The 283,638-nt window shown below is 52.7% G+C and overlaps 5 protein-coding genes across 5 annotated transcripts in view; 3 read left to right on the top strand and 2 right to left on the bottom strand.

The window, feature by feature from the left end:
• Positions 1-2,772, top strand: part of GPR37L1 (G protein-coupled receptor 37 like 1) — a 5,836-nt gene extending 3,064 nt beyond the window's left edge. Inside the window, exon 2 of the mRNA XM_050911504.1 lies at positions 1,960-2,772. Coding sequence (XP_050767461.1) covers positions 1,960-2,772 — 813 coding nt within the window. The remainder of the gene's footprint in view (positions 1-1,959) is intronic.
• A 3,144-nt stretch (positions 2,773-5,916) lies between these two features.
• Positions 5,917-26,345, bottom strand: ARL8A (ADP ribosylation factor like GTPase 8A). Its single transcript, XM_050911367.1, has 7 exons — positions 26,149-26,345; positions 12,457-12,537; positions 11,572-11,645; positions 9,512-9,605; positions 8,227-8,294; positions 7,143-7,213; positions 5,917-6,991 (listed from the first exon to the last, which is right to left on the bottom strand). The coding sequence occupies exons 1-7, from the start codon at positions 26,269-26,271 to the stop codon at positions 6,942-6,944; spliced, it is 561 nt and encodes a 186-aa protein (XP_050767324.1). The 5' UTR covers positions 26,272-26,345; the 3' UTR covers positions 5,917-6,941.
• Positions 26,346-33,309: 6,964 nt separating this feature from the next.
• PTPN7 (protein tyrosine phosphatase non-receptor type 7) lies at positions 33,310-41,823 on the bottom strand. Its single transcript, XM_050911461.1, has 9 exons — positions 41,693-41,823; positions 41,052-41,235; positions 40,484-40,568; positions 39,712-39,788; positions 36,826-36,963; positions 35,835-35,945; positions 35,072-35,229; positions 34,087-34,200; positions 33,310-33,538 (listed from the first exon to the last, which is right to left on the bottom strand). The coding sequence occupies exons 1-9, from the start codon at positions 41,821-41,823 to the stop codon at positions 33,445-33,447; spliced, it is 1,092 nt and encodes a 363-aa protein (XP_050767418.1). The 3' UTR covers positions 33,310-33,444.
• Positions 41,824-63,631: 21,808 nt separating this feature from the next.
• LOC127026197 (receptor-type tyrosine-protein phosphatase V-like) lies at positions 63,632-100,115 on the top strand. Its single transcript, XM_050911317.1, is given in 40 exon segments — positions 63,632-63,697; positions 64,773-64,836; positions 67,266-67,532; positions 68,561-68,830; positions 69,417-69,653; positions 69,656-69,682; positions 71,159-71,431; positions 72,093-72,353; positions 72,929-73,201; positions 73,674-73,943; positions 74,518-74,787; positions 75,240-75,512; positions 75,809-76,081; positions 76,546-76,815; positions 77,208-77,480; positions 78,301-78,573; positions 79,080-79,352; positions 80,226-80,495; positions 80,977-81,255; positions 81,495-81,629; positions 81,736-81,946; positions 85,920-85,987; positions 86,161-86,287; positions 86,631-86,678; positions 87,117-87,210; positions 88,137-88,227; positions 88,762-88,838; positions 89,663-89,797; positions 90,376-90,498; positions 91,007-91,167; positions 91,535-91,670; positions 92,278-92,357; positions 93,158-93,245; positions 93,753-93,843; positions 94,525-94,601; positions 94,771-94,905; positions 95,433-95,555; positions 96,078-96,235; positions 96,900-97,035; positions 99,481-100,115. Coding segments are annotated over 40 exon segments (6,816 nt in total). The 3' UTR covers positions 99,541-100,115.
• A 10,180-nt stretch (positions 100,116-110,295) lies between these two features.
• Positions 110,296-260,776, top strand: LGR6 (leucine rich repeat containing G protein-coupled receptor 6). Its single transcript, XM_050911415.1, has 18 exons — positions 110,296-110,660; positions 165,048-165,119; positions 176,157-176,228; positions 188,545-188,616; positions 212,527-212,742; positions 221,618-221,689; positions 235,900-235,968; positions 237,473-237,544; positions 238,766-238,837; positions 239,658-239,726; positions 240,710-240,781; positions 244,490-244,555; positions 247,093-247,164; positions 248,784-248,855; positions 249,586-249,711; positions 251,825-251,985; positions 257,552-257,632; positions 259,539-260,776. Exons 1-18 carry the CDS (start codon positions 110,296-110,298, stop codon positions 260,774-260,776), a joined length of 3,039 nt encoding a protein of 1,012 aa, XP_050767372.1.
• The last annotated feature ends 22,862 nt before the right edge of the window (positions 260,777-283,638 follow it).

The raw sequence follows: 283,638 nt of genomic DNA, 5'->3' as shown, positions 1-283,638 counted from the left end.
GTCTCTGAGTTGCTCATGGGCTCCCTGACCACGTCCCTGTGGGAGATCCCTGGGCGTGGCACCTCCAGGTACAGCGATTCAGCAGCACCAGGGTGCCCCTGGGACAGCTCGGTCCCCGAAGGAGGCAGGAAGGACGATGGGATGCTGGGGCTCCTGAAGGACGGGCATGGCGCAGCCCCGGGGAGGCATGGTCCTGGTGTGGTCCACCCAGGAGGCTACTCGTGCTCTTCCACCCCAGATGCCAATCCTGCCTTGCCCTCCTGTCTCTGGGCCCCAAAGCAAAAGCAGAAAGGGGCTTCAGGGCTTCTCCGTTCACCTGGGACCCAGCACCAGGGACCCTTCAGCGTGGGTGGAAGGGCATGGTCAGGCCAGAGCTAAAACCCCAGCAAAGAGTCAACCTCGAGAGGGGAATCAGTCTGCAGTCCAGTAATGTCCAGCCTTTCTGTATGGGACTGTGCAAGCATTTCAGACTGCTGGATGAACTCTGTAAGGAGCAAATCTTCTGTCCTCCGCTTTGTAGCTACTCAAATGCCCTGTGGGGGGGCACAAAGCCAGGTTTTTGGAGCAGAGTTGGCTACATGGGCTCCTGGTGACAGGCAGTGTGTAGGGATGTGGGGTTACCAGTGGCACCAGCTGCATCCCTGCCAGGGCACTGGAGAAGGATGCTCTGCCATGTCTGAATTACATGCCAGGACCAAGGGGATCAGGAGAGACAGAAGAGCCTGTGGGAGGGTGTAGGGAGAGAGGAGAGGCAGCAGCACAGCAGTGCTGCGAGGGCTGCAGGTGCCAGCCAGGGAGCTGGGCAAGTGCGCTGGGTGCTGGTTGTGGGGCAGAGCAAGGGTGCTGGATGCTCAGGGTGGCTCTGGGCATTGGGCAGAGGAGCTGGGACATGAGCAGCGTTGTTGGGCGGTGGGGCTGGGTGCAGGATGGTGATGCTGGGCTACTGCCCTGATGCTTGTGTCTGGGGGGCTGCTGCTGTGCATAACTGAACGGTGATGCTGGGTGCTTGGCATCAGTGCTGGTCATGAGCTGCTGAAGGGGTCAACCCAGGACCACTGGAAAAGGCCTGGGGGGGTGAGGGGCTGGCAGTGCCAGACCTGTTTCGGGCTGGTATCCGGGCATCAAGCAGAGCCCTGGGAGGTTTCCTGAGTGCTGGGAAGGTCCTTCAGCACAGGGTGATGTTTGATGGCTTCGTGAGGCCAGGAACAGCCACGGGGCTGGGGGGCACCAGCATGTGACTCTGCCATTTTCCTGGCCAAGGGCTGTGGGACTTGGCTCTGAGCAAAGCTGCAGCTCTGGGGCTGGGACCATGAATGCTGATTGTGACCCTCGGTGCCTTGCCAGCCCTCCCAGAGCCACCGCAATTCCTCTGCCTCCTTTGGCCTCTTCCCTTTGGCAAACGGGATGTTTTTCCTGCCATTCTCAATGCAGCGGAAATTGCCCCAAGCTGATTTGTGACAACGGCACCTTCAACTCATTTGGCCTGTCTGTGAAGCAGGCAGCAGCTCTGCAGAGCAGGGCAGGAACAAGCCAGCCTGAGGCAGCGGGGGGGGGGCCTTGGGGACCCCAGGAAGGTGCTGGTGGGTGTGATGGTCCCTGCTTTTCCTCTCTGAGAGCCATTCAGCATAGAGGAAGAGCCTGAGGGACAATCCTGCTATTCCCACCCTGGCTGGACGGACAGACAGACATCCAGCAAAGCTTCTCCCTTCTGCAGAAAAGGGAGGTGGGCAGGGACAAACGGGTCAAGGGACATTTTTATCCACTGCCCTTTCAGGAGTCACAGAAAAGTGGCTCTAGCCCTGGGATGCAGCCACAGGCTGTGACCTCTCGACAGCCTTGGAGGAAGGGTCTCGGGCTGTGGTCGTGGGTAGCCAGGGGTTTGCCACCAGCCTGGTAAAGTCAAGTCCCCCGTGATGTCCCTGCAGCAAGGCCCACTTGTTCTGCCTCCCCCCTCGCCAGGTATCGTCGCTGGGAGTCACCACCTTCAGCCTCTGCGCCCTGGGCATCGACAGGTTCCACGCAGCCACCAGCCCCCAGGCCAGCGCCCGGCCCATCGAGCAGTGCCAGTCCATCATCGCCAAGCTGGCTGTCATCTGGGTGGGCTCCATGACGCTGTCAGTGCCGGAGATCCTGCTCTGGCAGCTGGTGCGGGACACGTCACCCGTGTCCGGCGTGGTGACGGAGTATTGCACCATGAAGCCCTCGTCCAGCCTGCCTGAGTCTGTCTACTCGCTGGTGCTCACCTACCAAAATGCTCGCATGTGGTGGTACTTTGGTTGCTACTTCTGCTTGCCCATCCTCTTCACTGTGAGCTGCCAGCTGGTGACCCGGAGGATCAGCAGCACCGAGAAGAAGACCGAGTGCCGAGGGACCAAGCATAGCCAGTGCGAGAGTCACTTGAACTGCACCATCATCGGGCTGACCATCATCTACGGGCTCTGCACCACCCCTGAGAATGTCTGCAACATCGTGGTGGCCTACATGTCCCCTGACATGTCCAAGCAGACCTTGGACCTGCTCAACCTCATCAACCAGTTCTTCTTGTTCTTCAAGTGCTCAGTGACACCCGTCCTGCTTCTGTGCCTCTGCAGACCCCTGGGCCAGGCCTTCATGGACTGCTGCTGCTGCTGCTGTGAGGGCTGCAGCCCTGACACTGCCTCCAGCGAGGGCAGCGCCGACAGCAAGCTCAAAACAGAGATGTCCTCCTCCATCTTCTTTGACAAGCCCCGGGAGTCCCCTCCACCCCTCCTGGCCCTCGGCACACCTTGCTAAGTGCCACCGGGGAGCTGTAGAGATCATTCCACCACCTCCTCCCAAGACCAAACATTGTTTTGCCATTAGTGCCCGTGTCTGGACGTAGAGCAAGCAGAAGAGACAGCTCAGGGGGCTGCGCCATGGGCTTCAAACCCCACATTGGGCAAGTGGGGCTTGAAACCCCAGTCCCTGTGGCTACACTGGCGGCCTTCTTGCCTCTGCCCAAAGGCCAGCAAGGACATCAGCACCCTCCCATACTGGCTGCCTGGCCAGGCTCAGAGGGGTTGCTGCTCTGGAGATGGAGTTGTGCCAGAAAGGTCTCGTCTGAAACTACGGAGGGTTTCCATGGTGGCTTGCAGAGGACATAGCAAACACAAACTGCCCTCGTCCTGTCCCGTCCCCTCCTGCCAGCCCCCTCCACAGTAGGAGAAGGTCCCAGTGACTATATCCCACCAGATCCAAGCAGTGCCCTGTAAGAGCTCAATAAACCAGTAACCTAGAGCGCGTTGCACCTGCAGCCATCCAGCACCGCCAAGCAGAGCCCCGGGGAGCCAGCGCTTGGGGCTTGGATGGCTCTTCCCTAAAACCAGGGGGCTTTGGGGTGGGCATGGGCAGCTGGGGAGGCATGAGGGCAGGAAAGCAGCTGTGCCAGATCAGGCAGCACCTAAGGGAGATGGGAAAGGCCGCCAGGCCCTCTGCCCCCCTCCCTCTGGGGTGATGCTGAGCGAGCCAGTGCCAAGCCAGCCCCTGGGAGGGTCCCCTCCAAAGCACTGGGCTTGGGCTGGTTTGTAGGACTAGAACTAGTCCCAGTAAAGCCCAGCCAGCCCAGCACTGGGCTGTGCTCCACAGCCTGCAAGGCAGCCAGTTCCTCACCTGCACCGTGCAGGACCAAGGTGCTGCTGCTGCATGGTGCTGCCGTGCAGTGCTGGGCGGGCCATGTGGGACCACCACCACCAGCATCCCTTGGGGAGCCGATGGGGTGAGCGCATCTCATCCAAACAGCCCCATGCAGGGCTCCTGGCCTTCATCCATCTGCCCATTGCAGGGACAAAATTGTCCCAGGACGATTGTTTCAGAGTATCAGGGTTTCCAAGCCCCACATCCACCCCCTGCCCAAGGCTCCTGCACCCAGGGGGGGCTTCGGGGAGCAGCCGGTGGGTTGGCTTGGGCTGAGGGCAGGCTGGCCACGCTGGCCCCGTCCACCAGAGCTGTTAAAGCTCCTTGTCCTGCTGCTGGCACCCGCCCCAGCCCACAAAATGCCGGGGCGAGGGAGACGGTTGCTACGGCTGGGTGAATGTGAGGGGCTCACTGCAGGCTTTGTACAGCATCGACACCCACCGGGCTTTGCTTTCACAGCCCCGTTTCCAGGGAAACAAAAGCCCCAGTTTTCTTCCGAGAGCACAAAACTGGGTTTTTCCTTTCCTCCCCCCCGCCAGTGCTGGGCCCCGCAGTTTTGGAGCAGCCAGGGAGAAGAGGGGTCTCATCCTGGTGCAGGGATGGAAGGCGGCGAGCACAGCCCAGGCTGCCCGCCATGCCCTCACCCCCTTGCATCCCCGTGGGGCGAGCGGGGTCCCTGTGGGGGTTTGGTGGCAGTGGGAGGAAGGGAGCGGGGGCAGCTCTCATGCGCTTGGTCTGTGCCGCTCCGTCCTGAGCCCAGGCCAAGGGCGAACAAAGCCAGGCTTGTTGCTGCAGCCCCGCGGGGCTGGATGCATGGGGAGGAGGAGAGCGGGGCGGGGGGCAGGGAGGGCACAGGCAGCACCACTGCAGGCAGCACCATCATCATGGGCTGCAGGCAACACATGGCCCCATAGCAGGCAGAGCACCCTGTGGGCTGGGCTGAACCCCAGCCCTGGTCCCAGCCCCGGTGCCCGGGTACCCAGGCAGGCTGCCATAAGGCACAAAGCACAACCCTGGGTGGTCAGTGCAGGGGGCCAGCCCCCAGAGGACATGGGGCAGGTGTGCCCCTGCCAGCAATGGCCACAGCACCCAGGAGCGGGCTGCTGGCGGCAAGGGGGCAGGGAGAGGGGGCAGGAGCCCTGCAGCAGCCCTGCTCCAAACCCAGCGTCAAAGCAGGGCCCTGCGGCAGCCCTGGGACACAATCTGGGGGCAGAAGGTCCAGCAGCAGCGATGGCCACAGTCGGAGGTCTCCGAGCTCATCTTCGCACCCAGGCCAAGAAAACCAGGCATCCGGAGCCATCAGAGTTGGCTCTAGCACCTCTTGGGTGAGCACGACCACACGGGTGTCCGGTGCTGCCTCGGGGACACGGACCCCCGCCCTATGCTCTGTGGCGTGGGCACAGCACTGAGGAGGGATAGGTGGCAGTGATGGTGAGGAAGTAACGTGACTGCAACCACACCCCCCAACGCAAAATTGTTAATTTATTATTATTAGGAGGCAAAAAATTGTACAGTTACAAGAATCATTTCCCAACAGAGGTCAAATCTGAGCCAAAATATCTCTTAAAAAAAAAAAAGGGGAGTGGGGGGTGACAACACTTTACAATTCATTAAATTAAAAAAAAAAAAAAAAAAAAGGAAACCTCTCTTTGTGCAATTCTGCAAAAACAAGAACAGAAGAGAAACCCCCGGCCTCACTGCCCCGGAGCCGAGCAGGGGAAGGGCCTGGGAGAGGGGCCCTACAGCCCCCCCGCCCCTGGGCCACTGCCACCCTCTCCCCCAGCCCTGAGCTGGGGACAGGCAGCTGCCTCCCCGCTGTGCCGCTGACCTGACCCCACTACACACCCACCCTCCTGATGCCAGCGCGTCCCCCCCAGCCCAGCTAAGTCCCCTCCCAGCTGGTTCCAAACAACCTGGCCAGGACCCCAGGCTGTGCCTGCAGAGACCCAACAACTCATCACACGGCACAGATGGGCACAGCCTTCCTGACTCCCTCAAAATTTCCTCTCGCCCTCCCCCCAGCTGCAGGCAAGGATCCAACCATGTCCCCACCAGCCCCGCCACCCCCTGCCCCACTGACCCCGTGTGCCCCCAGCCAGGGCAGCAGAGCTGGGGGCCGGCATGGGGAGCAGGGCACGGGGAGCAGGGCACAGGGAGCACCCCCCTGGCTCCGGTGGGCAGCACTGCGGGCGCACAGGGGCTCTCACGGCCCTGCGCGTGTCTCCAGGTGTCTCCATGTGTCCCCCCCTCCCCAGTGTCCCCACGCGACGTCCTCGGCCAGGGCAGAGCCAGCAGTCCCCAGCCGGGCGCAGGCGATGCCTTTTGGCATGTGGGGAGCCAGCGCAGCTGCCCCAAGAGGCTACGAGGGGCTGAGCCACCTCCGGGGGCAGCTGGGGCAGGGAAGAGGCAGGAGCCAGCCCCCTGCTCCCCGCGGGGGCTGCTGGCATTGCTGGGCTCCCCCTGCACTGGCACCGGCCCCTCGGATCGCCACCCCAGTGCAGCAGAGCAGCAGGACTGGGCAGCGGGGCAGGATCTGGCCCAGGCACGGGGGCTGGGGGGCACACGGGGCAGGGGGATGAGCGGCCCAGGGCAGTGACGAGGGGTTGGGGCAGTGGCACAGCAGCTGGAGGCAATGCAGGGAGAGGCTGATCGCAGCGGGTCATGACTAATCCCTGTCCCCCCGGAGGGGCGAGGAGCCTGGGGGGCGGCATCGCCTTCCCCCCAAACCCTGCCCATGGGGCTGAAGCCCGAGGAAGGGCAAGGTGGGCATATTCCCAACACCCCCAGGATACTCTCTGCCTGGGGGTACCGGCAGGACACCCGGGGAAGGGACGAGGGACCCCCAGGGGACCTGCCCGCAGCCTGGCACAGCCCCATCCCCAAGGGGCTGCCTTCTGCCACCATCCTCATCTTCCTCCCAACGCTGACCCTCAGCCGGCCTCAGGGAGCCCACAGCCTTCCTACCGCTCACAGGGCCCAGTTTAGTAACAGCGCTATCGCTTAAATTAAAAAATTAAAATATATATACATATATATATATATACTGTATACACAGACAACAACAGAACAGTGCCAAAATGGGAGGAAGAGACAGAGAGAGGAGAGGAGAGGAGGGCAGTCGGACATTTTCTTTACAATAAAAACAAGGGCTCCACCTCAATGCGAGCGGAGTCTGGGGTCCCCTAAAAATACCCATCTAGAGAGAGAGCTGGAGGGACAGAGCAGGAGAGAGAAGGGGCATGGACTTGTACAATGGCATCTTCCCGATCTGAGCCGCAGTCCACGGGATCTCAGCTTCTCCTAGACTTCGAGTGCTGGATAAGCCACTGTAGGGTGATGTCTGCGAAGGCAAGGGGACACTTACAGCCTCTCCCTCCGGTTGTCACCCCCTCCTGGACTTGGGCAAACAGCCTGGGCATGCTGCTCCCGTGGGCACAGGCTGCCCCCCCCCGCCGCACCCCGAGCCCCGCACCGGAGCCGCTCGTACTCACCGATGTTGTCCTTTTCTTTGCAGGAGATGGAGTAGCAACAAATCTCTCGGTCCTGGATGGCAGAGAGGTTCCTGCGGGAGAGGAGTGAGCTCTGGCTACAGACCCCTGGGGCTGCATGTCGGCGGCGATGGGAGACGCCTCCGGGCAGCCTTTTGAAGGGTCCCTTTGGAACTCGGCTCCAAGTTGGGGGACACTTTGCAGGGGCAATGTCTCCCCAGGCTCCCAGGGACCTGCATGTGGGTTGGGCGAGGACACCAGCACACCGTGCCCATGACTGATGGCCAGGCACGGTCTGTGGGAGCTACATGACGGGGCAGGAGAGACCCCATAGAAAGCCTGGCCACAAAATCGCACAGCTTCCCTCCCTAAACCTCAGCTGCACAGCCCCGCGGCGAGATGGGGCAGGGAGGGTTTGGGAGCGGCACAGGGCTGGAAGCACGGGAGCTGCATAGGTGCCCACAGACCAGGGGAGATCTCTGAGGGGTGGCCCGGGGGGAGGAGGGATGCTGCGAGTCAGCGCACATCCCAGTCCCCCATCCGCAGGGGAGGGGATCGCCGCCGGCAGCATGGAGGTGGGCAGGAGCCAGCGTCGGCTGCGAGGAGGCCACGTGCCAGCACGGTAAAGGGTGGCAAAATAAGGGAGGTGTCACACACCAGAGCAGGATCCAACCTCCAAGCACCAAGGGTTGCCTGCTGCCGGGGGTGCAGCACCCGCACCAGGCAGCAGGGCAGAGCCGCAAGAGGGTGACGGGAGCAGCACCCACGCGGGAGCCCAGCTCCACTGCCGAGCGCTGGGCCGGGCCGGGCCCCAACGCCACCGTGTGGCACGCGGGACCAGCCCTGGCACTGGCGGCCACGGCTCCCAGCTCCTCCCCGTCCCCACAAGCACAGAGATGTCACCTCCATCGGCCGCTGCCTCGGGATGTCCCCAGCCGCCCGTCTCTGCCAGCCCACCCCAGGCACCACAATGCGGCCCCAGCAGAGCACGGCGTGGTGACCGTGCTGTTGGGGACACGGCAGGAACAGGAGGGGTCACACTGTGTCACAGCCCCACCGCGGCCGCCTGGGCCACCGGCACACTTACATCTTCTCAATGAGCTCCTTCTCATCCAAGGCACCGGGCAGGTCTCGCTTGTTCCCCAGGACTAGGACCTGCAGGGGGGGGAGAGGGGACACCTGAAGCTCCTGGCCACCAGACCAGGCAGCAACCTGCTTCTGCCACCCAGAAGCAGACCTGCTTGAGATGCAAGACAGCCCTGGCCACTTCACCAGGGTGTGCCTGGATGGAGAAAATCCCTTCAGCAGGCAATCAGAAGGCAGAGCACTTCAATTAACAGCCTTAATTAGCCCGTACACAGCATCTCCTGTATACTCTCTAGTCCCAGTGAGAAGCTGGCCCCACAGCGCATCCTCCCTGAAGGGCACCAGCATCTTTCGTGCCATCTACGACGTCCTCCCAGGAGCCTCTTGCTGTCTTTGAGCAAAAAATCAAGTAAAATGGCTAAAACCGACGTTATCAGGAAGGAGCGCGACACAGATGCCGTGCAGAACCTGCTCTCCACAGGCAGCCAGCCCAAAAAAGCAACGGCTGTTTGCACCATCCACTGATCTCGCCTTACTTCAAGGCTTTTCACATCCACAAAGGCATCCTCAGACTATGCAGGGAAAATAATCACCCGGCAGGACTTGTTCATCCCTCCGGAGTGCGCCACGCGACTGTCATCTGACAAGGACAGCACTGAGGCTGCGGCCGCCTTCCTGGGGTGAGCTGGGGCCTCTGCAGCAGCACGGTAACGCAGCATCCCCCAATTTAAATTTGGAGACTTGTTCTCAAAAAAGAGCACTCAGAAGGGCTGCAAATGCAGCGCGTTATGTTGGGAGCTTAATTTAGTTGGCAGCGAACATTTGGGATCTGTGGCAAGATCCTCAATTAGCTCCTTTCAAAGGATGCTGATTTTGGATGCTCTGTAAGTATCCCGCCCCGGCACGTGCCGTGTGCCCCGCACCGCCGCCACAGCCCACCTCCTGCAAATGTCACAGCCCAGCAGCCGCTCTCCTAGGAGACGAGACCTTAATGTCCCACCATAAATAAGGTGCAAATTCATGCGAGAGGACAGATCTCACACATCGGGGAGGGGTTCTGATCTCTTCTAAAGCTCCCTTCCCTGTTGGTTGGCCCAGCCCTGGGCTAGAAAGTGTCATTGCCCCAGCTCCTGCAGGAGAGCAGCGGGGAAGGGGATCCCACCAAGGAAGGGGATCCCCTCCCTGAATCTGCTCTGCAAGATGCAAGCCCCTCGCTGCAAACCTTGGCAGCCACCAGCCTGGGGACCGCGAGCAGCTGGGGAGGACCTATCCAGGCAACAGCTCACCGGGATGCCCTGGAGCTGTGGCTTGTCAAGCAGGTTGTGCAGTTCATTCTTGGAGGCCTCTATCTTCTCCTGGTCAGCAGCATCCACCATGTACCTGCAAGGGAAGGGACACCCCTGAGCGCAGGCGCCAAGGTCCCCACGCCCCGGTGCTGTGCTGAGGTCCGTGCCACCACCAAACCTTGCTCACATGGCAGCCGCACCACTCCCACTGGCTCCTGGGCCAGTGCGTGGAGGTGACGGATAACCGGATCCTTCCCCCAGCACCCCTCTTCCCAGGGAAGGCTGTGGAGCTGAGCATCCCTTGTGTCTCCCAGGGGAGTGGGGGACCCTCCTGTCCCCGTCCCTGCAGGGGTCCACCCTGTTGACAGCAGGGACACAGCGGGCGAGGGAAGCCCAGGCACTGCCCGGGCAGAACAAGCTGCACGACACACGTCCCCAAGCGCCCAAGCAAGGCTCATCTGCACGTGGCAGCTCCTTATGGAGACACCCAGAATAGAGGACAAGTGGAGAAGACAAAAGGAGCTGATGATGGAGAAGAGGAGAAGGCGTCGACCCAAGATCCTGGCAGGGGGAAGGACCTGCTCGTCCTCTCGACAAGAGCAATCTTGGGCATGGGGCATGGAGCAAAGGGCACGTGATGCCAGCAGTCAGCAATGCTTGCTCTGAGCAGACGGGGGAGATTTAGGGAAGGATTTAGCTCTTACAGGTGGACACCCATCCTGCAAAGGACATAAGCAAAGCCAAAACTGGGGAGAGGAACCGATCAAAGCAGCCTTTATTTTAAAGATCAAGAAACTGGGAGAGAAGAAGTGAGAAACACCATCAAGCTTCATCAGGCCTTGTGGGGTTTATTAAAAATATAAAAGGAGCCTTTAGCTACTGAAGCGCTGAACACAGGAAAATGTGTATGGCTGTACTGAGAGGGAGAGGGAAACGCACCACCCAGGCACTGCCACGAGCCTTCGGCTCGCCGGACAGGGCTGAAGGCAAGAGAAGGGCTGAAGGCAAGAGAAAAGGGATGCGATGCAGCTCGAGGCGACGAAGGCAGACTGGAGCGTGACCTGAATGGCCACAGGTCCTTTTGTTTCCTCTCAACCAGATGGGCTGCTTTGGAAAAATTATGAAATTATGGAAGGAGGCAGTAAAAGGAGTGAAAAAAACAGGATTTTGTAATTTCCAGCAAAGCTCACTGTAATAAAAAGTGTCAAGGACATGTCCTGACATGGTGACAATCAGCAAGGGTGGGACCAGACAGTGCTGTCCCAACAAGCAGGACAAGCAGTCCCTCGCTGCCAGACCTACAGTTGGGAAGGGCAGTACAGAAACCCAGCCCTCCAAAATCCCAGAGCATGGTCACTTGGTGAAGATCACATAAATGCGATTTTCTGATTGGGTTTAAGTAACCCCGATGTGGTCTCCCAGGGTAAATATCTGTCCTGAGGAGCAGGGAGCCTGCTTCCCATGAGCATCTTGCCAGGCTCATCCCCAGCCTGAACTCCCTGGGACTGCGCTTACTGCAATGTTTGCAAGCAGGGGACATGCGGGGACACTCAGAGACTTGCTGACAGTCAGCAGCGGGTGTTGCACGGAGACTCCTTCTCTCAGCACAAGATTCATCCGGCAGCACGTAAACACCACGACCTGGAAACATGCTGCTGGCGGCCACCCTTAAAACCAGCCTCTTGGAAAGGGCTGAGCCACACTGATGGCCTTTGCTCAGCCCCTGCGATGAACAGGCAGCGCAGGGGAAGCATGGGAGCCAGGAAGGGCAAGATCCGAGGAACAGAGCCGGGCCAAGTGATGCTGGAAGGGAAGGGTCTGCCATGGCTGGCGAGGACCTGGCTGCCCTGTGCTCAAAGCCCACGGGGGCACCAGTCCCAGGGGGAAGCATCTCAACTCCCGACACAGGTATCCGGCTCCAGCAGCAAAGGCACTGCAGCTCCTCCAGCTCAGCCCTGCCCAGCACCCTTGGGGGGGGTGATGGGACCGTGCCCCACCCGCTGGCGGGGCTCAGCATCGGCGCGTGGGTGACAGGGCTCTCGGCTCCCAGGGATACTCACACGATGGCACTCACTCCACGGCAGTACCGCTCCCACATGCTGCGAAACCGTGGCTGGCCACCGATGTCCCAGAGCTGTGACACGGAGAAGGTGGCATTACCCCACCATCCTGCCCGTTACCCCACCGTCCTGCCCATGACCCTTCCCCATGCGGCCACCCGGCCAGAGCACCGGGCATGCACCAAAGCCACTCCCACCCCCTCCTCTCTGGCTCAAACCTAACAAGGAGGCTCCCGACTCGATAAAGAAAGGAGACATCTCAGGAAGGGCAGCGGGAGGGTGTCGAACACCTCCTGCGATGCGCCTCTGCTGGCATGGAGGGACCCCCTGGCCCAAGCTGGGGCGCTCCTCCCCATGCCCACCGCACCTCCTGGCCTTTCACTGATGCCTTTGCCATTTCAAAACACTCAGCACGCTCTCGGAAACGTTTCTGCAGCAGGCAGAGATCCCCAATCAGCTTTTCAAGCCCGTCCCACCGTTATTTCCCAGTCCAACCCAGGGCCCTTGAAAGATCCAGAAGGGGTAGAAACCTCCTCTCCCTTTGCTCTCGAGGCAGAGACCACCACTGCAAGCCATGACCTGCTTTTCCCAGCGCTCCCACTCTCAGCAAGGTGACCACATCCATGAGGCCCCACCAGCAAGCCAGAGGTATAAGAAAACCTCCAGCTTTGCAGCCCAGATTGGCTCTTACTGCAGAGGTCTGGATCTCCTACATCCCTTCCCGTCATCTCTGGTGGGTACCTGCAGGAGCCTAACAGGGCAGATCTTCCCAACTGCAGCTGGGGTTGCTGGCATCCTTCAGCCTCCAGCAGAAGACCCACCAATCTCCCTTCACTCCATCTTTCATCCCAAGAGCCCCCACCGGCAATAACATCTGCACCTTACCTTTATGGTAACATTCCCCTTCGTGATCTTCCTCATGTTAAAGCCCACCGTCGGGATCATGTCTTCATTGAACTGTCCTGACTGCAAGGAACAAGGTGAAACAGCGTTAGGAGGCATGGAAACTCCACCAGCGTGCCCCAAGCAGGGCAGCGAGGCTGACAGCCTGCCTAGAAATAACCCCAAATGCTCTGCTAGCCCTGCAGCAGGCGCAGCATGACCCTCCTCCTGGTCCACACCAGGAGCAAAATTAGAGCCAAGGAGACAAAATGCCTGCAGGACGGAAATGCTGCAGCTGCTGCTGCTGCTGCTGCTGCTTGGGGCCCAGGGCGCCCTGGGTGCCCCAGTGAAGCCCCCAGCCCAGCAGCGAGCTGCCGCCCCCAGCCCCAGATACGCTGCCGCCTCGGTGGGGTGGTGGAGGCTTGCCCAGCCCAGCCCTTTCCAGGTGGGATTCCCAAGCCCTTTGCAGGAGGAGGCTGAGACCTTCACCTGCTGCAGTGACCTCAGGTCAGCCATGCCAGGCCCAAACGTCTCCCGGAAAACCCGTTGGCAGCCCCGCAAGGACCCCCGTGGGGTGCAGGCAGCCAGTCGGGCTTCCTGCCCGGGGGAGCCATCTCCTGCATTGGCTCCTTTTCGGCCGCGAGTCCTAGGGGCTCTGGCACATTTCCCGCTTCGGATCATTTATGGCCCAGCCCAAACCAGACCGACTTCTGCTTTCCTGCAAGCCTGCCGCCTCCCTGCAGCCTGCCCGCACAGGTCCTCCAGCCCCTGCACCCTGCCCATGCATGAGAGCTGCGTGCTCATGCTGGGTGACGTGGGGGGACACAAAGGGTCCCCTCTCCCCCTCCCCAGGAGCTGCCGACACGTTGTCTTCAGCAGCGCATCTCCGAGCCGCGTCAGGCAGGAGAAGCATGAAGTTGCCATGGATTTGCAGCATCCCAGTGCCACTGCGAAACTAGGTTAGTCTTGTCGGAGCAGTGAGCAGGAACTGTCCCTCTGCTGCCACGGCAAGATGCCGGCTTGCCAGCCCACGTGCCCAGCACCACACTGGAGGGAGAGGACGGCACTGGTCTGTTAAAACCCACCCCCCTTTCCAATTTGCTGCTCAAATCCCAATGCTGCAAGACGGTCCCAGGCTGAGCAGTACAGGGGGATGTTCCAGGCAGCCCCAGCAGTGACGTGGCATCCCGGGGGCAGGACGCAGGAGCTGCCACAGCGCTTCACCCTCTGCTTCTAGCAGCCTCCTGCCTGGCAGGCAGCCTCACTGGGACCCAAAACAGGTTTATCTTCTTTGCTTTTTAAATGCCTCCTTATGGAAGGCCCTGCTGCGGGATGCCGGGAAAGCTGATGCGGAAGAGGGTTTGATAACCAGGATATGTTATCCTGGATTATCCGGTGCTGGGGCTTTCGGCCATCAGTGCCGGAAACCTGCAGGAACCACCAACCGTGGCCGAACTCATCCCAGCGGCTCTTTACTGGCTTAAAATCTCGGTTTCTCTAGGACTTTTCTGGGTTTTCTTTCAGTTAACACAAACCTCAAAAAGGGAAGGCAATTTATGCCATTTTCTGATAAGCAGAATTTTGTGCCTGGTTGAGCCAACGGCTCCTCCAGACCCACCACGTCAGCAAGTCCCCAGGGTTTTCCTGACCTCTTCCAACGGTTCTGCAATATGCGCCACTTCCCTTTTTCATTTCCCTTTTGTGTTCATCAGCAAAGCCCAGCAGCCAAGGGGTCTCCGAGCCACAGTGCACCCAGAAACGACGCTGGGGACTGGGAAGGAAGCGCGCAGGGGGAGAGGAGGGGAAGCAGGCAGGAATCCCTCTACCACTGGCCGACATGGGGGATGTCTCCTGTGGACTGAGGTTCAATACACAATTTGGCTTTATGGACCAGGTTTTAAGGAATTATCAGGCTTTGATCGGAAGACGTGGAGAGCAATTGCTGAAGAGCTCTTGGAAGCTGCAGGCATCTCCATCGGGGATCCCGGACCACATCACGGGAAATGCTGGCTGTGCGAAAGCCACCCGAGACATGGTTCACATGTGATGGTAGCTCTTCTTCCAGGAAGGGATGGGCTGCAGGAGCCAGGAGTCATCTCTGCTTTCCCTCGCAAGAGACGGGAGCGAGCACGTCTCTGTGAGCAAAGCACGGCCTTGCTCGCTGCCCCAAATCCTTCCCCCACCATGGTACCTGCCTCCAGGCTGCCCATGGCCAAGGCGCCAACACAAAACCACTCGTGCTGGCTAAAAAAGGCTGGGCTGGGAACACAACATGTTGCGGTCCCGGATAGCTTGCACGTGGTCCCTGCTGTCCTGGCACCCGCGGCAGTGTCTTCAATGCACTGCAACACGCTCAGCTCCTCCTGCATCGGCTGCTCTCTGAAAGCAACTTTGAAGGGTGGAAACGTGATGTCCCCTCTTCCCTCTCCAACTGTCCTAGATGCTGACACCTCCAGCACATCTTCAACTACCTGCAGGGTCCAGCCATTCACAGCTCCACTGCCAGGGAGAGTGGAGACCAGCCCAGCTGCAGGCATGCAAAAGCTTCGCTGGACAAATCTTTCCCCCAAATTTTGGTTATGCAATGGACACAGCATCCGTGCTGAGCCCGGAGATCATGCCCAGCCACACCGATCACTTGGGAATGGGATTCCTCTGGGAGGCACAAAAATCCCTGCAGGCAAGATGGATTTTGTGGCTAGAACGGGTGGATCAGGTCTTTGCAGGCTCTAGTTCATCGCTGGTTTTGCCAGGGTCCCCTCAGCACCCTGGCCAAACCACCCTGCCTTGGTGCCCTGGCTGGAAGACAAATGACCTTTCTGCTCAGCCCCACCACTTTCCAGCTGGGTTACTGGGAGAGGTGGCCAGGATCCAGCTTTTGCAGGGGCGAGCAGTGCCCCCAGCTCACTCTGAGCCCCATCCTCTGCCACATGCACGTGGACACCACGTCACCTGCCACTTCAGCCATCGTCCCCTGCTCGGCCAGCACCCAGGACCTCGGCTTGCTGGCACACACAAAGAAACCACCTCAGCCTTCACGCCACATCCACCAGCTCTGGCAAGCAGCGTGCAGAGCCGAGGTGGCCAGGCCCTGCTCCTTGCCATGGCCAGGCAGCTGTCACCCTGTCTTAGCACAGGATGACACCGTTTTGATGCGACCGGCTCTCGATAAATCGCTGCTGGCTGTTTTGCAGCCCCATATCCCCAGGTGCTCACAAACAAGCCATTCCCCAGGGACCGGAGATGGCAGCGCTGAAAGCCTGGCCCCATGTCATCTAAAGTCATGTCTCCACCAGAACATAGTCCTCCATGGGGCAGAGGCAGATGCCCAACACGCCCTGGGTTGGATGGCTCCCACCTGCGCGCCTGGACCATCCCCAAAACCACCCAGCCTTGCGGCTCGCAGCTGGGAGCTTTGCTTGCAAAGCCACTGCTCTTCAGGAGCTCTTCTCCGAAACAGTTAAAAAAGTCCAGCTGCACTGCACAGGCTGCCTCCGGCCCCCCAGCATGTCTTGCATCACCAAGCCGAGCCATGACAAGCCCACAGACAAGACGCTTGACTTTGAGTACCCCATTCGGATGCAAAAAAGCGAAATTCAAGCCAAGCCTTTACAACGTTTCCCTTTGACAGCGGGTCTTACAGCTCTTTGGGGCTCTAAGCATCGCAGGGCACCTACGGCATGGAGCCCTGTGTCCTCCTGCAGAAGGCACCAGAGGGGACAGGGCTGTCCCCAGGTGCAGCACAGCCCTCCCAGGGAACCCACAGACCTCAGAAGGGGAGCTGCCACCTGGAGCCGGATGGGATGGAGCTAGCCCAGGGCTGGCAGCAAGGAGGAAGAGCCACACAGATCCGAGAATGAGACAATCCCGACTTCTGCCCCAAATCCTCAGCATGTTTTGGTTTCAAAACCTCTGTGCAGAGGGACCGCGCTGAAAGGACCCATGTCGGCCAGACCCCACCGCTGTGGGCAGGCCAGCAGCTGGGCAAGCATGCTGCTGCAGGACAGGGATGGGCACCCCAGTCCCCCCGCACCCCAAAGCAGATGGTCTCACCACCAACACCTGCAATTCACATACACGGTCTGGCTCTGCAGCACCCCTCAGCTTGGAAATTCAACATCGCAGGCTTTCAGCATGGTGGAAAAGCCACAGGCCCCTCCTGGCTGCACTCCCGGTGGTGCTACCGCAGCTGAAACAGGCTGTACTGCCCTCCCTGACCCCACGGGCCCTACCTCCAGGGCACTCTCTATCTCAAGAGCAAAAATGGGATCTGGGGACAAGCCTGCAGATGGCAGCCAGGCCATATGCCAGCTGACCCTGGAGCCCAGGTGATGCTGGTGTGACCGACACTGCCAGGACGCCCACAGGAGCCAGGCAAGACAATGCTCTCCAGGACAGATTCATCCCACTCCCTGCAATGCAGCTAATGGCTTTTTTTTTTTTAGAGCATGGTATCACTGAATCTCAGTTTCTTTCATAAAAACAAGGTTTCTCAGATGAAAGGGAAAATCCTTGGGCTGCTTTTGCTTCTTCAGCACTGCACCACAGCCCAAAACACCCTGGACGGTGGCACTGAGGCTGTGCTGACCCAACACCCTGTTTGAGGCAGAGACGCACAGACACATGAGAGATGCTCCCAGCAGCTCCCCATGGACATGCAGCGCAGCTCTTGACTCCAAGGTGGAGAAGGCATCTCTGTACAAGAGCTGCAGCAATGTTTGCTCCCACCTCTGTCCAGACAGACCCCGCAACCGCCTACAAATTTATTAGCGGTTGCTCTTGTTCAGGATGTGTCCATAATGAGGCAGCATCTAGACGGAGGGACAGAGGTGGTGGCCACACGAAGCGCTGGTGGCTCTAGAGTGACCGCTTGCTGCTGGCCCAGGCTTTGGGGTGCTGGACATGCACAGCCCCCACCAGCATCAGCACTACTTGATGGCAGCACAGAGTCTGTTATAGAAACTCCGGAGAAAAGCAAAAGCCTCTGGATCCAAGCAAGGCGCTGAGAAGGTCCCCTCCTGCGAGCTTGGGGAACGATGCGGGAGACTGAAGCAGAGCCACTCTGCACCGCACATCCCAAGCCAACCCTGCAACGCGGAGGCAGCAAGCAATGCCTTCGGAGGACTCCAGATCCTTTGAGACAAGGCGAAGGTCGCAGCTTAGCAGCTCTTGAAGGAAACAGAAGCGGCCTCTCTGCTATTCAGTGCATGTCTCTAAACACGATGGACCCACACGACCTGGCTACATGGTACTTGCACCCTTGGTTCTGGCTACCCAGCCCAATGGATAGCCCCAGCAATGGAACCTTGAAGACATGGTGTTTAATCCATCCCCAACCCGTAATGTCTCCATGCCCCTGCTTTGTCACTGCCAGCACCCATCTGCCTCCTCCCCATGGTCCAACCCAGCTCATACGAACTCAGCGCTGGAGCAGCTTGGCCCAACTCTTGTTTCTGAGATTGCTCAGTCTCCCTTGGTCTTCTACTGAACTACAATGCTCAAGCTGTCCCCTCTTCAATCATTGCTCTGGCTTCTCTGAGACCTCCAGCCATTGCCCTGCTCTCAGCTGGATCTTCTCCCTTCCCATCCCTTCCTCCCCCTGGCACAGCATCCCAAACCAGCCATGACAGCCCAGCCAAGGCAGGGGCAGCCAGCAGCAGGGCTGGGGGTGCTTGCACCTTGCAGGACACTTGTGGTCCCTGAGGGCACAGCACTACTGGTAGCTGTGCCACAGGTCCACAGCCCGGCCAGGCCACAGGTGACACCTCGTGAAGACAAAGCCTTGTGCTCTCCTTCCTGAGCTGGGTTTAATCAAGGGGAAGCTGCAGGGAATCTCCTAGATGAGCCTGGCAGAGGTAATTATTAAGTTCTGTGATAAAAAATTCATCTGCTCACACACAAAGGAGGACAGAGAGGCAAGAACAGGTGAATGAACCCAAAAAATCCGTGGTCCAGCTACTCCCAGGGCAGGAGAGCCAGAGCAGGTTCCTCTACCCACGGACACAACAGCAGGTGGGGAACCCGAAGTACGGCAGGGAGGAAGCACCTTGGCATTGCACAAGACTTCTTCTGGGATGTCTATGGGAACAAACATGGGAAAAGAGAGGGATAACAGGATAAAAAGGTCAACAGGTTGCTGGTCAGTACGTTTGTCTGGCTGTGCCTCGTGCTCAAGCAGTGCAGTCTGGGTAAGGGTCTCTATCTTCTGCATGCATGTGTGTGTTTAGGGGTCTGAGCACCAGCAACAGGTCTCCAAACCAGGGGTCAGAGGCCACTTATCCCTGGTGCAGCAACCGGAACGAATGCGGGTGAGTGTGCAGCCACCGCTGAGCAGGTGGACTGGCCACGGAGCCAGAGGGTGGGCGTCCCCAGGGCTGAGACCATGGGAGAAGGTGGCTGCTGCAGGGACCAGGAGGTCCAGGACGACTGCCAGAGCAGCCGTGGGGTCTGAGGGTCAACTGAGAGATCTTTGTGTGTGTGTGTGTTATGGCTGGGGAACACCATGGTGGGCAGAGCTGGTGGCCACTGGTAAAACCAAATTTAAGCAAAATCCTTACTTTCTCCAAGGCTGTAAAGATGAGACCGAAGTAAATATTTAAGCAGTGCCCATAGAAACCAACTCTCCCACCTGCTGAAGCCGCTGCTCCGGAGAAGTAGAGTTGACTAGGAGAAAAAAATCTGCATAATTGCAAAAATTAAAAAGCAGGCGTAACAAAGCCCGGATCTAGACCGATGTTGATACATTCTCCACTTTTAGAGGAAACGAGGACTGCGTTTGTTTTTTCCATTGAAAAAAAAAAACAGAACAAGAAAAATGGAGAACCAAGCAGTGGGTGCAGGCTGTGGAAAGAGAGGAGAAAGCTGGGGAGAAGGACAAACCTCTCATGAAGCTGCAGCTGGTGGACTTTTGCTACCAGGCCAGCGAAAACACAGGAGCTTGCTCCTTGGCCATCCGTCCATGGCTCCAAGCCTGCACAGCCATCGGCTGCCAAGGCATGTGTTTGTTGTTCATCCCTCTAAGGCACTGAGCACCCACCACCAGACCCATCAGGCACAGGCGCCAAGTTTTGAGCTCGTACCTGGCCTGACTCTGCCCATTCCCACCAGGCCCTTGGGCACCGGCTCCTCCCTCAGACCTCTGCAAAGCACACAAAGACACGGAGTCCCACCACATCTTCTCAAGCAGCACCTGGCTTCACCGCAGGGGTAAAGGCTGATCGCTGAAGAGTTAATGAAGTGGTGATACATCCATATGGGACTTCTCAGGCAAGGGGCACCAGAGCAGAGACCAGCAGTTGCTGTAAGGACCAGGCAGAGAAATAAAGCCCCCGCTGAGCTCGCCACCGTCTGGTAGTCCTTGGTTCTTCAAAGCTGGATCAATCTCCAAGGCTGCCCTGCTTTGAAAGACCAGAGATCTCCAACCCAGGCTGCTCGAGGCTTATGCTACCTTTTAACTTTGCAATCTTACTGATGTTTACATTCTTCTGGGGCTGCCTTTAAACTCTGCGCTCTTTAATTAAAAAAAAAAATAATTACAACACTCCTTAATTAGCAGGTCTTTGCTACGTCCGGACCTCGGGTTATGCTGAGGGGGAATTCAAGGACTACGCTGGGGTTTTTCAGGAGGCACCAGTGTTCTCGCCTGGCGGACGGCACCCATGCCGTGGGACACGTGGCCAGGCAGACGCTTCCACGCCCAGCTCAACCCTGGCACCTGCACACGCCTGCGCCCAGGAAAGCCTGGCCAGGGACATGGCAGTCCCAAAACCCATCACCTGGGTGCAGCATGATGCTGGCACGCATCAGCCCCGGGATGGGACAGTCACTCTTCTCAGCCGTGCCAGCAACAGCCCTGGCAAGGGCACTCCAGTGAGCTGTAAGCATGGGTGTCCCCTGCATCGAGGACAAGTGGCCTCTGACCCCTGGTTTGGAGACCAGTTGCTGGTGCTCAGACCCCTAAACACACACATGCACACAGAAGATAGAGACCCTTACCCAGGGAAATAGTTAGAAACGCAGTTTGGTAAGACAGGACAGACTGTGTTGGTTCAGCACAGGGCATGGCCAGGCAAACGTACTGACCAGCAACCTGTTGACATGCAACAGACCCTTTTTATTCCCTTATCCCTCTATTTTCCCACGTTTGTTCCCGTAAACATCCCAGAAGTCTTGTGCAATGCCAAGGTGCTTCTCCCCTGCTGTACTTTGGGTTCCCCACCATGCCTCTGAGCCGGGGCAGGAATGGCTCAGAGACATGCCACGACGGTGGAGGGATTTTTTAAGGTAGCCTGAGCACGGCACAGAGTATCCCACCAGACTCGGTCCCTTTCCCAGCATCCCCAGAGCCCTTCATGGTGCACTGCAGGTCCCACAAACCCTCATCCCAAGCTGGGCAGCAACGCAGCCACGGCTCTTCTGGCAAAACCCAGAGTGCAGGCAAGACCCCGCTGCCCCCAGTGCACAGGGACGATGCTTGGAGCAAGCCAAGTGGCTTTACCCACGTGGGCTGCACGGAGCATCTCTGGATTGGACGGCATCGCAGCAAGCGGGGGGCTGGTGCCGAGGACGCTGGGCTGGGTACATCCACCTCTGGTGCGTACATCCAGCTGTGGGCCGGATTCTGGAGCACCCGAGATGGCCAGCTCATGGCTCTGTGACACGCTGCTCTTCAGGGCAAGCAGATGGGCTTGTTTGGGGTTTCTTGCCAAGCGGGAGGGAGATGGTGCCACTGCCTGCCTGGATGACCCTGGTCAAGCCCTTCAGACCTGCTTACATTTCTGCTCCGGACAATGCGACTCACACTCAGGCATCACTTGTCCGTATTGGGACCAGTGTCCGTATTGGGACCAGTACTGTTTAATATCTTCATCAATGACATAGACAGTGGGATCGAGCACATCCTCAGCAAGTTTGGAGATGACACCAAGCTGAGTGGTGCGGTTGACACGCCTGAGGGATGGGATGCCATCCAGAGGGACCTGGACAAGCTCGAGAAGTGGGCCCATGTGAACCTCATGAGGTTCAACAAGGCCAAGTGCAAGGTCCTGCACCTGGGTCGGGGCAACCCCCCGGTATCAACACAGGCTGGGGGATGAAGGCATTGAGAGTAGCCCTGCCGAGAAGGACTTGGGGGTACTGGTGGATGAAAAGCTGGACATGAGCCGGCAATGTGCACTTGCAGCCCAGAAAGCCGACCATATCCTGGGCTGCATTAAAAGCAGCGTGGCCAGCAGGTCGAGGGAGGGGATTCTGCCCCTCTGCTCCGCTCTGGTGAGACCCCACCTGCAGCACTGCATCCAGCTCTGGAGCCCTCAGCACAAGGAAGACATGGAGCTGTTGGAGCGGGTCCAGAGGAGGCCACAAAAATGATCAGGGGATGGAACACCTCTTCTATGAGGAAAGGCTGAGAGAGTTGGGGTTGTTCAGCCTGGAGAAGAGAACGCTCCGGGGAGACCTTACAGCAGCCTTTCAGTACTTAAAGGGGGCTTATAAGAAAGATGGGGACAAACTTTTTAGCAGGGCCTGTAGCGATAGAACAAAGTAACGGTTTTAAACTAAAAGAGGGTAGATTCAGACTAGATAGAAGGAAGAAATTTTTTACGATGAGGGTGGTGAAACAGTGGAACAGGTTGCCCAGAGAGGTGGTAGATGCCCCATCCCTGGAAACATTCAAGGTCAGGTTGGACGGGGCTCTGAGCAACCTGATCTAGTGGAAGATGTCCCTGCTCATTGCAGGGGGGTTGGACCAGATGACATTTGAAGGTCCCTTCCAACCCAAATCACTCTATGATTCTATGATCCTGGAAAAAAACCACTGTCCATTTTTTCTTGGCTCATGCTGACAGAGCTTGCAGCAGCAATGCAAGTCCGTGCCCCAGCCAGCTCCTTCTCCTCTTCCAGAAACATGGAGAAACCCCTCAAAAAACCTACCGCCTTCTGCGTTATGAAGCTCAGGTGCAACAGAAGCAGCTGTCGAGGGCCCAGACTCTGCATCTGGAGGCAAGAACAACCACCCAGCACAAGGACTCACGTCCATCTCCCACCCCATCCTCACCCTGCCAGACCCCATGCAACGGGCACGTCCAGAGTTACTGGGAGAGGTGGGTGCCAGACAGACCGGCAAAAATGCATCAGAACAAGATCTCCTTGCTTCTCCCTCAGCATCTCCACCAGCATCTCTCTTCTCTACCTCCCAAGCAACCCTTGGAGACCTTGCAGGACCTGGAGATGCCACCTCTCCTCCCAGGCTCAGGCACCCAAGCGCATCCTGCCGAGATGGGTCAGCTGGCCAGCGGAGGGGGACGGTGGCTCCCCGGGGACGGGTGGGAGCCGGCGCTGAGCTCTGCGGTCCTCCGAGCCGCTGTCGGGACGCACCTCCACTGGCAGCGCTGTCAGAAAGCTGGCCAGCTGCCACTGCATCCATCATCCTACCTGACGCCCTGTATGAGGCTGACGTGCTTTCCTCTTGCAGCATTGATTTGAATCACTTTCTGAGCGGGGCTCAAGCACGGGGTGCTGCCCCAGGCCCCACCACCACGCAGGTCCGACACCCCAGCACCCAGTCTCTGCAGCTCCGCTCCACTGGAAGGCTCTCTAGTGGAGGTGGAAGATGTGCGATGTTGAATCAAAAGCAGCAAAACACTCTTTTTCTAAACACGTCCTGCACTGATGGGTTTTGAGCCCCAGCACCCATTGAGGGGCTCTCGACGCCCTCAAGTCTTACCCTTGTCACCCCCAGACTGGGGAAAAGGCAGCTAAAAGCCCACTGGCTTCAGGTTAAAACCAAGACCAGATGCGTTTTATAGCCTTTCACCCCTCCTTGCATGCAAGACTTCAAGCTTCAGCTCCCAACAGCCAGGGAAAGAAAAAATGAGGCCTAAAAAATAAAAGCCCCAGCCAGGTGACCCAGGAGGAGTCATCTCTCCCGACTGTGGCTGCCTTCAGCAAAGCCTTCACCCAGCACGGCCACAGCTCTGGGCTGCTGTAGAAAACCACCCAGTCTTCCAGATTCCATTTTTCAGCCAGGTGCAGCTAAAAATCCTGGAAGACAAGGACAGTGCTGAGCCCCCCAGAGCAGCTCCAGCCCCAGTGCCCGCATTGCTCTGCAAGCTGGGGAGCATCACCTGCACCCATGGAGACTTCTTGGGAGATCTCTCCAACAGCACCAAAATCTGATACTTTTCAGTTCGGGTTTTTCCCCTCCCCAAAGCCCAAATCACAGCTATTTCCCCTTCCAACACTTCCATTACATCACCTTCAAGCCAGACGGCTCAAACACTTCTCATGCAGTTCCTGTTGAGCTGGGATTTTCTGTGTGTCATGTTGTTATTTAGCTGTCCCCGACAAGTCCTTATTTACACGACGTTTTCTCGAAGGTTAGTGCCTCTTCTTTGCATGCATCTGCCACAAAATCTGAACCTTCCAAATAACTTCACAGACAGAGGCAAAACTGCAGCAGAGACTGAACTCCTTGCTCAGCACCCTGAGCCTGACTGCCCTGCAAGGGTGTTAAACACCCCACCACAGACCTCCTGATGCACCAGCAGACCATGAAGCCAGCTTCAGCCCACGCACGGAGAGCTTCCCTCGAGAGCTGCTGTAGTTCCTGGATGTCACTTGTCCCTACACCAGCAATACTGGCTAAGCGGAAAGAGTCTTGGTGCACAGGTCTTGCACACAGAAAAATTGCCAGGTATGAAGCGTTTACTTGCAGAAGCAGGAACCCCACCAAAGCCCACGCTGAGCCCCGTCTGCTGCAGATGTGGCTGGGAGAGGAGGAGGCACGTGGGGAAAGGGGAGCCGGGCTGGCAAAAGAGCCATTGCAAGAGGACGAGGACCATTCCCAGTGATTTCCAGCCCTGTGCGGACAAAACAGCCCAGCAGGTTTGGGATAAAGCTCCATCTCCCTCTAAAGCTTATCTGGTTATTTAAAAAGGCGCTAAATTACTTTTCCATTTTTAATGCAGCCTGTGTTGCTATTAACAGGCTAGCAGCGTATGGCGGGTCCAGAGCAGGACTAGCCCACATGTGGCACCTCTGCGTCCCACCCCGACATGGGACTGCAAAAAAGGACCATTAAACATGCAAACAGCAGGGACAAAGTCATCCCAAAAAAGGACTGGTGCTCACGGTCACTGTCCCAGTGCCACAAAGCTCCCTGTCCCCCAAGGCTGGCACGGGTCTGCTGGGAGAACCAGCACGAGACCTGAGCACCAAGTGGTGACTGCCAGCAAAACAGCTTCAGAGCAGGAGTGCTATCGTCTCCGGGGTGAAAAGCATTTTAGGGTGTCTTCCCTCTGCCCCCAGGCACTTCAGGAAGGATGTTTTTGTCCCTGCAGCACCCGGCACCAAGGGAAACCGTCCTGGGGAGCACAGCTGCAGCGCAACGAAGCCTCCAAATTAGCTGCAAAATCACCTTTGACAGCCCAGCAGCTTCCAGCGCCCTGAGCGAGCAGAAATAACTCGCTTTGCTTTGGAGCCGAGGCACCAAGCTAAGTAATGTGCACAGACGAGGGGGGCCACGGGGGAACCGGGACAGCCGGAGGATCCGCATCCGCCTCCCTCCATGAAACCCCCCGGGGAGCGACAGCCCAAACCTGCCTCTTTGGGATCCGCCCACCAGCGGCTCCCGCCTCGCAGCGTCGTGTCTGGAGAGGGCGAGAACAACCCAAAAAGCAAGAGGAGAGACTCCGCCGAGCATCCCCATGGGTGAAACCACACCCTGGCCTTCAGGATCCAGGGCCCCCAGCTCCTGCTCTGCCGCCAGATCCAGGGACCCCGTGGACGAGGCAGCGCAGCCGGGGAGAGGCCGGAGTGGAGGGGTCCCCGAGGCGGGTGTTGCTACCCCGTTCAGGTGCAAAGCTCGTGCTGCTGCAGCAGCACCCCAGCACCCACAGAATGCCGCTGCTGGTGGGTGCTGGCCGAGGAAGGGATGGAGGTCACGAAGCAAATAAATAACATCCTACACCGGCCACTGAGCAAAAAACCCTCGTAGCCCCGAGCCCGGCAGGGTCCTTGCGAGGCCCCACCTGCGCGTCCCTCAGCGGCGGCAGGGCCCAGCGATGACAAAGCGCCTGCTGCGAAGGGGACGAGGGCAGGAGCTTCCCCCGGCTCCCAGGGCCGAGGCACCCGCAATCCTGGGCGGCAGCACCCACCCAGGGGGACCGGCCGCTGCCCGGAAACCAGCAGCTCCCCAGCGGCAGAGCCCCGGCCGGGAAGGGCAGGCGGGTGCTGGATCCTGCCCGGGGCCTGCTCCGGCTGCGGCCCCCGAGCCGCCACGCTCGGCACCGGCGATGCAGGGAGCAAACGTCGGGGTTTGCCCGGGCCCCCCCGCTGCTCCCGGGCCTTCACCCTACACCCCCCACCCTGCACCCCCCACTCCCCAAATGTATTTCCGGGCTGGGGTGCAATAGGGCGGAGCAATTTTGGGGAGCAACCGGGGGTATGCAAGACGGGGGTGCAACGAGGAGGGATGCAAGACGGGTGCGATGGGGGGGGTGCAAGCCTTGGGAGCAACGAGGTGGGGTGCAATACGGGTGCAACAGGGGCTGCAAGGAGCAGGGGTGCAACCCAGGGGGTGGGTGCACAGCCGAGCCCCCCCGCGGCGGCACCGCTGGGCCCCGGGGCCGCGCTGGGGCCGTGCCGGGGCGATGCCCGTGTGGGGGTGGCGGTGGGGGAGGGGCAGCCGGCGCTCACCGCGATCACGTTGACGAAGGTGGTCTTGCCCGAGTACTGCAGCCCCACCAGGGTCAGCTCCATCTCCTCCTTCCAGAACAGCGCCCGGAACCAGTCCAGCAGCTTGTTGAAGAGCGCCAGCATGGTGCCGAGCCGAGCGGGGCCGAGCCGGGCCGAGCCGAGCCGAGCCGGGCAGAGCCGAGCGGGGCCGAGCGGGTCCGGGCCGAGCCGATCGAGGCCGAGCCGGGCCGAGCCGCCGCCGCCGCCCCGGTATTGTCCGCGCGCCGCGCACCCTCCTGCCGCACCGCCGCGCGCCGCCCCGCGCCCTGCGCGCGCCGGGTGGGGCCCGCGCACCGCCCGCCGCCGCCGCCACGGCCGCCCCCTGCCGGATAGGAGGACCCGCCGCACCAGGCACGGTACCTCCGGTACGGCCGGCCCGGCCTGACACCCTGCACCCCGGACACCCAGCACTCCCTGCACCCCAGCGCCCTGCACCCCCAGTACGCCCACACCCTGCACCCCTGCACCTTGCGCCCCCAGCACCCAGCACTTGTGCACCCCGGAACCCCTGCATCCAGCAACCCCAGCACCCTGCACCCCTACACCCCGCACACCCTGCACGCCCAGCACCCCCTGCACCCTCGACATATATGCATGCTGCGCCCCAGCACCCAGCACCCCTGCACCCCCCCACCCTGCATGCTGACACCCAGCACCCCTATACACCCTGTACCCAGCACCCCTGCACCCTAGCACCCTGCACCCCTAGCACTCTGCACCTTGCACCCCCAGTTCCCCTGCACTGATCACCCCCCACACCCTGCACCCTCAGTACCCCAGGACTTTTGCAAACCCAGCTCCACTGCACCCTGGACCCCTGCACCATGCACCTCTGGACCCCTGTGCCCTGCAACCCCCGCACCCAGCACCCCCAACACTCCCTGAACCCCTGGCACCCCTGCAGCCTGCACCGAAACCATCCCTGCACCCAGCACCGCAGCGCTCGCAGCACCTCTGCACCCAGCAACCCACTGCACGCTGCACCCCCAATCCCCCTGCACCCAGCACCCCTGTGCCCCCAGCACCTCTGCACTCTGCACCCTGCACCCAGCACCACCCTTGCACTTGGTCGCCCTTTCACCTTCCTGAGTCCTGCACCTTCTGCACCCAGCACCCCCCACACCCCCATCAACCCCTGTGCCCTTTTGCACCCAGTGACCCTTGCACCTGGCAGTCTGCACCAGGCAGCACGCGTCTGGCACCTTGCACCAGCTGGCACGTATCCTGCACCCTGGGACAGAGCCTCTGCAGCAGCCGGCACCTGCCCCCTCCAACCACGCCAGCTGGGCAGACCCCCAATCCTGCACCCTTACGTGTCTCCTCCCCTGGACCCCAGCTCCCTCATGCACCCGGGGGTCCCACAGGGCTCCCTGGCACCCACAGCAGGGCTGGGCCAGCCCGTGGGGCTGCTCCCCTGCCCTCCAGCCCCGCTGCAGCCCACGCCATGGTCCCCCTGTTATCACCTGCCTGAGATATGGCCACGGCAGGAAAAAAAGTGCCTGGCCAGGGGCCAAGGCAGCTTGGGTGGCACAGCAGGAGCCACCCCTCTGCCACGGGTGCCCCTTCCTCAGGGCTGGTGAAAGTGGCCGTGCGGAAGTGCTAGGTGCTCCCAAAGGACCATGTGGCAGCATGACACCAGTGGTGGTGAGGGGGAGGTCCCAGCAGGGACCCCAGCTCCCGAGACTCTGTGGACACTAATGGGTGAGATGAGGGTGACCTGGAGGTCCAGCCCCGCGGGAGGTGCGCCGTGCTGCAAGGGGACTTCATCGGCACGAAGGGGACCTCGTCCACCTGCTGTTTTCTTTTCAGTCGTGGGGCAGTCACTGGCTTTGTGGATTTGGAGCCTGGGCTTTGACCTGGCACTTTGCCCTCGGGCCTCAGTTTCCCCGGTAATGGGCTGCACGTGGTTTCGTATTTTTACCCTTTGATTTCTCAAGACAAGACCTCTGCAGAGCCAGGAGCCCACAGCAATGTCACAAGAGCTGATGAGCAATTTTCCACATGCAGAACGAGACACTATCCAAAGGCACGACTTTCTCGAGGGATGTTTCTGTAAGACGTTTATACAACCTGCTGCGACATCAGCCTTTAGAGAGCAGGTTGGGCCCTGCAGCCTCAAAACCCCCTCATTTTCACTCAGCTAAGTTCTGCTGGGTTGCAAGGGGATGCTAAGCTGCTCCTGCGCTCTAGGTACTTGTGCTGGCTGTGCTTTCGCTCTGCTTTGCTCTTCCATATTGATGCTGAGCGCTCAGGGCAGTCCGCTGCCAGCTGCCCTAGCTGGCTGTGCAATGCCAACAAGGCTCGGTTACATCCAGGCTGGATTTGAGCCAGTCCTAAAGTGAGGGCTGACACACGGGAGCATTTGTAATTCCCTTACACCGAAGTGAAAAGGCAGGACCTTTATTCCAGCAGTTGTTGGGGAGACCCCACGTGCAGAGGAGGTTGCTCACGCTCCCACGAGAGACGAGGATGCTGAATTCACTGCTGGGGCTGCCTGGCTGCCTAAGACAAATGTGTACGCACAGAAAATAGAGAAACTGAGCTGTGGTTGGATCTGCCTCACAGTGGGTATCTCAGAGCCCATGACAATTAATGGTGGGAAAGAGTTTCCATCATGTGCTGTAAGTCACTGCGAAGCTGCCTTTGTTTTCGGAGACAGAAACCATTTTGCTTTCAGAGATGCTGCAGCCTGCTAAAGATCCCTGTGCTCTCGAAGGGAGGCCTAAGAAAGCAGGAATATCGTTGCTTTCTGTAATTATTCCATTGTAGCTCCTCTTCATACCAGTGAAAAATTCATCGTCCCCCAATTCTTGTGTGTAATTTCTGCCTGAAGATGTTTTTTTTTAACAGATTCCAGCCCAGGGAATGTCCCTGCACCAGTCTGGGGCTTCCCACCCAAAACGCCTGTGGCACTTGAGTTGTTAGCAGAGATTGCCTCCTGATAGGACGTGTGTTACTGCAGTTCCTGCCAGAGAAAATGTCCATCCAGCGCTCAAACAAAACACACCCCTCACAGCAGAGATGGGAGCTGGGCGAGTCCATCCTCACACCCGGAGAGACACGAGCAAATGAGTAAAAAAGACCCTTTTCATGTACTGGCCCCCCTCCGCCTGTCCCTGTTTCCCTTATCCCCAGCAAGGGAAGGGCCTCACGCCAGCCCTGGCAGGCTTGGAGACATCTGGCTGTTTCCTGCTGCTTTGAACCAGGAGGTCCCAAGCTCTGCTCCCTGCAGAGGAGCCGTGGCAGCACACGCGGGGATGCGCAAGCCGGATCCGGTCCCCATGGCTGCACCTCTGCAGCGCTGTCCCCATTGTGTCACCCTGCGGTCTGTGGCGGCCAGGAGTGTGGGACTGGGCAGAGCATCTTGTGCAAGAGCCAGCACCGCACCAGGACCTCTCCAGACAAGAGCATATTTGAAATTCCCAGAAGGTTTTGATGCAGTTGCTCAACCAAGTTCCTTAAAGAAACTGAATTGTCAGGGCTGTGCCCATGTTAATGTGGGTAACGGATGGCTTATTCTCTGTGTTCCCCTGTCTCACAGTTTAACCACTGAGTTACCGAAGACCAGCATGAACGGATGTCACTCCCATGCCCCGCAGTCTCCCTGGTACTCCCAGCCACCAGGTCAACCTGTCCCTCTGGTGCTGGGTGAGGTGCTGCTGGTTGGACCTCATCCTCTGTGGGGTCTCACCTGCTGCCGGTGCTCTCACAGGGCCTCCATGAGCCCCTGGGACCCCAGTGCTGCCCTTGAAATGTCAAAGCATGCCTTGAAATTTCTCCTTTCTGGGTGATGGCTTGGTCATTGATTAATTGAAGTCCATGAGGATGCTGTTGGAGCTTTGTCTGTGGTTACATTTCTCACCTGAGTGGAGAGCTGTTATCAAATACCCAAAACACTGTATGTTGGCACATCCTACCCCAATGCCCTGCTCTTCCAAGAAGCTGGCTGTAGCGGTGCCCTGCTGCAGCCTGCTGTGGTGTGCTACGTTCGATGGGGACGCCGTGCAACGCGCTGGCGCTCTCCATCAGCTGCAGTGAATTTGGAGCACCTTGGGTCTCCTTGCCACCAGCAATGCCTGCATGTGCCGCTACGGTGATGTGCACCACGTGGCCACCATGGTTTTTTCTCCCATCCTAGGCAACCTCCAGCCTGGTGAGTTGTCGCAAGGTTAGGAAATGGATTACCAGCCTGGGAAACCCCAGGCCAAAATTACAGTCATGTGGAGAAAGGACTATTCCTGAACCCTGCGCAGGACCTGGCCTCCTGGGGACATGGTTCGCAGGAGTCTGCAGCCCAGGGCCCCCAGTACCAGAGCTCCCTGCCTGGTTGTCTGGGCTGCACCTCCAGTAAAGCACAGAAACGCCATGAGAAGGAAAAAGACAGCTCGGTCTGTACCAGGGTTTTAAGGGAGGGGAATGAGGAACAGGAGCAATCTTGGCCCTGCTGAAACCCCTGGCCAAGCTCAGGGGCTTAATCTCAGCACGGGGCACAGGGAGACATGAGATTTTAGAGTGATCCCTTTCCTTTGCCTGCTGGGCACCCCATGGTCTTTATGGACAGGGTGAAGCAGTTCCCAGGACATAGGTATAAGCCTGACACAGCCAGACCAGATCAAGCACCCTGCTTCACCCCTGACATTGGGTGAGCCCTGGGATGGGGTTTTGCAATAACGCAGGCAATAGCCCAGCATAGCCCCAAGGAGTGCTTGGGAAATAAATACAGAGAGGATGGAGAGATACTCAGTGCGGTGGTAATGGCCTGATAAGTGTCTTGAACAGATAGAGCTGGTAGAAATTGAGATTGAAAGACAAGAAAACTGCTTAACTGATCATAATCTACATCAGACAGCTGAACTGGCAAAACTCCCAGCACATGACGGGGAATCGGAGACGGGGCTGACAACACCCCCTGTGCCACTGCTGGTCCCAGCGCTGCTCCTGCATGCCTTGGGAGACCCACAACGCAGCTCTTGCTGCAAGCCTGCCCTAACAACTCTCCTCTTGATAATAAACTGAAAGCATGAGAAAAATGGTGCACGTCCTGCTGTCCAGGGAGTGCAGGAAAAGACTGTGCTTTGGTGCAGTTTGCAGGCTTTTCAAGTTCCCCTGCCTGATGGCAATGTGGGGAGGAAAGACTTGGGGAGGAGGATGCTGTGGGCCAGCTGAATAAAGCCTGTCTTAGATAAACTCAAAACTTCTGTCGGTGGCTTCAGAGACACCATCAAAGGCAACAGCGTGACATAAAATTAACTGAGAAGGCAAAGTCCTGAGCCATGCTTTGACCTTCAGGGCGCTCGTGGAGGCTCTGCAGTCTCTCCAAGAGCCCTGGCACCAGGCAGGAGCCCCGCAGAGACCAAGGTCCACCCCGCAGAGCTCAGCTGGGCAGGCTCAGTGGTACAAGGAAGGGTTGACCTGGCAGCAGGTACGGGGAGATTGCTCCGCTGGAGTGATCCAGGCGCCGTAGGTGGAAGGACGTTACTTCAGACCTGGGTTTTTCCTGCTGTGGGGTGAGGGGGCCGTGGGAGGGGGCTGTGCTAGCAGAGGGTCTCTCACTGTCTGTCACTCTTCCATCCACTGAGACGTTTCTCCAAAAGGATATGCTCCTTGCAGTGAGCAGATGCTTAACATGGCTTTATTGTGCTATAGCAAGTGCCCTGGCAAGTACTTTATCCGGAGAGTCTGCAAACACATGAGAACGACTAATAGGGACTACCAGGGCTCAGCAATACATGATAATTTCTGTAATATTGGGTATTTTTGCACAGTGGAACATGCCTGGTCTGCCACTGGGTTTGCTACCTATGCCCAGCGAGATTAGGGAGAAGAAGCTGACTTTGGCTCACTACCCATCCCTGGACAAGGCTGATTCACTTGCTCACTTACTGCTTTTATAGAGAGCAAATGGAGAGGGCCAGGAGAGGAGCAAGGAGAGAAGCAGTGAGGATGGGATACTGGGGGGGGGGGGGATGACACAGGCCAGAGGACCCCCCCTCCTGGACTGATGGATCGATGACAAGTCAGGAGAACTGCAGAGTTAAGGATGAAACTTCTCTTTTTATTCAATCATTTCTCCTCCCAAGAGAGCCACAGAGCCTGAACAACGGGCACTAGGGCAAAACCATTGGGCAGCCATTCAACTGCATTTTGGGGACCCACAGATTGGTGGAGGGGGGTCCGTGCACACAGCCCTGATCTGGGGATGCTCGGGAAGCTGAGGCAAGCTCAGACTCTCTCAGCAAGAGGACTGACCCTTTTTTCCCTGGATCTCACCCACCGAGCGGGCCACGTCAGGGCTTGTGGGCATGGGCAGGCACAGGCTAGGCAGCCCCCAGCTCAGTCCTCACTGCCCAAGAGGGTGTGCAATGTCCATCCAACAGCTTTAAAATATTTTACAGAATATTTCCATCTTCATGCTTTGTGCCAAAATGTTTCTCCCTCTTCTTCTTTTTTGTCCCCTGAATTTGTCAGTGAGAAAACAACCCAACAAAACCCAAATATTATTTTGTTCTGATTTCAGCAAAAAAACAAGAATGCAAAATCCCCACCCTTGTGTAACAAAAGGCAATTGGGAACACGTTGCTTGCAAAACTGCAGATGCACTTAGGAATCTCCCCTACTTTAAGGCTGTTGAGAAGGTGTTGGCCAAAGGTGGAGAGGAAAGCAAGCCACATAACGAAGGCAACCAACTGTGCACCTTTTGTACTAAATCATCAAGGTTTATGTTTAGCAAGAAGAGCATCACAGCGCGTGTTCGGAGCAAGCCCAGCCCTGCACGCAGCGCAGCCTCTGCCCACAGACGATACGCAGCCAGGAGAGAGGCTCTGTTTATTTGCAGGGTAATTCTACCAGCTCTGCGTCTAACGGGGTAAACATTTCTGTGCAGTTAAAAGGCAAACCGTGGCCTCGGCGCTCACCCAGCTTCAGTTTCCTCTGCACAGCTTGCGCTTCTGGTTGAGGATAAAAAGTTGCACGTTTTGAAAGCCAAAGCTTCTATGGGTGAAATCTGCCTCGAGCCAGCAGCAATGGCCACCTCGAGCACCTACTGAATCCCTCATGTGAACCCGCCAAACCTTGCTCGTCCTCAGGGTCACAAGGCCACAGTCCCCATGGGTTTGCTTGGCTGTGCTCATCCTGAGGGATGCTCATGCTGCTGCTCTGTGGCCCAGCGGCAGCAGGAGGGGTTTTGGTGGAGCTGTCCCCGAGGCTGGTGCAGGAGAGGTTGGAGCGGGGAGCCGGCAGCCCTGTGGGAGCCCTGCACTAGTGGCCTCCCACCTCCGGCAGCTGGGAAGCATAGAGAGCTAGTGTGTGATGGAGGAACTGGTACTGCTCGCTCGTCTGGATCATCCCACCTCTGCAAGAGAAAGGCAGGTCCCACTGACACCTCACCAAAGCCTACAACCCCGTCCCCAGCTCCCTGCTCCCGGGCCACAAATATTCCTGCTTCACCCGTCACGTCCAGGTACCTCTGAAACAGGCGCCAGAGCTGCCCAAAGAGTATTTGGGCTCAGAAGCATTGCCGGGCTGTTCAAAATGCAGACTAGCAACTGATTTGCCACTAATTTTTACCAGTACTTCTTGAAAAGTGGCAAAATTGAGTGTTTCTGGATTTAGTGGCTGAGCTGGAAGGAGCCGACCAGCTGCCAGGTTGAGAGCCGCTCTCCTCTCCCACACGTCCTCAGGTCCCCAGAGCTACAATAGCCCTGACAGCAAAACCAGCCCGGCACTGGGGAATCATTTGCTGTCAACACATCTGCATCTTTTAGCAACCCTTCTGGTTTCCATGAAAAATTGTCCCCGTGCCCCTTCGTGATGCCCATCCCCACATCCCTCCCACATCCCTCCTCACAGGCTTGGCACCCAGCAGGACCCTCCAAGGAGCCGCCTGCTCTGAGCACCCACCTGTCTATGCGGAGACGGCACACAATTCCCAGGATATCCACCTCCCCCTTGTCCTTCAGCTGCTGGCACCCGATCCTGGTAGCGATAAAGCAGCCTGTCCGGCCGATGCCTGCACTGCAGGACAGACACAGCTGTGCTGAGCACCGACGATATCCACTGCCTGGACCTTAATCTGTCCAAGCTGGACATACTCCTGGATTGGTTTGCTGCTATGATTTCTTCCCAGAGGGATGCTGGGGTCGCGGTCCCAGCTGCCAGACTGACTTTCTTGGGCACCAAAAGACATGGGCTGGTGTCTCTCTGCCATGGCACGGGGGTCTTGCCGTGTTGCACGGCCCAGCTAAGGCTGCTCTGGAAGCACAAAACCAGTCTGTGCACCCCATCCCTGCACAGTGCAGGGGTCTCTGCAGCCCCTTCACCTCCCCTCCCAGCTGTGCTCTAATCCCAGGCACCGAGCAGTTTGCACTGGGGCAGGCCAGCCTGCAGCATCGCATGCTGAGTCTGTTGCATAGGGACGGCTGGGTGCTCTGCTCCGCTGCCCCCAAATTCACTTAGCAGTGAGAGAAAATATGCAGAGGCCACCTCCTCCAGGAGGGATGCCCTGAAAAACAGCTTCACAGGCGAGCCACAGGCCATGCTCAGTGGCAGAGGAAACAGGAGCCTGAGCCGTGGATCTGCCGTGGGTCTGGTGGCTGGGTCCAGACTCTGCAGACCTCTCTTGCTCCCACCTCGCTGTCTGCAGACCCAGGTGCAAACCAGATTTCTTTATGGGGCAGTATGTGCTGTGCTAATGCCACCGTCCTGATGCCAGGACAAGAGTTGCTGGTTGAACAACTCTGCTATGGGGATGCCATGCCCTGGGATTTCTGCACCACGGCAGGACCAGCTCATGAGCATTCACATGTGGGATTTTCCCCTCTGGCATTTGCAGACTGTCCCCAAGGTGAAGAACACACAGGGGCTCAGGTGAGGGGAAAGCTCTTACCTGCAGTGCACAACAATGGGCCCCGGGCTGGCTGCAGCCTGCAGAGTCTCCTCCACCTTGGACACCAAGTGCAGCAGGGGCTTGGCTGACTCAGGTGTCTGCTGGTCCGGCCAGGAAGGGAAGAGGATGTGTTTGACCTGGCGGCATTCACCTTCAAGCTTTTCCAGCACAGAAGAAAGAGAAATCAGGATGTGGGAGCCCGGACTCCCTGGTCTGGGCCAAATGAAGGCATGGAGTCCAGTTCAAGCAGAGGCTGAGCAGCCTGTGCCCATCTCATCTGCTCTCCTCCCAAATCCCTCTTTGAGCCTCTGCCAGACACCCAGGAGAGACCCCTTCCCAGTGTCCCATCCCCGAAGATGGGAACAGATGCAGAGTGTCCCAATAACATCCCCACAGTCCAGGCAAAGCCAGCAAGATCCTTTTGGCTAGTGTCAGCCCAGGGTGACTACGGAGAGCCCATGGGGCAGAGCCCAATAGCACAGTGCAAACAACAACAGGCTAGTAGAGAAGCTCTCCCCAGCTGACCCCCTCTCCTCTGCGCCCCAGGGCTGGGTCCTGCTCCTCTCAGCCTCCTTGGGCAGGCAGGAGCCCTGCAGACCCCTCCTCTGGCAGGGGGCTCAGAGGACCCAGTCCTCAAAGCCATGAACCCTCTGCTCTCCTGTCACACAGCGTTGCCATCCTGCTAGAGAGCCTGGGGGTATCGGGGGCACTGCCGGGCCCTGCTGGGCTCGCCCTCTGACCCCAGGATGGAGCTCGAACCCACCTGAATGGAGAGATCCCGGACCATGTACTCCACGCACTCGCTCATCCCCTGCACACGGATGGTGAAGGGGCCGTAGGTGCCCTCCTTCTCGGGCCAGTAGTGGACGCACTTCTGAAAGAACAAGGCAGGGTTTGTGGCTGTAGAGATGCTCAAGGCATCCACTGGATGTTTGAGCTATGCTTTGCTCAGTGCCTTTGGGAAGGGGCATCACTTGGGGAGGTGTGGGGGAGCAGGGAAGGTGGATGTGGAGTGATACAGAGGGGAAGCTAAGGAGGGGATAGATCCCTCTCCCCACATCTGCTCCCCCTGCACCCTCTCCCGTGCTCTGCCATATGGCTTTCAGACCCCAGGGCTGCATGGCTCTCCCCAGCCCCACGGGAGCTGTGCCTGGGCCAGTCCATGTCCTGCCAGACCCAGGAGGACCCAGCCTGCCCGTGGAGGGCACAGGGATGCTGCACCAGCCGGGGAGGGAAGGGAGGAAGGACATGGCCAGGAAAGAGAGGGTGCATTCCCCCAGGCAGATGCTGCTTGGACAGGGAGCCAGGGATCCCAGCCAAGGCACAGGGCGGCCACCACGCAGGGCACAGCACTGCCGGCTCCCGTCCCAGCCTGGATCCACCAACTGAGGGCTCCCAGCCCAGGAGGAGAGCTGCTCAGGGCCAGAGGGTCACTGCTGACCGCTGCTTCTGCTCCGTCTCCCAGGGGTTGCCCTAATCTCTTTATCCTATTATCCAGCTGGCAAAGCATGCCCAGAGCATGAGAGGCCACATGAGGAGGAGAGGCTTTGCTGGATGTGGCCAAGGCTGCAGCCTTGGGGCTCTCCTCCTCCATGTGTGATTGATCAGGGGTGCCCTCTGAGAGCAAAGCAGAGAAAGCAAGTGGGTGCTCAGACCCCACATTTGGTCTCGCATAACCCTTTACTGTTGTTATTACCCCACCCTGTGCTCCTGGCTGGGGTGCTGGGCCTGGGCCTGGGGAAGGACAATGGTACCTCTTTGCGCTCCTGGAGCTTGGTTATCATGACGATGAGGGGCGCCTCCTCCTGCCACACCATCTCCCAGAAGTCGGTCACGGTGTTCAGCATGGGTCCCTGGGTGGCAATGTACTCCCGGGGCCGCCCCGCGTAACCCTGCCAAGCACGTGGTCCATCAGTGACGTTGCAGGGGGGACCCTGATGTGTGAGGGGAGCCTGTGTCCAGGCCCTCCTGGTGCTTTTCTTCCTCTACAAGTGAGAGGCTGAGCCACACAGGCTATTTCCTACTAAACCTGTCCTTGAAATGCTTTTATAGACCTGATCAGGAGCTACCAGACATCCTTGCCAGCCTCCTGACCCCACAATCCAGGAGCAAGCCCGTGAAGCAAGCCATGTGCACCCAAGCTCCTTGCAAGCATCCCCGGGTTATTGGTGTGACGATAGCCAGCGTGATGGATGCCTTGACGAGGGAGAGCTCACGCAGGGAGCAGCACTCCTCCCCGCAGGCATTTCCCTGAGGACAAGCAGAAGTCATCAAGCCTTGCTCTGGCTGGGACTTGGGATAGTCCCAGCTGGGTCCCACCAGTCCTGCCTCCCCGCCAGGCTCAGGAGGGGACGTGGCAGTGCCCAGCAGCAGGAAGGCTGGGTCTGGGGACACCTGGAGGGGTGGCCCCTGCCCTGCATCTGCCCCAGGCTCTGTTTCACAGCTCCAAGCATCCTCTGCCTCCACGGTCACTTCCTCCCCCAGCATAAAATTGCCAAAGAAATAGAAAAGCTTGGAGGTGCTCTGAGTCCTGCTCAGCTCCTGCTTCACACCATGGCCTCATGGGCAGTGCTGCTGGCCCAGCAGAGGGGAGAGCGTGCAGCAGCAGCAGGCAGGAACTGGAGGGCAGGCACCGGCAGAGGTGTGGAAAAGCCTTCTCCCAGGGTCAGTAACGTGTTACTCCAGCTCCCAGCTGGAGATGCCATTTGGCAATAGAGCAAGGAGTCAGGAACCCAGCTGAGCCTGCCCCGGGGATGCTGGGGGAGGCACCCACAGCACCCACAGCTTTTGGAAAAGTGAGTAAACAGCACTCCAGGCAGAACTTCATGGCTTTATCAAAAGAGATCTCAGTTAAAAATGCACCCAAACCCCTGTGACTTAATCCAGGTCTTTCCAGCAATCCTGTGAACAGTTTGGTCCCACAAGAAGTTGCACTGGCCCAGTCAAGGGGCAGGAACATTTTCAGGAACATTTTGTATAGCCCTTTTCTCATGCCTCAAGATTATTTCTTTTTCCTAGGAAACACGATTTTCCATTCAGAAGAAGACTTGCAATAAGACCTGGAGGTGTCAACACTGGGAATTTCCCCCCACCTGCTCTTCATGCTCAAAAACATTTCACGGGATATGGTCAGCAGGAAAAACATTCAATCCCAGGTGGGGGCTGATGTGATCAAATACCTGCAGAGCTCGTCAAGACTCCCTGTGCCTCCCAAGCATGCCAGAAGCAGGCTGGGTTGCTAATTTGCTGATGTGCCTACAAATTCCTGCACTGTGACACCATTGGAGAGGTAAGTGGAAGGAAGGGGTCAGGAAATACCAGCTCCACACAGGGATGTGTGGGCACACATGTGCTCAGGTGTGTGCACCTATATGTGCACATGTGTGCGAGATGATAGGGATGGGCAGTGTTTGTGCATTTTTGTTAACACTCGTGTGAGACAGAGAGGATGCCACGTGCTCACGTACACCCTGATGCATGTGGACAGGGTGATGGTGTCACCCGATGTGAAGCTGCGTGCTGCCAGGCTGCTTCAGGAAGACTACTCTAAAAGTGGTCCTCTGCTGCCCATGTTCAAACCCTCATTAGGACCAGCAAGCCTCCCAACAGTTTTAGGCATGGTGCTCCTGTGTCCGAAGTCAGACTTTGACCCTCACCACAGGATGCTGGCAGCTCACACCGCTGCTGTCTCATTGGATCACACCCATGAGCACCATCAGAAAAGAAATGCTACTAAATGCCCTCCAGCTCCAACTTGCACCCTCAAACCACCTTCCAGGGTTCTGTCCGTCATACTAGAGGGCACTTTTGTGGGCTATTTTTCTGAGTCCCACATTCCCACGCTCTCCTCGCTGCCACGCACCCAGAGCGGCTGCTGACCCACCTCCACTTCTCAGCACCCCTGGCCTGTCCCAAGGGGAAGGATGCTGAAATGAGATTAATTGCCTAGAAAGAAGCCTACCAACCAGGCAAAGCTGGCACCTGGCTGACACAAGAGCCTGTTTTCAGGTGACGTATGGTGCAGCACAACAAGTGAGACTGCAGCCTGGAAGGGGTCATTTGCACAGGAGGATGATTATGATAGTTACATGCTTGGGTCTGGGGATTTCTCAGTCTCTGGAAAGGGACCCCATTGCGTGTCAAAGATAAGCCATGCCCTCCCCTTCGTTAGCTTTCTTCTTGGTAAATTGCGACAAACCCCCTGAGCGGACAGGAAATTCCTGGATGTGTAAGGGTTGAACAGCACTGGGCTGCGATGCTCTATAGACACAGCTTGCCTCCTGTGGCCTTGCCAGACAATGGACTAGTGCATGAGGAAGAGATGGAGAAGCCCATACAGGTGCCCAACTCGCCCAAGCAGCAGGAGCCAAGAGCAGCCACCTCATGAGACTTTCCCACCAAAAGGGACGGTGTGTCTGCCCTGCACGGATGGAGCTGCATCTCTCCAGCTCAGAAAGGGGTGGCAAGTTCAGATGGCTACCCCAGGGCAGCCACAGGACAGTGGGTGACAGTCAGTGCCCCGGCATGCAGGCCCCAGTGTGGCACCCGCAGCACCAAGGAGTTTGCAGCCCAGTGCCTTGTGAGCTGTGGGCTGCAGGACCTGGGAGACCACCCGCTCTCGAACCAGGCAGGACACTCACCGTGATGTAGTTGGCATTTATGTAGCTGTCTTCCTCCTGGTTCCCTGCCCTCCTGAGACAGACCCGGCTCTCAGGATCTGAAAGACATGGCAGGCATTACCCCAGGGACAGTCTTTCAGAGCCTGACCCTGCCCATCCTCCCTGCCTCAGCTCCAGAGGCTGGAGGCTGAGTCCTCCAGCTCCATGCCATGCTCAGAGCTGTCTGCACCCTCCCTCGGGCCCCTTCTTACCCCACTTCACCCTCACTACCATGGCAGGGTACAGCCAGTCATGCCCAAACCTGCCTGTACCACAGTGAGAATGTGGGGTAACTCACCTGCCAGGCAATGACCCCCCAGGGCCTTCCCACAGTGCATGACTAGAGCCCAAATCAGTCCTCTATAATGTTCTCAGCCTTTACACCCCTAGTGACGTGCACTTGGGACATGTAAGGCCCCACAGTGGCAGGGAGCAACCCAGGCTCGCCTGTCATGTGCTGCACACCCTGCGAATACACCCCAAGGAGTAGCTCCTCATGTACCACCCCATAACAGAGTGTACACTCCCTGCAACACAGCACCCAGCTCCTGCAACATGGAGAGCAGGAACAAGCACGGCAGGAACACCAAGAGCACCCAGGAGTGCCCACCCTGGTGCCAGGGCTGCTCTGAGTCACCCCTCTCCCATGCACAAATACCCATGCACACACACCCATGCACACACCCCCAGACCCCCCTTCCCCTGCACGTGGCACCTGGGCAAATGTGAGGCAAAGGGATGCAGTGGCACATACTGGGGAGAATGGTTTTGTATCTGTCCTTGGAGGCACGTCCAGGGATCTCCAGCTCCTCCGGACTGACAAAGTTGGGTGGGATTTTCTGCAGGGGGAGAGAACAACTATGAGGAAAACCCCATTGCTGCTGCTTGTGTCCCCTCATCGTGGCAGAGCTGGTCCCCCAGGCAATGAGAGCCTGACCCAGGGAGCAAGCAGCATCACCAGAGATGTCAGCTCCTGGGATGAGCCCTGTTCTTACCCCAGATGTGGTGGGACACCTTCCAGAGAGGCCACCTTGGGAAAAGAGCTTGGCATGGGAGGGCAGGACAGGCTTTCCAGGGACACAAACGGGACTTGTGTGGACCAGGGAGCAGGCACGCAGGGGATACCCAGGGCACCCCTCACCTCTGTTTGCCCACATCGCCTTCCCTGCCACTGGTGCTGTGGGGCACAGCTGGGCTTGGAGCCTCCCTCGGAGATGTCCACCCCTGCCAGTCCCCCCCACCGCCAGCCCCTGCCAGTTCCCCCCAGCGCCAGCCCCTGCCATTCCTCGTGTGAGGAGGGAGAGAGGAAGGGAGCGTCTCACCGAAAACTCCTCCTGGAGCTGTGTCAGGCTCTGGGCGTGTTGCTGGAGCTCCTCTCTCCTCAGCACGTGGCTGGACGTCCTCAGGAACTTCAGCGTGATGTCCCGTGGCGTGCAGACAGGCTGGATGGGCTCCACGCTCCCCAGTGAGCTCATGTCCAGCATCAGCGACACGTTGGAGCCCCTCCTGTGAGGCAAAGGGGTCCCTGGCTGACCCGCTGCCACCCTGGGGCAGGAGGACAGCCCATTCCACCATATCATCAGTTAAAACCACCCCACACCGAGCAAAAGCCAGGCAGAGAATAACAGAGGATGAAGAAAGTGGCCAGGTAGACACCCCAGAAGACAGGAGTGTTGAGGAAAAAGGAACTAGCTGGTCATTTCACCCTTTTGCTGGAAAGCCTCCAAAGGATGGTGTCTAGATTTGGCCCGGGCTGGGCTGGGCTGGGGGGTGAGGGCTGCCTCCATGCTCAGACCTGGCACCTGCACAAGTCGGCAGGCAGTGGGCTGGCAGGGCTGGGCTGGCGGAAGGAAGTTTGGGGGAGCCCAAGCCCTGGGGGTGAGCAGTGCCATGGATACCCGCCGTCTGGGCTGAGATGGGCAGCGCAGCATTCGGGTTGCAGGTGCCGCCCAGCCACGCTCACCTCTCCTGAAGACGCACGTGCTTCTTGGCAGAGGGACTAGGCTTGTCCGTCTTGTCCATGTCTGCCCCGGCTGCCCGGGCTGGCAGGCTGCTGTTATGAACTCTAGAGCACACCAAACAGGCTTGTACCATGCTGTGGCAGCCACGAAGCCCTCGTCCTGAAGCACAGGGAGTGGACACAGGGGAACCTCAGCTCCCGGGGAATCAAGGAGCCATTGGAGGAGAAGCAGCTGGAAAAGAAAAGGCAGATCTGATAGATACCATGAGGCTGGGTGGACCGCCCGATGGATGGTCCCTAAGCAAGGGACAGGTTTTAAGTCCTCATCTGCCCTGGAACCAGGGCCCCCAGCCCCTGCATCCAGGGGAGTGGCATTGGGAGAGCTCCCAGCACATTCACCCTCTGGGACGCCCACAGCACTGCAGCCCATACAGGCACCCACTGGTGACCCTGGGCATGGCACCAACGGCCATCTGCTTGCACCTAGCAGAGGACACCCATGCCCTGTGTTGCCAGAGAATGGTCTGGTTTTGGGGGAGCCCAAGATGCTCTCCATCTCCATGGGAAGCACACGCTGCTGTGTGTTTCCAGCCCTTCCCTGGCATGCCTGCTTCAGCCTGGGGACATGGTGGGGAGGAGGGAGAGCTGGGACCCACATGAGCACAGCAGCATTTGGCAGATGAGATGAGGTGGGCCGTAGGCACTACAAGGAGCCTGGCCAGCTCCTGCTGTTGGGAGACACGGGGCCAGGCACCCTCAACAGCCTCATGGCTCTGGCGATGGAGGGATGACTCTGGGACAACCTCCTCCATCCCTGACAGTCCTCCCTGCTGACAGTCTCAGCAACCGTCAAGAGGAAACTGCTTTATCTGGGTGGTTGAGCAAGAGGCAATGGGGTAGCCCAGCTGGAGGAGGGTGGCAGGGCTTCACCACCACCAGCCCCAGGACAGCCCCTGACAGGGACAGGGAGATGCAGGTGATGCTGGTTCACCTCTGGGCAGAGCTCCTCATGGTGCAGGCAGCACCCTGGGATCGTGAAGCTCCTTCTCATCCCCAGCTCCCTCCATGAGGAGGAGACAGACCCAAAGGGACAGGGGATGCTGCGGAGTTGAAGCTCTTGGTGAGCAAAGAGTGGGATACCAAGTACCCCATCAGCTCAGGGAGGTCCTGCAGAGAACCGGGTCCACGCTGTGGCTGTGCCGTTTGGGAACGTGGCTAGGGCAGGAGCTGTTCCCCATGACTCCCTGCTGCCCAGCGGCATTTCTGGGGGTGGCAATGCCGCTGCTGCCACGCACACTATCTCCATGCCCCATGCAGGGCACCCTGGGGGCCTTGTGCTGCTGGGGTGTCCCCTGGCCCCGCAGGGCAAGAGTGGCTGCTCCTCAGGAGCCGCAGCACCAGGGGAGATTCTGACCAGAGACAGCAGCAGGCTCCAACCCCAGCAGCCATCCCTCGCACACCGGCCAGGAAACACCCGGGAGATGCCCCAGCCAAACCCCTGGCAGGCAGGAGGGTCCTGGGAAGAGCCCCAGCTGCCGGCACCTGCAGGGAGAGTGTCCCCATCACCCTGCCCAGCATCCCAACCCTGCCCAGGGCTGCCCGGCAGCAAGCACATGCCCACTGCCTGTGGGTGCCAGGGCCCGGCACTGCCCGGTGGGTGCCCTCTCTCCAGTGGGCGGCATGGGTGGGCTGGGGGGCTGCCTACCTGCTGCCCCGTGGCATGGGCTCCGTTCGTCCCGGCACAGGCCCGCAGGCGCCGCGTGTGTCGGTCTAACACCACGGTTTGAAAGTGTTCAGGAAGCTGCTTATCAAAGGAGCTGCTGCCTCTGCCGCTTCCTCTCCCTCCTTCTCCCCCACCCTGCCTGCCGCCCACACACATACCGGCCACATCGCTGCAGCTCGGCTCTGCTGGGCCGCCTGCAGCCCCAGCCCTGCTCCCCTCTGGCAAACCCCCGTCCTGCACCCATGGGCACAGCCCTGTCTCCCCCAAAATCCTGGGGTGCCTCCACAGGCATCTTTGGCAGGGCCGGCGGGGTGTGCTCGGTGCCCTCTGTGACCGGCCATGGCCAGTGCTGGTGTCAGCCCATGGGGCATGGATGGATGGTCAAGACCTGGCCATGGGGCTGGGGCACTGGCAGATGGGTTGAGGTGAGATGCTTCACGTGGTGCAGTGGTGCTGCTCTGGGGACACCAGACCTCACCTGCCCCACGGGCAGCCAGGAAGAGTCCTCCCATCCCTGCCACCCTGGCCATATCCCCTCACCCAGGCTGTGCACCAGCCGTTCCCCATCCTGCTGCGGGGCGAGCCAGGGCTCAGCACCTCCCACCCTCAATGCCCGGCTGTGCGCAGTGTGGTCCTCGTGCCACCCCAATGTCCCCCTAACCCATGTCCCTGTGGGTGCCACCTGCCACCCCTCTGCACCCCGGATCATCCCTGGGCACCTCGGGGGAAGACGCGTGGGGTCTCCCTCCCCAGCAGGGCAGGGAAGGGGATGTATTTGGGGAAGAAGCTCCCTGGAGGGTCTGGCTCAGGTAGGACAGGTCTGCCCTTGGGGCACTGCACATCCTTCCTGCCGATGCCCACTGCCGCCTGCTGCAGCTCTGCCACTCTTCCTGTTTGTTATTGCCGGGGCTCTGCGTAGAGACACTGCACGCTTCCTTCCTCTTCTGCCACCACCCCGCTGCGCTGCCGCGGCTCCCGCTGCGTCCCCACCAACCATCACGGACCCCATATCCCAAACGCCTTCTCCCCCTGGCTACTCCGCTGGCTCCTCCTCGCTGCCCCGGGGAGCCCCCTGCCCTGGGCCACCTCCAGCCCAGTTCGTTGTGGTGACCAGGGCCATCCCTGGGATGTGCGGTGCCGGCACTGCCGGTCACTGAGCTGGAGAGGTGCATGTCTGTGCATGCCTGTGTGTTTGCAGGAACGTGTGTGCAAGGGGGTGCCAGGGTGCCAGAACAACATCTTCACTGGTGGCCCATGGGAGACCCTGTCAGTGCCACCTTTTACCCAAGAGCTGGGAGATCAGAAGGCCCAAGCTCCAGAGCAAAGTGCTGCGCTTGGCCAGCAGCAGAGCAGCGTTATCCTGGAGACAAGGGCCACCAGCATCTGTGTCTTACGAGCAGATCCCAGGGTGCCACAGCCTCTGCAGACCTGGACTGGACTCTATATCAGGCCTGAGGATGAACTGACAAATTGCTCTGTCCTATGTGCGATGAAAGAACTTGGCTGTAAGGGCCTAGAGACAGCCCCACCACAGACAAACAAGCCCCAGCACTGCCCTTCCCTCCCACCCTCTGTCTTCTGACTGAGAAGTCTTCCTAAGATGACCAGCAGTGCAGTACTTAACAAGGTGGCCACATAAACTTGCCCTCAGTAGGGACCAGAGTAAACAAAGAGAGTTCTTTCCTGAAGTATCAGCCTGTCAGACAATGCAGAAGCTTCCTTCCTCAGCAAGACTGAGGCTGGGACTGTATCTGCCCTCTTAGTGTAGTGGGTACCCTTCCCATCTGGGTGGCTTTGAGCTCAAGGGGTCCCTGAGGATGCAGCCAAGATGCAAACCCCTGGGGCGGCCCTTCCTGCCTTTTGCTGGCCCGACCCAGCACAGACCTGCTGCCTCCTTACCAGTCCGTTCCTCTGGCACTGGGACAAGCAAGGGAAAAGCTCAGCATGGCATTGGGGCAGATACCATGGAGCCACCAGTACACACGAGTCATTGACCATGTGTTGGTGACATCCGTGTGCCCACACTCACTCCCAACCTGCCCAACTGCCAGGCGCCTGTGATAGGGAGGATGGAGACAGCTGGACCCCCCACAGACCTTTGTAGGGCCCAGGGAACATCCACAAAACCTAGCAGCACCCAAAGGTGCAGAGAAACGGGGCTCTGATCCCCAGAGCTGGGCTGTCCAGAGGCCCTCGCTGTACCCGAGAGGCACCACAAGCATGTCCTGCTCCTCTGCACGGAGCGCAGTGAGGAGACCAGAGGGCAGCACCAGCCTTTGGGAGCCGGATTTTGGCCCTTTTTCCCCAAAGGGAATGGGAACCTTTCACCAAAACATGGTTTTATCCAAGAAACAATCTCAAGCTGCAAAAGTGGTGTGGAAAAAAACTTTTATGGAAGCTAAGAGTTCCCTGTGTGCTGTCCATTTTAGTGATCTGTGGCCCAGTATGATTTAAGAGATTTGATGGCCGTTTCAAAGGATTTGGGACCCCCTCAGCAGTAAGTCCCTTCCTCCTCCTGCCAGGTTCTGCCTTGGTCATGAAACCCTCCTGAAAGCTGCAGAGAAGGATGCAGATCCACTCCCTTTGCAAAATGACCTTGTTTGGTTGCCCTGGGACCTGGTCACTCTTGGGCCTCAGTGAGACCACGCACGGGGGTAAAAGGAGGAAACCGAGATACTGAGATGCAGTGTATCCTCTGCTTCTGAAGCAACACAACATCAAGGTACTCATGCTCAGGGAACTACCCCAGAAAACCCTGCAACACTTTCCCTCTGCCACTTATGGACTTCCCCATGCCACTGGGTTGGCTCTACCAGCCACATGTGTACCTGTGCTGGCTGGGACCAAGAAGGACACCCAGGACAGAGCCCCTGGGAACCACACCTGACCTCCTTTGGCTTTTTCTTATTCAGAAAGCACTGATGGAGACTGAAGTGACTGTCCTGGCCATGGGGACTCATCCAGGATGGAGGGAACGCAGGAGGGAAGCAGATGTGGAGGCAGAAAAATCTGCACTGCTGGGACCTCCTGGCCCTTACATGCATCTGATGGTGCACGAATGGACCCTAGCGTACTCCCACCCGGCCAGCATGGCTCCTGTTCCTCCCCTCTGCTGAAGCACTAGCAGGCTGAGACATGACAACGGAGGTGCATTTGGGGGGAGAAAAAGCATGGGAGGCCACAGCCCAGTGGGGACCCAGAGCACAAAAGACAAGATGCTGGTGGGAAATGAGGCATGAGCTGGTGGAGACAGAGTGGACATGAGGGAGACCAGGAGTAGACGGAGCAGGAACGCACTGCTTGATCCAGGGCACTTTTCAGCTCTCATTGCCACTCCTGCAGCAATCTTCCCCCCGTGCCTCATCGCAGGGATGCACACCCACACATGCAGAGTAAACATCCCTGTTTACACATCGGTGTCCACCCATGCAGGCGAAGGGCATGCAAATACCTCGCTGGCCTCTGCAGAGCAGTGAAGTCCCAGGGGTGCACACACACATGCTTTTGTGCACACTACTTCTGGCCACCTCTGCTCCCCAGCTTGGAAAAGGGTGCTGCCACCCTGCTCCTCCTGAGGGACACAGGCTGGGTCCGCAGAGGGGTGCAACTGTGAGCAAAAAGCCAGGAGCTGCTCTGGCCAGTGGTGCAAGGCAAGGGGCCCTGCATTGCTGTTCAGCCATGCTCGTCCCGTGTTGCACCACCAGCTCTGTACCAGACGCATCAGGCTGGCCTGGGGTGCAGAGCACGGGGGAGCAGTCGGGTCCTACAAGAAGGGACTGCTGGGGATGTGGAGGACCTGCAGTAGGGCCTGGCTTTGAGGGAGGAGGGTGTCCAGGCTGGGGGCAGACCCCACCCAGGGAAGGTTTGCAGTCAGGGCAGGACCAGGACTCCAGGGCAGCCACCTCCATTGCAATCTGCTGCAGGCAAAGAGGAACCTGGCAGTCCCCGGAGGGCAAAGCCCAGAAGGAGATGGGGGGGAGCAGCACTGAAGGAAATGGCTCTGGAGTGGGTCCCATAGGGCCACAGCTGTGCCCCTCACCATCTTCCCTCCCTCCCCTGGTGGGGCAGGAGCGGTCAGGGCCCAGAACAGGAACATCCCTTGTTCCCAGTTCTCTGCTTTGACCTTGGTGGCAGCGGGGTGTCAGTGCCTGGATCCCTCAAGGGTGGCCTTCACCCTTGCACTCTTACAGCCCATGTGGAGAGCAGGACTGCTGCAGGGACAATAGTGTCCCTGCTGCCAGATCCCTCCCCTGCCTCGCTGCAGAAGCTCCAGCCTTCTCCTGTCTGCAGAGGCATCCCGCCCGCGCAGCATCCCCAATGCTCAACACAGCGAGCAGGGTGGGTGAGCGTGGCTTTTGTGTTTTGGGAGGTGATGATGATGCCCACAGTGGTGCTGGGACAGCAGAGGATTGGTGATGGAGGGGTGGACACGGAGGTAACAGTCCCAGCTGTTACCACATCAGCCATTCACCCTGGCCCAACCTGAGGTGCTCAGAGATGTGCCAGGCATGGGATCCCGTGTGTCCCCTGTGTGTGGACACCTGTGCATTAGGGTCATGAGTTGGGATGTAGGGACTGGAGAGGTCTGTGGCAGAGCCTCAGGGGTCTTGAAGGGGCTGTATGGCTGTATTTTTATTTTCAGAAAGCCCAGCAGGACATGGGGACCCTACAGAGCTGGCGCTTTGGGGAGGGAGATCTGGATTTATCCCTGACTGGTACTTGCTGGTTGTTCGCTTGCATTTTACAACTCTGCTTCCATGGGGTCATCTTGCACCCTGAGCATCCTCTGGCCATACCCTCATAGTCGGTTCCCCTTGTGCAAAGAGCAGCCTCCAGCTTCAGACTGGGACTTGTTCTTCCCACTAAAGCCCAGCCAGTCCTTATGCCCGTTTCTGCCCTCCAGCCTCCCAAGCACGAGCCTCCTCTCCCAACCACCCTGCCCTGATCCACACACCCCAGCACCTCTCCTCACCCTCTCCAAACAGCAGCGTAGCCCCAAAGTTACCTGAGCCCAGGCAGGCACCGAACTAGCACCCAAACCAGAGATGCTGCCTCGCAGTCTCACTCCCCCGGGATTGCCTACCACACCATGGCCTCGTCTCGCTGGGCCTCCGTCACCTTTGGGTCCAGTGCTCAGAAAGGGCTGGTCTTGCTCCCGCTGACATGACTGGGAGCTCAGGACGTTGTGCAGGGTTTTGGAAATTAGCCCATCTCCTTCACTGCCTAAACATCGCTCATGGGCTTGAAGGTGAAGCAGCTGCCTCGGGATTCAGCAGACTCTGTTACAACCGACTGATCAACTCCCGGCAGGCGTGAGAAGAACTATGCAATTAGCCAGAGCATCCCGCAGAGCCGGCGGCGGGGGATGCATACAGCCCAGTTACAGCACGGTATCAGGGGGCTCCACATCCCGCACCCGCTGGCCTGGGGACAGCTAGGACCTGGGAGCTGAGTGAAGCACCTCTGCAGATTGCTTTTCCCGGAGAACAACCTCTCGCTACTCTAGCTTCCTCCGCATGAGCGCATTCCCAAGGACAGCCCCGGTACTCTGTGCCGCGGCGTGCAAATGTCTGCCACGCACAGCCCGTGCTGGCGGGGCTGCAGGGAGCTCAGAGCCCACAGAGCAGCGCGGCACGCGAGCCCGGACCCTCGGGCATCCCGCTGGGATGGAGCTGATCCTGGGGAGGGAGAGCCTAAGGGAGCGGACATATGACCTTCCTCCCCATTGCCAGTCACGGTCTACGCAGTTTGCTCCTGCCGCTGCCCGGCTCTGGCTGGGAGCAATTAAGCAATTGCCGTTTCATTTTTTCAAGGCATCCGCCGCTGATCTTGCCAGCCCCTGCACTCCTGCCCCTCTCCTCAAGGAGAACCAAAAGGATGGTTTATCACCTCGATTTCCTGCTTAACTGTTGGCATTTTTTCTTCTTTGAGTGACTGCTGAGCAGAGCCACTTTCGGTTTCTGGAATTAGATATTCTCCTGCAAACAAGCTGAGCTTTCCTCCAACTTTGCAAAAACAAAGGCAGAGGCAAAGCAGGTGAACCACCAGCCCCATCTGTGTGGGGCTAGCAATGATGCAGAGTTGGTGCTGCTGTGGACTGAAGAGGGGTGCATTGGCACAGGAAAAAACAGCTCCCCTCAGAAAGGTGTTCTCCTAGCGTGAAGGTGCTTTATATCAGCATGGTTTATTCCTCTCCTCATGTGGGAACAAGCTCTCCCCATTCATTTTAGCTTCATGCATGGAGGATTGCTTCTAAGTTGAGTGGTGAGGGTAGAGGGGATCTAAGCCAGTGTGTGGGGCCAGATCTCCAAGGTGCTGAGACTTTGACTCTCTATCCAACAAATGCCACAGGAGAAGCCACAGAGGCACAGCAAGAGCCATGGGGCTACCTGGTCACCCAGAACACACTGCTGTACCTCAAGGGGACACAGCCCCAGCACCAGCGGCAGCATCTTGCTCATCCATGTGTCTCTTGGGCTTGTACAGCGCTTCCCTGGCTGCCTCTGAGAGAGCTGTGATTTTAGAAAGGCTGCCCGGAAACCTTTGCGTGCCTCAGTTTCCCCTGGGGAGCTAGCTGTCTGCCTTGCATGGAAAGCCTGGCGGGGTGGCAGCAAACAGTGGCTTGCCCCAGGCCAGAAGACACACACGTGTCTTCTCAGGAGTCTCTAGACCACAGCGCCTGCTTGCAAAACACTGCAAGGTGCATGGACAGGAAGAAGGCTCCCAGGAACAAGAAATCCCTCAGCTACTCTCCATCCCCAGAGCACACAGGACAAAGCAGCTCCCTATGAAAAAGGCACAAAAAGGCCTGAAAATCCTGAAGACTCATTGTGTCATTCATATCCTGGGTCCCTTGGCACGCTGCATCCTGCAGCAGCAGGGACCTCAGCACCCAGCGGCATGGACTGAGCCTTGCTGCCTGCCCCAGCAAAGCTCCATTGGGTTTGCTTTGCAGAGGCCTGCTGTCTCCAGCCCCTGGGCTGTTTTCTCGTGGGGGCACCGAGCGCGGTGACCTCTCGCCGGGTGCAGGGGCCGTTATCAATAACAGGAAATGAACTTGTCAGGAGGGGCAGGAGGGAGAGAGAGACCCAGAAAGAAAGGAAGCGGTTAGAAAGTAGTCACTTCCATTTTTGCTGTGAGAGAGCCTGCGCCCACGCGCCACTGGGCTCGGGGGTAGCGGTGCTGGCTTTCCGCAGGCTTATCTGGTCTGGGATCGGCAGTGAGTTTTTCACGAAGAGCGCACAGATCCTCTCCTAGCCCGTGATAACAGCTAGAAAGAAGATAGTAAACCAGAGATGGTTAAAAATAGCCCGCTGTCAGCCAACGTCCGGTGCAGAAATAGGTGCAGCGAGTCAAACAGATGCTGAGTTTGTCACTCCACGGGGGCTAGGTTTCTTAACCTCGCTAAAAACAGCCCATGCATGTGGTGTTGACTGTACCATCTGGCCCCAGCACAGGATGGACCTGTGGATGCAGCTACCTGGGGCCAAAGGGCCTTGCTGCTGCATGGCTTGGGCCAGGGAGGATGTGCCAGCAGCTTCAGCATGGAGTCTTGGAGGTGGGGATGAGCTGGGGTTCTCTGAAAGACCAGTGGTACAGGGTGAAGCCGACCCAAGAGCTTGGCTCCTCCAGTTCCCAGCTGCTGGCGTGTCGGCTGCTGCTGCTGGACAGGAGGCATCTTTTCTCCATGCAGTTACTTGCATAACTCACCCCAGTGGCCTCTTCCTCTTTTCTTGGACAAACTGTAGAGCTGAGGCCTGTCAGATCTTTTACTGAAAGCCATGTTTTCCAGCGCTTTCCATGCATTCTATGACAGTATCTTTTTAAGGTGGGAGAGCCCACAGAAAAGCCTTGCTACCCCCTGCAAATGCGAATCCACTGCCATATCCCTATTATACAGTACCCTGCAAGATCCCCCCTGAGCACAGAGAGAGATTCAGCCTCCTTGCCCTGAATCCCACTGAGACAATCCTGTCTTAGCACAGCAGGGCATGTCCTACAGACAGGGCATGCACCCTGGCAGCCAGGATCACATGAGATACATTGCATGTGCAAAGGAGATAAATTCTCTAAATTCAAGTCCTTGATCCTGTAGTTTGGCACTAGGCTGCCAGCACCCAAGCCTGGCTGATGGTGCACTAAAACGCGTTGACCTGCTCCCAAAGGGAGGTTCTTGAGTTGTGGTGCATCTTACAAGAGCCAGAGCCCCGTGACAGCCATGGCAGGTCCCATCTCTCCAGCCAGAGGAGAGACTCGCCATAGATGGGCCGAGGCAGCCAGAGGGCAGCAATGCAGAGACAACGGGGATCTGCACACTGCAGATCATCCAGCATGCAGCCAGCCACTCACCGAGGCAGGGCCATGCGTGCGTGCGAGTACATGGGCCTGTCTGCTCTTGCAAGCTGTTTTGGATAGTGCTTTCTGGCCTCAGAAAATCAGGAAGCCGCCACGTTGGGCTGTGCATTGCTCCTGCTGAGCAAAGCCTCCCGATTCCCCTTGGTCTCGCTGCAGCCGTGCAGCCGTCGGTCTGAGCCACAGGAGCTCACAGCACGTGGGGTCTGTTTTATCCTGGCTCCGGGTATCAGAAATATTCCTGTCGGCTCACTGTGGGGAAGCCATGGTGCTGGAAGCCACCAATGCCCCAGATCTGGAGGAAAAGCTAAGAAACTGCAAGCTTTTTAGGTTTTTTTTTCTTCTGCTGTTGAGGCCAAGAGGGGTCCCCAGATGCTCTGGGCAGGGGACACCTTTCCCGCCCACAAGTGCAGGTAGCGGAGGATGGAGCCATGGGGCTTTCAGCACTGGAGGATAAATCAAGGCAGCAGCTGATGGCACCAGAGCCCCTGATGGCACCAGAGCCCCCGATGCAGCACAGGAGTCAGGCTTTTTGCCTGTGAAAGCCTCACCTTGACAGCGCTGGATGAGCTGCAGCAGCAGACAGCAGACCTCTCCATCTCCCAGAGCTGCCAAACATCTTTTCCCTGCTCCTGTCCGGCGTGGGCATGGGGTCAAGCCATGGGGCTGGCATCAGGGCGGTGTTTGCAGTAACGCTGAATAAGGCACTGGGTCTGCCACCGCGCGGGAGAGCAGCAGGTCATGGCCATGGTGCCTGGTGGGCAGGTCACTGCGCAGTGCTACAGCTTCTGGTCCACCAGCCCATCCTTCTGCCCCCATACTTCACCTCTGGTTTTGGGGGACATTGCACCCTATTAACAAGGGCTGCTGGACTGTGTGTGCATTTTGGGAAAGGGTGGACCCCTCTATAATGCAGAGCCTGCACATGGTGCTGGGGCCCAGGTCTGTGATACCAGGATAGGGCAGGAAGGATCCGTGCTGCTGGTGAGTCGGGGAGAGGCTGGGGAAGCACTGGCTGAACAGCCACGGGGCTGTGGAGACGGGTGCAAAGCCAGCGAGCTCTGCTCTCAGCTGGGGCAGGTCACCCCCGCCCTGCCATGCCACTAGCCAGCCTGGCACCGTGACACCGCAGCAGATCATGTCCCGCGTGGTGGGCATCACCTCTGCCAGCGGGCATCTCCACCTCCTCTCACAGCCCCCCAAGCAGCTCTGTCTGCCCCTCTTCTGTGGGTCTCCTGAGCCTCTCCCCAGACATGAGAGTCACCAGCGAGGCCACCTGAGAGCTGGGCTTTGGGGTCACTCCGCTCTGGGGTGCTGGAGTCCAGCTGAGGGGACCCTGCAGAGCTCAGATACAGCAGCCTGCAGGCATGTGCTGGGCAGGGGCCCTGCTGCCTGCTCCTGCTGGGGAGGAGGTGTTGTGTGTTGGGCAGCATCCTGCAGCACTGGCTGGGTCTGGGCCCACGGGTGCTGACAGGACCCCCCTGTGTCTGCCTATTTCTCCATTCCTGCAAGGGCCTGGTTTATGTTTCTGTCATGGTCAGGGACGGCTGAGCATGTAAGGATCCAGGATGGACCGTGAGGAGGTCCAGATGGATCCTGTCTTCCACGAGGAGCCAGGACTGATTCAAGCAGTGACAGCCGCCCTGTGTGTCAGCGTCCTCTCTGCCTGCCTCTTCACCATGGGTCAGACAGTCCCCAGGGGCTGACACTTACAGGCTGGCTTTCAGGGCAGACTCTCTGCCAACAGCCTCTTTTTAATAACACTCAGCAAAGGAGGGGAAAGATGATGTTTGTCAACTGAGAAAGTATCTGTGTGCTTCCCTGGAGATGTGGTGGGATGGTCCCACCGCCCCTGCTCCTGGTACCGTCCAGGACAGAGGGGAGGTCAGTGACAGGCAGGGGAAGAAGCGGGAGGAGCTGGGCAGGGGCAGAGGAGCGGCAACGGGTGCTGGGTGGGCAGCACCACCAGGCAGGGTGACCTTACCTGTGTGCACCCCTGCAGACAGGCTCTGGGGGAGAAAGGATGGACTCAAGGCTGGAACAACATCAAAATTGTACAGGGCTCTGCTCAGGACCCCAACACACAGCTGGGGTGCAGGGCCTGGCCTGGGAGGAGCAGGGGTGATGGAGATGGAGACAGTCACTCCACACTCCTGGGAAATATAGCAGTGGTGTGCCACAGGGCGTCCTGCCCTTGTCCCCTGCCTTCAGCAGCATCCTGCATGAACCGCAGCACTGAGCCATTCCTGCTCACAGCAGAGCCCGTCAGAGCAGCGCTGAGCCCAGGAGCTCCTGTGCACCCCACACAGTGCTAAGCATGTCAAGTGGGTGGCCGTGCATGTGATGAGTTTGTCAGGCCATGGAAAACTGTCTGTAAGAAATACCAGCGAGGCTGTGTAAACAACCAGTGTCCAGCCTGTTTTGACCTAGGTAAGACCACGCGTTCATGGATGCTTTCAGCCCAGAGGGGAAGAGAATAACGCTGTCTCCTGCTGCAGATCTCTGGTAAAGGTCACAGCTGATCCTAGAGCCAATCTTTTGTGACCTCTTTCTCTGCCAGATGTCAAGCAGCAGGAACTTGCCTCCCTGGTGAGGGTCTGCTCTGGGACCAGGCTCTGCGTGGGCAAGTCCTCTGCCCCAGTGGTGCTGGAAGAGCTGTTTAGAAAACGGGAAACCACTTGACCAGGAAAAAGCAGTGAAACATTCCCTTATTCTGCAATGTTTGTTGTTTTAGGCTCCCCCAGCCAAGTGTCTCAAGCTGAACGGCAGCCTGGCTAATCCCCCTGAGCCTTGGGGCAGTCCCTCCCAGACCCTGCAGCCAGCCCAGCCCAGCTGCACCACCCACGGGAGAAGCAGGACAGCGTGGCTTCGCAGCCCAGATGCCAAATTCACTGCTAATGACAGCCCAGGGAAGGATGAGGAGGCTCAGCAAAGCTTGATGTGTCCCCGTTACCAGCCTGCCGCCCGCTCTCCCTCCCTCCCCTCCAGCAGCAGAGCACCTCTGCTTCCTGGTGCTTGGATGGTAAACTGAGGCAGGGCGGGTGTGTCCCAGCTCAGAGGTGAAAATAGCTTCTGCCAGTGCTTTGGGTAGGGACCAGCTCTCCAAGTCTGGCATCTGGGAAGGACTCCAAGCCCCACAGACCCTCCATGCCTCCAAACCCTCAAGCCAGGATGTTCAACTCCATGGACAAATCATCAGGGACCCCCGGACAGGCAAAGCTGAGCTCTGTGTCTGCAAGACCCAATGAATGGTCCCACTGTCCCAAGTCAAGCCGCAGAGACTGTGGCTCAAGGGACAGACACTTCACAGGGATCTGGAGCAAAACTGACAGCAGGCAATGGTGGAGGGGGCTGATCCTGCATCCCTCTGCAACCGCCCCACCCCTGCTCCAGAATTGCAGCACCCGCCTGGTGAGGCCAAGCTTGTGCCAGCAAAGCCTTTAGCAATTGCCAGCCACGAGACCCGCACCCGTGGCCAAGACGCGTCCCAAGAAGCAGCTTCTGCTGCGATGGGTGAATGCCACCTACGGCAGCACCCTGGGGAGCAGCCAGGCTGCAGCTGTGCCCGCCCCAAACATGCGTCAGCCTGGGGAGGATGGTCTCGAGGGGGCCTGCAGCTGAGCTGGGGGGAGTAGAACCAGGGTGGGGGTCCCCCAGCTGCTCCTGTGAAGAAGCAGAGCTGCCTTCTTTTGGGGGCTGGATGCAGAAAGCAGCAGGCGCTGCTGACAGCCGAAGAGACGGGCTCGTGTTGTGTTTGGCTCCAGGTGCTGTGGGAGGTGCCAGGGAGAAGCGGAGGAGCTGCAGAAACAGGCGCTGCCAAGGCTGCAACCATGCTGCAGGGAGGGGACCACCCCTGGGTGCCATGCTGCAGCGCCCCGGGACCATCGCGGTGCAAGGAGAGCTGCAGACAGACGTTGATCCCTCTGCTGAAGGACCAGCTCTGCCCTTGCACAGCCCCATCCTGCACCCGTCCCCACGCCCTGGGACCCTCCAAGGCATCACAGCTACGGGACACGTGTGAAAAGCTTCGGCCGGCGCAGCCTGCCAGGGTCCAGTGCTTGCAGGGCAAGCCAGTCGACAGCTCAGTATGGCGTTAGCATTGGCGTTGGCGTTGGCGTTGCTGCAGGCAGCGGTCTGCTCGCAGGGATAGCGATAGGGAAAGCAGCCAGGCAGCAAGATGAGACAATGCCCTGCCTTCGCCCTGAGCTGCCAGGCAGGCCTCCCGCCCAGGGGCATGGAGGATGGGCAGGCCTTGTGTTTACTCCTCCAAAAAAGAGACCTTCCTCCCGAAAACAAAACCTTTTGTGTGCAAATGCAGCCGTCTGACAGGTTTGTTTTTATACAGGAAACTTTGAACCAGAGGGCTGGGGCTGGTTTCATTTTGAGGCGAGTTTTTCAGTTCATGGCGGTATTTGGAAACTGAGCCACTTTCCAAATTTGGAGGCTGTGTTTTCACGTAGCTGCTGAGCATGGCAGCAGTGTCCAGGGCTTCCTCCTCTCCCTGCCGCGCAGGCAGGCTGTTTTGGACTGAGCCAGCATCGCCTTCCCTCTCCCTTTTCTCTGCAGAGAGCTTTGCCCAGCCAAGGGGGGTGGAGGGGGAGGGAGCCACCAGCAGGGATGGGTGCCCGTGGTGGGAAGGCTGAACCCCCTGAGCAGCAGCTGAAACATGTGTGACCCTTGTGGGACTGGAAAGGGTCAGATGCAGAAGTCCCCCTGCCACGCAGCGCACAGCGGATGCGGGAACCCGCTGGTCCCGCGTGGGGCTAAGCCAGGCTAATCCTGCCAACCTCTTGTGAGGAGACCAGAAACATGAGCTCCAGGCCTTGTTTTCAGCTCACTGCTGTGGCTTTTGCACCTCCTCCTGCTGCATCCATCAAGACGGGAGAGGGGGTACCTTGGGACCTGCTCCCATGGTCCCAGCTTTCCTCCAAACCCACTGGCAAGACCCTTCTCCTTGTCCCCAGGGACAAGCTGGCCACCCACTCACCAGGGTGAGGATAAGTACCATTCTGGACAACCTCTTGGGATGCTCTGCACCTTCTGAGCCAACTCACTGACTCCTCTCCATCTCCCCCTTGATGTGGGACTGAGAGGGACCAGGATGCTCTCACTCCAGGATGGTGGCTGGTCTGATGGGGCTCGGGGCAGCAAAGCCTTTAACAATCACAGCCCACAGACACCTTCAGGGCTGAAGTGTGAGTCTGAGTGTCTGCGCTGGGTCCATCACAGCCTTGGGGCTCTCCCTGTCTCCCTTTGCAACAGCAGCATGAAGAGATGCTCGCTGTCTCCAAGGCTCCCATCACAGGGTGCCCCCAGCACCCGGGCTGGCCCCACAGTGTGTGGTGCAAACCCAGGCGAAGTGCAGGGAGGCGGGAGCCGTGCCCAGCCTGCAGCATGGCATGCGTCTCCCGCCCTCCCTGGTGTGCAGACCCTGCTGTCATGGGGCCGCAGGAGACATCTCCGTCCAGCTGATCCCTCCTCCCTGGCATCCTGCAGCTGAGACGCTGGGCGAGCCCAGGCGGGCCTTCCCACAGGACCAGCCCAGACTTGAGCGTCAGGGCCGTGCACAAGCGGGAGTAAACGGCAAGCAAGCGTGAGCGCGCCAAGTTGACACCGCACGCGCCAGGCTCGCGGGGACGGGCTGTGGACCACGCCAGGGATGCCCACCAGGAGAGGTACCGGTCCCACTCCTTGCCCCCCTCTCTTTCCCCAGCCATGCGGTCGAAGCCGGGATGTGTGCGGTGGGGAAAGGAGTGTGGACCCTCCTGTGCTCTGGCATGGCACGGGCAAACTCCATCCCACGGCCCCGGGGCGGGCGGCAGGGGATGGGCAGCCTCTGTATATGGCTGTGCCAGAAGCAGAGCCTGGCATTAGGTGGCTGTGCCTGCACAGGGGGGATCTTGTGCCCGGGCTCCCCAGCATGGTGAGGCGCAGGTGGGCACTGGGAGCTGCTTCGTGGCTACTTCTTGGCTCTGTGAGTGTGGCATCCCGGTGGCACCTGGCACCTTTGCTGTCAGTCTGTGCTGGCACTGCACGCCAGGGTGGGAGCAGAGCCCCCCAGGGCTCCGCAGGCTGTTGGCGATGGGGTGGGTGGTTTTGGGGCCATCCAGGTGCTGCCCTAGCACTACTTGCAGTAGGTGTGGGGCAGGCACTCTCCGGGCTGCTGTCAGCCCTCCTCACCTGGTGCCTCTTGCCCTGGCCAGGGGAAGGGGACTCCTGAGCCTGCTCAGCCCCAGGGGCGGCACCCACACCCCGGGGCGGGGCAGAGCAGGTCTGCCCGGCTCTGCCGGCTTTGGGCGTGCTCTGAGTCACCCACAGCCCTGCTCTTCCCAGGTCTGCAGGCGCCTGGTTCGCACCCGCAGGCATCCCAGGCTCTGCTGCCAGGTCTCCAGCAGCAAGCGGGGGAAGCGCAGAGCATCACCCAAGCACAGGAGTCACTCCTGCGACTCCTGGCCATCCCACAGCCTGGCCAGCACGGCTGTGCCTGCCCTGGGCACAGCTCTGCCCTGCAGAAGGGGTGATGGCTGCCCCCACTGCCTGCCTGCCCTCCCATCTCTGCAAAATGGGAAGAGCTCCAAGGTTTGAAAGCACGGGGCAGGAGGCAGGGAGCAGCACTGGCAGGGCTCCATATAGAAATGATTAAACACTTGCAAGGGGTTGGAGGAAGAGCATCCCAGTGCTCTAGGGTTTAGGGTTGGAGAACGGTGGCGTGTGAACCTTGCAAAGAGAGAGGTCCCAGCGGCACCTGCATCCTCCGCAGGCTCTGCCCCGGGAACAGCCTGTTCCCCTTGTTCCTCCCTCACAGCCCCAGGCAGAGTTCGGCACTTCAGAGGTGGCAGAGGGGAGAAATCGTGGCCTGGGGCAGTTCACAGCATTGGTGGGCACAAGGAGAGACAGGGACCGGAGGGACAGGGACCGGAGGGATGTTGCTGCCGGGCCGAGGCAGGACAGAGCTGCTCCCAGCCCAATCCCAGTGGCACCAGTGCCCCATATCATGGGGCCCCTGGGCAACATGTCACAGGGTGCCAGGTTGGATGCAAGGGGTCCTGCCCAGGGAGGGATGGCAGAGCTCCCATGGGGACAGCAGGGCTGCACGTCCAGACATGGGTACAGGCTCCTCCATGCAGTGACAGCATTGCTCATGGCATAGTGCCAGGCCATGGCCGTGCCCTCTCTGGGTGGCAGGCTGAGTCCCTCGAGGAGTGGCAGCGTCCTTGCCCGCATGCTGTCCCCTGGAAGCGGTGTGCAGGGACCCTGCCAGGCTCTGCCCATGCCCAGCCTTGGGAGCATTGCTGCCAGCTGTTGCCACACGCACTCTGCTGCCTACCCTGATCATCCTCACCCCAGCTGGTGCTTCCCAGGGAGGTCCCCTATTTCCCCCAGGTGTGGAGAACCATGCTTAGGTCTGGGAGATGCCTCAGCAGGGACAAGCCCTGTGCCACCAGCTCTGTGCCCAGGGTACCTGGAGTAAAGGCCAGTGCATGGAGTACAAAGGCAAACTGGGGGTGGACTCTGCTGTGGTCTGAGGTTGGCACTGCCCAGGAGGACTGCCTGGAGCCTTTGCCAGACAGGGCCTTTGCCACTACACTGTGGCTACTGTCCCTCAGCATAAGCAAGACCTGACACCACAATGATGGGCATGTTTTCAGGGGTCCCCTGTCCCGTCTCTGCTCGAGACTGGATGATCCCACTGGGGCCTGGGGCAAGGACAATCTCCCAGCCTGAGGCTCTCCCCCTTCCAGAAGGCGGTGGCTTGGCTGCACAGACCCCGCGGTCCCACCCCAGCTCTGGCCAGCATAGCTTTCGAGTGCTCATGGTCGGCGGGTTGTCCCCCATCCCCCTGCTCCTTGTGGTAGCCTTTGCTGCTTCATGGAAAATGTGATGACTCGGCAGCCCCTGAGTTTCCAGGCCTGGTTCCAGCTGCTGGGTGGAGAAACCTTCTGCAGTTGTTTTTGGGTCTGGCACAGCCAAAGGCTTCACTGTCAGGGGGACCAGAGGGGAGATCTGGCATCCTCAGCTGAAGGCGGGCTCTCTCTCTGTCCTTGCCTGTGGTGGCACGGTGTCACCGGGCTGGCTGCAGGAAGGGCAGTGCTGGCACGTAATGAGCAGCTTCTTCTGTCCAGTATGGGAGGCTGCTGAGCCCTGTGGCGCCAGGGACAGCGCCTGGGTTTGGCTCCCACCAGCGCTTTGGGCTGTTTCCACCGCAGGCACAGCCCAGACTCCCTGAGCTCAGGGAGCACAAACGCCCGGTCCCCAGGTTTAAATCAGTGGGGCTGGTATGGACGTGTCCCCATGGCCAGTGGGGTGCCAGCTCTGCGTGCCCTGTGACAGGCCACCAGCAGCATGCAGAGGCTGGGAAAGCTGCTGGGACACCTCCGGGTCCATGCCCAGAGGTCAGTCCCATCCTGGTGGGCAGCAAGGCATGGTGCCGAGGCATCCCCCCAGCCCGTCCTCGTTCCGGGCGGGGGGTCACCTCTCCTCCTGGATGGGGCGGTGTGGGGCAGTAGCACAGCATGGCAGCAGGCACCGGGGGGATGGAGACACTGTGCTCCAGGAGTCCCTGCTCGGCTCCCCAGCCCAGAGACCAGGGAGGGCAGGACAGACCCTTTGGTCCTTGGGCAAGCTCGGAAAAACTCCCTTGGTGATGCAGTTGTACCCCCATGCAGGGCCGTGGCAGCAGAAGTTGTTTTCCAACAAGCTCCTGAGATGCCAGAACCCACCTACCTCCCTTGCAACTCCATCCCACTGAGCTGGAGTGGCCGGAGATGGAGATGACCAGCTTTGCAGAGAGGCTGATGGCAGGCCTGTTGGGGGGCAGGCAGGTGTAGCGAGTACGCGCGGGCTCAGCTTCCTCCCAGCTGGGCAGGGCAGACTCAGCCCAGCTGGAGTTTCCCAGAACTCCAGTGAGTGGGTTTGTCCTCTTGCTGGCCTGGAGCTGCCCTTTGGTGTGCTTTGAAGCTAGAGGAGCCCCACCTTGACTCTGTAGCCTGGGAAAATCTCCTGTCTGTGCCACTGCAGGGGACACTGCCTCCTGTCACCTGCCTCAGACACTGGGGGATGCAAAATCTCTTCCCAGGGTTTTCCTTGATAATCAAGGGTCCCTCCTGCCCCATCCCCCTGGATCACAATTCCCAGCCCACCAAGGCCCTCCATCCTAACCTCCAGCCCCTGCTTCATCAGCCAGGGGCTCCTCCAATTCAGCTCTGCCATCACCTGCCACGCTCTGGGGACACCACACAGTCCCATCTGCCCTGGCCTCCCCTGCCTGCTCTGCCTCTGCCCCAGCCACCGTGACCCTCCAGGCTGCTCACAGCAGGAAACAGCCCCATGCTCCCCATCCAACGCGGGGTCACCTCTCCTTGCACCGCTGTGACAGGGCACGTTGCCTGACAGCCTGCACACTGCCATGGGCCCGCATGGGGACATCCACCGAAACCTCTTTGCAAACGCATTTGGGGACCAGCCAGCTGTAACCTCCCAGATCCTGCCCCGGGCCCCCGGGTAAACCTGGCAAGCCCTCACTGCAGCAGGGAGCTCCAGCCTCCTCCCAGCTGGCTGCAGCCGCCCAGCTCTGGAAAGGGGCCTTTTAAAACAGTCCCCAGCCCACTGGAGACGGCAGCAGCCAGCCCCAAACCTCCCTCTGCCTCGGCTCGTGGAGGGGGACTCCCTCCCCATCCATCTAAGTGGCTGGAGGACATCACCTCCAGTATCCGTGAGCACCCGCCTTGCACTCAGCTCCTGTGGGGGATGGCCAGCCCCCAGTCACGCTGATGTCCAGCAGCTGTCTGTGGCGCTGGTTGATGGGTCATCCCCATCACCTCAGGTGCTGGTGGACCTCAGTCCCAAATGCTTATCAGGGGATCCCTAAGAACCAGAGCTTTTACCCTGGGCCTCCATCACTTGAGCAGATGTGCCGCTTGCATTTTTGACATTCAGCCCTCCCCGGACCTGCCAGTATTAAGGATTAAAAAAGTTTGCCTGCACTGGAGCCAAGGCATTGCCTTCTGCTCCCACCCTGATCTCCATGTCCAGGGGCAGGGGGAGGGCAGATCTGGGGACAGAGTGACTCGAAGGGCCTCTGGTTGTTGAGCTGTGCCTCTCTGCGGGGGGGTGGATGTCTGAGTCCTTAACAGAGGAGACGAAAGTGACGAATAAGCCCTCACTGCTGGGCTGAGCAGCAGAGCCAGGGCTCCTTTACCCTCAGCCCGCTCCAGGCAGGGGACTGGACCTCTGCAGAGACATGACTGTGACCATGGACCAGGACTCCTGGCACCGGTCCCATTTGGCCAGGACCTGGGGAATTAACTGTCCCCCCCATGCAAAGGGAAGGGGACTCATGTGCTCTGTCCTCTTTCCCAGCTGGCCCCATCAGCCTGGCGGCTGTCAGGAGGTTTGGGGGATGGACCTGGGGTTGGAGATGGGTCCTAGACTGGGGCCCTTGTGTCCCCCTCTCTTCTCAATTACATGCAGGGGCTGGGGCTTTCCCATGTCTTTGCCCAGGCACTGGGGGCTGATCTGTCTGTCGCAGGTCCCACCTGATAAACCTCTGAGTTTTTGGGGGAGGGAATCTGCTGTCCTGGGGCCAGCTGGGGGATGTGTCCCACCCTGACAGCTTGGTGGCTCACAGCAATAAGCAGAGCTTGAATAGCCCCCGTTGGTGGCCGTGCTGGCTACTGGGACAGATTCCCACGGCCACACAGGCTGCGCTGGCTTCTGGGATGGATGCATCACTGAACCTCTTCCAGCACTGTCCCAGATCTCCAGCACTGATGTGAAGCCAATGGCATCTCCGCTCTGAATCAGAGCTGGCAACCTGCCACGCATTGCACAGACACAGCAGAGCACCGCACAACGCACAGCCCTGCACACAGCTCGGGGGGCACAGCGTGCTCCCCATGGCAGCACCGCAAAGTACAACTCCTCCAGCCCACGAGCAGACAGGGCACAGGTCAGACCCAGCCAAATCCTCAGATGGGCAAAGCGCAGTCCAAGCATCTTTGCACCCGTGGGATGCAGTGCACAGGAACCTCTCACAATATGTGCACCCCCACCAGCTCCAATCTGCCTGCCCCTGTGCCATGGGCATCACACAGAGGCACACGTCTCCTTCCTCGCCCAGTGTGACCAAACCTCCCATTCCCCATCGGCACCCCGTGCAGAAATTCATGCACACAGAGCTAAAGGGTGCATGAACGTGCCGGGCACAGAGACAGCCGCAAGGTGCACAGCACCCCAGATCCACACTCGTACCAATGCTCCCTCCAGCATCAGAGCCCAGCTGCCAGAGGCTGCGGTCCGCCCTTCCTCCCCTTGCTGGGGGCTGGTTTGGGCACTCCCTTCCAGCTCAGAGCCGCCATCTGTCCTGTCCTGTCTCCTCCCCTCTCCTCCCCTCTCAGCACCAACTCCCACAACTCTGCAGAACTCCTTCTGATGGCCAGACCGGGCTCCAGCCGTGCAGAGACCCAGCCACAGAGAGGGCCCCCGCTCCAAGCCCCCCGGCAAGCAGCTCTCTGGCCGCAGCACGCACACGCTCACACAAGGACAGCTGCAGAGTCACCGCAGAGGGACACAGATCCACGGGAACAATAGCAAATGCACACAGCGAGAGGCACACACACACACTGGACTTCTCCCAGCCCGGAGGCGCGCTCTGCTCCTGCCCAAGGACAGCTGGCAGGGCTGATGTGCAGTGCGCTGGCATGTAACGCCGGTCCCCACTGATGTCATCCTGTCACCCGCGCTCGGAAAGCATGTGGGGATGCAGCCCCTTGCTGCCATGGGAGAAGGGGCTGGCTGGGGACAGCCACTGCTAAGAAGCTACCCCCCCCAACTTGTCATCCCTCTAATCTGCAGCCACCCTGGTCCCAATGAGACCACCGCTGCTGCCGCTGCTTGTCCTGTGGGTGCCGCAGCTCCTGGGAACCCTGGCAGAGGTAAGCCCTTGTCTCTTCAACCCCCCATTTGTCCATGCAGGCTCTTGGCTCCAAGCTCGCTGGCGGCAAGGGGCTTTGCATAGTCCTACCCCGCTGAGGAATGACGGCATATTTCTGGGCTGCCTCTCCAGCCATGCAGCTGCACCAAATTAGCGACGTTTGCAATTACGAGCTGGCTCTTTTCTCCACTTCCCCCCCCCGCCCCCGCCATGCCCTCTCGCCCCAGCGCCTGGGATCGGAGCGTGTTACTGCTGCCATGGCTGCACGGCTCCTTGCCCCAGGAATTGGCTGGCTGCTATTCCCAGGGGTCCGGAGCCCCTTTGCTCCCACACTCCCAAAAGCACTGCAGTCGGTGGGGGAGCCAGAAATGAGTCAGCCAGCAGAGCCGAGGGGGAAATAACTAAAGAAAGATGATTGCTCCTCTGTGGCTTGTTGCGGGACAGGGAGTGGGCAGAGATACTTCCTTTAATGTGGAGGGAACTAGCCTTAACCTAAAGCAGGGCACACCCTGCTCACAAGCAGACTGTGGGGAGACGGGTGTCCCACGAGTGTGCTCAGCACCCGCTGTGGTGTGGAGGGTGCTGGGTGCTCTGGAGCTCTCAGCTTTGCAGCCTGTGGGGAATGGCAGCTGGACTGAGGTCTGGGGTCCCTCCATCCTCCCCCCCATGATCATGGGAAGGCGGGGTGCCTGTAGAGGGAATGTGATTGCCAGCGCCTGGCCAGAGCTCCCTCCCTCCCCAGATCTTCCCCTTGTGCCCTGGCTGTTTTGGTGGGATGTCTTCCCCTGTGGGCATGGCCCTATGTTGGTCTGCAGTCCCAGGACCCATGCAAAAAGCTGGGGCAGCCCACAAGCTATGTCCACTGAGTCTGTCTCCCTGCTTTGGCTAGGGGAGGGCGATGTGAGCAGTGACCTGGTCTCTCCTGGGAAAAGGGGTCACAGTCCCCAGAGGGTCACAGCCCCCAGATGCCATGGCAGGGTGGGAGCTGTGCCTGGCCAGCCTGACCCCTGGCATTGGTCTCAGCTCAGACCACCTCACCTTGCCCCTCTCTCACTTGACACCTTCAACCCCCCCAGGGTGAGGGATGCAACCGGACAGCACGGGCAGGGTTGGAGGAACAGGATGCACGCAGCGATAGAGGTAAGTCAAAGCAAAGAGGGTGGTCTTGGTGCCTGGGAGTGGTGAGATGAGCAGATGTGCTGGGCGAGGACTCCTGAAGTTAAGAGTAGCTTTGTAAATACTCTGCTTTCGACTTACTGCAGGCTGCAGATCATGGCCAGGGAAGGGGAGGGAGTCAGCCCCATCCTCATCCAGCAACCAGCCTTATGGGGGGCAGTGAGAGAGATGGTCAAGGCTCCAAGCTCTCTCCTTCCCACAGAGCATCAAGTGGGCTCAGCAGCAGCACAGCCATCGGTGCCCTGCATGGAGCCCCTGCAGCTGGCTGGGCAGGATCGTACTCCATGGGGCAGCCCCACAGCTGTGCCGAGCTAGCTGGAGAGCGGCACAGCCGTGCTCACCCTGCAGCCAACAAGCGCTGCTGTGTGCTTGGAGCCAGCGCGGTGCCCACAGGGCGCTGGCCTGTGCCGATGAAAAGTCCCAGATGATCTGCAGGCACCAGTCAGGGCATGGGGTGTACCTGGATGTGGCTGTCTGTGATGTGGTTAGCAGAGCTTATCTATGGGGACATGAGCAGCATTGTGATCATGGGCCTGAGGGCTGGAGGATGCCTCTGGCCCATTTTAGATATTAGTACATTTGTACTGCAGAGGTGAAGAAGATGATTGCCAAGTGACAGATGGAGGCAGGCGATGCAGTCTGTTGGAAACCCGAGAGAAGCAGACAAACATGGGTGGAGAACTCGTACCTTCATGAGATAAGAAAGAGCTTGCAGTGAAAAAACATCCCTGTTTGAATTCCACTCAGGGCACAACCCCACTGGCTGTCTTTAGGAGGAGATTAGCCATGCCCTGTGCTCCATGAGCTGCTGCGACTGGGTCTCTGCTGACAGCAAGGGGAGCCCAGGGCAGCTGGCCCAGGTGTAGACACCTGACCCATGGACACGCAACTACATTCAGATAACCCTTCCTAAGCAGTCTGTTCCTAAATCTGCACTTGAACTGCTGGGGGATGGCACTGAGAAGGCCTTTCCCAGGGGGACTATGTGCTCCTCTTTTGTGTCCACCTAACTTCCCCAATTCCCTTTTTGCACTCATTGGCTGAGTGAAGCTCTCAGCATGGCAGCAGGCTCCAAACGACAACATTGCATGAAACAGAAGTTGCATGTAGTTCTGAAACTGTCCAGCTTTGTGGGAAGGCCACACACAACACCTGAGCAGTCCCAAAGGTGCCCCTGCCCCTGGGGCTCACCCCACACTGCTCCTCTTTTGCTGTGTAAAGGCAGCCCCTGGGCAGAACTCTGGGGCAAGAGCTGTGCTTCTTTAAAGCTTTCTTGCCATGCCAGATCACATGTAAGCCTGTTACAACATGTTGCACATCCTAAATTTTAAGTGCTAATTATTACACAAATGTCGGATTAGCACTAGAGCTGTTCTGGTGTTTCCCAAAGGCTGAAAGCAATAGAGAGCTCGTGATTAACAGCAAGGCTGGGGATGTGCGTGATGATCTGCTAGTGGAGGCACGGGGAGGCAGAGATGGAGCCTCAAAGGGTCACGTTGCCAGCTTGGTCCCAACAGACAGGCTCTGTCTGGCTCCTGTTTGTGTAGGTGGTTCCTGAGCAACTCTAAGGGCAGGGATTCAATAGCAGTTTTGGCCACTGACCCACCAATTAGGCCAACCCCCGTACGCCACTTCCTTGTCCCCAGATGCTCTCCAACTGGCTGCCACAGCACCAGCCCTGCAGCCACAGCGTGCTTGGCCTTGCTGCAGCAAGGCCAAGGCAGGGACACACCTCAGCAGGGGGTTGTGCAAATCTCACCCCACATTTCCTCCACATACGCAGTGTCCTGCTCTTCCCATGTCATCTCTGCACTGAGCAGGACAGTGGGGAGTCAGTGTCCCGATTCCTCCAATGCAGCCTTTACCCTCTCCTCTGTCAGAGCCCACACAGAGACTATTGCAGGGAGCATAACAGCCCCACTGCCATATCCATCCTGCTCCCTCACTGGCCATTGTCTTGCTTCTGCAAGGTGGACCCAGAGCCCTTCCAAGTCTTTTTGGGATCTCAAATCAACCAAGGTGCTGAGCAATGGATTATACCCAGCCAGGGCAACTTTTCTGCCATAAACCAGGGCTCTCTGGACAAAGCATGTGATGGCCTGAAGCCTTCTGGTCTTTCTCTAGCAGACGAGATGCTCCATGCTTAGGAGCATCTCTTTCATGTGGTGCCTTTGACCCCAGTCCATGGGGGTTTTTGAACCTTCTTGTGTTTTCCAAAGGCTATTTGGAGCCCTTGGGGTTGGGGGGCCTGACTGAAGCGGGGCAGTGCCCATGGTGGTGGCCTGTGCCAAGGTGTGCAGCGAGGGTGAGCAGGCTGGGGAGCCTGGCCCTGCAGGCTGGCCACCCAGCAGCACCACAGCTCCCTGTTGAGGGTTTCGGCTTTGCCTCTACAGGGAGCCTCCTGAACGTCAGTGTGAGTGACCATGGCCGGTCGGACTCCCTCCTTCTGTCCTGGGATGAACCGGAGGGGGGTGCCAAGGGATATTCGCTCGCCCTCTCCTCCCTGGGGTCAGGCACGCTGCTGCAGAATGGATCTGCTGGTCCCAACATCACCAGCTTCTGGTTCCACGGGCTGACCCCTGGCATGCGCTACGAGATTGAGGTGACAGCCACGCTTGCCTGCATGGAGACCACCAGCCAGACAGTCACAGCACAGACAAGTAAGGGGTTCCCCAGGGACTGCAGAGGCAAAGGGTCTCGCTCCTACCAATGATCACACTGCTTTGGAGGGTGCAAAATACGGGTCTGTGTGGAGTCCCATGAGTTCATGGGGAGGTCGGGCCTTTCCTCACTTCCACGAGGATTAGGGTCCTTCCCTGGTCACCAGAGCCCCAGGGGTCATTCCCTCATCCATGTGCACATCCATGTGCACCTTGCATGGGCAGGGTTCATGCTATATCTTCTACTGGAATAATATAGTTAATGATGGACCAACCTACGATGTGGACTGCAGAGAGCTGAGGGGTGGAAAATGTCATGCCTGGAGGTCTAGAAAGAGCTACAAGGAAGTAGCATCTGCTCCATGATTTTGGCACATCTCTGTCAATCACTGGCTCACCCACCAAGCCTTGCTCTACGCCCTCCCTGGCTGCTGCCAAGGACTGGGGGAAGGGGGCAGGGCTGGTGAGCCCACAGCTCAGGTGAGGATGGCAGCCCTTGGCTGCATCTCTCCAGAAGATCCTTGAGTAAATCAGTGCAGGTGAAGGTGGAAAACCTAGAAAAGGAGAGTAGAGCTGGAGGGAGGGGTTGGCCAGCAGAAGGGACGGTGCCAGACAGCAGTGGTGGCTGCAGGGAGCAGGGGCTGGTGCTCCCGGGAAGGCAGGTGACAGGACTCACAGGGCCAGCAGGAACAGAGGACCTGGCAGCAGGTGAGCTCACAGGTAAGCGCTGACGGCTTCACCTTTCTCAGCGCACACCTGGTGTGTTGTCCCTGACCGAGCCTCCCTGCCCAGTTCAGAGTGACACTGCAGAGAGTGATCCAAAGGGGATGGTGCATCCCACACAACCCGTGGGAGACTGGTGAGCTGGCAGGGAGGTGATGAGGCTATGCTTGGGGGACTGGGTCCTGTGGAGCTGGCTGGCAGGACGTCACCAGGTGAAGGCACTGTCCCACCAGCCCTTGAGCAACCTGGCAGGTCAGGCATCGCCAGGCAACCAGCCAACACTGTCTGTGCCATGTCCGATGCAGGTCCTTCACCCGTCCGCAACCTGAGCCTGAGCAGCAACGGGAGCTCTGCCATGCTGCACGCCTCCTGGGCGCACGCCCACGGGCAGCGAGATGGCTACCACCTTGCCCTCTACCACAGCGACTCCCAGACGCTCGTGAGAAATGCGTCCATCCTGCCAAACGCCTCCACATTCCTGTTTGATGGGTTGCTGGCTGGCAGCGAGTATGCCTTGAAGGTCAGCACGCTGGCTGGATCCAGCCAGGCGAGCACCAGTATCCACCAGTGGACAGGTAGGGAGTGATGGGTGTGCCTGCCCAAGACGGAAGTGGTGGGAGAAAGGGTTTGGCAGGAGGGGTGCAGCACACGTGCCGGCTGGGCTGGCAGAGAGGGGGAGGAGGTCTCCAGGCTCGCGATGGGGAGTTTGTGTAGGATGGGGAACAGCTGGGAGTTTTTCACATCCCCGCTGTGAGCCCAGTGTGCCGGGCCAAGGGAAAAACCTCGCACCTCAGTCCTGCCTTGCAGGACCCGCAGCTTGGGTTTGTGTGCTCCATGTCCCCATGGGAGAAGGGCAATCTGGGGATCCTGGCAAAAAATCTTGGCTGGTGGGAGCTGCAGAAATGTTGCATTACCCAGGCTGCTGCCCCCTCTGCCCTGCAGCCTGAAAGAGCATGACAGTATGGAGGGACCTCAGGAGTCCCTCAGCCTGCCTGGGAAGGGACATGGGAGAGACATTCCTCAGCACAGCCCTGCCAGACCTTCAGCCCCCATGCCAGCACAGAGAGCAGCTGTGAGCGTAGGAGACCCTGGGGAGAGAGGAGGGTCCAGGGAGCCCCAGCCCCAGTGCTGAACCTCGCTGCCTCCTGCTTTTCCCCTCAGCTCCCTCCATCCCCACCCAGCTGAGGCTCAGCCCGGGCTCAAGCACCAGCCTCGTCGCCTCCTGGGCGGGTGCTGCGGGGGCTGCCTGGCTGCACCTCGCGCTCCACAACCTCCTCACCCAGACGGTGGCCATGACCCTGTCAGCCAGGAGGGGCCTCACCAGCTACACCTTCCAGCATCTCCACCCTGGCACCCAGTACTGGCTGGGGCTGAGCGCCATGGCCGGGCCCTACACCGTGGGGGGCCCAATGCCACCGCTTGGACATGTGAGTATGATGGCCAGGGATGGGGGGGGTGGCCCTGGCTTTCTCCCTGCCTCTGGTCCAGCCTCTGAATCCAAAAGTCTCCTGCCAGAGCCTCGGGTGCAGAGGGCAATTCTTCTGCTCGGACCTGGCCGAAAGCTGCTCCAGGACCTGGCTCTGGGGCACTGCGATAGTGGGGCCAGTGAGTCCCCTAGGCAAGTGAATTATCAGTGCCAGCCTGCTTCTCCCTGGGATGCACTGGGATCAGCCTGTGGCCTCTCCCTGAGGAGGAGGATGGAAGGGCAGCAGATCCCACTGGTGTTCGGTCCAGCTGGGGCTGAGCTCTCACGTGCCTCAGGGCTGTCCAAGGGCAGCAGAGAAAACAGAGGGCAAGGGGATAGCAGTTTAGCTGGTTTGAACTGGAGATTTCTGGAGGGAAGTGGATCTTTGGTCCTCTTTGCTGTCAAGGGTATATTTTGGTAGCACCTGATAACCTCATCCTGGTGGATGTCCCTAATGTGCTGGGTGCTGTGCAAACACAGCCAAGGAAGCCAGCCTCTGGCAGGTCAAGAAATTGAGGGTAGCCCTCCCAGACCCCAGCTAGTTGCACCATTCAACCCAGCTCCCTCCACTTTCTGGCCTCAGGCTGACAAGGGCCATGAGAGAGGGTGACTTCCACCACCGCAGTCCTGGTTTGCTGCCGACACCATGTCCATAGCACTGCAAACGGTTCTGGCCCTGGGTTTACTCTCCCAGATGTTCCCAGGAAAACCAGGGGGGAAATGAAGAGGGCAAGCCTAGCCTCCTGGCCAGAGCAAGACTCATGCCGAACACCAAGAAAGCACTGACCCTCTCTAGTGAGGAGTAACAAATTATGGAGCTGCCAAGCTGCAAACTCAGAGCTGTTGTGGCCAGTGACTCGTCCTGGCCCTGGGCAGAGACATTGGTCAGGCGTACACTGGAAGGACCTGGGTGCCACGAGGTGACAAGTCTCCAGCTCTTTCCTGCTCCGCCTGCCAGTCGGGGAAGCTGGAGCCTGCTCACTGCTGACTCTGCAGCTGGGATTTTGGAAGACCTCCACACCCCCAGCTGGTTTGTTTCTGCTATGAAGTGAGTCTGACTCAATGCCTGCTGTTGCTGTCTGCGACTCTGACCTACCCGACTGAACAAAAGTTCCTGGTGCCAGATGCACGAGCCAGGGGCGTCCAGCCAGGAGTTCGGTCCAGGCCAGTTCCTGGGAATATCAGCAAGCTCATGACAGGACACGGATGGAGAGCAGGGGGACTTTTAGGAATTTCCCAGCAGGGCTGCCAGCTTTGTCTGGGCTCTGCTAGACCAGGAATGGTTGTGCTAGGGAGCGGAGACACCACGCTCCAAAAGGATGTCTAAGGCTGGATGTAGCCCTGCGGATAAGAAAGCAGGGCACAAGGCTCAGGGGTGTATGGGGTCCAGAGCACCCCATAATCCTGACACACACAATCCTGTTCCCTTCCCTTCCAGACCCCCTGAGCCCTGGCAATGTGACCCTGAGCAATGCAGAGGAGCAGAGCTCCTTGCAGGCTCGCTGGAGCACCCCAGCAGGAGAGAGGGACTTCTACCTGGTGACACTGCAGGAGGGAGAGGACGGTGCTCCGACAAGGAACATCTCTGTCGACGGAGACAACGGTCATGTCACCTTCCACGGGCTGAGCCCCGGGAAGCAATACTCTGTCCAGGTGACAGCGGTGGCTGGGCCTTACCGGGCATCAGCCCACAGCGCAGCAGCCTGGACACGTAAGCAGAAAGCCCAAGGGTGTCCTTTCGAGGCCACATTTCTGCTTCCTGATGGAGGGGCTGATGCCTGGAGGGAGGCTGGTGGGGATGGGGAGGGGGATTGCAGCAGGGGCAGAGGTGGGGCTGTGCAGTGCAGTGGCACCTGGTCTCAAGACCAGGCTGTGGGTCAGAGCGGCAAAATCTGCTGCCCCACAGTTCCTCGTGAAGGTGGACTCAGAGGTCCTTGGCAGACTTGTGCCAGGCAGTGTCAGGCACAAATCAAGACCAGATCCTACTCAGTAACCTCTGGACTCAGTGTTCAGCAGGCTTCAAGACAGCTTCCCCTCCCTCTGCTCACAGCAGTGGGTTTGGTGGGTAGTGAAGCACCACCAGTCGCCCCAGAGCGGCATCTCCCTGTGCCCAGTCCCTCCTGGGTGACTCATAGAGCCACGGTTGGTCCTGTCCCAGAGCTGCCACCCTCGGAAGGAAGGACTGGAGCCTTAAACAGTGTGGGAGGCACTCATCCAGCCCTTGGTGCTGAGGGCAATAAAAGGCTCTCCCTGCAGCCCTGGCTGCCCATGTTTGGTGGGGGAACCTCTGCAGAGTGTTGTGAGAGCAATCTGGCTGCCTGATGCACTGCCCCACACAGTGACATGCATGATCCCATCCTTGCCCCTTGCAGAGCCGCTAGCACCGTCTGGTGTGAGTCTGTCCAGCCAGGGGAGCACCTACAGCCTACTAGCCAGCTGGGAGAAGGCAATGGGAGAGGGCTACGTGCTGGCCCTCAGCCCCATGGAGCAGGCCGTGAAGAACAGCTCACTGCTCAGAGGTGTCACCAACTTCACCTATGAGGGACTCCGTCCTGGGACCCTCTACACCTTTGAGGTCAGCACCGTGGCTGGCCCCTACACATCCTCACCCCGGCGCATCACCAACTGGACATGTGAGTGCCACAGCCCTCACTGCAGCCAGCCCCAGGGTTCCCACTGGATCTTGCCCTTCCCCGCGATGTCGTGCCTCAGGGCATGTGATAGCACAGGTCTTCTGCAGCTTCATGCAATAAAAGGGCAAAAGGCTCAGAAGGAAAGCAGAGGTGCTGCTGGATGTGTCTGACCCTGGTTTGTATCCCAATTGCCTGGCACAAGGGTCTACAGAGCCCAGTGCCCTCCTCCTCCTCCATTGGGCCACCCTGCTGTGGCACTGCTCAGGCTGCATCTGCCTTGAACCACCTCTCCACCGCCCAGGTACAGACCATCCCACCCACCATCTCCTCCAGCACCAGAGCAGTCCTCTCTTACCATGCCACTTTGAACTCTGTGCTGGTCCAGTCCCTGCCAAACTGGTGTGTGGGTGTCAGCAGGGGTGACAGTGGCTGGCTCAGACCCCGCGGGTGGCCAGAGCACCTGGATGTGGGTTCTCCCAGGGAAGGGGATCCAGCCCCAGCACATTTGGGGTTGCACTTCTGCCAGGTGACCCCAGTCCGGGTGCAGCGGTGACTCTAGACCTTTCCTTTCCTAGATCCTTTGCCCCTGGAGCAGCTGACCCTCAGCAATCAGGGCCACAGCACCTCTCTGCAAGCCTCCTGGAGAGCAGCTCCCACTGGCAGCACTGGCTACACAGGCACCCTCTGGGAAACGAAGTCTCAGGGATGGGTCAGGAACATGACTGTGGGGAACAACTGGACGAATGTCACCTTTGAGGACCTGGTCCCCGGGCGACAGTATACACTGGAGGTGGCTGCTATGGCTGGACCTTACAGATCCCCTGTGCGATCAGCCACAGACTGGACGTGTGAGTGTGATACCCCTACCTCAACCCAAATGCAAATTGCAACCATGGCCTGCCAACAAGAGCAGAAAGCTCATCGCATGGAAGCAAGGCAGAGTGTGGACTATGTATGGGGAGGCGGGGGAACCAGGGGCAGGGATGCATAGACAGACAAAGAGTGGAAGGACAACCAGAGCCACATTCAGCCAGGTCTGAAGTATAAAAGGGTCTTCAGTGCAGGAGAAACCCATCACTGAACAGAAAACATTTCCAAATGTCACCCAGCAGTAAAGGTGGGGACCTGCTCCCATGTTTGTTGTGGAGCAGAAGCTCAGGCTGTTCTGGGGTTTGATATGCCAGGGCAGATTTCTGACCTGAGCCCACAAAGGACAGGCAGTGGAGGGTGCCCAGGACAAGCACAAGCAGGCCCCCACTGCACACCATGGCAGCTCCACCATGACTGCCTCTCACTGCCTGGATGTCTCTTCTTTCTCAGACCCCCTGGCTCCGGCCGGCGTGACCCTGACCAACACCCGACGCCCACTGGGACTCTCTGCCTTCTGGGACAAGGCTGCTGGCGATGTGGACCAGTTCCACCTCCAGCTCTACAGCAAGAGCCATCCAGCGCAGAGGAACATCTCAGTGGGGCCAAACACCCACAACTTCACATTCTTGGGACTGTCCCCTGGAATTCAGTATTTCCTGAAGGTGACCGTCCTTGCTGGCCCATACAGATCCTCGTCACACTTTGCCACCGAGTGGACATGTGAGTGAGAAGTGTCCCCAGCCTCCTGCAGGGACAGGGCATCCTGGCACTGCCTGCAAGACTGGCAGTGACACGGACGTGTCCAGGCAGAGGGAGGGCTCCGCTGAGACCTGCATGCTCCCTGACCCTGGGAATCGGAGCACGTGTCATGAGTTAGGTGCTGTGTGCTGGCTTCTGGGCCCCAAAAGACCCTTTTCCCCAGCTCAGGCTTTCCCCAGTCAAGCTGAACCTTCTGCCTAGACCACTCATGATCTTAAGGCCAGCCTGGGACTGGTGGGAGAGGGATGCGAGAGAGGAAGCACAGAGACCTATATGGGCTTGCTGCTCCCTGTCCATGGAGCAGAGCAGCCCACGGGGGAGCTGAGTGCTCTCTTCTCAGTACAGCACCTGCCTGCTAGCAGCGCCTTGGGGACATGCATGGGCAACTTGCATGTCCCCCAGGACAACAGGAGAGCTGGCAGTCAGCTGCCACCACTTCTCCTTTAGCTCTGTGCAGAGGTGCAGGCTGTGTCCTGGCTTCTGCAGTTGCTTTCCTCCACCATCTCATGGATCTCCATGCTGTGTTTCCCCCTAGATCCACTGTCTCTGGCTAATGTGAGTGTACAGCCTGGCCGGAGACCCCAGGAGCTACATGTGAGCTGGGTGGAGTCAGGTGGTGGCAGAGACCACTTGGTACAGCTCTCGGTGGCTGAGTCCCTGTCCATCATCAGGAATGTGTCCATCCCCCGTGGAGTCACCCAGCTTGACCTGGAGGGGCTGGTGCCAGGGTCCCGATACCGCGTGGAGATCATTTCTCAGGCTGGGCCTCATCGCACCTCCTCTCAGACCGCCATCGGCTACACTGGTAGGAACGCAGCTCCTCTGCACCCATCCCTGGTACCCAGCCTGGCTCTGACCTGGCAAGGGGTTGGGGGCCAAGACAGGGGTCCCAGGGCTGTTCTGCAGGAGAGCTCTGAGACCATGTCCCCGCAACCCCACTGGTGCCTGTCTCCTACTCAAGGTGCTGGCTCTCTTTTTGGGACCCTCACTCATCCTGAGCCCAGCAGCTCAATGGGGCATGCAGTGAGCCTGCCCCAGCACTTTGGGACAAGGGGGTCTCAGGCTGTGATGGTGATGCACCATTATCACCTGGGACAGAGGGAGCAGCTTTGGTCTGGGAGCAACCCACTGCTCTCAGCAGTCTTTAGACAGAATGTTAGATGCTCACAGTCCTGCAGCTCCCAGCTTCATTCCCAAACTAGAGTCAGTCCTGAGCATCCCAAGTTTGTCCCCTGTAACGCTGTTTCTCTCCCGCAGTCCCACTACCTCCTCTTTCCCTGTCGGCAAGCCCTGTCAGCACTGCCTGGGCTCTGGCTGTGCACTGGGAGACCCCTCCTGGGCAGAGGGATAGATACCTGCTCAGCGTGCACAAGGAGGGCTCTTCTGCACCAGCAAGGAACCTGGAAGCAGGGAAGGACAGCACCAATGTCACCCTGGCACAGCTGGAACCAGGAACTTGCTACCTTGTTGAGATCTGGGCAGTAGCTGGACCCTACCGCTCCCTCCCCAAGAATGTCACTGGCTGCACAGGTGAGCATCCATACCACCCACGGGTGATTTGGGTGGGAGCACTGTGAGGAGCTCCGGAATGGGATGGGGATCAATGTTGGCACCCAGGGAGAGGAGGGCACCCTGGCCTGGTTCCCGGTGATGCTGGGCTACAGTCATCTCCTGCCTCTTGCAGCCTTCTTGTACCATGTGGGCACAAGCGCTTGCTGGCTGGTTGCTACTGGCTGCCTGGAAAAAGCAAGACTCCTCCCCGGAGACAGCTGCATGTTCAGAACTGGATCTTTTTCTCTCTGAGTCATGTCTGTCTTTCCTCGCAGTTCCTGCCGCACCAACAAACCTGAGCCTTACCAACCCAGGCAGCTCCTCGGAGCTTTACGTGTGCTGGAACAAGCCCCCTGGCAGGAGGGACCACTACCGCGTTATTCTGTATAGCCTCAGCACCCAGAGCAGGGATCAGGTCCAGACCTTGAGTCCAGATGCCCAGAACATCACCTGGACTCACTTGGAGGCAGGCAGCAGGTTTGCTGTGCAGGTCACTGCTGTGAAAGGCTCGTTTGAAGCCTCCTCCACCAATGTCACCCAATGGACACGTGAGTCTGAAGGGCTGGGGTGGACACAGCACTCCACTGTGCCCCAGAGCCTCCATCTGAGCCTTGCAGAGCACCCACCGCCACCTTCCCCATCCCAAACCATCCCCACTGTGCCCCTAGCTTCTACATAGTGTCCTGCTTTTCTGCTCATTGTCCTCACTCCTCCCCCAACACAGAGCCGATACCCCCCTACCCACCTCAAAGGCTCTGGGTGTCTCCCCTGCCATGTCCAGCTGCAAACCCTGGGGATATTGCGCTCCGAGCCATGTGCACTGTCTGCCCATTTGTCCCCATGCTTCTCTCTGGGAGGATCTCTGGTGGCCAGCATGCCCACCACCCAGTGGGAGCTGGGGGCTGGAGTCCAGCATGGCCAGAGCACAAGGAATCACTGGGCAAAGCAGCCGGCTCACAGCACCGAGCAGTGAGCAGTGGCATGCAGGGGCTGACTGTCTGTTGCTTTCCAGATCCCTTGGCCCCTGCCAACCTCACCCTGGGCAGCCCCTCTGCCTCCGCGCTGCAGGCCTCCTGGGCAGCAACGGGGCGAGGAGCAGAAGGCTACGTGGTGGATGTCTATGACACAGCCTCCAGCAGTCGTGTTGGGCGCATGGTGCTGGGTGGGGATGGCAGGAGTCACATCTTCAGGAACCTGAGCCCCGGCACCCGCTACAGCGTGGCAGTGAGGGCCACAGCTGGGCCCTTCCACACCAGCACCCCCAACCTCACCCACTGCACACGTGAGTATGATGCTCTCCTTGCAGCCAGGTGTCCTTCACCAGATCTCCCCCTTCCCGGTTCAAATCAGAGGCCATACTGGTGCAACCAGATCCTGCCTTCCTCTCCCACCCACGCAAGCGCCCAGTGCTCATGACCTGCTGGATGCAGCATGGGGATTCTGTGCATGACCCTGTGGCCGGGCCACCCATGTCCCTGGTAGCCATCCACAGCCATCCACAGGCTCAGGCTGCACCAGGGAGGAGGCAGCTGCCAGAGTCAAGGGCAAAGCCAGCCCTCAGGACCTTGCAGGGCTGATGCACCTCCTGCAGCACAGGCTTGGCACAGACATGGAGCATCTCCTTTCCCTCAGCACAGACGTGACTCGTGGCAGTGACTTGTGTTTCCTCCCCAGGCCCGTTGCCCCCGGCTGCCGTGCACTGGCTGAGCATGGGGCACCCCGACAGGCTGAGCGCATCCTGGGAAGCTGCGGCCGGGGGGCGAGACGGCTACACACTGACCCTGTACCACGTGTGGCTGGGCACCGTGGCAGCTACAGCCTCACTCGGGAGAGACACGCACAACTTCACCTTCATGGGCCTGACCCCAGGATACGAGTACTCCCTGGAGGCCAGTGCCATGGCTGGACCATACCAGGCAGCAGCACCCAACATCAGTGGCTGGACACGTGAGTGCCCAGAGGATGTCCCCTGCAGAGGGGTGGGAGATGTTGCACCACTGGACAGTCCTGAGGAGGGCTGGGAGGTTTACAGGGGACCTGGTGCCTTTGGAGATGTGTGCACACATATGCATGGGTGCAACATGCAGCAGTTAGTGCAGTGGCACACTGTTACCCTCATGGGCACATGGATATTCAACTGCGGACTTGTGCAAGTACGTGCTGATGACATGCAGGGTTGCCCAGCTGTGCCCATGAGGGGATATCCCCCTGCCTGTGCTGCCCCATCTCCCTGTATACAGGAGCACTCACGCGCTTGCTGAGTCTCCTCCAGCAGGTAGAAACCACATTACCATAAAGGTTCATTAAATGAATCAGTGTAGTACAAGAGACTAATCCACAGTCCTCCCAGGAGAATGGGTCTTTGCTCTGGGGATGGACTAGTCCAGCACTTCTCCCCACCCAGAAAGATTTTAGGGCTGGACAAAGTATAGATGCTGTGCCAGCTCTGCCCAGGCAGTTCCACGCCAGCTGGGTGCTGGAGGACGCATGTGCAGCGGTGACAAAGGCGCTCCAGCTGGGCCATGGGGATGAGGGTGACCTGGATGAAGAAGGGTTGGCATGTGAGGGACCACAAAGGGTGAGCAGCATTAAAGGTGAAGTGGGATGGGGACGGAAAAGAGAGAAGTGAGGAGGAGGAGCGTGCCAGAGGGAATCTACGAGTCCTAGACCTCAGGGAGCATCTGTCCTGCTGCACAATGTCCCATCAAGTGTCTGTTCCCTTCTGTACGGTCTCCAGTCCCTAACATCAGGTCTGGTGACTCCCCAGGCCCGTTGCCCCCAGCCGCCGTGCGCTTGCTGAGCACGGGGCACCCCGACAGGCTGAGCGCGTCCTGGGGAGCCGCAGCCGGGGGCCGAGATGGCTACGCACTGACCCTGTACCACGTGCGGCTGGGCACTGTGGCAGCTACGACCTTGCTTGGGAGAGACACCCACAACTTCACCTTCACGGGACTGGCCCCAGGAAGCAAGTATGTGCTGGAGGTGGTGTCCATGGCGGGGTCCTACCAGACACCTGCAGGGAATGTCAGCAACTGGACATGTGAGTACCCTGTTTTGAGGGTGATGCATGCCTTGCTGGGCAGTCACGAAAGCTCATGGCAAAGGACATGGCCCCGCTGACCTTCATGGCAGGCCCCGAGCCCTGCCTGAACCCAAGGGCACGTCAGTGCCATGGCACTGAGCAGTGCTCTGCCCACCCTCACCATCAGCTCCACTAGCCTGGATTAGGCCAGCTGAAGCCCCGGGAACTGTACTTCAGAGGAGAGGCACAGAGGAGGGAGCAGTGGACAGGGCCGTTCACCTTCCCCTTCCCTCTAGCTGGGTGGGTGCTCCCTCCTCACCCGTCTCCAGGTGTCTCGCTCAGACAGGCACCACTTGAAGCTTGCAGAAGCTGCTTTTAGCTGCCTCCAGGCTGGTGGATGCAGCCATCCAGCCGAGACAAAGTGCCCTGTCCTGTATGGTGCATCCCTTCTGATGACACTGCCAAGATACCCAGGCAATGTCCTCAGATTCTTCACTGACAAGTCTCCCATCCTGTCTCTCCAGACCCCCTAGCACCCCGTAATGTGTACATGACGAACCAGGGGTATCCCAACAGGCTGAGCGCGTCCTGGCGAGGCGAACCCCAAGGACAAGACAGTTATAGGCTCCTCCTGTATCATTCGGGATCAGGTATTGTGGCTGCCAACGTATCTGTTGGGAAAGGCACCAGCAAATTCACCTTTTCTGGCCTGGCTCCAGGACACAAATACCTGCTGGAAGTGGTGTCCGTGGCAGGGCCCTACGCAGCCTCCGCGGGGAACATCAGCGACTGGACAAGTAAGTGGCAAGAGCTGGATGTCCTTGCATCATGCATGAGGCTCAGCCTTCCCCAGCTGGGTAGGCTCAGCACCTGCAGTGGGAAGGGGCAGGGACTGCTGCCTGGAAGCTGTAGGTACTTCCGTAGCAATGGGATCATGGGCTGTGCAAGCACACGGTGGAGGGGAGAGCAGGGCAATACTGCTGCCCATAGGACAGTCTGGCAGCCGTGGTTGCTGTTTCAGGAGGCAGACCTCCAGCTCCTGGCCTCACTGTTCACACAAGCTGGCTCCTCCAGGCATGGGTGACTGAACAAGAGCAGGGGATCCCATGGCAGTAGTGCTGCTCTGGTAGAGGATACCCACAGCCTGGGAGACCGAGGCCTGACAGCTGGGGGGGACACCCTACCATCCCCACTGCCTTTCTCCCAGGCACTCAGAAAATTTCTGGCATGGGGGATAAGGGGAGGCTGGGCTTTTTCTTTTTTTTTTTAAGGAATGTGGAAATTGCAGATAAGCACAATAAGCCTTTTCATGTGCTTGTCCCCACAGTCCCTGCACTTTGCTTGGGGAATCCAGAGGTCTCTGCTCCCACGCTCAGCCAGCCCCTGGCAGGGTGCTGGGAGTCACGTGCAAGAGCCCTTCAGGCAGGTCTCTAATGAAAATTGCTAATTAGCAGGAGGAAGAACCCATCTCCTCATGCTCCTCACTGTGCATGTCCTCCAATTGCCATTTAAAGGTCATTTCTGGTAGTGGCAGACAGCAGCTGCAGAAATTTCATCACTGAACATATGAAGTTTCCTTCCATATTACCCATCTTCTACTTGTATCTCTATAGGATGGAAGAGAGTACATGCATGCCAGTAACTCTCCCCTGGTGTGGTTTTCATTGTAGCCCCCTCAGTTCCCAAAAATCTCTCTGCGGTGGCTGAAGGGAACAACACAATGCTCATCTCCTGGGGCAGTGTCTCTGGAGAGCAGGACGACTGCCAGCTGTGGCTGCGGGATCCCAGGAACAGCACGCTGCCCTGGCGGCACACCCTCAGCAGAGGGCAAGTCCAGCACCTCCTCCAGGGGCTGATCCCAGGGAGGAACTACTCTGTCTCCTTGAGCTGCGTGGCTGGGCCCTACTGGAGCAGCACCAAACCCTTGGCAGTGCCGATGGGTGGGTATGCGGTGCCATGGGGATGGGGGGAGTGCAGGCTGGAAGGGGGAGAAATGCCTGGGTGGCCTCAAGACTGGATCAGCCCTTGGGTGTCAACAGAAGCATGGGAAGTCTTCAGGGTGGGAGATAAGGAAAGCCAGCAAGGTGATCCTCTGGTAGCTATCAGCTCCCTAAGCTAGCCCTATCACAGAGATTTCCCATCACCTTGTGGCCTGCCTACCTGTGAAGCAAAGTGGACCCTGCAGAGACCTCCATTGGTCTGCTTCTCCTATAAGACATCTGCTCAGGCCCTGACCCATTTGCCTTGTCCTGTGGCCCTTGGCACAGAAGGCTCCCAGGTCGCAGATGTCCAGCTCTGCTCCTCTCTCATTGACCTAGGGACAGGCAATAGAGGATCGCAGTGGCTCTGGGCTGACGCATGGGCTGAGGCTGGGATTTCTCTGATCCAGTAAGTTCAGAGCCTGCCATATCTCCTTCGCAGAGCCGAACCCGGTCGAGGATGTGCAATGCCTATCGGAGTCAAGGAGCCTTTACTTGAACTGGACCAGCTCTCCTGGAGATGTGGAGGCTTATGAGGTGGTGACAGAGAGACTCTCTGATGGACCTCCCACCTCCAAGTATGTCATGAGCATCCCTACGAGCGAGGCCAGTCTGGAGGGGCTGGGGCCAAACTCATCCTACCGAATCATTGTGAGCACAGTGGGCATGAACACAATGAGGAGCCAGGCTGTGACTCTGCTCTGCAACACAACAGTGGAGGGTGAGTCCCCTTCTTCCCCACAACCTTGCCACAGACCCCAGGAGAAGACACCCAGTGTTGCTAATTAGACCTGGGGACTCTTTCAGATGCCTGTGAGCCCCAGGTGGTCCTGCACTGAACTGCAGTGGGTCTGGGCTCTGGGTAGGGATGCCAGGACCAGTCACAGGCTGAGCAATGTGTGGTGTGTCTGTGGGAGCAGGGACATACTAACAGGCTGTGCTTTCTGGTTCCTCTTCCAGCCCTGCCTCCACCCCTGCGAGCAGACATCTTCCAGGTGGAGGCCAGCTCCACGGTTATCATTTCATCCGACCTGTTCAGCGAGGAGAACGGCCAGATCGAGTATTATGGTGTCATTGCTACCACTAATGATTCATGTAAGTGCCCCTGCACATCCTGATCTGCAGTGGCTCCCTGGAGGGCAGCAGGTCCCCTGGACGTCACTTTGGGACTACCACTGTCACCTTGTACATTCCCCTTCAGTGCTGAGGCCCACCCAGGAAATCATGTCCAGCACATGGTATGACCACTATTATGGGACAGAGGACTCCTACCTGGCTGTGCTAATCCCCAATCCCTTCCATCCGAGCCCCAGGAGCTCCCCCGAAACCTGGCGAGTGCCAGTGGGAACAGAGGAGTGCGGCCAGTCCAGGGCAACGTGCAATGGGAAGCTGAAAGCGAACGAACAGTACAGGTGAGAGATGTCAACATCCCTCCTGAGGGGATGGGGCTGGAGGAGAAAAGGGACTGCACATGTCCCTGCAAGGTGCCACCAGCTCCCTGGATGTCACCTCACGGTGACCCAGGGTTGACGGATGGCAGGTTGACCCTGGCCGAATGCCAGGTGCCCACCAAAGCCGCTCTATCACTCCCCCTCCTCAACTGGACAGGGGGAGAGAAAATAAAACAAAAGGCTCATGGGTCGAGATAAGGACAGGGAGATCACTCACCAATTACCGTCACGGGCAAAACAGACTTGACTTGGGGAAAAATTAGTTTAATTTATTGCTAGTCAAATTAGAGCAGGATAATGAGAAATAAAACCAAATCTTAAAACACCTTCCCCCCACCCCTCCCTTCTTCCCAGGCTTAACTTTACTCCTGATTTTCTCTACCTCCTCCCCGCCCGAGCGGTGCAGGGGGACGGGGAATGGGGGTTTGGGTCAGTTCATCACACATTGTTTCTGCCACTCCTTCCTCCTCAGGGGAGGACTTCTCGCACTCTCCCCCTGCTCCAGCGTGGGGTCCCTCCCACGGGAGACAGTCCTTCATGAACTTCTCCAACATGAGTCCTTCCCATGGGCTACAGTTCTTCACAAACTGCTCCAGCATGGGTCCCATCCACAGGGTGCAGTCCTTCAGGAACAGACGGCTCCAGCGTGGGTCCCCCGCGGGGTCACAAGCCCTGCCAGCAAACCTGCTTCAGCCTGGGCTCCTCTCTCCACGGGGCCACAGGTCCTGCCAGGAGCCTGCTCCAGCGCGGGCTTCCCACGGGGTCACAGCGTCCTTCAGGCATCCTCCTGCTCCGGCGTGGGGTCCTCCACGGGCTGCAGGTGGATATCTGCTCCACCATGGACCTCCGTGGGCTGCAGGGGGACAGCCTGCCTCACCATGGTCTTCACCACAGGCTGCAGGGGAATCTCTCTGCTCCGGTGCCTGGAGCACCTCCTCCCCCTCCTTCTTCACTGACCTTGGTGTCTGCAGAGTTGTTTCTCTCACATATTCTCACTCTGCTCTCTCTGGCTGCAACTGCAACTCCCCTGTAACTTCTTTTCCCTTTCTTAAATATGTTATCACAGAGGCGCTACCACTGTTGCTGATGGGCTCGGCCTTGGCTAGTGCCGGGTCAGTCTTGGAACCCTCTGGTATTAACTTTATCGGACATAGGGGAAGCTTCTAGCAGCTTCTCACAGAAGCCACCCCCGTAGCCCCCCCGCTACCAAAACCTTGCCACACAAACCCAATACACCATCGTACTCCCCAGACCCCCAGCAGTGGACCCCAGGAGTTGCTCCACCAAGCAGTGTTTGAGGGATGCAAGGGCTGGCATATCAGAGAATATTCATGTAAGTGGGTAGGGAGAGGGAGAGCAGAAGTGAAAGCTGAGGCTGACAAGGGCTGTATGTGTTGCCTTGGGAGCTGGGCAGTTGTCCACCTCCAGGGTAAGAACTAAAATGGATGCTGTTATTTGTGGGACTTTTGCATGTGACTCAGAGCCACATGCAGACTTAGAGAGTGCAAAAATGAAACTGATTTGGAAACATTAATTCAAGTGGTGCCTACACAATTTGTGGCTCAAAGGTTGAGGGTAGCAAATGCACAGGCTAAGGTCCAAGTTCCCCATGAGACACACACACAGATCACAATATTCATAAATTCAGAGTCTTATTTGACAGTAAATAGAATCCAGGAATATGAATGTACAAGCACACATATTTTGTTACAGGGTACCTTTAAAATAGTTAATGGTAAAACAAGTTTTCTACTACAAACAAAGAATCATATCTTTAGTCAGTCCTCTGTTAATTTAGCAGCTTACAGTTTCACCAAACAGGGACCGTATCCCCAGGCATTTCTCTGACAAAGGGATCCCCCAGAATCTGGAAGGTTGTCCCATTTCAGTTTAAAGAAATTTACAGCAAGGGTGGCTGACTAGTGATAGAAGTCACTGAGAGTGTTGGGAAAAGAGAAAGAAAGACCATGAGAGACTGTGTGCATGAGAGAGAGCTTCACTTTCCCCTATGAGTAAAGTGAGAATTAGATCTGCCCTTAAGTTTTGTGGTGAGTGGAGTCAAGGTCCCTAGTGTTAGGTTTGGACCTGCTGACTCTCCTTCCTTTCTTCTTTTCTGCTTTGCTCTCTCTACTTTTGCGATGTGCAGACTCCATGCTTACATGAAAGACTTACATTGATTCTTATAGGGTCGTTTTAGATTTACACGTTGCCAAACAGGGGCTCTTAACTCAAGCTGCTGTTTGGGGCAGCACTGGCAGAGAATAGAGATTGGTGTTAACACTGGGCTGTGTCAGGGGAGTGGGAAATGGCTGCTTCTCCTGGGAAAAAAAAGGGAGTTTCCAGACAGCCATTCCCTTGGAAATCCCACCCAGAGTAGGATCATCAAGAGCAAACAGCACTTCGGGCTCTCCCTAGGTATTATCATGCCTGGCAGGAGAACTGCACGATGCTGCATTCCCATCCCGTGCCCACCACAGGTGTTGTGATCCCTGGGCTGGCATGGGAGAGTTGCCAGTCAATTCAAAAGATTTGAGATTGACTGCCCATCAAGCCCATCTATTCTTTATTGCTAAGGGCTCCTGCCCAACTCGCCCTCAGGCATGGCAGGGCAAGCCTTACTGCTTAGCCCTAGCAGCCTCAGAGCTGGCCTTCTGCTCCAGCCATCAAGGCTGAGACAGGGGACAGCCTGGGCACAAGCTGAGTCTGCATTACAACGCATTGGCTCAGACCAAGATCTGCCAGCAGCCTGGAGGGGAGTTTAACAACAGCACAAACACCCTGGGATACCCCTCCACCCCCCAAATACTGTCCAGCCAGTCTGAAAGTGTGTATCTGCCCGCCCTGCTTCCCAGTCGCTGTTTTCGCTCCAACATTGACCTCCCGCAGGGTAGCAGCTAATTCAGAGCCATCAGGCTGTCATTAGTCCGCCTACCATGATTCAATAACATGTACTTAACTGTCCAGTTACTCAGGACTAGAAGATCCTTTTGCACCTCTTCACAGCTTGCTTTCACTTTGGCTGCCCTAAACAACATGTATCCTCAGTACACTGTGCTGGTTTCCTAGTTAATCATCAGTAGAGTGGTGAAAAGCAGATACCGCTGACAGCCCATCTCCACTCTGAAAGCCAGCCCTTGTTTCCTATCTTTCAGTGAGTTATTTATCCACAAGCCTTTAACTCTCATGCCATGGCATCTGTAGGCTCAGTTTCCAAAGAGGTCTTTGCTCTGGCAGCCCGGTCCAGGGTGCTGCCAGAGGCGACTCACACTAGGCTCCACAAACTCTTGACTGCTAAAATCCAAAGCTACATTTGAAAGCCTTAGCTTGCATTTAGGGCACAAGAAGACCTACCCTTCCAAGTTACCTGCTCGGAAGGAAGTCAGCTCTGCAGGGAGCTGTGAGGCTCGGTGTGCACACTGCCGGGAGGAGGATGTAGGGCAGATCTCCACAGGGAAGAGGATGCACCAGCCACTTCTGTGTGCATAAGGAAGGGTCTGGGTTGGGGCTCAGCCCTCGCAGCTGAGGTGCCTCTGTTTCAAAGAGTTCATGTTGACATGAACTAAGACAGTGACTCAACCCAACTTGATTTTCCATACTTACTGTTATCTTTCCCTATTTGTGTCCTATAAGAGAGCGGAAACTTACTACTTGTCTCTGCAAATAACCCTTCGGAGGAGAGCTGTTTCCCATTTGTGCTTTCTGAACATTTTCTCATGTTCTCCCAAGCGCAACAAACTTGTCCAAGAGGCAGAAAAGGGAGGAAAGACCATTTCCACACATTCCCTAAATCCCTACCAGAAAACCAGCTGCTTTCAATACATCATTTCAAAACAGAGGCAGCTGTCCTGTTCCCTTGGGTCTTCCTGCTGCTGGCTGCGTGGGTGCTGTGCTCAGTTCAGATTGCCCCTGACAGCAGGACTCTGCTTTGCCCTAGGTTCAGCATTGCTGCCTTCACCAAATACGACCCAGTAGCCCCTGCAGTGACGTTCACCATGTTCTCAGGTAAGATGGAGAATGCCATCTTCCCTACCTGGCCATGTAGGTTAGAGATAATTAACAACTTGACAATGGCAAGCAAGAGGGAGATCATAGGCTGTAGCAAATATAATAAATAGAGTAAATGCAGCCATTTACTGACTCTTACTTCTGTCTGTTCTATCTCTTTTTTATTCCAGCTGCTGGATCCGGTGCAGACGTAACTCCACTCTCAATGCCAATAATTGCTGGAAGCATTGTTGGATTTCTCTTGACACTTGCAGCTATTTTTGCTTTGGTCTACTGGAAGCAGCTCAGAGCAAAGAGGTGAGGATGAGCCATCTCTTACCCGGTGGTTGCAGGCTGAGAAACCCAACCTTCAGTGCCAGGCCAGGAGGAAGAGCAGTGAGAGGGTATAAAAAGAGATTTAGGCAAACTAGGACACCCACTAGTAGAGTTGTGCCTGGCAAGCACAGAAGCAAAGGGCAGAGGGGAGAGGGGAGCTGCCCGTGTGCAATTAATTCACAGAACTCTACACGTGTGCAAGGCAGTGTGCCTGATGTGAGCTGTCGGCTCACAAGCACTCCATGAGCCAGCAGGACGCAATATGCTCACAGCATCTGTCCCTGCACTGCAGGGAAGAGTAATATCTCCCATGCTTTGATTCTAGAACCAAGAAGAGCAGCCTGCCCCAGGAAATGGTGACTTACAGCTTGAGGTGAGTGCTGGAGTCTTCCCTCTCTGCGTGTCCCCACAGCAGGTCCCAGAATCCTTCACCTACTTCCTTTCTCATGCTTTGATCAGGAAAAATCCAACTCTGTCTCCTCTCCTTCAGTTATTTTTTAAATCTTAGGCTTTCCCATGTTCAGTACTTATTGCCCAGCTCCATTCCAAGTCAATGCATTGTCCACACCTCCTCTGCAAGGCTTCTGCAGTAGGAGAATATCCTCATCATCCTGAAATCCCTCCCAATATTTAAACAATGCTCTGTTGGACCCACTTCCCTGTGCAATGATGTGGGCTATAAACCATCCCTGTGTGTGTGCGTCCAGGTGCTGCAGGTCTCAAGGCTGGGCTGTCTCATTGGCCACCTGACTGGCCTGCCAGACCTCCCCATAGCTAAGGCAAGTTTTCCTCTGGACTTCATTTCATGCAGAAACATCCATCGGCCAATTCCCATACAGAACTTCAAGCAGTACTATGAGATGAAGACAGCAAGTGCTAACCACGCTTTTTTCCAGGAGTTCGAGGTGAGATGAGACTCCTGCTAGAGATGAGGCTTAATTTCCCCTCTAGGTAGCTCATGCCCCAGCTATTGGGTGGCCTGTATGGATTCCTCATCTCCAGGGACAGTAACCCATCCCTCTAGCAATCCAACCACCCTATTAGGCAGTCTTGGAGGCCAAAGATTGGATGGACCAAGTGATCAGGCAATTGCTTTGCTCAAAACCTGTTTTGTTCAAGTTCTGGTAGAAACACATGTTGTCTGTGGCGAGGTGAACTAGCACTGTCCATAGCTGCTGGTGCACAAAGCTAGGGCCCCAGGCCTGGACTGGAGGCGAAGATACTGAGCGGTGTTACAATGAGATCCACCTTGACAGTGTTAGAAAAGACCCTGCAGCCAAAAGGAAGGTTGAGGAGCACTCTCAGAGTTATAGGGCCAGGCTGTGAAATTCACCTTAGGTTAACTTCACTGGGTCCCACTGCCAACATCTGCAGGCTCTGAATTGTTCTGCTGCCAGCACCTTTGAAAGTCCCATCAGCGATTTCAAACTCTCCTCAGATCACCCTTCTCTGGCCTTCTGAGTGAGGACAGAGGCAGAAGCAGCACAAGATATTTCTGGTTTTGCAGCACAAGATGTTTCTGTTTTCTCAGCACAAAATGCTCTGAGCTTCTTGGTAGATTTCTGATTTCTGAGAAGGTTTTTTCTCCCCAATACTTGTTCTTGGGCTTGTTTTCTTTTAAATACAAACAGTGCTGTTGGTAAAGGCACTGGGAAAAGCCACCTGTGGCTCAGAGTGCACAGGCCATACTGAGGGAGGAGTAGAGCAGTTCCCTGTGCATGAGGGACCCTCTTGAACCACCAGACAGAGCCGTTGGCCATGAGCAGGGAGCTGGGCTGGCCAGGAGCTCTCCAGAGAGACATTTGTGCTTATCTTCTCCCCTGTCCTGCAGGAGCTGAAGGAAGTTGGGAAGGATCAGCCGAAGGTGGAGGCCGAGCTACCAGCGAATGTCTCCAAGAACAGATATCCCCACGTGCTGCCCTGTAAGTGCTGTCTCCTCCCTCCTCCCCCCCAGCATCCAGGGTGGGAGGTCACCCTGCAATGCACAGGGACGGGCTCACCTTGCATCCCTGCAGGGTTCACAGTGTCTGGCTCCTCTCCTGGCAGAAGGAGTCTTGAAATGGGCCTCAGTTTCCATTTTCCTGCTGGAAACTCAAGGCTTAAGGGTTGAGCCAGGCCTGAGCCACCATCCTCCTCAGCTCCTCCAGGAGGCTGCTGGGCAGATGCTGAGTGAGCCCAGCTCAGGGATGGGTCCCAGCTGGAGACCAAAGGGAGACCATGAGTGTCCCATGGCTTCTCCAATGAGCCTCATGATACCAGCTCTGCTTTCTTACCCCCATGCTAACCCAGCTGGCAGGCAATGCTCACCTGTCCAGGGACAAGGTGCCTGGTCAAGCACAGAGCCTCACTGCTGGCTGTGTACATGGAGCTGCTGGGGCTTCTCCCGATGAAGAGGAGATGGCCATGTCTTGGTGAAGGGTTGCCTTGGGGGGTCACGTGTATATGATCTCTTTCAGATGATCACTCTCGGGTCAAGCTGAGCCAACTGGGGGAGGATCCACACTCAGACTACATCAATGCCAACTTCATGCCTGTGAGTGCCCACTTGCCTTCCCCATGGCCACAGGGCACCATCAGAGAAACTTTGCCTGGATTAAAGTTGTGAGAGTTGGTGGGCAAGAGCTGCCACTGAAGCCACAGCTGGCACAGACTGGCAAGGAGTTGGGGGTCAGGCAGAGATGCATCATTGCCCTTTAGCAGGGGTTGATGGAGATTGTCAGATGGCAAGTGCTGTGAATGCAGAGGTGTGAGTGTGAGGAGACTGGCAAGGATTTCTGCTTTCTTCTTGAGGACTATCCTTTTCCCATCATCTCCCAGCTTACTGCCCTGTCTGTCTGCCTGCTCTTTCTATTTCTGGTCTGTGCAGCTGCATTTGAACAACCCTGGAGCTGTGCCCACATCCCCCATCCGGGAGATTTTCCCAGGTAACAGGCAGGGCACACAGCATGCACGCACGCGTGTGTGGATCCGCGGGGCATGTGTGTGTCAAAGGGGCAAAGGCAAAGAAGCAGCCTGAGACCTTGCATGCTCACCCTACCTTCAGCAATGACTGGGGAGCACAAGAAAGACCCAGGTCTGTCTTTCCCTGGTTAGGCTGAATGAGGAACTGCTTGGAGGGAAACGGCGGGGGTCACATCTTTATGCCAAATATGTGGAGAGCACATGCTGGGCAGCACATGCTTCCTGTGAAATCAGCTGCTTCTGAGATCAGCTGCCTGGGAACTGTGTCCACATGGGCTAAGGGCAACGGTCATTTCTCCCTCTACCACAAAAGCAGACCAGGCAGTGACTCTGTCCCGGGGCAGGATCCACCTGCCTCAGCAACTTGCCAACTCTTCCTGTCTGCCTCTTGCTCAGGGCTATACATCCCAGCAGGAGTTCATTGCCACCCAGGGGCCCCTGAAGAAAACGATAGAGGACTTCTGGAGGCTGGTGTGGGAGCAGAATGTCTGCAACATCATCATGCTGACAGTGTGCATGGAGAACGGGCGGGTAAGTCGGCACCGCCGGGCCTCCCTGTGCCAGCCCCAGCCAAGCCCAGACCTGGTCGTGTGAGCTGAGCCCGGGGCTGGGTTTGTGCCCTCCACCAAACCCGGCTCAGATGTGGCTCCAGGGTAAGCACAGGCCACACAGCTTCCCCAACAGGCAGTGTGGGGGTAACAGAGGCTGATGTGTGCAGCTCAGCGTAAGCTTGCGGTAGGAAGGGGCAAAAGTGGAGCTTAGCTGGAACCATGCCCACTACCCTCAGATATTTCTGCAGCATCTGAAATTACCACTTGCCTCTGGATGAGACACCCTCACATGGACTGTTTCTCCAGTCTCCAGGGATGATGAGACCCACACAGGTCCTTTTCTCTGGAGGAGGCTGAGATCCAAATGAAGGGGAGGTGGGGGAGAGCTGTGCAAAGCTCCCGGTGGGAAGGGGAAGCACCCCTGCCTGCTCCCCAAGACCTGCCCTGACTCCCTGCACAGCTGCTGCTCTCCAGATGCTCCCAGGGAGCCGGGAGGTCACCCAGTGGGACCTGGGCCCTCACTACCCTCACTGGGACCCCATCCTGCCTGTGCTCTAGGTCCTCTGTGATCATTACTGGCCGTCCGAATCTGCCCCGGTCTCCTACGGGCAGGTCCGGGTCCACTTGCTGAAGCAGAGCAGCTCCGAGGAGTGGACCATGCGCGAGTTCAAACTGTGGCATGTGAGTAAGGACCCAAGAGGACTTGGGGACCTGTCAATGGCTGGGGGTTTACATGGATGCAGTGGCATTTCTCCTCAGTGGTGGTGGCATAATTTCCTTTCCCTGCCATTAGTGGGTTCAAAGATGACCCAGTCCCCTGAGGAGCAGTCTGTCACTTCAGACTTGGTAACACAGAAGTGTCCAACATGTATCATCCCTGCTGTCCACCCTTGCTCTCTCCTGTCCACGTCCCTGCACTGGGACACAGCCTGCAGCTTCAAGGGCATGTTGCCCGGCAGTCAAAGGCGGGTCTCCTCCCTACCACCTCCACGTGCCTCACCATGGCAGGGGGCTGTGGGGGAGGACAGAGGAGCAGGAGCCACCAGGCAGTGCAGCAGACCTGGTGTTGGCTGTTCCCTGCAGCTGAGCCAGGTGTCCCCAAGTCCCCGGGTGCTCCCACCGCTGCGAGGTGCAAGCATGCCCCTGTCCCAGCGGGCTGCACATCGATCACCAACATCCCCCCTGGCAGGAGGGTCTCTGGGCAGAGCGGCACGTGTCCCACCTGCACTACACGGCGTGGCCCGACCACGGGATCCCGGAGTCCACGACTTCCATTATGACCTTCAGAGAGCTGGTCCGGGAGCACATCCAGAGCACCAAGGACGCAGGGCCAACCCTCGTGCACTGCAGGCGAGGCTCTGCTCCAGGGGACGGCAGGAGGGGACGATGGGAGAGGGCATGGGGGACAAGGGTCCTACGTGTGCACAAACTGGGAGAGAAAGCAGCGCCGGGGAGACACAGCTGGTCTGTAGAGAGTCTCCTGCTTGGGCGTTGGGGATTACAGGCCTGCTTGCAGCCTGCCCCCCAGTCCCAGGGGACGGGGCAGCTGGAGATGGTCAGCACCAACCCAGGGCAGTCTGAATGGCTCCTCAGCCCCATGCCGTGCTGGGACCAGTGCCCCAGGGTGCAGCATCTGGGAGGCATGTCTAGCAGCAGGAGGGGAGCCCATCGGCTGTGGGGTCAGGCGACGTTTAACCCTTGCTGTCTGTGCTCTCAGCGCCGGGGTGGGACGCACTGGCACCTTCATTGCCCTGGACCGGCTGCTGCAGCAGATGAAGCAGGAGAAGGTGGTGGACACATTTGGGGTTGTCTACAACTTGCGGATGAACCGTTACCTGATGATTCAGACGCTGGTAAGACCTCTGCTCCCTCTTCCCCCAAGCTCCTTGCTCCATGGCGTAAAAGCTAGCAGGGCTGGCAGGCAGATGAGCTGGTCGGCCAGCCCCAGCACCCCCAGGCTGGTCCCCAACCTGACACCATGTCATGGTGCCACCGCTCAAAGCAGCAGCTCAGCTGGAGTGGAAATTGCTCGGCTGTGGGGGTCTCCAGCAGCTTCATGCCCTGCTAGACCCACAGCAGCAACACACAGAGTCTCAGAGCCCTCCCAGGAAGCTCAGAAACACCCCAGAGCACCTAGGAACAGGATCAGGCCCTTTGCAGGCAATTCTTAACCCACACCATGTCATTGGCCTGTGATGCTCCACAGCCCATCTAATATTTCCAGTACTCAGGGTTGGGACAAGGTGTCAGTACTACCCTTCAGGACAGACAGACAGACCCAGTGGACAGATCCAGGGGCTCTGAGATGACTGAAGTAGCCAGGGCCTTTTGGGCACGAATGCAGGGCTTTTAGGGCATGACTGTAGGACACCCTCTGCCCACTAGGCAGTGCCATACCCACCCTTTCATGCTGTCTGCATGGTGCAATGCTCCATATTGCCATCTGCCTTTGCCTTCCAGTCCCAGTATGTTTTCCTGCACAGCTGTATCCTGGAAAAGATCTTGGAGGAACCACTCCTGGGTTTATCAGGGACGGAGAGGTAGGGGCCTGCTGTGTTTTGCCTGCCACTCTACCCACCCTGATCCACAGCCCCTTCAGGCGGCAAGCTGGGATCCTGACCCCAGCTTGAGCCTTGGCTCCAGGACAGAAGGACGGGGAAGCCCCACCATCCATCCCACACGGTGTTTTGAAGGGGGTCAGCCCAGGGGTGGTTGTTCCCTGCAGCATGGGGAGCCCAGCTCAGAACTAGGTGTGAGTCACTGGGCACACTGGTAGGGCTTGGGGGACCACATCCTCCTTTCCTCCAGCGCCAGTCTCCTGGGCTATGCCAATGCTAAAGAGCTGCAGAGCTGTCCTGGGGAAGGCATTTCTATCAGCCGCTGGCTTCCCAACCCACAGGGATGCCCTAGAGATAGGTTCAAACTGGAGGGGCTCATGGCAGCTGGGTGGCCTTGGGATGTCCCTTCTAACGGAGGCCAAGAGGCGGGAGCAGGGTGATGCTGGGCATGGCTTTGCCTGCCTACCTCACTGTCTCTGAGGCTACAACTGGAGGTCACATATCTATCTTTATGGTCAAATTGTCTCCTCTTTTATGCAGAACAGGATGCCCTTGTCCTTGCTACATCTTGGGAATGGGTCCTGGGCTGTGCCATGCCTGACACCTGCCTTTGTCTAGGGGAGAGCAGGTTGGCATGGGCCAGAGCTGGGCTGGGGACCTGCGAGGCCCCCAGCATTTGAGGGGTGGAGGTCTATGCACAGCCCTGTCCACCTACTGCAGACTCAGCCTGGATGCTGCTGAGTTTGCTCAACCTCACCCTTACCCCCAGTTTCTCTCCCCAGGTCCTGCCCCATCCCGCTGAAAAGCTTTGCTCAGCACTACGCCCAGAAGGCGGCCAAGTCCCACGTGGGCTTCCTGAGGGAGTATGAGGTGAGAGCTCTCCTGGGCAGAGTGCAGGGAGCACTGCCATAGCCATATGCATTGGGGGGACCTGGGGAGTGATTGCACCTTGTCAGGCTGGGGGTCACGCAGCAAGTGCCTCCTGAGTGGGTCCCATGCCTCAGTTTCCACGTGCCTGGCTGTCCTGGCAGTGTCTGCTCTCCATGGCATTTCATTCCCAGGCACATAGCTCCCTCACGCATCCTGCGCTGATCAGGGTCTGTCCACGACCCACTCCTTCCCAGACCCCATGCAGAGTAGGGACCTACCTGAACACCATTCTCCTGCAGAGAGATGCAGCCATCTCCTGACAGTGCAGAGCAGACCTGGCAGCCCACCCCCAGAGGTGGTCACGTAGAACCCCTGCTAAGGCTTCTGCATGGGCAGCTATAACCTCCCCTCTGCTGAGGCCAAGTGTCCTCAGGAGTCCCCAGTTCCTCCTGCTCCTCCTGACCCTTGCGTGCTCACTGCTTCCTCCACTCTCTTTCACTCTGGCAGACCCTCCTAGAGGTTGTCAAGGAAGAAGCCAGCTCTGCAACACCATCTTCAGGCAACCAGCAGACACGGCCCTCTTCCAGCATCCTCCCATGTAAGTGCTGTGACACCTTGCGTCCTCTTCCTTCCTGTACCTGTGTGGAGCCAGGCCAGACCAGGGCCAGTGCTCCACAGTACAAGAAAATATTTTGACACACTGCAGTGAGTCCACCAGAAGGTTACCAAGGTGTTTCAGGAGTGGAGCACATGATGTATGGGACTGAGATAGGTGGGTTTGTTCAGCCTGGAGGAGAGAAGGCAAAGGGGAGATCTTATTGCTATCTTCAGCTACCTGCTGGGAGGGCACAGAGAAAATGTAGTCTTCTCAGAGGTGCACCATGGAAGGACAAGAGGCAATGGGGATGATTTGGAAGGGTAATCCAACTCAATGTAAGGAAAAATGCATTCCCATGAAGGTGGCCAAACACTGGAATAGGGGCCCAGAGCATCTGCAGGGTCTCCATCCTTGGAGATATGCAGATCTCCATTGGCTAAGACACTGAGCAACCTGCACTACATGTATCTGCTTTGAGCAGGAGGATGGGATAGAGACCTGTCTTTTGGGGATCAACATCCATGAGCTGGAGAAAAGCACTGCAGAGGGGAGCACCTTTGCAGAGAAATGGTGAATGCGGGGTTGGATTTGTGTGGCTGTGCGGAGTCTGGCAGTCGGTCTGCAGGAGCTGTGTGAGCACAAGGCTGCCCTGGGTCCCTCCACCTCCCACATATTTTGCAGATGATCGCTCCAGAGTGAAGTTTTCCCTGCTGCAACAGGGCCCTTTCTCAGGTCTCCTGCAGGTGTGGCGTGTCCCGGTGAGTCGTACCCCCAGCAGCAATGCCCACTTCTGTGCCTGGGTCCCACAGGCAGCAGGTGATGCTTCCCCTTCCTCACCGTGCCCCTGCTCCCTGCTGCCGGTTCCTGCACTGCTCCACTGGTGCCACCCTCTCCAGCAGGAGAGTGACATTCTCATTCCCCACCCAGGGCTGCAGCTCCAGCAGAGAGTATCTGGCTGTCCAGGGGCCTGACAAGTTGACCATGGAGGACTTCTGGACCCTGGTGTGGGAACAAGACGTTCACACCATCCTAACACTTCTCCCGTGGCAGGAGAAGGGGGAGGTAAGGCCACCATGCCCACCTGTGCCATGGCAGAGCAGGGATCTGTTTAATGGAGTTGGAAGCTAGCATAGCTCTGAAACTTGAACTCTTTTCACTGCCTCCTGAAGCCTGGGTGCAGATCCAGCTTAGCTAAAGCTGAACCTTTCTTGTGCCAAAGTGCTCCCACAGCTTGTCACAGGAGACAGGTTCTGTCCGCCCACCATGCAGTCCATGGCCCTGAACTCAGCTGGTACTCTTCAAGCTGCATCTCCATGGCACCCAAGGACAGCAGCTCCTGCCTTTGGCCAGCCGAGGTAGAGAGCATTTGCTGAGCAGATTCCCACTGCCAAGCAGCTCTGTGTTAACAGGGAAGCTGGCTGCAATCACTGTTGTTTCCAAAACTCTCCCAGGGATTAGCTAGGGGATGAACTGACATGGAGTGATACTGGGGGTGCTCTCGGTCCAACCCCATCACAGACCCCTAAGATTGTGACTGATCTGAAAGATGGCAACTGTCAACATGAAGCCAAACTTGCTATTGCGCACAGGTCCCAAGTGAGACGTGCTGGCCCCTGGAAGGAGACTCTCTCTGCACAAAGATGCTGACCATCCAGTGTGGCACAGAGAAGCTTGTCTCCGGATGGAGGTGTATCCAGCTCAAAATGAGACATGTATGTATTGATGGGGCTGGCCTGGCTCCCACTGCCTGGGATGTTGTTCACTGCTAGCAAACAGGTCTGTAGGGGCAAGGGCTGAAAGGTCCGTGGAGACTTGTCTGACAAGAGCAGAGTGCCAGCAGTCCACAAATGCAGGAGGGAATCTAGATGGCAACATCCAGAACATCTGCTGAGTGGACATAGGAGATGCATGGGAGAGGCCTTGGAGGCTTCCCCCACCGCTTGCTGATAGGTCTTTCTGACCTTCTTTGAAAAAGCCCACACAGCTCTCGGTCTCCCTCTCAAGGGGCAGGTTGGGGTGCTGTGGGGAAGGAGAGCAGGTTGACAGAGGCACCATACCCACTGTGCGGGTGATGGGCAATGCCCCAGCAGAGACTGCCTGGATAGCTTTACAGAAGCTAGCAGTTAGCTCAGGAAAGTGTCTGACAGCCTAAGGATTGGAGAGCTGGGACCCCTCTGCATCCAAACTCACCCATCCCTCCCCAACAGCTGTGTCAACTCTTTGTGTCTCACCAGGAGAAGAAAGCAAAGGAGAGGCAGGTACAACGGTTCCTATACACTCTCTGGAGCAGCAAGAAGCAGCCAGATGTCCAGAGCCTGGTGGAGCTCCTCACTGCTGTCAGACGGTGCATGCCCCATCGGAAGAGAGCCGGTCCTCTCCTGCTGCACTGCAGGTACGTCACATTGCTGCTCCACCCGTGGGCAGCCTCCTAGAGCTGGTACCCACCAGGCTGAACAGCGCCTTGGCATGGCCACCAGCAAGCATGCGCCCTCCACCAAGGACCCCAAGGTTTTGGGGCATGTTGAGAATAGGTCCATGGGAGCCAGGGAAGCTCTGAGCTTGAGAGGTCAGATGAAGCAGTGCTCTGCCAAGTGCATGGGAGAAGGAAGGGCAAACAGGGCTGGGCCAGGGGCAAGCGTGGATGGAGCAGGCATTCCCAGGCTGAGGTGCCCAGGTCATCCCTGGGCTGAATGCTAGGATCCTGGGAGCAGCCCTGACATCCTGATCTGCTTGCAGCCAGGGAGAGCTCACAGTCCCGCAGGAGCCAACACAGACGGCACATCGGCAGAGCTGGCTTCGGTGAGGGAGGCACAGCTCGGCAGGGCAGGGTAGGCTGGATCTCCAGGCTCCTTCAACAGGCACTTTGGGGTCCCATCCCCCTGGTCAGCACAGGCCTCCCTGCCACCTAGCCCAGTGCTCACAGTCGTCTATCCTCACTGTACTCAGTTGCTGCATGTTTTCTCATGGGGCTTCTGACTTCTTGGGATGGTGCCCACTTCCAAAGAGGTTCAGCTCAGCCTTGCCTGGCATCAATGACCCTCCCTTGTCCCTTGCAGCGGTGGCGTGAGCCAAATGGGGACACTGATCTCCCTGGATTGCCTGTTGCACCAGATGAAAGCTGAGAGAATTGTGGATGTCTATGGGGTGACCCTTCAGCTGACAAGACGCTGCTGTCTCATGACCCCGACTCTGGTAGGTGGGAAGGAGGAAGGGTGGTGGGCCAGGCAGAACAGAACATTCATGCTGAGCTGCCTGGAGCTGGCAGCATGCTGCCCACTCCCTGGGTGCTACCTGCCACCTGGGAGCCCTTGCAGCCTATGCAGGGGTTTATTCCATGCTTCCTCTCCACCCTGAGGCTCTGCCAGCCACAAAGGACTAAGGGCACTGTTTTTTCCCAGGGAAGAGCTTTCCATTTTCTCAGTTCTGGAGTTAAAATAGGTTAAATTACATGTGAGCTCACGATAAATGCGAGGCACTCTTCCCATTCTGCCCTGGAAAGCATGAAGCACTGTTTTCATCCTACATGACACACTTGCCTGCTCACCAGCCTCTGGACACGGCTGTCAGCCTGGGTACCCAGAATCTGCTGGGTTTCCCCTTGTCCGGTGCCTTTCCCTGCCGCATCCCCCACACGCAGAACCTGCTCACAGCCCCTGCCTGCTGCCAGAGCTGGGGCCGCCTGCAAGGGTGTCAGTGGGACACCCTGCCACATTCACAGCTGCCCTGCAGCCGTGTGGGCTGTGGCACTGTCTGATGGTGCCACAGCCATGCCCTGCCGTGCCGTGCCAGCCCAGCCCAGCCTCACAGGCCTCCGGTGTGCCACTCCTGATGGGCACTGGTGGCACAGATGCCCTCTGGACAGTGCTTTCATTTGCTGCAACTGCTGAATGAGCTGATGCAGCATCCCTGGAAACCCTCCCCACAGGGGACAGCAGAATTGGGACAGATCTCTCTGGGGCTTCCCAGCTGCAGAGCCGCCTGCAAGCAGCTAATCGCATTCTTAATTAATGTGAACCATGCGCATGGTGGGAGCCGGAGGAGGGCAAGGCGTCCGCTGCCCCTGCTTCAGAGCTCCTTTGTATTTCAGCAGTGGTCTTGCCGAGCAAAGACACAATGTGCCCATAAAGGCGCAGCAAGTGCCGATCAAAAGCTGCTGCCCCACTGAGGGGGGGGCACCAGAGGCAGCTACCTCCCCACCTTGCCGCGAGCAGTGGTCGCTCTGATCCCAGCACGGCCAGGGAAGGACAGGCAGGGCTGCCCTCCAGCCCCACACAGCTGCCATGTGGCTGCCAGCCTCCTCCATCACTGCAGGGGCTTACCAGGATCCCTTTATCTCTGGCGGGGGCATGCTGCTGTCATGCTGGGGGCGTCAGCTGATTTTTTGGGGGGTTTAGTAGCCAAACAAGTGGGAAGATGAACCTTTGAGGGATTGTCCATGGATAACCACCGGGTATTTAAACACCCCCAGCTCCAGCGCAGCGCGTGTCTCTGGGGATGTGCTCTTGCTTTTGGCCAGGCATTGAGTGTGCCTGGTCTGAAGTCAATCCTGGGCTGTCATTCCAGATTTCACAATCAGGCCAGGCTCATTGAAAACATGCTCTGGCGACCTGGAACCGCAGCCATTGTGTGATCTGTGGCTTTCCCGGCCCTTCAGTGGGGCTAAACCCACCGCCGGCAGGGGAGGAGGCTCCTCGTGACTTGCAGCTTAGCCAGCGCATTAGTGAGCTGTTTGGAGGCCCCTCTGTCAAGTCCCTAATCCCCCCTTCCTGGCTACCATGTGATTTTGACCCACATCTTTTGCAGGCTGGCCCTGCCCTCCAGCTTTGTGCATTGAGTACAACCTCATTTACCTTTCCCACATGTTGCCTTTCCCGGAGCCCTGTCGTGGCAGTGGTCAGTCCTGGGTGTTTTGTAGCCTAGCATCATTTTGGAGCAGCCTGGCATTTGAGCAGAACCTCATATCAAATCCACAGTGGACTTGAGACCTCTGGACCCATATTTGGTACTGATGGATCATTTTGGTGATCTTAAAAACAGAGAAACAATGCAACTGGACTAAAACCACCCAGATCTTCTTGTCTGCCTCTGAGAGCTTGCAGAGGTCTACCCTGATCCACTGTCAGCCCTTGACTCAGGTACACTGAGACTGCCACCAAGGGAAACTCCTGCTCCAGAGGTCTTCCCTCCTGGCCTCAGGTCACTGCCAGGCCCTGTGCACTCCAGCAAGGCAGACCTCTCCCTGCTCGTTGCCCTGCACCATCACTGGATTTGCTCTTCCGTCTTGTTTTGGGTGCAAACACCATGACACATCCAAAAGCCACTGGGGCACTTTGAAGAAGTCAGATGACATTGTTCCTCCCCATCTCAGATGGGGATGTTCCTTTCATCCCCATCATGGGGATGATGAAGCAGGAGGAAACAAACACGGTGTAACTACAGCTCCAGGCCTGATTCTTCCTTTCTGGGCAACTCTGGTGACACAGGACAAACATGGACCACTTGGGACAGCAAATCCTTCTCTGCCATCAGACACTATTAGTTAATTAGGACCTTTTAAGGCAAATTGCAGGGTTAGTCCTGCAACCAGGAGGTCTCTGTCAGAAACCTGACTCCAGACCCCCCCTTTCCCTCTTGCAGGACCAGTACATGTTCCTGTACACTTGCATCCGGGACATCATCGCTCAGAAACAGCCCTAACACCGCTCGGCACTTCCTTGCACCATCCTGCCCTCCACCTCTGCGGGGTCCTATCCAGAGCCAGGAGCTGGGGTGAGAGCACCATGAGGCTCCTGGCACAGAGCAAGCCCTGCAGCGAGAGGGGACCTACCCCGGCACTGTCACCAACGCGTCCCACACAGTGTTAGCAGCGACATGGGGTCTCCTGAACAGATGGGCAGTGCTGTCCTGCCACGCACTGCTGCAGCCCCTCGGTGCAGACATGGCAAGGGGCTGGGTGGGATGCTTCCCTGCTTTGGCCATCTCCTGGGATTCCTGGTGCCTGGAAGGTTTGTTAACCCCACTGCGGTACGCAGCGCTGGCTGCGGGGGCTCTGCGGTGCCCTTGCCCCTCAGCACAGAAGCGGCAGCCCTGGGCTCGCTCCCGAACAGCCCTGGCACCCACAGGCTGCTGAGGGCTGACACGAGCACTGGGCACCGCGGTCTCCATGCGCCCATGGGCACCGGGCATGTTGAGGTCTCAGATACCGCTGTGGGCAGAGCATGGTGGGAGCTGGCTTGTCTCAGCTGGTGGATCAGTCTTAGGTACAAACAATAAACAGCCCTAGGAAAGAGTGCGCTTGTAAGGGTGGATTGGCTTTTGTGGGGTCTCAGCGATGCCGAGGCCTTCCCCTGCTGCAGCACAGCAGCCGTTCCCAAAAGGGCAGCTGTGTCCCTAGCCATGCACAGCGGATGGGGTGCCCTTGGGCACTCCAGATACTGCAGCCCATGGCACACAGCAGCTTCTGCTCACTCTCATCTGCTCCTGTTACTGAGGCAACACTTCTGCAGTGAGCCTCCAACCCACCCGCAGCTTTATGAGGAAGAGACACATCTTCTGATGAAGCCTTGAAGTTATGAACCTGCTGGTTCCCAAGAGCCAAGGACCAGGGCAAAGCCACGTGGTCCAGCTGACATGCTGGCAAGAAGCTGGCAGCCCTGTGGCTCACTGCAGAGCACTGGCTGCTGCTCTGGGAATTGGGTTGTCCATGCAGCCACATGGAAAGACACTGCTGCTCTGCAAGCAGGGATGGCCATGCACAAGCTGAAATTGCAAGTAGTGACTTGGTTCGTTGAGCTCCAAGTGGAGGTCAGAAGGAAGAGTTAAAAAAAAGATGATTTCATGAGCATATTCCTGGGGTAGAAAAAACTGTATCTGGGAACCCGTTTACCCTCCTTCATCCCTTCAGGCAGCATGAGGTTATGGTACAGTCTCAAAGCAGCACCCCTGTGCCAGTCTGGGCCCACACTCCTACCCACAATACCACGCCCTGCGGGACCTGCTTTGGAGTGGGATGAGGAGACACAACAGCTATGATGAGGAGGTTCCAAGACCTACTACTGCAAGGAGTAGACAGCCCAAGGTGGGGGACTGAGTTGGGCACTCATCCTACTGCCCCTGTATTTCCACAAACAGCTTCTCCCTCTTCCAAAACAAGGATCCTGCTGTCTGCACCCCAGTGTGGGACACCCAGAGCACCTAAGCAAGGGCAACCATCAGCCATCCCAGTGCTGGGATGATGCCTCAGTTGCAACTGGGTTTGGTGCCCAGCATTTTTTCCCCCTCTCCCCAGATAACATTTTTCTCTTTGGCAGTTGCTGTTCCCACCCAACTCCCGTCCCCACCACCCACCAGTGCACTGCAGCTGCCAGCCATGTCTTCAGGCAGGGGTGGGAACCTGCCTGTTGTCCTTTGCACCCACTGCCCACGTGTAGACACAGACAGCATGCAGCTAGGTAGGAGCAGTCTCTCCATGCACAAAATGTATCTTCTATACTGCAGGCAGGGCTTCTCTGCCGCTCAGTCCCCTCTGCCATCCTCTCCTTCCCTGCATTCCCTGCTCTGCTCCTAGCTCCAAGCTGCGGCACTCATTGGCTAAAGGAAACCAAGATGGTGCAGAGCCTTAGCCCCATAAAGGGCTGGTTTTTCCCCCACTGTTTCCCCCCACCCTGGGCACTCTGTGTGTGCAATGCTGTCTTCACCACAGGTCAGAGCATCCTGAGTTGCCCATGACCACCCTCCTCCACCCTGACCTGGATTGTCATGGATCCAGTTGCTGTTCGAAAATGTTTCCATGTGACTGCATCTTTGTCCCAGGGTCACCCACCAGCATGATGTGACAGGTCACTCGCTGCTCAGCCTGCACAAGGGACCATCGCAGTGACTTGTAGTGTTTCTGCTTCTAGTTGGATGCCAACATGCCAAGAGCTCTCCAGGAGGATGTGCGAATACTTTCAACGTGACAAAGGCCTGCAAAACTCAGTGGATATTCTTATGTGCACAAAAGGATTTATGACGCTGTCTTGGGAGGAGTCTGGCACTTGCCCATATGCTCACAGGAAGCCTGGTGGCTTTATGACTTTCATGTAACCAGTAACTCCTAAACTATGCTTGTGCTGGAGGGTAAGTGTCACAGCAAGGAAATGTTTGCTCCCAGTGACCCCCCCAGCCCAGTAGGCAGGATTGGTGGGGTCAAGCTGTTTGCTGCTCATGAGGTGCGTGCAGTTTGTAGCAGCAGCCACCTGCCATGTTCTTCTGGGGCACCACAGGAGAGCACACCAGTGCATGCTGGAAGCCTGACATAAAGCAAGCAAGCTGCAAAATCAAATCTGGCCCAAAGAATGACATGCCCGTTGCCCGTCCAGAGTTTTGAGTTGATAGGCCCAGCAGCACAGAATCTCACCAGTGTTGGGGGTTTTGTCGCAAGAGCCCCCAAGAAGGAGCAGTCTCAAAGACCATGTGGCCTGCTGCCACAGGCACATAGACCCATCCTTCTTAGATCTCCATCAGAAACAATCCTGATGTCCAGCGTTCACCCTCCCGCTCCAGCCAGCCTTAAAAATAGTTCCTGGGCTACAAGACAGTAGCCTTTCTGCCAGGACCTGCAAGTCCACTCTAACAAACCCCTACAAAGACAGTGAAAGTGCTGATACTTCCACAGCAGAGGCTGCATCCCATCCACTTGTCAGAGTCCTCTCCTCACTGCCTTAGCCTCAGCACAGCTGACCTGCAAAGCACACAAAGGCAGAGGTCCCTGAGCAGGAATGAGAGAGTGAGCTGCTGATGTAGGAAAAGGACTGGTGCTCATTCCCTCAAACAGGGGAGAGATGAACCAGACCTGGATCTAATTCCAGCATCTCCCTGCTGGTGCTGTTGGACACAGCCTGTGGCTCTCATTTGCTATGCATGGCCCAGAAACCCCAGATGCTGAGCACAGTTACGTCTCAAAGGTGTGTGTAGATGCGAGCTTTAGCCTGGTGCCCAACAGGCTCTTGTTCAAAGTGTGCAGTCTCCCCTGAACACCGACAAGCGTTTGTACCTGTATGTCCCAGCATGGTTTAGGATATGTAAGACACCTAATACTCTTAATCTCAGAGGATTTCAAGAACATCTGTGGAGCGCCCTGACCTGCGAAGTGGGGCCAGTCATAGTGACAGTGAAGATGTGAAGGAGGAGCCATTGCCACGAGATAGCAGGAGCTTTGTGAGGGGCACAGAAGCAGTATTACCAGCAGTTTTGCTCTGTAGAGCCTGGCAGCCAGTGTGTGGGGCTCGTACTGCTGGCTCCCTATCCTGGGTGGGTGGTCATTGCCCCTTTGGCTGCACATCACCCCACAGTAGCCTGGGGTTCTGCAGAGACAAGCCCTCCCTTGCTCTGCCAAGTGCAGCTACCAGGGTCTCCCAACAGCCTGGCCAGGACTGCATCTTCAGAAAGGGGCAGCTGCCAAGGATAAGGAGGGGCAGGAACTCCCCATCCTCTCTTTTGTATTTTTCTGCAATCAGAGCTACCCTGTGGCTTTCAGAGTCATTATGCCTGGGGCTTTGCTCAAAGCCATATTCTCCAGGGAGAGGGTTTGGGTCTGGCTCTACAGCTTGTGGCACAGGAGAGAAGCCTCAGAATGGGACAGCATTCCCAAGGAGTGCTTGTGGGCTCTTGCCTTTCATGGAGAAGAGCAGGACAACATCCACGTGAGACAACTTGGCCACCCCCCAGTTCACCCTTAGCTGATGGCAGTGACCAAGCAAGATGGGGGGGTGAGTTCTGCTGGCCCCTCTCATCCCAATGGGGCTCAGTTGAGCCCATCACTGTCCATCTGCCTTGCCAGATGGGCTGCTGCACCAGGATCTTTCTACAGTCCCTTGGGAAAGTGCTCATGGGTCTCCTGTGTGTCCATGCACAGAGATGGCAGTCCCAGCATGGGGCACAGCTACACACAGACAGGCAGGTCTGATGCATGGACCCAGGGCTCGTGGCACAGAGTTGCGAGGGGCACCGGCTCCGAGTCGTAAGGAAGCAAGTGAAAGCCACAGTGGGGGAAGCATGTTGCTGTCTGCAGAGCTTCCAGAAGTCCAGGAGCAAGTGATCCTGCAGCCCTCACACCTGGCTAGCACAACACACAGTGTTTGCAGCAGAGCCAGCAGCCAAGGTGAACCTACAGGCATCTGCAGCTAAAGCACAGCTGCTCTGGCAGGTATGACAGAACCTTCTCATCAATGGCACAGGCACAGGACAGGGATTTGTCACGCAAACTGGCCGACAGGTTTCACCCAGTGAGTTCGGTATGGCTGTGTCTGTGGCGCAGCCTGCTGCTCCGCATTTCACGTCCTGTCTAGCAGGAGGCCAACTTGGTGACGATGATGAATTTACGACCTCCCACCCACTGCTGCAGCGGAGTCTGGAGCCACAGATGCTTACAGAGGGTGTCGTGGGAGCTGTGGTTTGGATGAATAATTTTCCAGCCCTGCAGCTCAGAGCCACGAAACCCAGAGGGGGAGAGAGAGACAACAAAACAGTAAAACAAAACAAGCCTCCAGCTCGGGCCGCCCAGCGAGTTCTGGACTGTGCCATGTTGTTCTTCATATTTAGCCTGCTTCAGTCTGGCAGCATCCAGCCACCACCCTCCTCCATCAGCCCCCGTGCAGAGGTCAAGACCCTGGAGATGAGCAGGACCATGTCCATTTGGACCCCACTTCCCACCCTTTTCCCCCCTTCCCATCGCTGCCAGAGCAGGGGCAGACTGGGTTAGCATTGCCAAGTGACAGGAGAGCAGGGATACCCAACCCTCGGATCTTCTGGGGACCCACAGCCATGGGAGCCTGCTGGTGACTGCTGGGGCACCACAGCTCCTTGATCCCATAGCTTCTCCATTCACCGGTGCTGAACTTCTGCCCTAGGCTCTCCCCTGTCCCCTGCTCCCTCCAGGGCACAGAGAGTCTAGCAGCTGCCACATCTTTGCACAACACAGTAACAGCGCATTGCTCCCACCACAGGAAGCCCGTGGCACCTTGGCACATCCCAAGCTGGACACCTCTGTGATATTAGGTGCCTGGCACCAGGCTGTGGTTGCCCCAGCTGTAGCCATGGTGTGGGGATGCCCACTGCTCACTGTCTCTTCCACCTGAGCTGTACCAGCACCAGGAGCAGCAGGATTGCAGCCTATTCCTCCCCAGGATATCCAGCACTGTCTCTCATCAGCTACGGCTGTCAGCCACCTCCTGGAGAGCAGAAGTGCTGGGGCCAGACAGATTCAAGATAGGTCTGAACTGGAAGGAGAATTCAGCTGAGTAGGACCAGAGCCGAGGTTCCCTCTTCAACACCCTGCTCTTGCATGTGCTAGGCTTGCCATGGCTTTGGCTCCCTGACCCAGTTGATGCAGGCACTCCAAAAAGGAAGGTCTTCAAGCATGTAGGACACTGAACCCGGGTTCTGGTCCACCTAACAGGTCTTCTATCTAGCTCTGCACCTCTGTCCCTCTTCTCTGCAAGGCATGGAGCCACCAGGCTGCCCCATGGGTTTTTGCAAGCAGCCCCTCCCAGAGCAAGGAGTTAAAGTGCATCTGAGGCTTGTGCTATTCTGTGCTCTGGGCATCAGGGAGGAACCGTCCTTCTCTGTGTGACTTCATTGGCACCAGCCCTTCCCGCTATCAGGGAGCACAGATACCTCCAGTCCCCATCCTTCCCCGGCCCAGTCAGGCTGCTGGAGCAGCATGCTGGGCACTGGGGCTTTCTGCTTCTTTGCAAGTGTTTGCATTTACATTTTGGAAAGCCTCTGGGAGCCCTTGACGGGCCCAGGCTCACCCGCGGCCTGACTGTGGTATTTCAGCCTTTGGATGGCCCCGATGGGAGCAGGGGCACCGGGAACATTCCTCCAGCCTTTGCCCCTGCGCCCGACCTCGAACGGCTCCCCAGGGTATGCCCCAGGCTTACAGACATATCCGAAGCACCAGACTCTTGGCCTCTGCTGCATTCAGCCCATCCCTGCTGGTTTGGGCTGCATCCTGCTCTCCCCAGAACCTGGAGGACCAGCTTCAGGAGGAGCCAGGGATGGCGAGGAAGTCTGGAGGGCTTATCTTATCTTGAGGGCAGATCATGTCCCAGGAGTGAGTGTCCCCTCCACAGAGGTGTCATAGATGAGGTGGACAAGCACATGCCCTGGCATACACGGGCCAGTCCTGGTGATGCCTATTTTTCTCTGGTGCCCCTGTGCTTTGTGAGACTGCCTGGGGCTCTCTGCATCTCCTCCTTCCCCTGCAAACCCTTCTGGAGGGACTGCCTCTCTGTTGTCCTCTCCAGTGTGTGGCACAGTGGGGTCTCGGTTCCTGCCATGACCTTGGCAGTGAAAAACAGCCAGCATCCTCCTGGTCTGCAGTAGGGACTGGTTGTCCTTGGATATCAATAGCCAAACTGGGATTCTACTGGGGTGATCCTGAACCCTCTAAAATCTGGAAGGGAATAAAAAGAGGGCACAAACAGTTGCCCCATGGGAGCAGGGCAGAAGACACACTCGGGGGTTTGTTCCAGGGCCCCCAGGTCTGGCACATGCTGAGGACAGAAATAAACAGCTTCCAGCCCTTTGACTCAGCTAGTCAAAAAACCTGTCTTCCAGCTTCAGCAGGTCCCAGGCTGGATGTCCAGGGCATTCTCCCTGGGAGAAGTGACAGCACAGCACTGCCCATCACCTCCCTCTGCTCTGCAGGAAGAGCATTGCTGAGTGACAAGGTCAGAGTCCAGCAAGGTGTCCTGTCCGGGCCCACAGAGTCATTTTGGCTCTGCGGGAGGGGATGTCAGCGCCTGTTGTAAGGGTTTAGCTGCAGCCCTGCCCCAGCTATACCTCCACAACAACTTTGTTAGCCTTTAAACTCGAACAAATCTAAAAAGGCTTGCCAGCCACAGTCCACAGCACAAAGCTTGTTTGGCATTTCATTTCTGGTCCACAGAGAGGATCTGGCCAGCGCTGGTAGCTGGAGTCGCAGCTCTCCTGAGGTCCAAGGCTGAGATCCAGAGCCAGACCACCTCGAGCATGTTGTGCTGGCGTGAATAACGCAGCCCTTTCCCACCACCCTTGCCTCTTCTGTGCCCCTGACGAGCAGAGGCAATAACTGTACTTGCAGTAGCTCACACGAGCTGGACCTTGTTCCCCACTTAGGCTGTACTCTAAATTTTCCCAAGATTTTTTTCCTGCTTTTAAGCAAGCTGTAGGAAGACCTGTTAGCCATGCAGTGTGGAGGCAGCAGGAGAAATATCACCTGGGATGTCACCTGCCACCCAGAGGTGCCACATGCTAAGGTGTCACGCTCAGCCACAAACCTCTGGTGTTTGATCCCAGAGTCTCAGCTCCATCCTTTAAAAGCAGGTCTCTGTGAACGAGGGGTGCAGCAGAACATGTTGGGGAGCCTGGCTGGTGCAGCCGCAGCGTGTGAGGGGCTCAGGTGAGCAGGCAGTGCTGCTCAGCTTGCTGTGGAGCAGTGCTGTTCTCATCTCCCCAAACCGCAGCCTGCCGCTAGAGGACAACACAGAAACACGTGTGAGCCTTGCAGAAAAACATCCACTCGCATTAATAGGAATGAGCTGGGATCTGGAGCTCCCAGTGCCTTTAATAAGGGCACAGTGCAGCCCGCACTACTCGCAGCAAACTGCAATTTCAGTGAGAGCTGGCTGAAAAGTGACACTTCCACCTCAGAGGGACTTACTCAGAAATTCCAGGCTTACCATGGAAACATCAAAGCTCTCTGGTCCAAATGACTTGATGTCCAGACTCTTGGTTTTGCCAGGAGCTGGGCAACACACTGGAATAAGTGAACACTTCGAATATTAACATTTATTATCAGGTCTCAAAGAAATGAGACATGGAAATGAAACACCACAGCCGAGCTGGAATAAAAAGCAAACAGAAAAGTCAAGGCAAAGTGAGACACACAGAGCAAAGCTCTCCAACTTCAGGCTGTGTTGCTCCAAAAACAATGTGAAAAATGTCATTGCAGTCAATGCCTTCCTGAGGAAATGGCTCTATTTCAGCAGAATGGCAGATTTCAATAGGAATCTCTTCAGTGTGATTTTTTTAAGAGCTCTATTAATAGTGTACTCAGCCAGAGCCCTGGATCCCCAAGGAGAATTCACTGAGCAAGAAATTGTCAGGAGCTCGCAATGCGGTTGGTGTCTGGCTGCTTAGGCTGGAGAGAGAGGGACGGGGAAATCGTAGATAAAAGCTGCTGTTGCAGCCAGGAGCAGAGTGATAGGCCTGACACTTTCTCCAGACTGACACCAAATTCCTGGCTGCTGTCGGAGCAAATCCAGCCATTTCAGGCCATGCTAAAGCCCCACGTCAGAGCTGGAGGGGAAGCTTGTCAAGGAACCCAAGGAGGAACTCTCTCTCCGAGGAGGGCTTCCTATCTCCCCACCAAGCAGTGTTTTACATTTGGAGCTGTCAAAACACATTGCAAATGTTTAATTAATGACATCTCCAGCATTGCTCATGATGGAAGGGGCTTAATTCCAATTAAATTAGTTCCTGCTCCTAGACCAAAATCCTTGCTTGTCTGCACTCGGTGACAAAGTTTCCACTGACTTCAGCAGTGATAGGGTTTCAGTCCTGAAACTGCAGGATCTGAGTGGACTTTGCAAAAGAAATCGTTTCAGATCCTGAATCATCCAGGCCAGGAGCCGTCAGCCAGAGTCTGTGCATCAGTCCCAAACCCTGAGCTTCATCTTGAGCAGTTTTTTTCAGAGGAGATACCTGCTCTGACTCAAAGGCCTCAAGGCACTCCAGCCCCAGGTTAGCTGGAGCTTTTTAAGTCTCCCACTTTGCAGGCTCACCTTCCTGACCCCAGATAACTCTCCTGCCTCTTTTATCCTGAGATAATGGGGGTATCAATTCGGAAACTCTTTTGCCAGAAGGAAAAGCACATTCAGAGGAAGTGGGGCAGTGAAAACCATCTCCCAGTCTGTGCTTCAGCCATGCAGCATCTTACCATGGCATGGCCACAGCCAGAGGGGTGACTTCGTGGGTGCACTTTGCAGCCACCCAAACCTGGACACTTCTTTCTCTTCCCCATTCACTTCCTCCAGCCATGACTGGAGAGGAGGCAGAGGGAGGAATACACCGTCTCTGATGGGAGTCAGATCCACCTAAAGCCCAGTGGTCAGCTGTCTTTCTTCAGTGTGAAAGACCTGTATTCAGCTGCCGTCACCATTACAGACAAGATGCATGGCCTTGTAGAGAGATGCAGTGTGGTTCAAGCTGTGGGGCCAGACTCAGCCTCTATCACTGAACCCACCACCACGGGAGGACAGCAATCACCCCAGCCAGGGGCATCACGGTGACCCTGAACAGCCAGTGGCTGCAATCGGGAGGGAAGAGCAGAGAGGCCACACAGAGCTAGTCTTTGCAGCCTTCTCCCATTGCAGATCCAGTGCCCTTTTCTGAGCAGGTGCTTCTGCTGCCCCAGAACTCGGTAGCTCCTCAACACCCAAGCAGCAAGAAATCCTGTTCTGATGCACATCCCACATGTTTCAGGACACCCTGAGGCCCTGGGCTGGGCTGGCACAGGTGGAACTCCACTGCTAAGCCAGACCTGCTCCCTTCTGCATCATGGAGCTCCAGGTGACATGGCTTCAAGGCCCCACTCAATGGACTATTCCTCTACTTTGACCTCTGACCGCTTTACCCAAGGTTAGAAAGAGCTCTTGGAGCAAACCAGCCACCTGCTCCTGGCATCAATGCTGTGCAGCTCCTGCAAACGCAGCTCACGTATGCACCCAACCTTGATCTGGGCAAAACTATAGCAAGCAGCGCGGCTGCAAGATCACCATGTCCCACTGTCCTGGAGAGCTCTCTGGAGAGGTCCCCCACCAAGCTCAGCACCATGACACTGCTGTTCCATCCCCCTGCATCTCCCACCCAGCCCCTGCCCCATGCATGGCGGTAGCAACGGGGCTGCTCATGAGTGAGGGTCAGACCACAGGACAGACAGACCTACAGCCCTGGGCATGGTCGCTCCCAGCAAACAGCTCTTTGTGAGCTCCTCACTCCCTTGTCCCCAGCTGCACCCTGACTTTCCAGTTGCAGCTGGGTTTAGCAGCCAGCACAGACACACAGAGTCCTTTATCTGGGGTTATATTTCAGCGTCCCAAAGTCTGGAGCCCTTGAAGTGCTGGTTGGGTACTCCTGCCTCCCTATTTATACTCCTCTGCCCTGCCGGAGCCAGCTTTGCCTTCCCCTGCCCTGCTATCTCACAAAAACATTGTTACAAAACAAGCACAGGTCCCGGAGCTATGAACAGGTCTTTATTTGTTGAGGTTTCTTTTTTTTTTTCTTTCTCCCCCCTTTCTTCCCTTTGAATGAAATTCCTGCCAGCTCTAAGAGAGAGAGAGGGAAAGAGCAGAAAGTTTAACTCCTCCCATTGGAGTGTCTCACGCCCCTGCCCAGCCCTTGAAACCCAATAACCAAGATCATTCAACAATGCCTTCCCTTCCCTGGCTGCATCCTTACCACACTCCGACCTGCAGGAGATACCCTGCCCGCTGCGTGCGAGGCAGCGGGATCACTCCCCTCCATCCAGCTGAGCCCCAGGGTCGGAGCAAGCCGGCGGCACCTCGCACGGTCCCCGCGGCTGCGGCCAAGGCGAGGATGGACAAGCTCTTCTTCTGGGGCATTCTTCTGGCCTCCTCTGCCCGCTTCCAGGCGGTGCCTGCGGAGCAAGATGCTGCACCCTCATGCCCACCCCAGTGCCACTGCGAAGAGGATGGCATCATGCTGTCAGTGGATTGCTCCGAGCTGGGGCTTTCGGAGGTCCCTGCCAACCTGAGCCCTCTAACAGCTTACCTGTAAGTACAGCCCTTGCTGTTTCTTTTGCAACGCTTTTTCTGGACCCCTTCGTCAGCTGCACCTTTCCTCCAGCTTGGAAGTTTGTGCCAAATTTTCCTGAAATTAAATTTCCTCTGGAAATTAGAAACAAAACAAAACAACAACAAAAAAGGCAGCTATTACTCCAGGACCTGCCAAGCTAAGCCAGCTCCCCCTCCTCCCTGTGCCCCTCTGCAAACGCTGTTTATATTGCAATGTTATGCATGCTTTCCTTCTTGATTACAGTGGATCAGAGGAGCTGATTTGCTGGGTAGATTCTGATTGTCTGAGAACATAATGGAATATTTATACTGAGCAATTAGTGCAAACTGCCCTGGGATCCTTCTGTCAAACATTTCAATAGCTGTGATAACTCATGGCTTTTGGGGGTTTGGGTTGAGCTGGCCACCATCAGTGTCCAAGCTGCCTCTTTAAAATGAATATTAAAGTCTTATAAGAGATGTGGGGGCTTTGGTAGGTTGTTTTGGTTTTGTTTTTGTTTTTTCTATTTAAAAATTCTTGATTATCTGAATGCTTCCCATCCTTTCTGGTATTAATACCCCAAAGGGTTAAACTACCTCAGGGACTGGTGGGTTCATTTCTAGCCCCAGAGATGGTCTCAGTGGTGCCATCTGACTAGTGATGACTGAGGATGTCCCCAGGGTGAGCAAGGGACTCTGTGGAAGGATCTCAGGGTTTGACCAGGAGAGGAAACACCTCTCTCAGGGAGACAAGTTGGCCCTGGCATGCGCTGTGGAAGATGCTCGGTCTGTTTCTTTGCAGAAAGTGCTGCAGCCACCAACTTCAGCTGTGTGGCAGATAGGCTGGTAAAGACCTTGGCTGTCCCAGCTAGGGATGCAGCTAAGGCACTGCCAAGGGAAGCTGCGTGTACCACAATCGTTGAGGGTAACTGGTAGCCCCCAGGCAGTGCTGGGAACGTTTGTTTTGTGCTCATCGTGCTGAGAGGGGGCTTGTGTCCAGGGGTGGCATACAGACCGTGTTGCTGGTCTTCTGGTGTTCTTGGATTGTCCTGAGATGCAGTTACTCAACTGTTAAAGCTAAGCACCTTAACCCATTCATGAAGGGCTTTGCAAAGCCAGGTTGAAGCAGCCACAGCTGTGTAAGAGCTTCTCTGCTCATCCTGCTTGCCTGAGGAGCACATTGCTTTGTCTTGGGCCAACCATTGGACAGCCAGAGCTGTATTGGTTCAGCTGAGAAAGAAATATGACAGGAAAGGACAATTTTCCCTGGAGAGCATGCAAGATGAGAGAAATGTGTAATGTAAGCCGTATTTCCCTGGGAGAGGGAAGCACAGAGCACTTGTCACATGAGGTGTGTCCTGGATAGAGCTATCCCCTCTGCACACACCCTGGGGCTAAGTTTGGAGCCAGTTGCCTATGAGTGAAAAGTCACTGCAGCTCTTGAGCATGTCTTGATGGAGGTGGTCAAAAACATGTGGGCTGTAAGCGTGGGAGGTTGCAGAGCTTTGCAGCACTGATGCTGCTGCGAGGACAAGCAGCAGCCCTGTCAGGCACCCACTCCACCTTTGCAGTCATCGCAAGACGGGGCACCCGTGGCTCCGACTCTGCAGAGAACATGCTGCCTGTCCTCTCTGCAGAGTTGTTCCTTGGGCTGGGAGCCACAGAGAGCTCCACTGCATGAACTAAGGGACATCTCGATGTTAAATGGTTCTCATTGCCACATTTACCCTGACCATGGTGGTCAGAGCAGGGACACAGAGTCCTGGGCTACGGGTCCCTTGTGCATGGACCCCCGCGGGCGGGTGCTGAAAGATGCTCTTGGCCCCGTGCGGCGGGTGACTCTGCGGCTGCTTCTGGCAGAGGTCTGGATTTCGCTGGGACTGGGTCTTCGGGACAGCCCTGCAGTAGCCGCCGCTTTGGGAGCGTGTCCAGCCCGGTGGCCACGGCCTCGCTGTCTCCCGTGGGCTGCTGCACCAGCCGGCTTTCCTCACACGGTGGCGCCAATGACGGCCGTTTGCCGGAGATGCCCCGGCAATGCCACCTCCCCAGCCCATCACCGTGCAGGAAAGGCCAGGCTGGGGGGACCCTCCGGGTGCAAAATCCACGGGGTCGAGCCAGGGAGGTGTTGGAGGGTCCAGAGTTTTCCTCCTCCCCTTAGGGCCGGACCTGTTTGGGGAAAAACAGCACATTTGCTCCCTATCCGTTAAACACTGCCGGTGAATTAACAAATAAGATGTAACAGAGGTAGGAAGGCAGGATGAACTGGGAATTATTGGAGGAGGACTGGAGAGCTGGGTTTTCTCCCTGTTTCTGTCAACACTTTCTTGGGCTACCTTCAGCAATTCATACAAGGTTAGTTTCTCAGTTATAAGATGTGCAGTCAGGGCTGATTTTTCAAAGCAAATCAGCATAAATTTTGTAGAAAGTATGGATATTCAAGAGAGATCTAAGCTCTTCATGTAAATTCAGGCTTTAAATCCACATTCAGATATGTAAAGAAATGCCTAGATTTTTTTTGAGAGCTGCAAGTGCTGAAAAGCAAGCCCTGTAATGGCAACAAGGAGCACGGAGCTGAAGGGCAGTGGCTCCCAAAACTTTCCAGCTCCTTTGCTCCATGCCCTGTCTTCTAAGCAAATTACTGGTACTCCTTTCTGTAAAGAGCAGGAATCCCTCAGGTGCAAAATAAAGGATCCTCGTAATAACCTCTGATTAGACACTGCCTCACCACTAATGATCTCGCATTCATGCCCCATCCTGACAATGCTGTGCCTCTGCCGTGCCTGTCTCTCTCCAAGAACCCTGTCCTTGCTCACTCTTGCACCTCCCTGAACTTGAACCGGATCCCACCCATCCAAAACCAAGCGTTTCCAACAGAGGCATCATTGGTGAGCTTGCAGCTGTGGTCGGGGAGATGGGAGAGAAGCAAGTCACCTCTTCCCAGGGGCGCCTCTCCAGTAGGCACTTAGTCACACTGGTGTGTCTTTGGCAGCCCTGGAGAGAGCCCAGGCAGCCAGCTCAGCTGGGGGTTGTCCATGTTAGGTGACAGGTCCCCGCTCTCTGCATTGCTCCTGTAGGCAGCCTGAACTCGATCAGGGCTCATGCTGACTCTAACAGCCCATTTCTCTGGAGCAGCACAGACCATCCTGCCTGGCTCATCACATGGGGGCTGGCAAAGAGCTTCTCAGTGCATGACCTATTTGCGGGGGGGTGAACTGTGTCTTAGCCTGGCCTTAGAGTCCAGCCATGAAACACTAAAGGTCAGCACACCCTGTCCTATTCAGCTACATCCAGAGACCCTAGGGCCTGTATCAACCCAGAAGAGTTGAGCTATTCAGAGAGCAGATTTAACCTTTAGCTGATATGCCAGTAAGTCCTGACAGCAGTGTGTCAAATACCACATCTCTGTCTTCCACAGCCAGCACCATATGTAGGAGAGTTGCTTTTGGGGCTGGCAACAGAGATGGGCTGGAGCTGATGGGGGGGTCTCTGGAGAGGACAGCAGCAAGCTGAGAGTGCAGAAGGAGACTGGAGCTGCAAAGGGGAAGGTTCCTGTGCAGCACAGAGGAGACTGCACAAAGGGGCATGGAGGAGGACAGGAAAATGGGAAGAGCTGCTTGGTACTCAGAGTATCAGCTTAGCTCCCTGGCACCACTGCAAACCCTGCGTGTGACCTGGTTGAGCAACCCCACCTCAGATTCTCCGGGATATGGAAGTGCCACATCGCATGGGCTGGGGGAGTTCAGTCCCCAGCTGTCCCCATGCCCATCACCCACTGCCTGAGCACTGGGAACAGGGCTGTGGTTGGGTGCAGGTGCTCAGCGCAGCCCTCTGCCCCAGGATGGCATCTGGCTACCAGCCCCTGGCAAGCAAGGGGGACTGGTGGCAATGCTGGGGGGTGAAGGCATACTCTCAATTTGCTGAGGCTGTTCCTGTTTTACCAAAAAAAGTGACACCATGTTGCTGGTGCCTGCCAGGTCCCTCCTAGGGACACACTGGCCTGTCCAACCATAGCTGGCAGGAAATAGAGGGCTCAAAGAAATGGAGTGCCTGTACTTAGCAGAGGACACCCTCAGTAGTACCCACAGATGGAAAGGCGACAGCAGTAGCGTCATGGTCACACATTCAGGTCAGCTGGCCAGACAGCACACACACACCCTGGCCAACCTGTACACATATAGGTTGGAAATTACACATCTTGCAGTGCCTTATGCCCAGCCTGGACTAAGGGGACACTGGGAGGAACTGGAAGGATTGCCCAGAATCATAAAATACCTTAGGCAGGAAGACACCTCTGGAGGTCTCTGATCCACACTCCTGCTCAAAACAGGTCCATCTTGTAAGGCTGGTCAGGACTTTGTCCAGTAGGGTTTTGAGGGAATCTCTAAGATTCCCTCACCCTTTTCCCATTTTTTACCATCCTCGTGGGAAATGTTTTTCTTAATATCTAATTGCAATTTCCCATGTTCCAGCTCGTGCCCATTACCTCTCATCCTTCCCCTGCACAACTCCAAGAAGAGTTTGGCTCTGTCTTCTCTACAGCCTCCCAGTCGGTAGTTGAAGACAGGAATAACATTCCTCCATTTCTCCTTCTCTTGTGAAGACTGATCAAACCTACTTGTATGAGCAGTGCATGGGACATGGGTGGAGCAGGGAGTGTTGTAATGTGGGAGAGGGGAGCATGCAGGGTAATGGGGATACTGCAGTGGAAGTGATAAGGATGAAGGACACAAACTTGTAGGATACCAGACATCAGTAGCACCATGGCTCAAAGCTCAGCTGGAGGAGCCATCCCCCCCTTCCCCAGGGTCCCAGGTCCCCACAGCACCATGGAGGGATCAGGCTCTGCCCCTGCTCTCTGCCCCATCCCCAGAAACATTGGTGACCGCTGTGTCCTTGTCCCAGGCCCCATGCACGCCTTGGTGAAGCCAGGCAGCCACTGCACAGCTCACTGCATGCAATGCTGTTGCTCTGTCCTGGAGCACAAGACAGGTGATGAGGTTGTCAGGCTGTTGCTGTCACAGCAGGATTTGGGAGAAGAAAGAGCAGCAGAGAGTCTGGCTGCTCCCGGATATCACCAGGCACCTCAGGAGGCTGCCCAGACAGAAAGCTTCTCATTCTGCACTCTGTTTCCATTGAGCTGAATGGGATCAGGAGCTTTCAGGGCTGTTCTCACCTTGCAGAGACATTTTGAGCCACTGCCTGGAATTTAGCATCCCACTGGGAGTCTGGGGGCCCCACATCACCCGTGCTCTCCTCTGAGCTACCCTCTGGGATCAGGTGCCACACGGACCCATGATAGGGGGCAGGAGGCAGGGATGTTCTGACATGAAGCTCAGCAGACACTTCCCTGGTCACACAATGCTGCATCCAGTGCAGGGAGAGAGTGAGTGGAAGATGCCTCTTTCTTGACATTTGCATTTTCTAAGCACCCACACAACTCTGGGTAGGTGAGACAGCAGGGTTTGAAGGCTGACTACAGAGCCGCAGCTGACGCCTGGAGCAAGACAAGCAGCAATGCTGAAGGTAGCTCCCCTCAGCCCGAAACCCTCCCTAACTGCCTGCCCCAGAGTCTGCTCCTCTGCAGCCCCCACCTTGGGAAAAAGGAGGACAGCCGCCACCACAGCCCCCCTAAGATGGGAAGCACCCCAAGAGCTGCCAGAGGAGCCAGGGCACCATTAGAGGGTCGGGACTGGTGGCTGACCCGTAGGAGCCTGGGCAGGCATTGCAGCTGTGGGGAGGGATGTTGGGGTTGAAGAGATTGCTGGGCTTGCAGGGGGCTGACAAGGAGATGGGATTTCCTGCAGGGATGACAGGGACCTCTGTGTGCCTTTGGGTATTAGGGGACAGTCACACACCCTGGGGAGACAGAGGGAGCAGCCAAAAACGCAGAGCGCACAAAATCCCAATGCAAGGTGTAAATTAAGTCCTTCCTGGGGGGCATCCCTGCTGTCCTGCCCCAGGTAATTTTGCAAAGAGCAGTGAGTCATCGTCCTGTGGCTGATGCTTGCCCAGTGCCAGGGCCCATCCACAGCCTCTTCCTCATGCCATGGTCACCACAGGAGCCCCAACATTGCACCAGGACCCATCCAAACACACCACAAAGGTGCAGACTTACCCCGAAGAGCTCCCAGACCCTTCCACTTCTCAAGCCACGACAGAGCACAGGATTTCCAAAGCCACCCCCAGGTCCTGGTGGACAAACTGATGCACTAAGGGCTGGCTCTCTGCTTGATCTTCTTCCCTGCTGGAAGACTAATGGGAAATGCCACTCCTGCCCCGTATGGCCAGAAGTCCACAGTCTCGCCCTCGGAAATGCCCTGCATGCTTGGGAGAACGGCAGCCATAGCAGGAGCAAGGGGAAACGTTTATGAGCTTGGGGTCCCAGATGTGGGAGATAAGGCTGGTGAGAGGCATTAGAAGAGCTGGGCTCTGACACAGACTCTGCAGTGAGTTCGTGGCTTTATGTTCTCCATTTAACAGCTTTGAGGTACTTTTTTTTTTTTTTCACCCCTAAAATATCAGGGACAATGAGAGTTTCTCACCTTCAGGGATTTCGTTTCCTCCAAAGGGGCCCTACAAAGACCATCCGCAGAGCCTGCTGACTCTGTACAGGCACTCCACAAGGACACAGGCATGTTCTGCATCCTTATTGCATCCTTGCCAGCAGGATTTCAAGGGGGCTTTAAGGTCAGGCCGCCTGGGTTCAAATCCAATTACCCAGAAGCCCAATTACCACCTCAGGGTCTTCTGTGGCTGACGGTGGCTTTTTGCTGGCATGTTGCGATGAAGATCCCATGGGGGAGCATCTCCCAGCATTAATGAACGCTGACACTTTGGGATACCCGAGTAGGCTGGGCCAAACCAAGATCTGCCTGAGTCCCAGGTATCAGGGAGAGCTGCTGGTAATGAGTCCGACACTGACTCTGGCTGGTGTTTCCCTTCTGGAGAAGGCAGATGAAAGCTAACCAGAAGCAGTGTAATTCCCGCCCCTGTGCTCCCCAGCCTGTACTGAGGAGAAAACCAAACTGAGCAGATTTGGGATCAGGCACAGCTTGCGAGTGGCTTGTGAGAGAAACTGAAAAGCAACCTGGAAAAGCCACAGCTACTGAGCATGTGCTTCTAAATGGCCTTTTGTGTCCCCTAGGCATTGTATAACTCTCACCCCAGCCAACAGCTGAAATTTCCTGGTCCCTTGGTCCACAGCAGTGCTCAGAGCGCTGCTGGTTCAGCAGTCAGAGAGCAGAGGACCTTCATCCCTGCATTACTGTCATGAGCCTGATGCTGCAGATGCTGCATGGTGGTGTGCCTGGGCTCAAGGCTCAGGGCAGAGCAGCGGGAACACGCTGAACCCCCCAGCGAGCGGACAAAGTAGTGGTGAGGGAGCCAGTGTCCCGGGGAGATTGGCAGTGCTCAGAGCAAAGCCAGAATTGCAGGACCATTAATAGTGAGGTCAGTCCTAGAGCTGCCTGAAGAGCACATTTGGTGGGATGATTTTCCAAGCAATACCTCATTTCATTGAAAAAGAAAAGCTTAATGAAAATGGATCGGTGTTCATGGGACTGTGAATGGGAGAAATGTAGTAACAAGTTAAATCAAGAGAGATTATTTCAATGTTTTTACTTCATGGTGGCTTTTTAAAAAAAAGTTTCCATTTACATATTTTCACCTGCTGGTGTTACATTTACCTGTAGGTGATTTAATATTCACATTGCAGGACTCCAAAACTATCAAAGCAAAGCATCTTGATGTTTCTAAAACACAATATATTGATTTTTTTGTTCTATACTAAATATTGACATGTTGGCTCTTTTTTCTGGGTTCAAGGGAAAGGAAATGTTGAAGTCTCTGAGTTTCCAATGAGGTAAAACTTTCAGGTTTATGACAGCTCTTCGTATCTCCTCCTGCCTGATCATCTCCCAGCCCCCTTCTCTGCCATAAGCTCTGCTCCCTTTTACCTCTTGATATCATGAGCTAGAAATTCTTTGGGTCCAGCAGTGTTTTGCTTTACTTGGCTGCTGCTGTCCCAATGTAAGTAAGTACTGTCAGGATTCACGGGATTCTGTGCTCTCTGGAGAGTGGCTGGTCCACGAACAAGGGTTGCAGCCCCCAAATGCTTCCAGCTACGACAGGCGGTGCTGCGGGTGATGAGGCGGAGGGCTGTGGCTTTAGTACCACAGGTCATGGCTGAGACCTTCCCAAGATTTCAGTTCAAAAGGAAAGAGGCATCCTTTGCAGGGCTGTTCGGAAGTGGCAGCAGCGTGTCTGGGGTGCTGGATGTGAGCAGATGTCCACTTCTCAGTGGGGCACTGTCTGAGCAGGGCTGCAGGAGGTGAGACGCAGGACCTGCCCCATCCCAAAGCCAACAACTGGTGCCCAGGCCTCTCTGCGAGAGAGGGAGCAGCCAGACCTTTACTGCACTTGCTTCACAGCTGGCAGCCAGCGCTGTGTTCGCTGGCAAGAAGGGAGCAGGTGTACGGACGAGGAGCGTGGTGGGGAAGGCAGCACAGCGGAGTGGTTAGAGCAAATTGTGCACGGGGATGGGGCTGTTCTCCGGAGTGGGTAGCCGCATGTGACTGCCAGCAAGCCTCCTCACTCCTCCTTCACTCTGCAAACTGCAACCAGGGCAGCTTGGCTGGGACTGGAGGAGACCAGTCCCTCCCACTCGTGCTTTGAGTGATGACCCACTCCTGGTCCCATCCATCGGAATGAGCGAGGCTGGGCAGCAGCAGGCACGCCGTGTCCGCATGCTCCCTTCCAGCTGGCACCACCGTGCAGGAAGCCTGGGTGGGAGGGAGCTGCTGCTCACCCGCCACATGCTCTGGACTTCAGCTGCAGCAGGCTGGTCCTCGTTCACATACGATCTCGCCGTGCCTCTCCACCATGCCTGAGAGCACTGGCCACAGCACAGCCTGGCTTTCTGCAATGATGTCGTGCACTTCCACTGCAAACGCCTTCCTCCATCCTCCCCACTCTCCTCCCTGCCCGCCCCCCAGGCTAAGTAATATGCCACAGCCTCCCCTCTCTCCCTCCCTTCCTTGAAGAATAAGCTCATAAATCTGCCTAGGGCAATGAAAACACTGAGCTCATGGCCCTTAGATCTGTGCGGGAGGAGCTCTAGCTGGCGATTAAAGGAGTTTAGGGTTTTCTTTGAAAAGCTCTTTGATTCTGGCAGAGGCTCTGGTGCCAAAAGGCAGCAATGGAGCTGCAAATGCCTCTCCCCCTCTGCACCTGCCTGGGTCAGGGAGCAGCAAGAGGGTGGAGGAGGGAAAGGGAAGCGTGGTGCTTCCCAGCTCACTGCAGTGGGGGCTGAGGGACCCCCCATCACCCCCTCTCGGGTGGGGGAGCACCCTCTGCCAACAGCAGAGCATTGGGTGCTGCTGCCTTTGAGCCCAGACACTTCAGCCGGGGTGCCAAAATGCCTCCACTGCTGTGGAACAAGCTGCTCCCCCAGGTCCTTCTTTGGAGGAGCTGGGCTGGGTCGCAGCAAGCCAGCCGCCCATGGGACAGACGGACGCTCCTCCTCTTGGCTGCTCTGAGACAGCTCAGAAGGCATCCGACGTGGGCCAGGCTCCTTGGGGACCCTGAAACGGAAATATGAGCCACCTTCATGCATCACAGGGAAATAGCTCTGGGTGGAGAAAGGGGTGCCAAGGGCAGCCCAGCGCTGAGTTCCCTGCAGGCAGCACAGTGTCCTGCCTGGTTGCCAGGGAGCCAGGAGAGGCAGTGGGGAGCCAGAGAGGAGCTGGGGCCAGGACAGGGATCACCATAGCAGTGCTCTGAAAAGTGGTGGGAAAGGATAGGGGAGGACTGTCAGGGCTAGGAGGAGCTTGAGGTCTTGGAGAAGGACTTGAGTTTGATAGGAGCTGAAGAAAGATCAGAAACAACCTTCATGAAGAAGAGCAGGACCAAGCACAAGCATCTAGTGTTGCAGCCAAGTCAAAAGAGAGCCAGCTCCAGCCCGAGTGGAGGTAGGAGTTGTGCCAGTGGTGAGGAGCAAGGGGAGGATACAGTGAAGCTCAGGTGGTGCCTCCAGTCTTGCAGGGATGCGTCAAGGATCCAGGAAGGGGTAATGCAAAACCTCTCCCAGATCCACCAGCACAGGCTTTGCTGACAGTGATGAAGGAGGGCACCTCTCCAGTCTCCTCCCCTCCATCAGATGACAGAGGAGTCTCCCGAGGTATCAGCAGCTCTCCATCTCCATTTGCCTTGTTTGCAGTCCTTTCTGTAGCTGTTTAAACCTCTTTGAAGGATTTGGAAATGAAAAGCAGCCCCCATGGAGTGGAACGAGTCAGACACACTTGTAAGGGTAGGACCTGCTCAAGGGACCTGCTATCTCTTCTTGTGAGCAGCCACAGGTCCCACTACAAAGAGACCCTGGGGAGACAGGATAGTTTCCAGCACTGAACATCCCCATGGGGCACCAATTAGTAATATTTCCCTTCGTTCAAAGGGAAGGTGAAGCCCAAGCACTGCGCGTCATCCCGTCAGGGCTGTGCGTGCTGCAGTGGGAACCGCAGGGGTGGAAGGGGAGCGGAAACGTGGTCTCCTCTGCTGAGTAAGGGGTGGGAGAGCAGGGGGGTGCACACATGGAGGTAGGGAGTGCTGTTGTGAATCCTCCTGCACACGTTGAAAGGTTTTGTAATGTGACACTGAGCCCTGCAGACCACCAACCCCTGGGACGTTTCCCCTGGCCAGTGCCACCTTCCAGCGCCGGCGGTGCCTTGTGCACTGAGCAATTGGTTGAGCCAAGGCCACAGCGGCTGCTGCCAGTGTGACAGTGTGGCCAAGCACCAGGGATTTCAGGGACCCGCAGGATCTGAAGGCACAAGTCACCTTCCGGAGGAGGTTATCTGGTGTAGGGATGACTCTGGGTGTAATTGCATCTTGCAACTTCAAGAGAATTCCCAATTCTGGACATTTCTTAACCTTAGTAAAGCAAATTTTCATCTCTGCATGCATGAAACCAGCAGGAAAGGCATTTGCACTTTTAGACAGAAATTAATCTTCTATCTTTCCCAGAGAACACAGGAAGAAATTCTGGTTGCAGGGAACAATCTCTGCAATTTTCCTTTACTCCTGTTTCTGCAGCTGCACACCCAGCAGTGTCCCCACTGGCTTCCCAGTACCTGGGAGCTGAGAAAGGCAGTAGCTGTGTGAGCATTTTGTTGACTTCCCAGGCAGTACCCTTTCTGGTCCTGGCAAGGTCACCAGGGACCCTATCACACCTGAGGTATCGCACACAACCTGAAAGTAGTAGTTAGTGGCTAAAGGAGTTCATTCACAGAAGCTCAGGCACTCTGAGTCAGTCTGACTATGGACATCAAAACAGTGCTTCTGCTGCTGCTCAGTCAGCATCTCCCAAGGGAAGAATGAGGTGCTGTGGTGTGTTGACCCTGGCTGGAGGCCAGGTGCCCACCAAAGCACCTCTATCGCTCCCCTCCTCAGCTGGACAGGGGAGAGAAAATATAATGAAAGGTTCGTGGGTCGAGATAAGGACAGGGATATCACTCACCAATTACCATCACAGCAAAACAGACTCAACTTGAGGAAATTAATTTAATTTATTACCAATCAAATCAGAGGAGGATAATGAGAAATAAAAACTAAATCTTAAAACACCTTCCCCCCACCCCTCCCTTCTTCCTGGGCTTAACTTTACTCCCAAATTCTTTACCTCCTCCCCCCAGTGGCACAGGGGACGGGGAGTGGGGGTTGCAGTCTGTTCATCACACGTTGTCTCTGCCGCTCCTTCCTCCTCACACTCTTCCCCTGCTCCAGCGTGGGGTTCCTCCCACAGGAGACAGTCCTCCACAGACTTCTCGAATGTGAGTCCTTCCCACAGGCTGCAGTTCTTCACGAACTGCTCCAGTGTGGGTCCCATCCACAGGGTGCAGTCCTTCAGGAACAGACTGCTCCAGCGTGGGTCCCCCGCGGGGTCACAAGTCCTGCCAGCAAACCTGCTCCAGCCTGGGCTCCTCTCTCCACGGGGCCACAGGTCCTGCCAGGAGCCTGCTCCAGCGCGGACTTCCCACGGGGTCACAGCCTCCTTCGGGCATCCCCCTGCTCCAGCGTGGGGTCCTCACTCCATGGGCTGCAGGTGGATATCTGCTCCACTGTGGACCTCCATGGGCTGCAGGGGGACAGCCTGCCTCACCATGGTCTTCACCACAGGCTGCAGGGGAATCTCTGCTCCGGTGCCTGGAGCACCTCCTCCCCCTCCTTCTCCACTGACCTTGGTGTCTGCAGAGTTGTTCCTCTCACATATTCTCACTCCTCTCTTCCGGCTGCTGTTGCGCAGTTGGTTTTTTTCCTCCTTCTCAAATCTGTTATCCCAGAGGTGCTACCACCGGCACTGATGGGCTCAGCCTTGGCCAGCAACAGGTCCGTCTTGGAGCCAGGTGGCATTGGCTCTGTCAGACATAGGCTTCTCACAGAAGCCACCCCTGCAGCCCCCCCCGCTACCAAAACCTTGCCACGCAAACCCAATACAGGTGCAGGGTCACATAGCTGCACTGTAAGGCTTTCTTCTCCCTGTACATGGGGGCATGGGATTTGTCAGATATTGTCCCAAGCTGTTGTCCCAGATATTGTCCCAAGGCTCTGCCCCAAGACTGGGAGGTCACCTGCCTGAGTAGCGTGTGCCTCAGGTACCAAAGGACAGAGACATACCTTTAGGGTCAGGTGTGTTGTATTTGCAGAACCTAAGGTATCACGACCAAGACAGGACCTTGATTATAGGTGCAGGTAAGACTTTTATTGTTGCACTAATTTTCTGTGGCAATGAGTTCCACAGATTAATGAGGTGCCCGTTGCACAGAGCGGTTTTACACGTGCTCTGGCAACAGCTTGTGGGGCTTTACTGAGCACAGGGGCAGCCTTGCTGTACATGCTGTCTTTAACTTCTCTTCAGCTCAGGGCCAAAACAGCAGGTTCTTGTGCTGCAGGTTGTGTTTGCAGCTGCAGTCCTGCACAGGGAAGTGCCTGTCGGTTAAGGTATTGTTGTGCTTTCATGTGGTGTAAGACAGCGCAAGATTTATTAGTGACAAAAGCATGAATGCTAGAAGCCTTGATTTATTGAAGAAGGGGGAGAGGAAACGTGTTGCAGCCCATGCTGGTTAGTGTGGTGTGTCTGAGATGAGCTAGCATATGCTGTGAAAACTGCCCTGCTCCTCCATGAGGTGCTCTGGCTCATCTGGTGATACCCTGAGGCAGACCCACTCCTTTTGCAGGGGACAACTTTCCACTGACCGTCTTGCAGATGCTTTAGGGAAAGGGCTTCTCCTAGATGGAGGGACACAAAGACTCAGACTTTTGGGAAGAAACAGGTGCCCCATGAGCTTTGGCTCCCTTGTATGGTGGAGGTGGGAGATACAGAGGACTGGAGTGCAGCGTGAGAAACCTGGGCTGTTTTCTAGCTCTGTCCCAGCCTTATGGCTTACCCCAAACAAGTCCTCTCCTTTTCCTGTGCCTCAGTCTCCCTATCTTTAAAGCACTAGTAATAAACCCTTCTCTAATGTGCTTTGAGATCAACTGATTAAAACAGTGCTATAGAAGAGTTGGAGACTCTCAGCACTTTTCAGCCACATGTCTGGACCTCTCGAGCTAAAATACCTTTTAAAAGTTTATTAAAAAATTCTTGAGCTTTACATTTGTTCAGCCACAACACGAAGAAAAGCAATACTAAGCTCTCAGATTTGTAGCCTGCCTTTCATGTCCACTGACCTCATCACTCCTTGCTTACGGATGCAGCCACAAGTCAGTGCAGCTACTGAAACACTCCCCTGGAGTCCCATCCAGCAGCTGTTTAAAAGCTCGTGGGCAGCACTGGCGAACTCCGTAGAGGAAGTGAACCCAGCTGGTAAACTGCAGCTTGGCCAGAGCTTCTGTAAACCCCAATTCTTTGTTCTGATCTGTTTTCTGTAGGAAGCTACCTTGCTTTTAGCATACTTCTTCCTGAATATATGGGGGTAAATAACAGCTATTTCAGCTCTTTGGCTAAACCAAACAAGGAAGGGAACGATTGGCTTGGGTTAAACAAATAGATTTTTTTTCAGGTTTCCCATGCAATTAAAACTAAACCAAACCAAAACAAAACATGTTTGCTCTGGGTATCCCTGAAACATTTTGTTGTGACCCAAAAAAGAATACTTTTTTTCATTTTTTAGTTACTTGAAAATCTTTAAACTCTTTTAAAAAAAAGACCTTACAATGAAATGTTCCACCATCTCCCCCCCTTTTTTCAGTGGAGCAGAATTTTTCTGTGAATTTACTTTTGACCGAAATGCTGTGGATTCTGCCTGACCTGGAAAGTCACTCAGCTGAGCTTGTGCCATCACTTGTTTTTCCTTTCAACACCATTTCTGTCTTTTCACCTCCCACTGTACAGACACACGGGTCTCATGGGAGCGTCATCCTCATGCCAGGGCTGCACTGACTTTCCAGGGAGACTAGAGAGTGGCTGGGAGAGGGGAGGAAAGAATCCACAAAGGCTCCTTTCGGCTTCAGAGAGCTCCTCTGGCTCTTCTGACAATCTCTGGCTACAGCCAAGGCACCTTCGAAACACCTTTGAAATGTCTCCATCATGTTGGGCACTGTGACTGGGCTGGAGGGGAAATCCACATTCTCTTTGAAGTCTGGATACTTGAGCAGTCTTAGAATTATAGGGCTGTAATATACAGGAATGTGTGGGGCTGTAATTGTGACTTAGATCCTTGGATGAAAGGTGCTATGTACATACAAAAGGTATTATTATTATTGCTATTATTATTGCTATTATTATTACTATTATTATTATAGGGCTGCAATATGTGGATTGGAGATGAAAGTAGCACCAAAAGATCCTGAAATACGAGATGTGTCTTAAGGAAATTTCAGCTTGGAATTAGGTTTTGTCTACATGGGGGAAGCAGAGCCGGCTGGTTCCCCTGCACTGACAGCTCTGGGGCTTTTGTGGAAGAAGTACAGTATACAGGCACGATTCCCAAATACAAGTTGCTCTGACTCTCAGAAGGGTGTCTCCAGGAGGAGCTATTCCAGAGCAGTTTTTGCAGAAAAAATGACATCAGACATTTTCACCATTCTTTCTGAGACACTCTGATTGTTGCCAGGCAGACTGTAGCCGTCACAAAATAAGTCCCTGGCACTTGAGACGTCCGGTATGAGAAGTACAGGAACTGGTGACTCTTAGCAGGGCTTAGAGACTGCGGTGGAAACTGGAGCAAACTCCCAGTGTCACTGAGCAGCAGAGAGAGCTCGTGTGCACGTTGATCCTGCACTCCAGCAGAGACGGGGCCAGATCCAGCATCCTGAGCTCATCATCCTCTTTCCAGCCATCAATCACATCTCCCCCTGAGCAGCCTGGGAGCAGAGCACAAAGGAAGACAGGGATCAGCTTTGATCCTTCATAGGGTCTGTGGCTCTGCACAGCCTTTGCCATCAGCCTCAAGTTGTTTCTCCTGCCCTGTTCTGCACTCACATCTCATTAACAAGGGGGGACTTAAGTGAAGCCAGGCGCTGAAGTGGGACTCCCCATGACAGCACCCGTGGTGATTTTCTCCTGTGTCACAGGCTCTGCAAAGCATCAGGTTTCACCCTAGCATGCAGCTCCAGCTGCCTCTCCTGGGGAAGGTGGGGGAAGGATTTAATCTGCTCTGATTTAGATCAGCTTTGAAAGCCCAAGCAAAATCAGCTTGAGTTTTTCCACTGACTTCAAAGATTTTGAGAAAAGGCCTTGGCTCTCCTGCTTCAGGGGCTATCACCTATCAGAGAGCAGAGGCAGGTCTTCATTCAGCTGGTCTTGCTGAAGAGCTGAACCCAAGGCACAGGAGGCAGGTGGAAGTGGGAAGGACTGTTTTGCTAGAACTGGACCCCTCCCTGAAGGAGGCTTTCTCCTTTCCTGGGTAGCAATGCTGGCTCTGGCTGGGACAGGCTAGATCTGATGTGGCACTGGGATCTAGCTGATGAGCTCCAGTGGGAACCAAACCTACCCTGTTGGACCTGGTCCCTGGAGCAAGCCAGGGAGCAGATTGAACTGACTGCACCGATGCACCCAGAGACTCCTTTCAAGCACCCAGGCCTCCATTCTCCTGAAGCGTTGCGTGAACCAGTAGGCAGCTTCATGCTTTAGCCTGGAAGAGCTTTCATTTCAACTGTGGCTATGAGATGGGATGGTGAATAATTCTGTCTGCAAGGCTAGTGTATACACAGGTTCTTTCACAGTCTCCTTAAGCCTCTCTCTTGCTGTTTGTGTGGCAGCACTTCAGTGCCCAGCACAATGTGCAGCAGGGCAGCTTCTCCCTGACAGACTCTTCCCATAAGAGTGTGGAACTGCCAGAGATGAATGTGCAGGAAATAGCTGCATGCTGGTAGCCCTCTGGGGTGCCACCGGCTACAGCACTTTTACAAAGGAGCTTCCTTCTCACCTGATGCTGTTTCTGGCAGGTACAAAAAGGGGGAATTCAAAACTCCTGCAAGGAAGGGTTCATAAAGCCTCAGTGTTATAACTATGCCTGGTCATCTTGGAAGGAACAGAGGAGGATCTGAAGTGCCAGCCAGAGCCACTTTGACTCAAGAATCCACTCGAGCACCTTAGAAAAAACATCTTTCCCAAGAGATGTCCAGAAGCTTATGCTAGATGCTACATTCACATCAAACCAGACCTCACCTGCAGAGCAGACGCTGCTTGGAGAGCAGAGCCTTGACACTGGACTTGGGCACAGCCATGTAGCTGAGCATTGTCAAGCAAAACTCTCCACTAAGTAAAGACAGGCAGATTTTCATCAGCCCTAAACTACCAGAGGTGCCCCTGCAGCAAGGGATCATCCCAGGCATCGGAATATCCAGACATAAAAACATTTCCCTTCGTGAGATGTGTGCCAAAAATCTTTGCAAGGGCTGTAAACCACAGACGTGTGTCTAGTGAGTGGCTTGAGCCAGTTGCTGGCCCCAGTCTGGCAAACAGGAGGAGCCCTGGGGACCACTCTGTGCATCCCTGGGCAGGTCTCTGCTCAGCTCTGTGAATGCCGGGCTCTGGGACTCAGGTTTCCCTGTGTCATAGGCTATTGTGCTCCTTCTTCATCCACTCCTTTTCCTGTCAGTTTGCCCCGTGGCCAAAGCTTTCTGACCAAGACATCCCACGCATGCTGGCTTGCTGGGAATTTTTGTATTCTTCTGGTCAAATATTGCCCCTGCCTTCTTACTCCATGTGCCTTGTGAAATCAGGCGTGCAGAAGCAGGAGGAGGTCATCTACCTGAACCACAGGGGCCACAGAGCAAAGGCTGGCTCACATTGGGGGTGATGAGTCAGGTCCGTCCACAGCAGTTTGACCGTTGCTAAACTCCCACAAGTGAGGTCTGACTGCTCTGCAGGAGGATTCAGCTCCCCAGCCCTGCCCCGCTCTTTCCCAATTGCACTGATAAGTGGAGCTTTTCCCCCAGCAGAGTCGGGAGCGACGGTGACTCACCACCACTTCAGTGTGAACCATGCAGCCAGGCGCTCCAGCAGCAATGTGTGCTGGAGACAGGAAGACTCTTGTTACCCACTTGACAGCAGAAGAAAGGCTTTTCTTGGTGCGCAGGGACCACCCACTGGAGAATGAGACAAGGCAAGAGCCGTCACGCTCTAATGTCTTGTGGCTTCCTGGTGACACCATAGAGTCTGCTGCAGTTAATGGAAACCCGCTAGTTACTCAGGGTAGCAGAGATCACTCTGAGAAGAGCCAACTCTTGGCATCTCTGAAACGCAGCCTGTCCCACCAGAGGAGCTCCCAACCCCCTGCCAGGCCATTGCTGGGCTTGGCTGGAGAGCACCTCAGCCCAAATCCCTGCAGGCATCTCGTTGCCCTTAGAAGGCAGCAAGCATGGTAAGGAATGCAGCTGGTATCCATCTCTTACCTTGGGCTGTGAGTTTCAGCCAAGAAGCCAAGCTGCTACAAAGAGCATGCAGAAGCTCTCCTCCTCTGCTGTCATAAATGCTCGGAGACTCTTCGTCTATAAATCACGCACTGTCTTGGGAGGCAGGGCTTGGATGCTTACTAGCCACAGAGACCCGGGCTTTTCTGGTTTACGGTAGGGAGGATGCTGGCAGGATCAGTAGTTCCCCGGGAAAGGGTTCAGAAATGAACGGATTGTATCACTCGTTCCAGCACTGGTACCACAAGGGAAGTCTGCCCACATGGGCTGCGTCAGTAGAAGGAAAGACCGACAGGATCCTGTCTGCCATGTGTCCCCATAACCAAGATGGATCCCTTGGGTTGGATCGTCAGTTTCTGCTGGCTGAGATTTCATGGCTGCTGTCTTCGAAATTTCCTCATGAAAAGGCCAGAAGTCCAAAAGGCATTTTTCAAAAGCTTTCAGCCATAGTGTTTCATTTTGGGAAGCCTTTGGTCTGAACACAGTTGATTTTCAGCCAAAAATGGCTGAAAACCATCAGCAATTTTCAATTCTGATAAAAACTCCATTTGACAGTGACAACAACTGTTGTATTTTGCTCCTTGCTCATTACAGTTTCCTGCAAGAGGAAACAAATGTCTCCAGGCAGTGATCCCCTGGGATCCAACAGTTTATCTGTCTCTCTCACCCAACACAATGCCTTCTCCAGGGACCACTTCTGTTACCTCCAAAGAGATGCAGAATGCTGCCTCTGGCCCAGGGGTCTCAGTTGTGTGTGGACGGGAACATTATTTATTGAGCTCGCTGGCTGGTGGCTTGCTCCACAGTAAGATTCAGCTCAAAGAGGAAGGATAAACCACAACTCAGAATGGTGCTGGCTAATAAAGTCATGGCTGGGAGAGGGTAACAAATTAGGTGGGAAACTCAAGTGTTTTGGGGTAGTAATAGAGCCCACATCTATCTGTGAGACTGTAGGAGCAGGAAATATTGCCTGATGAAGCAGATGGGGAGCAGAGTCTCTCCCTCTGACTATGTTCTGGGCTCTTTCTTTGCAGGCAGCCCAGGATTAGGGATGTAACAGCAGGCTGATAAGGTTGTCCCAAAAGGAAGGCAGACCAGGTTGGTTGAGTGACTTCTCAAGGGTCATTGTGCTACAGTCCAAGAAAAAGAAGAGATGGTATGGTCTGGGACTTCTCAGAAGAGGCGATCAGAAAACTGTGTAACGCAGTTCTCACTCTGGCTGCAGTGTTGCCATCTGGAGAAAAGTGCAAGAGACTGGATGAGTTGCAATACATATAAGGACTGACTGTGCATTGCCCCAGAGAGCTTCCCTGCATGACAGCTCATGGGGGTTGATCCTGACCAGCAGCTCAGTACCCACCCGGCCGCTTGCTCACTCCCCCCAGTGGGATGGGGGAAAGAATCAGAAGGGCAAAAGTGAGAAACCTCAGGGGTCAAGAAAAAGACAGTTTAATAGGTAAAGCAAAGCTGGGCATGCAAGCAAAGCAAGACAAGGAAATCACTCACTACTTCCCATTGGCAGGCAGGTGCTGAGCCACTTACAGGAAAGCAGGGCTTCGTCACGTGTAATGGTTACGTGGGAAGCCAGATGTCATAACCACAAATGTCCACCCTTCCTCCTCCTTTCCCCATAGCTTTTACTGCTGAGAATGATGCCATATGGTATGGGATATCCTTTTGATCAGTTCAGATCAGCTGTCCTGGCTGTGTTACCTCCCAACTTCTTGCATGCCCCCAGCGTACTCCTAGGGGGGACAGAGTGGGAAAAAGATGCTGTGCAAGCGCTCTTCAGCAATAGCCAGAACACTGGTGTGTTATCCACATAGTCACAGAACCAAAACACAGCACTCTACGGGCTGCTATGAAGAAAATTAACTCCAGCCCAGCCAGAACCAGTTCACACCTCCATTGATTTGCCAGACTCCAGCATCCACCCGCTTGTACTTCTCTCTGGCAGGTTTTTGCAGGCTGGTGTGGAGGTCAAGGCTCTGCTCCCAGCTCCTGTTATCACTGCATGAATTCACGGCCACAGCCAGATTAAAATCATCCTTTATTTAATCCCATTGTTGGTCTTGATCTTCTAGATCATGGTGTAGATCACTGTTGCTGTTGTGGGCAGGATTCTGCTAAATCTTGATAAATCAATCCAATTCTGATAAATCAATCCAATTTGTTCACTTTATATCCAGTTATTTCTCTAACATTGTTCATCAGTTATGTGACCTCCTCCCTGACCATGTTACTCACAACCTTTTAGAGGCAGGAAGGCAGTATTTATATCCTGTAGCTCCAGTCCCACAGTCCCACATAACTGGTTACAGCACAAGCCTTCTAGGGTAGGGCCCATCCATACCATGATTTTTCTAAAGGTCCAGATAAAAATTAATGGCTAGTTATCACATTCTTTTGCCTGGCAGATGTGAGGGACTGTCTGGGAAGTTTTGTGTCTGAGATCAGAGCTGGTGACGTCAGAAGGTTTCAAAGGTGCCTCGGGCTGTCCTAGCTGCTTCTGTTCTCTGCTACAGTTTGAACTTTCACCAGACCCACCAGGTTCATGACTAGACCTAGAAGGGCTTTTTCTTATCCGATGACTTCAAGTTATCTTGGCAGGGGGGTGATCTGTCCTAGCTGCAGGACTGCAATTCCTCTTAGCACATGAGGGAGTCCTACGGCTGTACTGGAGGAGCTTTGCTACCCTGTTACCCATTATTTCTCTCACAATCCTGCTTGTTTCAAAGTTGACCATTCCTTCTTGGCTAGCCCAGGTCTTGGATAAGGCACAGACGTCCAGGGCTGGGACCACTGGTCTCTGTAACCTGAAGCGGAGCTCCAGGTTGCTTTGTTGTGAGATTAAGACCTTCAGGAGAGAAAGCACTAGCAGATATGTTGCTATACACCCAAGCCATGCATCATCAAGCAGACCTGAGAGAAGACCTGTCTTTGCCCTGGAGTAGCACTGACATTCCTGTGTTAGGCACTGGAGATGCCCCAAAGCTCAAGCAGATAGAGACTGCAAATTTTCAGAGCAGCTGAGGTCAGCCTTGTCAAAGCTGGGCCCGATGGAGGATCCGACCATGACAGCCATACTTGGCAGGTCACCTTGAGAGCCACAAGCTGTCTGTCAGAAGCCCTTCCCCAGAGGAGAATCAGAGCTTGGGAAAGGTCCTGCACTTGTAGAGCTGTTTGTTAGAGATGCCAGGCACATTCACTGCACGCTCAGGGAACGGAGACCAGGGAAGCCAGCTGCTCAGCACCCTCCTCAAACGCAGATCCCAAGCTGTTGGGAAAGGAGCCTCCATGGAGGTCAGGGCTGAGTGATGGCCACAGGAGTCTTTACCCAGTGAGGCAACTGCGGCCAACGTAGCAGGAGCTCATGGGGAGAGAAGGTACAGGGAACAGCAGAGTGCCCTCCCTCCTCGTCTCAGCCGGCTGGGTGGTACCTGCAGTGCTGGAGGTGCTGTGTGCCTGGCATTTAACCTTCCCTTGGCCAGGTGCTACCTGGGACTTCCCCACTTGGCATACAGCAGGTGTGAACAGAGCTCTGTTTGCCCTGTGGACTTTGGAGTGTTAGGGCTGGAGAAGGTGTAGCCCTCATCAACCTGGAGCCTGCCATGGTCCCTGCACCTCCCCTTTGCCGGCCTTCTCCATGCCAGGGAAGGTGTTTCACTGTGCACATTGAATTCCTTAAACGGTGCCCACCACCCGTTCCCTGAGAAAGGGCTGTTTCCCGCAGATGGATCCTGGCAGCGCTGAGCTCTCAGATATTGTCATCTTGGGATATTGCCGGCTTTTAGTTGTTGCTCAAGCTGGTGCAACTTGTCTGGACAGGACAGATGATACTTTGGTGCATGAGCAGAGGGAGTGCCACTGAGTCACCTGCAGGGCATCTGATTTCCAGACGTGGCCCACGCACTTCACTGCCTTTCTCCCAGGAGACCGGGCCACAGGTGCTGGGGTCATCCCTTCATCGATCTGTATCTAAAAAGGGAGGGAGCAGTGCTGGCACTCAGGGCTTTCCACTGGAGCAGCGTCCACTGCCAGCAGGCAAAGGTTCCCATATCCTGCAGCTGCCAGAGAGCTGGGAGCAAAAGTTGCTGGTGGGGGGGTCCTCTCTCCTTCATGTGGAGCAACATCTGGGTCAGTTCCCTACCTGGAGCTGTGGGGAGGAGAGAGTGGACAGCTGGAGCAGCCTGATCCTGCAGTAGGGAGGGTCCGTGGCAGCTCTCTCCAGCTCAGAGCCACTGCAGGTCCCCTCTTGGTGGCTGTACTTGGTGGCAGTGTCCCTCAAGCACTGGGCAGATGATGGCCAGGACTCTGGAGACCCAGACCAGAGGCATGTGGCATTACGCATATGAGGACACATTCCCACAGCCCCAGCAAGGAGGTCCCACTCCCTTCTCCGGGTCAGGGTATGGATTAGGCACAGACTACCTCACACCGGGGTCCTGCCTCCCACCTCTGTTCTGCCCCCCTTGCTGTCCCACACAGCTTGCCCTCTAGCAGGACCAGGGGAGGGACAGGGTGGGAGCCCCATCTGCTGCTCAAGCCACCAGCACCGAGAAAAGCTGAGTAAAACCAGCACTGAGCACTCAGGCGTTGGTCCAGCATATGGCAGCCAGAGGTGGGAGGTTTGCACAAGCTCTGCTTATGATTTCCCAATCTGGGAGAACATCAGGGAATGTTGGGCCTGCCCATAGAGCTTGGCCATTGCCAGGGTAAACCCCCACTGTTTAAAAACTCCTTGTAATTAATGAACCTTCCCATCAAGTGTCACAATGGAACAATTCATTATTACTGATGTGTGCAGGCTCTGCATTCCTCTGGCTCTGCTGCCTCCTACAAGAATGTGGAGACTGATCTAAATAGATGAACCCGTCTCATCTGCATTGTCTTTGGTGACTTACTAATTCCAGGTACTGTTCTCCAACTCTTTGGCATTTACCTGCTTCTTAATCCTCCACATCCACCAGCTTCCAGGTACTGCAGCCAAGTGGATTTGCACTGGATCACATCTGTCAAAAAAAAAGGAATTAGAAACACTCTGCTTGAGGGTCGCTTCACTGTTCACACCACAGCAACCAGCAGGGATGTCAAAACACAAGCTTTCAAACTTCCACCGAGCATGAGCAGTCAAACTGATTTCTGCTGTTGAAAGCTTCTGTTTTCCCCAAAAAATTCTCAGTGACTTAATGCTGTCTGTGAGTTTCCTTGGTATAAATCAATTGTCTGTTTTGCACCCATCTGGGAGTAAGTTCCCAGAGTGGCACCATTGTGAATCAGGTGGGATGGAGGGAAGTGCTGTCCCAGTGTCAGCACTTGCAGACAGAGACGGGCAGACCTGAGTGAGCTGGTGGATGCCACAGTCCTGTGGGTCTGGAGCAGGGTTTGCTGGAGGGAAGGCAGAACAACAACCTGTGACCATAGCAGAGAGCTGTGTCCCAGGAATAGCTTTCTTTCCTCTGCCTGGAGGGCACCATGCCCAGAACAGAGCAAGGTCACCTATTAACAGTGTGCATCCGGTGGAAAGGGAATTCTGCTCTCATGCCATCCTGCACCCATCCCACACAGAGCTGGGACTTGCCTGTCTGGCTTGCTCTCTGGTAAGGGAGGTGCAAGCCCTGGAAACCACGGATGTAGTGGGCTAGCCCAGCACAGAGGCTAGAGACCTGTCAACTACAGGGACCACAGTACTTTGGCAGCCTCAAGATTGGGTGGATCTGCCTTAGCACTGTGTTCCCATCTCATTCCCTGTCTCATCCAGATTTATCCTGGAGACAACAGAATGAGTCACTGCTGTGATTTCCTCCGTGGACTGTGATTGTGTCAGGGATATTCCCCAGATGTGATTTTATCTGTGGGACTTATCTCCTTTGCTTATGTTACGCTCATTCTGACTATAGAGCATGGCTCCCTGGTTAATACCTGTGCTCAGGGCAGAAGGTGACCACCCCATGATTTTATTAAGTCTATCTATGTGTAGGAGCTCATGGCCCCCACAAAGGCAGCCTGGTGCCTGTCCTCTGAAAGGCATGGCTAAGCACCGGCTTTGCTAGCAGAGACTGCTCATGTAGGCAGCTGGCAGTTCGCCTTCCTCATTTCCAACTGTTTTAAATGTCTCTAGTCTGTTCATCTCTACAAGAAGCTGGAAAGCGAAAAAAACCTACAAGAACCCATCTGACACTCTCAGACTGTGCTGTGAGTCTCCACTGTCAGGGCTCACTAGGGTTCTAGCCTCTCCACTGAAGCAACCACTGAAACTAGAATAAAATGGAAATAGAGTATTTTTTCCAGAAAGAAACAAGGTCTATGGGATAGGAAAAGGCTGGATTAGTGCTCAAAGCAGGAAGCATCAAGGGATGCATAGGCAGAGTTTTGAGGAGCTGTTGACATCTGAGTATAGGAAGCTTTCGGGATGGCTACACAAGCATCTCATTATTTATCACGTAGGTATAACATTACTGGAGAGGGGTTCCCCAAGACATGGAGCCTCCATAGAGACACCACACCTATCTACCATGGTGTGGCCTAGATTTCTCAGTGTCTGCTGGATGGAGGATTTCCATGAGATTTTCAGTGGTTCTCCAGGAGCTCTCCAATGTGGATAACTCCCGAACCAAAGAAATGCTATCTATGAGTTTCCTCAGAATCCAGTATTTCTTGGATTTGACACTCTGGAGGGTCCCCAACCTAGATTAGAAGGAGAGAAGTGCTTTTTCAAACATCTCTTCATGGGGATTCATGAAACAGTGGGAGAACTCAAAGCAGCAAAGATGTAATTTATTGGGTTGATCTAAGCAGAAATTGTGAAAGGCTCTCCACAAAAACAACAGTTAAATTTTTAGATGGGAGTGAAGTTTATAGGTGTTTTGTCTAGACTGTCTCTCCTTTTGATGGAGTTGGAGACTCCCAACAGTGAAAATCTGGCTGGGCTTTAAAGACTTCCTTTGATTTTTCCAGAAGGCACTGTAATCCCAGTGCACAGTCTGGCCTAGCTGAGAAATCTGGTCCTTTGTAATTTAGTGCAACTGAGAGTGAAATCATTGATAGACCTCAACTTGTCAGTCCAGACAGCCGTACAGATAAATGAATGGAGGAATTCTATGGAAATTGTGCAAGCAGGATAAAATATACCCAGTGATCCAGACAGTACAAGCCTAACCATCATCCCAGAGTTTAGTTTATTTTCTTTATTTATCCATTACCTTAAAGTGAATATGCAACAGTGAATGACTCTGTTGCCAATAGGATAAGAAGTTCTTTCCAAAACATGGATGAAATCTGAGGCTTTCAGTCAGAAATCACAGTAGGCAGCAAGTCTACAAGTTAAGAAAAGCTGAGCTGCTTCCTTAATAGTAGGAGGGTAGGTGCAGGGCAGAAGGTGTATGGTCTTAATTAAGCTCATTAATAAGGCAAAAAAAGCTGTTCTGATTCCCTGGAGGTAGGAAATGTAAGCTTATATCAAAAATGCAAGATAAAGAAAGAGCTTGTGCAATTAAAGATGCAGGGGCATCACTAGTTCTACAGCCTTGATATATTTGCAGTGTTCAGCGTATATAATACACTCCCGGGTGTCCCCAGGCATGGTAGGCCAGTCAAAAAGAATATGGTGAGAAGATTATAATCCCTGAACAACCTACTGTGTCAGAAATGTGGCTTGCTCAGACCTTGAACCAAACAGCCCCTTATGGGCTTACAGCTGTCTCCTAGCCAGAGTAGGCAATCTCATGTTTGCATGTTGCGTGGGTACCTTGCTTTGATTGAAGACTATGAGCCATGAGTAGGCAAAATCATCTTTAGGGTGGCTGAGGGACCTAAACGGGTTACACTGGCAAACTCCAGGTGGTTTTAAAACTGATCTCCAGGACTGCAGACCAGAACTGGTTAGCTTGTGCTTTTAATACAAAGCCTGCTTTCCTCATCTTCCCAACAGGCCAAAATGCAAGATGGTGACATGAAAGATGATAATCAGGAAACAAAGTGGGTTAACAGCGGTTGAGTCTTGCAGTCATGGTGCTTTAGCCTCCCAAGTGTTCCCGACCCAGCTGGGCAGGAGTGGCTCTGCTGCAGGTAGCCCATCAATAGCAGCTAATTCTCTTGAATTCAGCTAATGTCAGTCACTAAAAATAGCTTGTGTAGGGAGGAAGCTGTGGTTGAAAGGTCTTTAACTGAGCTACCACTACTCCTCCAGCACAATGAGAAACATCTGCTTTAACAATGAACTGATAGGAAAAGGGTCTGTGTGTGTTATGAATGGGACAATTATAAAAACCTGTTTAAAACTATCACGTATTTCCTCAGCAACCTGGGTGTGATTTATCTCCACCTAAAATGCATACCTAAAATAGGCTGTATGAATCACACAGTAAAAGGACTTGTTTCTCTTCATGGGACTATAAAGGGAATCCAAAGCCTAGCTCAGACATAGACATGTGCATTGTAGGCATCTAAACTGAGGTGGTAAGATTCAAACGTCCCCCTCTTTAATAAGTCCAGGAATGGGAAGATCATTTGGTGAAGTCTTTAATTAATTGGTGATAAAAGCTAATGAAGCTAAGAAAGCACTGAAACCTAGTAACTGTCTTTGGCGTGGCCAAGTCTGTGATTTCTCCGAGTTCATTTCCATTGCCTCTGGGGAGGTGAAGCAGCCTACGAATTCAATGGAAGACCTTTCAGAATTTCACCTCCCTAATTTGGCATATGAGTTTGTGACAACTCAAATACTCTGGGACTGATTTTACAAGCTGCTCAGGTTGGTTCATGCTCTGTGAAAAAAATAATGCTGTTGTCCAAGAGTATTATTATAAAGGAATCTAGTAAATCTCTAAAAAATATAATTAAAAATTTTGCAAGGTAACTGCAGCATTAGACAGGCCAAAGGGCATGACCAAATACTCAAAGTGTCTGTCTCTGGTCCAAAAGATCATTTTTGTTTTATCTTCTGAGGATTCTTTTGCCAAACTTCAGACGTCTCCGAGTTGCAGTTTTGTAAAGACATTCTCTGCAATCTAATTTTCAAGATCAAGAGTAATGGATGTCTTTTCTCACAACTGTCTTACCTGATTTCCACAACCTTGATGTATGATGGAAATAAGCCGTCCTACTTGCACACAAAAAGAATGTGAGGACACCTGTGGCGAAGCTGAGGGATGTACAAACCCTCTGGCTGGCTTTCAGAGGTGTTCTCCAAGTGCTTTCATGCTGGCTCTGACAATGGATAAAGGAACCCAAATCTGGCTCCCAGGGCCACTGTGGTCATCTGCCCAAAGGGAGGGTGGAGGGGAGCGGCATTGTGTCTCCGTAGCCAAGTACTGTATTAGCATAACAAGTACTTGTTTTCTAACTCAGGCAAGGCTGATGTAATGGCAATGACCTTTCCTTCTGAGATCATGACTGGGATGACACTACTTCTGATGACATATTGATGGAGACAAAAATCAGAAATGAATAATGTTATCCCTTCATTCCAAAGGGCTAAAGATTGTGCAAGGAGAGCCAGTCCCTTGTCCCCCCTCACAAAATTGGGAAATGGGGTGAGTGAGCCAGACAGAATTTAACAGCTAATTTCTTTTGCAATGTAACAGCAGCCACTAATAATAATATAAACTATTTCCAACACACGAGAAGCAGCAATCTGACAGGCCAAAAGGTGGCAGAGATGGGAAGAGCTGCTCAAACACAAGGCCATCACCATAAAATTAAATAATTTTCTTTGTTGTTCCCTGAGAACAGACTGTGGGTGCTTCCCTCAAAGCCATTTTTAATGTGGACAAATCTGAGAACAAATGGATAAGATGAATAACAAAAATTGTCAGAACCAGATGATACTCACACGGCTTCTAAAGGCATCCAAATTTGAGATTACTGACCTACTAACCATCCTGCTTAGCCCATCGTTTAAACCAGTTCTACTGTCTGAAAAATGCAAGGGGACAAATGTAACACCAACTTTTGAGAGGCCTTCAGGGGCAATCCAGGGAATCACAGACCCTTAAGCCCATCAGATGGATTGAAGCTGGAAGTAAGGAACAGAATTAGTAGATAAAATGATAAAGGGTAGATAGGGTAGGAGAGAAAAAGAGGAGGGTGTGAGAAGAGGAAACCATTCATTGAAGTTGCCAACAGGCATCTGGTCCAACAGAAATTAGTTCTTGAGTTTCCAGAAAGTCTCCAAGATTAGCCCTCATCAAACTCTCTTAAAGAAATTCAGTTGATATGGACTGATGACCGGTTAGGGGAAAGGAAATGAAAGAAGGCTCAGTGGGCATTTTCAGAGCAGAAGGCAAGGGGAACTGAGGACCGGGAGAGTATCACAGGGACCTGTGCCTCTGCCAGATGACAGAGCTTTGCCAGGAGGACAAAAGAGGCAAAATTCGGTTTTGAGAAACCCAGGGACAAACTACTACTTGTGTGCACACACCAGTGGGCTGCATGGATGCTGTGACCGTATGAGAAAGTGTTCATGGAGGCAGTGCAGGCAGATTGATGAAGGTGTCAGCTTGGTTCTCAGGGTGATCAAAAAGGCAATTGTTTGTTAGGCAGTGTTCAGGAATGGGAGGGAAGCTGCACCAGATCTAGTCTCTAAAACTATGTGGTAGGTCCATTGAAGCCAAAAGGGATGACCAGAGGTCGGGACTACCTTCTTTCCAAACTGCAACGAAATACATAGTCTCATAAGTTCAGGATCCAGAGTTTAGAAAAGAGACAGCAAAAGAAAGAGAAAGCAGATCTGCAATATCCATGAATCAGTTCTTTGCACCAGTCTTGAATCCCTGCTTCTCTTGGTTACTCCAGCAGGTCCTGCTTTACTGCCCCAGCCAGTTTCACATGCCTTTGACTTGGGAGCTTAGGAAAATGTTCATTTTGCCAGGCTTTTCCTTCTGCCTCTGCTCAGTGCAGTTCCCACGCTGTGGAAAAATTTGACTTCAGAAGGTGTTTTCAAGCCCATTGTGGGTGCAATGTGCTCTCACTATGTGGGAACTGCTGGTGAAATGATCATAAAACTATGGTCACTGGCCCCATCATGAAAATGACACAGAGTAGATATGTCAAATTCTACTACCACTTCCCTGACTCTTCTTGTCTCACCAAAATAACAATAACTTTACAGGAACCATGTCTCCCGCTTCCTTCTTCCCGTTCCATCCCGGGCCAGAGAGACCCAGGTCCCTCTGAAGGATCTCCGTCTAGGTCAATTTTTAAATGCTCAGTATATTTGGTGCTGGGGTGCTCAAAAACTGAGCCATTGTGTTGACCGGTACTGCTGGTGCTGCTTTCTTATGAAATCCAGACTGTACTGAGGTGCCTACAAGGAAGCTAAACACTTCTGAAAATCTGGCTCCAAAACAAGCAGCTCCTGGTGTGGTTTTCCTGGGCGATTGCCGCACGCTGACTTCTGCGCAGGAGCTGCTCAATGGGAGAGGGAAGTTTCTAGTTTAGGGGGTTTTTTAATGGAAAAATGCATTTTGTCCTCAAATTGAATATTTCCTTCAGAACATAGTGATATTTGCCAGAATGTCTCAAGTTTCCACTGGGAAAGTTGAATCATGATGAATTGACTGGCGTCCTCCAATGCTTAGTCAAAGCACTTGGCTGGGTCAAACAAAACCATATTTGACTTCACAGTGACACTGAACTGTATAATGGGAGGCACCTGCTTGGACCTGTAGCTCAGATAATCCTGCTAACAGTTCTCCTAATTGGACCCCCAGGGTGACTGTGATGTGATAAAGACATTAATGCTGGAAATTTGTTTTCCATGTGGAAAACAGATATTTAAGGAAAGCAAATATTGTATCTCAAGCTTTGCTTTTGTTCTGAAAAATATATTGGGAATATTTCAGGCAGCCTTGATCAGATTAGCTGGCCTTTCACCAGGTCCTTTCTGATTCCTGGCTGGTGGTCTTTGTAGGTGGAGATGGACAAGCTGTAGGAAACAAGAAAAAAATCCTAGAAGAAAATACTCCAACTGTTCTCACAAGTTGAAAAACAGCAGCATTTGTTCTCAGTTGAAGACAATGTTTTGTCTGAACTGATTTCAAGCTATTCAATCTATTTAACTATGTCAGTTTGGATGAAGAATAATGTATTCCAAGGGACTTTGTGAAAACAGAACATTTTAATATTTTCAGAGTTTTGCGGCCTTTGCCTCCACAAATAATTGGAAAACTTGACGCCGATTTGCCAAGTCTTGCATTGTCATTCCACGAGTGTATTTGGCAAAGCAAATGTTAGTCAAAAACCTTTTCACCATCTCTGCAGTAAGTTCATTGCTTTGTTCCATTTTCTGCTGGCTGAGTACCCCAGCAAAAAGCGAGCAGAGCAGGAGGCAATGACCACCTAGCACAGCTAACAGGCCAAACCCTTTTCTCTTGGTAGGACAGAGGCAGTCTGGGTAACGTGCCACAGATTTGCCATGTCTTAGGATATCTGTTCAGATCTTAACACAGAGTAACTCCCCAGCAGCAAACCAAGGGTGACATTTTCATTTTGCTCCTCCTTAGCCTTTTTTTGTCTATATCAAAAGCTGGCTGTGCAATCCAACATCAATAACAGTTGCCTCTGGTGACAAGTGGTGGATACCGAGAGGTGCTCTGGTTGGGGCAATGGTGCTTTTGCAGGGCCCTGCATGGGTGGGCATGGACAGAGCTGGAAGCTCAACAGCAAACATGGGAAAAGCCGTGGCATTTTTTTCTAGTGAGTGTAAGTAGAAAAACAAAATCCTGGTTTTGTATGGGGGAATGCAGTCTGTAAGCTGCCCAGCAGATGCTCCTCTCCAGCCACAGAGAGAAGGGCAGCCAGCTGTGCAGATGGGGGAAGCCTGGACATAGGGACAAGTTTGGAGAGGGAGATAAGGAGCTATGACACTCATCAGCTGGCATTAGAGCAGAAATTGGAAATAGGACAGCGTGGGCTGAGAGCAGAAGCAGCCGTGGGCTAAGCTGTGGTGCCAGCTGCAGGCATGCGAGGCCATCCTGCAAGCACCGGCAGGAAGGGGAGCTACTTTGTGCTTCTGCCTGATGGAGCCTCTCTCTTCAGAGTGGCCGCAGGGAGCATCGCTCCATGTATAACAGATCTGGGCTTGGTGCTTTCTTCTCCCCTGCTGTCAAGAGGATTTACAGCTTGTGGTAGGGAAGGCAGCAATATTAATAGTGCAGAGCGGGAGCGGAGTCCTTTGAAGACACAAACTGAACGGAAGGATGGTCTGGCATGGCTGGGACCCGCACCCTGCAGCCAAGCCCTTGCAGCCTTCTTCCAGCCCAGCCGGGACACCAGCCTAAACCCCTGCAGCACCAGGGGCTGCTGCTTTCAGAGAAAAGGCAGTTTCTGCTGAAACCACTGCACTGACTGCCCTGGCCAAGGGCCAGAAAACTTGTGGTCAGAGTCAGGAGGCTTCCCAGCTGATGTGCACTTGCTAAAGGTGATTGGGCAGCATATAGTGACGTGCTCTCACCGTACCATTTTGCTATTTGGTTGGTTTTGTGATTCAGCTCCCAGGTCTTTGCAAGTGGTAAAGCCCAGTTTTCCTTGTTTTCCAGGGGTCTCAAGGGCCCAGTGAAGGGAAGGGACCATTTGAGTGTCCCATGGAGAAAGAGTGGCAGAGCTGGAATCAGGGTGGTCAACCACTTCCAAACCTCCCTCCCCAGTGCCCGCTCTTCCCCGCCCACCTGCTTGCGCAGTAAATGTAGACGCAAATATTGCAGTTGATGTAGGCACACCCTCCACGTGGTAGGACATGGTCATTGGGCTCCACATGCAGCATCTCTAAGAGCTGCCTGACTCTTGCTTGTGGCGGCAGAGAAGGCAGTGGTGCTTTTCTTAGGGTTCTTCATTTAACAGGGAAAAAGCAAACAGTGCAAATTCTGAGCACCAAGCACAGGGACTGTTTGCATTTATGGTGGTCCCAAGGAGTCCCGGGCTTTGAGAAATACTACTCACGGCATGGCTGAAGGATGGCAGGCTGGTGAGGAGGGAAGGGGGAGATGTGTCAGATATCAAAGACTGGCTGAGTGGCCTCTGTTTGGTCTGGAGATACCACAGCAGCAGCCCTAGGTGTTGACTTCCCACCTCCCATCCTCACCAGGCATTAGGAAGTGCCAGTGATTGTCTCTGTGAAGCCAAATATCAGTGTCCCAGGTCACTCTTTGGAAGATCGGTTGGCAAGGAACTGGGCAGGTGTTGATTACAGGAGCAAAGAAGGCAGCATATGCATGACTGGTGGTGATGTCAAACCTTTACACTTCTTAGAGCTTGTAGCAAACACCAGCTCCTGGAATCACACAAAGTGAGGGTCTTTCCTTTGAAAAAGACATTTCCCAGGCCTCTAAAGGTGCAAAATTCAGAAGGCAAATAGAAGAAACCCAATATTCTTCATTGTTAACCCTTTTGCCCAAGCAAGTTGACAGTATCCAGAGTCATGAAGGGCTGGTTTTGTTAGGATGAAAAGTAAATTATATGAGTTGGGTGTATTCTTGATGTAATCTTATTTATTTACCAAGAACACACGCTGGGGCCTGTTCCCCTGTGCGCTGCAGAACAAACACCACCAGCCTTGCAAAGAAATCCCACACCTGCCCCTCCGTGCCCAGGAAGCCTTGTCTCCTGTCACTAAGCAGCTTCTCCTAGACTAAGCTCCATCACTTGCAGCCTGACTCCAGGACCTGATACTGCAAATCCTGCACCCACACAACTTTTGGTCTGAGGTTCCTCTGTGGGAGTGGGTAGCAACTATCAGCATGATGCTTTTTAGATCTGGTTGTTAAAATCAGGTTGACTTTTGGAGACTGGATGGATGTGTTTGGAACCTACATTGCAGCCATCACTGGAAGGGAACTGGAATGCACTGAGGTGGTTGCCTTGAAAATCTGATGTTTCCTTAAGATAAATTAATATTTGCATCATTCTGCAAGCATATGGGGCATTTAAAGGCTGGAGATGGACATCTTTGGTGTCGAAAGCAAGACTGGAATTGCTTGCAGTATTGTGACAGGAATGCAGTGATGCAGGTGAATATAACAAGGAGGTAGGAATGCACTATCTGATGGAGCAGGGAAACCCAGAACACTGCCAGGCGTCCAAGTATTATTGGGCTATTAAGTTAGTAGAGTTATTCCAGATTTTTTCAGAGGCTGAACAGGCAGATCTGCACCAGAAATTCAGTACTGTAGTCTCAGGGTGATTCAGGGCTCACCGCGCCTAGTGCCTTGTGGCTTTCCTTTGCACTTCCAAGCAGAAGTCCCCTTAAAAATGGTGCCTGGGCACCAGGACCCCTGACAGCTGTGAGCAAAGGTGGTCACTCCCTGCAGCAGGCCCTGCTGCAGGACAGTGTATAAAGACATTACCCTGTGATCACTCACAGCCCTCAAGCTGTGGTCACAACATGTCAGACTGCAATTCCTCCCATGCACCTTCTGTGCGGTGGGCACCATTCCCTGTGCTCTTGTTGGAGTTATGAGTTATCTGTAGCAGCCAGTGCTGAGTAACTGTGTTCAGGATGTTCTTCTTTCCCTCTTCCTTGCTTTGCTGCTTCTGTTTGAGATATATAAACCTGGTAAATAATGGGATTAACCTTGTAAAAGAGCTTTGCAACAACATTCATACATGGCTGGGGACTGCACCTCCCACGAGCCTGTGCAGTAGTTTGTGCCCTTTCCCTGACCTGCCACCACCTCTGCTCTAGGGCAGCTGTGAGGCATGTCCCATGATGGCAGAGCTCAGTTTCCAATAGCAGGGATTGTGTCTGCCAGCAGGGACCAGAGCAGGCACAAGGCTGCAATTCTCCAACAGAGACAAGGTTTCAAAACTTTCCGCTGACGGCTGACAGTCCATGTCTCTGCTGGGCATGACACTGGTTTCCGTGCGAGAAGCTCAGTCACTGCTCAGGGATCACGATGCTTGGATTGCCTAATTCTGCTGCCAGATCCCCGTCTCCAGCCCAGGCTGCACTTCGCATTTCAAGCATTGAGAAGCATAGAGAGGTTCCTGCTGCAATGAGCAGTGCCAGATGGGGATACCCACCTCTGCACCCCTCTTCTGCTGGGGCACTGACAAGTGGAGAGGTTGTGGGCACACTCCTAGCCCCACTTCACAAAAAACATCCATCAAAGGTAACTTGACCCAGCCCTGCCAACTGCCAGAAGCAGTGTGGGGGCCACTCAGAGGATCCTGCAGGACGACTGACCTTTGGTTTGTGGCCATGAGGAACAGCTCCAGATAATGAATGGGCACAGCTGGCTCAGAAGAGGACATCTGCACAGCACCTGTGGAGTCTGCTAACAAGGGTGAGGTCTCCCTTCCTCTGTCAGCCATCATCCATCATTCCCCACAATAGTCTGGGTTAGCACATCACTTTGTGGCTGTGATGGTGGTTTCAGATTCCCCCCACAATGTTCAACAGATCGGTGGGTCATGGGAGTTGTGCCAGCTCTAAGGCATAGTGTAGAAGAAGACTTTGTCTCTCTCCGTGCCTCAGTCTGTTGGGGCAATGAAAGGCTACTGATCCCAAAGCTCAGTCCAAAATGCAGGGGACAAATGACACAATCACTGATTTCCTCCAGAAACATTTTGCACAACTGAACTGCACAAGATAAAAGCAAGATCAAACTGGAGTTGGACGGGAGTGCTGGAACCGCGTGGGCTATGGGGGGATGCTGCTTGTCTCACTGTCATCCGGAGATGCCTCCTTCCACCCTACAGGCACAGCAAGAACCACAGGGACCTGGAGCAAGGCAGGCCATGGCTCTGAAGATGGTTTATGCAGGATCAGGCTGCCAGCAGCCATTCCAACCATGATAAGGTGTCTGCCCATACCCCAAGGAGCGTGGCCACATCCTGAGAGGGAAGGCAGTCAAAACCCAAAGTATTCCCTAGATTACCCACACAAATGCCTCAACCTCTGTGTCCAAGGTCAGCTCCACTCAAACAGGGCAGAGGAGTCACCTGAGGCTGAGCATGTAGCCAGAGCCTTTCTGTGTCTCCACATAGCAGCATCCAGCTCCTCTCTGCTGCCCTTTTCTCTGCTGCCCTGCTGGGCTACAGGTGAAAACCCCTCTAGCCCAGGCTGTACAAAAAGTTCCTGCTAACATCACTTGTTAAGTTACTTACCTGTTGCAGAGGAAACAGAAAAAAAGGTGTCACGATACTGCAGTGAGGCTGCAAAGGACAAGAAGTGCGCACTGCAGCCACTGACAGCCACTGACAGCACTGCAGGCTGTCAAAAGCATGGAGTAGAGAGGAGGTTGCAGCAAAGTTGGGAGACAAATCAGAGAAGCATACTGTGCTGTCCTGGCATTGGTGGATTGCTTTGCAACTGCCTCATAGTCCTGCGTCCAGCCCCCACCTCTTGCACACAGAGGCTCTTCAGGGCACGCTGCAGTGGACGTGCCCTATCACATTACCTGTCCAGAGCTCTGCAGCAGCTGCTTTCCTCCTCCCCTGCACTCAGCGCTCAAAGCACTTGATACGGATCTGGTGGTCATCAGAGCAGATCTGGTGGAGCAGCAGTGGCAGGAAGAGGTGGTGGTCAGACATCAGCCAGATGGGATGCCAGCCAGCACCAGGACTGCCGACAAGCCTGATGTCTGCTTCTCACTTGGTTATCCTCAGTCTTCTCATGATTTGCACAACTTTGGGTTCTCTCTCTTGTCTCATCAGAGCTTGCATTTTACTTTAAGGAAATCCTTCTTTTTCATTAAGTCTTCTTTCTCCTACTTTCAGTAATTTTGTCTAGCAAGACTGGGATTGGGAGTCTGGCCATAACTTGGCTTGAGAGAGAGAGGACTGCAGATGGCGGGACTAAAACTGTGAAGCAGTTCAGCTTCATCAGTCCACAGGTGCAGCTCCTGCTTCTTCCAGACTACTGAAAAAGCCTCAGAAAGCAGGCATTACTGCAGCTGCTTCTCATTTCTTGCACAGATATTGTGCAGGCTACAGCAGGCAAACAGTGTCCTGTCGATTAAACATGGACTGGATTCATATTTGATCCCCCAAGACCTTGATCTTTCCCAGGAAGTGCAGTGCCTTGCACTGTCTAAAGGAAGGATGAGGCTGCTCATATCTGGCTCCAGCAAGTCAGATAAGGGCAGCAAGGCTGGAGAGCGCACCTCCTTTGACATCCATTGACCCCTAATCAACCAGGGAACATGCAGGCTTCATGCCCTTCTCAGGACCATCAGGACTGATGGCAATAACACAGAGACACTGTTCTCCAAGAGCCTGGATCTTGGTAGCACAGGGTATTTTCTTTCTGATGAAGAGCAGTGCCTGGCAGTGCAGTGGGGCAGCAGAAGGAACCAGGAGGTGCTGATCTACCAGCACTCAGGGGCTGTTTGCCACTCTGCTCCCAGAAGACTAGGCAGCTTGACCTCATGGGGAAGAAAGCTTCAGGGTGTGTGAACAGGATTTGGACAACGCTATAGGCAGCAATCCCCTTCCAGGCCAGAAGCACCCCCTCTCTGAAAACCTCCACACAGAGGGATCCCCAGTCCTCCCCGGCACAACCCTGACCAGCATCCAGCCTGAACGACACCTGCACCAGGCAGGCAAGGCTGGATGCCTCTGCAAGCCTGACACCCACGTGTTGGAGCAGCCTCTTGGAGATCTCCTCTCCACCCAGCTCTCTTTGGCCCTTTCCCTGCTTTATTCTTCCGTCTTTTAATACATCGGATGTTACTCAAGCCCACTGATTGTTCTCCCTTTTGTTCTGGGGCAGACAGACGGGCTCCCCAGACAATAGACAGGCTTCACCAATGACTGGGAAAGAGAGGTGGAAGATTTACTGCCATGAGGTAATTGGCTGGAGGAATTTGAACTTTCTTTGCTTCAGGAACTGCCTCCATTGTCCTGCCTTGTCAGCAAAGTGGAGATAGGGAGGGTCCCGAGCGCGGTGTGCTTGCGACAGGCAAGATTTGCCTTCTGAGCGCCAGCTCCATTCACAGACCTGAGCCAGAACCGAATCCTTGGGCTGTGACTGTTTTCTGCCTCTGGGTGCAGCTTACCCCACCTGCTTTGACACTTCTTTTGCCAGATTTCTCAACCATGTCTGGTTGGTGACTCCCCTCCCCCTTATTCAGAGCATAAAAATGCCCTTTTTCATTTACCCAAACAGTAAGAATAAAAATGTCTCCCTGATGCCTTTGATAGTGCATTAGAACATGGACAGGCAGCATGACACGCCAGATCATACAAGCATGTGGGTGCATGGCGAGGCCAGCAGGAAGTCGGTGCAAAAAGGTGAGGTCTTGTGGGCTGTGTGGGGGTGAGAAGGTATCCATTTTCAGCTGGAAGAAACACTTTCACAACTTGCAACTGCCCGCATGGTGTTTTTGCAATCGCTTCTTGATGTGGGTGTAGCAGGCACAGATCAGGAAATGCTGCACTAGCTATGCTGACACTTCATCATCCTTTTTGCTGTGAAAGTCAATTTTGTTAGGACCCACAACAACTTCAGGCTGCCGTGTTGCTTAGAGTCTTGACTGCTCCAGGCAGGTGCTACATCTTTAGTAAATGGTTGGTTTAACGCAATATGGGTCCACTGGTTGCAGCTGCACAACTTTGTCACGTCCTCAATTGATGACTCTGGGTTGCTGTTTTCCAGCTATCTGAGGTTATGTCCTTGGACACGCTTAGGCCATTGCATAAGTGAGCCAGTTAGAAAACTAACAAGAAGCTTCAAGATTACCTGTTTTGGGGGGCCTTTTAGCACACCCCTTGCACAGACATTGGCAACAGGCTATCAGGTGGAGACAGCCAGGTAGACTATCTGGGCAGCAGCCCACTCTCTGTGCTTCATGGACATTGCTTCTCCCACCCCCGCCCAGAGACAGGGTGGGAGCATCAGGGTGGGGAACATGCTGGGGATGTGCATAACTCCAACCTTAGTCTATGCACACCAAAAGCTCTGGTGCCTGGGTGGTGGGGGAAGGCCAACAGACAGAGTCCATGTCCCAGGGTCATGCCATGGCCTCCAACACTCCTTGCAGTGGGAGTTGTCCAGTAATATCCTATCTCTGCACATAACATCAGTCTTGCGGTTTTCTGCCCTAGTATCAGCAGGAAGACCAGTGCTTCTCAGTTTTTGTAAAGCCCTAGATACAGGACTTAAATGATATATAAAAAAGCTATTTTAAGTTTCATTTATGCTTCTGAATTATCTCAAATTCTGGGTTTTTTTCACTTTTCCTGACTCCCTCCCCAGATGCAAGGTCAGCCATTGGTATTCAGACAGGGCAATAGCTGGGGTGGCCTGTGAGTCCTACCCCCGAGTCAGTTCTGCTTCCTTGAATAAGGTGATATTTCCCTTCTCACTCTGTCCAAATCCATCCTCCTACACAAAAACAAAGGGAAGGCAGGAACATTTGTAGAAGCAATTTTTTTTGAGATTTCCTTTACTCAAAGTCTCATGAGGAAGGCAAAACATTTAACGCTGGCCTGGGCACCAGCAGAGGCTCGTCCATCCCCATAGCTCTGGCATCAAAGCCTTCTCTAACGGGGCTCAAGGTAGGGATCCAATTTCCAGAGCCAAGTCGTCAAGCCAGCTGCCTCCACACTGTGAGGACAGGGCTGGGGGTGCGCCGGCCCCCTTCGTGCCCTTCCCTGCCTGGCATGCTGGGTGGCCAGCACCAGGCTTCAGGAGTGTTAGCGTTGGCCATTGCCTTGCATGAGCCAATGCCACAGGGTCGATGCAGACAGCACGTTGCAGCCCGTCATGGCCAGTTCTCCAAAACCCATCACAGACACCCATGCCAGGACAGCCCCACTGCAAGGACATGTTGTCTGCCCTCCTGCCACAGTGCTGGGAGCACATGGTCTCAGCTGGTCTTTTAATTCTCAGTCCGCATGCCGGCATTGCAGCACAGGGAGCTGGAGAGCAGGAGAGAGGGCTGGGGCAGGAGAGGAGTAAGATCCTCTCTCAGGCCCCAGTGTTTCTGCCAATCCACCCAGATATTTGGGCGCAGGATGTTGAAGAGGCTGGCCATCTTTGATCAATGCTGGTATTGTGTCTCCAGCAGCACCTAGCACTACCCAACTCCCAAGAAATAGAAGAGGGCAATTTTGTGCACTTCTTTCCCAGCTGAGATGATAGTTAATAGTTGGCCATGCCACAAAACAGAAAGATTTAAACTATTTTTGGGACAGGTTGAATACAATAGAAAACCAAACTTCTGTTCCATAAAAGCACCTGCCAAGCCAAACTCTAAATACAAATCATCTGCAGTGCCAAGCTAGTCCTGCTCTGGAGTGAATTATTGCCTTCCGCTCCTGCTTGAGCGCATTAAATGTATTCAGCCTTGTCATGACGTGATTGTTCCTTCTCTGACTTGTTTTGGCACAGAGCACACCGTCTCCAAGACAAGTGAGCTGAAAAGCAAAGCCTGGACACTATCTCATTACTAAGCAGGTGTTAGGTTATGACATGATTTTCTCCTCTCGAGGCAGCCGCTCTGCAGATGTTGTATTATTGCTGTTTGCAATTTTCAGGGCCTTACTTAAGTCTCTTTGAAAATCCCAGCCTGCACAGGTAGCCCTCTATCTCAACAACAGCTTCTCACAGTCGTGACTAAAGTACTGCCACAAACCAGATTAAAAAAGCAAAGTGCAAACCTTAAGGGAGGTTCTGCTGCCCCATCATTGCAATGGGCAGCTCCCTTCTGGGCAGGGCAGGCAATTAGAAGCATCCTCTATCCTTGCGATACGCCTCCCTGCTGGTGAACAAGCCTTCACAGCATAACAGGGCACCTGAATCTGTGATAAAATGCACAGGCACAGGGTTGTTATTCCCTCACAACTCTTCTCCCCCCGTCTTGTGTCTCACAGTCATTCTGCCTGGAGGAGGACCCTGCTGACCTGTCTGCTGGGGTCCAAAGCATATGAAAGACAAGAGAGATAACTCGGAGGTCTCTCTGCAAGCTCTGGGCTGAACACAACCATTGCTCTTTGTTTGGCCAAAGATTTGCCAAAGTCTTTTGGGGCTGCATGGAGTTCCCCATGCAGGGGCTTTAAGTGCAATCTAAGATAGCCTGTGGTATCTCAGACATCCCCATGGTGGGCACATACAACACAGGACCCACGGGAGATCCCTAGCATGGTGGCTGGAAGCCAAGGTGAATGCAGGGGTGCCACAGGGTCCCTGTTTAGATGACTATGGGCCAGTGCAGACAAGGTCCCAGTTGGCTGGATGAAGCAGCTGCTGTTTGGATCCTGCCCTGGTGGGGGGCTGAGCCTGGACAGACAGACCCCACCTAATTCCTCATGGTACAGCAGTGCTGACAGCTGGACCCCAGCTTTGAAGGCACAGGTGAAAATCTGGGGATAACACACTGCTAAAACAGTGTTTTTCTCTGGCAGTTGTCAAATGACTGAAGTCAACACTTCTGCCTGCTGCCAGCAGCCCAGCAGCCCATCGCAGGAGCCAGCACGGAGCTGAGCACCAGGGAAGCACTGGAGTCCAGCTCCAACATCCCTCAGCTTTTTAGGGTTCTCTGCTCCAGAGCAGAGGGGACAGGCACACGATTCCTAATGCTAGCATGACCTGACAGCAGCAAATGCTGGGCACCCACACCCTCAGCTGGGGCAAAGCCTGAGGATGCAAAGGGCACTCCCTTTCCCGACACTGCTGGTGCCTGTGCAGGGCACGCACTTGCTGTACTGGGCAAGGGTTGTGCTCACTGCACCCAGGCGACTGGTGCCTGTGAAAAAAATCTTCAGTGAGAGCCAGCCCAATGCCTCACATCCAGATTTGTAGATGGATTCAGAGATTTTTAACCCATTTTAAATCCAAGACAGGCAGTATGAGAGACATGTCCTTGTTGAGGGGGCTGATGCCCACATAGTATCAGTCACATGGGCCAAAAAGAAAAGCTATAGCTTGTTCTGCTTGAAAATCAGGACAGCCAGGAAAGGCAGAGTGCTGACACTAAATCAGCACTCTGGTACCAGGGCTTGGTTTCCCAGCTGATCCCAGCTCCCCTGGTGTTGCCACTCTCCCAGGGCAAGCCCAAGCTCAGGTTCACAGGGTGGGTCTGAAAGCAGCACTTGTAAGAACGGGGCAGTGATGCTTGAGGAGAAACTTTGCCTCACAATGCACCACAAGCTAAATGGGAACATTCACAGCAGCCCACCTTCTCGTGTCTGTCAGCCAGCATTGCAACACAACTGGCACCAGAGCTGGCTAGAGCAGTGTCAGAGACGCCAGAACTGAGCCTTCCACCCATTTCAGGCATGAGAACACAGCCTTGGCTCTTTCAGTTGTTTATGACACTGAATTGTCTTTGGTGGTCGGTTATGGTGGCTGGGAGTGTTTAGAAAGTGCCATTTAAACACAGGCTTCTGCAGCACAGTCCTTCCAAACCAAATGTGGGAACGGCCAGCACTTGAGTGTTTCTGTGGACTGTTTCCCAAGACAGAGCACTGCCTCCCATGGTCCCTCCTGCCAGCTCCCAGGCTGACATGACTCCTAGCCTTTGGGCAGCAGTTTAGAGACCAGGGGGCTATGCTCATCACTGCTGTGGCTGGCTGCAGGTTGAGACTGGTGTTTCTCAGTGCAGATGTGCTGCACGTACATTCTCCACAGCTTGTCGCAAGTTCATGCATATGCCTCACATGCACTCCGTGCTTACAGCCCTATTGAGCTCTTTGTAGTGGTCCAGACCTTGCTGGGACCTGAGCTGCAATCCTGACCACCCCGCAGCAAAGCACTTATGAGGGTAGTGGGAATCTACATAGGTGCAAGTAGTGCTTAAAGCAAAACAAGGTACCAGGGGTCTTTCAGGAGAGCTGAGTCTGGAAAGCACCTTGGCTGGATTCAACAGACCACGGCAGCCACTGTGGTAAACATGATCTTGGGCACAGGGGCAGTTCAGGGTTGACTGCAGCCTGATGGTGCGAGGATGCTGGTGTAGGGCATGGTGCTGCATGCAACCAAGATGGAGATGGGGCTTCTCCTCACCTCTTGGCCAGGCTGTGCTAACGGGAGAGCCTCTGTCCCCAACACAACCTTCCCTGGATAAATCCCACCTGGGACCTTAACTCTTGGAGATCTGCATGCTTTGTCTTCACAGAGCTTTCTAACAAGTATTAGAGAAGCACTCCCTCTCCATGAGGTCAAGGATTTGGGCGTAAAGCCATCAGCTTGCATCTGGCACATTAAGTGCTCATTTTCCTCTGACCTAAGATCTTTTTTCACCTTCTGGGTAAGAGAAATCAGTTATCACTGGAGCTAACAGTCTGCTCCAAGGAATCACAGGCAGGAAGACACAGGCTTCTCATAGAAGTTTTTCCTATTGTTTCTTGCCAGCAAACCTCTTGTACTTTTCTAGGAACTTTAGAGGATCTGTCCAGAAGTGCCAAATCAGGTACAAGCCTCCATACCCTAGTAACCGGATTCCTGTTCTTTGAGAGAATGACGTGCAGCTGCAGCACTGACATCAACATTTGGCAAGCCCAAGAGGTCACATGCAAGGGGAGGAAGCCCATGTAAAAGTCACCGAATGCCAAGCCCTACTCTATCTGCCAGCTCTTTGTTTGTGCATTGGTCTCTCCCTGACACCTGAGCCACCTCTCCGTCCTAGCACATGGATTTTCAGATTGGGGCATGCACAGCCCTGGAAATAACACAGACGGCTTCAAAGCAGTGTGCCAGTGAAATACAGAAACTCATCATCTTTCCATCAGGGGGAGATGGGGAACAGCTGCTCAAGGAATGTCTCCTGTGTCTAAACACAGCCCAGCACTGAGACCAGGGTTCCCATGGGGCCGTAGAACTTTCCCACAGTGGTAGTGCCTGGCACCCTGCAGGGTCCCATGCTGGTAGCTTGCTCGTGAGCAGCAAAAGGATCCGCTTATGATGTGCAGGGAAACCAGGTTTTTCTCTGAGAAACAGTTTCCTAGAGCAAAAACTGCTCTTCATCAAATGCAAAAGTTTCCAGGCAACGCATAGATGTGGTCGAAATTTTTGAATGAAAGCATATTGGAGACATTTGAATCTGAAGTGAAGTATTTTGTTTCAATTGGGGTTTCATTTTACTTCTGATTTTTCCAAATTCAGCCTCAGGTTAATATGTGCAGGTGCTGTCTGTCATTAAATATTGCATTGTCATGGCTTGGCTTTTAGTGAATGAAATGTTTTCATGTCAGCATAAAGCATTTCAACCAGCCATTCTGACATTTTCAACTAAAAAATATATCAGAAGTTGTCCCCTGTAAAATATTTCCGAATTTTGCCTGCTTCTTCCAGTTAGTGACAGATGCAAACTCCACAGAGGTTCAGTAGTGCATCTCCTCCAACCCTCTAGTTCACGAGTACTGCTTTATTTGCCAGTCTCAGGACTTTGGGGTCAGATTCTGCCCCCTATGTGAGCTGGTGTAACTCCCCCGAGACATGACTTGCAAGGGAAGAGGCAGCCTGGCCCAGTGTTCTTCCAGTAGTGCCTTGCCTCGGTTCTTCCCCATCTCAGCAGCTTTTGCCCCCAGATCAGGTGGAAGTCACACACCGTCTGTGACCATACAGCCTGCCAGATCCTTCCTCTGATTTCTTGCCAGACAGAGAACTAACAGGAATAACTGCGTGCTGCCAGATCCTCTCAATGTGAAAGAAACCAGCATGTTTAAATACACTTCTGGTCAATTACAGGCTATCCATTTCCTGCCCGCCAGCCTTGGGCTCCACCATCTCCTTTCAGTGGGTCTGAAAATAAATGGAGCAGGGCTGGAGACGATGGGCATCAGCTGTTGGGGATTCCTGAACAACCCTGGGGGGATCAGAAGTTGGCAGTGAAGCAAGGATGCATGCAACGAAGAGAAACAGGACAGAGGCGGCTGCTCTGGGCCAGATGTGCAGGGGTCTCTCATGTGTACAAATTAATTGTGGGCACCTTAGAAAAAGTCCAGCAGGGCTTTCAACTCTCAAGCAGAGGTGGAATTCAGTATTCAGAGAGCTTTTTTCCCTAATTCAAATACTGCCTCTCCTTAGGCTCCCAGCTGATACTTTTCCAGGATATGTGGGGCCAAACGCACTTTGTGCAGACCTTGTGCAATCAAAGGAAGGATGTGGATGACAGTGGTTGCATGTGCCCCTGATATGCAGTTGGAATACCATGTCTATGGTATGTGTGTGCAGACCACACTAGCTTCACCGCAGCCTGCTCCTAAAAGGAGAACCAGAGCTCGCAGCAAGTGCTCTGAATCAGGCATGGGTACCAAGCTGGTAGTCTGAAAGCCAGTCCCAGGCAAGGACATACTCAGGAAGCACTTGGGCCACGGCAGTTTCCGCACATACTGGCCCAAAAGGAAAGCAGGCCAGCTGAAAGCTGGCATCCAGCACAGCCAGGCTGTCGCTCTCAGATGCTTGCTCATGCAAACTCACCAAGAGCCACTGGGAGCAACAAGAAGATGACTTCCAAGAAGCTCTTCTGCACATTGCCCTCAACCTAGCTGGACCCCCATGCCCCAGGTCCTAGGAATCAGTGGTTTAGGCACCCTTGAGCCAGATGTAGCGTTAGACAATCACCCTGAATAGTCACAGGTAGATTTACCCTCCATTAATTTGTCTTGTATCTTTGTCTTGTGTCTTTATAGGGGTACTCTACAACATTCTTTACCAGCAATTTGTAGCTAAAAAGTACATCCTCCTAGTGCATCAAACCAGCATCATCTTCTCTGTCACACCTCTCCTCACACATCTCTTTGCCAAGCAGAGGAGTCCTGCTATCTTCACCTCTACACTGACCCAGTTCCTTCAACCCTGTTCCTTCTCCTATGATCTGTCTGCTCCTTCAGTATCTGCTTTTTTGGTACAGTCCAACAAGCCATGCTTTCCAGGTGGATCATTTACTCTCTCAGGAATATCTCCATAGCAATTCACTTCTCTTCCCACCATGTGGGCTGCAACAGAGGTTCGACCGTTGTGCTCCCACTGCTTCCTCCCATGTTAACTGTGCAAGTGGCACAGTGAGGCTGCAAAGCCCTTTACTGGCCTGAAGAAAAAACAGTCCTGTGCACACTGTGGTCTTCTTGGAGGTGCTGGGCAGGAGCCTGGAGCAGGGAGGGCAGACTTGTAATGAACAAGCTACCTTCTCAGGCACTGCGGGTTGCAGAACAGCTCCAGTCTGCTGGCAAGTGCCTCTGCCATGGAGTTTCTGGCTCCCTAGAACAGCCTTGTGGCTTACAACCATCCTTGGCTTGCCTTGACCTGCTTTCTACCCTTCTGCATTACTCTTCCTGGGACACAGCACCATGCCCCCCAGCCAGCCCTCAGGCGAGTGTGGCTAGTGTCCCAGAGCAGAGCTGGGTAAGAGTTTCTCAACACAACATTTGTCTTCTTAAATATCCTGCCTTAATCAAAGTAGAAGATGCCAACTTGAAAGCACAATATTTCCATGACTCAGTTGATTTCAAGGACATTTGCGTGGGGAATGTGACGGATGCACCAATTGCATTTGTTTGCTGTTTACTTCTCATTATCTCTTTCAAAAGGCTTTGGCTGGGCAGCAAAGAGGAAGATGCTCCTGGGTTTACCTTTCCCTGGTAGCTGTTCTGGGTGTTAAGAGGATACCTACTCCGGCAGGGTGAGAGGTTTCACTTTCCATGAGAGTGACTAGGTCTGTTCCCAAAGAGTCCAGCGAGTGGGGAGCTGGAGCCCAGCAGAGACCTGGAGAAGGGCAGGGAACAAACCCACACTCAGGACACAAGGGAATGTGAGGCTTTTTCCAGGGATCTAGTGGAGACCATTTAGTTGCTAAAAGTCAGGACATTGCTGGGCTGTGGCTGCTCCAAAGGACACAGTGGGCAGAAAGAACACTTGCTTGCAATCTCATTTTTCTTCGTTTAAAAAACAATGTTCCTTGCTCTCATTCATGCCCCAATATTTCTTTTTAGTTTGGAGGTTCTTTTGGTTTTGATGTGCTCACACTAAGGAAAAAGTTCATGTTGACCCAGCTCCAACGCTAGCCAACTCTGAATCCCATTATGTGAGGCACAAATGTAAAAAGAGTTTTAAAGAGGCTGAGAAGTCCTGCTTGGACACTTCCAGGACAGAAAGCAATTCTTCCTGGACTTCTGTTTCATGGGAATCACCAAAAAACATGAACTTGCAGAACAGTACCAGAAATGGAAAATATAGTCCTTGCCCAACATCCAACCCAAAGCAGCCTGCTGCACTGACTGCTCTGTCTGGAAGGTGAAAGCAGAGAGGCTGGGAGGAGGCTCCATCAGCCTCTCCCTCGGTTTGGTGTATGAGACTCCCCTGCTCCAGTCGAAGCAGCTCTGTGGTAACGGGCACTGGAAGCACCAGGGCACTTGTACACCTGTAGGCCAGAGGATGTCAATGCCCATCGTGCTCATAAGAGCTATATCCAGCAAGACAAGCCATCTTCTCCCTGCCTTGTCACAGCACAAGTGCTTTCCCCTTTTATTGCCATGCAGACTTTCCTCTGGCAGCTAGGACAGTTGCAGCCAGGAGACAGAGCCCATGAGAAAAATCTCTAGGAGCACACTTAGCAAGATTCACATTTTGCCTTTTTGGAAAAAATGCCCTCATGTTCTGATCCAAGTTTCATCTTTGCCCCACGACACAGTGACTTCTGGAGGCAGCTCCTTGCTGTTTCCCAGCCGTGTCTCCTCCATGTGGCTGCAGCCTATTCTGCCAAGTAATCTGCCCTTCTCCCTACCCTTGGCTGTGCACCCCACACCTTCCTTTCTCCTCTGCTGTCGAGGGAGAGCCCTTCCCCTGGCAGACCCTGCCGGCCCTGGGATGAGATGGTATTCACTGACAGCCCTGACCTGGCAGATGGTTTCTAAAAGTTATTTCTTCTTGTTCTCACATCAACCATTCCCAGGGGCAGAAGTGCATTACTCCTCTGCTCAGCCCCTTTCTGCTCTCATGCATGGAGGGCACATAACACGGTGTAGACCCAGAGCAGCTACAGGAGGAGCTGGAAGTGGAGTAGCCAGAGTGGCATGAGAGCTGTGCTTGCCGTAGGTCACTGCTATTTGCCGCACAGACCAGACTTCTAAAGACCTGCTGGTGCAGGGATGGGCTTAATCTCAGCCTGGCAAACTGGCCTTGGCTGAGTCTTTATTATTGAAACATTGTGGAGATCTCGGATAGGGCCTACACATGGGGGATGATCTAAGATGACTGATCTATTTTCAAACATGGAGAGGTGGGAGTAGAAACACGTTCTGCTCTTGCCTATTGCAGTGATATGGGATTGAAGCAGGGCTGGTGCCTCCAGATATGGTGTAATGCAAATGAGCTCTTACTGCTTTGATCTCTTTATCTTCCCTTTCTCCTTTTCTTTATGGAGACTACCTTTAGCGTAGTTTTCAACCTGCAGGCTTTTAGGAAAAATTTCAGCTGGTTCTATGGCTCCAAGTACCATTCTATCGTCAGCTCCAGCTTTGCCCCGAGCAATTCAGGCATTTTGTGGTGACCTCGGAGATTTCAAGATAAAGAGGAAAGGAGATAACAAGAACCTTTATGAATCACTCTAGTATAATCTGAAGAATTTCTAAAACCATCATTTATTGCCTTTGGGCTTCTTTTCTAAAGGTGGTGTAATTGTTCATTTTTCACTGGATGCTAATGAGAGTGGCCAGAAGATAGGTAGAGACATTGCTCATCTCCTAGTGATTTCAGAGAGACAAGAGTGTTTCATGCCTTGCAATAACAGGTCTAGTGTTGGACCTTTCCAGGCTAAGGATGGGGATTTTGGTCTTGTTTGTACAGTTCCCCCAGAAATCAGACTGCTGGACTGGGAGGCCTTAATTGTGCAATTAGTTAATCAAGAGGATACCAGGTCATTAGCTTCTCCCCACAATCATAAAAATTTCTGCTCAACTGCCTCAGTGCAAGGAAGGTCTTTTGTACTGTCCAGGAACCCGTGTGTTTAGCACCAACACTGAGAGGAGCTAGGTTGAGTCCATGCTGGACAGAGAGCATTAAAATCCTGAACATCTTGAAAAATGCAAAGATATTCATATAGTGGAGCAATTTAGGGCTTGAGAAGGTAGTCACCATTTGGGATTCTTAGTAGCTTCCTGTAGGCTCAAAACCTGAAGATGGCAGTCAGATATGTTCTTTGGGGCGACTTTGCCTCCTTACAAAAAAGGAGCACAAGGTCCATTTCCCTAAATACTGAAAATCCTGTCCAGTGGCTTGGGCAATGTCTGTCATCACTTCCAGCTGTTGCCACATGCATAGGATTTCACTGAGGTATGAAAGAAGCGAGAAGCCCGTAGAGTACCCCACTGCTGACTCCCTGAAGGTCTGCCCCTTGAACCACACCCTGAGCTTGCAGAAACTTTGTAGACCAAAGATCTGCTTGAAGGCAGCTACTTCCACCTGCTCTCGTGGCAGGAGGACACAGGCTTCTCATCATGCTGAGTGACAGAGGGACCCATGGAGAGCACCTCAGGGAACTGAGGCTAGTGACCAGACTTTCTACCCCTTTGGAGTACAGAGAGAAATGGCTGGGGAATGTCTTCTCCCAACCATAGCTAGGAGCTGCTCTTTCTGTAGGAAATCTCCTAGTCCTGTGATGGCTTCCAGGAGAGCACCATCACTTTGCCAGTCATGCGCACTTTGCAGATCTTGAGCCAGATGCACATCTGGCTGTGAAGGCTATGTGCTTGGCTTCAACCAAAACTGCATCACTGCAGATTTCACTTTCAAACCCTCCTGACTGACCAGCCATAATCTCGTTGTGTTACTCTAGTGTGGCTTCAACCTGTTCTGCTTTAGGTCTGTTGGCTTCTGCTTGTGTTAATTCACATTAGAGCACATCTCTGGGGAAACACTTTGCTTATAGTCTGGGAAGAGGTATATCAGGAGCTTTGGGGGTGACAGGAAAGGTTCATCTCTCCCCAGTTTTGTGGACAGCTTTTAGATGCCTTGAGTTTGTGTTAGACACATCAATCCCGCTGTCCCTAGAGGTATGTCCTGGGGATATTGCTTAGGCCTATCTTGGGCAAGTATCGCAGGGTGCCCTTCGTGCAGACCCATATATTGTAGCATAAAAACCTTTCCTTTTTGTTTAAGAGCACACACTTCTACAAGGTCCCGCACGTGCCTTCACCAGAGCTGAGTCTGCTGGGACTGTGCTGCTCCCCGCAGGGACATCCATGGCTCCATGTTTCAGAGCACCAGCACTACAGCCTGCATCCCACCTGCCCGAGCAATTATGCCAAAGAAAAATTCCTTTGATCTTTAAAGCTCATGTAATCCCTGAACTAAAACACTGTGGTGACCATCTCGTAGCACTGGTAAAGAGCATGGCAGACAGTCCTACTGGGGTGCCCAAAGCATGGTGTGTGTCACATCATTTTTTGGTAAGGAAGATCAGCTAATCAGTGAATAATCAAAGGTTGTTCATGAAAGAAGGCGACATCAAAGCAAATAATTTAAGGAACCCCTCGAGGGCCAGAGGAGTTGTAAGGTCTGAGGCTGAATCACGAGCTCAGTTTCCATGAACTGTGTCTCAGTTTTCCTGCAGGTACAAGTTAGAAATGCTTACGATAAATGTTTAGAATTAGTTGGGGAAGGGGGGGATGTTAAATCACACTAATTATAGCCATGATGGCTTTGGTGCAGTGCCATTTGAAAGCATAGGTAATTTCAACACCTAATCCAAGAGGCCTTAAAAGACATTGCTTCATGGGTAAATGGGGGTGATACCAGAACAGAGTTTCAGTTCCGGGAGTAGGAGAGTAGTTCACTTTACTGTCAGCATTTCAGACCACAGCCATGCAAAATGATTTGACAGTGAAAGGTTTCATGCTTTTATTTGATAGCTTGCAGAGAGGACAGACAGGCCAGTCATTGTGGAAAGAGGAACACGGGAGCTCTGGGACAGGAGAGGGATGACTTGTCCCAGTGCACCAATGCAGTGTGGTCTCATGAACTCAAAGGCAAGAATCTGGACAGTTCCTCTGCTGGTCCTACACTGCAAGCCTGGGTGAAGGTGCAGCACCCCATTTCCTCTCCTACCTTCCTAATTTCTTTTGGAGTTTAAGGGTCTTTGGGATCTGAATTATGTTCTTTGTGCATTTTTATAATGCCTGCTGTTTTTCCAGTGCAAATGACAATAGCCATGCTTAGATATGAGTGACCCAACACTTTTTTGACTCCACTGGATGCTAGTCACTCAAAAGAGAGAGCTATTTTGGAAAGTCAAAGTCATTGACAGAGCTGAGAAAGGTCAGAGGAGTCCCTAATCCATTTAGTCCATGAATCCCTAATCCTTCTGCCAGATGTTGCTGAAAAAAAAAAATCCAACAAGGTTCAAATACCATGAGTTCCTTTTAAAATTAACTAAATGTGGCTGGCTGAAGTAACCACCCCCAAACACTTGAAGAAGTAAATAGCTTCTCTGATTACTCTGACAGGAAGCATTTCCACTCTTGCATGCACTGGGGATGTACATAACACAAGAAACCTCACTAAGAGGAAAAGCATGAGCTTGGGAAAACACAGCAACAAGTCAACAACATCTTTACATGAGTAATAAGTCAAATATTTACTCCCACAACACTTCAGGCAAGAATCCTGTGCCTCAGCTTTCACACAAGCATGGACAGCCTGTGGAGAAACATCTCGTACTTTTGTGGCTAGCAAAATCACTGGGTCCGGGACTGTGCTCAGGAAGTTCATTTCCAGCCCTTGGAGGAACTCATTCTTCCTTCACACCATCTGCCCTTGCATCATCTCCTCCATGCTGTCCTCATACCATGGCCAGTCCAGGAACTCCACCACACCAAGCCAGGTGCTCTAGAGGAGATGGTGTGGGGCTCCTATGGGATATCACACTGCAGAGTTAACACTAAAGCTGAGTCATTGGCACCATATTTGCCCCGCTGCTCATCATTAGCTAGCAGACCACTAGCAGGGTTTGCACTATGGGCCTCCCCTTTTCAGTGTTGCGAGTATAGATGTGTTGCGCTTGAGTCCTGCAGGATTGCAAACCACCATAGCATCCAAACACCCAAAACACCAGTGAGTTTTAAATAAAATGACCCAAAATGTTCCCCATGCAATAGCCTTGGAAATCAGGGCTGGATTTTTCTTCACTGCCCCAAGAGATGGTGGGAGAGAGCCCCTTCCCTCAGACCTGTCCGTGGCCAGGACCCCCAGGGGTGCAAGAGGGAGAGGAGCAGGGCATTTAAAGAAAAGCCATGAGAGCTGGAGCTGTGAGACTGTCAGAGTGATGGGATAATGGTATTTCTCCTCTGCCCGTTGGAAGATTTCTTCAGAAACCAGTGTATTTTGTTCCTCTTCAGGGCATGGATCAAGGGAGAGGAAAGAAGGGGTCAAAACATCTTTGACCTCCCCATTACCACCAGCCACATACTGCCATGCTGCTGGGTAGGACTGATGCTGAGGGTCTGTGCATCCCTGCAACCCCTGCCCGCCCAGGGGTGCGGGACAGGCGGCTGCCCCCATCATGCCTAGGAAAGGGCTGGGCACCCAAAATGCAGTTCAATGAGGTTTGAAAAGTGTCTCCTGCAGCAAGCAAGGAGTATTCCCTACACTGCCAGCAGAAGGCAACTTAAGGAATATGCCTTGGAGTTTCAAGGAGATCTTGGACATTTCAGATCTGTGTTTTGTTTCATAGCCTTTCATTTTACGTTATTTTTCGTTATTTTTACATTGTTTCACAACATGTCAAAACATCAGACTGATTCATTACAACATAAACAGGAGACACTTTGATGTAGGAAAAAAAGATGTTTTAATGGGTGCTAAGTAGCAACTGCCCTTAGGGATTTAAAAATAAAAATAGAAGCAGCACAAAATAATATTTTAACCCTTCTATTGTATCCCAGGAACATCCAAATACAGAATGCAGCATTGCAGACAGAACAATACAGACAATAACTTTATTTTTGCATTCATTCTGAAAACAGAATTTTGAATTCTCATAGGTCTTTGGGGGATTTTTCCACCACTTCTTTGGAGAGGAGACAGTTGTAAAGAAAAAAACCAAACTTTGCCACGAGTATCTTCAAAGAGGGCTCATGAAGCTGCACAGTTTTGTCACAGGACACATCTCCAGAGAAACTATAAAGGCAGGCTTTAGACCCTCCCTAGGTGTAACCTGCCTCCACCAATGCCAAATAGATCTGGTCAGAAAGTGGGGCGGGGGGGGGGGGGTGGAAAATGGTGCAAAATAAAGGAGCCTACACTCCCAAACAATTTAAGCCTCTTTACTAGCAGTACTCGGGAATTTTCTCACTGAAGAAAGGAATTTCAGTAATTTTTTCAATAAACCTATTTTCCACTAAAGCAATTTCCTACCCAGAGCCCAAAGCCAGCCTGTGATGCTCCAGGGCGTTTGATATGTGACCTGCAGTCTCACATCTTGGGTCTACAGGACCTCAGTTAAAATGACGGTGTGCTGTGCAGATGGCAGCCAGCTCAGAGAGGTCCCTCTTGTATGGCTGGGTTGTGCCGAGGGACTTTTCTCCTTCATGCTTCAGTGCTTGTCCGTGGCACAAGCCTCCTTCCTCCATGCATTTGTCCAACACCAAGATAGATTCCCACCGACGCTGAGGGGGGGGAGAGCACATCCTTCCTTAGGCTCACAAGTCTGTGAGATTTACAGGAGGAAAGAGTAAAATAAAATGCCTTTATTTTTATGTTGTGCCTCCTTATTCTCACATTACAAGAGAGACACCTGTCTGCCTCTGCCATTTAGTCTAAGCAGTCTGAAGGAGCCAAGCAGTGTCCTGTCTATACACAATGACCAAAACCAGCCTCTTCTGCCTCACACGAGTCTACCCAGCACCTCAGATGACATTTAACTAGGATTGCTTTGCTCAGTAGGGGATATGTCCCTTCCATTCCCATTGGTTTTAACCACGCCAGCTTTTAATTCAGCCTCATCTTTCCTCATAGTTGTAAAAATCGATGCTCACTTACAGTTACGTGGACACAGCTTGCTCTAGACTCGGGTAACAAGTGCGGTTTTCTTCATGTGCAGCTGCTCATGAGGGCAGGGTTGCAGCTATCAAGTATCAGACCTCCTGAAGAGCCTTGGAGCCCAGAAGCATCCTTGCTTTTTCCAACTACTAGCTTGTCTAATGCACCATTTGCTGCAGAATTTGCTACTCATATCCTAAGATGATGACAGCTCTGCCATGGGTGGCTCACAGGGACTCTGTCATGACCTAAGGGCTTAAAACTCAGCAACCCCCTGGACCCCTTGGGTCGTGGCACAGTCTCCTCTGGGAGGGTCTGTCAGACCCTAAGCAGATAGGAGGTGAGCCTTTAGCTGGAGATGGCAAAGACTGAGACAAGCACAATGAGAAAGATTCCTCCCACCCCCTAAACTCAGAGTTTGTCACCCACAAAGCCAACCTCCATCCCTCGTTCCTAGCGTTGTCCTCTAGTTTTTCCAGTCTAGAGCAGGCCTGTTGAATAGATGTACCCCTTCTTCCATGGCTTGCTCTCTCCTCAAAAGCAGCTGTCTATCCACACACCAGAAAAGCTCCCTGTGGTGGCTGGCATGACCAGTTGTCGTGGTTTAACCCCAGTCAGCAACTCAGCACCACGCAGCCGTTTCCCCCTCCCCCTCCCAGTGGGGTGAGGAGGAGGAAAGCAAAGGAAAAAAAAGTAAAACTCGTGGGTTGAGATAAGAACAGTTTAATAACTAAAGTAAAATATAATACTAACAATAGTAATAATGAAATATAATAATAATAGTAATGAAAAGGAATGCAACAAAAAGAAGGGGGGGGGGGGGGGGAGAGAAAAAAAACCCAGTGATGCACAATGCAATTGCTCACCACCCGCTGACCGATGCTCAGTTAGTTCCCGAACCGCGATCCACGCCTCCCAGCCAGCTCCCCCCTGTTTATATACTGGGCATGACGTTCCATGGTATGGAATACCCCTTTGGCTAGTTCAGGTCAGCTGCCCCGGCTCTGCTCCCTCCCAGCTTCTTGCACACCTGCTTGCTGGCAGAGCATGGGAAACTGAAAAGTCCTTGGCTTAAGATAAGCGCTACTTAGCAACAACTAAAACATCAGAGTGTTATCAACATCATTCTCACACTAAATCCAAAACACAGCACTGTACCAGCTACTAAAAAGAAAGTTAACTCTGTCCCAGCCGAAACCAGGACACCAGTGGTCACAGAAAGATACTTCTGGGCCCAAGGACATACTGTCCTACTCCAGCGTCACTGGGCTTCCTGTTCACTCTCCAAAAATTGTGAGACACTAATACTGCTTGTGCTGTTAGGAAATATCCTAACTTGCTCCATAACCTGGAGAAGCTCAGGCAGACCACCTGAAGGAGCAAGTGTCTCTCTTTGGTTACTCCTCTCCATCCCTTTGCAGGCAGAGCCTGGGCTGTGATAAGATGCTAATGCTGAAATGCCGTTTGTAGGGGCTTCTCTGAGCAGAGAGGGGACACAGAGCCTGGGGTTTATTCTGTGCAAACCACAGCATGACTGATCAGAGACTTTTGTCTTTCTTCCCCACTAGAGATCTGAGCATGAACAACATTAGCCGGCTGCAGCCCAGCACTCTCCGTCACCTGCGCTTCCTGGAGGAGCTGTAAGTATGGAGTGGCTGTGCCGGGCAGAGCATGGTCGGGGTGGCCGGGGGGACACTGGAGAGGGTGCCTGTGGCTCTGGTAGCAACCTCCAGTGTTGTCACTGTGGCTACAGGCTGAGATGGAAGGAGGCTGCATGCTGGGAGAGGGTTTATTTGCTGCTCTAGCTTAGGGGTTTGACAGAGGTCATTACCTTTAGGCTGAGATAGTGCATGTGCATTTAATAAAAGAGGACCCAATCCATTATGCAAAAATCAACACTGTACCCCGGAGCAAAGCCAGCTAACAGGGAGCTTCATTCACCCTTCTGCATACAGGGTCCCCCTCACAGCGTCCTGCAGTCCAGAAACACATTAGCTCCCGGGCACTTTGCAGATCAGATGGCAATGAGCCTGGGCAATTGAAGTCTGAAAAATTTGCCGCAAAGGCTGAGGTGTCCCATTGTGCACCAATGTGTACTGCGGTCTGAGCAGGCACACTCAGACACAGCAGCAATCGCAGTCCCCGGGGACTGGCGTGTGGCTGTGTGTCAGTGAAGGAGTGGCCCCACTTCTGAAAGTGTGAAAGTTAGCCACCAGCATTAGAAACCACTGCAATCCCTTGGGAGACCCAAAAATGGGAGCCTGGGGGGCAGAATATTGAGGTTGGCCATTTCTGCATGGGTGAATTGCACCTGTATTGTCTTATTCCACTTGACCATGAGAAATACCTCCAGGTGTTAGTCTCATGCTGTTGCTCCTTTCAACACAATAGCTTCTGTTGGAAAATGCAGTTTCTTCAAAACACTATTATTACATCGCATGAAATACTAATATTAATGCTGCATTTGATGTATGTGTTGTAAACTTACTATATATAACATTTGCTACAGCTTAATCTGTCTAAATGAAACACTTTGACTTTACTGAATCAGTTCTTGCAGCCAGTGCCATACATGACATTGACATTTCAAAAATGATGTTTTCCAAAATCTCAGAATTTCCTACAGAATAGATGTTTGCACTACCCTGAAAGGAGGCATTTTCATCTCCCAGATGTACTAGTCCACATGTTCTGCAGTGGAGTGACCCTGAATCATCAGCATCCAGTACTACAGTATAATGCCAGTGATGTGCACAGGTTGTGGTGCTGACCTGCCTAACACCTTACTGACATGAGCCTCTGCACTGTGTGACGGTGTGCCACGCTCAGGCACCACTGTCATGAGCAGAAAGTCCTGTCTGTGCATTTAGAAAAGAGTTTGCAGATGAGTGTACATACATATGTGGACACACATATTCAAAGACAAACTTACTTCTCTGAACATTCAGTCTTGACTAAAGAGACCAGACCAGATATGGATGTTCATTATTCCCATACAGGTCAAATCTCATAATTATCAAATCATACTATAGGTTTTTAACTTCAAATGGTCTTGCAATTCATCTTCATCTATCTGTAGTTTCTATTCATTAGACTTGTAAGGACCCCAGCTACCCAAACTCTCCTCCCCATTAGCCATTTACAGATTGAGCAGGAGTCATTTTTTATCCTTCTTTAGCTTTGGAGCTCGAGCTACCCACAGAGGGTGAGGTTTTCAAGACCTTGCATCCATCTTGCAGCCTTTCTCTTTCCATTTTGTCAACATCTGTGTCGAAGTGTGGACACCAAAAGCATTCACTGGGGGTAGTACAGCTTTTCACACACAGAGACCATATTCTGTTGTATACAATTAACAGCTGTCTTGCTGCAAGCAATCGTGTCCTGATTACACGTCATGTACAAACAGAACAGTCTCACCCAGCAATGAATAAATATTCATAGGCTCCAAAAGAGCCAGCTTCCCACAGCCAAAAATAATTATGAATGAAACAGATGAAGAGGAAAAATTTAAACAGGAAAATCTGAAAAATAATTGGAAGTTGTTAGAGAACATTTTACTAGAGGTTCAAAATGCCACAAGTCCTCATTCGGAAAGCAAAGGTATTTTGACTAGGAAAAAACATCACAATTAGGAGAAGAAATGGAAAATGCAGCATTATATATCTATGCATGCCCAAGTTCCTGCTTGAATTTGATAGCAATAAGACAGTAATCCTATTTATGGAAATCAAGTAATTTACATGAAATCAAGCAAGGAAGGATTTTTATATATTATCAGGAGTTGAAAGTGATTCTTTCAACAACAACATCTAGACAGGGACAGTGTGTATATTATTTACAGGGCTGTCATCGACCAGTAATGCAACTTGCCTGGCATTTACCCTGCTCTTTTCACTTATATCTTTTACCAAACTTTCATCCCAAAACATTACATCAGGACCATGACATTCAGGATGGGATCACTCCCTGTGCCAGGATGTGCACAAGAATCAAGCAAACAAATCCTGCCTGTTTCCACATCCTCAATAGAAGTTTGTTCAGGTTTCACAGCTCAAATCTCTGCAGATTTCATCTACCCAGAACATACTCCCTTGGGTCTACTAGGGTGACATGTAGCACACGAGACCAAGCCTTCTGTCTACTTCCCCATGGAAGAACTGCCCATGCTGGGGCATGCTAAGTGAGTGAAGACCAGAAAACCCTGCTGAGCAATGAAGGACAATCCAGGTATCCCAGTGTTAGTGCCTCCTGGGGAGGAGGAAGACCTGCCTGCCTGCCTGCCTGCCTGACCTCCAGGCAGAGAAGGGCTGACAATGAAGAGAACTCTGCTGCAGCCCATCCTTGCTGCATGTGCCTGTCTTCAGTTAGATGGAAACCTTTCAGCAGGTTTCTCATCTGCAGGGATTTTGGGTGACCTTACAGCCCCAGCCTGTCTCATACGCTGTTAAGTTCCCTGTTACATCCTTGATAAACTGGGTGAGTAACAGCCTGGAGCAACTGAAGACAAAACTTGCAAAATTCAATTCAAGGTGAACCAAAACTGATGTTCTGGGGCTTTGGTCAACCCAAAAAAGTTCTTCTAACCTGAAAGAGAAAAGTTTGTTTCATTTTCAGGTTACTTCTTAACCTTTAATCTTTTACTTTAGTCCAACTTGAAAAGAAAATGGTATTTCAAATGGTATTTGCTTTATTGCAAAGATGCCTTAAAAAAGATGCTTGAACATTCTGAAAGAAATCACAGGTTCCTCAGCCAAAAATATTTGCCAAATTCAACACAGATTTTCAAATCTCCTTTTCAGGTCTCCTGGAAACTCTTATATTTTAGGGACTTTTTAACCTTGGTCTAATGTTCAGAAACATCCCAGAAACTCCTGACACCCCTGGCCCTTGAACACATGTGATTTTGATCTGTAACCCTCATCTTCTTTGACAGTCAGAGAAAGTCCATGTTCCTCTGCCTCCTCCACGAGCTCCTCATAGTTCCCTCTCCTGCTCTGCTGCTGCCAATCTTCTCTCTCATTAGATCTAGTCCCAGTAGCCTAGGGTCACAGCAGCTTGGAGGAGAGCTGGTGTTTCACACTTCTTACGATTCCTCCTCTTTCTGTGCCTCTATTTTAGCACCATCTGAGGCTCCTCATGAAGGTGAAGTTTCATGAAAGTCAGAGATCAGCTGGACTCAAGGCTCAGCTTGCGCATGGAGCTGGGGTTCAACTGAGGAACAGGAATAATGGGAAGGGGAAAGAAAGCTGCAAAAATGGGCAGATGAAACACGTGTCCCACGGACATGTGTGCCTTGTTGCACATCCTTCAGTGCTGTGGAGCACTGCGACTCCAGGTTGCTGGATCCACCTGAGCCCTATGTTAGTCCTCTGCACACACCCATGCTGGGTGGGGACATGCGAGGAACAAGTGAGAGCAGGGTGGCATGTGAGGGTCTTGAGGACAGCAAAGCAACCACCCAAGCCACACCATGATGTCCAGCCGAGCTGTGTCCCACAGGACATTTCTGCGTTGGCTCAACTCCCCTCCGGACACCAAATGGCCATGTCCCACAAGGGATCGGAGGCAATGCTGTGGTTAGGGCACAGATGAGGGCACCAGGACTGCTCCAGCTCAAACTGTTCACTCACTGTGTGGTCTTGGTAAAGTGATTTTCACTGCCAGTGCCTCTATTTACCCATTCATTCAGCGATAAGGACGGGCCTCTCAGGTGTGCCGGGATCTGTTAGTCATTAGTTTTTACTGTGAGCTGCTCAGGAAGGTGTTGTGGATGCAATTAGCACTCATGCTCACAGGCTGCCAAGAGACCAGATTCTCCAGTCTTAGCCAGCTTTGAAGAAGCAATGCCACCGAGGACTCCTCTCTGACGGCTCTCCATCAGTCTGTGCTCTCCTCTGTCACCACCAGCCTCCAGCTCCAGCAGGGAAACAGAGTAGAGACAGCAGAGGCTGTGCCATGAGCAGGCACAGTCCCAGCCCGGGCACTCACCGGTCCTTCCCTCCAAAGAAAACCTCCAGTGATAGAGGTGTTCAGACCTGGGCCTCACACAGGCAGGGAGCAGCCTGGAGTTTAGTGTGTCTCCTCTTTGTTTCTTTCTTTTTTTTTTTCTTCTTTTCTTTCTCTCTTTTTGGCAGCAGGAAGATTGTTTAAAGTTGCTAATAAATTCCAGTTAATGAAGCCTGAAAAGCCAGAGCTGGGAGCCAAGAGAAACAAGAGCAATCAGTACAGAAGGAATAGAAAGAGGATCTTGAAAGCCAGCCTGGGAATAATAACATGTTGAAATGTGTTCGCCGGCAAGGGCTTTGTTACCGCGCTTTGAATCCAAACACGAGCGCTTGGTGCCAAGAAGAGAAACTGCAGCCAAAGGCAGGTGTTCATTGCCATTCACCTCTCGCTTCAGGGCACAGCGGCAAGATCAGACCCCTTCCCAGCCACTGGCTCTTTCACCTGCCTCTTCTCAGGCCCTGAGGGCAGAGGGACTCACCATCACGGGGAGTGCCATGCCTCTGCATCGATGCAGGCACAGCAGGCTCAGGACCCACACTGTGGCCTCCCCTTGCAGGCTGTTCCTTTTCCCAGGCAGCTCTTGCAACTCAGGGGACTGGAGGCCAAGAAACAGCATAAAAGCAAAACGAAATAAAAAGCAAGCGTGTATGCTGGGAATGTGAACACGGCAGCCCTCTTCTCCTCCCCTGCACCAGGGAAAAAAAACCCTTCTCACTCCTCTTCCCATGCGGGTGCAAGGACTGGTGGAGCCATCGCAGGTTATGGAGCACCAGCACTGCTGCAGCGTGCCCCTGCCTGGTGTTGGAGCACCCGTCACCACCCACATCAGCTCCCAGACACATGAAACATCCATCTTTGGGGGGTATTGTCCAGCACAGGGTCTCACTCCAAGGCAATCTCATTCTTCTAAGAGGCACCACTGCAGTAATGCTGGCTTTGGGCCTTGACTCCTTCTGGAGTGATAGCTCTGCTGTGTAAAGGGGTGCTGACATTTCTGGGCAATGTTCAAGTGTGCTAGCACCATGGTGAAAAGCCTTTCCTGGAGCAGTGCAATAACATGTCTGGAGTAGGGTACTCCTAGGAGAGCACCTTGGTGGGTTTCCATGACATAGCAGGCTGCAGAGGTCTCTGGCAGAGAGACAAACACTTGTAGGGCCATGACCTTGCTTTGCCATGCTGAAGATTTGGAGGCAGCATCACTGGTCCCTTGGTAGCCACTTTGCCTGACACAGCTCTCCATTTCCAGATGGCTGTAGGTGAGGAGCTGCAGCTCCTCTGAATGCTTGGACACTGTGGTTCCCCCAGGGTGCTGCCTAGCTCCTGTGTCTGAGAAGGCATCAGGATGCAACTTGTTAGCAACAAGGGGACTAGCCTTAGTTCAACCAGGACTTTCTGTCCTCCTCGTTGACATTGGTCCTTGGCAGAGGACAGCACTCGTCATCAGTTCAGTTAGTGGGCGAAAGCACAGAGAGGGTTAAAGGATAATTCCTCTGATGAAGCCTTCCAAAGTCATTCCTGTGCAATCTGGTATGGCACAGAGGCAGACGCTGGCTAAGGTGCAGGTGGGGACAGGAGAGAAGGGCTTCTAAGGGGTTCTCCATCATGCACAGTGAAAAATGAAGCCAAGTTATTGCAGGGGCCCATGTCAAATTCAAAACGTTGTGAAAATTTAGAGATTTCAGTTCTTTTTCTACTCCATTTAGGCTAGGGATAGTGTTCAGCAATTGAAAAATCCTTGCAAGTGAGGATAGCTGGCCTCAATTTTCCTGAAAACTGCCTTCCAAATGACTAACTCTGTTCTGGGGTACCCCAAGTGGGGCACCCAGAGTAGAGTCAAAAGTCAAAACTGCTTCGAAGGTTTGGAGGGAACAAATCTCCCCTGAAAACCTTGACAGTTTATAATATAAGGGGATGGAGTGAAGGCATTCAGTGTCCTGTATTGGGTTGTTCATTAAGGAGTTGTGTCTTATTAAATCTTACTTGGCAAATTAATCCAAACTAGCTTGCATATGAACATTTGTGTGGGTTGAAAACTGGCTTGAGGACCATAAACAAAAGAAACGAATGCCATCAATCTATCACGTTGGAACAGGCATTTGGTGGGGGTACGGAGAGCAGAGTTAGAAACAGGCCTGCATAGTCTCCTCCTCAGGGATGGAGTAAGGCAGTAAAGATCACGTTAGAGACACCTCCAGGTGATACCAGACTAGGACCAGCTGCAGATTCCTGTGTGGGAAGGGAGAGTCCAAGCCTGGCTCTTTTCTCAAATGTACCATGTTTTCACTTGCATGACTTAATTGGCCTCATTCCTGTTTTGCACCAGCACGAGAACAAACTCAAGCGTAACACGGAGCCCTTGGTCCCCTGTGTGCCCAGGGGATGGCACAATCTTGGCGTGATGACACTGTTCAGACAGGAGCGTAGAGAGTTTATCTGGGCACGGATTCTGCCTTGACAGTGTTAGTGCTTGAGAAATGAACCAGAGCAGGAGATCAAAGCGGGAGGCTGACATGCTCAATAAAGATCTGGCAAGGGGAAAATTCCACTGGGATATGGACACACATGTTTGTTGTCCTGTCCTGCCAATGGGCAATGTTCCTGCCTCCTAATGTGAATGATAAGAGCATCATTGTGTTGCCTGAGCACATGACATGAGCGATCATGCCCAACAAACAGCCTTTGGGCGTGCCATGGAAGTTGTAGCATGACCAAGAAGCCCAAGATACAGGAGGGGGTGGGAGCCTGTGGTAACTGAACTGCAGCAACCATGAGGTGGTAAACCATGAGTTTGTTCCAACTTGGAGTGTATTGGGAATGCAGATCAAAGCCTGGAGGAATGTTCCCAGAAATCACGGGAGTGGGGAAGGGGTGGGGGGGAACAGAATCTAAAATCCACTGAACATACGAGCTTTCCAAAGCAAGCCAGCCAACTCCAGCTCCCATCCTCCCCTTCCACCTGCCCCTTCTCTCTCTCTTCCATCAATCACTTTAAATCCAGAGCTTTCCCTTTCTCCCAAACCTATCTCATGGTCCTACGTCTAGGACGGCAGGGCATATGGCTGAATTAAGTCTGCCTATCCTAAAAAGAGGCCTGGAGCAGAGCTCGTGTGCTGTGGACCAGACATTCACCCCTGCAAGAGCAGCTCCTCTTTCCTCCATGCGCTTAGGGCACAAGGGAATGCCACCTCTCAGTCCTTCTTGGTGGGGTTATTTGCTTCAGTCTTCTCCATAGAAAGAGCAAGTTAAGAGCTGTCTCAGGGGAAGTCACAGTGGCAGCATCACTTCAAATGTTATTGTTCCCTTTTAAATAGAAAGGAAGGGATTGTTTCAGTGGATTTCCTGTGGGATCTGGCTTCTGGAGATATATTCAATGGGTGCCTGTCTGCCAGGCTGGGAGATTTCTGGAGAGTTTGAGTGAGAGGAACAGAGGGAACCAAGCACTAGGGAGATTGCCAAGTGACCATGGACAAGGGAAGGGTCATACACAGGGAGTCTTGGGCCTTGAGTCTCTTTATATGAACCGGGACAGGAGCTAACGACATGGCAGCAGGCATCTCTTCCCAGTGGCCATTCCTCCTGCTGGACAGGACACCCCAAAAGACCTACCCATTCCTGACCTACTCTCGGAGAGATGGGACAGCCGTGCTCCCTTGCCTGGGACACCTGGCTACCACTCACAGCATCATGCAGCTCCTGTCCCGGGAGGTATAGCAAACCTCCAAAGCCCACGCCTCAGACCCCGTGTGCACGTCCTGGCCATGTACACCTCTAGGGAAGTGAAACCTCAGCCTGTGTGCACGAACACAGACATCTCCCACCTCCCAGTCTCTGCATGCATACAAGTAAGCAGAGCCCATCTTGCACCCCAATGGCACTGGCAATTGCCTTGGGAGGTGGATTGAGTGAAGTGGTTGTGACTGGTGCCTCCCTTTGTGCCTGCTACTTGGCTTGGCACGGAGCTCTGCACCTTGGGGAGAGGAGCTGGGCTGCCCTGGCAGCAGGGAGGAGGTAAAGCTAGAGAGAGAAGAGCCAGAGGCCAGAGGTGAGCCAAGGGCACGGCATAGTCTCAGTGTGGCAGGGCCAAGGACAGAAGCAGCAGCAACAGGGGGGCATGGCTGTCTTTCCTGGGGCTGGGGGATACTTTGTGCCTCTAAATTCACCCAGAGGTGGTACCCAGTGAAACCAAGGCATCTCCCACAGAGTTGTTTTTTCCCTCATGTTCTGTTTTGCCCATGGTGCTGAGATGCCATGAGCTGGCTCAGCACGTGTCCCACCAGCACATGGAGCTCCCTGCCACCCTGTTCTGAGGCCAGGAGCCCCAGCCTGGGCTCCAGCCAAGCTCCACACTCCTCTCCTGCTAATCCTGGAGGTCCCAGATCCATTTAGGGACCTGGCAAACACTCAAACACACCCAGGAAAGTGAACATAAAGGTGCAGAGCTGCCAAGAAACAAGTCGAGAGGCACATTTAACCGTGAATACATGTAGACTGCTGCCAGCGAAGGCATGGGGGCAGACAGGAGCTCCAGAGAGGTGAGGACAGACAGCCCCCCACAGAGCAAGCACAGCCTGGTAGGACGGATGCTGGGAGCAGGCTGAGGATGCCGTGCAGGAACACCTGCCCTCCAGGCGAGCACTCCAGTCTCCTGGACAACGCCCCCTCCCATGTGGAAATCAGCAATCCCATGTGGAAAGGAGCAATTACCCCAAATCACAGCCCCCAAGTGACAAATAGCCCAGCCTGCCAAGCGGCTTGCATACTGTAGAGAGGCAGGTTACAACCTGCTCACACACATTAAAGAGACGACCCTGTGCTGTTTATGCTGTCGGAGGCCTAATTATGGGAGCAATTTTCTCTAGATTCCAGAGAGGATAGACAGGGAGGGAGAGAGCTCGGGCACCCACACATGCCTGCTCTGCCACCGGTGAGTGTGGCTCCCCAAAAGAGCTCAGATCCTCTCCATGACCTTTGCAGAGTCCTCACTGCAATGCACTCTGCTTTCAGCCTGGATTACACTGCTCATCCTCGACACCTGTCTCCTTCACAGACAAAACATCTAAAAAGAAAGGAGCTTAGTCAATGCTAAATGAATACAACAAGCTTGCCAGCGTCTGTGCCCGACCTCTTGGGCCTAGTTTGGACTTTCCGGGGGAGTGACGGTGAGCCTGGTCACAAATGATGTTCACTGTCTCCTTTTGGGAGATGCAATATTCCACTCCAAGTCAAGTGGACAACAACAAGTTTCTTACCCTGTGACTATGGAGAAGTCCAACCTTGACCTCTGTTTGACCACTTGGGGATCAGAAAGTAAAGCACAAATGCAGTACTAATTTGGAGTCTTAATCAGGTTGTTGAACCTGTCTTCATGATTTCTGGCTGATGGTCATGGCTGATTTCTGACTTGGTCCATGTTTGTCCTCATGGGAGAAACAGGAGGAGAAGATTCTCCTTAGGTCAAGCCTAGACTCAAGAGTCCTGGACTTTACTCCTGGTGCCACCATAGGCTCCCACCATGGTGTCTCAGGACCGCTGTCCTTGCCGGTGAAAGCGATGGTAACAGTGATGCAGTTTCCAATGTCAGTGAGAAATCCAAATACCTGTTAATGCCCCAGGCTGCTCTGGGCCTTACTAAAATTTGAGCACTCTGATCAGATGATGCTGTACAATGGTGAATCCCACAGGTTCACTTGGATAAATTTTTTCGGCCGGTTCTGAATGTGTCCCCTGCTCTTTGCTCTGTGTCCCCAATGGTCCACTTTCCTTTGTGATGCTGTTCTTCACTTTGTCTTCCTCTCCCATCCCTTCACATTCATCTTCATTCATCAGCCTTCCCAGGCTGCATTGTCCCTATCCTTGTCTTCCCTCCTATGGTTTTTTCCAGCCATAACTTGTACAAGAACCACTTTTGACTTTTCTGTCCTAGTTTTGGAAACGATACTCAGATAAACTGGCTCTACTGTGGCACCTACATGGTACTCCCCATCTCCAGCCCCTTCCCTGGTCTCCCCTCACAGCAGTGATACCAAACTCTCATGTGTTGAAGGAGCTGGGCCTTAGCTGTGATCACACGGGTCAAAGCAGGGCTGGGAATGAGGGAGTGGAAGCAAATCAAGTGGCATTGAGCTTTGACAGACAGGACAAAGGAGAACCTGCAGGATGCAGAAACTGGTCACATGCAGACAAAAGTGACAGATAAGGGTCCGTGATTTAGGGATAGTCCTCCCAGGACCATGCATGAGCAGAAAGTAGATCTCCCCCTGCTCCACCCTCACTGCCAGGCATCTGGCATAGAGCAGGGTCTGTAGGTTGGTCAGCGCCCTCGAGCAGAGGTCCCTCTCACAGGCAGCCTGTGCTGCAATTTCTGTGGAGTGGGGTCCTCTGCAAGTATCCAGGGAATGACTTGAGCCATGAGCTGTCACTGGATGCTGAAAACACTGGATTCAGGTCTGGCAGGAGCAATAAGCTATTATTTTCTTTGCCTGTTCCCCAAGCTGTAAGAGGGGATGATATGCAAAGGTTGCCCAAGCACACAACCATGGCTCAGCTTGCAGGTGTTGCAGCCTCCTCCCCAAAGGGACTGTGCCAAGATGCATGAATTGTTAAGCCTCTGCAGACAAGGGACTGTCATTACAAGGATGTTGACACATTACTGGCTCTTCTTTTCGCTGCAGACGCCTCTCTGGAAACCAGATCTCCAGGATCCCAGGGGAAGCTTTCTCTGGCCTCTACAGCCTGAAGATTCTGTAAGTAACTCACTCCCCCCCACAGAGCAACCCCGCCCCCGCCTCCCCCAGCCCCTCAGCACTGGCCATGCACGGGGAGTTGCAGCCATCCAGAGGAGGATGCAAAGTTACAAGGCGGTGTGGTCTCAGTTGCTAAACCCACGCTGGCTAACATGCCCCTTGGTGAGTGGGGAGCTATGTCCCACCCCAAGGACCACCCGCCCCCCTGCACTGCTTCCTCGCTTCTGCTACAGCAAACCATGAGCAGGTCACCTCCAGGGCACAGCCCTCCATGCTGTGTGAAAACCCACCACACGAGAATCTGCAGAGGTTCACATTTTGCATAAAACTTACCAAATGCCCTAACGTGGTGTCCCCCCGATGTGGTGTCCAGACCCCAAACTGGCCCCCATCTGTTCTGCTGCAGAGTCTTGGGGCTGGGTTGGAGCAACCTGAAGGTCCAGATATCTGCACTCTGGCAGGCGCCGTGGAAAGCTCCTGTGCTCTGCCCAGCTCAGCTGCCTCTTTGCAACCAGCCTGCCCTTGCTGCAAACTTCTGCATGGCCCAGGAGGTTTCTGCAAGGCTCTGGAGTGACCTGCCCTTGGGAAGGGTGGGATCCTTGGACAGTTTGACTTCAGCCTGAGCCCAGCCTGCCCACAGGGGCAATGGGGACATGTGCAGCTGGGTCCAGGAGCCTTGCAGCCATCAGGCCATGCCTGGGAGATGCCAGCCCTGGTAAATGAAGGCCTCCTTGTCATTGTGGGCAGGCCACTCACCTCTGCCTGTCCAGTGGGGAAGCTCTAAGTGACAAAGGTTACCAGCAAGTTTCTCCCCAGAGTATTTTCCTACGGGCCGAGGTGTCTCATTGCTCATGCAGTCACACCACTTTTTGCATCTGTGTGACAGTCTTGCAGGGTCTGTGCAGGGTATTGAGGTGGGATTCCCTTTCTCCCTTTCAGGAACCATCTTAAAAATCTCCTGCAATAAACATTTCATCCCCAAGGGGATGTTTTGAACTCAGCCACAATGTGAAATTGTTGTAGCTGGTCCAGTTTATACAGAGCGAGCAGGTACAAACCTGCTCCCAGGATTAGAGAGTATAGGGCTGTTTACTACGTCTTCTGAAGATGTAAAGTATGAATCCTGCCCTAAATCTCATGGCTTAGAGATTTATCCATCCCCTGCATTAGGCAACAAATCAAAGGAACTGAGGAAAAACCGCAGCTCTCCCACCCAATTTCAACAAGAGGAACTTTCTACTCCGGGAACGCGGGAGCTTTTAAAGCTGCTTTTGATCAATTTCTATTTGTGTCAGGCCCAGGTAACTACTGATGCAGAGTACAAGAGTGATGCCTCCCTTCCGGAGCCAGCACAGCTCCCTGTGGGTTGTAGTAAGGAGAGGAGCGTGCTCTCTCTTCCCTGCCACCCGCATGCAGACGGGCTCACGGACACCCGGCGTGCTCCACCATGGGCAGCACCAGGAGGGACACGTTCACTAGTGACCCCATTGCAAGGAGAGGCTTGAAGGATCAGAGTATTTCCAGGTGGGAAATGGTTGCACGGAGAAGCTTGCTCCAGGCTGTCTTGTGAGAGCTGAAGTTGGTGTCCTCATGCTTCAGGACAACCTGCCTTGCTCTCAGCCAGGCTGTGCCCAGTGACACAGGGTGGCACTTGGGCTGTCATACCAACCCCTCTGCCTGCAGGCCTGCCTTAAATTTACTCTAACCTCCCAACCTTTCCCATGGAGGTATGCAGAGGACTAGCCCAGCTCCAAGGCCAGGGAAGGAAGGGTTGATGCTCACAGTGACTGGCCCATCCAGGCCCTGCCATGGGCCTCTTACTTAAAGAAGTTCCTGCTCCCTAATGAGAATTCCTGCCAGCCCTCATTTCACTGGGACTATTTCACTTTCTAAAGACTCTGATGCTTTCCTGGCTTTTTGCAGGGGTATGTTGGGCTGCCATGTGCTCTTGCTATAGGAGATGCTCTGATTGCTTTCTGTAACCATACAGTGGGCTCCACGGGAGTGAGGTCATTGGCGGATGCAGCAGTGGGTCCCTGCGCCCTCCAGGAACAGCAATCATTCACCCTCATCTATTTCTTTGTCACCGTGAGAGTGAGGCCAGCAGTGAGGGACATGGAAAAGATAGGCCGGTCCCTGGGAATTTGCTAGAACAGGACTAGAAATTTTGCCAGGACAGACCTAAGGAGCATCGAGCTTGATCACATTGGAAGGGCTCTTGGTAAGGATGGGGACTCTCACTGATTTCCTTTACTGAGAAAAGACTGAGGAAAAGCACAAGGTGCTGAAGAAGGCAGGTGAAGGCCACCATGTGTTTCCTTCAGGTTGTGATTCAGGTCCTTCAGGTCACTGCAGCAGTGACCTGGTTGGGGCTGGTGACTCCACAGCAGCTCAGCAGGATCTGCTCCATCTCGCCAGGGACCAGGGGGAACAAGTGTCCTTCCTGGCACTGGCTTGCTGAAGAGTCATGGGCCACTCCGCCTCCGCTCTGACCTCCTCAGGACAGGAGTGTGAGTGCAGGGTGCCTTCCACAGCAGCACCACAACCTCATTGGCAGCACAATAAAATCACCAAAACCTCCTGTAGGGAAAGGTGATATTATTGCCATTTTACTGGCTGAGAAAAAAAAAGCAGGAACTGAGCTTGGAAGCAAGGTGTCCCTTCCCAGCTCATTGCAGAGCACCTTTCATCTTCCCTCAGAGTCTGGTTGTGGTCAGGGGTGGAGAGCAGAGCCTGGAGAGAGACCGTGGGGCTGGCTCACCCTGCTCCTTGCACCCTGGGAGTGACCAAAAACCCTCACCCTCTTCCCAAGCCATGTCTGAGTTCCCTCTTCCCTTGCTGCGCTTCTCCGTCCCCATCCAAGCCTGCTGAGGGCAAGACCCCCCGGCGAGCTGGCTGCTCCAAGATCTCCATGCGACCTGGCACTTTGAAACTGAGAAGAGCAACTTCAACCCAAAAGACTGTAGGAGGCATTTGGGGCTAATGGGGAACTGCAGTGATTTATAGGATACTGTCATTGTGGATACTATGGATACTACACAAACATGGGAGGGGGTAACCAGCTGTAAATGGGTGTAAACTGGTGTGCCTCATGCAGCACGCAGAAGTGTGCCGGGTAACTGGGGAGCATCAGTTTCACCCTGATTACGTCCATGTCCTATTGGGCTGCTGTGAAGCTACACTGTGCAGAGCACTGCATTTCACGGTGACACGAGCTGCTCACGGCACTGCTCCCCGTCCAGATCAGATCCTTGCTCCCTTAGGACCAGTATAACCACTCCTGCAGTCATGTGCTTTTCTCTGCACTTTAATCTCCACCAAAAAAACACAGAACTTGAAGGAGGTATCTGGAGAGGGAATCTGAAGAGCCATGAGGCAGGAAAGATCAGAGAAATGCTGGGATGTCAAGTATTAAAAGACAGGAACAGGGAGGAAAGTCTTGTCTCCTTGCTTTAGATAGAGGCAAAGCATTGAGTTTATACTTAACCATTCTGGCTCTGTTGAAAATCAAGACAGAAGAGGACTTGGGGAGGGCAAGTCAGCCTTCAGGCTACACACTGAGCTTCTGTGGGGGTGCTGGGCTCTGACAGCCAGCAAAGGCTACAAGACAGGCTGCTGGGCTGGATACCGACCTGCAGCCAGACACCAGCTGTGATCCTTCTGCTCCTCTTGATGCTGGGGAGGTTATGGCCAGGCCACGCTGTCCCATCTGGGCCCTGCCCTGCAGGACATGGGGCAGCAGGAGAGCAGCCAGAGGACAACGGGCAGAAGGATGAGGAAATGCCAGATCCTCACCTCTCAGGAAACTGGAATAGAAATTACAGGGGTGGTAGAGGAATGTAATTGGGTTCATTCGGTCTAGAAGAGAAAAGGCTCGGGAGGCAGCGTGGGAATGTCAGGCACAGAGATGTGCAGGGTGCTCACACACCAGTCCTCACCGGTGGGGCAGGGCAGGGCAGGGCTGGGCGTGTTTGAAGTGGCTCCCTCTGCCCATGCCCTCCCCCTGCATCTCCTGTGCAAAGCTGGTCCATGGGCCGCACAAGTGGCCCAAGTGTCCTGGTGCACACAAGGGGCAATCCGAGCCTCAGACACTCTGGCAGTCTCAGACCCCTGCTCCATCGACTCCGAATTTTCCTCCAGTCACTCTGTTGTACCCCACTCCCACCATCCTGTCATTCTCAAAATGCTTCCCCTCTTCACCTTCCCGGGTGATCTTCTCGCTGCCTGCTCCGCATGGACACAGGCCAAGCGCAGGGACCTCAGAGCACCACAAGCTTCCTTGCTGCTGCACCCAGACAGAGCCTGTTCCCTCAGCGTGCACGCTGCAAGGCTGGTGGGACCCCTCTGAGAGGAGCATCACCCACGCAGGCCATGGGGCTGGTGGCTGCTGGGAGAGGTGCGAACTGTGCCCTGGCAAGTCCATGATCATCAGCCCTGGTTCTCCTTCCACACTTGTAAAAGGGGAATGTAAGCCCCAGTGACAGATCCCATGGGTGCTCTCTGCAGCCCACTGGGATGGGGAAGCTCATTCAGGTGGACAGCTGTCACACAAGGACCAATACAAATTCTGAGGCTCGTGGTCCTGCATACGGGTTTGTTTCTGTAGCCAAGGTGTGCTGGGGAGATAAAACACTGGGTCCTGCAGCCCAGTGAAGTAGAAAAACAAATTGCTGTATTTAAAAACAGTGAGAAGGATCGGGGGTCTGGTGGTGAACTCAAGGAACAATGAGTCAGCTGAAGTTACTTGACCTGAAGGAGAGGTGAATGAGGCTGGACATAAACTTTTAAGTACAAGCAGCTGCTACAATAAGGAAGGAAATACATATTCTCCATATCTGAGGACTGGACTAACAGCTTTTGGAGCAGATGGCACCAGAAATATTCAGGACAGATTCCGTCTACAGATGTGGATGCTCTGTCACAGGTTGGCTGAGGTTTGACAGGTGACAGGCATGGCTGGAGTTGGGAATGGCTGCCCCAAACATGACCAGCTGAAGCCCGTAGGTATTCAGGACCTGAATCACAGCAGGATCAGAGATCTTACCTCTGGTGACAGGGGTGTCCCCCGAGGACACAGGCTGGAAGCTGGGGATGGTAACAATTTTCATAATTTAATTTTAATGTGCTAGGGCCTTAGAGCTAATTGCTGTCATGTGCATGTCCACAAGTAAATTTTCGCATGCATCTTGGGCTGTCAAGGGGCCTGGTGCTTTCCCGGTCTTTCCAGAGAATTAGTTTATGTTTAAAAAAGGATGGGAAACACCCTGGGAATTCCTCCACAAACCTGCCTGTGCAGATGGTCCTCTCCCTGCCCTCGGAGTGAATCCCAGAGCTACTGGAAGCAGGACCAGATTCTTGGCTGTGCCTCCTCCGGCTGCTTCACTGCACAAAAACCACCTGGAAAGTGGCCATGAAGATATGCCTGTGCAGAAACTATACAGGGGTACACCCGGGGAAGCAGGTGTGTGGAGACTTGGAAGAGAGCAAGTGAAGAGCCAGGCTGCCCCACTACCAACAAAACATCATGACACAGGGGAATATGCTGAGATCTTCATGCACCGAGCCTTGAGCCAGCCCTCAACCAAAGGCAAGGTGAGATGTGGCCTCCTCTGCTCACCTCAGATGAGTGCAGACTGACAGAGACGGATGCCCAGCAGTGGTAGCTGGTGCTCTGAGGTCTTCTCAACTGATGGCTACATCCCTTTGCAAAGAGGCTTTGCAAGTGCACCTCTCCCAGGGGCTCTGCTATGCAGCATGGCCAACCCACACCCTCCCCATGGAGGCTGATGCTCCTGGGTCCATGCTTCAGTGCCAGGATCATTAGAAACCAGCTCCATAGGCTGGTTTGTCTCTTCTGCCAAGGTCCTTCCCTTGCAAAATTAACTCCTTAGTCCATGCTCTCCCAGCCTTGGAGCTTTCCAGGGTGGCAGAATATACTGCTTAATCAGAGTCTCTGGAAAACTGGAAACTTCCCCGTCCTTCCAGACCTCCTGGTGAGCTGCCTGGATGCCCCTCACCTCCGAGTGCCCTGGCTGGACCTCCATCAGCCAGGAAGCATCCATCCCAGCTGGTTGTGTGGCTGAGCTTGTGCTGCCACGGCTTCACACCACATCCCACCCTTGCACATGTATCCCTCATCAAATGCTCTGCTGCACAAGCAGGATTGCCAGGCCTTTTACTTTCCTGGCTGAACATGCTGCAGCAGCAGCAGCACTTACTAGCCAAGAAGGAATCCCACACCAAACTCCGCAGGGAAAGACTCCAAGTACAACCACAACCTGAGCCTGCCTCACCCCAAAATGTGGAGGGCAAAATGCCTGGGTGCATCCTCTTGGCTGCAGACCCTGCACCCGCAGCAGCCAGCTGGGGTGGCCCACCCCACTGCTCCGTTCCTCAACAAGCCTCAACCAGTCTGTGTGAGCTTGCAGACCCAGCGCTGCCCACAGCCTGCCTGCACAGACAGTGGCATGAGTGCTGTCCAGCACCTGCCTGCACAGGCATGTTGACCCAGTGCTGCCTGCAGCCGCTCCCACCCACACACTACCGCAGTGCTGCCCATGGCTGGTCTCCATCAACAGCTAGGCTGGAGTGAGCCTGACAAGAGTGGCCTTGCTCTGCACATGCCACATCTCCTGGCCAGACGGACCCTACCCAATGGCCACCACCACTGGTCCCTCCTTCTCTTCCCCCCCTGAGCTGCAATCGGAGCATCTCATGTGGTCCAGGACAGGTGCTGACTAGCCTGGCTTGTGAACACACATCAAAAAACATCACCAAAAAAGCCATGTTGTCCCGGGATGGCAGGTTTGCAGGTGGCTTGGGACACTTCAGGAATCCCCAGACAGACCCTACCTCTTTGACAACCCCAAGCCTTTGCAGAACAGAAATGGCTTTGAGACAAAGGGAATGGTGTGGCACATCCAAGAGACGCTCCCATGGGGAGGGAAGAGGAACAAGCAGAAGTTGGAATGTCTTTAATCCCCATGCACGAGCTCCAGGCACAGTTGCCTCAAGCAATAACAGCCCTTTGACTGTGCTGGCTGAGTCACTTCAGCCTCCCAAGATGGGGACATTTTATCATGCACAGGCCTGTACCTCTGAGGGCTGTAAGTCTGCTGAGACTGTCTTGTGCAATGATCCTGGTGTGATGGGACCTGATCCCAGCATTTTTCTGGTCGTTCAGGCATGGTCTCTGCCAACAAACAATCCTCCTACTTCTGAAAATAAAACGTGACCTCTGAAGAGTTGTGATTTATGCTGGTTCCAGTCAGACAGCTGTGGGTAGCAGGTTGTGTGTCCATGTCTGCCAGTGTCTGCAAGCTCCAGTATGATCGCCCGAACAGTGCCAACCCAAGGTGACAGTGCACTATCCAGACCTGGTTTTGAGCACCTGCTGGCCTGAATGGTCTTTACTTGTCATATTCATCAGTGTCCTCAGCTTGTCCAGAAGCCCTGGTGCTGCATTTCATAGTGGCTCATCAACCAGCGCAGTCCTGTAGGACTTTACTCATTGATACAGCTGCTTGAAGACAGAAAATTGCACTCAGCAATTGAGAAACTGCACCAACCAGAGCGGCCATAGGGCTGGGTAGGTGGTGAGATTGCTCCATGGGCGCAAGAAGTCAAGCTCTGACTAAGGTTGTGAAGCAGCAGCTTGCAGTAGGAAAGCTAATGAAGTCCAGGAATTTTGTTTGAATTGGAGCCAGGAGCTGATGGAGAGGCAGGAGCAAAGACAGATGGTGATGGAGAAAGGCTGAGGCCAGTGTGATCTGGGATCTCAGGGTTGCTGTGATCTTGTGGAAAGAGGTCCGGGTTCACAGACCACGTCTGTGCCTCACTTGGTCGCCCTGTGGCGTACCTAGGATCCTGATGCAGATCCCTGCACCATCCTCCATGCACACACCCTGGAATGCAGCTTCCTTTCCTGGGGGAGCATGAATTCAGCGAGGGGACAGGGCATGCCCAAGGCTTTTAGGGACCTGAAGTCAGGAGACGACTGGTTTGCAGTCGTTCCCTCTTTGCAATGCTGTTCACATAAGTCATGCAGTGGCAGAACATATCGGCCATCCTTGGAGCTGGCCTGGAGCCCAAGACTCCCGCTGTGGGTGCTCTCCTCGGTGAGCTACAGCATTGTCCTCCTCCATCTTATACAAGACCAGCATCCCAAAAAGGGAAATGCCACCATTTAGACAGAGAGGGACCCTGTGACCCTGTCCCAGCTCTCCAGGTGCCCTGCTGTCCTCTGAACCCTTTTGCCATCCTCCTTTTGTAGCGGCGCCTGGGCACCCCAGTACAGAGCAGCCCCAGAAACCAGATGCCACAGCGAGGAGACGTGCTCCTGCTAGTGTGTAGGGACCTTCTTGACATCATCCCCCAGGTTTTCGTACAATTCTTTGAGCTCTTGCCGAAATCATGCTATATGTTGTTGAAAGGGCGTTTTATGAAAAAAAAATATGCAGGAATGGTTTAACATGATATGTAAGGATTGACTGCAGTGACCAGGGACCTGACGGGCGTTGTCCTTAATACCAGACTGTAAGAAGAGCCATCCTGGGACATCCAGTGGTAGATGCAACATGTCTTTTCCTGCTCAAATCCCAGCTCCCAGTGAGCAGAGCTGAGGCTTTCCTAAGCTTGAGGCTGAATTAAGAACTTCTTGTTTAATACCAGGGTGACCCTGTCCCTAGAAAATTATCTAACCCTGTTTGGAACTATTTTTTGGCCTCTCTGTATCATGCTCTGATGATTAGTTATTGGAATAATTACACGCCATGTGAAGAAGCACTGTTTCTTGTCCCAGTCCCAGCATCTGAAAACTTCTCTAGGTGCCCTGCTGTTGTGAAAAATAGCACTGTCCAGCACTCCAGTGGTTTCAGCAGTCTCTGAAGTATCTTCCTTAAATATCGTTTGTCTGCACCAAAATGGCTTTGTTTTGGAACCAGTCCATGCTGATGGTGGTCTGGAAAGTCTCTCAGTTTGTGTTACTGGTTGGAGAAGGAACTTCTAATAGGTGGGAGGCAGCAGGATCCAGCAGTAGTATGACAATGGGTTTTGCTTTAATATTGACTCCAGATACTTCTACTGATCAACTCTGAACACTGAGTTCAGATTTCATAGAGCCACTGAGATCCAATGGGTGTCCCACCAAAACCCCAACAGCACTTCCTAAAGCCCCACTCTGTATCACGCTGTATTCAGCTGTGCACCATCTTGATTTTTAACAAACTTGAATTGTTGTACTTCTTCACTGGGCTGCAGGACCCAGTGTTTTATCTCCCCAGCACACCTTGGCTACAGAAACAAACCTGTATGCAGGACCACGAGCCTCAGAATTTGTATTGGTCCTTGTGTGACAGCTGTCCACCTGGATGAGCTTCCCCATCCCAGTGGGCTGCAGAGAGCACCCATGGGATCTGTCACTGGGGCTTACATTCCCCTTTTACAAGTGTGGAAGGAGAACCAGGGCTGATGATCATGGACTTGCCAGGGCACAGTTCGCACCTCTCCCAGCAGCCACCAGCCCCATGGCCTGCGTGGGTGATGCTCCTCTCAGAGGGGTCCCACCAGCCTTGCAGCGTGCACGCTGAGGGAACGGGCTCTGTCTGGGTGCAGCAGCAAGGAAGCTTGTGGTGCTCTGAGGTCCCTGCGCTTGGCCTGTGTCCATGCGGAGCAGGCAGCGAGAAGATCACCCGGGAAGGTGAAGAGGGGAAGCATTTTGAGAATGACAGGATGGTGGGAGTGGGGTACAACAGAGTGACTGGAGGAAAATTCGGAGTCGATGGAGCAGGGGTCTGAGACTGCCAGAGTGTCTGAGGCCCGGATTGCCCCTTGTGTGCACCAGGACACTTGGGCCACTTGTGCGGCCCATGGACCAGCTTTGCGCAGGAGATGCAGGAGGAGGGCATGGGCAGAGGGAGCCACTTCAAACACGCCCAGCCCTGCCCTGCCCTGCCCCACCGGTGAGGACTGGTGTGTGAGCACCCTGCACATCTCTGTGCCTGACATTCCCACGCTGCCTCCCGAGCCTTTTCTCTTCTAGACCGAATGAACCCAATTACATTCCTCTACCACCCCTGTAATTTCTATTCCAGTTTCCTGAGAGGTGAGGATCTGGCATTTCCTCATCCTTCTGCCCGTTGTCCTCTGGCTGCTCTCCTGCTGCCCCATGTCCTGCAGGGCAGGGCCCAGATGGGACAGCGTGGCCTGGCCATAACCTCCCCAGCATCAAGAGGAGCAGAAGGATCACAGCTGGTGTCCTGCTCCTCACACCCCCATGTAGCCACCCCCACAGGGTCTCTGCACTCTCCCAAGAGCAAGTCTGTCTTGCCTCAGGTCTCCTGGGATCCCCACCAGCCCCAGGCAGTTTCAGCAGGGCTGCAAGCATATGCCCAGCTGTATTTGTGCAGCTGGTTGTCCCTGTCCATCCACGGAGACTTTCTCTTGGTCTCCCTGCAGCATCCTGCATTTTCCAGCCGCTCTCCCACACTAGCCAATCTCTGCACCCATCCTTGTATGTGCAGGGTGCCTGGTGCAGCTCCGTCTTGTCAGCAGAGGTAGCAACCTTCCCCTCCCACCTATCATCTGGATCCTTAGCAATAACGCTGAGTGTCATCTCCAGGAGAGATGCTGTAGACCCTTAAACATGTTCTTCATTTGACAGGGAACCATTTATTGATTTGAGTAGGGCCTCTCTGCCACCTTTTTGTACCACATCAAATGTGTCTTCTCTCCTGCATTGCATGCCAGCATTTAACATCTTACTAAAGTAAAATTAAAGTCATGGTAGATGATGTCTATGCTTTCATCTCCATTCTCATGGCCTTTTACCCTGTATAGAAAAAACTGGATTGCTTTGGCACAACTCATTTTTCACTAGCCACTACTGACAGTTGCTTGTTTCTCTGCTTTTTCTTCTGTGTGCATACAAATTTAAGGGTAAGTCCCCATTTTCTTTCAGAAATTGAAGAGGTGCGTGGCCTATAGCTTCCCTTTTTTAAAGATTGTCTCTACAATTGTCTTTTTCCAACTTTCTTTTCATGACAGATCTCTGAATCCTCTGCAGTAAAGCTAGCAGTCACAGCAATGGGAAAGCTTCTTGCTTGCGTCAGTGCTCGTTGGGCTGCCTCTCACTACTAAGGCCATGCTCTGTCCCTTTGACGCTGCTAGTAATTACAACAGCCCCCTAAGCACCATTTCCCTTTTCATGTGATCGCCAACCTCTCCTTGAAGGTTTTGGAAATAGAAACGTCAGATATGTAAAACACTCCTTTCTTTAGGCACTTTCCCTAGCCCAGCTACCCTGCTGGGATGTCTCTGTTATCCAGCGGAGCATGTGCCCATGATGTCCCAATTCTGGAAGGAACAAGTAGGTTCAGGACAGAGGCGGGCCCAGAGTCAAAAACTTAGCCTTTCCAGAGATGCAGAGATGATAAGACCAGTAAACTCACATGCATGGTGCTCCAGGAGGTCAGTGAGAGAGGATACCAGCTGACCAGGTCAGAAATACCCCTGGGGTCTGGTTCTGACCCTGCCTGAGTCGCTAGAGCCGGTCAGACACCCGTCCCTGGGGCAGGAGCACTGCCACCCAGTGTCTCCTCCTCCCCAATCACTCGTGTAGTTACCTCAGTGTCCATGGCCCTTCTCCATGCCCTATGCTCACTTCCATTTCTGAGAAGTCCTCCTGGGTCCTGCCCGTTCAGCCCAACAGCTCCAGTCACCTGCTCTCTCTGAAGCCCCTGGGCTGGTTTGGTTTCTTTCCACAACAGCTCCAGTTACTGCTGCAAGTTGTGCCAATGCTGTGAAGCCCCTTAGCAAACAGCTATGGAGTGGCTGTTCATCCATTGTGTTTGCAGCTGTCCCACAAGTTGAATAAGAAACCTGCCCACAGGCTAGTTTCCATAGACCCTGCAGAGGTAACCACCACTGACACACACTGGGAGAATGATGTCTTACACAAGTGTAAATACAGGACAACTCAGTTGAAAGCACTGGTATTACTCTGGACTAACAGATGCATGTCTGCAGTGGAGAGGCCCCTTTACAGTTATATCCTCCCAGGGGATCCCCCATTGCAGCACCAAACTCACCCCTGGGACCCTCTGCTGCAGGATCCTGGGCCAGCCTGGACTGCAGCTCACCTGCCGGCAGCCTGCAAGCTTGCTCAAGAGCCCTGGGTGACCAACATGGTGCTTTCCAACCCCTCTAGCTTTCCAACAAGAGTCCAGGACAGCTTCAGAAACAAGCAGCAACATCCTCCATTTTGTGTCAGGCTTTTTTTCTTTTTTTTTTAACAAAGTTTTCTTTTTTCTAATTATAGGATGTTGCAGAACAATCAGCTGAGTCGCATCCCTGCAGAGGCACTGAGAGATCTTCCAAACCTCCAATCTCTGTAAGTCATTAAAAATCAATGCTGCGAGCTGCACAGTCCCTTGGGGGCCCCAGGCTTCCCAGCATTTGAGTCATTAGTTCCTTTGTCAAGGATGTTCTGTCCCTTCTTCCTTTTCTTTTCCAATTAAAGCAAAGATTACTGTCACTTAGCATAGAAGGGAGGGGAGGGCAGTTTTCAAGGAAGGAACACTGTCTTGGTAAAGGATGCTGAAATTACAGCTTCCCATGTGTGCGTCGTGATGAAAAGGCCACCGGCGCCAATGCATATTTCAAGGAACGCTGGAAAATATCCACCCAGAACGGACTCCGTCCTCTCCACTGTGGACCACAGTGGGGAAGGGACCTGCCAGGGAGCACAGAGGACACTCTGGTTTGTCAACGTGCGAGTTGGGCTGTTTTACCCAGATAGAGGGTAGTTATGTCAGGGCAGAAATGCTTTAAAACACTTTTAGTGATTCAGCCATGAGAAGAAGCTCAGGCTGCGATCGTGCTTTTCCTTTAAAGTAACCATATGCACAGCAGGTTTGTGCTACTGTATTCACTAAAAATCACATGTCACTGAAATATTTGCATTTTTCCTGGGTATGGACACACTTGCAATCAGATCCTGGTAGTGCCACTGAATTTAGGGAAGGTCTGTTTGGTAATCGCCCAGCTGCTGTAAGCAGCACTGCCGAAGCTTGTAAGAGCATTCTGACTTGGGCTGAACCACTGAAAAACTAACCTTAACCCTAATCCTTAACTTCGGTCCTAGCCTTACTGTGTCTTTTTACCGTAGATATGTTGGCTGGAAGCGGTTTCTGGGGGTTTCCAGGCCAGCCTCCTGCTTGGAGCAGGACTATCATCAATACTAGGTGGGGCAGCTGCAGCTTTGTCTGTCCAAGCCTTGAAACCCTCCAAGCATGGAGATTCCCTCCTCACTGGTGACCTGGCCTGAGGCTGTTCTTCCTTGGGAAGAAGCTTTTCCTCAAGTCCAACCTAAAACTCCTGGAGCGGAATTTGTGGTCACTACTCTTTGTTTGATCACTTGGAACCACCCAGAAGAGCTTGGCTCCATCATCTTTAGTTATGGGTTTCTAGCAGATCTCCTCTTAGCCTCTTCTCTGCTAGGTGAAACCAACCCAGCTCCTTCCACCTCTACTCGTGGGGCAAATGCTCTGGGACCCTGACTCAGTTGCCAGCCCTCCACTGGACCCTTCTGGTTCCTCTTCATCCTTCTCACACTGGGCAGCCCAAAACTGGGCACAATTCTCCCTGTCTGGCCCTCCCAGCACCAAGTAGGAGTTTCTGTAAATATTAATTTAAATATTAATTTGCAATGGGGGTGTTGGCTGTGCAGGATATGAATGTTCTTTCTGCCAGGAGAGATTTGAAACATTTGTTGCTGAAACATCATTGGCACATGGTTGTGGCTGTTATTAAAATGTGTTGACATCACCACCAGTGCCAGAGTCAAGACCCACCAGTCCAGGGGTTTGGAGATTAGATTGTTTTCCAAGTGACTTCCCTTTCAAGGGAAACGTAACATGGAAGGTCACTGCAATGGGGCTGCCCCAGGAACGTCCCTTTCCCCCTCAGCCTGTCTCTCCTATGCCCATGAAACTGTGTGACAACCAGTGCCAGCAGAGCCCATGGCTGGATAGACCCAACCTTTGCTTTTGAAGGTTCAACTGCCTGCAGGCACCACTGCTGCTCAGGCCACCTGTCCTGGGGCACACACCGCTGATGGATGGCCACCTCAGCTAGTGCTGAGAGGTCCACACGCTCCATCCCCTCAGCCAGCAGCCCCCATTGAAATGCCACATGGCACACGAGAAATGCAAAATGCTCCAAGAAGCTTCTCAGCACTTTTGGGCTTCATTTAAGGCTCAGGGTGGGAGGATGGCTTATCTTGAATCAACACAGAGGTACCTGCTTTTAGTGCACTTTGAGGCCACCTCGTCCAGTGTGGGCCCCCCAAGTGTCTCCAAAGTTGGGCAAGGAGGGAGAGCTCGGGCCAGCTGGGATCTCATGTTCTTCCTGCAGAAACTGAACAGTAAGAGCAAATTTTAGGAAGAAATAAGCTGCTTCAGGCAACCTGAGGGAGACTAGACTTGGAATAAAATCATAGGGCTGAGTATCAGGGCATGTCTGGTTAGGACATGCCTAATGCCTGTCATATTAGGTCTGGTTTCAAGAGCCACAGCAGCAGTGGCAAGAGGTTGCTGTAGCCAGTTGTGTCCCATTTGCTCCCAGAGCATGCTGCCCCAGCCCGCAGGCTCCCATCCAGGGTCCGAGGTGACCGAGCAGAGACCTCCTGCCTTTCCCCAGCAGCCTTGGTCCTTTGGACCAACCTGTTTGGGCTGTTATTCCCCTCTCAGAGCTCCCCTCAGCTCCTCACCCCTGGTAGTTCAGCCAGGTCTTTCTTCCCAGCCATGCACAAGCACCCATGCCTGGTCCCTCTGGGCTCCTTTACTCCTCCTCTTCTCTCCATCCTTTTTTAGGATACCTGTCCTCATCCCCCTGGACCAGGGCCACCTCTTCTGAGCCTTCCCCATCTCCACCTCTGAGGCTCAGGTTCCCTTCCCAGCCTCTCATCGGACCTGAATTCCTGTCCCAGACACAAACTGTGCACAGGAGGGACTGAGACAATGGCCTCCCACTCCTGTCTCTTTCTTAAAAAAAGAAAAAACCTGTTAGACCTGACAAGACCCGGGTTCAGGATGGAGAGGGAGCAACAGCTTCTGACCTGCAGGACTGCTCCATCCAATGCTCCCGACTACACTAGCCAGACCCACAGCTTATCCGCCAGCCACCAGGCACAGTGAGAGTAAATAACTTCAAAGGAAGGCTCCTGGTGGGAAAATAAGCATTTCATGTGATGGAGCTTAAAGTGCCTTTCCAGCTGAGGGAGCCTGGATACACATTCTCATGGTCACAGACTGTCCAGGGCTTCTGGACCATCTTTACACAGATGACTATTTAATTAAACACCCTTTTTGGGAGGCCCAGCTTTGAGAACCGGCAGAGAGTATCAGAAAATAAGAGGTGTGCGTTGGGAAAACAGCACAATCCCTTGTGGCAGATCTGCTGTTGGCAACACCTCTCCCCCTGAGCCAGACAGGTATCCCACTCGCCAGCTCAGGAAGGTGGGACCTGCTGCGGCTGGGCTGGATCTTCTTCATCACATCTCACCCAATCAGAGAGACTGGAAAGGCATTAGCTAAGCCACAGGCAGCAAATTAGTGGGAATTGGTAGACACAGCAAACTGTGGGGCAAGATGCTGTGGATCTCTCCCCATTAGGATAATAACACCTGCACATAGTCATCTTCAGCTGCACACTCAGAAGGGCTTTCCAGAGAGTTCGCTCACTGTCAGTGCTTGCACTGCACTGGCAAGAACAACACGAGCATGGGAAGGCAAAGTGATCTTCCCTAGGGCAACAGCAAAGTCGGGAGTAGGACCTAGGTGTCCTGGCTCCACTTGCCACATTAAGGTGTTTCCATGCCTCATTCGAGACTCTGCAATGGCATGATCGGTATATATAACCACCAGTCACCAGGAGATGAAGTATTTGCGACAGACTGCGTGAAAGATTAAAAGCTCCAGGAGAGAGGTTTCTGTAACAACAGGCAAGCAGCAAAACAGTAACATCTTCTGTAAGTGTCACATCAGTGAACCCACCTCACCCATCCTGTTCTTTCTGTGCTTAAGAGAATTCAGGGTAAAGCCATGAGAGATCAGTCAGGTCCCCTACAGTCGCTTTTCCATGCTGTGCCCCTAAGATGGGGTCCAACTCTTCAAACCAGGGGGGGCTGTCTCTGGAAGCAAAAGTTTCAGAAGTGTCCCACGCAATGGAGACCTCTTCCCTGTCCGAGCTACCTGGTTAAAGGATGGGCAGAAGGTGCCTCTCAGAAAGACCCTGATCGCAGATCACCAACAGGCTGCAGTAAAACCTGCGCTCAGTATGGAAAGTACAGGAGGCAGTTATTCTCCAAGATAGTTATTCTCCGCACATAGTTATTCTCCGAGAGGACAGGCACAAGCCAGCTCTGCCTCACGTTAGCACTGCACCAAGCCCTGTCTGTGTCTCTAGCTTGGCCACTTGAAAGCGTGGAGGGCACATGCAGAAAAAGATGATGATTTACACTTTCTGCTCTTCATACAGAAACTGTACAAGAGAGAATCCTTGGGCATGGTGAAGGCCCAAGAACCATGTCTGGTAACTAAGCCCAGCATGGCTGCGAGGCACAGCCCTGCTCTGGGTGGATAGGGACATTTCTGAAGACACACAGCATGTGTTACGAGATTGTACCACTGCTGTGTCTCACACTGGTAAAAGCATGACCTGCTTTCATCCTGGGTCTCCATCCTGTGCTGCTCCCCCAAGGGAGAAGCCAGTGCTTGCAGAGTCTTGCAATTCTCCTTCTAGCTCATGTTTAGAGATGCTCTTCTGTAGCCACCTTTTCCTTTTCTCTCCATTCAAACAGAGAAATGCTCCATAAAGGTAAATGAGTCCTGATTTGAAAAACAGGAGTGGCACAGTGTGGACAGTCACTATGTCTTAAGGCAGATACAGAGCTAAGATGCTCTGCTTGGTTTTCACTGGTGCTGCCATGACTTCTCCAAATGTGGTTACTAACCTCAGGCCAAGAGCCTCCAGTACAGGTCTGCGTTAGAAAGATGATTTTTTTTTCCCTCTTTTTCAAATATCTGAGTCATTTTCCACAAGTTTATGAGACTCTTGTGTATTCATTGCCAAAAAATTAGCCAGCCTGGAACACCCATAAGTCACCCACAGCATGGTTTCCAAGCATTACTGGTCAGGCTATCTGAGACCCAGTGTACTCCTGTTGCCCAGAGACAATTTTTTTCCATTCAGAAGGGGAAGTGGCTTTATGGCACATCATGACAGCTGATGAGTTACCAGACTTGTATGGCACTTCGTGGAATATTAACTATATCTGCTTTGCAAGTTGGCAACACATGCTAAGCAGGCAGGACAGCTGAAAAGGGGGGTGAAAATGGGAGCCAGCAGGAGCGGGGTGGAACAGACAGCTGTACTAGACAGAAAGGGATTGTGTGCTGGTTATTTTCTTGCTCTTTCAGATATTTGCATTTGATGTCCACATTCGTCATTGTGGCATTCAGGCAGGATTTGAAGGGAAAGTATGTATCTCTTATGGACAAGCTGACACAGGAGAGGAAAAACAGACTTTTCAATACACAAGTCTTTTCTCAGGTTTACAGCAGAAGCAGCCGAACTAAGTGGAAGCTGAGAACAATTGTTTTGAGCATAGCTCTGCCAGTAGGACTTACCAGGCAATTCAAGGGATGAGGTGGCCAAACAAGTGGGACAGAAGGGGATGCTTCTAGCCACTGTGGGACACAGAGAGGTTGGTATTTACTGCCTGCACAGCACCAAGTTAGAGCTGAAATGTAGCAAAAACCTAATGTGTCAGTGGATCCTCTGAAATAGGAAGGCGAAAAATAATGATTAATAAACTTCAGTTGTCTCCAAAGGTGGCAGCTGTCTTGCCTTTTGAGCATTCAGAGAGGATGCCCACTGAGATAGGACACATGCACCCAAGCCTTGGTAGCACTTGGAAGTGAACTGCTGGGTCCCTTCGCTGCACTGCTGGGGTCAAAGCTGGGGTCCCAGGCATGAGGCATGTTCTCTGTACTGAAGTCCCTCTGCTTGCTGGCTGAGAGTGCCGGACAGTGCAGGCAGCCAGATGCTCCTCAGGCTCTGCAAGATGCATGCTGTGAGGTCGTGGTACCAGCTAGGAAGTTTGCAGCAAGTTTGGGAGTCTCTAACAGCAGGAGATCAACTTGTGCATACATGCTCAAGGAGAGGAGAGCCCAGGCAGAAAGAAACTCCAATAAACCTTGTCGCTCAGAGAGCAGAAGGGAAGTTATTCCTCCTTTTTATTGGGGGATGATGCACAGGGAAGTAGGAGTCTCCTGTCCAGAATGATCAGAGAGTCTGTGGCACAGTCAGGGCATGAACTCTACTCTCCAGAGTACCTTGCCCCCAGGAAAGCTTGTACCACATTGGAGCCCTCTTGCATTGCACATGCACCCTGCATGCCTTCCCACACAGCTTTTTTTGTGGCAGCCTGAACAAAGGACTCCACCTCCAGGGAGGGGAAGCAACAGCGCTCTGTTAACATGGCCTGGGTCCTGCTCTCACATCTGTCTCTAGAAGACCAGAAACAAGGAAGGAGAAACACTGGCCAGGTGTCACAAAGACCATGCTTACACTGCTCTCCTGTGGGCCTCCCCCTGCTCTTCCCTTCTGATCTGGCTAAGATGAGGATCTGTCTTCAGGCAAGGAGCCTTCTCAAAGCTGCCAACCCATGAGCTTCAGGTGTGCAGGATTTTCCATGGCAGGTGTGGTGTCACCCACAAAGGACGTGTTGTGGTGCAGGAACCAGCAACGGGAGGACACTAATTTTGACTAACCTAGATGAGGCATACTGGTTCTCAGGAAACCTAAGTTACTGAAGTTCCAGTCCTTCACAGGACAGACAGCATGCCAAAAAACTGACTTTAGATTCAGGCAAGTTTAGGTGAGATGGGAGGGTCAGAGTGTTCCCCTGTGGATGCTTTCCAAGATGATGTTCCCATTGCCCTGTGTGATCCCCCCCATACCTTTTCTAACAAAGGAAGATGCAGTCCTGAGTTTTGGCAAATAATATTTCAAAGACACTAACAGGGCTTCCTCCTGCAAACTCTAACACAGGTGCTGGGAAGACTGGCAAACCAGGTCGAGGCTTCCAGTCATTCAACATAACTCTGTGCCAAGGGCATTCGTAGGTCTAGGACACCTATTCCCCGTCACTTCATGTGCTGACCCAAAGCTTGGCTGCTCCAGGTTGGCTTACTGCATATCACCGAGTACCACTCATCGGGGACTTCATGTGGCCTGGGCCACTCCTCCTCCAGAGGGAGGCATCCAGTGCGGGGGTTCAGCATTTCCCGACCAGAGGTGCTCATGATTCACTCTGCCCCATGGATGCCAGCCAGCCTGAGGAGGCAAGTGTCAAATCCACCCAAATACCCCCATCCACATCAGACACACCTGTCCTTACAAACACCCCTCATCACAGGTCCTCTGAAGCTGCAGCCATGCCCGTGGGGCCAGAATCAGACCTGCCCTGCTCCCTGTCAGCTACAGGATGTGGAGGCATCACTGCCTGGAGCCCGAGCTGTCAGGAAGGAGACCTTGGCAGGGATCACTAGATGAATACAAAGAGGAATTTGGATTTCAAAAGAAGAGAATAAAAAACTCTGGAGACTGAGCCTCCCTACCAAGTGTGAGGGAGCTGCTTCCCAGCAGACTTGCCTTATCTGGGAAGCATGTTGGGAAGCCCAGTGGGGAGGATTAGAGAGAACACGCACACCTGATGGCAATGCTCTGAGCCCTGCAAGGGGTGCCAAGGCTTTGCGTAATGCTCTGATACAGTTGTGATCCCCTGGCAGAGTATCTGGTTACCAGTGGTTTATAGGCGCAGTAACAACATACCGTGTGTATTCTGGAAGAGTCGTGTGTCAGTCTAATTAACGACTTTGTGGTTTGTGAGCAGTTACCTAAAGCAGATGGGCACCGTGTCTGTTCCTCTGCCAGGCAGAAGGAGTCCAAGGTATTTCAAAGTGAGCAGGTGCTATAAATTATAATTACCAGGCTTGCAGAGGTAGAGAAAGCAAAGAGAAAAGAAACCTGATGGATTAAGAGATCAAGATAAACTCTTGGTTTCTCTTTTTCAAATACTTATGGAAAGTGACGAGAATGGCTGGCTCTTTCTGGAGTTTCTCGCAGATCAGCACTTTGCGAAGGTGCTTAGCATGTGTCTGGCTCGTCTGGGTGGGTGTTGCCTACAGCAGTTTGGAGGGGGAAGGGGGAATTAGTGCCAGCCAGAAGACTGTCAGAGCTTTTCCAGTATGGGTGGCTATATGGTGGCCTCAGGACAGTCGTCACAGCTTCTCTCACCTGGCTTTGAGGCCAGGGGCTCCAGGAGGATAAGCTTTCTAAGTGGCCCAGTGCAGCTTTCCCAAAGTTACCGCTGTAGTTCAGGTCCACAGTACCAGCCTGTGCTTTCAGTGTGGGGATCTGATTTCTAGCCTATGGCCATGAATCCTAGAGCTCTGCATTTCCTCAGGGTTCCCTCCTCCAGACTGGGGAGGAACTGCACTAATAGCTAATTGTTGGGATTTTGAAAGACTTTGGGCATCCCTAGGACAGTAGCAGGTTTTCTGACCCAGTAAGACACAGCAGCATAGGCAGAAAGCTTCCAGAGTCACATTTCTCCCTGTTGGATAAAGGCATCCACTTGTTTATCTCCTGCCCCGTGGTAGCTCATTTCTCCTCCCACAGAGATGTGTGGCTGCCTGTCACCTCATGTAGACCCCAGACCCCAAGAGTATGGACATAGCTGGCACAGAGACGCTGACACACATGAAGTCATCTAACCCCCAGTGGGACATCAGCAGTGTGGAAGGCTCCAGCTGAGCTCATCTCCATGTGTCTGAGCAGCACCCTTTAGTCAAGAGAGAAGTAGATGCACTTGGGGAGAAACTCATCTCCTGGAAGGCAGGGACCTGCCTTCGGAGACAGATCACTCACAGCGGTGCCTGGTCCTCTCCATTCAGAGCTGGAGAGGGACACACAGTTCAAAGGGAGACATCTGAGTATAGTTGAGATGACTTCTAGCTGTGATACCCACCTGTGTATCAAACTTCATGTCCTCAATAAGTCCTTGGTACCTGGAGCATGGCATGTGAATCAGGGAGTTAACCACAGCTCTAGCCCATCCCCATGTGCAGGGTTTTGTCCAGAAACATCTAAACATCTGGTAACCCTTCTCCAGAGGAGACAGAACATGTAAATCAGTCCATCAATACTAAAATTTGGGTTAAGAGGGAACTAAAAGTCTGGTGTCTTGGCTAAAGGTCTGCAAAGGCCATTCAGTCCAATGAAGTAATTTTCAGATATTTCTGCCTCATCCAAGTGATCAGCGACAGTCAGGGCCTTGGACCAGCCTTGACTGTGGGATTTCCCCACAGCTGTTGCTGCCCCAGCAGTGTCCAGCACACTGAGCCCATACCCCACTTCACCCTTGCATTTGCAAGCACAGAAACCAATTGTGGCTCATGAGACTTGGAGGATGGTTCCCAGCCACTTTTCGACAAATCTCCCCATTGCATTCACCTCCTCTTCTGCTATTTATCTCTCCTGTCTCTCAGTCATGCCCCACTCCCTGCTCTGCGATGTTCCCTTTCCCCAATAGCATCAGCAGCACTTCCCTTCACGAGGAGTGAAGCCTCAAGATCCTGCACCACAAGGTCGGGGTCTTCTTGCCTCCTTTCCACAATGCACTTTGAGTTTTCTCTTGTCTCCCTGGCAAGATGCACCATAATGCTAGCAAACACCGGCTTCAGTCTTTGCAGGCAGTTCATTAGCCCTGTATCCCAAAAGGATTGACTCTCTCGCTGTTGGGCTTGATGGCATGTTTGCTAAAGCAAAGGGGCCCAGGAGAAAAACTTGTGACTGTCTCCATCTGTCTTCTGTTTCTTGGCGACTCCTCCTGTGTGCAGCATGTCAGGGAAGCAACTGCAGATAAGCAAGAGACCTTCCCTCCATGTCAGCATGTGTCAGTCACCTAGAGCAAACCATTTCCTGCTACCTGGTGGCTAATGCGCCCGGTACACAGTTAGCCATCACCACTGCAACCATACACAGGTGGTGGGCGACAGCCCAATAAGTCCCATTCCCCAGGATCCTGTCCTTGCTCTCATTTTAGTTCTCCTTTCTCCCTCATAGTCTTTGTTCACTGCATCCCTTTGAAATATTTGCAGGATTCACTTGCCACTCTGCCACAAATCTGCCGTTCCCAGCTGAAGTCAGCCACAGTCCCCCTGAGGAGGACTCCAGTCCCATCAGCACTGGTCTGCTAACATCACCTTCCCATTTCAGATGCTTATATGACAGCAGTGTCTGTCCTGCAGAAGGATTCGATGCCTTCATAAGATGATGGGATGCAACCTGGAGGAGAAACTGTGACATATACATTGTTCTTGTAAATATTGCAAGCATTTTCATGTTTTCTACAAATATCATTTCCCATTATATTCTGATTTCACTCCAGCTTTACTTGACTCATAATCTCTTAGCGCTAAATCAGCCTGAATGTACACTCCCTGCATACAGGTTAATTCTACCTCTAACTAAAACAATCCAGTTCCTCCAACCCATTGGTTTGCCACTTCTCTGATATCTTTAGCAGGAACCTTTTGGAGTCTTATGGAAATGCAATAAAGACTACTTCATCCCCTGTACCTCAAGGCAGGTAATTATTTTTATACATATGGCCAGAGATTAAAATGCAAAGAATGACTTATAGCAATTTGAGAACATGTGGACTTTGGTGTAGACAAAGGAGGAAAGCTCTTCGCACCTGATCAGATTCTCACAAGCATGTAAATTCTTATGACAGAAGGAAGAAAAAAATTACTTTGGAATCAGCATGTCCTGAAGAGCTCAGTCAATTCATTCCTCGTTTCACTTCTTTGATCTACTTGAGATTTGACAGTTTGCTGTTAACAGCAATATTCTTCTCTATAAATCACATGTGATGCAGTAAGGTTTAAGAAAGGTGTTGTTTCCATTGGGTGTTCAGAGGATAAAAGCTATGGAAAAAACAGAAATCTATAAAGTCAACATAACATAGCAGTGACTTACAATCTGTTGGCAGAGAAATTGTCTTGTGGCAAGACCACCTCAGTCCTGTAACGTGATTTATTGGCTACAGGGTCTTTCTGGAGCACAATGAAAAAGAGGTCAGGGAAGAGCAGTGAGGTAGTTCTTAACGGCGAATCTGAAGATAGACTGAAACAAAGCAACCACAAGTACTTTCTTGGCGATTGCTGCTGCTAAGAGCATAGGACCTTGAATTTCACCAGTTATAGACCACTTTGCAGCAGAAAGCATGCCTGTGGCAGGAAGGAGAGCCCAGAAAAGTGCCACAGTGCAGGCAGTGTGCTAAAGAAGTTCCTTCCACTCTAGAGGACACTTGCTGCTCAAAACCTTCCTGCCCCATCTCTGAAATCCCCTCTTTTCCCTGAGGCACCTCTTCTCAGCAGCCAGCTCTGGAGAAGAGCACACCTAAGTCAGTGGAGTTTTGTCCCCATTCTTGTTTTCAGAATTCTGGTCTCTATTTTGGCATTTCAAGTGTTTAATGGTATTTCTACAAAGAAGAAAGTCTAGGAGGCGTGAAGAGCAGACGTCTACCACATCCAAGTGAACACTACATTCAGGCGTGCCACACATCTGGGTGTACTGCAGATAACTTTCATGCAGTGATGTAGCCATGGTGTGGTGAGTCCTTGCTGAAGTTTGGCTGCTGTTAGTATTCCTCACTGGCTGTAGGGAGGCAGGAGCCTCTCTGGCTCCATGTGCCGTGATCCTTCCTCCCAGGTGTAGGGTGCACAATCTGAGATTCACCTGAAAATGGCAAGGTGGCCCCTGTAGCTTGTGTTGTTGAGCCAGTGCACAGACAGCAAGGAAATGTTACAGCTGTGTTTTCTTTCTTTGGATTCAGGTGGGCTGATGTCCCTGGGAGGGACTGAGGCTCTCCTCCTCTATGGCCACATCTTGTAATTTGGTTCAGGAATGATAAGCCAAATTCAGAGGAGTTACTGCTTTTTGGCATAGACTTTGAGCAGCAAGATTCTTCTGGTTCCGTGTGCCACAGGCTGTCATCCAACCTGCCGCTCGCTAGCTCTTTTCTCCACTTCACCCAATCTGAGCTGTCACTGAAGATCTGTGCTTGTCACCAGGACTGGCAGCAATAGCTTGGCAATATCAGACTAGGTCTGAGGCGAAAAAGCTGCATTAAAATACAAATCCAGTTCAAGATTCAGGTTTTGGAGTTGTTCCTCAGCTTACACTGGCGTGATCCAAATCCCTGGTATGGGTTCAAGAGTTTCCCAGACTGGGAAATAAAGTGCGTCGCTGGACCTTATTTCTTATTGCAGCAGCTTTCTCTGCCAATCAGCTTGTCTCCCCATGTTGTTTATGGAGTGTTCCCCAGTACCTTTGAAGAGCACTAGCATTTTTACATTTTCAAATGTAATTGAATACATTTTCAAAAGCCATTGGCAAATCCACTTGGCAGAAAATGCATCACCCTCTTTTATAGGGGCAAAAACTGTGGCTTGGTCATTGTGTTCTTGGTAGGACCCAACAAGCAGCTTCACTGCTTCCCCTTCGCAGCCCTCAAAGAACAGCAGTGGGATCAGCCACGCTGGCATTTGGCATTACAACAGAGCAGCCTGGGCCAGGTTTGAAGTCAGGAAGTCGAGTGGCTGGGACCAGGAGGCTGGTATCTTCATGCCTCTGCTATGACTGGAGTGCTAGATCCTTCCCTCGTGGTGGGAGATGCTAAGATACCACCAGGAAGGAAATCAAATTCCTCTGAGTCATCCTCCATGGCCTCGCTGCACAACCTTCCTTCCCTTCAGGTAAGCTTCTGCTGTGCCCACGTCTCCCTCGGGCAGACCAGGTGGATTTGTCTCCTCTGACCGTAGCCGTCTAGCTATTACTCATCTCTAGATACTCATTACTAGATGTTACTAGTCAGCAGTGGAAAACGATCAGCATCTCCAGAGGGTGAATCATCCCTGTTATCTCAGAGCCCTGTCTGGGGGGGATGAATCACCCTCTGGAGGGTCTGGCTATGGAAAGACCCTATAATTGGTTTCAAGGTCTATGTCAATAAGGCTGGGTGAGATGTGTTTTTCCTACCCCTGGAGAGCAAAAAAATGCCTCTCCCCCCACCCTCCACTTTTATCTGGCAAAAACAGATCACCAGGCCAACACACGTCATCAGACCATGGGTACTAACGCAGAGCTGAGCATCTCTCCTCCCCCATGGCCCCGTGCTCATGACCCAGCACACACTTGTGTAGCCCTCAGAGAAACCTATCAGCGGAGATCGTCTGGCCCAAAAATACAAGTGCAAGGAGCAGCTTACCCATTAACCAGAGAGGAATTTCTCTGCGCTCCAGAGCCAGAGGGATTTGAATTTGTAACCAATGCTTTGGGGGCAAGTCAGAAATGAGAAAGGCTTCTGACATGGGTACTGGGTACATCACAGACATGTTTTTTCCCTGTCAGTAGGAGGAACTCAGCTGGTCAGATTAGAGCCTTCTCTGCTTAGGAGTAAAAAAGCACGAAATGCAATGTGGTTATCCCACTACAATGACATCAATAGCTTTTTTTAAGAGGAAGATTTAGAGACCACACACAAGCTGTTGAACATATCATCCTCAAGGAACAGTTCTTTTTAGCAGTGCCCCAATAAATCCCTGCCTCCATTTGTCCTTCATCCATTACTCCCTGGCTTTGAGTGATGAGATGTTGTGAAGTTTATGTAAAGGAAATGTCCATATGGCTCATGCTAGTGAGTGTCCATGCTGTGAAGGATCCCTGGATTCATGTTCCAGGAAGATGAGATTGTCATGTTGTTTATCAGACTAACAGCTAAAAGTTTAGCAAACTTCAGTCACTGTAACTTACTTTATTGTGTGGCAGAACTGGCAAGTAATACAGAAAAATAGGTGTCTGCATAAATTGCCATCTCCTCCCAAGAATGGTGTCAGCAGATATAGAAACTCTACCCCTGACTGCATCGGATGCCTTACCTGTGTACACAGTGTGTAAAAAGCAGCAGTTTCATCTCTTTACAGCTTTCGAAATTCTTTCCTGGAACATGTAGACAGTAGGCTCTTCAGCTCCCAGTGATCTTGAGTTGGGCCATCATGTTCATCATGATCCCCTGAGTCAATTCCTCTCTTGAGACTTCACTTTCTAATTTTTCCATTCATTGAGCTTGTGGTTGGCAACACCTGGAAGGGGATGATGATGAGTGACACCCTTGCCGTGCCCCAGCACCTCTGGGATTCATCAGTTGTGCTCCCAAGTGAAGAGGTCACAGCACAGGTTGGGTGGCTTGAGCTGTATTTGTCTAGCAGCTTGGCAGAGGTTATACCTACATGGTTATGCCCATCATGTACTGTAGTCACGTCCAAACTTTTCTATATTGACTGCTAGCAATCCAGTGTGGCCACCAGGAGCTCCATTTGGATAAACATTCAAGAGACCATTCACACCAAGCTGAAACTGGTGGTTGCTCTCTATCTATATTGTTCCTACCTTTCTCTGCCCACGCTGCAATGACTGCAGTACCCACCTTTCAATAAGCAAACATCCCTCAGAAGAGACTCTGACAAACACAGAAACTTAATTCCACCTTCATATCCCTCTCATACGCTCTGTCAGTTCCCATCTCAGGCTGTAATAGCTTTCAGGAAGAGGCACATGCTATCTTGACTGCCAGTGCCTAGAACATTGTAGACTCTAAAGAAATAATAATCACAGCTCACATCCACAATCCACACACACACTCTTGCATATGAGTCATATAGTAAGTTCCAATGTGTTTTCCATTGACCTTTATTATGGGGACCCATGAACCTTAACTGACTCGCTTATACACATAAGTATCCAGGGCATGCTGCATTTCCCTAGTGACGACTCAATAGAGAAGATGGACAATGGGTCCCAGATGTTACATACAGTAGATACAGCCACATAGCAGGAAAGATGGGTCCCAGATGTTACATACAGTAGATGTGTCAGTGCAAAAGGAAGACGGGTCCCAGATGTTGCATGCATTGAATGTGTAAGCACTCCTGATGAACCACAGAGAAGCTTCAGGTAAACTGGAGATAGGAAGGCAAGCAAGAAATGAACAACATATTTAAACTGGCACCCATCTATGCAGCATTTAGTCCTCTATCCAAGACACATTAGTCTGCTCTCATCTTTAACTCTCTGCCTCTTTCATAACCCTGTGGACTTCAAGAAGTTCCTCCCAAGGCAAGGTAGAGGGGAGCATGGTCAATCTAGTGAGACTCAGGGATGAAAAGTACAGAACTGTCTCAGCTTATGAGGTAAGGCATAGGAATCACTAGCTGTGTTGGTAGGATAAACACCAAGTTAATTTTTAGCCAGGTGATGTGATATGCATAAACAAAATTTTAGGAGCAGCCCGAGCCAGCCCTGTGCATGACAGGCCCTATCAGACATGGTATCTTTGGCAGTAGGAGCTCAGTGTCGTGATCTGTGAGGTTCCTGCTAGCCCAGGCTGTAGATGGTCCAAGCAATCTGTCTCCTAACAGCCATCTGCAGTGCTAACCGCTCTTGAAGGGAGGCAGCTCCCTGCACAGCCCCTTGCAGTGCAGGGCAAAGCTACTGTTCCCTTCGTACAGAGGAAGAAGGAGGCAAAGAAAAGCCAAGCAACTTGTCCAGGGTCACACTGAGCCCACAGCAGAGCAGAGGCACTGGACAGCTAGCTCCAAATCCCAGCCAAGCAGATTATGCCCTGTTTTCACGACTCAATGTTACACCTCAAAAGCAGCCCCAGCTGCCAGAAAGAGCAGAAGAGCTTTCCAGTGCCCTGCAGCTGTGGTGTGGCTCAAAAACTACTGTGTCTGGCCCATGGAGGATCCCCTCAGCCAGAGAGGGATGTTGTGTTGTGTTGGCTGTGTTGGCTCCAGAGGGCTCGTGGCTGCCATGCTGTTTAAAACAGCCTGGTAACTTGTGGAGGGGCCAAGCCCAGAGGACCTCAGGCCCTGGTGAGATGGAGAGCTGTTGTGCACTCCTCTCCAGGACAACATCTGGCCAGCTGTGGGTCGCACGTGTTTGGTGAAAAGTGATGCACCACATGCATAACCATCAAGGCTCTCTGCAAAGGCCAGTGTTTCTCCCCAGTATAGTCTATGAGCTATAAGGGTGAGGGTTATTTAATTTCTAAAACAAAGCTGGCTGCATTGGAAGGTCACGGGGGATCCTATGGGTGCTCACCCAGCACAAGGAGGCACTCAAACACACCAGGGTACAGTCCAGCACCTCAACAGGAGGAAGCTCCCACCCAAGTGTCCATCAAAACAAAATAACCACCAGTCTAGCAATGATCGCCTGAGTCAAACCCCACAGACTGGACATCTGGAGCCCTATCACCATGTCAACTCTCAAGTGCAGAGTGGATGGAGCAAGGCAGACAGGAACCCAGCTGTGACACCCCTGCAGGTTCTCACTGCCAGACAGGGACCTTGTGATGCATCTGGTCTGGCCCTGGTCCCTGTGCATTCAAGGTGTGAGCTGGCTCTTATATCCCAGTACATGCTTGGCCCTGGGGATCTCTCAGGGCACCAGGACCTGTTCAGGGCCCCTCTCCCCAGAGAGCAGCGTGTCCTGTTCCTTCTGTCCCCAAGAGCTGCTCTCCCTTCTCTTTTCCAGCTAGCTTGTGTGCTTGACAAACACCATGTTTCCCAGCAAATATGCAGGACCCACACTGCTTGGTGGGCCTTTGAGCCACTCTGCTTAGCCTCTGGCTGCTTTCTGTACCTTCTCCATTTCCCTGTGCCTGGCACCATGGGCAAGGAGGGCAATGCCAGGCGCCCAGGGAGAGGGCTGGTCAGGGAGCCAGTGCAGCGGTGGAGTGCAGCTGCCCAACTGTCAGCAGTTTCTATAGCTGCACAGAGATTTTGGCAATCCTTCTTGCACGGTTCTGACCTGAGGGGTTTTGGAGGTGTCTGCAGCTGGGGATAACAAAGCCCTCTTGTCTGTACCAAAGGCACTTTGTGTGGAGTCTAGGTATTGCTCTGATTTCATTTCCTGAGCATCCCTCGTGGAGGGCTTCCCAGAGGTACATGTCCCATTAAGTCAGGAGTGAAGACACATTGCAGTCCAAACAGAGCCCTGCAAACTTTTCCACTAGGTCCTGTTCCACAGCCAACTGGGAACATGTTTGCATCTTGAACCTTCATTTCACTGCCTGGGATGGTTTTCACAAGAGTTTTTGGCCTGGAAATGGAGCTAGGGAACTCTTGCGAGTCTTGCTTGAAGGCTGTCGGCTCTTCTGTGGCAGGGGCAGAGAGACCAGGCATCAGAGCAGGCCTACAAGACAATGTTTTACCTATTCAATAATGTGTCATTCATAGAATCATAGAATCATAGAATGGTTTGGGTTGGAAGGGACCTTCAAAGGTCATCTAGTCCAACCCCCTGCAATGAGCAGGGACATCTTCCACTAGATCAGGTTGCTCAGAGCCCCGTCCAACCTGACCTTGAATGTTTCTAGTAGATACCACTTCTCTGGGCAACCTGCTCCAGTGTTTCACCACCCTCATTGTAAAAAATTTCTTCCTTATATCTAGTCTGAATCTACTCTCTTTTAGTTTAAAACCATTACCCTTTGTCCTATCGCTACAGAGCCTGCTAAAATTCTGTCCCCATCTTTCTTATAAGCCCCCTTTAAGTATTGAAAGGCTGCAATAAGGTCTCCCCGAAGCCTTCTCTTCTCCAGGCTTCTCCCCAACCCCAACTCTCTCAGCCTTTCCTCATAGGAGAGGTGTTCCAGTCCTCTGATAATTTTTGTGGCCTCCTCTGGACCTGCTCCAACAGGTCCATTCTCCCACTGTATCTGCAGTACGTTATGACCACAGGGACACAATAGGCAGAGCAGAAATTGAACCCAGTTTCCCACCTTCCAGGTTAGCACTGCAGTCCCTGGCTGCCTTTCTCCTATCCCATTTGGTATCAGTTGATGGAAGAAGCCCTTGCTCCTCACCTGGGTTATTTGGGCAGGCTCAGGGACCCAGAACCTCCTACCTCTGTGTGTCTGGGCCCCATCGGGTGCTGTGCCTTGCAGAAAGAGCAGCACACATGGAGCTGGCTTGCAGGGGAGTGTGGCAGAGGGGGACAGAGTGCCTGCGAGCAGGGTGTTTTGCAGGGCTCCGGGGTGTCCTTCCTCCCTGCGCCCTCAGCTCCTTGCACAGCGAGTTCCCCAGGAGCTCACAAGCCAGGTCCTGACTCAGTGTGTCTGGGAGTTTTGCCTGAGAAAGGAGCTGAGGTGTTGGCCCCGGTCATTAGTAAGTTATCAGAGAAGTTTAGCTGCAGTGACATCATCTCCTTCTTATGTTACTACAAGGAACTTGGATCGTATTATGGGATAGGAGGTAACTCAATCGAGCCTTTCAAGATAAACTCAGACAGGAAGAGAGACATGATTGCCTGAAGGCACCAATTAGACATTTCTGGTGAGATCAGCTCTGTTCAGCCGACACACATGCACGCCAGGGCCAAGGAAGACAGCAAGCACCTCGCTCCCCGAGAAAGGGGTGGCCTCAGGGAGGGGTGGGCAACCAGCTTTTCCTCCCACTGCTGCCGGGTCAGTCCTCACTCCTTCGAGGGTCGCAACTTTCTCTCCAGACCATCCTTTCTTTATGTTCTATATTCTGCTGTTGACAGATAATCAAGATGCAGAGGAGGTCCCCAGTTTGGAGAGAGAACAGCCCAGCCCAGTACCACCCAATGCTGCATATGATCCTTTGTGACAAGTTTTCTCCAACTTTATCAAGGGAAATAATTGCCCAATATACTGCAAAAAATACTGGGAGGATGTATTGGAGTTTGAGGTCCCACTGTCCTGTTGTGATTGGGCTGTGGGCAGTGGAGGAACATCACAGAGTCTATACTGCAGACCACTTACTACACGTAGTTTGTCTAAGGCATTCAGCTATTATTGGCTCTACTGTGTGCAAGGAAGAAAGAAGAGCAGCAAAAGTCAGGATATTTCCTGACAGCATGGCATTGTGCATTTTTATTGGTTTCCAGGCTGCAGCTCCCCCTGTAAATGCTCCACAGTCAGAAGGAACTGGAAAGATATAGGCAAAGTTGCTTCTGCCAATCGTAGCCTGAGATTTGTATCACATCTGTTAGGGAACAGAGAGACTGTTTCTGGTTATCCACTGCTGCACACTTCTGCCAGTCATGTTACAGACAGCAGGATGCATGTGCTTACAGATGTCTAGGAAATGCACTTGTACATCCTCTGAAACACTCTGGAAGCAGTTCTTGGAACAAGACAGTTCTTAGAAACTGCTGGGTCTGTGGCACAGGAAACCAAAGATCTCAGATTATAGCTCAACCTGCCAGAATTAACACAAAACTTATGACATGCTCACTGCACTGGCAACTGCACATAGCCCCACCACCACGTGGCCCTCCTGAATGGCTGCACTGATTGCATTGGCTTATCTTCTGCGCACTGGGAAGGAGGAATCTCGCACTCTTGACCTTTTCTCATTAGAAAAGGACTTCCCTACCTGCTTGGTTCCTTCTAGGAACATTTTTGATTCTAGCATCATCTCTGGACTGTTCCTGGCAAGAAGGCAAGCAATTTCTCCTCAAGCCTTTATCAAATACAGACAATGCTCAAAGAAATGAAGTGGCTCTTCAAAGGCGTGCTGGGCTCTTAACCCTGCACCCACACGAAGCCTACCTGACACTGTCCTGCCCAAGGAAAGACTACCCTTTCCCACCCCACACAGGTTCCTTTGGCTCCCCAGAGCTGCCACTGGCTACAGCAGCAGCAAAGGCACCAGCTGGTAGGGCTCAGACACACTTGCATTTGGTGCTGACCTGCTCCTCACCATGGCTCAGCACAGATGTGAACATCTGCTCAGGGAACAAAGATGATGTAGGCAATGGCTCAGACCAAAAGCCAAGGGACTTTTGATGTTCTTCCCAGGCAGCTCCCTCTCTCCCCATCCCTGTACTCCCTAAAACAGAAAGTGGAGTAAAATCTGAGGTGATTCCAGGCACTTTTAGGACTTTTGACTAAGTGTCGTGTTGAAGTCATATAAATGCCCCATAACTATCAGCAGTAGATGCAGATCTAAAGCCGGAAGCTGAGACTTTCAAGCAGCTGGTGATTTTCATATGCCGTTGTTCTTGAATGTCCCACTTAAAATCAGCTCCTTTTGCCTGCAACGGACAGGACGATGCTCTGCAGTGCCTTGCTCAAGCCTGTGAAGTCACTCGGAAATCTTGTCCATGCAGACATCTGGAGACCGCTGTGTGTCATCCACTCTCCAGACCTACAGCATGGCTCAACAGCACGCGTGAGATGAAGTCCCACTTCTAAGCCATCCAGCAGCTCCGTGAAAGAGGCATCTTCCTCTGTAAGCAACAAACGGGTTAATGCTTGCAAGGAAAACCAAGTGATTTGGTGAAATAAAGATTAAAACATCTCAGTGGAAGGTGAGGAGCCAGCCCCAGCCTGCGCTGTCCCACTTACCCACTAATCGGCCCAATTATCTTAGGTATAAATCATAACACAAAACACTTATGGAGCCAGAGTCACACACTGAAGAAAGGAGAGAACTGTTGGGTTGGTTTTTGTTTAGTATAATTGATATAATTACTAACAACTCTGTGCCAAGAACTTCAGCTTTTCTCCTTCCAGAAAAGAATGGAGAGCTGTCTGAAAGCCATAGCAATTAGCAATCCCCACATGCACAGGTTTTATTAGAAAGAATGCACGTCTATTCCAGAAAAAGCCAGCAACTCCCTGAGGAGCAATTAAACAACTCAGAGACTTTTTGGTACCAGGAATGCAGCCATCACTTAGTCCATGTTCCCTGTTCCCTTGTTGATGCTGCAAAGGCACATAAGGACTCCTGCCCATCATGCTGCATGTGAAATGCCTTCACCTGGACATTTCCCTGTTCCTAATTTTAACTTCACTAGCTCCAGATAGGTGCATCTTGCTGTGCTGTGATCCAAGCAGGCTGCTGTTTCTGAGGTTGCTCAGGCCCTTGTCCAGCTCACTGCAACCAGCAGAAAGTCTCCCTTTTACTCCGCTGAGGAATCTGGCTGGGGTCTGATTTTCACACTCTGGAGCAGATTAAGGCAGCAATTATGTGGCTGGAGCTCACCAACACTCCCCAAGCACGCTGCTTTCCAGATAGTGTCTCATGGACAGTGGCCACCACTCGTCACAACATGCCACGTTGCCACCAGGCAGCCCCTGCAGAGGCGAGGAGACAGAAGACTTGGGGTTCATTTGAGTCTTGCAGAGGTGACCTCTCATTGACAGCGGGGTGTGGAGACATGGAGCAGAGCCTGGCTTGGAGCTCCAGCATGTCCAAAGCTAGTGGCCATCCAGGAGCGTTAATGAACTCCTTAGATGAATCTCAGTTATTGCCCCTGTACTAACCATAGGGATCCACAAAGACAGAGAAGTGTTTAAGTACCCCAAAAAAATCCACCAAGGACCCATGCTACCTCACTGGCACTTCTTTCATACCTATGGACCATCGATGTAAAAAAGTGCCTTTCCTGAGCATATGCTAGGTAGCCATGGAGCAAATCCATCAGCATTAATGGTTTCCTCAACACCTGGGGCACCATCACACTGAAGCCAAACTCCCTTGCGGCTCATGTCTGTGGCTTCGCCCCAGAGTTCATGACCAGAGTGGGACATAAAGCTACACAGTCATGGGGTCCACCTCGCTCCCTTGCCACGAACCATCCCTGTCTTGGATAGCTCAGCCTGGTGTGCCAGCCCTTGGCTCTGTTTTAGCGTCTCCATTTCTGAAAGCTTAATTTGGTTTTGAAAAGTGATAACTGTTCTTAGTGGATATTTTCATTGTCTGGTCTTTCATTAATTAAACTTGAAGCAGAGCATTCACTTTAAAACAATTTTCAGTAAATATATAGGGATTTGGATGAAAGAATGTCTCTGAGAAAAGTAAGCAGTACTTTTTTTTTTTTTGAAAAACATTATGATGCCAAAAACTAACAGAATTCTTATGCTGAAGAAGGAATGGAAAAATTAAGCAAAGATTAACATTTCCCACACAAGTGTTAATTTTGATCAAAAAGTTCTTGTTTTTCCCAAAACATTTTGATGAAAATTTTCAGAGTCTTTAATCTTACCCTGAGCTGCTGCAGGGTTTGCTTTTCTCCTCTTTATTCTTTGGATTTGTCTTCTTGGGAAGATGAATGATGCTATGCTCTGATTTGTCTGTAGTCTTGGTGACAGGAGGTAAATTGAGGCAGAACTTGCAACATGCCCACCCCCTTCAAGAGGAAAATATACTCTGTCTTGCGTCAGCCCTCTGAGCAAAGATGCAAATCGTGTGGCGACTGAGCTGAGCTTTGGGTGCGATGTGCTTTTGTCATCCACAGAGGAATCAATAGTTCAGCTGAAAAACTCTCAGCTGAACAGCCTTGCACCAGAAAATGCCACTTTGCAGCAATGCAAGTGTATTGCAATTTGGAAAAATTCATTAATGTGGCAAAATGGGAGTAATGAAATCATTATTTAATCCACCTTGGGGTATCATTTCAGTTTGTGGTGATGTTGTATCAAGACTTGTACACTGCATTTAAAGGACAGTTGTCCAAGGGAGATCTCAGGAAGGTTTGACTTCACTTCTCGACCAGGTACAAATTTCCAGCTGTGTCCATCCAGGTCAGATCAGCCAGTGCAGGAAATGCTTCTCTCTGTGGCATAGGAAAAGGTCTGTTTCCCAGGATCATCTGAGAATTTCACCCAGGAAATACCACCCCTACCTCACTGCAGAGACCACAGCTTGCACCTGGCATCTTCCCTGCTCCGTGCACACGGTGGAGCATTCGGTCTCCTCCTGCAGACTAGAAGTTTATTGCAGGGTGCTGGGAAGTGGTTTGTGAACTAGGAAATATTGTCCATGCTCTTTGGACAAGGGTCTGGTGCTGGGGGGGAACAGTGCCTCGGTGTCTGCTCCAGTGTCCAACTTTCATCAAAAATATTACTTTATTTAGTCAAAAATACTGATTTATACACCATATTCCTTTATGGAGGATCGTTGATTTGAGGGCTGGGCCATGACAGTTCTGTTAACTTCCTTCTCTCATGCTTTGATAAGAGACAAAGTGCTTTCTCTTTGCAATATAAATTCAGAGATCTTTCCTTTAGATAGCCTGGAAAAATAAAATAAGCTCTGTGGGCCATGGACAGAAATCAGAATTTGCTTTCTCCTTGGTATAATTGGTTCCTGGTATTTCATCCAAATTTGAAGTGTTTTCCTCCTACATTTTGATTTTAAAATCTACAGATAACACATTGTATCCTGCTCATCATTGTTGAAATAAGTGATCTTTAAGAGAGATGATTCCCAAACCTAGTTTTTTAACTTTTTTTTTTCATAATAAGCTTAATATTTTTTGGCTTCTCATTCTATTTTGGAACAAAAACAAGTCTTAAAAATTAGTTTCTCACCAAATTAAACCTCAAATTCAACTGCCTTAAGGTTTCCATGATGATTAAAAAAAAAAGCAATTGGCAAATCAAGGAGAAAGGCCTGAACATGTGCAATACAGAGAGCACAGGCTTAATTCCAGCGCCATGACATATGGTCTGACTCGTTCGCCATGCTTTTGCAGGTAGCTCTGGCTGTTCGGATCAAACGCGGGATCCCAAGCAGGGCTGCCACATATTTCACATTTCCAGAAAAATCCTTTTCTTCTGGAATGGGACTTTGGCCACACGGTTTGGCTGTCCCGCACATCCTGCAGCAGTGGGTCTGAGCGGGCTGTGGGGTACCCCAAATAGGGCTGTGCCTCCGCAGATCGGCTCAGGCAGATCCGTGGCAAGCCTGGCCCCAGGGGATACAGCTTTGATGCTCATATTTAAGGGGGGTGCCTGCAAGCCACAGTTGGCCAGTGTCCATCTGGTGAGTCCATGTGAAAGCCCAACCACTTTGTTTAAGAAGTTGCCATCAGTTGGCAGCACTAAATGGCCATCAAGAAGGGATCATCCTTGGCGGTGGTCAAATGTCTCCAAGCACAGGCAGGAGGAGCCTTGCACCAAGACCTCCTTATGCTAATCACTATTTACAGCCTAATCCAATCTCCCTGGCCATCAATCCATCCCGCCTCGGCATCAAAACTCCTTTTGCATAACACTGCGGGCACGTAAAGCAATGCTAGATCTGTCTCTCACTTATCCCCACCCTGTTTCTTTCCCACTCAGACGCCTGGATGCAAACCTTATCTCTGTGGTGCCTGAGAAGAGCTTTGAGGGGCTGCTCTCCTTGCGTCACCTGTGGCTGGATGATAATGCCCTGACGGAGATCCCTGTCCAAGCTCTGAACCACCTGCCAGCGCTGCAAGCCATGACCCTCGCTCTCAACCAGATCTGGCACATCCCCGATTATGCCTTCCAGAACCTCAGCAGCCTCGTGGTGCTGTAAGCCTTCTCTGTTTGTTACTCCCTCGCAGCATCAGCATCCTCCGGCTGGGACAAGGTGCTGACCATGCCTGGAAAATGGGGTCCTCCTCCTGTGGGAAGATCTGGTGGTCGCTCCCCAGGAGCGGCTTTTTGCTGCAGGGGCGGCAGGCAGAGGTTTTGTTCACAAGAGTCAAGGAATCCCCACCATTTGATATGAAATGCTAAAATTGCCTCTTTCGATTTTTTTCATATTTTCCCCACTTTTCACTGAAGAGCCAAAAAGCTTCCCGATATTCAAAAAATGCTTTGCATTTAAAAAAAATCAGTATCTGGAAACAAAAAGCAGATTTTTATCCCTGAAGATTCAAGCAACAAAAAGCTTCTCATTTCTATTTCCCCCTCCGATCCCTGTGTTAAAAGTACAGGAGTTTATATCAACAAGAAAAAAAAAAAAAAAATTGCAACAACTTGCAGTCAGATCAAAAAGCAATATTTTTTTTCTTGGAAAATATACCAAGAAAACTTTTTGACTAAATATGATTTTGAACAAAAGGTCTAACCTCAACACCTTGTCCAAGCCTATGCATGCTTATTTGCATGACTGTGTTATATATGCAGATCAACTGTTCTTTGCAGTAATCATAACCCCGTGGTGCATGTTGTTGTCCAGTTTGCATTCTAAACATTTTACTGACAGCGTTCAGAGCAATGTAGAGAACAGTGCTGCTCTCAGAAGATACCTGGTCCAGGAGGGAAACATTTACTCCATGGGCAGTGAGACACACTAAAACATTCTGCAGCCTGTAATCAGAAAGCAAACTGATGTCTTTGGCAGTTACATCAGGAGGTGCATCCTGTCTATCAGCAGAGGCTTGTATATTATCTAGCTTTTAAAAGGAAGTTTACATGTACAAATAAGCTAGTCATTACTTTTTTGGTGTTGATTACCAAGTTCAGGTGTGATTGCCAACTACTTCAGTGCTCCTGTATCTACATGAAATGCTACCTTTTAGTTTGGTAATATGTATTGATACCAGGGTATTAAGTAACCTCAGCATGTGGTGCCTTAGTGAAAGTTTAGCAATTATTTCACTTGCAAAATTTAAAGTGTTTACTGAAGCCATCTAGCATAGAAAGTGCTTGGACAAAGCACAGTCCAGAGTTTTATTAAGCATCAACTTCAGCTGTTTAGACAAAGCATAAAGACTGATTTAGGAGAAATGCTAAAAGCAACTTGAGAAATGTCAAATAAGTAGTTTTCACCCACAACAGTGCTCATTCTACAGGGCATCCCATGACCATCATAATGCAACCACTTCATTCAGCTTTAATAGCTAGCACAGCGGGTGAGCTGACATTTGGGGTTTTATTTCAGTCTCAAAAGCACGCTGCTTTCATTCTGTCTTATCCCATACTTTGGGTGAGAAGCAACTCCTTAATTAAACAGGCAAGCTCAAGAAATAAAAGTCATTGACCATTAGGTCACAAGGGAGAGAATAATGTCCCACCACAGACAATTGGAAGGGAACACATGTGTGATCCTGCCAGGCACTGTGGGACACGATGCTAAATTTTTGTGGGATCACAAGTGTTTGGCAGAACTGGCCCCGTAAATCTCTCCCATGCGTCCACACATACCCTTGTCAGCGCGCAGCCAGTGGAAAGTCACCCAGTGTTCTTCCTGCGCCCCTACCAGGGATGTTTCCCTGCTTGAGACTCGCCCACCAAGCTGAGAAGCAAACGCTCCCAAAAGCCAGCCGAGCTAGGCAATAAAGTTTGCGAGGAGACTTTCCCTACCAGGATGCAGATGATACATATGCGCATTCCTCTGCAAGTGTCTGAATTTGCACATAGATGGAGAAGAGCTGGCTGCTACCATAAACATCAGGAAACTTCTAGCCTGAGAGGTATTAAAATGAGCACCTGGGGGAGGAGAGCCAAGGGCAGATGCGGAGGAACACAGGGGAATCTCTCATGTACAGCCTGATTAATACTCATGGACACGGCTGACTACGGCTGAGGGCATGACCTTCCCAGGTGCAGGGATGTGCTTTTCCTCCTCCACACACCTTGGGCCTTTGGGAGAGATGTGGGTGATCATCCTGCGCTGACACAAAGCACCAACATCAGAATATACAAGCCTCAATCTGGAATAAGTTAAGGGGTTCAGTCTCTGCTAATAAATTACACCTCTGTTGAGGAATTCCCTGATCTTATTCCCATCTATTGCTGCTGCAGGTTTCTAACTAGGGCTGCAGGGTGTTCAGTAAGCAGAGCCTCATGTAAATCACTCATCATGAAATCTATGAGTCTCGGTAATTGGCACCATCCTTTCCCCAGCTTTGATAACAAGGGCTTCATGCGCTGTGATGTTGGCACTGTGCTGCTGATGGCAGAAGAGAGATGGCTTGTTTGATCAGGGTGGCTCATGGGAATAGGATACTAAAGATGTTACCTCCAAGTCTGATCTATTCAGGACAGAATGTGTCTTAGCATCTACAAGCAGAAATAGTCCTGAATATTTTTCAGCTAATGACTTGTATGAAGCAAAGGGGTTTTTTACAAAAAGCATCTTCTTTCTTGGGCATAAGAGATTTTTCATTTAGAAGCGAGCATCTGAAACCCCCATGCTGCTGTGCTGACAGGCTGATAAAGTGCATGACAGCAGTTCTCGTTAGTGTCCCTCATCTCCTCTGTCAGCTGAATTCAGCAGAAAGTCAACTCTCAAACCAGGAATCACAGCAGCTCTTTCAGCCCCGGTCTCCGGAGGGGTCCACTAGTCCTGCAGTAAAATCTCCCATGGACAAATTTGGGTACCGTAGCCAGGAATTCCCCCAACGCCACAGATGTGTCCTTGCTGCCACATCTCTGCAATGGGCTGCAGTTCCCTTCTTGCCTGATGTCACCAAAGGAGCTGTGAGCACCCTCAGCAGAGATGCTAGGATACGGATGGGACACAAAGTCAGAGTGACCTCTCCTAAACAGGCCAAGCAGTAGAGAGGTTTGCTCTGTGGCCCTGTAATGACGGACCTGGCTAGAGAAAGTCTTTGGGTAGTTTTACTTTGATCACATGGCAGGGAATACCTTAAGTTAGAGCAAATGAGGTCAAAACCCAGATCCTTCTCTGTTTGGGTCCACAGGGAGCCTTAGCTCCTGGAAAACCCGCTGACTCAAACATTCCTCCGATGCTGAACATCCCACTGTCAAAAGGACCCAGCATTTGCTGCCTCACATGCAGTGAGCTTGGAGCCAGTGAGTTAACTTGGCCCCATAATGCAAAAAAGATGCTCCACTCCTCTCATCTGGCCCTGACCCTTGTTTACCTGCACACAAGTCTTTTGAAAACAAGGACTCTGGGAAAGTTGTCTTCATGCTGCTACCAGTTAGTTTTGCTTAACGTCCTCTAATTCTTGCACTCTGTCTCGACCTCCTCTGTGCCATCTCTGTATTGGTTACTGTCATACCCTTCCCTCATTGTGGCTTTTCCAGTCCCCATCCAGTTAGCTGTTTTGCAATCAGAAGACAGTCTACATGTCACACTTGTTTGTTCCTCCACACCTTTGAGATGGAGAGACCAGAACAGCACACTGTAGCAAAGACAAAAATTAATGCCAGTTTATAGAATGGCATAATGCTGTTCTGTAGCCCGTTTTTTCTTTTCTACTCATCCCTATCATTTGAATTGCTTTTTTCACAGCTACTAAACACCAAGACCTCCTTCCTGTACATATTTAGAAGCTTGTTACAGCATATGCTCATATAAGACTGGTTTTCCCCACCTCTATGGCATTCATGCAACCTGAATTTCAGCTTGATGTTTTATTGTTGAGGACAAGCCACTCACCTGCAAGTGCTTCCCTCCTAGGCTACCCAGCAAGACCTTCCATGTGTTGAGATCTGAAGACAGTAAATGAAGGATATTTAGTAGAATTTCTCTTTCTTACAGTTTTTATCATGTAAGGACATGATGCAGCTCTCTCTCTAACAGCATGGTTTAGTGACTAGAGGAGAAAACTGGTTTCCAGGACTCCTGGGCTCCCCTTCCCATTTTGGTCCTTGTTCTGGTGTTACTCTGGCCAAAACTTTCAAAAGGGCCCACTGATTTTCAGTGCCCTCCCTGCCTGGGAGCACACTTCAAACATCTCACCCCTGCTTTCCAGGGGAGCTGAGCACCAGTATTTTCAGCTGACATCTGTGGGACTCAGAGCTCCCAAGCACCACCAACCCCGGTCTGTTAGATCAGTGTCAGGATGAACATGTGCATCTCTACCTTCACCTGTACAAAGGAGTTAACAAGTCCCTCTCTGAGAAGTTCTTGGGAACCTCGGTGTTGGTGGGGAGTGCCAGCCATGTGCAATTCATTATTACTAAGAACAATATCGCCTGGAACATCTGGGTCCCATTCATGGGCCTTTTAATTTGCAAAAGTGCCTTTTCTCTCTGAGGACTGAGCATGCTGCCTTGGCAAAAGTGAGTTTCCCTCTCCAGCACTTGAGGAAGAAACGAATAGCAGTCCAACGCACCCCTGACAGCGTCACTCCTGATCGAGCTTTATTCTTCACCAGACAACTCTCATGCTGGTCCTTCACTGCCAGAAATAATCCATGGGAATTTGCACCATTTATCATTTAGGTTTCTCTACTTATCCGTGGCCAAATTGAGGAAAAGGACAATTTTGCCACAATAGAGCTAGAAATTCATCATGGCAATGGCTGGTCTAGTGGGAGAATTCATATCATGTCAGATTTGAACTTAGTTCAAATCATCTAATGCAAATAACTGATGGAAAATGTTTGCATTTGTCCTTTTTGAGAAGAAAAAATGAAGTAATTAGAAATGAAAGTGATGGAGAATCCATCACTTCTCTTTGTAGTTTGTTCCAGTGGTTAATCATCCTTAGTGTTAACAAAAAAAAAGGCAAAAAAAGCGCTCACATTTCCCATTGGAATCTTCTTTGGCTTTGACTTCAGACATTTGTTCTTATTATCCTTTTCTCCACTAAATCACAGGACCATTTTAGTACCCATTTTCTAACCAGGAAGAATCCTATACATTATGTTACACTCATCCCCTTGATCTTATTTTTAATAAGCTAAACAGATTGAGTTCTCCAAGTCTCCATCCCAGTTTTTTCCAGACCTTGGATCATTTTTATTGCTCTTCTCTGCACCCATTCCAAATTATCAACATCCAGTTAACAATGTGGGTACCAGAAATACATTTAGGCTTCCAGAGCCAGTTTCACCAGTGCACGATGCAGATGTAATATAATTTCCCTTTCCTTACAGTCTACTCTCTTGTTCATCCAGACAAGCACCTTTATTGAACCAGTATTTAGCACATTAGCTCAACCTGCTTTCCCTTGCGTGTAAGACAAATGACAGAGGTGCCCTGTCCCCTTGGACGTGGCATTTCCAGACCTGGAGCTCGCAGTGCTAATGCCTGTGTTGGACTGTCTCTCACTTCAGTACAAGACTGTTCTCCAGGATCTTTTAATCCACTGGAAAAATATATGGAAAAGGGAGTGAAATGAAAATGAAACAAATTCTACCAGGAGTGCTGCAGGGATGATTTGGAAAAATCTCATTTATGCCCAATTTGTGGTGAGAAATTGTTGGCAAGGACAGAAAATCTTCCTTCTAGAAACTGTTGTGCATTTTTTTTGTGGGGCACAAATGAATCTTGTAGGATTTTTTTTTCCTGGTGTGCTTCTAAAGTCTTATCACCTGAGACACCAACCAAGATGAAGCATCTCTCCCTAGTCTGTCTGGGGGATTGTGGCCATTTGGTACTCTGCAGCCACTGTAATTTACACTGCCTTTCAGCAAGGCACGGCATGGGTTCACCTGACACAGCAGAGGAGCTAGCCTGTCTCATGACATGTGGTAGCACTTGTGCTGCTGCAGGAGCACATGGGGCAAATTGTCTGCCATCCTGCCAGAGGTCAGTCACAAAAATTGCTTTTGCAGAGAGACCACTGTTTTCTAATGGAGGTGCATAACTGAAAAACAGTCTACATGCCAGCCCACAAAAAAGCAATGACTGTCCTGCTCCTTCCTGGGCAAAGCTTCTCTTATGGATGATTGCCCAAAACCAGCCTCGCTCCATGGTACTGACCTGCAAAGGGAGATACATAGGTCTCAAAGCTCGTTGATCTTACTGAGGACAGTGGTGGATAGCAAGGGCTTCAATAGCAAGGGCTTAAAGACTTCTCATGCTTTTGCATCACAACAGGGTTGTTTATGGCCCAGAACCAAGTATCTTGAGCTGCTATCAAACCAGCTGTAATTTACAGGGCAGAATATAACGTCGTGTGGGCTGAGCTCAAATTGACAAACACTGGAGATGTTGCAATTCCACTTGTTAAAATTTATTTACCCAGAGAGAAAAAAAAGGCAGGATAGAAGAAAGGAACGTCTTTTCAAGTGTTTACCTTTCCAGCTCTCTTGTTTCTATTATTGCCATGTGGTTGGGTAACAACTCTAGAGTTCAGCTTGGATGGCAAATTTTTTTATAACTCTCTTTTTTGGTTGCTCATAATTTTCTCACCAACAAAGAACATCCTTCTGATGATTTTCATTACTCTGCCTCCAAACAAAGCACTTCAGAGCCAAATATAAGCACAGCAGGTGAGTGCTTTTCTGTTCTGTCTCCTTGCCTGACTTGAGTGATAGTAGTGAGCTGCTCAGTAAGTCTGAGCTCAGACAAGCTGTCCTGTTGTACCACCCCCACACATCTCCAAGGACCTCACACCTTCCCCCGCATTCAGCATTTGCTTTCTCCCCACGCTGTCCCCTCACAGGAGACAGAGGTATGGGGCAAGGGGTTCCTGTGGTACCTCTTGCTGCGATTACAGAGCAACTCCAGATCCAAACCCTCGATTTGCCAAAGGCAGTATCCAGTGCTCAAAGGGACCCAAAACTGTTGGCACCATCTTGCACTGGAAGTGCCAAGTGAAGTAAAGGCAACATGATCTGAAGCTGTCCCATAACATTTGATAGAGGAAACCACCTGGACTTGAATTTCTTTTCTTGTGACGAAGAGAAATTTCTCCTGTAAGATTCTGATTTTGATCTCAGCTTCTTTTCTCCTCTAAGAGTCACAATCAAACCAAGTTTTCTTGCAGGCAACTTCCTTTTCTTTTTTCCCATTTGCTCAAAGGAGCAAACATATTTTATCACACATCTTTCCCCTCCCTTCCCCTTCCTCTGAAATGTTTGTATGTTCTCATCCCAATGACAAACATCCGTCTTGGGCTGGTTTCTGTTTTGCAAGCCCCTACCAAACTGCCCTAGAGCCTGGCTGTTCCTCCACTCTCAGCTCCCTCCTGTTTTACCCTAGAATATTTGGCAGTGGGAGCTGCCTGTGCTCAGCCAAACAGCTCACACCTGAATCCAGGTGGAGTGAGAGATTTTTCAAGCCAAGACAGATTTAGATCAAGCAGCAAATAACGAAAAAGCCATTGATCCACCTGCCAGTGTGGAGTCTCCCCCAGGCTCTTGGAAGGAGGCAGCAGTGTTGGACAAAGGCTGGTGCGTCCCTGAGCGTGGGCAAGGGACAAAAGGACCCCAAAGGCAGGTGGTGTGGCAGCAGATTAACCACATGGCACTCTGTGTTAAAGGAGAACCTGGACTGTAAAGTGAACTGATGAGGAAACCTTCCCTGACAGAGAGCAAAGAGGGTATCCCACCCCAGAGGACCTTACCTCCTTGGTGGGCATTTCTCCGCACAGACCATCCCAGTGCAAGCATGGACATCACTAATGTACTTAAGCGCAGGCTGGTAGAAGTGCAGGCTGGGCAGCGGTTGTCTTCTGTTTTTCAGCAGACTTTCCTCAGGCTGCTCCAAGGTCTCTCTATATGGACTTCAAGGTGCCCTTCAGTGGGATTTCAGAGGGAGATGCACAATGAGCCATGTGGCTCCCACCAGCTGTAAAGGAAGCCAGATGCCAAAAACACTCGCATGTGCACACACATACACAGTCTCTGACAATTGGAGAGGAAGAATCCAGGAATTAAGGTCTTGGGTTTGCCAAAAAAACTAAGACATGGGAGTAAGGGGCCCATGGCAACAGAGAACCCAGCAGATGGGACTCCAGGGGAACTCATCACCTATGGAGCTTCCAAGGCAAAAATACCACAGGTGGCTTTGCAAGCCAGGGGGCCCCCAACACCTGGCTCTCCAGCACCAGCATTAGGGCTGGGAGGTCCAGAGCCCTTAAGCACTAAGTGTCCGTGGCATGTAGCACCAGGATGAAGGGGCACAGGGAAAGAATGTGCGTCAGCCTGTTGCATGGCCCCTGCACTTCTAGCCAGACACTCTGAAGCATTAAACTGAAGATAACTTTCACTGCAATCAAACTGGAGCTAATCCAGGAACTGGCAGCATTTTCATTTTTTTTTGCAAGTAAAGATAATAAACTGTGACTGACAGGATGATTTTGAACTCAAAGCCTTCTTGCTGCTGCTGAGGCTCTGAAGAGTCCAAATATGACTGTGTCCTTAGATAGCACCCAGTGCCCACGAACAACTGTTGAAGCCACACAGCACTTTGTAGGGTTAGACTCAATGTAAGGTGAGATCTAGGGTGTTTCTTTAAGCTTCTTGCTTAAGCATGTTCATCCAAAGTCACCCAGCAGCTGTGAAAGTGGAGGTCTCAGGGAAACTCCTACGTCAGCCTGGATTTCCTGGGAGAAATGGGAGCTCTGTAGCTGCTCTGCAAGCACTACTGCACCTAGCACGTGTCTCATGGGGCAAGAGAGAGGACCTTATAACACCCTTTGTCATCCCAGCCCAGGCTGTGCTCAGCTTGCAGGATGTCCCTGGGCCATGGCTCAGACTGGCAGGAAAAGGTCAGCTTGCACCTCCACTGACCATCTCTGTTTTGTCCACAGGCACCTGCACAACAACCGGATCCAAAGCCTGGGGGCCAATGGCTTTGATGGGCTGCACAGCTTGGAAACCCTGTGAGTCACTTGTTTTCTTCTCTGTCCTAAAGAGCTCGCGTGTGTTCATCCCCTCCAGCACAGCCCGCAGGAAAGGGCTGGTGTCTCTGGGTCAGACTGACTGCACCTTCACTCATCACCATGCTCTGAGGGCAGCAGCAGGGCTGGCTCCAGGCACCAGCCCAGCAAGCAGATGCCCAGGGTATGGTGCTTCCTGGGGTGGTGCAGACTGGACTTTCTCCCTGCATCTGTGCAAGCTGGTCTGGCTGTGCTGCTGCTGCAGAAGGGTCTGCGCATGTGGGTAGAGTGGCTGGGAGGGGGCTCTGAGGTCCTGGACACAAGTCTAGTCCTGGTGCAATCCAGAGAGCTTGCATGCATGCCCTGCTCATGGAGTGTCCCCACCTCATCACCACATGCATGTGGTCCCAAAGCCTCCTAAACACCTGACTCCACTGAAATGAAGGGCTGGCTTAAGTTCAAGGCTGGTAAAATCCTTGGGGATCTGTGGAATATCTCTCTTTGAGATGGCCTCATGTCACCTGGCATCACCCATAGCCAGCTGACTTCATCTTGCACTATGTTCTTGGCATGGCTGGGTAGGCAATCTGTCAGGAGACCTCGGGGGAACATGGGAAGCAGGAATTAACTCTCCTCCAGGACACATCTTCATTAGCAGCAGATGGGTCACCATGAACTCAGAGAGACTTAAATCTGATGGCCTTGCCTTGCACACACCTCGCCTTTGACAGTAGTATGATTTGCTTGGGTCTCATGTGCCATGCATGGGCCTAGGAGGAAATATAAACAAGCAAGCAAATAAATCAAGGCTCTGAAAGACTGGAAGAGGTGCCTGTTGTCTTCAATTGTGCAGAAACACGTCCCTCCATGCAGGCCTGGGGTCAGAGTCACGCCCTCACTCCTTGCCAGGGAGAACTAGGGGGTCTGGGTCATGGCAAAAAGAGGTGACACTTCCCAGCATTCAAGTGCCACTCAAGAAGACAGGGCCCCTCTGTGCCCAGCACGGTGCCAGCAGCAGTGATCAGGCAAGAGTGGAAGCAGCAGGCAAGTCCTCGGTCCCTAGACACACTCCTCGGGGACAGGACCATGACACACATTGTCTCTTACTTTCAGACTGGCACATCCTGGGGCCACCCAGAAGGGCTCAGCTGGGGAGAGGTTGAACTGTGCCAGGGGTGATGCAGGAAGGGAGGCTGCTGGATGGTCTCCTCTGGTGACCCACGGGTCTCCCCCGTCACTGTGCCAGCTTGGCTTTCTCCCCAGTCATTTCTGGCGGGTGCAGGCAAATATATGAGGGCAGAGTCATGGCATCCAGGCAGCACAAAGGCAGGCAAGTTGCAGGAAGGAGTGGAGGACTTGCTGATGGAAGAAAACCCTGTTGGGCTATAACCCAGGCAGACCATGCAGCAACATCACAGCCTGCATCAGGGCAACCTTATTCTGCAGCCAAGGTGGTTAAAGCCACCCTGCTGCCCATCCCAAGCAGGATGGAGCTGCAGAGAAGAAGCTGGCCCCTTATTTTCCGTGGGAAAGACTAAAGAGCTTCCATTGCCCTGGGAGATAATTCAATTTCCACAGACACTTGTGCTGAAAGTTCATTTTCCCTCTCTTCCCCTCTGCTCCTGCTCTAGCACTTTCTTTGCCTTCTGTTACCCATCTGAGATGCTGCCCAGCATTCAGGGGAGCTCAGCGTCTCCCTCTCTTGCTGTCAGTCCCCGCAGGGACAGGACTGCATAGCACTGCAGGGACGGGGCTTTCTGCAGGGCTGCAGCAGTGGAAGTCCTGTCCCTGCTGACCAGGCAGCCCTGGGAGTATTTGGCCTCCAGGGGCTGTCCCCTTGGAGCAGGGCTCTGCCTGACTACTGCCTGTGTCCAGGCTCTGATGGCCTGCACTTGTGCATGAGTATCCCACAGCCCCCATCCTCCACGAGCTGCCTGCAGCTGCAAGGACAGTGCTGTAGGCGAGATCTCCAGACTCTCCTCCACATCTGATCACACTGAAAGAGTGTCCTCGAGAGAGAGTGAGCTGGCTTTTGCTCCTCTTGGCCTGAGCATCTAATTCTCACCTCCAGGCCAGCAAGTATTTCAAGTCACTGATCTATGAGGAACGCGTTGTTCCTCGACTGGAGCCATCCCCCTTGTGTTAATCTCCAGCACTCATATGCCCTGCTGACCAAAGCTGGCCAAGCTTTGTGGCAAAAAACAGCCGAGCATTTGGCTGCAACAGCCCAGCCAAGCTGCTAGACCTGCATCTACCCACCACCTCTCAGCTCCTGTGCATGTGGAGACTATTACAGTCTCCACACATACCCTGTAACTCAAATTATGATTACATTCTGTTGACAGCACTTAGCACATTTTCTTGGCTTGTGGAGGCCAAACTGTGCTCTCAGTTACCCCGTGGGTGTTACCTCCTGGAAGGCAGCAGGATGGTAAGAGTTGGTGAAGACAGAAACTTCTCCAGGGTTCCTAAAATGAGTATTTGTGGCCAGATGCTGATTATAAGCCAGGCACAATAGTTGAAGAACTGTAGAAGTTGAGAGGAAAAAAATTGTTTCAGGCTTTTCAGAAAAGCCTAGGAAATTTTAGGTGCAGAAACCTCTGTTCCCCTAAGGGAAATGTTTCTTCTCATATTCAGCTAGACAGGGAAACTTCTATTTTTATCAAATGCAGCCGAAACTTTAAGAGAAACAGCACCCACTGCTCCATGCAGGTCTCAGCAGTGTGCAAGCTGCCTATGCACAATCACACCAGATGCCTACCCCAGGTCCTATCATTTCGGCAAAAACAGATCCTAGTGGAGCATCTCTGTTCTTGGAGAGGGCTTGGCCCTGATATTTTGGGAGAGCAGCAAATCTAGAAAGAGGTAAAGTGAAGCCAGATGAATGACTTCATGTTTCCCCTGCATTGACCTGCAGCTACTGTGCACAAGTCAGCTCTGCCAGGTACAGAGCAAGACCAGCAATGTGTTTTCCATGCTGATGTGGGGGCAGGTAGATGTGCAACACCTACCAGGTTTCAACCGCTCAAACACCAGCATGTAGCTGGAGAAAGCAGCTGCAAGAAAATTTTCTCTGTCGGCAAGATCTGGCTGTTCACCAGCCCCCCCTCAGCCTCCTCTTCCTGGGAAGGAAACCTGGGCAGGCGGGCTGGAAGCAAGTCAGAGCCACTCTGGCCAAGTTCCCAATCAGGTTTCGAAATAGCCTTGAAACCTGGTGAGATTCCCTCACTAGTTCCCATAAGGCTGAGAGATGACACAGAGCAACCCTGCAGGGCTGTGGGAAGAAACCCTAAGCATGGCTAAGCCATGAAACCAGGTATTAGACGGTAAAAGTGGGTGATACTTGGCACTTTTTAGCCCTCTCCCAAAGACATGGAGTAAATAAGAGTGTAAAGCTCAGGGGATGCCCATTGGAGATGCAGAGCAGAGCCAGCGCTGCCTGGTGAGTGGATTGGGGCCAGCTGGGCACAGAGACTTTAAATGCCAAGGAAAGGACAACCATAACCCATAGGTGCACCCAGAGGGGAAGACCTGTGGCCAAGGGTAGTGTTTGGACCACAGCAAATGTCCTGGTGCAGTGGGGTGGGGGAATCCCAAGAGGGCTTTGGGTGAGGAGTGGGGTGGTGAAACGAAGGAGAAAAGAAAAGTCGAGGGGAAGCACCATCTTTTGCAAGTAGGAGCAAGGCATGCCAAAAGCTGAGACTTCAGCCGCACTGCTCCTCACGTTGCTTCGCTGCTCCTGCTTTGCCTTGTAAAACCTGCCCTGTAGTGTATTGCTCTTGAGGCCATTTAATGTGTGCTGTAAACCATCGGGCAGCATAACCAGCTTCCTGCCATTTGGATGGAAGGATCTTAACTTTTACATTTCCTGATTATGTTGGACTTAATTTCTCAATCTTTCACAATGTGGGGAGAAGGGGAGGGGGATTAGATTATACCTGTTCTGTAGCGTAAGCCTGGGAAGTAGGGATGTTTATGGAAAAGTTGATATAAAGAGAAGTCAACTGCAGCCAGGAGCACCGCTGCAATGACAGAGGTTGATTCTTGGAAACATTCAGACCTGATACTCGGTGCTAGGGGAGACAGGGCTGTGTTTTCAGAGGAGCAGCAAGGAAAAAATGCCATCCAAAGGCTTGCATGGTGCTAATACAGGAACCAAGTTCCCCACTGCTGTATGAGGACAGTATTTCTCAGGGGGGGATCCCTGTGACATGAATTTCCACAGTGACACTGGTCTTGTGCCCAGGTTTCCTCCTTACCACCTTCACCTGGAAAGCTGACCAGTGTCCTAAGGTCCTTGAGCTTTGCAGCCAGTCTGAATGCAGTCTAAAGGCTGATGAATAATTGCCTCATGCCTTGTAGTGCTTGACTTTCACCTCATTAGATAGGTTGTGATAATGCTGAACTTAGCCCTCTGCTTCCCTCGAATATAAATGTTTCATGGATCAGACCTGGAGGGGAAGGTGAATGCATGAAGTCCCTCCAGATGGCCAAGCCCCAGGTCACTGCTCTCTGCAGGGTGAAGGGATGGAAGGGGTAGGTAACCTGAAACTATGCAGCCAAATATAGAGAGAGAGATGTACGTGTGCGTGTGTGTGTGTAGCGCTTCACAGATAGCCATGGGGAGGGCATCTAATCATGGAAGCTGAATTTCAGAGCTGGACCCCAAGTTCTAGCTCCAAACACCAGCACACAAAAACCATCATTTAGCATTTCCCAGCTTGACTGCTGTTAGGGAGCCCTCAGCCTTGCCAGTGTCCCCATGGCAAAGCAGGGCAGACCCCAGACAGCAAGCAGAGAGTGCAGCTGAAGGGGTGGAGAAGTTCCTGCATGGATCTTCTCATGTCTTCCATCAAAACAGCAGTACCTCACTGAAAATGCCACTGGGCTGGGAGCTCTGCTTTGAAGAAAAGGAGAAAGTGTTTTTTCTCCCATCAGGACTGTTTTGCCCAAGCAGGGAGAGGAGGTGTTGTGGCCCTGAGCGCCGGCTGCCACACACACGTGGCAAGGAAACCCGTTGAGGCAAGTCCTTGGGGCCTCTGATATGGGGTAGGCAGGCGACAGCAGCGGCTCCAGCAGGTCTATGCTCTTGCATGGCTCTCGGGCGCGGATGGGCTGGCAGTGCCAAGCAGCACCCTGGCGTGGGTACGTGCAGGGTACCCCGTCACAAAAGCCACCACGTATCCCCCAACACCTGCTCAGGGCTTGATTTTCAGCTGCTGAGGCAAAATGAGAAATGCAAAAGTAAGAGCTATGGCCCTCCCGGTGATCCTGTCCATGGACGTGACCGAGTCCCCTACATACATGAGCACGGGCTGAACCAAAACCAGGGGCCAGGGCACCTCCCTGCCCTGGCACACGCAACCAGACAAGACCCTGACGTTGGCAGAGAGCGAAAATGTGTCTCAGCAGCATCCTGTCTCCCCCCACGGCAGGGCTAAGGTGGTTCCTGGGGCAGAGGCAGGGATGGGAAATGAACAGCTGCTCCGCAGGACCAGCACAAAATGCTGAAGACCTCCGGGCTATGGCCAAAATAGCAATGATCTGCCCCAAAAGTGCTGCTTCTCTGATTGTTTGGGCATCTCTGGCCCATCTCTGACATGGACGTGATGGGGAAGCAGTTCAGAGAGGCCCCGCAGCCCTCGCCCATCCCCTCCGCCTGAGATGACCCCGCTGCTTCCTATCTCTCTGACTTCTCCCTCCCCATCCACATCCCTGCCAGCTCCTCCACTCATCAGACAAAGGAGATAAATCACTTGGAAAGAGCAAATCTCCATTCATTTAAAAACCTTTTAATTTATTTTTAAAAAATAGCACTAATAAATTAAAAACGTCTCCCAGAAGGGCTGAATCCAAAACCCTCTGGCTCCAGGCATTTTATCTGCCTAACCTTGCCTCACAGGAAATGCCCTTACCACAGGCTTTCGCAGCGCACTGCCCTATTATCCGGGTAATTAGTCGAGTCTGTAAATGCAGAGCAGAGCTGGAACCTACCGACTCCTCCGGAGAGTTGGATTTTCTATGAGAGAAAAAAAAAAGAAAATTAATATAAAGTTCACCTCGGGCAGTGAAGGCAGGAAGAAGGAAATGGGAAATATCTCCACCACAGCTCATACAAGGGTTGTTTAACCCTTTTAGGGCCAGGCAGGCTTTGCTGTTCTCCTCAAAAACTGTCTGCCAAGTGCTGCCTTGCTCCTCAATTGGCATTTGTCTCCATCAGCATGTTTAATTTGAAACCTTTTGTGCAGTCTCTTGATGCTAATCCCAGTCTGTACAATTCCCAAAGTAGCTGACGGTTTTGACTACTCCAAGGATGTCCTGTTTTCTGCGCTGAGCTGCTCTGTAACTTCCTCAGCGTCCTGATGCTCCAGCCCTGCTGTGTGTCAACATTGGTCCCCGGGCAGCTCATCAGAGGCAGCTTGGCTCTACGGTCCCACCCTGCCCTGCCAGAGGAGGGAAGGGACTTCAGCAGAGGCTTGGGTACCCAGATTCAGGGGATGGAGAAAGGAAGGGGGCAGGTGGCTTTTTGGAAAGAGGGACCACAGCTCAGGGCCCTGGTTGCATGGGTCCCTGTGTCTGGTCCAAGAATAGAGGTATAAAGTTCATTGCCTGCTCTGATCGTCATGTAAATGGAAGGTGACTTTTCCAAACAGAGAAAGCCACCTGTAAAACTGAATTGACAAATGCACGAAGCACTGTCTGGGAGCATGGCGACCAGACATGGGAAGTGTCCTGCGGTCTCCTTGGGCCAACTGGTCCCAGTTTGCTGCATCTTCTCTCCCAAGCACAGAAGCCTGGACTGACAGAAATGTGTCCTCACTGACGCAGCTCAGGCTCTGAACTGGTCAGGTACCTTCCAACTAGTCTCTGAGCTTTGGCTGAACATGACCCCAAGCAGACATGATATTTTTCAAGATTATAAAGAAAAAAGACAGAAAGTGAAGGCAGTTCAGGTGAAAAGGTAGTTCTGGAGCCACTGCATTTTTCCATGTGTTATGGCTCCGCTGTAAGGCTCACCTCATTCGCAGGACTCTGCCTATTCTCCCTTTGCCCGCCAAATCCTCACACCACCCCTCTTGTGCCCTGCCAGCTCTCCAGCCTGGCTCACCCCTCCCCAGAGCCGCTGATCTTGCAGTGACAGCACTGAGTGTCCCCAAACCTCTAACCCCTGGGTCTCCAGACATGCTTACTGTCACCTGTCAGGGGTCCCCAACTCCTGGCTCCTTGGGCTTCATTTTGCTCGAAGCCTTCCCCTCGGACACAGACCCTTTCACAGAGCAGCTGAGCAAAAGCAGCTGCCTGTGCCAGAGGAGGGAAGCCTCTGCCTCCAGGAACGTGTGAGAGTGAATTGATTGCCTGTGAAAAGGAGGAACAGACACTGCAGGCAGCAGAAATGGCAGCAGAGGCAAGCTGTGGGCATGTTTTCACCCTGGATGTGCTGATGCACAGAAGCTCTGCTCCCACCCCACGGTCCCTCCTCCCAGCAGCAGCACACTGCAGGGGACGGGGCGCCGATCACCAGCAACTTGTGCACCTTGGGGGGTAGGTAGAGGTCCCCAGCTTCCTTCCTGCAGTTTGGAAACGCTCTGCTGTAGGCCAGACTTCCTCGAGCCTGCCTTCTTCCCCTGCCTGGCAAAGTGCAGCAGCCTTCTCCGTGCCTCCCCTGCCTGAGTCATCAGCTCCATGGTTATTGTCTGTGCATCCTAGCGACCGAGGTCCCCACTGCTCCGCTTTGCGGTCAGCTCCTTTTGTGTCTTGTAAATGATATGTGCATGGCAGCGCCTGTGCTCCCAGGACCCCCCACGAGATCCCGTTCTCAAAGGCTTATTTCAACCTTGTTAAATAAATCAAACAGAATTGAAAACATATTTAATCCAGTACCTTCGTCAGTTAGAGAACAGACAGAAATACTGGTTGGAACAGACACATTCTGGGCACTGCTGCTTTTTTAAATGGAGAACAGAGCTGTGCGAGGAAGGATTGACGGCTGCAGGCGTACAAGGCATGACCTACAGACAGGTCCCCCCGCCCCAGCAATAGACCTTTCAGTGCCACATAAACCCTGTAAAATGGTGCAGCACCATGTAAGTGAGAGGCTGGGATGTTTCCAGGCCAGGCTGTCAGAATGAATCCTTGTACAGAGGTTGCTGCTTGCTCCTGGCAGAAATCAGGTACCATTAGTACCTGACAACCTTCCCACGGTGTGGGGGCCCATCTCTGCTCCTTTGGGACACTCATGAACTCTGTCGCACTCCATCAGTCTGGTTTCTCCTTATAATTTGCCAAAAATGGGCCTTTCTAGGACATGATTAGTTTCCCAAATTAAAACACTGACCCTAGCAGATGAATCCCATGATAGGTCATTTCTCTCTGCTGCGCACACTCGAGCATCCCCCTCTTGTGTGTCTCCATTTAGGGGATGGGCGCACGGCTCCAGGCTGGCTGGAGTCAGACATGTGCTCTGGGTCCTTTCGCATCCCCCTTCCCTCCTTTCACTTATTACAGGCACTTGCTGCATCTCATCATCCAGATCGTGCTGGGGAAGGGCACACACTCGCTGCACGTGTTAGTCACTACCGGGAGAATAGGGTTTATGCTGATGCTACACAACAGAAATATGGCACCTAATGGTACAGTTACTTTTCATACTCTGGACTAATCAGGCAGCTCTTCCCAGCTCAAGCTCAACCACAAGCCATGACCTTGATATAAGGCATCTGGGTAAAGCTGTCTGGCCGGTGCCAGGCAAGAGGTCAAACTACATGGTCACGATGGCCCCCTTGGGCTTTCAGACTACCAATTAAATCATTTCCAGTGCTTGATTTGGCCACAGTAACCAGCACGACTAGCAGCAGTGGTAATTACATTTATTGGCAGCTTGATTAGATGCCAGCACAGGACAGGTGGAAATGCAAGTCCTTATCAGAGGCTGCACAAAGTCTCCCTCCAGGGCACCACAGTAACATCTCGAACTACACTGGGACTGAAATAGTCAGCAAATGTCCCATCTCCAGCTTCTAATCTTACTGCATCTTCAGGTTTATTAGCTGCAAATTTGTGGTGTTTTGTGGCTTATGGAAGAATTTATAGTACTATATAATTTTTTTTTGGCTTCCTGTGTGGAACCACTAATAGTCCCTAACAGGCAGAAAATTGACCTGAGACTCTTTCCCCTCCTTCTCTCCTTTTGGCCCGACTGAAGATATTAATAGTTCCAGGCTGCATGTTGTCAGCTTCAAATCACCCTGGCAGTTAAAGCCCAAAATAACTGTGCCTTTGATGTCAATTTACTTTTATTTCTAAATAAACAACATGGTTGGTTAAGATCTTCCAAATATGAAGCTATAGGCTCACTCTAGAAATAACAACAATGGAAAGCCAGCCAGTTCATTGTGTCTTGGGCAGACCGGGTGACCTTTAAGGGTTTTCATTTTAACTAGAAGAACAGAAAAGGCTCCTTTCGGCATCCCACTGTGATGCCTGGAGCTGGTAACTTGGAGCCCAACTAAGGAAAGTGATTTTTTATAGTCATTTCTCTTGCACATCATTTCTGAACCTCTTGGCTGGGTGCTTTTGCTTCCAAAAGCCCTTGATAATGGGCAAAACTCTCTTCCTTATGCCATGCCCATTATTTCTTTTTTTGTTATGAGGCTTCCCTATTGTTTTGGCATAGCCATGGCCGTGGTGTGTTGGCATCCTTCCACCAGGTAATGCTGGCATTGGGTCCACTTTCCCAGGTGTGCCAAAAAGGGCAGCACCTCACAGCCGGGAGACCCCATACATAGCGTGCAAAGCCTTGGGGCAGACCTCAGAGCTGGGGCAGCTAAGACCCCAGCAATGCCAGGTCCAGCTCCTTTGGGCCAAGAGGCTTCCCTGGCCAGCCCCACGGCCACCCCAGCCCATGTGCCACGGCAGTGCAGTGGGGGTAGTGTCACCTGGCAGCAAGTTTGGCTTTTTGCAGCTTTCCCCACATCGTCCCAAAGCTGGAAGCATTGGGAAAGTGTCAGAGTGTGGAGTTGGGACCAGCAAAGCATTGCCCAAGCAGCTCAGATAAGGCAAGGAGAGAAAGGGACACTTGGAGGCATTTTCTACTGCACATCCATTTTCTATATCCACCCAGCCCCTGGAAAGGGTTTGTAGATGATGCACAGTTCACTGACATGCTCAGTGGAGGAAATTTTGTTGCCACTGAAGTCAAAACACAAAATCCTCCCCGACCAACTGAGCCCAGACTCCTTCCCATCTGCCTTGATCCTACACCGGGAAAGAAGCTCCAGAGACCCACAGCCAGGTGCACAGGCTAGGCCAAATTCATCACGGGAGAGCAGGCAGAGAGGAGCGATGTCTGGGATGGACGTAGCCCTGCTGATATCAGACATCTGTGGAAAGACCCAAGGACTGCATTTCACTAAATGAGCAGAAACTTCCCCACTGCCACGAACATCCACAGCCTCCCCCGCGGTGAAGGTCGGAGGCTGTTTCTGGGTCATTGCTTGAACCAGAGCCCAAGTTCTGGGAAGGAAGGAGAAGGGAGAGGAAGCCACCCTTGTGTCCTGGTTTGGGTCTGGGCTTTGGGGAGAGCTGTCCCACTGCAGGAAAGAGATGACACCTGGAGACCATCTCAGGTACTGGCTTCTTCCAGCCTCCTCCAACCAGATGAACCCCCCCAAAATCGGCAGGGCTTGGCACAGGGCAGTGCTGGAGGCAAGTCAGGGCAGTGCGAGCCACACACGGATCAAGAGCAGTCGGCTGCAAGCATCACTCAGGGGAGCTGTTAGTGAGCACAATTGGGTTTGTTTTCCGGGAGAGAGGCTCACCTCACTGAAAACCAGGAAGCACCGGCAGGAGCGAGCACGGGCACATTGTCTCTCCTGAACAGACTGGGGTTGCTGGCAGCCAGGCTGGAGCAGCATGACTACACCTGGTTGCATTTCCACTTTCCAACAAGCCCATTATATGCCAGCATTCAGAGATGGCTTTTTTACCCAGAGGGAGCTGCTGAACACAATGCTCTTTGTATCTGTCAAGTGCAGGGGGGAGGGAGGCACTGAGATGCTGCCAGGGCTGGGAAAGGTGTGTGTTCGCTCAGGAAGAACTGGTCCTGTACATACTTGCACACACACGGAGGTACAAACAGAATGTTCATCTGCTGATGAAAGACCAGCCTGCCTGGAAGAGATGCGAGCTGGAAAGGAAACGCATTTTTAGAGAAAGACAGGAGCAAATATTACAGCACACTGAATTATTCCTTGTAAATAATATTGGTTACAGATCTAAGATCCCTTTTTCTGTTAGTGAATCACAGGTGAGCCAAGCCTCCTCTCTGTTGGGCAATATTTTCCATGTCGGCTGCTCACAGACACATCGGGTATCGCTGGGGAGAAACTCAGCCCCGCGCCATCACACAAAGGTTCCCCCAGCGTCAGTGACATGACGGTGGTGGGCTGAGTGTCATCTGGGGATGGGCCTCACAGTGCCTCTCCTCTAAGGTCGGTCCCTTGGCATCACAACAGGCTCATCCCAGCCCCTCAGTTTGTGGTACAAGGGAGGGAAGCGGCGCAGGCGGACACCCAGCCTCGAGTGACCTCTGCAGCTTCCTGCGCTGCTGTGAAACCTTACTGTAACCTTGGAAAGTCACTGCAGGGTGAGACTTTTAAAGGTATTAAGCACCTTAGGCACAGATAGAGATTTGGGACTGTCAGTCAACTTAGGCTGCTAATGCCCTCTGATTTCATTCGGTGCAGTGATCTGAAGGTTAATCGGATTTGACTGATGCTTTCAAAATGCCCAGCGGTGTCCTGGCTGCACTTCTAATCGCTCGTTCTCTTTGGAAATCCACTCCTGTGCCTCCCTGAGCTTCGGTGAAGGGATGTGCATTGTGAAAGTCCTGCCCTGTCTTCCCCCATGTAACAGAGCCTGTATAATGTGAGGCACTCAGCTGTGACAGTGATGGACGCCTGACAGGTACCATCAACAGAAACTGGCTAAGAGCATCCAAGCAGCTGATAACAAGCTACATGTGCCTTGCAAAGAGTGAGGCTATAAGCAGTCATGTGTTGGGCTATTTACTCTTAAATGGATCATTTTGGGCTCAAGCAGAGAAGACTGGGAAAAATCACTGATCTGCTTGGACCCAGATGAGAACTGAGTGTGTCAGAGCAAGCTCTTTAGGAGATGCAGAGTCTCATATCTAATAGATGTGAGCTGGCGTGAGGAGGGGACACATCGCTCCTGTTTCACTCCCAGGCCCTGGGGACACGCACAGCAGCTTCATGTGTGCTGGGACTCTGCCGCTGCATTGCAGGTTGGACATGGCGGGGAGGCAGAGCTTGTGGTCTTGTCAACAGCCCTGTGCTCCCCTCCTGCTGATTGCCAGCACTGGCAATTATTAGACTATGTGAACCCTTTCCAGACCTTGAGAGGTAGGTCCTACAGAGGCAGGATTCGTTTGCTTAAATCCATACACGTAGTGCAGGCAGCCAGACTCCCTCTGTAACTGGAGGAGAGAAAATAGCCCTTGGTGTGGGGAGACAAACCCTGCCATAACAGGACCTGCTGCATCCGCTGGGCTGCAAAGGGAATCCAGCAACAAGGTCTGATATGGACCTTGTCAGGGCTACACAAGACAAAATCCACCCAAGACAACCTCATTCCGTATTTTTCTTCTGGTTTTGTCCCCTATCTTGTAATTCCCTGATAAGTATTCCCTAGGACATAAATCATATAAGCCTGGAGTCCTGGAAGGCGCAAGGGAAGACCAATTTGGAGAGACTCTCTGGGTTGATTTACTGTGTAAATACCTACAGGGCAAAGCCGAGACGGTGCTGTAGAGTAATTCCCAAGCAGGGACACTGCTAAAGGAAAAGAGAGGGGCCAAGAATGATCATAACGTAATTACCATGCCTGGGCCCAGAGGATGAGAATTACAAGGTAATTGGGCAGCAACTCATTGCTGTGTAAATGCACGGTTATTTCTGTTCCGTAAACCACAATCCAGGTTACATGGTAATTACTTTGAGGTCCATTAAGTGTAATTATACAGTAATCTCCAGGAGCCGGTAATTACCCTCATGTTCCAAAGTATCTACCACTTAAAACTCAGTGAGTTTCATGCAGGTAGGAAGCAGTCGCATGGTTTTCAGACTTCAGTGTCTTGGTCTGTGGGATGCCCAGGATGGGGTCAAATGTTACCATTTCAGCTGGAACTGCCTTTCAAAGGAGAGCGTTGGGCATGCTAGAGGAGGAGTGCTACACATCTAAAGGCCAGCCAGTCTCCATGGGCCCCCTCCAGTCCACAGCAGGACGGGTACCTTCAGAGTACCTCCAGGCTGCCAGCAGTGCCCTATAGCTCAAATAAATCCTTTTCCGGAGGTGCTAGCCTGTCCTTGGAGAACAAATACAGCCCACAAGGTTTCATTCAGGCTCAGACGTCTCTTCTGGTTGCCAAGTCAGGGCAGGTAAACTCTACACTTGTCGTTATGACCAACATATTATATTTTACTTAATTTATTATACTGCAAATTAAACTTAATGCTCAGCAGTGTCAATACCTCTTGCATATCACTTCCACTTTTGGCTCACAGTTTCCAATGTGGGGTTCACCCCAACCATCAGAAGAAGACCTAGGCCTTCCCATCGCCCGCTCTTCCCACTGGTCCCAGTCACAGTATGTTCCAGTGGCAGGGAGATCCGGCATCCCCAGGACAAGCACCAAGGGAATGGTCCCCTCATTACCTCTGCATCGCAGAGCGAGGGGGCCCAGAGAAGCCCTTTCATGGGGCCCACAAAACTGAAGCTGCTCTTATGTTTCTTGTCCTTCATAAAATCCCATTTTGACCTGGAAAGGCAGGAAAAATGACTCACAACCAAAGCCCCTGGGGGTGAGTTCCTGGGAGAGGGGGACGGGGCACTCTGGAGATGTGAAGCAGCAGCACGGTCCAGCGCCAGGCATGGAGGGACTTGGGGGGAAGGAGTCCAGACAGCAGCAGCCATGGCTTGGACTGGCTCTCGCCTAACAGTGCTCCTAGCAGGGAGTATTCCTGCTGCAGGAATGTGTGAGATTTTGTTTCCAGGCAGTGGCTGGATCAGCACAGTAGGAAAAACCTGTCTCCCATGCTTAACAACCAAGTTTCCATGCCTTCAAAGCACAGATACACTCGGTTGAGTTCCTACAGCAATGTTAATGAATGTTTTTTCCCTTCTCTGTCTTTCAGGGATCTAAACTACAATGAGCTGCTGGAATTCCCTGGGGCTATCAGGACGCTGGGCCGACTGCAGGAGCTGTGAGATTTTCTATTTATTCCTTTTCAAAAGCATTCCCCGACAGAGGGTGACCAATAAAGCGTCGCGTGTGCTCTGACTTGAGGAGAGCACTCGGTCCAAGCCTTTCTTTTGTCTTTCCCAACCCTCTCCGCCATGCACATAAAAGCAGTTTATCCCCTCAATTTCCATCAGCTCTAATCACCTCACCATCAGCCTCTGCACCACGGTTGGTGGAGGGGAGTGGGAGATCCCCCATCAGGCTTGGAGGAGGTTCCTCCTGCAGCTCTCCATTCTGCTGTGGCATCTGAGGGACTCAAAGTCCATCTGATCTCCAGCTACTTCTAATGTCCATTCCCCAGCTTGGGACCACAACCATGGAATTATCTGTGTTATTGTGAGGCCATGGCTTCTGCAGGCCCTGTGCCACCTCCTCTGACGTGCAGAAATTGTTTGATCTCCCTTAGGACAAATTTATAATAGGGAATTACAAAAGTTTATGACCATTTTAGTGGCTAGCTCTCTCTCCTCTAACCGGTCAGCCTGGGAGACACTAAAAATGGGAAACCATTCCACTTAACACCCATGAAGGCAGAAGCCCCAAGATGGGGTCAAGACAAGTTGATGTGGATCCACAGTTCCTGTGGACCCTAAGACTGTGTCACACTGGTGACAGGCTGGGGTGGGACAAAAGCAGCTGCTTTGGTGCTTCTGGGAGCCTTGGAGTAAAAATCTGACGCTACTTTTTTCTTTTACTGGAAGAATTCTCAAGACATTTCTCTGATCAGACCAGATATCATCATTACTCTGACATTCCAAATGAGAATAAGATCCTTAATCCATTTTGAGATGGCTTTTGAAATGCCCGTCACTAATAAGAGGCAAATTTCAAACAGCCATCCAAGTAATCACTCACGCAGATTCCTCTGGGATTAAACAACCTGGGCATCACCCAGAGCCTGGTCTTGGTCCTGGACACAGGATCCCGTGGCTGCCTTTGATGTACAGGAGATCAGACTGTGGCCTCTCCTGCTGCAAAACTTTGCTGGTAGCACTTTTCTCAAGCTTAACCAAAAATATCACAGCTAGATCTACAAAAATACTTTAAAGTCACATAGGCCAATAATTCATGGTAGGCTGCACTTTGGTTAACAGCTGTGGAGCTATAATGGAGAACATCTATAAAAATTGTAATTCCTGAAGGGTATAAAATAAGTGTATTTTGTTTGCTCCTGTTTCCTGACCTCTAAAGTGTTAAACCTTAAGTCCTTGTATTCTTGGTGGGTTCAGTGGAGTGACGTATGGAGCACCAAGCTATACACAGAGTAAATACAGCAGAATGAGGGCTTTATCCTGCCAAAGGACAGACCTTGTTCACTTGCTGGGACGATGCTACAGCTGGAACAGTCTACACCTCCTATTTTATGTGTGTTTTCAAGGCTTTCTGCCTTTAAAAGTGTTGAGGAAAGAAGGTGTCTCCAAGCCTTTCTCATCCATTAATATCAAGACATTTCTTTCTCCCAACAGTGGTTTTCATAACAACAACATCAAAGCTATTCCAGAGAACGCATTTGTTGGGAATCCCCTCCTCCAAACAATGTAAGAAAATTAAACACTGTTTCCTAAATCCTTATATCCCCCAGAAAGGGGCATTTCCTGATGTCTTTGGTTGGGATTTCTGACAGTTGTCAGCATGACCACAATTTGACATTTGTTGTATATGGGCCAATGCAAGCTGAAATTAGCTCCTCCTCAGCTACGCCTCAGATTTTTTGCCATGAGTTCTCCTTTCCCCGCAGCTGAACTTTGCTGCAGTACAGGCTGATAACAATGAAGGAACAATATATGGGTGGTCTGCATGGAAATCTTGCTGTGCATAACAGGATTTTCTAAGCCCTGGTTGACATCTGCCTGTGTTTATTCCTTGTGTTTAGAAAAGCTGCTAGCCAGCTACAGCAGTAGCTATATGTGTCGGTGCTGGGACACCCGATCATTGTGTGTCTACCCCAGACCCATGGACACGAAGTTCTGCAGATAAATACACCCAGTTGTCAGCTCATTTCCCCTCTGACCCAGACACAGGTAGAGATTTTTGGACAGTTCTTCCCTGAACCACACTGATATTGGAAATCATGGCAAGTGACAAAAGCTCTGCTTGGCCAGTCTGGGACTTAAGTTGTAGAAATACCAACATCTGGAAAGCCATGGTGACACTGGGTGAAAACAGTCACTGCTCCAGTCAAAACAAACCAGCCTTATCCCCATCTTCTTTGGGCACCGTCCTTGGAGCGACGTGAGGGTGAGACACATCCAGAATACTCATGTCTCCATTGGATCTGCCCATCTAAAGTCTTTCACAGTTGGTGGGGGAAAGTGCTTCTTGTAGGAGGTGATTCAACTCTTCCTAAAGCTAGTTGGATCCTAGAAGAGTTCACTTCTCTCCACTGACTGTGACAAGTAGGAAAGATGCTGCTGCTGTGGATATGTAAGATCAGAGGAGGTGTCATCAAGTGCAAGGTGTTTCCCAGCAGGGTTACAGCACTATAGCAGGGTTGAAGGAGGGCTTTGCATCTTTCTAGCCTGCCTGGTTCAGCAGGACCCTAAAGGGCCCTTTCAGAGCAGCAGGAGACCTCAATTGTACCAATGTTCAGCCAAAACAGGCTAGTGGGAGAGCCTGGGGTCATGTGGAAAACAAGGGTTCCTCACAGGATAGCCACCTCCTACATAGCTTACCAGTAGTTGCTCCAAGGCTCTTGATCTGTAATAGCATCTTCTCTTCATGCACAGCAGAATCTGACCAGTTACTCATTTCCTTTGCAGCCATTTTTATGACAATCCCATCCAGTTTGTTGGACAGTCTGCTTTCCAGTACTTGCCAAAGCTCCACACTCTGTAAGTTCACCAAGCACATCCTCAGAGAGGTAACACATCCAAGCTCCAAGCCCTGTGAGCTGGACACCTTCGTGGCCTTCTCCCTTCCTCTTTTCTAGACCCCTTGTGCCAATAGAAGACCATGGTGCCACTCTTCTGGCCAGCCTCAAAGGCAGAGAGCCAAGGAGTAGACACTGCAGATGTCTTCTGCTGAGGAAGAATAATTTTGAGAAGGGCATTTTGAAGGGTGGTGGGCACCATCTGGACAACAACAGCTGCACCATGTTGGCTGGTGTGGACTGGCTGGCTTTTCAGCTAACCTGTCATGGCACAGCACTAAATATTGAGGCAGAGGCAACCTCAAAGTCTCTATAAGCCTCACCCTGCCTCTCACTGCAGGAACACACACTCAGGCAAATAAAATAAATCCTTCAAATACCCATGCATTCTTTAGCTCCAAATGCATAGACTCTGGGAGGCTTGGGTGGCATGCCCTGCTTACATTCCCCACAGTAATCATTTGGGATTTTTTATTTAATTTGGGTCGAGATCATGCCAAGAATGTCAGTGGTTGGGGGAGGATCTGAGCTTGCCAAGCCTCCTTGCATAGAAATGCCTAACTCTGGCTCACTATATCTGCACTGCGTGAGACATCTGCTCCACCACCCAGCCAGCAGTGGCACGCTGATGAGAGGGGCAACTTTGGATCTGGGCCTCTGATCACCCCATTTGGGTGTGAGGAAGCAGATTTGCCACCATGGCTGATGGGTCTGGGACCTTCGGCAGCTGCACTTGCTTCTGGGTCCTCTGTCCACCTCACTTCACCCTCATTTCTCTGCAGGTCGCTCAATGGTGCAACGGACATCAGAGAATTCCCAGACCTTAAAGGCACCACCAGCCTAGAAGTTTTGTGAGTGGCAACTCTCTCCCTTTTACCCTGCTATTTGTGCTCTTCCTCCTTCAAGGCGGTCCAGGCTGTTTCAGCGAGGACAATTTTCGCAGTGCTGTGCAGCTGGTTGTCTTCAGCTCTGCCTCTCCCTGGTCACTCACCTCTCTGCTTCGTTTCACCCCTGTGGCTCCTGAAAGCAGCTTTCCTCTCCGTGAGTTGCTCTCTCGGTACTATTGAGTGTGCTCCAATCTTTTTTTGATTTTTTTTTCTTCCTTCCCTTCTGCATCTGTGAAGGAATGAGCCTCTGGGTGCAGCGCTTCAGCGTGGTCTGGTGAGACCCCGTGTCTCTGCCCATCTTGGGACCAGCACTGGTAGTGCAGTGCAGGAAACATCTGCTGTGTTTGCCACAAATCTGCTACCCAGGCTGGTGGCTGCTGGAACTGGTCTGGTCCCATCCTCATGCCACCAGACCCAGGAAAGCAGGAGCCTGGAGGACATGCTGTCTCTGGCCACCCACGGTTCTTCTCTCTAAGGCACTGGTCCACATGCTGTGCCCAAACTGGGAGCACAGCTGAGCACTCCGGCCCAGGAGTGTGACCTGGCCCTGCCTTGCCTCAGGGACACAGGGACTCACCATCCATCCCCCATACACGGGTTTCTGAGGCAGTCGTGGCTCCAGCCGGATCACCAGTCTGGACAATGGGGAACTGGGATGGCAGAGCATGCCACGGAGGGCACTGCCACCTGCCCTCAACGTGGCCAAGGACAGCAGTGAATTCAGTACTCAGCAAGATCCCAGAATTTCTTATAGGCACATTCACCTTTACCAGGTCCAGCAGCACTGCCCATTTCCAAGTCAGTTTTTGTTTCTCTTTAGGTATTTTATCATCCCATTGATATTGTCTCTCCTGCCACCATCTGGGACCAGTAGCTGGGCGTGTGGGTCACAGTCTGTGTGCTGGCTCTCAGTAACACCATTTCTTCTCTCTCCTCCACTCCTCTAGGACCTTGACCCGGGCAGGTATCCGTTTACTCCCCAGGGGGATGTGCCAGCAGCTGCCCAGCCTCCGAGTCCTGTGAGTAACACATGTTTCTGTCTCCTGCCTGGTCTTTAGAAAAGTGCCGCCAGAAAACAGGCTTTCTTCTTGTCTAGCTCAGGGAAGGGACCAGCTATGGAAAACCTTCCTGTGGTTCTTGTTCCCGTTATCTTTTCCATGCAGAAAACACCACCTTCTTAGGCACTACCTTGGCCTCTGCATGTTCTTGAACTTGCTTGCTTCATCCCAGCATGATGCTCTGGACTCAGGGCTGTAAGCAATAAGGCACATCCACATTTGCCTCCTCCTTGCTCTGCACCAGTGGGAACTGTCTGCCCCATGCAAGGAGGGTAGAGAGGGTGCAAAGGGTGGTGGGTAAGAACGGCAGCAGCACTTGAGAGCTCCTACGTATACACAGTACAAAAGCCAGGGGTAAATCACACTTCACAAAACGCTTTGCCCCAGTGTTGGCTTACTGCAGTTGGAGCTCCAGCAAGTGCCATGATCTGGAGGAAGGATCCTGTTCACCCTCCAGGAGGGGACAGGCCTAACCTGATGGAGACCTGCAAGGCCACACGGCCATGGCCCCTCACGTGGTGCAGCAGTGGCAGGTCAGGGTTTTGCTCAGAGTCACTAAGTTGCTTTGGCTCTACCTGCTTGGCCAGGCACTGAATGATGCTGAGTGGGGGGATGTGCTTTTTTCTTTAACTTGGTGCATGATGAAATCAGCATCTCAGGAAGACTCCTGCATCTCAGGAATCACACCCCTCATTCCTGAGATCTCCAACCTTGTCTGCAGTCGAAGGCATCCTCAGGAAATAAGTCATGAGCCAGATTTATAGAAGTTTGCAGCCTTAGGGCAAGCAGGAGGCTTGCCTCTCATCAGTCTTTATACAAGCAAGCTGAAAATGAAAACAAGTTTGTTCCAGGAAAGCAACAGGAGTGAATTCTTCATCACAGAAATTGGAAACAAGAGAAAAACATAAAAATAAAAGAACACAATTTGTAACTTAGCAGATCACAGCACTTTGGCTCCAGCTGTCCCTGTAGGGAAGATCTCTCATCTTTAGACATCTGGACCAATTCAATGGACATCTTGCCACCAAAGTGTAGCCTCTGGAACGGCCCAGGCTGTAGGGTCCCAAGCGCTCTGTTTATGTTTGCAAGTTATCAGACTGTAAACCTTTGCAGCAGAGCCTGTTCTTCATGCCTGCCCCCTCCTTGTGGGAGAGTTTTATTGGGACACTCCACCTTGTTCATTCTTCCTTGTTCCTCTTTCCCAGTTAATTTTACTGACATATTAATTGCATTGCTTTCAGAGTTTGGAGAGAGGGTATGTGGGCCAATGTTTGTGCATGTTTACGTCTCTCTTGCCTTTGAAATGCGTTGGCCTTCTGTCCCCACAGAGCTAGCGGTTGTTCTCACCGCTTTCCCTCACTTTGCCAGCCCCTTGGCCGTTCGTCAGGTTGACATTACGACTGTGACATGTCTGAACACAGATGATACAGTTAACACCACATGTCTGGCCTCCTACTGCTCACATCACACTGCAGATTTTCTGTAGGGATCTTGCACGGGGGCTGTAAGAGCCACCACAGGGGCACAAGGCTCACGGCCATGCTGTGATGCCAGTGTGTGCATGGGCACTGAGCCCAGCACACCAAGGCAGGGCGGCCTTGCTGAGCTTGAGCTCGACATCAACCTGACATCTTCCTGCTGCTTTTGTCCAGAGCTTCTGTGGCTCAGGGCACAGATTTGTCTTTCCTCTCAAGCAGAAATAGCTGAAGCTTCCCTGAGGAGAGCTAAAGTCCCTTGATGCCACCAGTACCTTCATCCCGATGTGTCCACAACACAGCTTCAGTGACCGAGGCTGCTCTGCTGGTACACGCTGGGCTGCATCTGGTTACCCTCGCTCTGGAGGAGCCAGAAATAACTCCTGGGGCTGCGTTCTCCCTCCATCGCTGTCTAGCTAAGGCACCACCCTGTCAAGGCCAGTGGATTGACACAGGGAAAAGTGACTGATGCCATAGCTCTTTCACCATATTGGGTGATAGTCTCCAGAGACAAGCACAAATCTGTTGCTTGCTTTTCCCTCCCTCCTCCTCCCCGCCATGGAAAACTGGTGGAGAGGGGGTTGGCAAAAAAATAAATAATTGAAATGTTTTAGCAGCAGCTTATTGGCAGAAAGATGGAAACTGAGTTTGGAAAGTTGGTGGAGAGGCCACATACATACAAAACTTTACCCTGGGGCAAATTTCCCTTGAACAGCCACAAATCCAGCCTCTGCTGGTGGGGGAAAAAGCTGATTTTAAGCATTACTGCTTACCCAGCTATCGTGGTTTAACCCCAGTCAGCAACTCAGCACCACGCAGCCGCTTCCCCCTCCCCCTCCCAGTGGGCTGAGGAGGAGGAAAGCAAAGGAAAAAAAGTAAAACTCGTGGGTTGAGATAAGAACAGTTTAATAACTAAAGTAAAATATAATACTAACAATAGTAATAATGAAATATAATAATAATAGTAATGAAAAGGAATGCAACAAAAGAAGGGGGGGGAAGGAAAAAAAAACAGTGATGCACAATGCAATTGCTCACCACCCGCTGACCGATGCTCAGTTAGTTCCCGAACCGCGATCCACGCCTCCCGGCCAGCTCCCCCCTGTTTATATACTGGGCATGACGTTCCATGGTATGGAATACCCCTTTGGCTAGTTCAGGTCAGCTGCCCCGGCTCTGCTCCCTCCCAGCTCCTTGCCCACCTGCTTGCTGGCAGAGCACAGGAAGCTGAAAAGTCCTTGGCTTAAGATAAGCGCTACTTAGCAACAGCTAAAACATCAGAGTGTTATCAACATCATTCTCACACTAAATCCAAAACACAGCACTGTACCAGCTACTAAAAAGAAAGTTAACTCTGTCCCAGCCGAAACCAGGACACCAGCCCATTTCAGTTTTAATAAATTTACATTAAGCTGTGCCAGGATAGGTTTTCCTCTGACTACCAAGTCACTCTACCCTGGATGCTGACATGCCACCGGGCTACGAAGCAGTGGGAACAGGAGTTTACTGGGAATTGCTTTCAAGTGACAGCACTTGAAAGAATGGGGACCAGAGGTTTTCACAGTCTGTAATGTCCTGTACCAAGTCCCTGCCAGTGCCACAACCCCTTCCCTAACCCTGGGGAGAAGCCAGGAAAGGCTGAATGGAGAGCAGGTGATGGGCAGTTGGGTTTGCTGTGCCAGGAAGGAGGCAAGGCAGCGGGCTGGCTGCTTTGCTGGCCAAAACCTCCCCGGGCTCTGCAAGCACATCTGCAGCTTTTGCAAGCTCCCCCATCCACAACAGCAGGACGGGAGCTCTGGCACAAATACCTCTCTGCTTTGCCCACAGAAAAGCAAGGCTGTGCACGGCAGAAGTTGGCATGGATGCATTTCACAGCTGACTTGGGGCTGGAAAAGCCCACCCCAGCTGTGGAAGCAGCTCCGTCAGTCCGCAGCTTGTGCTGGAGGGAGCTGGGCTGGGGCTGGATGAGTAGGTAAACCACCGAGCAATCCTTGCTTTGCACAAAGATGCTCAGAGCAAGCATCAGGTGTGTGCAGAGTGGAGATCCCCCTTGCCTGGGGTTACTGCTTCCTGCAGCCATGCAAAATGGAAGTCAGGTCATCCCCGCCTCCAGTAATATCTGCTTTCCAAGGGAGGGCTCAGGGGCACTCGCTTTTGATCTCCTAACGTTACTGTACTGGTCCTTCCCCTGCAGAGAACTGTCACACAACCAAATCGAAGATCTGCCCAGTTTCCACCGGTGTCAGCGGCTGGAGGAGCTGTAAGTAAAGAGATGCCCTCGTTTGCACCATGCTCTGGGGGAAAAGGGCTGTTTCAGGGAGAGAGGCAGTTCCCACACACAAAACTCAACCTTCACCAAGCACTGGGAAAGCTGAGCGTTGTAACTCACTATTTCGACTGCAAATGGGCCAGAGCTCCACTCTTTGCCCCTGTGCAAATACAGAATAAAAATACATCTCTTGTGCGTAGGAGCTTAATCCACCCAGGTCTTTTCAGAGGTCCCAGCCACAGCAAACAGAAGTAGGATGTGACAGCACTGAATTTTACTTCACTAGCTCAAGTCCCAGTATGAGCTGATCAAGAGTGGGGTTTATCTCTACCATAAATGCCTTCTGCTTCAAGCAGGGGTCCCATGCCATGGGCACAAAGCAGCTCTTATCCACACTGCTCAGGGCTAGCCCATCTGTGGAGAAGATAGATGCTTTCCTCATGTAGCACTTGAATTGCGTCTCCTCTGGGCCCTGGGAGGCACCTCTGTTGCTCTGAAACAGAGTTATTCACGTTCAGTTCAAAGTGTCTGGAGATCTGGCCCTACATTTCAAATCTAAGAGAAGTTCTTGGCCTTTTTGAGAAAAAAAAAAAATAATAGACTCTATGATTTTTTATAGAATTCTATAACCTGGAAGAATAGATGTGTGGGAGCAGCATCCCCACAAAAATGCACTGGAGAGGTTGTCCCTGCTCTCTGCAGCACCCCAGCCTGGATGGCCAGACCCTTTCATCCAGCTTTAGCAAAACTGGACATTAGGACACTGTGCAATCACATGAAAACGAGAGTTACATAGCCCTTGCTGCCTCTTTGGGAGCTCTGAGGACAAAGTTAGAGCTGGATGTATTTTAGCTAAAGTACCCCCAGGAAAATGTTTGAAAAAATAGAAAAGACATCTAAAAAAGGACAAACTTTCAGAATTCCAAACCTGTAGTTTCACGCATTGTGCCTGAATTTCTTCTTACAATATTTTATAATACGCCAAATTCAGACTTATCATTAATACAAAAGCACAGTAAATTCCTCCTTCAGACTACTTAAGTCAGACAGACTGTGTCTTAAATTAACATTTTCTTACAAAATGAGTATTTGGTCCCTTAAGCCCAAAGTTATCATCCTGTAAGCCCCACCCCCACCAGGCATCAGCATTCCTGCTGGGAAATACGTTGGAAACAAGTCTGGTGGTGCATGGTACAGCCTGGCATGCAAACAACTTATGTGTGCCAGTCGCTCTGCTGTAACTGCCAATGTGCAGGTTTTTACCTGCAGCACCCAGGTGGTCCCTCGCAGCTAAACATCCTTGAACTATTTTTCACCAGCCTGCTCCAATACCCCTTCTTCCCAAGCTCCACCTCTCCCACTCAGTGAGACCCCCAAATTTGTGCACAGAGCTTCCCATGGCCCTCACCTGAAATCTTAGCTAGAAGTAGGAGCAATGCCTTCTTGGCTCCATGGGGCATTGAGAAACCAGCAGTAGAGCAGATATGAGAGCCTCAAGCCCCTGCCTCTGAAACATGAACGTGTGGCCAAATACCAGCTGAGACATCACAGCCATCACATGCAGGTCCTTGTGTGAGATGAGTCAAGATCATTTCTGAGTCTGAAAGCAGGTTAGCTACCCAACAAACGCCCAGGGGAGTTGTTGTAGGTAGAGCACTAGGCAGCGGCTGTCTCCCCTTGCAGAAGGTCACACATGGGGAGACCACTTCTGCAGGTCTGGAAATTCATGATGGGCATTTTGCAGAAATTTTAAAAAATATGCACCATTGTTCCACACTAGGGAAAAGAAAACTGAAAAACTGTGAATGTTTCCCACAAAGTGGATGCTTGGATCAGTTCTAGATGTCTTTCAAGGGGTGTGGGGAGTGTACAGGTCAGTCAGCAAACACCATGTGAGCTCTTACCCTGCTCCCTCCCCTGCCCCGGGGAGTGCAGGAGGCTGCTGGAAGGGAGATGTGCAGGGGCTGAGGCACTTTATGAAAATACGTGTGTAGGATGTGGATGGTGGGTTCAGCAAGACATCAGGATTTTTCTTCATGAATAGCTAAGATGCCTTCAGCCCTCAAACCCCCTTCATCATCACCAAGATCACCAAGGCAAAGGGCAGCACCATGTAGTCCTTCCTGAAGGGTCACACAGAGCTGTTTGCTGACTCACTGGCTCCAAGCTCTCCTCTTCTGCTCTGGACGAAGCAGTTTGCGGGCTTAGGGTGGAGCACAGTGGGAAACCAGCATGGCTTTGGAGATAATTGGGGTACCTTTAACCACTGCACATCAATGGCACTTTATTGTGCCATGATGGCATCAAAAGGAGAGGCTGTCTGAGCCCTGGAGCTGCCCATAGGAGAGAATGGCTTTGAGCTGTTTTGTTGCTCATCCTGTTTACCCCTTGAAATTAGAGTAGGTCTCCCAAGCTCGAATGACAACTTCCACTGTGACAGTTTCTGTCTGCTGCCATGGGACAAAGATCCCTACAAAGTATGAATGCTGCCTTCAGCTATTTTCTTAAACCAGTTCCTGTTTTTTCAGTGGTCTCCAGCACAACAGGATCCATGAAATCAGAGCAGACACCTTTGTGCAGCTGATGGCCCTGCGCTCCATGTAAGTATTGCCTGGCAGGTGGAACGATTGGGCTTTTTGCTGGGGGAAGGGGAGCTGTGAGCACCCAGCCAGGCTGATGGGGAGTTTCCCAGCCCCACTCCCCCTGCCTCTGCTGGGAGGCTTTGCTGTCTAGTGCCTCTTCCACTTCCCCTTACAAAAGAACAGGCACAGACCTTCCCTCCGGCTTCCCTTCTGCATGCAGACACCCCATGTAAATAAACTCATTACCTGCCAGCCTTACTGCCCACACATGCAGACACTCCACACCACATGCTCTAACCACACGCTGCAACTCGTATGCTGCACAGCACACATTACGGACACCTGCCTCCTAAATGCCCATGCAGACATAGAGTTATGGCAGGGATTTACCACGGTGTGGTAGCACCCCTTTCTCTACGCATGCTGGTCCTGGGCTGTGCACTCCTGGAACATCCGTGCAGAACATTCCATTTGATTTGGGACTGTCTCCGCACAACTCAAAAGCATATGTTAGACATATTAAGTGCACACAAGCATGCGCATATCATACATGCATAGTGACCTTGCAGTAGACAGCCCACTTAAGTGCTTGGCACCTTTGAGAAGCTAGAAAGGCTCCGCAGGGCATGATTGTCCCTGTGACATGTGGGAAGAGCCCTCCAACTGCTGATGGTCTTTATTTACTGTCCTGTTAGGAAGTGAACTGAATCGCATAAAAGCTTTTTCTCATGGTGCAGCAATTTGAGTGTCATTTAATAGGCCAGCACTCCTAGAGATCCCATGAGTGTCATGTACACCATGTTTGTAACTGCACAGGAACACTCACGTATTACGTGTAACACTACAGACACACATGCAAATATGAGCGTGCTGCTACTACAGTGTAGTGACACAAATGTACAGCTGAGCGTTGAAGCTCTAGCATTTGCCTTTGGGTATGTTCTGGGTCCCTGTGGGAAGGATTCAGCTCACCCAGCTTCAGCCTTCTGCAGTGTGACACACACATCTGGGCAGGCACCGCTGGCTCCCTTCAGAGCTGGAGAGATGAAGATATATGTGGGAGATCGCTCGTGTAGTCAGCCTTAGGAGAAGAAATGCTTCCTGATATGCTGATTCCTCTCTGCTGATGACAGAGGGAGTTGAGCCCTCTAGCTCAGATGGAAGCAGAGCTTCTTGAGGAGCCTCAGTGAACCCAAGCCAACAGTACATGACAGGAGACACTCTAAGATGACCTTGGTTCACCTTCCACACAGCCCCTGTCCCTAACTGCCCTTGCCTGGGCACCCAGCACTGTGACCACATCAGGGATGCTCTGCCACTAAGGCATAACCTTAGTCTACTGCTCTGAGGTTTAGCATGTTAGCATAAAATCCCCAAATTTACAGAAATGAACCCAAAAAGGAACCTTTCCCATTGTTCTCAGTGGAGGATCTCCTGCAAGGCAAACTCTTGTGCCATCTGTTAGGAACCACCCAAACATATTTATCTCCAGGGAGCTGCAATGAGACAGAACTTGCTGCTGACCAAGGGGCTCCAGATCCCACATTTGCTCGCATCCAACCCCTTGACCAGCCCAGTGTCAGCAGCTTCACTGCCCTGCTCTGCACCCCTCTTACTGGCATGTCCTTGCCTTGCAGAGACCTGAGCTGGAATTACATCCAGTTTATTCACCCTGAAGCCTTTGTGACCCTGCACTCACTCACCAAGCTGTAAGTTGCAGTGATATTTCTTTCATAGTGGGCCATGGACAGCAGGTATCGAGGACCTCAGACTGACTCCCCAAGCTGCCAGGACACCTGGCATTTAGATATCAGAAGGCTGCAGTGCTGAGGTGCATGTCTCAGCACTGACTTGGGCAGACCAAATCCCAAGGTTTCCTATTAATATTAAAGGGATGATGAAGGTGCAGAAGGGGCCATCTTCAAGATGCTCTTACCCTGAACACTTAAACCTCCACCTGCTGATGCTTCCATACCTGCCTTAGATGCCTTTATGAAAGATTTGCATGATAGACCGTTTCAGCAAGAGTCATTGCAGACCATCTTTGCTGGCTCTGGAGGAGTCCCCAGTGCTCAGCCCCCTCACTAAGACTCTTGGGTATTTTATGGGCTGGGAGCTGCAGTCATACCTGACCTATTATGGGGAAAGTGGTGGGGGAAGAGATGCGTGGGGCAGATATGTGCACAGGGAGGTAGATACCACCCAGAGCTTTCAGTGTGGGCATTAACCCCTGCCCCTCATTTTCCCCAGGGATTGCAGTATCAATCCATTTTTCTCCAGATGATCCTGGTCCCTATGCAGCACCCAGCCCCATTTCAGCACCACATTTGAGGGAGCAATCAAGTCAGGCAGCACGGCTCTCCAAGCCTCTGCTTGGCTGAGATACCACTAGCAGCAAAACCCTGACCACGATCTCCCTCTCTGCTTTCCCTTCATCAGGGACTTGACTGATAACCAGCTGATCACGCTGCCTCTGGATGGTTTGGGTGGACTGACCCATCTGAAGCTCCAAGGCAACCCGGCTCTCTCTGAGCCCTTCACCAAGGAGAGCTTCCCCAAAATGAGGTACTGGTGGTGTTGGCTCTCTCACTTCTGGCGCTCAGCACAGCCTGTATTTGCTTATAGCAATCAGCCTCCTGCTTTCCTTGTTTATCTCATGCTTTCCTCAATCCTTTTAGGCCAATAGGTTGAGGAAGCTTCATCTGCTGCTAACATGCCTCATCTCTTAAAGTCTTCCACGGGAGAGCGGTGATGCGCTCCCGGGCCCACCGCCCCCACCCCAAACACACACACAAGTGGAAAGCATGGAGCAGGCCCAGCTCAGGGCTCCTCTCAATGGAAAACATTCCCAGAAGCCAGTCCTAGCTAATGACATCCAGCTTTCCTTCAGTAAACTCTGTTTGTGTGGCCGTGTCTTGTCTGCTATGGATTAATGAGGAGCCTGAAGGGGTCAAACTGAGCGAGACGAGGCTGCGAAAGGCTTGGAGTGCAGTGCTGCACTGCAGGCTCTGGCTCTCCTGAGCCTCCCTTAGTGGTGGGTCTCCAGCGTGGCACCTGCCCATGGCCCAGATGACTCAAATTCCACTGAGGTGAAGCCATCTTTTGCTTGAGTCTCCCAGGTAGTTCCCTTGGAGCCAAGGACACATGAGCTGATGCTCCCACTCATCCAGTACAGGTTCCCAAGGCTGGAGCTTCTCAAATTTGGACACCCGCTGCTGGGGTCACAGGCCACAGCACCAACATTGGGCTTAATAGCTCAGGCCCAATGAAAAGTGTGGAGCTCTCACTTTGGTCTGCCTCAGCAGTGGTGCCTGCAGGGCTTTCTCTTCTGACTTTTTTGACTCATCGTAGCTGGGATCTGCTGCATGACTGGTTTCCAAACAGCAGGGGATCCCAGAAGCTTCTGGAGGGCTTTCCACACCCAAGATGGCAGTCCCTTGTGCAGAGGGTTCAGCACTTCCAGGGGTGTTCCTCCTCTAAACTAATTCCATTGACATCTGTGGAGCTGGTTTGGATTTGTACCAGAGAGACTGAGTCTGCAGGAGTGGTTCATTGAATGAACCACGCCAGGCAATGGACCCATTAACATTTCCTAAATTTTGGGGTACTGCCATTAAGTAGTCTTATTCTTGGGGCATATGTCTGGAGGAATCATCTGAGAACAGTTCTTAGCCATCCTGGGAGGATCTGTACCTCCCTACCACCTTTCAATAATAGGATTTAATTTGGAGCTTATAACAGGAAGCCAGCTTGTATACAGAGTTTCCATAGCCTCCCAGGGCTCAGCCAGAAATGTTTGGGAACTTAAAACAAAAGCATATTTTTAGCATATAGAGTTTCACCATATTTACTGATCTTGTCAGAAGACCTTAATTGTTTGGAAAACCTGAGGTTCCTTTGCCTTCCTCAGCAGTCTTCCTGACTTCCAGCAAAGAAGCAGGAGTTTGCTGTCTTTGAAGAAAATGCAGCTGCTGACTGATAGCCTGGTATTTCATCCAGATGATGTTCAGCTGCTGTTTAATTAACCTTGTAATACATGCTATAATTAACAACTAAAAATTCTACTTTCAAGTAGAAATCAGACATATTAAAATAACTTGCTACACTTGAGAGACCTGAGATTTCCCTGTCTGAGCTGGCAGGGGTGAGCCATGCTCATGGAACTGGAGTTTGGAGGTGCCTCTCTGACCTTCAGCAACAAGCAAGGGGGACCTTGCACTTGCTCGAGCTCTCGGGAAGCTTCTCACCTTGAACAAAAGAAAGGATGCCCAGCAAAAAATGGCCTTGGGGTAAAAAATGAAGACTCCACATGCACATGGCATATTGCCAGAGGGCAGGAGAAGAAAGGCTAATGCAGTCTAGGGCGAACTGCAGAACTGTTTTTAGGAATTGTCCAGGAACTTAAGTGCAGTTCCCAAACCTGGTGTTTGACAACATCCTATTGACACACAGTGTCTTAAGCACCAGAAGTGGGGCAGTGCAGAGACACCGTGGGGTGACGTGGGTCCACGCTCTGTCCTACATGGAGTCCTTCACCAGAGCAAAGTCCTACTCCAATGTAACTATCACCTGAAAGACTGGCTTTTGTCACATGTGGAAATTAAGCAAAAAATGCAAAGCAATGGAGAGTCAGGTCATGGAGGTGACACACATGAAAGTTCTGCTTTCCCCCTTGCAGAGTCCTCGAGGTACCTTACGCCTACCAGTGCTGTGCCTATGGAAGCTGCAGCAGCTTCTTCAAGATGTCCAACCAATGGGAGGCAGAAAACATGAGCCCTGAGGAGGAGGATCCCCACAAGAGGACCATGGAATTGTTTCCAGGTCATGCTGATAATCACTGTAAGTAAACTGGGCTGAATGGTGATCAATCCATGGGCAGAGCCATGCTGCGAGCTAGGATGCGATCCTGCATTTGCAGGAGCGGTCCCACTGCCAGCCATGGAGTTACACCTGCCTCAGGGAAGGCAGACTGATCCTTCTCCAGCTCTGGTGGCCAGTTGCTGTGAATAGGCTTCAATTAGTGTCACTGCATTGGAGAAAGAGCTGATCTGGCGCATCCAGACCTTCACAATCTAACAGAAAGATCTGGTGGTCCTCAACAGCATGGACACGTTTGCTAATTTGGCCTTGCTGACGATAGAGGGAGGCTACCCAAGCCACTGAAAGGTGGCTGAGGTTACATGGGACAGCTTCTGGGCTCAGTCATTAGACTTCTGAGCAGTACGGAGCCTTTGGCAGGACATCAGTCTTTGTTGCTACAACATACAGAGGATGGACCTTAGGATTAATCTGAATAAGAGAATGAACTGGAATGTGCAGCTGGCTGGAGGTAGAGACCTGTGTCTGTGCTACTTTTGTGCACATACCCTGATGCCACAGCAAAGGTCTGGGTTAGGTACAAACAAAAGAACACATTTGGGGAATATGATGAGCTCAGCACAGGGGCTAGCCTATGCAGGGCAAAAGTGGCTCCATAGTTAAAGATGAGCAGCGCTTTCTGTTCAAGAGTCAATTTATTCTGTGCTCCAAAATGCACTTCTGCATAGACCTCCATGAAACCTGTTGCACGAGGCCAGCAGAGGAGTGTGCAAAGCACACCTCCTGCACCCACAGACTCACAGCACAACAGCAGCTCCAGGCAGAAAGCTGGTGTGATCCCTTTGCAAGGGAATCTCAGAATAACGCGAAGAAAAACATGAGCCCCTTTGCTTCCTCTGTAACTGCTGGAGAGTGGAAATAGCATTTCAGGACACAGCTTGGATGCTGCATTTGTTTATATGTTTGTGTAAATACAGAGGCCACATGCACTTCCGAGGTCTGAAACACCCTGTAGGCAAAACCACATCGTGCTGTGTGCCTGTAGGAGACAGGGAGAGGGCTGAGTCCCTGGGGAGCACTTGACTCACCCGCTCCCTGGAGCACTGTGCACCCAGCCATAACCAGGGGCTCTGCAGAATCTCCTCCTGCATCCTAAGCAGGCAGGACTAGATCTGGAGACAGATATTGGCCCAGACCAGTTGGATTCTCTGTGTTACAGCAGTGATGGGAGGCAGGATGACCCAGACACTTTATGACACAGCCAGCGAGTGAGTCACAAGCCCTGCGTCCCTGCTCCTGCCATCTACCCTGCCCCGATCCTTCACAGACTAAGAATAAGCGTTAGCAATGTAAAAAGTCCAGCCAGAGGCTAACAAGTGTGATTCCTACCAGCATGATGCGGCTCCTGGAAGCATGGTAGACTTGGTGGTTACAGTGGGCAGACAGTACAGAGGAGCCATATGTTACGCTCGTTGCTGCAGGAATTTCTTCTCAGCTGGGTCAGTTTTTCCATCATTAATGCAGCTGATACTTTAACAGTCCTTATGCATATAGTTGGGGTGTTTGCCCAGCAAATTACAGCATCTGTGAAAAGACCTGGTTTGTGGCCAGGGCCCATAGTACTGCTTACAGACCTGCTCTTGCTGGGCACCAAAGCATTTGATGTCTCAAAGGATACTCTCTCCTGGCCCTGTCAGCAGAACAATACCTACCACAGGCCTCCAAGCCAGTCTCAGCCTCGTGGATTATATGTGTGTTGATGAGATATTGGGACCAGAGGGGAATGCTGACTGATTCTAAGATGTGCCAGATGAGACTATTAGCGGCTCATAAAGGCTCACATTTTCAGATGTTAAAGCACTGGGTTTGTCTTGAAATATCAAACCACAGAGGTGCAAACGTTAAATGCACAAGAACATCCTTCCTTACTATGTGCAGCTTTTGCAGATGACTCTCCTTACCATTCAGCAATGCATGGTCTACTCTTGACAATGAGGGGTTTGTGATATTGCTATTTTACTTAATTAATTGTTGCTTTATTTCTGTTCCCAGTGCTTCCTCTCTGATGGCCACGAGTGGTATTTAGCTGTGTTATATGAATCTTGTAACACTTCCTGATTAAAGAGGAAAAAAAGCTCCCAAACATTCCTTCCATGCAAGAGATAAAGTGGTCTCGTTACGAGAAAATAACTCGGGGCTCTGTCCCTGCAGTGTACAGCCAGGCTTGTCAGGGCGCTTGGATGCTGGGGGAGAACTTGTGAGAGGGATGGGGCACACTTCCAGATAGCCATGTCATCTCAGCCTTGCGTAGTGCTTCCAGCGAGGGACTGCGGAGCCCTTTACAGACAAGTCCGCAGAAGCTCACAGCCGGGTGGTGAAAGGCGACTTGTCCCACGCAGCCATATAGAGGCGAGAAATGGGTCCCTGGTGGCACAGCCCTGCTCCAGCAGCCAGGCGATGCTGCCTTCTGCATCATGTCCTGCTCCTGCATCCAGCACCCATCCCTCAGCCGAGCCCAGCACCCAAGGGACCGTCTGACTCCAGCCACAGAGTGTACGTGGTGCCACGGACCCCAGGGCCAGCTCAGCTCTTTCCCATCCTCCCAGGCCCCTGGCTGCCTGGGAACCCCCTGGACACGACCCAGGTGTGTCCGTTCACATCCAAGTAACGGCCACCTGAGGCCCAAAGGAGTGTGGTTACTGCATGTCTCATCACTCCATCACCTTGTCATGACAGATATTTAAGGTCCTGTTTCCAAAATTTTTGATGCTTGGGATATGCCTCTTCAGATTATAATTGGCAGCATTTAGCAGATACCCCCTGCTCCAAGCCTGTCTCGTGTGGCTGGGCAGCAGCCCAAATATGGCTCCAGGGCTTGTCACACAGGACATCCACCCAACACTCCTCAGCAGCTTGCTCCTGCCACCCTCCTGAAAGCGGCTGCAGAGGGAGGACAGGCAAAGTGCCAGTACTACCATTGTGGTGGGGCACTTCCATCACAGTCCCAGCACCCACCTTCGGGACCACTGGTTTGAGGATAGAAAGAGATGTATTTACTTACAAGCATATGTTTACAATAATGGAACAAAACTATAGAAAGCGAGAACACACTTGTATGGTTATCCTTGTCAACAGGACACTGCTTTACCCAGTCCAGCACCTCCATTAGCTTGTAAAGCTGACTAAACTTTTGCAACCATCCGGCAAACCCTGGAGGGTCCTTAGAGCTACACTTTTCCCACTTCTGTCATTCAAGAAGGCTATTCAAGTCCCCCAAAAAGCACCTGCCCAGGCCCCTTGCAGCCACCCATGCCCTAACTCTGAGAGAGGGAGCAATTGTCATCTGCAAACCCCATGTGGGGACTGCCCTGGCTAAGGCAGACAATACAGAAGGGAAAGAAGCATCCAGCCCAGTGTTTTTTGTTCTACCTCTTCTCCAGTAATTCTCCTCCTCTTCCTCCCACTTCGGTGTTGGTACAGCCGGCTGGGAACCATTTTCCATGGAAAGGGCACTACTAGCAAAGTGGGTTTTTTCCATAAGGCCTCAGAAAGTGGAGGCGCATTAGCAAAATTCAAATAAATAAGGGCTACTTCAAAAACAATGCAGTCTGCCTTGCTAGAACACAACAGCCATTTTCTTTTCTCTACAGTTCCCAGGCTGGGAGAAGTACTGACTTCCAGCAGAGAGAGGTACATTTTCTGCTTTGACTCCTGCTGTGCTGGCCAAGGACTGCTTTGCAATTCACAGCTAGCTCAGTAGTCCAGGCAAAACAAAAGATCGCTCCTTCACTTCATGCAAATGTTTAACCTATGCTTAAAACCAGCCTTTGTGCATTCTGGCCCTTTGAAGAGAAAAGGGATGGGGGCAGATTACACTTTAACATTACCATGGGTTGGGTGGCAGAGGGGCACAGAAAGTGCAAGTCTCTGCATTGATTTGAGTATCATGACTGCAACATCACAGCCTCCGCACTGTGGATGGAAAAGACACTGGAGATTTATAAGACTATAAAATACAAAGAGGAAATATTTTTCCATCCCACTGTGAGTGTTTTCTTGCCAGACTCCAAAGCAGCAGTAATATTTCAACTCTTATACAGACAGATTTAAAAAATGGCATTTTTTTCCAAAGCTCACTGAAGCCGAGAAAGCCACAATGCTTGTCAGGAGACACTAAAGATAGCATGTTATTTGTCATCATTCTTTAATCAAATAATCCCAGTCGTATTTTCAAACACAGGCAGGGAGTAGACCTCATGAGAGGCACCATTTCTAAACAGATTAGGCAACTAAATCCCACTTAGGTTAGCCATATCTTCAGCACTGTGGAAACTCGCCTTCCTGGCCAGTGTCTGAGCTGCCAGGTACACACCTGGGCACCAGCATCAGTCCATATCATCCAAGAAAGAGTTCATCCCACAGCCACAGATCCAGCTCCCTGGCTATCAGGCTGCAGCAAGCAAAAAACCACGTCCTTTCCCCTTCCTCCCGTGTGCAGAAAACAGTCCACCAAAGATCTTCACTGGGAGCAGAAGGCCGTGCTGGTGCCACGGGTGGGGATGGTGCAACGGGACAGCAGCTGTCCTGACTGTGTCCCAGAGCTGTGAATCAGCGGTAGTTTGAGAAGAGGAACAAGGCACAAAGAAGAAAAGCATGTCTTGAATTAGATTAAGAAGATGCCATTCTCCTTGGTGATGACCTACACCTACAGACCATCGAAAACACAGTTAAGGTCTCAGCCCCATTCTCTTCCAGCAGCTTCTCCTTCAGTCAGGGAGTCTCTGTCTGACCCTCAGAGAGCCTGAGCCTGGCTCAGGGTGCAGGTGCCAGTGTGATGGAGATGCTCCCCCAGCAGGCTGGGCTCTGAGGGCAGTGCGGTCTGGTTCCATAAACTCCACAGATCCGAAGCCTGCAGGCATGGGCAACCAGTCTGCCTTTAAGCAAATCCAGGACTGGGAACCTCCAGGGTTAAAAACAGGGCACCACAGTCCCAAGGAATCATAGGACATAAAATAAAGCAATAAATGTTGGGTTCTCTTGTCTTTTTGCTTCTGAGCCGTTTGGTGGTGGTGGTTGCTGATGCAGAATTTGTGCTGCAAGTAGGGGCTAACAACGGCTCTCTTTGAACAAAGCTCCAAAGTCCTTGTTGATGAACTAACATTGGACAAGGCCTGCCCAGAAAGCTTCCATTTAGAAGATGCATTTGAAGGCTTTGTTTTCTGTAACCACATAGGCTAGAGTATTTCTTTATTTTTAATAAAGCATGCTAGGAGGAGGGATCTGCAGTCACACAACACTGCAATCTGGGGTTCTTACACTTCAAATGTTGGGAGTAACCCAAAAACAGACGGGTTGGCCACATTGCAACCCACCAATGTTTACAAGACCTTCTCCCTCTACAGCAGTGACTGCAAGGCACAAACTGGACACCAGCAGCTACTTTGAACTTGCGGGCTGGGAACTGGCTGGGAACTGGCTGGGAAGGTCTGTGTTGAGGACAGGCAGTGGGAAAAGCTTCCGGCCCACCTAGCCCTGATGGCCCTGCTTGTTCTTCTCTGAGCATCGTTTCTCATTGTTTTCTCCCCAGATGACCTAGATGCAGATGACCTCCAGCTGGACCTTGAAGAATCAAAGCTGCACCCCACTATTCAGTGCACACCAAGCCCCGGTGAGCAGCCAGGGAAACCCTTTGAACACAGCTGGGATCCTCTGAGCTTCTCTAAATCCCCAGGATCCCACGACCCTTCCTGCAGTGTCTCACAGACGTGCAGATCAGAAGCCTGAATGGTTGGGCTTTGGCCAAACTGGGGACAAGTGAGGAGCTTTCTTCTCCCACTCGGATGTAGCTGCCCTCCTATGAGGACAGGACAAGGTCATGGTATCCCTGACCAGGAATCCCAGGTATCACCAGCTCCTCCATCCACCAACCTGCCCGCAGTCAGACTCTGGCTCTCAAGAAGTTCCTGTTCCCTTGCAAGACTTAGACTTTGCTTTGTCCCAGCCAGCCCAGAATATTGCATGACAAGACCTTGTCCTTGATCTCCTGATCATACTTGCGGCACTGCAAACTGCAGGGGTACTTTACTCTGTTTCCTGAGAAAGGGAGAGAAGGGAGGTGCTGGACTGCACCCAGCCACTTTCTCCTTACTGCCATCAAAACCATGCCAGCGGGCACAGGCTGGCTGGGACACGAGGAAGCAGCCTTCTGATTTTGTCCCCGTTCACAGCTCAGTGGTGTCCTACACAAGCACAGTTGGAGGCTGGAGAGGCCTGGCTCCATCCAGGCAGCTGTGGGACACTGGCAGGGATGGAGTTGTCACCAGTTGTCCTGCTGAGTTTGCTGCAAAAGAGACAAGAAGGAACAAGATTTTAGCGGAGGGCATGCCCTGCTGCCTGGGTACAGAGGTGCTGGCTCTTTGAGGAAAGCCAGCCAAAGACCTCCACCCCCTTTGAGCTGAACGAGATTTCTCAATTTCCTCTAATTTCTTTTGCTCTCTACTGCCTAAAACTTGGCCCGTCCTGTTTCTGTTTTTGCTGAGCTCCCACCCTGAGCCCCTCACCGTAACATCCGAATCCCTCCCAGAGGCAACTCTGTCTCATTGCACTGTCTCTCCCCCCTCTCGTCTTTTTCCTTTGGCAAACAGCATCCACCACCAGTCCCCTTTTTACCCCTCCATGACCTTCCCTTACTCACTCCTCCTTCTCCCCACGTCCATCCTCCACCATTCTTTCTCCTGACATCCTCCCACATTCTCCTTGCCCAGGCCCCTCTGTCCCTTCCCTGCCACCCCAGCTCCCTCCCTCTCTTCCTCCCCACCTGCTGTCTCTCCCTCCTGCTCTAACACTTCATCTCATCTTGGCCCTCCCCTCCATGCAGAGGTCATTCATGCAGAAACAATAAGACACCATTTAGCCAAGGTCTTGAGTATAAGGGCAGAGGTTGGTAATGTCAGAGCAGGATGCAGCATCCTGCCATCTCTCGCACGTCTCCACACCACTAACTCCAAGATCCCAGGGGGTACGTGAGAAGGAGCAGCTAATGGCCGAGTGGCCCAAATGCCAGGCTGACACCAGGAGCGTTCGTGGGCGTGGAATCCCACAGAAATGTGCGGTATTATGGTCATGAGTTCCTTTGGATGAAGGCCTACCTGGAGCTCAGACTCTGCCCCACTGAACAGCGTAAGGCAGGTGGGACACGAGAGCAAAAAGGCTTCGCCATGCATACAGTCACGGGGTGGCAATGCCAGACCCCGACCTTTTTACGTTTTAGGAGCTCTGATAAGTTTGCAATTTCTCACATTTCACACATGACCTCCCCCTGCACCTCGCTTCTGCCCTAGACAAGATCTGAGAGGATGCCTGAGGCACCCCAGTGTGGGGACAGGAGTACAGGGACAGAGCCAAGAGGCAGCTGCAGAAGAGGGCAGACAATGTTGTATGCTCCCTTCCAGCCCTCAGCATTCAAGGGGCTGGTGGGGCCAGGAGAGGGCTGGGACCTGGCCACTGCTCCGAGCAGCACCACTAGAGCGACGTGGTATATTCTGGGTATAACTTTGGGGTTTGTTTTCTTCCAGGTCCCTTCAAACCTTGCGATCATTTGTTTGAGAGCTGGATCATCCGCCTGGGAGTCTGGGTCATCGTTCTGGTCTCGGTGCTCTGCAACGGGCTGGTCATTCTGGCTGTCTTTGCCTCTCCCAGCTACCTCTCTCCAGTTAAGTTCATCATCGGCTCCATAGCTGGAGCGAACATGCTGACCGGCATTTACTGCAGTATGCTGGCTCTCGTCGACGCCCTGACCTACGGCCAGTTTGCCAAATACGGCGCCAGATGGGAGACGGGCGCAGGCTGCAGGGTGACGGGATTCCTGTCGGTGTTTGCCTCCGAGGCTGCCATCTTTCTGCTGACGTTGGCTGCCGTGCAGTGCAGCATTTCAGTCTCCTGTGTGCGGGGCTACGGAAAGTCACCCTCCTTAGGGAAGGTCAAGGCTGCTGCTTTTTGCTGCCTGTTGCTGTCCTCTGTGGCTGCCGTTCTGCCTCTTTTCTCCATTGGGGAATATGGAGCATCCCCGCTCTGCCTTCCATATCCCATCCCGGATGGGAAACCCGCCACCCTGGGCTTCACTGTGGCCTTGGTGATGACAAACATGCTCTGCTTCCTGACTATCACAGGCACCTACATCCGACTCTACTGCAACCTGCTGAAGGGGGAGTTCAGCGCTGTCTGGGACTGTGCCATGGTCAAGCATGTGGCCTGGCTGATCTTCACCAACTGCCTCCTCTACTGCCCAGTGGCCTTCCTCACCTTCTCCTCCACGCTCAACCTCTTCCTCATCACCCCAGAGGTCATCAAATCCGTCCTCCTTGTGGTCCTGCCCCTGCCCGCCTGCCTGAACCCCCTGCTCTACCTGCTCTTCAACCCCCACTTCAGAGATGACCTCCGCCTGCTGAGGCAGAAGGGCCAGGACAAGGGGAGCTACCCCCAGTCCTGCGGGGCCAATGACATGGAGAAAAGCTCCTATGACTCCACCCAGGCTCTGGTGAGCTTCTCCGACATCGACCACATATTCGAGACACCTGATTCCCTGGGAGTGCACCCCATCCTTGACAGCTACAGCTTCCCCTCCATGACACTCATCCCCTGCCAGCAAAGAGTGGGCACCAGGGGGAAGGAGAGGGGCTTCTCTGAGCATTGTCCCTGCCTCAGTGACAGTGAGGTGCTGATCACTTCAGAGAGCCGAGATCCGGCCGGCAGCAGCCTCCGGATAACCTTCTTCCCCTCCCCGCCCACGCCACCCTACACGTCTCACTTATAAACCTCCTCTGAGTAGCCATGCTGAACAGCCCCACACCACACACTGAGGGCCAGCCCCAGCACCGGGTGGCCAGCAAGGTGACAGCAGGCTGCTCCATGTAAAGCACCAGTACAACCCGTCTACCCTCACCCCCCATCATATCTGCCTGGGCAACAGGCACCGCTCTGCCAGCTGCCACATGCCTGGAAGGGCTCTGACTGAGCGCCAGATACTCAGGGCTGGCCACGGGAGGAGATAAACCCCCTGTGCAAGTGTTTCTCCTGCTAGGGACTGCCTGGGAGAGAGCCCCACCAGCTCAGGAGATGGGTCAGGGAGACCCTCCTCCTTGTCATCCTGCAGCATTGCAAGCCAGAAGGAGCCTGCAGCAAAGCCAAGCATGTCTTCTCAAGGCAGAGACGTCTTAGCAAGCAAAAGCCATTGCCCTGTGGCAGAAACACATGGAAATGGCCGACTGCAATGACGTGGCCACCCATAGGGACCTCAGGCCTTGTCCTCCAGGGTCCTCCGCAGGTCCCATAGACCCCTGGAAACGGGCTTGTGTCTGCCCCATGCCATCAACTAGAAGAGCAGAAGTGGGTTAAAAGCAGCGTATCCATGTGTGCACCTGAGGTTTGGACCGCCTCCGTTTTGGGAGGCTCTGCTTCATCCACTGGGAGCCCCATGGGTTGGGCAGGACGCCCACTTTCAGCCGATACCAGGAGCCGGGGATGCTCAAGCCCCTCTTTCAGTCTGACCCAGTGTCTAACAAGGGGTCTCTGAACCCCAAGGCAGCCAAATCCAAACACCTCCCTGGAGAAACCTATGTGCTTTGCCTGAGGTCACTTGGCAGCACCTGGCCAAGGCGCCCAAGGGAACACCAGGCTGCCTCCACCTTCATCGCTCCCTCCACCTTCGCATGCTGCAGCACACCTGGGGCACTCCTGCCTGTAGTCACCTGGCTCCTGGTCGGGCGCAGTGAAAATGGGGTCTGGCTCCCTCACTGCCGCCAAACCGCGCTCCTGGAAGAGGCTGTTGGTTCTTGGGTACGTCCCCCACGCAGAACAGCCATTTTGGGGGCTGCATTTGCCCTCCTCTACTTTAAGGGCAGCTCATGTAGAAGGAGGGAACAGAAAGCCTTGTGGGATGATGGCATCAGGACACAGGCCACTGGGAACAGTCTCAAATTTGCTCCCTGCAGCTCAGGGATCTCCCAAATCCATCCTCTCCATCACAAACCCTCCCACTGCCACCCAACGCAACAGGGAGCCCCGCGGTCAGAGCTCAGGCCCTGGGCAAAGCTTTGGTTCTGCTGACATTACTGCAGCTGTATGTCATTCATTCTTGTGAAATAATAAATGAGCCCCATTGCTGACCAGTGGCTGGCTTCTGTCCTCTTGCATGTGAAAAGCACCTTCTTGGTTCATTCAGCGGCTGCCTGCCTGCCTGCCTCTCCCAGCCAAGCTGAGCTGCTGTGACTTAGATGTTGTCTGTATTGCCTGAGTGAGGACTGGGAAATTGCGTTGTGTCCACATGAGCTGGCACCATCCTCCCCACCCCTCTTCTTCAGAGGGAAGAGCCAAACCACCCGCCTTTATGCAGCAGAATTACACCACCAGTGTCCCTCTCCAGACCCCGAGGACCAGACCCACCTGGTTGCACCCCGTGCTCTGCTGCTCGGCCGTCTGGGTTCATGAGCAGGACAGAGTCTGCTGCACAAAAGTTTAAGGACATCATATAATAGGGTCTCTCATGCAAAGACAGACTCCCCAGCCAGAGCCTAGCTCTGCTTCCCTTCTCTGCACATAGGCCCTGTAGTCTTATCTCAAGAAGAAAAACTCGAGCAATCAGCAGGAAATCAGAGGAACGAGATCCAAAGATTAGAGAAGAGGATGGGAACCCCAAACTTAGTGACAAAATCCAAAGCTCTGCTATGCAGTTCGGGTGGGAACTATGAAAAACATGCCTGTTGTGATACTTGAATCCTGATCTAGACTTCTGATATCCTACAGATGCTCAAAATCACTTCTCATGCTTGGCTTATTAAAAACACTGAGACATTTTCTTCCATTTCCTTAGGGCTGCTCACGTGCACACAACTGGGAAAGACTCATACCTAGTTCGATTTGCAGAAAAAAAATGCTCCTTCAGGAGTGGGATTATACATGCCCAGCATAAATCCAAATTCCTCAGAACGTATCCTAACTCCATAAGGAGATCCCTCATTATAAGACACCCCAAAATAAATCCCACTGACATTGACATAATGAGCGTCATTACAAGTCACAGACTAAATGCAACACTCTCTTGCCTGAAATCCCCTGCACTGCACTGCTGCTGGGAGTATTCATGCCATGCTGGCAAGCATTAAGGTACCCAAACGAACACTTGACAGACAGCTGTCCCAACGGATGGAGTGCATGAGCTCTCCATGGGCACTGGGCCGTCATGGAACAGTCACACAGCATCATAGTAGCAGGAGCTGAGCAGTACTTGGGACAACAAAAGCAGGATGCTGCATGGTCAGTGTAGCAGAAATTGAGTCCCCAGTTGTCCCAGCTGGTAGACAGGCTTCTCAAAATGTATGGATGTTATGCACACTTCCTACATGCACGTCAGTGTGCATGGACAGGCTGCCATGGCTGGAGAGACTGTGGTGTAGAGCCAACAGCTTCCTCTTGGGATTACATGAATTACAGCCCTCATCCAACCTACCTGTCCCTTGTACAGCGTCAGCCTAGCTGGGCATATCCCGCTGTGATGTCCTAGGTGTCTCAGGTGGTGACCACCATGGGGTAGACCAACTAGCAAACAGCATTACAGACATCCTTCATGGTACTGAACACAGAGGAACAGGTGAGTCTGAGTTCAAGACTGGCAGCAGTCTGGCACAGCCAGCTTTCCAGGGCTCATGCTCATCACCTCTGGAGCTGGCTGAAGAGGAGGAAGAGCATCTAAGAGTGCCCAGCCCAGGAAGAGCCTGAGACAATGACAGGGTTGATGCAGGCACAGGCACTGTCCTTTCCAAGAGCAACAGTATTTCCCTAGGAAGCTGTGGAAAACTCCACTGTGGGGCTGGGTAAAAGCCCTCTGGAGTGCATGGGCCCCTAGTAGTCAATGTGGGACTTCCCACCTCCTTTTCTCACAGACAAAGCAATGGCCAGCAGCCCTGCTGGTCTTGTCTGTGCCAGAGCACAGCACAGCCCAGCACAGCCAAAACAAGCCCTACAGCACCTTGCTCCATCTCTCAGGGCCTCCACAGTAGATGCTGCCTATGTATGTCCTGACCATTATGCCCTGCTCACCCATACTCTCCACTCCACCCTGTCTTCTACCTCACTTGTGTCTTCAGGCACATGCCTGGAGGGTGTCCCCTGTGAAGGGGACATTGCCTATGCCAAGGACAGGCTGCAAGGCACCTCTGGGGAAGGAGGGACTGAGAGCACCAAGCCACCCCAAAGGGCTTTGAGCCCAGAAAGCAGACACACTGTAAAGCACTGAAGCACTTCATTGCTGTTCAGTGTGGAACCTTTTCCCATCAAGGGCCCATAGGCTGCCTCCAGGGAGGCTCTGGTGAAACAGTTGCCCCTGAAAGCCACTGCCCATCTCATGGCAACCCAGGAACTGTCTACCCCAAAGAGAACAAAGCTACTGGGTACCGATCCTGCGCGATGCACCGGCCAGCACCCTCTTTGCCACTCCGCAGAGCCAGCTCTCATCAGGCTCAGAGACCTTCCTCATGGTACTTCAGCACAGGCCAGTCTCCTTGCTTAACTGAGTACAAGCTTGCTGTGAAGCAGGGATGAGACCTGTTCCTTCTGCTTCCCCAGGGCCACGAGGAGACCCTCAGAGCCCACTTAGAGAAAATGCACCCTGAAGCCCTCTCTGAGCTGTGGTCCTTGCAAGATTACTAAGAGGAAAGGAGGGAGCATAAACAGAGAGCATGTTCTGTCCTGACCCACAGAGGTGCCTGAGAAACAGTGAGAGCTTATGGATCTGCAGAGGTGCAGGAAACAGAAACCAGCATCCTCCCCTCCGCTATTGCAGCCCATAAATCCAGAGTATGAACTCTCTGGCAAATGCTCATTAAAGTGCCTTTCATCACATCTCTAACAGTGTACATATGGCTTTCCACCCTAACAAACACTAAATTCAATAATTAATAAAAACAAAAGTAAAAGCAATCCTACACCACTCCACCTCCCTTCTTAGCAGCTGGTTTGGCCCTTACTGGTGCCAGGCTGACCACCTTCAGGCAGCTCAGCCCTCTGCCAGTCGTTAGGTAACTGAGGGTAACCCTGCTGCTCCACAGGCAGCACAACCAGCCTGGATTACCCAGTCCCATGGGCAATCAGGAGTCAGCTTGGACTATGTAAACCACTGCTGGTCAACCAACAGAGGTGTGAAACAACTTCAGCAAGGCCAGAACAGAGGGAAGTTCTTGCTCCCCATCCTCCACCAGCAAGAACTCATGAGGCTGCTCTTCTGCCTCCTGGGCTAAGCCTTGGCAGTGAGATACCATGTTGTCTGGATACTTCCCTTCCAGATGATGCTCTTCAAGGCCACCAAATGTTAGCACAGGCCTCCCGACAGCTACCAGAGGTCCTTGAGGCATCGTGAGCTCTCTTCATTGGAGACAGGGCTCCCCTGGATTCCAGCCTTTGGAAGGGGATGTATGCAACTAAGGGGGTGAGAGAGAAGTTTAAATCTGGGCCCCCTCCCTGTAGTACGATTGCTCCTCGTTGGAAGAGGTCTGGCTGCCAAAGAGCCCAGACAGCAGCCAGTGAGTTGCACCTCATGGTTGGACAAGTGGAGCTGGACTGTGAGTCCCAACACAATAAGGCTACAGTTCTGCCAATGTGATAGAGTGGGCTGGCAATCCCCCCGACTCAGCCAGTGGCCCTGGGTCCCCTCTGACACACCAGAGGTTTCCACGAGCTGATGGTGGCACACATTGCAGGCGCTGCCTGCAACAGCCTGAGTGAGCAAGGTGGGACATGTTGAAAGGGTGGAGGACAAGGCCACACTGCCATGTGGGTTACATTTCGGCTGATGTGGCGTATTCCAGGCAGAGGCCCTCTGGGCAGCTAGATGACATGTGGAGCTGCTCTGGAAGCCATTGTCAGGGCTGGGCACCTTTGAGGTTTCCCCTGCATGTCAGCAAGGCACTGTCAGGACACCCTGAAGGGGAGAGACAGCATGTTTCAGGGAGGATTTTGGCCCTGAGGGACCCGGAAGCATTGTCTAACAGGACAATGTAGAGACAGTTTGTAGGCACTCTCAGATGTCAATTTTTCACTTGTCCAGCCCTCACGGCTGTCGATGTGCAACTCCTCTGAAACAAAGCCAGTGAAGCAAGCACCCTACGGTGTTATTTTTTCAATCTCATTGTTTTTTTCACCAACGTTGTGATTTCTGGAAGCCCGGGCCATGATTCAGAATGCTTGGGATGGCAGCACTGCCATGGCCATGGGAATGCAAATGATGAGAAGCAAGCTCTGCATGGGATTGCAATATCTGGTACTAGCCTCCTTGGAGGCCAAAGGAAAACAGAAACAGTTTGGAGAATGCAAGCCCATCTTCAAGACTGAGATATACCACATGTCAGGTCTGGCAGCTGACCTCAGCAGTTTCAGGTTATACCCTGAGCTACCAAAGGGTTAATGCCTTTTCCCTACTCTCCAGTGACTCAAAACCATATTCACATTTTCAGACAACCTCTTCCGAACATGCCCCAAGAACCATTACTCTTCAAGACCTGATTGGGAACTTCCAGGCTATCTCATTCTCAAAGTTTGCTGGTTTGAGCTCCTGCAAGCAAAACGGAGGCGTTTCATCTCAACTTTTTGTCTGTGAGTATTTTGTTAGCTGTAATTCCTGCTGGGATCTTTCCCTTGCCATCCAGACCCAACATTTCTCCATATGGACACTGTGCTCCCAGCCCTGAATCCCCCCGCATCTCTTCCTTCCATCACAGACCCCAGGGAGGGGATGCTGGCTGGTATAGGCACAGACAGTCCAGAGCAGGAGCATCAAGAGGACCAAACATGTTGGCTTTTGTTCTCAAAGTGAAGGACATTGTGATCTTCAATCTCCACTGGCCATGGTGTAGGTTTCCCTTGTATCTACTGCATTTAATGGTCTCTGTCAGAGTTTCGGGATGGAGCAGTCAAACATGGGCAGACTGGCAGAGAAAAAGGTGAGATCTGATGGATGACCTCACGGAGGACTCTCAGCTACGAGAGACACTGGGTTTGACCCCAAACAGAGCAGGGAGCCAGGGAAGAGCATGGAGCAACAGCCTCGTGGCATCCTGTGCTGCCAAGGAAATGGCATAGCACACTTCACTCCTCTGCTGGGTAAAGGCCACGCTGCTTTCATGCAGCAGACAGCGGGCTGTCCCACGCACTTAGAGCCTTCAGGCACGAGTCTGGTAACTGGGTGTTCCCAGGAATGCAGTCAAAGCCACAGATCTGTCTGAAATCTACCTTGCTTCCAGCTGTATGCTTCCCATACTCAGAGGAGGGAGAGGCAGCACTTTGAAAGGTGATAGGCAGGAACATGGTGCAGAGGAGGCAGGCTTGCAAGGGGTTGAAGAGTTAACAGTTTGTTCTGATGCCTCTGGCCAGTACACTCTCCCACTGCTACACTGGGAAGTATTCTGCTGGGAAGCAGAAGTATTCTGGGAAGTATTCTGCTAGATTTCTTAAACCTTGGATGAAAGCAAAGTATGTGCAAAATCTCTCCAGCTATGTTTCAAGGTATACCAGCAAACTCAAAATCCTTGCTCATTGCCTTCTCTTCAGATGTATCTAGGATGTCATTGTACAAACTGTCAAGTTGACCCTTGGGAAAAATCACAGAAAAAGCTGAGTTCCCAATGTGAAAAGCCAACCTGGAAAAAAGAAAAAAGCTCCAGCTTCCTGAATGCCTAAAAACTGGAGTAACTTCCTTGCAGTTAGTGAGGAAGAAGAATCCCACTCAAATACTGGCCAGTCATAAACTAAGTCAAACACCTTGACCTCTTCTGTGGCACCTCCCCCAAGACCCACAGGGCTTAAAGAATTAAGGTTTGGCTGGGGCAGAGGGTCATTAAGTAACGGTCACTATCTCCTATCCTAAAGGGCTCCCAGGGGACAGATATTAACAATGCACAGGTGCTTAAAGATGCAGAAAGACATGTTTTCTGAAGCACTTTGGTATTTACTTATGATTGGAAACAAACATCTAGGATTTGTATGACTGCTAGTAAGGCCTTAATGTGGAGTGAATGATGGAAGGATTTAGGGAATGCTGCAACTGGCTCTTGTCTTTCCCTGATGTTCGCTGGGATTTGCCCTTTCTGCAGCTCCACAGGGAATCAAGCAGCAGTCCCCACTTGGGATTGAGGTTCCTTTTGTCCACTCAAGACAGTAGGTGTGTATGTAAGAATGCAGACAGCACCCTAATACTAGAACTACTCCGGCTAGGGCACTCTGCCCTTTAAATACTGGATGCAGGTGGATGCAGCTCCTGCTGCATCCACACTCGGGACACGGAGCAAGTAGTATGCCCCTGCACAGGGGCTAGCCAGCTTCCCTGTGCCAGAGTCACAGAGCTCTTGAAATGCTCTTGAAATGCTCTTGAAATGCTGGTCACTTCATGGGAGTTAGGAGTAAGTGCATCTGAGAGTTCCCACCTCTCAGCCTTCATCTGGTTCCCAGGCACAACAAGGATGCAGAAAGTGCATTGCGTTAGCTACCTGTGGCAAGTATTGCTCAGAAGAAGCAGGTGATGTCTCGTTCCCTCCAGAAGTGATGAACAGCAGTTCAAGTGCTTCCTTGAGCAGCCTGAAGGGAAGAGCAAAGCATCAATCTCTTGACTGGCTGTCATGGTTTAACCCCAGCCAGCAGCCACGCACCACACAGACGCTCCCTCACTCCCCCCGCCCCACTCCCAGTGGGATGGGGAGGAGAACCAGGAAAGAAGGTAAAACTCATGGGTTGAGATAAGAACAGTTTAGTAACTAAAGTAAAATATAATACTAACAATTATAATGAAATATAATAATAATAATAATAATAATAGTAATGAAAAGGAATACAACAAAAAAAAGGGGAAAAAAAGGAAAAAACAACCCAGTGATGCACAGTGCAATTGCTCACCACCTGCTGACCAATGCCCGAGCCGCGATCCGCCCCTCCCAGCCAACTCCCCCCAGTTTATATACTGGGCGTGACGTTCCATGGTATGGAATATCCCTTTGGCTAGTTGGGGTCAGCTGTCCTGGCCATGCTCCCTCCCAGCTTCTTGCACACCTGCTTGCTGGCAGAGCATGGGAAACTGAAAAGTCCTTGGCTTAAGATAAGCGCTCCTTAGCAACAACTAAAACATCAGTGTGTTATCAACAGTATTCTCACACTGAATCCAAAACACAGCACTGTACCAGCTACTAAGAAGAGAGTTAACTCTGTCCAAGCCAAAACCAGGACATCCTCCCATCAGGTATTTATACACATTGACAAGATCCCTCTTAGCCTTCTGTTCTCCAGGCTAAACATCCCAGCTCTCTGAGCTTCTTTTCATATGAGAGATGCTCCAGGCCTTTACTAATCTTTGTGGCCCTTCACTGGACTCTCTCCAGTAAGTTCATGCCTTTCTTGTACTGGGGAGTCCAGAAATGGACGCAATATACCAGATGTGGCCTCACCAGTGCTGAGTAGAGGGGAAGGATCACCTCCCTCCATCTGCTGGCAAGGCTCTTGCGAATGCAGCCGAGGATGCTAGTGGCCTTCCTTCCCACAAGGGTGCATTGCTGGTTCATGGTCAGCTGCTCGTCCACCCAGACGCCCAGGTCCTTCTCTGCAGAGCTGCTTCCCAGCCAGTTGGCCTCCAGCTTGTCCTGATGCGTGGCATTATTTCTCTTCCCATGTAAGCCTATGCATGCTCAAGAAAAGACTCTGCATGGGCTGGTCTGTCTTTCTATACTCTGTAAATGCTATTGTATGTATATTTGATTCCAGACATGTGCACGTGCACACACACACACACACACACAAATATCCAGTAACCATGAACATGTGCATATTATTCACTTATTTCTATAAAAAAACACCTTACTTCACCCCAAAGTCCTGCAACTCCCATCCTAAACTGCCTTGTGCATCATCCTGAGAAAGGAAGAAAATTATTCTCTGCTGCAGTGCGTAGAGCTCGGCTTATTCACAGCCTTAGTGCAGAGCAGTAACCAAGCCTTCTCAGCACAGAACGAAGGAGATCAGGGATTTCTCTACAGCATCCAGCACTGTCTGTTAGAGAGAGGACACAAAACTGGATTAGCATGGCAACCTTATCTTTCTTACCTTTCCAGAGCTGTGGTTCTCACCTCCCAAGTCAACCCAAGGCACATGTGTTTGTTTTGCCAAAATGTTGGACTTATTCTGGCATCCACAGCAGCTCAACAAGCACAGTTCCACTTGCCATGACTGGTATCTCAGCACTGTGAAGTCTCAAAATCCAGTGATGGCAATCTATATCTCATTTACAAGTATGCATTAATATGTAAAGAGAGCTATACTGGTGGAACTTCAATGTTAGGAAACCGTAAGAAACAGGAATAGAACGGCTTACTTTAAATTGCAGCATCCTGTCCTGATTCATCTGATATAATTTTGCCCATAGCCTTCATCCCTTTTTTTTTTTCTTTGAGACACAAGAAAGCCATAGATTCTCTTGCATTCAGTGTCCAAAGTCAGATCTGATCTTTATGGAGGAGCACGTGACAAGCTGAGGAACGTGTAAAGCTTCAGTTAACAGCTGAAATGTACCAGTTCTGCTGCGAGAACACTAAAAGGAATCAAGTCTATGGCAAGAAGTCTCCTTCTAGGCTCTTCTGGGACTTAATAGCAAGGAATTAAGACATGCTTAAATGCTCAACATGCTGAAATATTCTTCTTTGGATTTACAACTTTGTTATTGATTGCATGGTGTGGCAATGGCTGGGTAAAGGCTGGGACACAGCAGTGCTCTTCATGTATACCGTGCAGTGAATGTTACCTATGTTGAACTACTGCTAATATCGTATAATGTTGTAACGCCAAGAAGGGAAACAAGGCATGCTCTAGACAGGCATATTGGTGTCCAAAACATGGAGAGTAATGGGACATCTTTTCGCTATAAAAAATCAAACATGCTCTTTCATTACTCATTGCAGTTTCCATCACCCAAAAATAAAAGGGCAGAAATGCCAGGCTGCCAAAGTACTTCCTTTGACAGTATTAAGCAACTGCTCATTCATTTATGACTATCATCACAAATGGACTGCGACTATCAGGACAATCAGAATCCATTTTTTATTTATTCCTTTTCAAAGTGCTCTGAAATAAAATAAAATATAAAATAAAAAACAAGATCCACCAGGGGACACAGGAGCCGCATTCTTCACAAGGAATAAAGGTCTGTGTTTGAAGGTAACGACTAACACCACATCAAAGACAACAACCTAAAACCTAAAACCTAAAACCAGATGCCAACCAGTCAGCATCACACATAAATATTATAAGATCTATTTCTTTAAATTGATTAGCTGATTTTCCTGAAGTGTAAATCAAGTTGACAGTAAAGCCATCTACAAACTAAACATGCATTTTCCCCTCTTCCTGATGACAGCATTTTCGTTGCTTGGGGAGAGACTGGATTCTTTGAGGTATTGTCTCCCTTCCTTATCCAGCAGCCTGGGATAGCTTTAGAGACAAAGAAAACTTCTAGCCTGTAGGACATGATCGATGGTCCTGATTCTCCCATTGTCCAGCTCAGGGACATCCTTATGCACCACAGCACGCTCCCAGCTTGCATGTCCAGGTTTTCCTATCACATTCCAGAGGGAGAGGAGGGAAGAAAGGGGAGATGCACAGTTGGTCTCATCCTAACATAACACTTGACCAGAAACATTGAGGGGCCTGTTGTTTGCATATAACCAAACATACTTTTTAAAACTTATTACTATAACTTTCCCAGCCAAGATGTAGGAGAGAGCAAAGGGCCAGGAACTTTGTGAGTAGAGGCAAAAACTAGCTCCTCCTCTCAAAAATGTCATCCTACATCCATGTTTACACCGCGGTGCGTGGGAAGAACTGATCCTGAATTGCTGCCAGTCTAGGGATAAAACCCAGCAGCTGCTCCACATCACCTAGGAACTGTTTGAGGTTAATTCTCAACAACAACAACAACAAAAAAGGCTAGTTTCATTACGGATGATTTCCTGAATCAGAGGAAGAGAGGAGGACGGAGCCAGATGAGTTGTTTTGGTGGCAATGCTAACTTTTCCTAACATCAGCTGTTCAGGAAACTACAGCCTTCAGCAACACAGCTAAAGTGACCCTAATCCTCCAGGAAAAAGCAGATGCAAAGTTAGGTCCAAAATTGCCATTGAGGTTAAAGAGGTGCCCAAAAGGAGACCTTGCTCCTACACAGTGCTTCACAGCCAGGCTCTTCCTCTCCTTTGCTTTGCTGCCCCACAATATCAGAGCCACTTAACAAACAGAAAAACAATTGCACCAAAAATTCTGCAGTTGTTTTAGCTCCAAGCCCTCAGGAAAAAAGCCTTTTATGCTTTTAATTTTTTGTTTTTCTCCTGCATTTTTTGCCAATTGAATCAATCAATTAAAATAACTGGATTACTTTCCTCTCCCACCTCCTCCAACCCACCTCTTCCTTCTTCTCCCACTCTCACATTTAGAGCTTTATTTTTCCTCTGTTTTTTTTTTAAACTTCTGGTTTGGAAAAGTTACATAGCCAGAGTTTCACATTTCCTTTTGCCACCACATTGAAGATATTTGAGGAACGTAGTGAAGTGAATTTCACCCAGAACACACACATGTTCAGTTACATTAGGGGTAAAGGGAAAAAAGACAAGAAGGCAAAGCAGTTTCCAGTGCAGTTTCTACAGCTTGGCTGGCCTTTCTCTGCCTGGTTGTTCAAATCCTTCACCCACCCCTATCTCTCTATCTTCACTTCGCTGCACCACTTCTCTTCCTGTTTCATCTCAGTGTTGTTTCTGTTAACCAATTCCTGCTACATACACCTCTTCATCACCCCATGCAAAATAAAATAAATTATAAGAAAACAGAAATAAAACTGTGCTGCAGATCTGAAGCTGCCAGGTGTAAGTCAAGCGAGCAAAGCTTTGAAGAGTCCAATACTCTCTTTTGACAAATGCTGGTGAATAAGGAACATCCCAGAGCCCCTGAGGCTTGCGGGGGACAAGGGTCTTGATCTAACTGTGAGGTCTGTCCTGCCAGAGCCTGTCTGAGAGAGAAGCATTAGTGGGACAGGCTGAGGAGATCCGTGCCATAAGGGCAGACAGGCAGAGGCCCTGCATGCTTTGCAGAGAGCACGAGCAATGATGGGGAAATGCTGACAAGGCTGCATCTTGGCCAACGTGAAGAGAATCTGCGATTCCCAGGGGAGCACATGCCCGTCAAACAGAGGCTGAGATGGTCCCGTCACTTGCAGTGCTGACTGTTCCTGTGGCTGAAGCAGAGCAATGGTCCTTTGACTTTTACTCGCATCACATAATGGACAGCAGGAGCCCTCATCTGTCCTCCAGACCTCCGCCGAACCACTGCATTGAGGCCGGGATTTTTGGAGAGCCCCTTCTCCCTCAGGTTTATCTGAAAATCCCAGTCTTCAAAGAACAGCGAAACACAAAGGCGAGAACCCACAGTCAGACATCGGCACACGCTGCACCGCCGCCTTCTTCATACTCCCACATGAACAAGAAAGAGCAGAAAGATTTTGCATCAGAGAAGTTGTACTGCGCAGACAGTTGGCAATTCACTACCTCCTAATCTCCCTTATCTGCAGACAGCCTACATATATCTTTAGCACTCAGTATCAGGAGAGGCGGGCAGAGAGCAAAGCCACGGAAGTCTGGAGAAGTACCTCGTAGGAAGATGTGTTTGAGAAGCAGACCTCGTGAGGTCTGTGTTCCAGATCACAAGTAACTGATGCTAAATCCTGCCCCCAGGTCACTCACAGAATCTTACCTCCCTCTACACAGCAGCTCTGGCAGGAGGTACTTCCAGCTCTAACTTAACTAAAGCCTCTGACTTACCTCCCCAAAATGTCTGCAGTTGGCTTCTGAGATTTCACATCATCAGACATCTTTTTGCCAGTAGTTAGCAGCAGCTTCCTCTGCCTGAAATATCTGGTATGCCATTGTCTCAGCTGTGATCAGGAGGAAAGATATGTCCTCAAAGCCCCTTTTCCTCCTTCATAGCAGTCCTTAATGACTGCTGTTACCAAAGCCTTGGGGACTCTATAGTGAAGTGAATTGTATCAACCAAGTCAAAAAGAGGAAAAAATCAGCATATAAAGTTCTTCATCCTAAACTGATGGTTTGTGTTCCAAACACTGTGTCCAGGGAACCAACCCTCACCTCTTAATGCCTCCCACATGCTTAAAAGGAAGGCAGAAATCACAGCTGTCTCGCCACGTGCATACTGTAGGGTGAGGTGCGATTCACCTTCCAGAAACAAATCCTTCCAAGCTGAAAATGCCCTTTTTCACATGACATTTTTGCTCCGGTGAAAATTTCCTAAAGGGGAAAAAAAAAAAAAGATCCTACCAGAGGTTAGAGCTCAGTCAGAAACAGGGAAAGAAGAGGTTAAATAATGGCTGCTGAGCTGGGTGAGATTCATCTTACCAGACTTAGTGAGTCTGGGCCATTTCAGTGCGGGCTGGAGAGTTTCCAGACTTGAAAGGGAAAGGAAAAAAAAAATTGGACCTCAGCTAACTCAAGGCACCCAGGTAGCTCCTGCTGGGTGCACAGGCTCTTCCCAGCAAGCTTGGTGTATCTACTCTCTGTCCTCTCCAGTGTGGTTCTGCCTCTCCCCAACCAGAAAACCTTCAAATTGCACCACAGGTCCACTGCTAGTCGAGTCCCGTGCCCCACATGGTCCATCCCACCAGCAGAAATATTTCTTGCATCCAGCACGGTTTATATGACTGCAAAGCATATTGCATGACCCTTTCCAGATTACACTGCCATCTTTTACGGATCACTTCAAAGTTTAGGGCCACAGTGATACCCATGAGCACAGGGGACTTTCAAGGTGGCAATAACCTTTCTGGAAGGAGTCTGAGCCTCCTACAGCTTTTCTTACTACTTTGCATCAGACAGGAGAGGTTCAGACCTGCAGGCCAACCCCACAGGCAAGACAGCCATTAAGGACAGGCATGTTCAACCTGTCTGGCAAAGCTTTGTGCGGCCTCTGGGTGCACACATACATGTGATGGACCTTGAAGACTTAAAAAAAAAAAAAAGAAAATAAATTCCATTACATTTCTGGCAGTCCATGACGTTGGGGAACTTTCATTCTCTGGTGAGTTCATTTTTCCTCTTCAGTGTGATCTCTTATTTACAAGAACTTCAGGGACACAAATTATGGCTTATAGAAACATAGCTCCATAAAACTTTAAAGCACATTATGGCAGCAATCCTTCCTGCATAAAAGGCCTCCTATCCATTTCCCACCCCAACAACCACATCACTCAAAGCACATCAACAGCCCCATTGCATTACTACAGTAAAAAGAAAAAGCCTTATGGCTGTCATATTTAAAGCTATACTAGAGATAGGTGGGTATTACCTTTTTATTCCAGAGGAAACAGGTGTCCAGAATGCAATATCAACAGACAAGTCCTTACAGAAAAATTTGCAGATATCTAGGCAAGATTCTCAAAGCATCAGCCTTTTCACCAGTGTATAGGCATAGAGACATCTGCCTTTTCCGTTTTCCTTCACTTTCATCTAGGCCTTTTGGTTAATGAACAAATAAAATGTGAACTGACATAGTTCCATATGCCCTGGACCTTGTTATCTAACATCAAAACACAGACTGGTTTAGAAACAACATTGTAAAGCATTCTGAGTTGCAAAACACAGCTAAAGGAAGTTTCACCTTGGTCTGGCGGACTACAGAAAGATTCTGGAGCACTATCCCTACACAAAAAAGCCTGTAAGCAAAACATGAAGACATGTTAGTAAACACAACACCACCAAACAGAAAATCTCTTAATGTCAATTTATGATTTTGAAATAATTTATATTATTCCACATATGTTATAACAGCAACCAACCTGTCCACAAGATCTTGGAGAGTTTCTAGACAGAGAAAACTTAAATATTAAAAAAATCCTATAACATAACATACAAGAATTGAAAATAAATGCTGGAGCTTTTATGGTCTTCACTAGGATGTTTAGATTAAACTAGAATTGTATTCTAGTTTATTCTGCCCTGTATGCAGAGAGATGAAAGAAACCTAAAATAATTTTGGTCAGACCAGCCCTCTAGAAGGCTCCAGTCTAACTCCCTACACAAAGCAGGACTAACCCTAAAGCAAGATCAGGTTGCTCAGCACCTTGTCCAGTTAAGTTCTGAAACCCATCACGGACGAGGATCCCATCAGCTCCTTGGTACCTGTCCCAGGGCTGCACCACTCAAATGGGGAAAAATTTTGCAGCAGAATTTCCCTTGCTGAAATTTGTGTCCACAACTTCTTGCCTTTTCAATGTGCACCTCTGACATGGCCACACGTTAGGGAGTTGCAGACAGCAAGATCTCCCCTTCACCTTCTCTCCCCCAAGTTGAAACCCAGCTCTATCAGCCTCTCCTCATGTGTCCTGTGCTTCAGCCCCTGACCACCTCATCTGGACTCTCCAATATGCCTATGTCTTTCTTATGCTGGGGGACCCCAAAATGGACGCAGTACTTCAGGTGTGACTTCCTAAGTACCAAATACAGATGAACAAACACGTCCCTCCACGTGCTAGCTGCACTTTTACTAATGCAGCCCAGTACGTGGCTGACCTTCATTGCAGCACCATTGCTACAAGTATGTATGGGAAACTGTCAGAAACCTTGCAAAAGCCAGGGGAAACAGCACCCACTGATCCTCCATCCACACTGCCAGTCATCTCACTGTGGAAGGTAATTGGGAAGATTTACCTTTAGTAAAGCCACACTGACTGTTCCCAGCTACCGTCTTGTCCTTTGTGTGCCTTCATGTCCTTGGACGTGGTTTCGAGGAGTATCTGCTCCAAAACTTTCCCAGGGACTGAGCTGAGGCTGATCGGCCTGTCATTTTCTGGATCTTCCTTCTTGCCCTTTTTGAAGATGGGTGTGACACTTGCCTTTTTCATGGCAGTCATCAGGATCCTTCCCCAACTGCCAAGAGTTTTCAAAGATGATGTAGAATGGCCTTGCAATGACATCAGCCAGCTCCCTCAGTGCCGTCAGGTACATCCTATCTGGTCTCACGGGGTCAGGTATGTCCAGTTTCCTTAAATGACCTCTCTCTCCCAAACCCTGCCACTAGGGATGGAGACCAGGGAGGCCATGCTAGTGAAGCCTGGAGCCTTTTCTATGTCCTTTGTCAATAGGACACCCAACCCATTCAGCAGTGGGCCGACGTTTCCTAACTCCACCCCTGCACATTCAAGCAATGTTTCTATGTTCCTTCTGGGCAGCCCAACCCTGCTTTCACTTTCTGTGCACTTCATTTTTTTTTTATTTGAGCTTATTCATGAGTTCATCCATGACTGGCCTCCTGCCATGCTTGCTTGACTTTCTGCAGATCACGCGGGGCCTTTCTTCTGTTTGAGGAGGTCATCCTTGAAAATTTAGCAGATTTCCTGGGTGGCTTTGCCCTCTGAGGGCAGCCTCCATTGCAATCTCACCTAACCCCTGAATATGCCGAAGTCCGATTTCCTGGTGTCAGAGTTGTTACTCTGCTGCTTGCCTTCCTCACTTCTCTCAAATCCACCAAGTCGTGATTCCAGCAGCCAAAGCTGCCATCACCCATCACATCCCCAAACAGTTCTTCCTTATGCATAACTAGCAGATCCATCACCTCCCCTAGCTGGCCTGCCCAGCACTTTCATCAAAAATGAAATGACCATTAGACCTCATGGTGAGGCTCTTCCTGCTTTTTTCCCCTCATCTTCTGGCCTATGAAATCCCTGCCTGAAGCCTCACAAAATCATGGGACGTCTGCATCAACTGCACTGGGGCCCTCATCATACTGGCTAACCCTAATACCAGAAGAATGAAACTCAGTTGCAGGGGAAGGAGGGCAAAAAGCTCCCCACAACTGCAGGATCTAATTATTTTCTGTGTGTCCTCCCATCTGGGGACAGAGACCTCCTGGGCAGCATGCACCAGACCCCTCCAAGGAGTGCTGGGCAAGCTGGGCATGTTCTGTGCACTACCCTTACTCTGGCCCTCTTGGTTTAGCCTTTTAGGTACACCGTCGTCCTTCTCTTTTCATTACTTGTCCCATGCAATCACTTGGACTCGTTAGTCTGGCACTCCAGCCCTCCCCACCAGCAAGGGACAAGGGAAAGAGTACAGATTACAAACATGTCATGGTATTCTAGGGAAGAGGTAAAGACTGAAGGTTGTATGTGAAACTGAAGGTCTTGATTTGGGTGAAAACCCAGTCTATAACGATGAAGGTAAGAGAGAGGCAGAGACGCGTTGAGTCCCACAGTCACTTCCTCACAAGCCATCAAGGGCATGCTCTCCACTCAGTGCCCAACCACCAGTAGTGCAGATATGAGTAGATGTCCCCTAAGGTACAATTGCACGGCCATTGGGAGCAAAGTCAGGTAAAATGGGTTATGAAGCAGAAACAGGGGTTAAATGTGTGGCAGAAGGTGAAAAGAGACTGGTTCCAGCAGCAGCAACTCCAGTGCACGCTATGACAGCCAGCAGGTGGGCTCCTCAGTGAGCGGCAAGAGCACCGTGTCAAGCCCTAGGCGCAGGAACAGTTGTCAGATCCTGTGCCCACAAGTACTGCTTGGTGATGTTGGGGGATCACCACTCCCTCGTGGCGTGCAGACTTTCTAGTGCTGATGCCTGGGAATTCAACCTTGGGGAACAGGTCAGGGACGCAGGACTCTCACAGCACACCATGCTATACAGCAGAAAGGACATGCTTCCACAGCCATCCCACTTAGTGGATGGTATAGCTTGTGTGCCATACGTGCTCCCATGTACAGATGTCAAAACAGTGACACTTCCTTTGACGTTTCAGATCCAGAGTGGATAAAGTGCTGAGTAACCTTGTATTGGACACAACATGACAATCCCCAAATATTGCCCTGCCTGGGTGGCTGGTAAGCTAAGAAGGACCATTAGCTCCTGCTTGGGTGCTCCAGAAGAAATACCAGAGGTCTTTGCAGCCACTGTCACATACACACATACACATGCATGGAGTTTGTACAGTTCTTACAACACTGATGCTGGGAAGATCCTGTCTTTGTAGAGCTGCTGGAGCAGACTTGGAGCTACTCCGCCCTCGCGTGGTGTGTGGACATTTCTGCAGTAACGCACCTCGCTGCATCTTTATGGCTATCACTATATCACATCCTTATAACTTCTCACTATATCATCCTTATCAATGTCTGTAGAAGATGCTGTACTCATTTGCACATAGGCTCGTGGACCATTCTGAAAGTACCTCACAGATCACATCCAACAAACATCTAAATCACACCCCAGAGACACATGCCATTTCGAGGATGAGCATAAGATGTCATCAGATGCTTTTTAAAGCGCTTCTCACATCACATCTGTGAGACATTTCTTACAATATTCCTGAAGACACTCCCCAATGCTGCAACTTTGGTATCCAAAAGTCATTTTAAATTGTCTCAAAGACCTCACCTAAGGGACAGAGCCAAGAAGAATTTGAAAAATCATCCAAAGCCCCAGCCCAGGAACCGTTCTGTGACTCCTCTGAAAGCTGGAAAAACTTCTGAACTACAGATCCAGCACAGCAGAAACCACAGCCAAAGACAATTTCGAAAATATATAGATCTAAGGCCCCACCAAAGCAATTTATCAAATGCCTCAGTGATCCCACCGAAGGGATATTTAGAAAATGCCCATAGGGCGTTACTGATGAAACAATTGTGAAAATTGTCAAGGCAGTTGTGAAGCTGCCCTAGAGTCAAACCATACAGATTTACTGTGAACATCTTGGTGATTCTAAATTTGCCGCAAATAACACCACATAGAAGCCATTTTGGAAGTGATCTGTAATGTCAAAGCATAGCCATAAACACCCGATTAAAAGGACCATAAAAAAAACCAACCCAAAAAATCCCACAAAGCATCCAGTATTAAAAATCTTTTGTGTGATTTTTGGAAGCATTCTTATGGGGGCCTTTTGAAGGGATTTATACAATGATCCCTCAATTTTTTATGGTCCTATTTACAACAGTTCCTTTGTGGGGATTTGGGCTTACTCTTGATAGCTCCTTGGCAGTATTTTTGGTCTCTTCAGTATGTTTTCACAATAGCTCCATGATGGAGGTGGGGTATTTTTACAAGAGGCATTTCATAGATTTTTTGAGACAGTTTACATAATGGTTATGTAATGGTGTCTTGGGGGAGGATCAGAGATTTGATTTAAACTGAGTGATGTTGGATTTGCGAGTATTTTCCCTGTTAAGTCTACATTCATTGGACCACAGCCCCCATTTTATGCCATGAAGAGCAAAGAGAAGACAATCATAATCACAGGTTTTCCACCGCTGACTCCAGTTGCAGGGGAAGGGCTAGAACAGCCATGTTGCAGACAGCTGAAGATAGCACCGCCCTGCAGTTCACAGAGGAAAAAAATTGAATCTGCTATGAATCTTTCCATGCTTACAGACTGCAACAATCCCAAACTGATCATCTGTCATGGTCCGTCAGTGAGCCAGGCCAACGCTGACTCCCTGCCAGCTATCAGTCCCCTACAGAAAAAAAAGTCAGCAAAGGAAGATGAGTGCGGTAGCCCTAGAAGAAAGACAGCCATGACGGGTCAGGTGCGACTTCTCTTGGAGATGCACCTGATCATGACCCAGTAAAGCAGCCAAGGCTCTCCATGTGATGCATCTTGTTGCTAAACTGAAACTCTAGCCAGTCTTGCATGGTTGCTCCTTCTAAAAGGAGAAGCGTCCCTGACATGAGCCTTGCCCAGAATTGTTGCTTCTCTGACCAGAGAAGGCAAAGCTCTGATGACAGTTTGGGGGTCTCTGCTCAGTCAGGGGACGTGCATCCTTTTGACTCCTTCTCTGGGCTGCAGTGACCATCACCTCCAACAGCATATCTGCCCTAGACTGAGTCATGTTTCCTTGCCCTCCGCCCTCCCTGTTCATGCTATTAGTGCCCACACACAGATGACCACTCCTCCCAGACCTGAGCATGTCCTTATGGATGTTTGAAAAGTTCAGATCACGGAAATCATCCCAGCCTTGACAAAGGCCTTCTATCTGGCTAGGAGGAGGGCTCCTGTTTGATTCCCAAGTCTAAAGCACCAATGGCTTTTAAGGCCCATGCCTGAGGTTCTTCCTTACACCCTCTAAGTCTGTCCTGGCTCTACATTTATGAAATATCACCAGAGGCTCAATGGAAGTCTCCCTTCCACAGATTTCACATAGCAGTCATAAAAAGACAATCTGCCCCAGAAGGACAGTTGCAGTCTTGTTACTAACCTTTCTGAGTTGTATTTTTATTATTATTATTTATATTTACATTACCCTCAGGTGTATCGAGCCTGGCCAATATCCAGGGAAGTGACCTTGTGCTGCTGTACCGGATGGCTCCCAGCTCTCTTCACAGCTCCAGCAAGACTCTTCCAGACATGAGAAACAGTGACAAAACTGCTTCCCTGCAAAGAAGAAAAGCAGAGGGGGGTTGTCATGTTTTCTTCATAGACTTTCGTAGAGGGATATTGAAAAGCATAAAAAAAGAGCATAAAAGGAAGAGTGGAAGGTATTGTGGAATATTTTGGGAGAGCTATGGGTCAACATGGACCACAACAGTGACAGTCACAACCCTGCTACCTCTTGAGGATGGAGCCCAGCCTGGTTCCCTTTTCCACCACTCCCCTGACAGCGAGCGTGAGTTTCTCACCCAGGGATCCAGTTGGCTTGCTCCACAGTAAAGTCAGATTGTAAATCAACATGTAAGAAGCAGAGGATCAAAGAGTCTGGGTTCTTCCACGATCACAGCCACAATAATCTTGCCCATCCCAAACTGGTAAACCACTGCTGAAGAAGAATCTGGAGCGGGCTGCTTCTGCTCCAGGCTTGAAGGAGAGCTTGAGTGCCCAAACACTGGCCTGTTTTTCCAGGAATGTCAGTTGCTCTGATATAACAAATCACCTCTTCCTGCAAACCTTGCCTTGTTTTCAACTGAAGAACATCCATCAGGCAGCTGGACTGGAAAAGAATAAAGACATTTCTTAACCCAGGGCTTGTAACAGCAGCTGAAATGCAGTAACTGACTTTTTCTCCTCGAAGCTGCAGCACACGGATTGAAAACAGACTCACGGGTCCTCAGATGAGCAGCTCAATGCAATGCCTAGCTGAAGCCAGTAGGCACTTTGAGTGCCTCTAGCTGGTAGAGGATTATCCTCTAGAGGATGTTTATCCTGTGTTCCCAAATCTGGTGGTGGCTTTTGTCAGTTTTGACCTAAGTGACTCATAGTCAACCCAGTTCCAATCTTTCTTCCTCTGCGTTCCCCAAACCATTTCTCCTCCCATAACAACAAAACAATTCTGTGTGCCCAGCAAGCACAACGAATTTGTCCAGTGTGGGACCAAAGGTATGAGAGTCCAGAAGAAAAGGGAAGATCTTAAGAATAAAAATGCTGCATTTTGGTTTGGTGTTTTTTTGTTGTTTTTTTTTAAGATCTGGTATGCAAAACTGGAGAGGGTGTGGGGAATCAAAAGAATGTTTAACATAAAGTATTTTCTCTGAGAATAAACAATGAAAGACATCAGCCTAATGTTTAACAGTACATTAGCTCTGTTGCGTTTAAGCCTCCAAAAGACTTTTTATAACTTAAGAAGTATTTCAAATAAGATCAGTTTGTTCACAAATCAAAATTGGTTTGTAATGTTTTTGCCTGTACTTAGGCTAAAGCTCTTATTGATCTGTCCTATTTTGTCTCTCTAGAGTTCTTGCACATCTTTACTCCTCTGACACCACAGACTAGTGCGAGCTCTTGGGGTATATGAAGGCAGACAAGTCTGGCATGGCTCTGTCCTATCTGTCTTTGATGCACTCTCAGCTCTTCCAAAATCCATTTGTCTGCTCCCTGAAATCCTTGTGCCTCCCTATGATAGAGTTGTGCTCGTCTCAGCCACATCAGTCATTTTCCCAAAACACACAGCCAATTGTGCAAGTACCGCATTTCTCAGATTACTCTGATGGCCAATGACAGCTCTGAAAACTTTTATCACTGTGATGTACATGACAGTAAGGGAGGGACAGGAGAGATTTCAACCACGATCCACAAGAAACAGTAAATGCAAAGTGTCTCATGCTGGGAATTTGGGCTCTGCACCATTGGTCCCAAGAGAAATGGCCTGACTTGCCTTTCTAAGGAGAAAGACTGAGTACGTTTGAGAGGAGGAGGGCTGGAGTACAGCCTGAGATGTTGGGCTTCATGGGGGTCTCGTCTCAGTGTACTTAGCCTACATGATCTGGAGACACAGCCTCTGTATATTAAATCTGGGGCAAAGCAGATTTGCAGCATGAGTGGCAGTGTAACAGCAGCCTTCCCAGCATGGCTTGTGCAGGAGATACTGAGCTCGGACGTATTGCAGCTCTGGTGAGCAGTGCATCTGCTGGATAACTGCTTCCCTGATATCCTAGCACAGGGATGGGAGAACACCTCAGTCACCACAAGTGCTGTGTTTCGGTCAGGCCATTCTGCATTGTAGTCCTGGGGGCACGAGGATCCAGGCCCTGGCTGGCCTGAACAGGTCTGCCGCACGTAAGGTTCAGTACCATCTACCCCAAAAGTCATGCCCCGCAGACCACCAACACTACTTCAGTGTCA

The sequence above is a fragment of the Gymnogyps californianus genome, chromosome 27, assembly GCF_018139145.2.
Source record: "Gymnogyps californianus isolate 813 chromosome 27, ASM1813914v2, whole genome shotgun sequence".
In the NCBI taxonomy this organism is placed as follows: Eukaryota; Metazoa; Chordata; class Aves; order Accipitriformes; family Cathartidae; genus Gymnogyps; species Gymnogyps californianus.
This window is presented reverse-complemented; position numbering and strand designations above follow the sequence as displayed.

Bases quoted from the DNA above. Each gene is read 5' to 3' on its own strand.
- ARL8A (XM_050911367.1), bottom strand. From the start codon at position 26,271: ATGCTGGCGCTCTTCAACAAGCTGCTGGACTGGTTCCGGGCGCTGTTC. The intron at 12,538-26,148 runs GTGAGCGCCGGC...TGTTCCTTGCAG, and splicing joins CCTTCGTCAACGTGATCGCG to TCAGGACAGTTCAATGAAGA. The intron at 6,992-7,142 runs GTGAGTACGAGC...TTGCCTTCGCAG, and splicing joins CAAAGAAAAGGACAACATCG to ACATCACCCTACAGTGGCTT.
- LGR6 (XM_050911415.1), top strand. From the start codon at position 110,296: ATGCCTTCCCTTCCCTGGCTGCATCCTTACCACACTCCGACCTGCAGG. The intron at 212,743-221,617 runs GTAAGCCTTCTC...TTTTGTCCACAG, and splicing joins CTCAGCAGCCTCGTGGTGCT to GCACCTGCACAACAACCGGA. The intron at 244,556-247,092 runs GTAAGTAAAGAG...CTGTTTTTTCAG, and splicing joins TGTCAGCGGCTGGAGGAGCT to TGGTCTCCAGCACAACAGGA.
- PTPN7 (XM_050911461.1), bottom strand. From the start codon at position 41,823: ATGGTACAAGCCTGTTTGGTGTGCTCTAGAGTTCATAACAGCAGCCTG. The intron at 41,236-41,692 runs GTGAGCGTGGCT...TTTGCCTCACAG, and splicing joins CACGTGCGTCTTCAGGAGAG to GAGGGGCTCCAACGTGTCGC. The intron at 33,539-34,086 runs GTGGGTGCTCAG...TTTCTCTTGCAG, and splicing joins TGCCGTCTCCGCATAGACAG to AGGTGGGATGATCCAGACGA.